At 41.2% G+C, this 288,358-nt stretch overlaps 3 protein-coding genes and 1 long non-coding RNA gene across 33 annotated transcripts; all 4 read right to left on the bottom strand.

The window, feature by feature from the left end:
* Positions 1–24,347: 24,347 nt before the first annotated feature.
* AKAIN1 (A-kinase anchor inhibitor 1) lies at positions 24,348–42,196 on the bottom strand. Of its 3 annotated transcripts, none has more exons than XM_061448723.1 (2): positions 42,056–42,196; positions 24,348–26,126 (listed from the first exon to the last, which is right to left on the bottom strand). In XM_061448723.1, the coding sequence occupies exons 1-2, from the start codon at positions 42,075–42,077 to the stop codon at positions 25,936–25,938; spliced, it is 213 nt and encodes a 70-aa protein (XP_061304707.1). In that variant the 5' UTR covers positions 42,078–42,196; the 3' UTR covers positions 24,348–25,935. The 3 variants fall into 3 exon arrangements, with proteins under 3 accessions (XP_061304707.1, XP_061304708.1, XP_061304706.1); XM_061448724.1 differs by lacking the exon at positions 42,056–42,196 and adding an exon at positions 39,160–39,320; XM_061448722.1 differs by lacking the exon at positions 42,056–42,196 and adding an exon at positions 38,521–38,866.
* A 5,379-nt stretch (positions 42,197–47,575) lies between these two features.
* On the bottom strand, positions 47,576–58,203 carry ZBTB14 (zinc finger and BTB domain containing 14). Of its 2 annotated transcripts, XM_061448721.1 has the most exons (4): positions 58,079–58,203; positions 55,068–55,148; positions 53,624–54,622; positions 47,576–48,034 (listed from the first exon to the last, which is right to left on the bottom strand). In XM_061448721.1, the coding sequence occupies exons 2-4, from the start codon at positions 55,068–55,070 to the stop codon at positions 47,894–47,896; spliced, it is 1,143 nt and encodes a 380-aa protein (XP_061304705.1). In that variant the 5' UTR covers positions 55,071–55,148; positions 58,079–58,203; the 3' UTR covers positions 47,576–47,893. The 2 variants fall into 2 exon arrangements, with proteins under 2 accessions (XP_061304705.1, XP_061304704.1); XM_061448720.1 differs by lacking the exon at positions 47,576–48,034 and having other exon boundaries at positions 50,771–54,622.
* Positions 58,204–83,473: 25,270 nt separating this feature from the next.
* EPB41L3 (erythrocyte membrane protein band 4.1 like 3) lies at positions 83,474–230,767 on the bottom strand. 27 transcript variants are annotated; one of them, XM_061448733.1, is made up of 27 exons: positions 230,641–230,767; positions 154,756–154,928; positions 149,511–149,708; positions 127,903–128,007; positions 125,397–125,439; positions 121,734–121,809; positions 119,767–119,985; positions 119,506–119,593; positions 115,814–115,966; positions 113,807–113,904; positions 112,112–112,287; positions 109,797–110,017; positions 105,668–106,234; positions 101,427–101,480; positions 99,047–99,082; positions 98,813–98,878; positions 98,155–98,346; positions 93,998–94,072; positions 93,490–93,591; positions 92,047–92,775; positions 91,402–91,524; positions 90,525–90,920; positions 89,355–89,486; positions 88,817–88,915; positions 87,679–87,759; positions 87,304–87,420; positions 83,474–86,042 (listed from the first exon to the last, which is right to left on the bottom strand). In XM_061448733.1, the coding sequence occupies exons 3-26, from the start codon at positions 149,562–149,564 to the stop codon at positions 87,310–87,312; spliced, it is 3,996 nt and encodes a 1,331-aa protein (XP_061304717.1). In that variant the 5' UTR covers positions 149,565–149,708; positions 154,756–154,928; positions 230,641–230,767; the 3' UTR covers positions 83,474–86,042; positions 87,304–87,309. The 27 variants fall into 27 exon arrangements, with proteins under 27 accessions (XP_061304717.1, XP_061304713.1, XP_061304711.1 ...); XM_061448729.1 differs by lacking the exon at positions 230,641–230,767 and adding an exon at positions 224,297–224,394 and having other exon boundaries at positions 154,756–154,955; XM_061448727.1 differs by lacking the exon at positions 230,641–230,767 and adding an exon at positions 185,794–185,946 and having other exon boundaries at positions 154,756–154,955.
* Positions 230,768–242,052: 11,285 nt separating this feature from the next.
* Positions 242,053–265,149, bottom strand: LOC133266959 (uncharacterized). The gene is made up of 4 exons (XR_009742587.1): positions 264,866–265,149; positions 261,521–261,630; positions 244,746–244,789; positions 242,053–242,616 (listed from the first exon to the last, which is right to left on the bottom strand). It is a non-coding gene; the product is annotated as an uncharacterized LOC133266959 (long non-coding RNA).
* Positions 265,150–288,358: the final 23,209 nt, after the last annotated feature.

Raw genomic sequence — 288,358 nt, forward strand, 5'->3', positions numbered from 1 at the left:
CGGCCTCCTCTAGACTCACTCCAAGAGCTCCACATCCCTCTTGTGTTGGGGGCTCCAGAGTAGTTTTACTCTTTGTGTTTAATACACTTTTTTGTTTCTTAGAAGTTACTTACAGCTTAAATAATCAACCACAGTTTGTGCTTGGCATTAGAATATTCTCATAGAAACAGAGGATATCGGAATGGATCCTCTGGAATCCAGTATTTGCGCAGACGATGTCCCCGCTGCGTCTGCTCCCTCCGCCGGGGGGCGCGGAGCCTGCACGGCGGCGGTGGCGGCGGCGCGGCGCCAGGTGGCGCTATGGCACCGCCCGTGACGGTTCCGAGAGCGGGCAGGACTCTCCATGTAATGGGTATCAACGCGGTTTATTAAGCACTCACAGAGCCTGACATTTTTAATCCCCTGAATTATTCGGGAAGAGTAGTTTATTAGACCGTTTGTCTTCCTCCCCCCTGGCTGGGTCTCTTGTATTTGTCACCAGAGTGATGTGGCACGTTGATTCTGTGGAGAAATACTTGTCTGGGAACTGGAATGGATTTATGCTGCATAGGCAGGTTTTCAGGTGAAGTTAGATTCTTCTTCTTCCAAAAGCAGAAGTCGGGTAGATGACACAAAGGCTCATCGAAGCCTGTTTTATTACACAGTGTTTTTCAAGCAGCGTGAATTCATCGGTCTGTAGCGCTTTATGTGACTTTTATTACAGCACATCCGCAGGTATGAACTGTACAAAATAGCTACTTTATCCCTGAGCAACTGTTTCTTGCTTTTCTAGGCCAGAACCCAAAGTGGCTATAAAAGATCTGTTTCTGAATGAGGGGGAAATCCACCAGATGAGGAAACAGTTGGGTGGGATACTTCTGTTCTGCCAGCAGTGCCCATAGAAGCTGAGGCATGAAGCTCAGTGACAGCAAATTCATCAGCAGACCCAGCTGCACAAAGCTCAGTGGGCTTCAGCCCTCTGCATTTCACCTGGCATTTCGGCACCTTGAGAGGCACTTCGAGAGAAATCAAAAAGGGAAAAAAAAAAAGTTAATTGGGAATTAAAATGTATCCAATAGTTGACATATTTTGGCAGATTCTTTGTCAATTTGTTTCCTTTGCAAGTTAGTTATGTTTTTCAACATAGAATCATAGAACCATAGAATGGTTTGGGTTGGAAGGACCTTAAAAATCATCTATTTCCAACCCCCATGCCATGGGCAGGGACACCTTCCACTAGACCTCTCCAACCTGGCAATGAACACTGCCAGGGATGGAGCATTTACGACTCCCTTGGGCAACCTATTCCAGTGCCTCACCACTCTCGCACTAAAGGACTCCTTTCTTATACCAAACCTAAATCTCCCATGTTTAAGTGTGCAGTCATTACCCTTTGTCCTATCACTACGGTCCCTGATGCAGAGTCCCTCTTCTTTATGAAATACGATTACTTAAAGCCATCTGGCCCCAGCATCTCCTTTTAAGAGAAAGATTTCTGAAATGCTTCTTGAGATCACTGTAGGAAACAGCTGTTCATCAGAGGCTTGTAGGGATTTCTGTACTAGAGCAGCCATAGCACGACCATCATCCTGCAACCTCTCGTTCACCCAAATACTGGATGATTTCCAGAGGATCTCTTCCAATGCCAGCTATTCTGTGATTTCGTGAAATAGCTTTTACTTTCCTAACTAGCTGTCCCCTTCCCATTGCTTTATTCTGCTGCTTCTGGGAAGTGTCCCTTATTCTCAGTGCCTACTAAAGTTTCTGGGACCTGAATCATTCAGTACTGTCCTTTCCTGGACTGAGTCCAAAAAATCTACAACTAAGCAAGTCTTGGAGTGTTAGTTCCCAGAAATGGTGTTGAAAACACCAGTCTTTTCAACAGCTTTCAAACAGCAACAGCAATGACCCTTCTCTCCTGGGCTGCCTGAAAATACCCACAGAGCGCAGCTGGTATGTCTGTATCCAGCCCAAAGAGACTCGCCACAGGGTCTGCACCCTGTCACCTGTGTTAGTGATACTAGATAATGGTCCATGGTGGAACACACAAAAATAAAAAAGTAGTGTTTGTCCTTGGTAGCTCCCACCCGAAAAGCCCCGCTTTGGCTCCTCACTGAAAGGTCCCACTTTGACTCCTCCCTGGAAAAGTCTCGACCCTTGGAGACATTTATAGATATTGCTGGCCACTTCTTCCAATGTAGGCTGGCCCCCTGTGTCAGAATGAGTGTGCATTTTTGTCAGTATAAAAGCCCGAGCCTCAGACAATGGAGGGAGGCAGAACCTCGTGCCACCCAGGTCAGCGTTGCCTCCACAGGGATGCCCGCTAAGGTTGAGCCTGCCACCTTGCACTGTGATGATGTTTCTCGGAGCTGGTTTCCTGACCATCATTACATGGTCCTTGGGGCTGGTATAACCAAACATCGGAACTATCCTTTACTGTATCTTTTGTTATCTTTATATTTTCTCGGTATTAATAAACTAGTTATGATTCTTTACTGTGTTGTGTTTCTCTCAACCTGGAATCCTCGAACTCCGGAGCAACACTTCACTGAGGAAAAGCAATGCAAAGCAAAAAGGTCCAAACACCAAAACTGAGTTTCAAACTAAATTGAGCTGGTTCAGCTTTATATTCACTAAGCAGTAAATAACCAGTGTCAGGATTGCTTATGCAGAATACTCTCCTTAATGAAAGTTAAATGCACTTGCTAGCTTGCTACAGAGAGATCAGCAAAGATTTATTCTTTCTTTTAAAAACATAGCAGAATGGCCTTGGTGTTTGTATAATAAGTAACCCATAAAATCTTCAGGGGATTTTTTTTTCCCCCAGAGGCTCATTTCTGTCCCCACTGGTTTAGTAGTAAAACTGTGATCAGGCTTGGGACACGTGGGATTCTGAAAAAAGATATTATACATTTTTAATCAGACACAGTCTGTTAAAATATTTGGGGAAAGAAAGACTGGAATCCTTTGAAGTGACTTTAAATTAAGTTTTTAAATGAACTAGGAAGTAATTTCTGTGTAACAACTAGACCATAAATTTGGTTTATAACTAAATACTGGGTGAAACCTTCATGTCACAAGTCACTGCTTCAAATTTATCCACTGTTAGATTTTACTGAAGTTACTGGGAAAGATGCTCTTTTCTCCTTCTCCATGGCCACAGCAATTTCCGTCTGGGGAAAAAAAAGGAAAGCTGAATGACTTGTTATTGTGTTGTTAGATGAAAAAAAAAAGTACCAGTTTATCAGTTTATTTACTTTAACCACCCTAGTCACAGATTTCTTTTGCAGTTCTGGTCAAGATGTCACTGGAATTTCTGTCACTGTTCCCCAAAAGCCTGTCTCTGGTCTCTGGAGGAAGCTGCTGGTGCCTGGTGCCACATTGATGATCCCGAAAATGTTGATGAAATACATTTTTACTGCACTGTTTCCAGTCATATTGTAATTTAAGACACATATGAACAGTTTTCGCTATTTTGTCACAAAGGAACAGATAATACTAAGTCCTACTGGCAGCATTATTGGACAATGTATTTTTAATAATTACACACTATTTCAGGTGTAACTGTTAACGCTGAACATTAAGCCTGAATAGCCCTTTTGTCTTTGTCCCTTATTACTCTTTATTCCTCCAACTCTATAAACATCTCTTCTATTTCTTCAGTTAATTTAGATTAAAATCCTACTATTTTTCCAGTGGCAAAAATAACCCTACCCTTTTCTGTTCTCTCCTCTGTGATTTCCCATTACAGCAGTTCAAAAGAAATAATTGTTGTACACCTGAACCAAAAGGTTCTAAAGTAACCCTTAAGGGTTCCCAGCATTTAAGTGATGACCAGTTACATGAATAAGGTTAAGAGTTTACTGGGACAAGAAGAACATAAATTCCTTTTGGTCTACATAATTGTGTGATAGCAGCTATTGGGGCATTACCTGAGGCTGGGTTTTGAGCTGCTCATTTAAAGAAATATGTTAGCCAGACCAGGGCCTTTTTTTCCACTGGGCCATCATGTTAAAGGCTTGCGACTGTCTAGTCAACAAAGTGAGTGCAGTGCGAGCAGCAGCATGGCAGGGAGGGACACAATATCATCCCTGACCCCGTCTCTTGCAGTTCCCTACTGTAAGGAAATCACCACCTTCAGATGGCATTTCAGAATGACTTGACCTGAAAACTCAGCCAGCACCCTTCAACAAATATGAAAAATTGCTAAGAAACCCACAAAACCATTGGTAGCACATATTATTTCCCCTGTGCTGAACAACACCCAAATGCACTATGTACCTCGTGTTTCTGTCTGAAACATTGTGCCATCCCAAGACTGCAGGGTCTGGGACATCAAATATACTGTCACAGTTTTAAGCTGCTGAACATTACACTGCCTCAATCATTAGTAAGGACTTTGCATAATATGTCACAATTTTTAGCCTAAATCTTTTCATTAATCTGTGATTTAGGATTCCCCATCTTAGACATGTATGAAGAGTTTCAGCAGTCACTCTCCTTCATTCTTGAAGCCAAGGCATAAAGCTGTGCTCTTGCTGTTTTGATCTGAAAGAGGTAACAGCAGTTGCATCTGAAAGCAGTAACAGCCAGAGGTGGTTGTTAATATTTAACTGTACCCAGATTTTTTTTTCATGAGTAATATTAATCCATACTATGTCAAAGTGAGAGATGCATTAGACAATCAGGACTTGGAAACCATTGTGTGTTATTGTGTTTAAACAACTCTGCTGGAACCAGAAGTCTCTTCAGTCTTTACCATACAATATACTCTAATGTTTTAAAATTGGAAGTCTGTAATAGACACTGGTCTGAGCACTCAAGCACTTAGAAACAAACTTGTTTCTTGGAGATGGTGTAGGCAATCATTATCTCCAGAAAAACTTCAGCTGGAGCCTGTCCATGCATAGACCATGCTGTACAGCCATAGAAATGTCCACATGTGGGTTGTACCTGATGACAGCTACTGCTGTCCAAATCCTGCCACTTTTACTCATAGCTATTTTTGCTGCCTAGCAAGCTTTACCATTTTCCTCTTTTTTTTTTTTTTAAATTTGAATATGAACATAAACCAGGTTTTCAAAACTGGTGACTGATTCTGAGATTTACCATCTCTCTAAGGCCCTGATTTTCAGAGGATGCCTTGCCAAACTTTTGTGACTCCCAGACTACATTAAAATGTCACAGGTTACACAAGATACAGGGTCTCAAAATGCCCACTGATAAATGACATCCCTAGCAAAGCCATAAGAGAGATGAAGAAATTCTATTACCAGAAAACATTAGGCGGATGCTTTAGAAGAAAAGTTCAAATTAAGGCTTTTCTAAAGGTAGAGCTAGAGAGCTTTCAGATCAATAGAAATGGGAAGATGAAGTCTGCTGAGTCTCTTTTCTGGCTTTATACAGGTTTAATGAAGGTCTAGTGATCACAGAGAAATTTAGCTCTTGCAAAGTCTGTGAAAATAGCTGGCTGCATAAACCATTCAGGAGAGTCAGGAGTGAGAGCTTCCACATTACCAGACATCAAAGAATCCACATAAGAAAGAGACTTGTCCAGATGCCATCATTCAAGGAAAATACCTTTTTCAATACACCAACCATAAGACTCCAACTCTGAAGCCAGTTCCCATTAGCACTGCACTTTCAGAAGAATTTTTACTTTCTAGCTTTACTGTACCTCATTGCTCCAGAATTTTTCCTTCCACCAAGAAGCCCTATAGATAAATTCTGAGAAGTCCTTGCTGTGATTTATGCCCAGCCAGTAACTCGGTGCCACCCAGCTGTTCACTCAACCTCCCCTTCAACCCTCAGGGCTGAATGGAGAGGAGAACCAAAAGAATGCAAACCCCAGGGCTTGAGATAAAAACAGTTTAATGACTGAAGTACAATATACTACTACTACTACTAATGATGATAAGGGAAATAACAAGGGGAGAGAATATAAAACTAAAAAGGGAAAGAAGAAAACACAAGTGATGCACAATGCAATTTCTCACCACCCGCGGACTGATACCCAGCCCAACCAGAGCAGCAATCCCCACTTCCATGTAACTTCCCCCAGTTCATACAATGGGCATGATCTGCTGTGGTATGGAATACCCCTTTGGCAACTTTGGGCAAGTGTTCTGCTTCTGCTTCCTCCTGGCTTCTTGTGCCCTCTCTCACTGGCAAAGCATGAGACTGAAAAGTCCTTGATCAGAGTAAGCATTACTTAGCAACAATTAAAACATCGTTGTGTTATCAGCATTGTTCTCAGACTAAAGCCAAAACACAGCACTGCACCAGCTACTAGAAAGAAAATTAACTCTATATCAGCCAAAACCAGGACAGTTTTTCTGCTGGCCATTGTTTTGGGAAGGGTGTTATTTTAATTTTCAGGGGAATGTAGCAACATAGTTGGCACCCTGTGAAAGTCACAGAAATCCAGATTTCAGCTCTTCAGAATGTGCTATGTAGATGAAATAACTGCTGAAGTGCCTCTCTCGCGATTTCTATAGGGGCTCAGCTTCCACTAGAAATACTGCAAGGATATTGATCTGTTTATTGACTACATCTCTGCCAGCTTTGTGCCTGAGGCCAATTCTTTCCTATCATGGTATTTACCACTCACTTGGGCACATAATTCTCAGTAGCCACAGAGCAGTCTCCTTCATCTTACTGTTGAAGGCCCTCTCCTCTCTTCCCTCCTGCTTTTATCAAGACACCTCCTAGGGTTTACAAGAAGAAGAAAAAACGCTCTCTCTCCCTCATTCTCAACATGAGTCATAGGTAAGGATTAGAAAAGAGGATCATACAGAAGAGTCAGCCCAATGGTGCCAACCTCATCTAAATGTTTTAATGTTCTGCTTGGAAAACGTTTTCAGCTGGAAGATTTGTAATATTTTTATTTACAGAAGAGATTAAAAATAAACATTCAGAATTGTGATAAATATGCCAAAGGGAAAAAATTATTTGAAGTATCCTATGATATTTCAATATTCAATGGCAGGAAGTAGAAAAGGTGTGCTGATGTGGAAAATTCTTAATTAACATTTGAGTAAGTATTCTCTGTCTGCCTCCTCCTCAGCTCACTATGAAAGACTTTAATATCCTCATATTCTCTGTGCTATAAATCCTCAGTTCTACATCAGGGAGTGGCATGTATGATCAACAGTTTCTAATTATAAATTGTGATGGGCACTATTGATCTACCTTCCAACAAGATACTTACCTCTGACTTGAAATGAATATTAATTAAGCTATTAGTACTCCTTTAAAAAAGCAAGTGGCTTCTCAGTCTCAGTAACTGAGCACAGTAATCGTCATCAGTATCCCTAAATGTCAAATTCATTATTTCACCTCCAGAGCAGTCGCCCTAAAAGGCAATAGAACATAGTTCCCAAACATCAAAATTATTTCATTTTATACTGAAAGAACTTGCAAGCACTTTCTCTGTTTGTCAAATGATGCAGCAGTTATTCTATTTTAGGTGATGAAAAGGTGCACCAAACATCACTGTAAATCTGCGTTTCCCCCATCAGTTTCCCTAGCAAGACTCCAACTAGTTTCTGATGACAACAGTAGGTGACAGATGGAAGTGAGAGATATTCCCTCAGGTGTAAAGGGCACACACCATTTCATTCTGTTGCTGTTGGTTTATTTCTCTTTTTCCTGTATAAAATAAATGAACCTTTGGCTAGTGATCAGGATTGCTACCTGCTGCTGTTTTCTGTTAAAAAGCTTTTTACTACCTCTTTTCTAGCTCTGCAGACCATGCCAAGGTTTCCATAAGAGAAAATTACAGGTCCCAGAAATGTAACCAAGGGCGTGTGGAATATCCTGGGGCTTTCAGAGCAGGCTGACAAAGATGGGATGGAGATATGTGGGAGGCTGGACTGCAGCTGTCAGAAAGGCAGGAGACAACTATACCACTCCTCTCCCTTCTTAGCCAGTTGAATATTCTGTAGGGATCAGGGACAATTGCTATTAGAAATACCTTCATCTGGGAGGGTTGAAGCCCTGTGAAAAACAAAAAAGGAAATAGCCTCAGAAAGGAAGGTAGGAAAGATACTCAAAGAATTGCAGGAGGTCTTCCTCTCCTTGCTACAGTCAAATTTGGAATCTAATTCTCACATGAACTGAGGAAAGGCTAAACTGGAAGATGATTAAGCAGTGGAAACTCAGTAGTCCCATGCTGTTTCTTTTTAACACCTAAGAATGAAATTGGGGTGTATAATTCAAACCTGTTTGTATGTGATTCTAAGATCACAATATTTCATCTTTAAGAAGCTCACACTTATATTTTGCTTCCTTTTTTTTAAAGAAGTGTAAATGGTGTAATTTGCATTGGCATTCATCTGGGACCTCAATAAATGGGTTTATTAGTATGGTTGCAACAAGATGAAAAACTCTGTTTAACTACAGACTAAGAGCATCGTGGTTTTGCTTTCTTAAGCAAACTGCTCAGAGTAGTGGAGCAGAGGAATTCACATCTGATTTCAGGCATCTTTTTCCTAAATGATATCCCATCCCTTACCCTGCCACTGTTGGGGGTTCCTCAGATGTAGGCATAGCCATATGAGTGAGTCTGTGGTACTTTTATTACCCCACCCGATTGCTCCATCAACTTGCCTTTCTCTGATGAGCCAAGTGAAAGATTTTCAGGTGAAAGATGCCTGGGGAAGGAAATGCTGCTGGGCCTCCAGGAAACCCAGGCTCAAGCCTTTGGGAGCTGTTAGAATTGAACTCAGAGGGATCCCCAGTCCTATACTTTACCTGTTTCTGCAGGAGGCTGGGAATAACGTTTGTAATTTGGAGGCCTGACACAGAGTGGAAAACCTCTGCTCTGTTCACTGTGTTGGAGAAGGATCCTGCAGCTCAAAGAGTCAGGATATACTGACTGACACCTACAGCAGCCAACAGGAAGAGCCAGAGCACCCAAAGTGTTCCTTTTCTCCTAAGCCCAGCACACTCTCCTGACCAGCATGCACCACCACAGGATGAGAAGCAGAAAACTCCTGCATACAATGCTCATGAAAGAGGCAAGTTCTGTGCTACAAACCCTAGGTGTAAGACTGCCACCTCACTTGAATAAGGAAACCTTCCTCACCAGCCAGCAAAGCTGGTGCTGGCATGGGTTCAGCTGTCACAGTGTCCCTTTGCTGCTGGCCCATACCACCCACAGCCCCTGGGTCCCTTCCGCACTGGGTCTATGCATGTGAAACTGCTGGGTGCCCCACTACCTCTCCCCTACTCAAGTACCAGATGGGAAAAAATAGATAAAAGTATCAAATAGAGAGCTTTTCAGAAATAATAGATATTAACTTGCTTGTGACTCCTGCCTAACCAGTACCAAATGGGGAGGTGGATCACCTTGAAAGAACAGTTGCTTAGGTCAGTTGTCCTGAAGGTTTCTCTTTTTAGAGGAAGCTCTAAAATACCACTTGCTCTAAATTAGCTGAAGTGCAATAAAAGAGTAAAAAATTTGGTGAGTGCCATTTTCTTTGCAGTGCCCAGAATAATACACTCATTCAAGGAGAAAAATAGACAAAGCTCATCTGCATTGCTGATTTGGAGGGGCAGCTTGCTCACCTCTCCCGGCCTGAAGAGATCCTCCGGGCAGCGTTGCCTGCACAGAGGCTGCCTTATCCTGCTGCCAAAAGGCAGGAAGCTCTGGATTGCTCTGCAAGTGCTTGAGGATACCCAGGCAGTTTTGCTGATCTAAAATGTTCAGAGCCTATGAGGCACCAGGTTACGCTATAAAATCACACACAGTGAGTGTGAGCAGAGAAAAACTAGAAATCCACATGTTCAAAGCTCAAGGGGGGAGACATTCACAACACAGGTTAACTTTAGGGATATAATTAAGGACCAGGTAATGCAGGTGTTGTGTTCAGTTAGGATACACTCCTTTCAAAACCTCAACTATCACCTCATATAGCATCAAACTCCATTTATATGTTGAGAAAATAGTTAATTTTTAATATTTGGACTGAACAATACTGAAAGGAGGGCAGTTAAAATTACATGAGACACTTGTGATGACCAAGTTGTCAGATATAAAAAGCACTTGGGGTAGCAGCGGCTATCTTGCACCTTTGTTTGTAGCACTGTTTTAATCCTAGAACATGGCTCGGAAAATGCCAAGGCTGTGAGAGCAACTGAGGCTCGAGCAGAGAGCTTCAGGGATACCCAATGAAGCTAAAGAGCAGGAGCTTGGACAGAGCTGATCTAATCAAGCATGCCAACCAAAAACCAGGGGCTACTGTTCCTCACTTCATGGGAACGTCCATCCTGCAATCCTGGCTCCTTCTAGGGCGAATCAGGCTGCAGTGTGCTCTGCAGCAGGCAGTAGCAGCTGCCTTTCACCATCCGTCTAATTGGTGCATTAATTATCCCATTTTAAACAGCTCTAAAATAAACCAGACTGCAGTCATGTTAAAAAAAAAAAGATATAATATGGCTGTGTCTGAAACATGACTACAATCCAATTTCTTTAAAGGTTGCCTGACACAGTTATCACAAAAACCAGCTCTGCAGCAGCAGAGATTGATTTTACTTCCCCTCTTTTGCCAGGGAATAACCTTAGCAAAACTTTCAAATTGATGGTAATTCACTAGTTTCAAATGGCAAATGAAATAAATCTTTAATAAAGAGGTTTTCCCCAAGAAAGGACTGCCAATTTAAAGAGTTTAGAGCTCCAAATCGTCAGCCTGTGTGCTCTCTGTAATTTAATACTGGAGAATCTTGGCTAACTTCATTAAGAGGATGACAGTGAAATTGAGATAAATCATCCCACAGTGGGTGAGGGAAAAATACAGAGAAAATTCTAAGCAGCAGAACAAACAGGTTATATTATCACACAGATACCTTACTTCCACATAAGTCTTAAAATGAGTTTCATTAACACTAAAAACATACTTTACAACAGAGCCCATGTTATTGTGAAATTAAACACATTGTTGCTGTACCTTTCTTAGGTTTAGTTCTTGATTATTTTCTTAGGTTTAGTTCTGGATTATTTAGATTTTGATTATTAAGAGTGAATTGTGTTCTTCTCAGTTAAGAAAAATGACCATGCTTTGATTTTTACATCTTCACCAAGTAATACCACAGAAATGTCTTTACTAACTGTGTAACTCCACTAATCTCAGAGGTTTTACTTCTAGTGCTAGCTTGTGGTAAGATTGAAAAACTATTGTTTACTCTATGGCAAGATTCCTATCCTCTAGCATCTTTTAATAGTCATGCTAAGCAAATACTTACTATGATTTCACATGACTCACAGTGTCCATTAAAAAAATGTTAAGAAAGGTAAGATAACTCCACTGCACAAACCTTTAGTTCTGCCTTGTAATTGCTGGAGTTTTGCTTGCAGGAAATATCGATGGATTGTACAGACTTTTCCTCCAGAAAGCTGTCGCTAGTTTTATTAAACACATTCGGCATAAACTTCAATATTCACTATTTCAATTTCTTTTTCTGAAATTTGAACAAAATTGTGCTGAATAACATTAAGTTCTTCCTACCTATCAAGAATTTAAATTCAGAAGCTTTGTTTCAAGCCTTGTAATAGCAGCTTTTCAACACCAGCCCTCTGTGGCACCCCTCTCATTTGTGTCTGTTCGTTTTCAGAGCAGAGTGCTGGATGCTGGTGGAAAGTCTGTCCTGGCTCAGCCGTTCCATTTCCTTTTCTTTGGGCCATTGGTGGTGCACATCTATAAGGCTGTTTTCATTCTGTGCTTCGGAGGTAGTTACCTGGGAGGGGTGGGTGTGGATTGTGACTCTGGTTTTGGCTGAGCGCTGCTCTTCTGCTCTCATTCACTTACCTCTGCGCTCCCCATGAATCATTTGTCTCCTTAGGATAGGAGTCTCACTGGGAGTACAATTTTTCCCAATGGATAAACACTGATAATCCCATGAAAGTGCCCCATCAGTCATTTCCAAATGCATCATGCAATGCTGTGTTCTATGTGGTAGCTGCAGTCATCCTGTACTTACAGACTAGAGACACAACTTTAGCAAATGAAGGAGTTCAGTTGGTACAGTTAAGGAAGACACATACTAAACCTATTCTGTGATATTCCTTGTCCTGTTTTATCTCTGCACAATGTGATTGTGAATATGTTAATTTCCTGAAACAAAGTCCACACTTCAGCACAAAATATTGTAGTGTAAGACTGAATAAAACTCAAGAGCCTTGGCTGGAACAGGAAATCTGTTTTCTGTTTTTAATAGTTTTATCCTATTTGCATTGAGTTAGAATGCATTTCCTTAGTGCAGGGGACAGGAAAATATTCTTATAATTGATTGATTTAAAAGGATTCTGCTCTACATCAGCAAAGGGGAAGAATATAGACCTGTGGCAGCAGACAATCTGACTTTGAAATAAGAGCACCAAACATTAACTATTACAATAACTGACCTGTCATATCATCTGATTAAAAAAACTTAGTGTCTTATAATCTATCCATTTTCAGTTTGAATTGCTATAGGCCTCTAAGTGTTCTTGTATATAGTAATTCTCAATGGATTTCTACTTCATGCATATCACCCCCTTAAATCCACTAAATCTTTTATCCTGCATCCCGAGGAAACCTATATGCAGCGGGAGCTGAGCTCACTCTGAAGCCTCTCACTGAGTGAGGTTATCCCAGAGTCTCTTTAACAGTCTTCTGCCTGTTGTAGTGTATCCTTTATTCAAGGAAAGTCCCTTATTTCTTTAATTCCTTATTTTATTCACATCTTACATGAATGAGGAGAGACTGAATCAAATTTCATAGGGTCACAGGTTGGAAGGGACCTCTGGAGGTCATCTGCTCCAACTCCCCTGCTCAAGCAGGGTCACACAAAGCCAGTTTTCCAGCACCATGTCCAGGTGGCTTTTGAATATCTCTAAGGATAGAGACTCCACAACCTCCTTAGGCAACCTATGCCAGTGCTTAGTCACCCTGATGGTATAATGTATACAAAAACACTAAACTATCACAGAATTGTAGAAAAAAAAAGAAGCCTGAAAGGTCGCTGGGAAGGTTTCTAACCCATTCATGATCTTAGGACAGGAGCAGTTACATCTAGTAATTTTTGACAGATATTCCTTTCACCTGTTCTCCAGGCATTGTTTTTCCCCTTCCTCTTGCAAAAGTTGTTTATCATATTTGAGGTAATTGTTGATTAAATGCTATATTCAATATAGAAAGCAAGCCCAACAATCAAAACCTCTAAGAAAACTTGTGATAAAGTTGAAAATTCCCAGTTTGCATTGACTTATTTAAAAATTATAAAAATTATATCAAACAAAAATTATTAACACAATACCATAACAAGTTTCCTGATGTATTGTATTTCCCAGGCACTGTTTTAGCAGTTACAAACCTGGTAAAAAATATGTAAAGAAGGGAATATATCAAAAGTTGGCTTTGAAAACAGAAAGTCTTTGCCACACACCGAGTTCAGTATATTTTATGGCAAATACTCAGTGAAGAAGTAAAGATCCTCTGGGAAAGTCCAGCTGGTTCTAGGGGGACACCACCACCAGAGCTCCTGAAGTTCCCATGCAGAGCTACCAGCCACACCAAGATGCATGAGCAAGCTCAGTGGTTTTCTGTGGTGTGACACAGCATGGCTCTGCAATTGAAATGGCAAGGGAAAGATGCTGCTTCTGAGGTTAAAGCAATGTTTAAAAGGAGAACTAACTTTTGCAAAAAAAAACCCAAAACCCCAAACTTTTACAAAAATAAAAATCTATGAGATATTGACATTTTGGGGGCTGCTTGACTGCAATCGCTAATGAAACAGCCTTGTTCTTTAGCACACGCACACACAACCAGAGTTATACATCCTGGTAATAGAAAATTTCTTGTATGACAGGCATCTCTATGTAGAAAGGAATCAAAGACTCTTTAGGAAAGATGTTTTTCCTCTGATGCCACAATTCTTGGAAGTATCAAATTCTCCTCAAAGTTATTCCAGTATTCCCGAGTTACTGCTCATTAGCAGAATAATATCTAAATATTTACAGACTGCAGTGAAGGGGAATTGGGAATATTTACAAATTTAGACATTTAGTACAGTGATACAGCTTTGGCAAATACTATATTGGTGGCTAATAATGCAGGAAAGCATTATCATGGGAAAATATCCTGTCATCATTTGAATTTTCAATCAATTTTCAAGTGTTCCAGAGTGCAAGAGGCATTTGTCTTGAATGTTCAGAAACGCTGAAGCATATCTTAACCAAGTGGTTAATTTTGTGTTTGCAGTTGAAAGGATCGTAACGTGTTTTCTATGTTGTGGGGATTTTTATCTGTGCATCAGGTGAAGACTGTATAGCTGCAACTTGTATTTTATACATTAAAAAGACTGAGAGAAGCCTCCAGTGAATAAATATGTAATGCTAGTATTTCTTTTAAAATATGAGAAGCTTCTTAGGATATGATTTGAATGTTAAGAGCAATCAGATCTTGTATTTTCTTCAGCTTCTAAATGTAATGCATCGTTTGAAGAGTAATTTACAACAAAGGATGAATGTCAAGTTCCTTGGCCATAAAGGCATCTTTTAGCTAAAAAACATAATGGCAAAAGAGAAAAAAAAAAAAGGAAGGAAATTTAATTTGTTTGTGTATCTTAGTGTTAAAGTACCTGTATTCAGAGTTTGATTCCAGCTACTATTTCTGACTTTTTTTTAATGTGTTTGTGTGTATACAAAGATTTAAGCATTATTGAAGGTGTAAAACTTGACAAAAGTTGAGTATACCATGTTCATGTGAAGAATATTGTATGAAATGAATAAATTCCCTTGTTTAAGGAACTCTTTGCTCTCTCCTTTTTATAAAACATATGAATTGCTTTATTTTCAGTCCTTTGCCAAATGCACTTATAGAGTGTTTTGCTTTCATTAATTGGCTTAGTTCACATAAATCTGTCAAATATTGCTGTTTAGATCTCAAATAAAGAGTGCTACTGTAACCTGTGCAAAGAATTTAAAACCTCAACCCCCCAAAAACCTCCAAAAGCCCAGCTGTACTGAAATGTCTTAGAAGCTGTGAATGCTCCATCCCTGGCCGTGCTCAAGGCCAGGGTGGTCAGGGTGACATAGTTTAGCATGTAGTGTCCCTGTCCACGACAGGGGTTTGGAACTAGATGATCTTAAGGTCCTTTCCAAACATAACTATTCTATGATTCTAAGTAAGAACTTTTATAAATAATAAGAGAAACCCTAGAGTAATTTAATTATAGATATGAAACTAGAAGAGTGTGTAGTTCAGACATGCTCAGGAGAGAGGTTTTTTTCCTTAAAGCATCCCTCAAAATCAAGCCTTCCCCACTATTTTTCCCATGAAGCTCCATGTCCTTGCAGGAAGGGGTGTCACATCCTGAGACCTTTCTGTCAGGTTTTGCTGCAACGGATGCAAAAGCTGTCAGGAGGCACGAACACAGACAGCTAATGTGAGCATGTAAACCTTTCTTTCTGGGAAAGGCAGACAGAGGAAAGTCTGACCTCAGATGTTCGCATAACTGGGTAACTCAGGTCAGCTGAGCTCATAGTGCATTGTCATATATATTTTATTGCCGAGATATGAACCGTGATTTGTAAGCAGCAGCAGCAGCAGCAATTTTGAAGCTAATGTTAAAAGTGTAATTGGGTGAAATCCAGGCTTTTTTCAAGGTGGTGAGAATCTTGACAGGAACTTTTTGGAGCTCAGACTCATTAACTGCAATGAACAACTGGCTTCAGAAAGAAGGACAAGCATAACAAAGGGTTTCTCAACTCCTAGGAAAATAATTCTATCCTGTGTTTGAAGTATTGATTTATTTAGATAACACTTCCAAAATAATGGTCATTTTAAAAATAGAAATACAATATGGGAATGAGCCAGAGACAGTGCTCCTCCAGGTGCTTTCTTACAGGAACTGATTCGGAGAAAACTCCAGAAACAAACTTGCCAACAGAGTTTCAAGTTGACAAGCAGGTATTCTTTATTGCGGCGCCGGGAGACACGGGGGATAGCTCCTCCTAACGTGTGTCCCCGAATTGCTGTACAGGTCATCCTTATATGGTTGCTGAGCATATTACATCATTTTCCAAAAGGTTTCCGGCATGCATACAAAAATGTGGGGGTCTTTAAGGGTCGTTTACTTTTCCCAACAAGCTTAATTAACATTACAGACATAGCGATCATCCTGGCCTTCTACTTATCAGTTAGTTTAACTGCTCTCATCCTGGACATCTGCTAGTCCGGGATACTCCCCATCCCCAGGTCCTGTCCTTCTATTCTGCTTTTCTCACACCTTTTGTACTGAGGCCCTGAGGGCCTGAAACTATGTCAGCTACCTCCAAGCACCGCAGTTATTTTCCGCTACAAAGCCATCAAACTTAACATTACTTAGAACTGATTGCATTTTGTACTTTTGTGCCTCCTTGTCTCAAAACGTAATGTGCCCTTAACACAATTAAAACATAAACACATGCAACTTTTAAACCTCATCTGGGGCCTGTGGCTTTTTTCCTTAATCAGCTGTGATGGATATAGAGTGATGCATAATGGCTAACTTGGCAGACCGCCTCTTTGCAGAGGGCCAGGTAGAGCTAGTCTGTGAAGAGCTGATTTGTAAGAATCCCTTAACCCACTTGCTAGAAAATAATGATTCCTTATCATTGATTAATCTCTAGGAGGACCATTTGAGAATATATGTAAAGCTAGAAGTTGCTCACATGAGATTTTAGGATCACTATGGCTGATAGTAAATTATGAGAAGATCATTTGTAAGTACACAGGAAATGTGCCTGTTGAAAATAAAGCCTAGTGAATATTTAATAACTACTCCTGCTCTAACATGTTCCATAAAACACCCTTGGAAATCTGTGTTTTCTGAAGTTACTAATGGTTTATGATTCTATCAATGTACCAAATGTGAATACAAAGTTGCCACCGTTCCCTCATACCATTGTTTCTTTCAGCTGCAGCCAGAACAAGGTGGGTTTTTTGTTTCCAGGTAAGTTAATGGGCTTCCATTAACAGCAAATGAAAGACTTTTTAAAAAGACAAAGCCTGGTATCAACCTGTCTCTCTCTCCTACATAGCCTAAACAGCAAATCAGAAACAACCAGGAGTAGTGTTCAAGGCTTTTGATATGGAGTTGTACCAGACTATGAAAATAGTGCTGACAGTCTGACATTTATGTTTAGTTGTGAGCTTCATGACACATAATATCACGGGCTTTCTGCTATTACTCACAGGCACTAGGTTTCATCTATCACAGAGTGTTCACCTCAAAATTACTGTCATTTTGGGCTTCTTTTGTTGATCTTTTTTTTTTTTTTTTTTTTTAATGCATAAAGCACAAATAAGGCAGGAAAGAAAGACTGAGCAGTGAGGGTCTGTTCTAGGCTGGGCAAGTTTCTGTTGGTATGTAATTTATTTCCCCCAGGAACAGCTGCTTTATTTCACTCCAAAGAATGTTCCCTGCAAAAACATACCATAAGTTATTTTATGTTATAAGGGATAAAAATTTATAGGAAAAATCTATAGGAAAATTGCTTTCTCAGATCAGCTCTGTAACTCAAGCATCATCTCAGAGTTGGGACTGATATTTTCAAGGGTCTTCAGTACCCAAATCTGACCTTTCTACATTGTTGTTTCTCCTAGGTTCAGCAGTAGCAGTCATTTTTCTCCTTCTTAGTAGCTGGCGCAGTGCTGCGTTTTTGACTTTCAGCCTGGGAACAGCGCTGTTAACACGATGTTTTTAGCTGTTGCTAAGCCATGTTCACTCTGACCAAGGACTTTGTGAGCCTCATGCTGTGCCAGGGAGGAGGGGAAGCTGGGAGGAAGCAGAGACAGGACACCTGACCCAAACTGACCAAAGAGGCGTTCCATACCACAGCACGTCATGCCCAGGATGTAGAAGTGGGGGCAGTTACCTGGAAGGGCTAGATCACTGCTGGGTGAGGATGGGTATCGGCCAGCTGGTGGTGAGGTGTTGTATTATCTTCCCTTATCATTATTATTACTGGTGGTAGCAGTAGTGATCTGTGTTATACCTTAGTTACTGGACTGTTCTTATCTCAACCCGTGGGAGTTACATTCTTTCGATTCTCCTCCCCATCCCTCTGAGAGTGGAGGAAGGGGGGGGGGGAGGAGTGAGCAGGGGCTGCATGGCTGAATTGACAGGCTGGGGTTAAACCACAACAGTGTTCCACTGGGTCCTCCTATACTTTGAACAGGAAGGTCATGTAACAGAAGAAGCTAGGGTCCCCAGACCCCATCACTTCAGCTGTTACTCCAGTACTGCATGCCAGAAAGATCAGGGAGGGAGCAGGAGTTTTAGCTATGCTCTTTAACTGCCAGGACAAAATCATGGCTCGATCATGTCCTTTTACACTCCCTGTTGTTCTTCTTGCATCTGTGCTATTGGAGTTTCAGTCCAAGGTAGAGGCAAAATGACAGCAGAGACACAGTACAGTCTGATAACCAAAGTGACAGTTGCTAAACAAAGAGGAGTTGTCTGTCTCCCATAGGTATCTGAAAACATACACTGAATCCTTAGGCTGATGCACTGTTCCTCTAGAGAGGCACGCTGAAAGAAAATTTGGTTTCTCTGCCCTTCTGCAGAGCGTTTGGCTCCTCGCTGTGTGATGGCACATTTGTTGTCACCAACAGCGTGAAAATTCCTGTGTGGAAGCATTTTTTGCTTTCATAGGTATGTGTGTTTGGGTGATAGGAACAGATTACAAAATAATAAGTAACACAGCAATTACCAGCAGAACTCATTTGTTATCTGCTATCAAGCCTCAGCAGTGGAGGGAACATAGTCATCTGTGTGCCCTAATGAAATATGACAGACGTTTAGAGACCAAAGGCTGACATTTCCTGACAGCATCACCATCTGCACAGTGAAAGCTGCTATTATCTGGACATCATAATCTGTGAAGGGCTGTTTGTTATTGTACCTCCAAATCGCAGGTCGCACAGATCCTGGAGGTATATGTCATCAGCTTTGCATGCAGTCACTTCACAACAGCTAGGCTCCTAATTCTTAGTCTCTCACTGTGCTCCCTAGTAGAATGGTTAATGTTCCAAGCCAATAGACTAAAATGTAGATATTTAAAATGAAAAAAACAAAAACAAAAAAAAAAAAAAACAACAAACCAAAACAAAAAAGCCTTCTAGCCTGTCAGCTAGATGGAGTTGTATAATCTGATTTCTAAGAGTAAGGGATTTTTCAAGGAAGCAGGGATTTAGCATGTATGATATACAGCAGTTCTAGCAGCTTCAGAATCATAACGTGGTGGCAGTTTCTACAATCCTACTTCTACACAATGAAGGTACAGGGAAAACTGTTTAATGAACAGAAGATGCAATAATGACAGGGATTTTTGCCTAAATCAAGGAAAAACATGTTGCCTCGGAAGTACTGGAACACAAATAGCCCCCTTAAAACAGGGGCTACAGGAATGATCCAGTATTTTTTTTTATCAAGCATTTTTTTTTCAGAACAAGGAAAAAGGTGACCTTGAGAGGCAACAGTACAGGCTAATTGGAGTAAAAAAAAGCAGGCACACGGCTACCCAACCAACAAACAGTGCAGGTTAACTTTATCTTGCAGGTTTCAGTGTTCCCCTGCATTATAAGGCAAAGGAGAAAAGGCTGAAGGCACAAGTCAAGTTATAGAAGTATATGTACCAATGTGGCCTTGAAAAAAAATGTTTTTTTTTTTTTTCTGAGGCCAGGTACCCTGAATAGTGGTCTTGAATGCCAAATCTGTTTGGTAGAAATTTGTTTGGTGTTTGCTTCCCTGCCCGGCAGTGAACACAGAGCACTCAAGGGCTTTTCTTTTTCTTTTTTCTTTAATTAAACTAAACCGAACAAGGCACCAACACAGCCCCACAGAAGGAGGGACTTGATTCCACCTGGTAGACGAATATTCCTGGTCAGGTAGAAGCCCACTGCCTTCTGCAAAGTTTTACTTGCCAGAGCCTGGCTTGTGACATGCTTCTTTCTCATCCATCCAGCTCCTCTGAGTTCAGCGATGAGCAATTGCCACTTGACTCAGGCACTGAACCTTGAAGCCAGCTTTAACAAACAGAAGGAACAGTTTGCGTACCCCCCGAATACAGGATGCCTCCTGATGCCTCCTTGCTGGCATCCCAGTGTCTCAACTGCTGAGGAAATCTGTAGTCTCATGTTCTTTCACCCACTTACCAGAGGGAAGCATGGCATGGGGCTGATTTTAAATTTGAGGGTGATGGAAGGACACACAGGGTCCTTGCACCTCCGGTATCTCAGACATCTCTGTTCTCTGGATCTCTCAATTTGACTACTGCCTGGAAGTGAATGTCCAAAAATAAAAAAACATGAGGTCGAGGGAAGAGCCACAAAAGTAGCTCAGCACTGAGGGTCATTTTCCTGCACAGTGCAGCTTCTCTTGCTCCCTGCAGGTTTCAGGGATCTAAACAAAAGAGGACAAGATGACCCCCTGTTCCTGCCTATGTATTTAGGAAGTCTAGTGCTCAGTAAAACAAAGTGGCTGCATAAAAGTATCTGTAATTCTGGGAAATATGATCAGAGGAATTACATGATCCAACAACGTTTTACTTAAGGTTGCTGAACTGCATGCTTATGAACTTCTTCAGCTGGTAAAGCACCACTCCAGATATTCAGATTTGAAAGTCTGCTTTTCTACTATAGCAAGTAAAAACTCAAAGCAGGTATGTAGTCTACCGGAAATCTGAAGTCAGCAGAACCTAGTAAACTGTCACAAGCCAGGGCAAACTGTGTCCCAGGAGCAGTTTTTGCCTTGGAAGCAAATATCACTGCTTTATCAGTAATCCCTCAGCAAGGAAAGGCAAGGAAGCACTGACTAACACAGTTGTCCCCCTTGGAAATACTGAGCTGTGAGAAAAGGTTAATATCCCACCAATGAAGCAAAGAAGATTTATTATATTCATTCTCCCTGTTCTGGAAGCAGATGGCTTTCATAGCTCATACTGTGGCTAAGGATTTTCAGAATGAGCTGTTTCATATGAAAGAAATGAAGGGAAAAAGCAATAGTAGGAGGCATGTTTACTAAGCAAATATATGGCAAGTGCATCTACTATAGCAGCTGGAGACAGGGGCTTCTGGGATGCATATGCACATGGAATAGCAGATATTCATTTCTCAGGGCAGGAGCAAGTGGGTCACCCTGCCAAAGGACACAATTTAAAGTCCTGCATGTAGCATTTAAGTCTTCAGAACAATACAGTAGCACTCATTTTCCCCCAGGAGTGTCTTGCTCTGATATTTTAGAATCAGTCTAGGTGGGTTCAGTTTCCAGCTTGCATAAGAGTTAATTTTCTTTCTGCACAAGTTCTACACACAGATACTGCCACATGTGAATGACTCGTGATGACCTGCACTGTGTGGCCTCCTGCTATAGGCAACTGAGGGAAAAAAAACCAACACAAAACACCACCACAACAACAAAATCCCACACTTCTTTCTCTTTAGGGTATTATTTATTGTTGCTACTCACCTTAATGAAAGAAAAGACAAAAACCACACCACAGTGTGTAATTCCACAGGGGTTCTAATGAAACCCAAACTAAACATGAACTATTATTGGTTTAGTGTTAAAAGTAGCAAGCTCATATAACAAAATCCAAGTAGCAAGTCACTGGAGGAAAAGTTATTAAAAAAAGAAAAGCTGCTTATGTTAATTAAACAAAGAAAATCTGCCTGGCAGACAAGAACAGCTTAGAAGCAAATGCATTTAAAGTATGTATCTATTTCTTGGTGTTCCCCAGATCACTCAAACACAGCCAGTATGTGTGCTCATCCATTCAGTCTTAAAGAAATTGTTGCTCATGTTGACTAAATCTGGGGAAGATACGTTGGTCTCTAAAAACAAAAGCCCATGTTTGTCCACCAGGTTTTGTGAGTAAAGCTCTGGAAGTAGAGGAAAGAGACTTCATCTGTGCTCCCTTTGAAAGGCAGGGTACAGCACAAATTAAAAATATATCAGACCTCAGAGAACCCCTTTGCTCTGGAAAACCCAAAATAGGGAAAAAGGTTCTGCCAGAGTTTATCATGAGGCACCAAAAGACGACAAGGAAACCCATCGATTAGAAAGCAGGCTCCATCAGCACTGCTGCTCACTCTTTACTGAGTATCAAATACAGAAGACATTACCAACAGCTTGGGTTTTCCCCCTCACCCCCAGAAACTAATTTAACAGTTGATCCCTGTTTTGCAGTAACCCATTGAGAGAAATTAGGTGATGCCAATACTCATGTTTTCCTTAATTTCATTTTTTCTGAGACCTGAGTGTATAAGCAAGCATGAACCCCACATCCTTTCAAGAATATATGCTACATCCTCTTATCTTTTCCCCTAATTTAGATTAAACTTCTTTAGAAAAGCCTTCAGTAATGACATATTACCCCATGTATTTGACATTAGTACACATTTAAAGAACAACTGCAACATATTTCATGGTAGTCATATTAAGAAAGTTGCACAGCTATTTTTATACACTTACCATTGTAGACATACTACAAACTGAGAGACTCAACAAGTCACCAAAAAAAGAAAAGATAACATCAAAACCAACATGAGTAGAGACTGTAAGATTCTTAGGTGCCTTGTTTGCTATTGAATATTCAAGGATTTCCAACTCTTAACTCTCTTAACTTTAATATTATTATTTCTCTGTTTTTACTTTTATGACATAAAATTAAGATAGCTGTTTCTAAGGCACAAGGTTTTTTTTTTTTTTTTTTTATTTTAGAGCAGGGATTTTCAATGTAACCACACAGAACCAAAAACTTTATGACCAGTGGCCTTTACTAATCTTTTACAACATCCTGCAGGTGAATTTCCATTATTTCCATTTAGGTATTGCTGCTTACAAAGAATAGCACATGTATCATAATAAAATTGTGATAATCAACCTGAATGAAGACTCAGCAAGCTCAGTGCAGGATAACTCCAGGCACCCAATTCTTCTTCATGTGATACATGTACTTTCACATGTTTGCGCATCATTCTACTTACCACTGATAAGTGCTAAAAGGTGGTGAATTTGTTTTAAACATACATAGATACCATTTTGATTGTATTCTACTTTTCAGAGGCGAATTATTGAGATGAATAGTGCATTGATTACTACAAACCTCATGAACACATTGTTTTATCATTGTATGTTTGTCATTGTTGTCACAAACACATAGATTGTCTAGTGAATCTGAAAATTGCTTCCCTTCTTTTGACAAGAGAAACCAGAGACATGTAAGATATTAAGAGCTGATATTTTTTATTTGTAATCAGATCTGTATCACATCTGTAGTAATTTCTCTCACCTCTGTTTTGTCCTGAAAATATAATCTGTCAGTGAAGATACCAAAAATACCTGCTTTCACCATGTAGTAAGAATACAACAAGTCAAAGGTAAAGTTTTCTTCTGTGCAACTCTCTCGTGTGCAGTACAGATCTCAGCTACGTATCCTGGATGCAAGTGGTGTGCAGAACACCTTTGTCAATAAGAAATACTAAATGCATGCCTTAATTTAGAAATATATACTATAGCTGGACACATTATTTGGCTCTTAGGGAAAACTACGCTATTTAAGCTACAGCATTTGTTTTTCCTTAGACTTCCTACCATTTTATCTTTCCAAGATATTAGATGTCTGACAACACTGAAAATGATGGGTATCATTTAATGGTTGAGCAATAGCGTGCCCAAAAGGGCAGGGATAGTGAAGTGGTATTGTAGAAGAGCATAGTGGGAGGAGAGTGGAATAGGTTCATATGAAGCAGTGGATCCAGCAAAAGCCTGGATTCACTGTGTTTTAAAATTCCTCTTTTTTTAACACTTACAAAAATAGGACACGCAAAAAATTTCCAGCCTACACACAGATTATTAAAATAACTACCAAGTACATATACATATATATATATAAAAAGAAACATATTTCAAATTTAGGGGGACAAAAGGCATTAACAAAAAGAAAATAACTCCCAAGAAATGAGGATGTTCCTGTTATATAGCTCTCCTTCCTACAGCACTGTAGGTGCATCCATGGCAAACATCGTTACGCACTATGAAGAGTTTCCAACAGGACTGCACTGCATCCACTAGGCTTGCCTGCTCATTTGCCTCAGAATTTAACCTTTACTCATGATCAGTTTTCTTAGGCTCTTAGAAAGCAAAGATGCAAAGAGTGCTTACAAAAGAGCTACCTCTCAGCCTAAGGCAAATTAACAAAAAGGCTAATGGTAAAAAACCATACCATTATGACAACCATTATGACAAACATGCACATGCCTCCCGACACAATTACTTCCACCTTTCAAAGTCTGCTTGGCTGGGAAGATTCACCCAGTGTCTATAGAAGTGAACCAACTGTGTACTTGCAATCTCAGTCAGTTTCCATTATCAGAGGATTCAGACAAACTTTAATCATGTTGAATTCTTCTTTGCACTTTTAAGCACAAGAAGATTGAGCCAAATCATCTTCTGTTATAGTCAATGCTGTTAAATTACAAATAAAAAAAAAAAAAAAAAAGAAAAAGGAACCAAGCAGTTTTCAAAGACTTAATATTACAGAATGTGGCTATTCATGACTAAGCCTCCAGCCATGAGAAAGAATCCTGAAATTGTTTAACACAAGCAGTAGGACACAGCAAGTTATAACCAATTACTTAAATCAGTTTCTTTGAGAATCATCTAACTGAGTAGAAAAGCAATTACAAAAGTTTGTCTCCTTTGCAGATCCTGTGTATCTGCTTCTCTGTATTTCTAGGTGTATAACTACAATAATTCAGTTGAAGCAGAGATACAAGCTATTCCAGAATTAAATATACTGTTACTTATTTCAGATGTTAATAGTGCAATCATCATTACAGTAAGGGAGCATAAAAGTTAAAGCTACATGTATTTAATTTCTATCTTCAGAAAAATCATGGATTTCTTCAGCAATATAGAGCAGTTAGAGGATAAGTTCTGTATTACCAGCTTAACACAGTGCTATTTAAAGTGAATCTATGTAACAACTGTAGATATCTGAAGTCACTTTATGCCCAGCAGGTGAGAAATATCTACCATGACAGAATTCAGACACAGTGTATTTCCATCCTTTAAGACAGTAATAAATCCAAACCCTATTTTTAAGCCACTCCAGTCTTAACTTTCTGTAAATCAAGCCCCATCAAAGTTCAAAACTGAAGGAAAAGTTGGCGAATTCCATATTAGCACATCAGTTTCTCTTCTCTTAGTATCAAGAAAATTGAAAGGAATAGTTGAGGCACAAGTGACTTTTATGCAGAAGTAAAAAGTATTTCAAATGAGTAGGCTAAAACTTCAGTACTTCTTTTAACTTCTTTAAAAAAAGACATAGACCATAGATCTATAATCACAGTCATAAATCACAGTCACCACAGTCTTACTGGATTGCTTTTCCCCCCATCCCAAGATGAAGAAAAAAATTGGTTCACGGAACTTACCAAATCTACTTTATACTGCCATTCGAGCATAGTTCATGTTTAATCAAAGCAAAGTACAAACTCGTGCTTCAAAGCAGCCTGAAAGCATTCTGCTATTTCTTCAGTGAAGACAGCTTCAGTGAACCCAGTAACTCCCCAGTTTGTGGGAGTCCATCCAGCTGAACTGACATAAACATTGCACGCAGAAATTACATGAAAGTGCACTGACAACAAGCTTTTCAGAATAAGTCCATATCATAAAAGCTTGTGCTTGGAACTACTTTTATAGCTATGGTTATTGTTTCTGTTAAGAGGCACTGCATAAATATAGATTTAGTCATCTAATGCACTTAATATTTCTCAGCTGAGGACTACTGCAGCTTTACCCTATGTCTAGGTGTGATTATACTTTGGTTTACTTTACGACAGTAACATTGCACTAGCAGTACAGCTGATACTAAAGAGAAGGCTGAAAATATGCAGACTGGAGGACTGAAAAAAACAATCTTCTCCTTTACTTCTTTTCATGCTTCTTGGTTAATTTTCCTCTTTCTAGCTGGAGGCTTGTACTGCTGTTTGTTCTCTTCTCCTTCTGCTGGCTCTCGTGGGAAACTTGCTGCACTGCTCGGAGGATAGCAGTTTGCACAATCTGCTTGCTGGCGTTCTGCAGCTTAACTTCATCTTGCTCTGTCCCTGGCTTCTCACCTGCCACAGCCAAATGAAAAAGAAAGGGAACTAAGCATTTGTGACTACTCTCTGAAAATCTGAAGGATAAAGAAAGAAAAAAAAAAACAACAAACCAAAACCACCACCAAACAAAAAAAAACACACACACACCCCTCCCCCCCCCCCCCCCCAAAAAAAAAACAAACACAACCCAAAACCACAAACCAAAACCAAAACCAAAACCAACCATGGAGTGCTTGGAAACAGTTCATTATGTAGGAAACCTGCAAACACAGAAGATGATGAAGTAGGGTAGATGAAGTAGGGCAGATAGTGCCTCCATATGCTCAGTGCTATAGGACTGAATGAAGGATGCTTTGAAACATAGAGCTCAGGTACCCATGCCTGCTTCCCAGCTCTGGGGACAGCTGTGGCTCCACTGCTGAAACAAGAACAGCTGCATTTTGCAGTAAGACAGGGCAGGGAGGTTTTGTCATCCAGCTGTGAATCATATCCTTTTTTGACTTGAGCTGTGCTTCTGGATGAGGAATTGGACTTCATTTTGCAATCCTGACATGAACTTTTTCACCACCATACAGAGAAAAATCTGTTTCATTAACATTTCTATTTACTTTTAGTTCAGACTAAAAGCACTCACCCATCAAATTTCAATTGACCTTGAGGTATAAAACTGTGTTAAGTGCCAGCTTGTTAATTCTTAGGTCCCTAAAAACATTTGCAAAAGCATTTAAAAAGGCTGAGATTGCTGTAGGTAAAGCAGGAACACACACACACATCCACGAAACTGCCTGTAGCAACCTGACAAATACATACTTCTTATGTGACACTTCCTTGTTTTGCCAGAGTAAAGACAAGGTCAAGGAAGGTGATTTTTCCTCCTCTGCTCTCGTTATCACGCGCAGTACTGTGCTCAGCTCTCGGCCCCCAACATAAGAAGGATATCGACCTTCTGACCCAAACCATTCTACGGTTCTGTGATTCCAGGATTGTTTGGGCCAATAAAACTATCAGCAAAATGATGAAAGCTTACTCTATGAGAAAGAAATTATTCATTATCTCTCCTGCTTCTTTGAAAGGGCTTCAAAAATATACTTATTTCTATCATGTTCATAATATACATGCTAAGGGTAAAATACAAGTGTGATTTAATGCTACTGAAATTGAATAATTTAAAAAAATGCAGCTGTACTGAGATGACAAAGTTTGCCCACAATTAAGAGGATAAACCCATGAAAACTTAGAAAACACATTTTAAGTTGGAAAAGCTGACCAAATGGAATCACTTGAATTCTTGGCACAGTCAGATTCCCTGATTCAGTTTGTTCCACCCCTCAGCACTTGAAACAGTGTTTTTTGGAAAAATTTCAATGTTGCTTAACAGGAAAGTACACATATTTCTTTATTACTCAAATATAAACTCACTTGGTATTACACAATGAATTAGTCTTCTTGCAGGGCTGAAAAAGACCAGCCAATTCAGCTGATATTCAGAAGATAATATATTAACAAAAGCATGGATAAAGAGGAAATTGTAAATACAAATGAGTATGCTGGAATGGACTATGAGATTATATGAAATGTGAAAAATTTTCCAACCCTTATAGCCATAAACCCCTCAAAACTTATTATTAAAAACATACTTTCATTAAGCACAGTGCTGTTTAAAATTAGTTTTCTTTCCTTAGGGATGCTTGGTTCTTGACAATCTACAAAATCTGAACTTTAAATATTTTTACATTAGGAAGGTCATCCACAGCAACGCCCAGTTGAAAAAATGGTAGTTTTAGTTTTCCAGTGAATTTCTACCCAAGTTTTCAGTCATTTATCATGGAGCATAGCCTGTCTGAAAGCATCACTCAGATAAGTGAGACCTACATTACGTGTGCCTAGCTTGAACTCATTAGATGACTCTTTTCTTTTTTTTACTGGGAAAACATATCAAGAACAAAACCCCCAAAATATCTGGGCTATTACTGCCCTGATGGTTTAGGTATGCACAGAAGGGAAATAAGGCAGCTCAAACAAACTTAAGAATTTTACACCTGTGTAACACATTTAGGCAGATAGTAACGCAGGTTACAACAGCTAATTGGCTTTGGACATGGAGAGAGTCAGAGATGTTGGCCTGGGGTGATGTGACCAATGAGACCATTGGCAGTTTATGCTGAGCATACAGATTAGAAAGCAACAGTGAAAAAAAATAGCCTTTTTTGAGGAAGATATCTGACATTGTATGGAGGTCTAAGCCTGCATTAGGACCATTATGTGTAAGAGCTAGACTGCCAGCCAGGATCCAGACATGTTGAGCAGTCAGACATGAATGTCCAGCTCCCCCAGGTGTGTGGTGTCCATCACAGCTGGCCCATCTGGACATGCCTGAACAAATGATTCGAGATTGGCTCTGCCTGAGCAGGAGTTGGACAAGATGACATCCAGAGGTCCCTTCTGTGTTCTAGCTGGTGAAGCTGTTATAAACTCCAACTTTTCCACTTCCTGAAGGAGTAAACATGTCTGGAAGACCATTCCCACTACTTCCTCTTCTTTCAATTATTCCTTTCAAGAACAGAAAATAGCTTTATGCTAAGTGCTGAGAAGGTCATTTATTTACTGATATGCTGGCACTGCTCTTGGCACAAGAGGAACTAAAGAAAACTGAGATGACTCATGTAAGGATCCCAAAGGGATCATGAGCTGGAACATATCTATCAAACTGCACCACCTTGCTGAAATACAGACTGCTGTGGATATAAACAAAGGCAGAAATCTGAGCGCCTGTAAAATTAATCAGATATTTTAAGAACTGCCTATTTTCCATTAGGTAAAACTGAGACATTGCTCTGTTGTCTAAGTATTTGGTGTTTAGCTAATCAGAATAAGAGTTACTAAGGTGATAAGATACAGCTAATTTTTACCTATGTTTTTTTGAGATTTGAAGAATAACTAGCTTTACTAAGATTTCCTTAAACAAAGTCATTTGAAGTAATTGCTGGGAAAAACTTGCAGGATACAGAAACAGCATTCTGTCTACTAGTTATCCTTGTCTAATGACTACTCTTTTTCTCTCAATGACAGAAAATCTTTTCTACTTATTCTCTATTTTTAAATGCTCACCTGACTTATACAGGAGCCCAGCACCCTAATTCTGCAAACAGAGAACTGAAAAATGCAGGTTAAGTGATACTAAACTCAAGTTAGCAATTTTACCTTAAGACATGACAAAGTCCCTTTAGCATGTTTTTAGTAACCTGTCTTTCATTTGGGGAGTTTTACGCCAACTAACATAGCAGATGAAGACTATTTTGTAAACTCCAGCCTGGTTGCACAATCTAAAGATTAGTTTGAGAGATTAAAAAAAAACAAAACAAAACCCTCAAAATTTTGGACTTACTGCAGGAATCAGTCACATATTTCACTTTTATCTAAAACTAGTGCCATGTATCAGTGAAATTCCTCTGGTTCACTTGAAGATGTTCCACATGAAGAAAAATTTGCTAGCAGTTTGGAAAATAAAAGTATTTAAAGTATATTCCAAATATTCATCTCAATTACTAGAACTAATATTAGTTTAAGTCCAAGAACATCTTGTGTAGGAGACTACATTCTCTGCACTACAGAATATGCATAGAAAAGTATACAAGGAAAATGCTAGCTACAGAGAAATAGCATTTAGCACAGCTTAAATCTTGAAAAACTTCACACTCTTTGCACATGGAGCTTTTAACACACCTTACTTTCTTCAAAGCATCCTGAGTCACTTCCTCTTCCTTTTCAGATTGCAATCAAAGTAGTCTCCTGCACTTCCTGTTGATATACCCTGTGCCTTTTCCCTTTCAGCTTGCTACAAGTTAAAATTAATGTTTCATAAACACTCTTGCTAAGTAACACTTAATAACAGGTAATTTGTATGAATCAGCAGTTAAGTTTTCTACCATATCTTTTCATCAGATATTTGGGAATACTATAATGAAGCTAAACTACCACAGGCATGATTTTGCTCTTGCAAAGATGCAAGTCCATCCCAGATCCACTGTTGGTGGCAATGAACTGTGAGGGGATGAGACACCTTTCAGTGAGTGCAGAATCAGTGATTTAGAAGGAAACAGGAGCAACATTCTGACATGGTAAGAGAGCAGGGGCTAAATGGTGAATGAGCTGTGGTAGGAAGGAATTTTGAACTCTTGGAAAACATGGACTAGAAATAATTTATCTCTTACTTTTTGAGAAAAGATAAGTCATTTGTGAGCTCACATGACCATGAATGTAAACCCTATCTCAGGAAACTTCTCTTGTTCCTCAGTTATTCCTTTTGCTTCTTCAACTGTATGACCTTACTGCTTTCCCAGGAGAAAAATAATGCCTTTCAAGTCACCTCTTTTCCAAGCATGTGACATTTACACAGCTCATCATGTCTTCCTGCAGGTTAGGTCTCATCCTGCCTTGAGGCACAACACAAACATTGCATTTGAAGAGAACAGCTCAGTTTATGACAACAGGTTCCGTGAATCCCAAGGGCCACGCCTCAGAGATCGGAAGTTTATGTTCTGTTTTACAGGAATAACAAATGCAGTTTAATTTCAGTAAATGAATGCCACCAAAGTCATTCTGGAAAAAATGAAGTTTTTGTTTGGGCAAAAAGCTTTGAGCTTAAGCATACATAAAGCTAACAATAAAAATCACATTCCTCTAAGCAAACTTCTGAGCAATTCAGAACTCATAATTACACAAAATGTATTCCCCTGTTAGCTACAATTCCATTTTATGCAAAATTTCTGAAGCTGAAAGAGCCATGAAGCAAATATTTTTTCTTCACTTTTACATGAAATTCAGCAGGTATATCCTTTAACTAGAAAATTTACTATTTGTTTTATTAATATATTGCTTTGGATTGTGATAGTTAACCATTATACTATTTTCTGCAGATTTGCAACATTAGAATTATTATTAATAAAAATTAATAATAGTCCAACAAAAATACTGCTGTCTGGTAAATCTATTTTAATTATACTGAAAATTACTGCTGTAATTTTTATAATCCAAATGTCAGTATTAATGAAATTTTAAAATTGAATGGAAGTATAAGTAAGCAAGACTGTGACGATAAGACTTCATCATCACAAGGTCCACTGCAGATGTATGGGAGCTATATTTATTGAAAAATAGATGCAGGATATTGCCTCAATTGTGTTTAGAAATCGTAGATCTTTCAAAAAAATTCAAAGAACCCGGCAAGTTCGCAATGACATCATGTACATGTATATGTTGTAGTAATTAACAGCAACATTCTTTGTATCAACATTGATATTCTACTACAAGAAACAAAGTTCCTCTCTTTTAACTTCCCATTCGCATTAGGCAGTGATGTATCCCTCCAGCTTGTCAACCACAGCATGGAAGTTCCAAGTGAGTGTCTTCTGGCAAATATTTTGTAACCTGTGAATTGAAATTGTTAAAAAAAAATAAAAAAAAAAAATAAAATCAATCTCCTTCTTTGATTTGCCTTATAGGTTGGTTACTCGGATTTTAGCACTAGAAGCCTAATTTGAAGAGATATAAAATATGAGGCTGCACAGCATCCATAATCAGGAAATGTTGATGAGTCATGTTAATTACACCCAGAATGAATGAACATGGCAGTCATCCAGGGCTGAAGGCTTTCCAACACATGTGCATAAACCCAACTTTATGCATGAGTGTTATTAAGCTATTCTCAGGATTAGAGACCCTATTTGTCTCCATGTCTTTAATGATGCCAGTTCAGAGACCTCATGAAAAGGTCCTACTCTGAAATTGTAAATTTAATCTTAGAAAATTAAATAAGAAATGTATTCTTAAGTTCATTAGAGTTGATTCTGTCCAGCACTATTTCTCAAGCTCTAAAATGGAGCCTTGTTAAGTCCTGACACATAGCTGTCAAGTACAGGATGGCAATACTCAGTTGCCTCCATCCTTAACTCCTGCCATGCAATCAGCATGGAAAAGGAACAGTATCGGGAAGTGGGCAAGCACAGACTACTTTGGTCTTCAAAACAAACAATAAGAATGAAATTGGAACAACCCTGCTCTGAACACTAACCCAGGAGGAACAGAAGGGCAAAGAAGCAGAGCAGAAATGCAGATAAATTGTCTCAAAGGATGAAATATCTCCAGAGTAGCATTGTATCATTTTTATCCAGACATTAGCTATATCTGAAGTGAAGTTTGGCTTGTTGTTTTGTTGTTTTTTTTCTCCCCAAGTTTTGCTCTTTCTGTAAGTCTCTTTGGTTTGTTTACTATAAATTTTTGAAGACTGCAGTGAGTTATTTCATGCTATTTGAAATATGCCAGCCAAAATGAAGCTTCCAAAGTTTTTTATATTAAAAACTTATTGGAATCTACAGATACATTCTCTACCTAGCTTTGGTAGGTGTTAGAAGACTTTTCGTACTCACCACTTTATAGTGTAAATGAAGAGCTATGTACAGGTTAATTAAATTTGCAGTATTTAAACCTGGGTTATTTGGTAAAAAGTTTAAAAAAAAAAAAAGAAAAAAGAAGATGTTATTGGAACCTGTCAAGAACCAGCAAATCCTGTTACATTTTAGATGTGTTTCAATGTATACCAGGTTATTCAGAGTCTAATTTCAGAAATTGCCTAGTTAGACCTCAGCTGAAACACAGCCCTTCCTTATCACTTGGGAAAAAAAAAAAACAAATGAAAACCAAACCCAAAACCCCAAACCAATCCCCCTTACTTCAAGACAAAATGTAATGTTAATCTGCGAGTATTTAACTTCAAGACAAAATGTAATGTTAATCTGCGAGTACTTAACAGAAGCAGTAACGGATGCGCATCCCCTCCGTGCTGACAAACTGGCTGGATTCACTGACCGAAGTAAGAAAACAGTGTCATTATATGAGATATGCATACTACAAAGTGAAGTAAATCTAAGTAATCCACAGGAGGTTATATTTGCCTTACAGTTAGAGAAATACCTGAATAGAATAGGGTTCAATTTACTTCTTCAGGCAGAAAATTTCAGACTCTCTTGAAGAAGGAAGACAGCATCTTCTGATAACATGACTGCAGGGTCAGATGACAGCAGCACAGAGATCACCTGTCTTGACTTTCCTGGCAAGGCATTCTAAAGGAACCCGGAGCTTTTTATGGTTATTCAGGTCAGCTTTTCATTTCTGCTAACATCAGTATAGATTCTGCTCCAGTTGCAATCCCTTAAGAAATATTAAATCTTGTTTTGTAGGAGCTTGCAAGCTATTATGGAATGAACACACACAAATGGGTAACCACTACTCAGATATTTCAGAAAGACTATACAGAAATAACCAATCCATTGCTTGCGAAGAATTTTTGTTTAACTTAATATTTATAAACTCAATACAATGGTTTCATAAAATCTGTAGTTGATGAGACTGAAGGTATAAGAATAAATCTGCCTTTCACTGCATTTTACAGTAAGTGCATTTAGTTTTTAATATCATGATAAAACTTATAAGCTTGGAATCATATTATTTATATCTATAACAAGTACAATGGAGCAATTCATCTAAGAATAATCATTTGGAAGGAAAAACTTTAGGAGCCAGTGTAAGTCATTCTTTTTGTATATTCAGTGTTTGATTTTCCTGCTCAATACATGGACCCCATACACAGTGCCAGTAAGGATGTTAATAATGACTGTGTTGCATATTACCACCATCCTTCAACTATGAAGAACTCCTTCAATATAGGCCACATAGCCACTGTGAAGACAGAATTCTTTTCACTGCTAAGCTCAATAGGATTCAACCCAGTGATACGGAAGTGAGAGGTGCCAGCCTCACTCGTTTAAGCCTTCAGATCTGTTAAAAATAATTCAAAAAAGTAAATTCTGTGCTAGTTTTTAACACTATGTTGATTCAGACTTTAAAGAAAGAATGCATCTAGGACTGTTGACTACTTTTTGAGCTTGCTAATTTCATACCATTTCTGAATACCTATGAAATAACTTTTTTCCGCCTCACTAATGAGATCTGCTGGTGGAGTTTCACAGCAAGGAAAAGATCACCGGGGAGAGGTCATCACAAGAAACAATTTTTCCTCAGCAAAACAGAACAAGAAATTCCCTCCTATACAATTTCTTCTTACCAGGTGGCAAACACTTTGAAGTATTCTTGCAAGCTGTTAGCTGCAAATGAGTACAGATAATTTTGGATGGAAACTGGCCTCCATACTTGCCACCAACCATCACAAATTCTGGACAAAAGCAACTATTGTATCAGACTGCATGAAGTCTGCAAAGTAGTCTCACCTATAGACTCCAAATTAGGTCCATCACATGGACTTCGTCAACACTAAGCTAGGAAAGAATCCCACATATATATACTCTTACATCTTATATTAGGGTGCTTTTTTGGTACCTCAGAATTAGAGCATTAGCAGAATGTAGCACAGCAGTAATGGGGACAAGCCATTTTTCTATTCATTATCAGGTCCCTGCATAGTGTCTCAATCTGTGCGTTGTGAACAGTTCTCCAGGGGTAACTCTAAAACCAAAAAAAGCAAAAGGCTATCAAGAATTTTTTTGTCTTTGCATCCTGCAGCACAAGAAGTTGCTGTTTTCCCAGCTTTTCCACTACAGAAGACCAGGACTATTCAGACAAGTAAGCACATCTGTTTCAGTGTGCAGCTGCTACGTCTTCAATTGCAGCTTAATGAGATTCCCAAAATGCTTGGTACAGGATGCACTTCTGATCTGCAGTATCATTACACAAGTCTGCTACGCTGCTCCTAGATTAAAAATGTTAAGAACAGCTGTGCTGCTAAAAAGCTGGTTGAAAAGCTATTTGTGTTGCTGTTGTAAGAAAAAGGTGCTGAGCAGTGAATATTCTGACTTCTCTAATGTCTATCTTTAAACTTTAAGTGTATTCACAAATCTTTTTACATAGAAACATTGATACAAAAATGAGTTCTACCTCCTCCTTCTTCTTTTGGGATTGCAGGGTCATGAGTAAAGCCTTCAAGTTCCTAGTTAGGGAGAAAATGTCAGAAGAATTCTTCAATTGACACTGAAAAATAACAAAACTCATCTGAAAGATGAAATTGCACAACTCAAAGTAGATAAAGCGTAAAGGATGGGAGTGTTCAGACACTGAAACAAACTGCCTTGATGTATTCAGATCAAAACCGATTCCTTGCAAAAAGATTTTATTTAGCCAAAAATAAAGATCCCTAGTCAATTAAGCACAACTTTGTATACTACTAACTGGGTGAAAACAATACAATGATGAAACTCTAATTTGTTTTAGTTTTTTTTTTATGGTCTTACATTATGGAGTAAAATTCTAAAAATATACTAAAATGATCACTGAAATTATACTCTAGCAAAAGTTGCTGGAAAAAACATTAGGTAGTTCAGATATCTTTAATAGGTTTCTAAGTTTGTTCTCAAGCTAGTTTTAAAAATGCAGGCCATCTGTGTGCTGTATCAGTACATACACATAAGGGCAAAGGTCCAAGACAGAAGTGTTTAAGTGACTCATGGAAAATAGCATCAGGAAACAAAAACAACCCTTCAAGCATGAAAAATTCCTATGTTTCCCATTTGTTCAGACAACTCAAAAATAAACAGTATTATTTTAAATTTTATTTTACCTTTCCACTGGAGGAAAGAAAGTTTTATGGGTGAAGATAAGCATGGAATATGCCCAAGGTCATTCTGGGGAGAAGTTAACTGAAAGCAATTTGCAAAGAAGCATTAAGATATTGTTTAACAACATTTAAAGTTATTGTTAAATCTGATTAATCCTGATAGTGGAAGTGATCACTCCTTTGTAAATTAATGACATGGTAATAAAAGAAAATTTGGTGCATCCTATAGTTTTTGCTAATGCTTTAGAACAAATAAATGTTTCGCTTATTCTTCCTTACCTTACAAGGACAGATATTTCTTCCGTGAATTTTTATAGTCATCAGTCTTTTATAAGCTAATTTGGAACTGGGGTTTTGGTGTGGGTTTTTTTTTTGGGGGTGGGGTGTTTTTTTTTTGGGGGGTGTTTGTTTTTGGTTTTGGTGGGGTTGCTTGTTGGTTTTTGTTTGTTTGTTTTGTTTGTTTTTTTTAAATTCTGCAATAGACTCTCTTTTGAATTTTTCTAAGAAAATCTGCCAATTCAACAATTACAGCTTCACTTTGCCTTTTGACCTGATCTATAACCTTGAAATTTCATGTTTCTCTACTACAGTGGCACACATACCTTCATCCTTACATCCAACAATCAGTAACACTTTTCTTGTCTACTTCTCAGCCTCCCTAAACCAGTTCAATCCAGGAAAAGGAAGCTAAACTTTGCAATGTATACCTTGTCCAGTTTTCTACTACATGGATCATCCTCCAGTGCAAGGGCAGCACATCATGTGGGAATGCTCCTGCTAAAATGAACTCCCGGACAACTCATAGAGTTTGAACTGCATTTCCTGTACACCAACCTGGCATTAGTCAATCAACCCAACAAAGTGCAATGAAGGCTCAGTCAAATTAAACCGAGTAAGGAAAAAATGTACTTTTTGCAGTTCCTTTCTCTGGAACAGACTCAAGGTTATTTAAATCTGGGTATGAATAAAAATCACATACAAATAATAATTTTTTGCATACCTGTAAATAGCAATATACTGCCTAGAATGAGCCAGAAAGTCCAGTTTTGAAGACAAAATACTGGTCTTTTTGCAACAATTTTGATGTATCTAGCTCAGTAATATCCAGGCTTGTTTGGGAGTTGGTTGGTTGTGTGTTTGTAGGGCTTTGGAGTGGGTACTGTTTTGTTGTTTGTTTGTGGGTTTTTTTTGTTGTCTTGTGTGTATGTGGGGGGGGTGTTATTGTTTCTTGGGGGTTTTTTTTGGTGTTGTTTGCTTGGGTTTTGTGGTTTTTTTTTGTTTTACATAGTAGCTGTAAGTTTTAGGCAAAAGAGTTGAAGTTTAACTTGAAAGTATCTATTCAGTCAATGGTCAGTTGGCTTTGCCTTTGAGAAAGTATATTAAACTCGATAAGCTTTTCCCATTTAAAAGTTTATAAACACAAGGTGTTAATTCAGTGCTCTGCAATAATGTATCTACTACCTTTGGGAAGAGAGCATCATCTTATTCATTTGCAAAATCTTATCTTCATAAACAAGCTCCATTACTTTTCTGGAAGACAGTTTCTTTTTGATTGTTATTGGTTTGTTTTCTTTTTTTCCCACCCCCATCCGGGAAGGATGTTTAGCATTCTGACCCAAACCATTTATAGTTAGACAAATTTTCTTCTTCCCCTCTCTGACCCTCCTGAAACATAAATGTACAGAAAATAAGGTTATTCATCACAGCAGAATAAAACCAAAAAGTTGATTCAAGACACTAAACTTAGTTTCTCAGTAAACATACTGCATTCTGATACCATACGGCCTTAAGTACTATGAAGATGCTATAATGATGTACAAAACGCCTGTGTTGTTTAATATCTGGTAAAGCAATAACGCCAGGGCAGGGCTAATTTACAGTGAAGAAAAGCAATTAAAAAAATGAAATCTACTCAGGCTTGCTCTGTCTGAATACAAGAGACTGTCAAGCCCCTCTGATTGTTTTATCATCTCTTTTATAAATTCCTACTTAGTTACCCGATGTATATTATGGCAACATTTGCAAGGAAACCATGGACTTTTCTTTGAGTAAAAGCAGACTAAAGAATGATGACTATACAAAACAGATTTTCACAACTTTTTTTTTTTTTTCTTTCTGGATTAGAGTTGTGAAAAGAACAATTCATGCAGTTATTAATGAGATTTGTGATTTGTTCATTGTCAGCCTTTGCCGAAAAATAAGCATGTTTTCATTATTTTAGGGGTAATCTCTTCCTGCAATATTCCAGTCCCATAGTGCTTTTGAAAAATTAATACAGTTGATGGTGACACTCTGCCAGATAGAAGGAATTCAGAAAGAGCCACTGATACTGAAAGGTGTAGGACAAAAAACCAGCTCCTGGTTCTATTAAGATAAACAACTTGGTCCCAGTTTCAGAACATGATGTACAAGGAAGTATCAAATTAGACAGCAACTGGGCTGTTAAAGAGACAAAATGAATTTCTGATTGTTGAAAAAGGATATTAATTTCTGACAGATTTCATCTGTGTCAAGTTAGCAAAGTCAGCTTCAAGATCATTTTTTTTTCCTTTAATGAAGGTATAAAGATTTCGGATCCTTATCCCTCTACAGATTGGATATAGAATTTCAAAGGAAGACAAAACTTCCATTAGCTTGGCAAAACAAAGGCATTAATAGTTACTCATTGTCAAGTTGCAGCTTTTAGGTTGCCTTTTTATTGACCCGCTATTTTTACTGACAATTATACATCTTTAGCAAAGTTAATTTCAAGTCATTTCGCTACAGAAGATATTATACATGAATTACATTTATATCCTGGAGCTACTGGGTCTCTCATAGCTTTCTGAACAACAAACTGCCTATTGCAAGCAGAATGTACCAAGCCAAATACAGATTCTCTTCAGCTTTCTTCTGTGGTGTAGCACATACATACTACACAGCAGAGATTCTACAACCTCCTAGAGTGAGGTCTCGCATTAGACATGAGCTCCTGCTGAAGTCAATTTTTTTTCACTAAAAGCTATACTGAAGAAACTTTCTCTTCTCTTCCATTCAAACACTTGAGGCAGTGGAGGGGAAGGAGGAATGGAAATTTGTAAAGTATTTCCACGAGTTTCAGAGATTGTCTCATTGGCAGGCACTGGGGGGGTACTCACTCTCCATGCAAGGCCATGCAGTGACTTTCTGACCTTTTTGTGCACAGTCCCCTGCACACTTGTACAGAAGGCTCCTGTCCCTGATGGGAACCACAGGGGTGACCCTATTAACCTCTGGCTCCACACATCCTAACCTTAAGTCACCTTCTTTGAAACCACCTGTCCCTGCTCTGTGGCAGCTGGCGTTCAGCCGTCACTCCCTCCCCACAGCCTCGGAGGAGCTCTCCGGCAAGGACGGGGCCTTCCCACGGGACTCCCCTGCCCGGGCACATGAAGCGGCTGCCCTTACCTGGAGCGAACACCATGGTGCCGCCGGGGCGCGGCGCGGCGCGGCTCTGGAGCTCGGACAGCACTCGGTCCGGCACGGCTCAGCACCTCGGACAGCGCACAGCTCGCAAGGATCAGCACCCCGGACAGCGCCCGGCGTGGCGCGGCGCGGGAGGCGGCTGCGGGCCGCGGTCCCTCCCTCCACACTGCGGCGGGGCGGGGAGGGGGCCGGGGCTCAGCGCGGCCCCGTGCCTCCACCGCCCGCACCGACACGGACACTCTCAGGCAATCATCGCTGCCACAACTCGTTGTCCCGCAGCGGCATCAGGGGAAGGGCAAAGAAGAGAAAGGTAATAGCTGTCTGGTCAGCAGGGAGACCAGCTAATTGCTCCTAATTAACTCGCAGCAATCCCCCACTCCCGCTGACTGACATTTCGGGGTGCGCTGCTTTCACCACACGCTAACAGCCCTGTTAGTAGGCTCCAGAGATACCGAACTTTGTCACAGTATTTTAGTTTTCAAAGGTTCAAATGCTGACGAATTTCTACTCCGATTTCACAGGCCCGTTAACCCAGCTGTACTGAGCAGAAGCACTTTGATTTAAGAGGGAGCATGAATGTTCCAGCATATGAAAGATGACATTCGGACAAAAGGTAAATAAATTTATGAATTATGAACAAAATAAAAAAGTGGAGGGCAAGCAGCAGGAGAAGACAAAACTTTTTTTTTTTCCACCAAATTTTATATTTCACATTTAATTTGCTTTTATTTGTAAAACCCATGCTCAGAATTCCTGTGGACCCTGAACTTCTATAACAGAAGCAGGAAGCACAACAGCCAGATGGGACAAAATTTAGATAAACTAACTGTCCCGTATAAGCCTAACCTGCAAGAGTTACTGTGAAAAATACTGATTAACAGTGCAAAGTAGAGAAAGTGGATTAAAAAAAATTAATTAATATTTGCATGTAAATTTTTGCAATGTGCAATACATTTTCCAATCACGTGTTCATAACCCACAGAGCCTATTTCATTCTTTTTATAGTCCAGGTTTTTGCACACAGAGAATTCTCCAACTAAATCTGGAATATAGTAAGTCTCCTAATAAGGCCTTTGTCTTAAAGTACACATACAGAAAAGCACTGACCTGCTTAAATAATTCTGCCCAGGTACTTCAGCAAGAACTCAAGAATGGCATCATCATCATAGTCAAACTAATCATCTTGTGACAGGTTTGTTTTGTGGTTTTTTTTGTGGTTTTTTTTTTTTTTAATACTAAATGATTTCTCCTTGGGAATGCAATTTCTAGTATCTGATTTCTGTATATTTCCCTTATTAGCAATTTCAGCTTCTTTGTTGCCATTTGTTTCCTTCTCCTCTCTTAGCTCAGAAATTAAATTTCACTTCTCTCAAAAGCAACTGAATAAACAAGCATTACACCTCTGGCTGCTCAGAAATGGTGCTCCCTCTAAAAATATGACTTCAAAAATCTTTATCCTAACTTTCTTCCCTCTATCATCATTCTCATTCACCTGAAGTTTGAGCATTAACACATACCTACAAAGTGAATTAGAACAATTTCTAGTACAAGTATCCCACATAAAATACAGAAGAGATTACAGTCAGCAATATTCAGCATTCTTAAGAGAAAGGTGAAGGAGACTGTATAACTTTAGAAAATCAGAACTGAAAAATAATTTGAAAGACTGTAGGAAAACCTGTAGAGGTATTTTTTATGACGTTACATGGCACCTACATACTTGATTAATGTGTTCAGTGGAGATCCAGCCTTCAAGCAACAAAGATGTCAATCCATTTTTCTCCCTCAAATAATATCTATGTGATATATTCCTATTATATACAAATGATATGTATGTTTCCAAAGGACTGGGTTTCAAGGGGGTGGAGCAGCTTGTAAAAAAATTTGCAAAACAGTAACTATGATTTAGTGATCCGAACGTCTGTAAGAAACCTGTAAAATTTTAGGTGGGCATCTGCAACATCTTTCTTTAACTGCTCCCTGTATGTAGTCTAATAAATTACTCTAAACAAGCACATTTCATTTCAAGGATTTTAGTTTTCTTGCTCAAATTAAAAGCTCCCAGCAATTAATGTTTTCAGACAGAGGAGAAAAATGTTATCAAAGAGCATCTTGGGCTTCTTTTTTTTTCATTTAATTAATATTTGAATTCCAGATTTGGTCACAAGTTCAAATGCACAGAAATCACTGAAATAATTGCACAGGGAAGAATTCTGTAATGAACTGTCACCTCAGAAAATGTGCAATTAATGAAGTACAACCACCTAAACAAACAGTGCGCTAATTATAATACTCATACAACTTCAGATCAGTGAAAAACAACATCAGTTATGCCCTGTTATTAAAAACAAAAACAAACAAAAAACAAACATTAAGAATGAAGCACAGTGGTAAAAATGAGGTTATATCATTAAAATACAGTACCTGGCCTTGTTCATTTAAACATGTACCAGCAACTTGTATGAAACAGAAAATATAAAACCACTCACAAAAGCACCTGTATATATTTTTACAAGTAATTCTACACTTCCCACCTTTTGTATTGCTTAATTTCTTACTGTTTGAGTGAGGAATTACTAGTTCCTGTAAAAATCAGGAGACTTGCTAGTGTGTATCTTCAAAGATATTTTTTAATGTCTTGACTTACTCTGAGGATACTTTTTTTAGGAATTTTAACATTTTAACAGTTAACTAACATTTTTAGATGGTTAAAAAAATCAAGTTAACTGATGTCACTTTAAATCATCTGTTGCTACTTGTAATTCTATGGTTTTATATCCGACATAATCCCTTTATTCCAAAGGGGCTGAAAACAGTTATTTGGTCACATATATTCAGAAGCTTAGTAAACGTGTTTTAAGGAAAAAGCCATTTTTACCTGATAATGTTCCATGTTTCATTAACAAGAATATACAGCTAAAATTTTACAGGTAATATTTTACACTCTTCCGGAAGAATCATTTGGAAGTAATCACCTAAGTATAAATGAAAATATTTTGTAACAAATTAAAGATATGAAGAGAAAATTGGGGAGATTTCACATTTCATAAAAAGTTTTCTCCTCAACTCTGAGAATGAATTAGCTCTGAGCCGTTTTTTTTAAATTTCCTCACACACCTCAACATTAATAATCAAACCTAGCTCTTTATGAGGGAAGATTAATATTATCAGTAAACTGCTTGAACTACTTGATGTCTTTTGCTAAACTGGGTACTGTCATAATGATCTTCAAAAAGCAGTTACAGTCACTGGCTATCTTACAGTTAAGTTTAACAATAAAAATCTTTACCAGCCATGGTGCCATACATTATATCTGAAACTGCAAGGAAAGTTTTTAGAGGAAATAATTGTGACTGAGCATCAGCAAGAAATATCTAAAATTATTTAGATGAATATCTGAACTGTCAAATGGCAATGTATATACCAGGGATCAAAACAGTCAGTGTCCTATATTTAGACTAGCACAATTAATGCTTCTGTGATTAATATGCCTCTAACAGATAGATACAAAAAATAAACAAAGAAGGGAAAAAAAGAAAAATCAAAATGGGCAGAAATACCATTCTCCCGAAAACAAAGTAAATGAAAAGCCAGCTACCTGAGTACTCCAGAAAAACAGCAATGCACATATTTCCAGCAGCAAAAGATCTGAGACCTCGAAAGCCAGCAGCAAGAACATGCACCATTTCCAGAGACAGGCAAAAGTGAATACCATTAGATTATTGTCGCCATTAGAGTTTGAATACAATAGTCTATTAATTTTTCTTAACTAATTTGATAAACTGCATAGTAGTCCAGGGCTGAAGTGTACAAACATGGACAAATTTTAGATAGAGTCTAGGAGAAACAGCTGTACAGTTTTGGTTTTATTTGGTCTGCCTTTTTAAGCATCACAAAGATGAGTCCACCCCAGGACTTCTCACAGCATGTAGAAATCCCAAAAGCCTCCCTTTGATCTAGGAAATCTCTCTAGCTGATCACATCACCCTCACAATATCTGAATGCCTTACACTTGTTATCTTCCAACAGTCCCATAAGAAGTAACTTAGTATCTTTATATTATAGATGGGAGTCAAAGCTATACGGAAGCTGAACCCAAAGCAAAAGCCAACCAATAAGATAAAAAGATCTAGATACATTTAAGAGCTTTAAATACAAGACTGAATGATTCAACTAAAACATTAGTACTTGTACAGCTATGCAAAAATCAGTGGTGCCAGAGTAATTGCTGCTCCCACCTGTCACACCTCTGTAGACAGCCAGTCCTTTCACCAAGACAAGTAAGTTACAGTCCAAAATTGAGAGCCTTTAGATCACACAGGAATTCTTTTATACAGCAAGGAATTCAGTCAAGTCTTTGACTAATGAGTCTGTACCTAGCAGAGACACAGTGAAACATAGGAGGAGACTTAAAGAACCTCACAACCAACCACTGACTCATGACATGGACAAGGCCATACCATTCTGCACCATGCTAATGACTCATAGGATAAGTTGGGAGTCTGCCACAAATAAAATTCATCTTTAAACATTTTTTATTCTACCCGCACACCACCACATTTGTTAGACTAAAAATGAGTGGTTTTGCATGTGTCTTCCTCTTTCCTACAAGAAGACCCTGATCATATCACAGCTTATTGGTATGTGTAACTTGACACAAGTCATAAAATTAGGCATATGCTCAAGTCTTCAAAGAACTTAGAAGGAGAGAAGTAAAGATGCGTTTATGACCCATGGCAAAACTGCTAGCCAATGAGCTAAGGAGAAAAAAAAAGTCAAGTTACAATTATTTACAAACTTTCAAGAAAATACTATGCCATGAAAGTCCTCAATAAGTTCAGTTATAATATTCTGATAAATGTAAACAACCTAAGTCTTAAACTGCATGCTTAATTTAACGCTCAAAGAAAAGAACAAAGATATGTGAAATGTAAATATCAAAATCGTAATTTTAACATGCTATTAAACAGTTTTGATTTTTCAAGAACTAAGAATGGGAAACTATACTGAATTACACCAATATATAAAATACAAAGAATAAATACACAATGTGGTTTCTTAACTTGTCCTATAGTCAAAAGGATGGGGATTTCATCATACATGGCTAAAATTTAAATCATTTGGACAAATAAGATAAGTATATGAATTTTAAATTGTGTTTAAAAACATTAACTATGTCACAAAAGAAAGGATTTTAAAAGCAGAATATCAAAACCTTAAATTAGTTTAGCAAGATTCACAGAGCATAATCCATGTCGAATTGAAAAATATCTGTAAGAGGATATCCATACTTTGGCATAATTTATCACATCCATCAAGTCAAGGCCCCCTTCTGACTGCATTTAATCTGTCCTTGGAACAATGGGAGAGTTACAAGAGTCATACAACTGAATAAAAGAAAAGTTCATTACTGAAGTGGAAAATTAAACCTATTTTTCATATTGAAAACATTTACTAACACTCTTAAAATGGGTGTTAACTTCAATTAAAAAATGTCTGTTTAACATACCTCCATTTATGATGGCAGTCATCATATTTTCAAGTAAGAGTATCTGATTTATTTCAGTACAGTATTTCATTTACAGTGCTGAAAAGTTAAAGAATGAAACCTTACACAAGCATAACAAAGTTTATGTCTCAAAAACCACGGTTTAAGCTCTATTTTTACACTTTAAAAACCTATGATTGTTTTAAATCTTACTGGAAAATCTGGATAAATTAGTAAAATTAAAAAAAAAATAGTGTAAGAAGAAAATATTCAAATGTTGTTAAAACACAGAAAACTGCGAGAAATATCAGAACATAACTCATACCTAGGAAGAGCTTTTCACTGAAAAAAGGCAACTCTTGGAAAAGAATGCCTTCTGCAGCCTCAGATACACAACTGAAGAACTACATTTCAAACTTCTTACTCTGAAGTACCAAATAGAAATATAAAAATACCTACAGTTTTTATATTCAGGCTTTCAAATGAATCCATATTTATACCTGGAAAGAAATAAAAGTCAAACATTCTGAAAACTTTGAGTTTACCACAGCAGTCTAAACTAAAGACAGGTGGGGAAAAAAAAAACCTTAACATGAATCACTCTTGCTGACGTCACCTAATGAAATACATTATACTTGGGATTTATCTTATTTTCAATAACTAAAGAGATGATGAGTTTTACACAGTAAGTAATCCAAACCAGACCGAAATAACTATGAAGTGAATATATTCTGATACTTGTAAACATTTACTTAAAATGTAAAAATACAATTTTCCATCCTTTTGGGGTTTTGTCCTTCAGTGAATTAAGTACCTGTTGTCCCTTTTAATTATTCTTTTCTCCTTAACCTAAGCAATTTGTCACAATTCAAGGGTTCGTAGGATTGGCAGATAAGAGGCAGTGTCAGATTAATTTAAACAATAAAAATGAAAGAAAACAAAGCAACTTCAAACCCCAAATTCTGTCTTCCTGAAAAAGCAGAAATGAAGCACACACATATCCTTCTTCAAAATCCCAGAAGTCTACCACCAGTGGTTTTTGCAAAAGAGGTATATATGGTCCTTTGTGTTGCCTGACTGCTTCTCACAAATGCTTTGCACCAAGTGCTTTGTTTCACTACTGTGCATTTAACATGCTGCCAAAGTTGGGCAAGTCCTGCTCCACTCATTCTCCTAACTCTAGCTATGCACTCCTGCCACTTACCTTGGACCAGATCTCATGAATTGGTTCAACAACCTGAAACTAACTCACTGAAGCACTGAATTGCTTTGTTATAGAAACACACTTGACTGGCTTCTCCTAAAGCCACAAAAGCCATTAAATTTGAAGCAAACAAGACAGAGGAAACAGGTGCAAAAGGTAACAGCAAAAGGGGAGAGGACAGCATTGCCCCTTTTAGCAGTAATTTGCAGTTTTACCATGACAGGTGAAACAGAATGCTGCTGCCTTAGGAGGCAGCTCCACAATAACCAAACTTGATCTAAACTGGGCCTGCTCTTCCACTGACCCTAGCACTGAGTCAATCATGTGGGGCTACTAAGAAGGTTAAGGAAAAATGACTCAAACCACTTATTAGTTTTCAGGTGCTTCAGCTCTCCATTAAGTGGTTCCCTGAGACACTTCATGAGTGCTATTGCCAGCAAAAGAGTTGCAGCAACCACAACATTGGTTCCCTTAAATCACCATGGATCTGATCCTTTGATCTCATTTAACTTTTCCACTAGTTTCTAAACAAGGAAACATCTCATGATTTAGCTGTGTCTTGGAGGTAAAGCCTACTGCCTTGGTGCATTACTTCTCTCTGTTTATCATCACCCAGGGTAGGTAGACAAATAGGTTTGAGTTAAAGAGTGCTAAGAACTGCAAGATCATTCCTGCATTTAAGCTGACAGGCATTACTTTGTTAACAAAATAGAAGACACTATCCAGCATATTAATGAGTAATCAGAATATTAGCTCTATCATAGTTCCATGCATAGTAAATTCTACCTGGAGAAAGTAAAATACTTTTCAATTTTGCTTGAACCTCTCCACCTTGAAAAGTCTTCAAAAAGAAAGAATTCAACAAAAGAACATAACTTAGGAATGAGATTTGTGCAGACAGTACAAGCTTTAAGGAGTTGACCACGTAAGACAAAGTTAACTGTCACTCATTTCATTATTTCAACTGAAATAAGAAGGTTCAGCTGCTTCCTCTTCCATGTTTACCCTCATCCCTGCTCCTGCCTGAATACCTTCATCTCATAGCTTGCATCAACACAGAAATAAGTTAACCAGACTTCTTTGTGAGCAGGAAAGAGGGGGAGACAAAACAACACTCACCTTTTCAGGAGAATTAAGTTTTATGATACAAAGTCTACTTTGCTTTTCTACTTTAGGAAACTGTATTGTCACAAAAGAAGCTTTATAGCAGAACAGAGACAAATAAATGCCAAAGCTTAAGTTTTGAAATAAACATAAAAATTCAATTGTAAAACATCTTGCCATGCGGAATCAGCCACTTTTTATTCACTTTTCATCTTTGCAAAGTAATCAGATCAAATGCTATTGCCATCTGAGAACACATTCCTTAGTGTCCTAAGCAGATCTCACATAAACTTCAGTTATTTTGTAACAGGAAATGGGGGGATGATAATAGACTTATTTGGGAACCAAAAATGTGTTAAATGTTGCTTAGATATAGACAGCCAGTGTAATTAGATATTTCTAGCCTAATAGAGCTACATGAACAGATACTCATGGCTTTAATACCCAGAAAAAATAAATCTATACACCAATTCTAAATGCTCGAGATTAAGGTAATGAAAACATATCTATAAATTATCATCTGAGACTACCAACTTCTTAAGCAATGAAAACACATTCTTAAATATAAGGTACCCTGAATACATTAAATACAAATCTGAATATAATTTGTATTCAAGTTTAATAAAATCAATGTTTAGAACATTTTTCACAGTATATTCTTGATTTTACTCCCAACTCTTCTCCCTGACTTTGCCCATGCAACCTTAAACACAACAGAAACATATAAAACAAGATTTGGCAGTACGCAAAATAGAACCAAATAATGTCTTTGAAGATACAGCTCTGAAAACTTTACTCTGTAAACCCCGATTATGATAATGACTAGTACAAAGCAGACATAAATCATCTGCAAATAACTGACAACTTTCCTTGAAGAGTAACTCCAGCCTGAAGTTACATAGGATCTCGTGTTAGTACCATTATCCAAATTCTAGAGTAGAAAAAAGTGAGGTTTTGATCTCCCAGTGGAGTTCAATCATACTACATCCTCCTCTCTGCACAATCTGCGATGCCACTGCAGTGGTTTGCTCTTGTAAGCACTGCCTGTGGTACCCTTGACCCTGAAAAAATGGATTTTCATTAGAAAATAATGAAAACTCATAGTATTTCTGTCTTTTCAAATTTTCAAAATTTACATTCATTGCATCTAAGTTGCTTGCTAATGCAGACTACTCAAATGTACACACAGGACTTTGGGAGGAGGTCAGAACACTACAAATGTAAGCACTCATGGTTTGGTTGTTTTTTTCTTTTTAACAGAATGAGTTTGCATTAGAAAATAAGTTTTTCAGAAGAGTACATTTATGTTTTAGTTGAAAAAGTTGAAATTGTCAGTTTTCATAACTCATTATTCTGTAATTCCATAAAGATTTTCTATATTCAATGCATTATATCCATTCACTTTATTGCTGCCTTAAAAGACAGCTTTAAGTCTATTTATATGCATAATATATAGTTACTGTCTTACATACTTATTCAAAATGGCTCAGAATAATTAAAAAATAAACCAAATCTTTGGAATTTCCATTCAGTAAGAATTTAAATTTCTTGTTAGTATCACTTGTTTTACATACCAGTGTTCTTTCAAGAACTACAGATTTTAAAATAAAGTATATCTTGGAAGGAATCTGAGATACAGATATCCAGCAGTTCTGCATTTGCCACGCTTTTTGATATCCGTATACTGAGCAGGTCAGATAAAGTACAACTTTATTCAAATGGTCTACAAATTTTTTCAAGTTTATTTATAAAAAACTAGGTGCTTAGCTACAGATTATTAAAAAAACACCCAAACAAATACAAACTAACCAACCAACAAACCAAAAAAAAACCAAACCCCAAACAAAAACAAACAAACAAAAAAAGAAAATTGAAACCTAAGAGTAAGATGGCAAAAGTCTATTTTTATTTTAAAGAGCTCTAGTGCTGGTCATATTGGAACTGCTTGAGTTCATCAAGATTCAGAGTTCTATAAATATCTAAAGGATCAGGGCCTGCAAAAAGCCCCAATAAAAATCTATATAAAAGAACAGTGGAGAGAAATACATTGAAAAATGTATTAATATTGTATAAATCACTATTTTTAGCTCTGTGATTATTTCAGATTTCCTGCATTACATTTAAAAATAATTCCTGAGATGTCTTAATTCTTATGACACTTATTTAACAAATCTATTCATGGAAATCCTCTGTTTCAAAATGAATGTTGTTATAATTGTTCTAGATCTAGATGGAGACAAATGACAGACCAGCTGCTGTAATGGAATTTTTAATGAAATTTGCACATTTCTGCCTGATTACTGTAGTGATAGGACAAGGGGTAATGGGTTAAAACTTAAACAGGGGAAGTTTAGATTAGATGTAAGGAGGAAATTCTTTCCTGTTAGCATGGTGAGGCACTGGAATAGGGTGCCCAGGCAGGTTGTGAATGCTCCATCCCTGGCAGTGCTCAAGACCAGGTTGGACAAGGCCTTGGGTGAGATGGTTTAGTGTGAGGTGTCCCTGCCCATGGCAGGGGGGTTGGAACTAGATGATCTTAAGGTCCTTTCCAACCCTAACTATTCTATGATTCTATGATTGAGAATAGTACTGTGATCTACAGACAAACTGTTCAAAAAAGATGCAATCCTTAGGTCTGTCTTTACCTTTTAGGAAGAACTATCCTACTCTGCACAGATCTTTAAATGTTTATATTCTAAAAGTGGTACATTGTCAGCTGTGTATGTCCTTTGTTTCAAAAATGCTTTGTCTCTTCTGTAAAACAGATTGGTGTCTAAAATGATAAAAAAGACTTACTAATAGATAATCTGTCCCTAAAACTACAGTCTAAGCTTAGGGCAGACTTTCTGATCTCATCTGATATTTTATTCTATATCTCACCAAACACCAACTCTATTAATTTAAATATCCTTACTCACTGGAGTCAAGAAGGCAATCTCTAGATTAGAAAAACGGGGCCTGATCTTCAAAAGAACTCCACTTTGGATACCTAAATGGCAAGATTTTGAGGTGTAATTAGTATTCTGCAGCTTACATGAACAAACCTTTGCTACCGAATTCAGCACGAGCTGTTTTCTTTCACAGAACCTTTAAAATTCTGATTTTTTTAAAAGATTAAAGCAGAAAAATTAAAACACAAGTACTCCACTGTGAATTGCTTCATCTTCTAATGCTTGTTTAAATATTGATAAAGAAGAGTGTGTAGAAGGGGTGGGTAGTGCAGAAGGGCTGGAAGGTGTTCTTACCTGAACTTCTACAGTTTTCAAACTGAGTTGTGCCAAATAACCAGTAGCACAATTTGAATCAGAAATGAATCAGATACAAAACCCCACATACTATTTTTAGGAACACATGGTTAAAATCACAGAATAGCAAAACTCTTATTTCAAGTATTTCTTTTCACTCTAAGTTATTTAGTCTTTTAAAGTACAAAGCTTTTTAACTAAATGGTTATACTTCTTTAGTGTTTAGATCTTTTTGCAGTTGAGAAGGCGCTGGTTTTGCATCTCACTTAGTGTTGACTGTATAGACCTACTTGCACCACCACAAGAACCTCATTTCACATCAACCAACATGCTGCTGCATTATCAACATGTAAGCTCTGGCCACACAAACACTTATACGTATTCTTAATGCCAATACACTAAAGCCACTTGGTCACCACTGTAACATGGACAGATGTTTGATATAAGCCAGAAAGAGTAACTGATTTTTTGCTATCAAATATATATGAAAGACAGAACTTCCTTTGACTCACAAACCATAGACAGAGAAGTTTACGTTCAGGACTAACTCCATGTGTGATATTTTTGCTACTTAACTCTGAGAAAAACAAGTAATTGGTATCTAATGTTATTGTAGCCATCTATGCTTTTAAAGCATTCTGTCATTCTTGCACACACACTAATTAGCTATTTGTGCGCAGTTGGAAACCTTGTTAGGAATATTAGACTAATCTGGCCCCAACAGAGTCAACAGCAAAATACCCATTAATTGGACAGAATCACATCCCCTGTCTCAGGCACACTCCCAGGCATTCTGTTCTAATAATTCATGATTCAACCCTTTTTTTTTTTCTCATGCAAATGTTCACTGCTGTAATTTAAGCTCATTACTTCTTGCGATTTTCATAGAAGACCTAGAGGAAATTTAGCTGTCTTCATCTTTTACACTTTTGAACTCTTATCACAACAGATCTCTTCTGCACAGTCATATCAACCCCAATTTTATCATCTATATTAAAAAAAATAGGCAAACAATTTCAGGTAAGAAAACATAGCAAGACAAATATATTTAGAAAAAGAAAGTAGATCCCATTTTGGACCTACTATCTTTATATCTACGATAATATACAGTAAAACATTTTAACAATGGTCATTTATCATGTTCCTCAAGAGAACCAATAAAATGCAATGAATACACATCCTCTGATGTTGCACAGATACAAAATGTATAGTTTGTTTACAAACTAATTACTGAATGTAAAATGAAGCAACATTTTAAAAAAATATATTGGTAAAGGTCCAAAGTTTACATTTTCTAAAATATTATGTTCATGTTTTATTTACAGACCAGCTTTCAAGCAATTATTGGCATTTTAAGATAACTGCTCAACCTGATGAGTACATGAATAAAATGAAGCTGTAAAAAAAGCCAAAAAAAAAAAAAAAAAAAAAATCAAAATTCCACAGAACAGTTCCAAAACCACCATTTTCGATTTCAAGTTAGAAAAGCAAGATGTGATCTACCACATGGCAACTTACCAGAAACTGGTCTAACGCTTTCATATGCTATAGGTATTGCAAGTGACCAATGTTACCCAGCCACATGCCTAAGAGTGCAGGTTTTTGCCCATTCCAACTTCAAATGAAGCTTTGACAACTGCTGTAGTATTTACAAATTTAAAACAAAGGCTCCATATCCCTTTGGATTACATTATGACTGTTACTGTGTTTTCTTTTGTTGACTACACACAGCAGAATGCAATCCAAAGACCACTTACTTTGTTGAACCTCTGAGTTAGCAGTTAAACTAGCAGCATCTACCCAGCCTGTCTAGGAAAAAACAAAAAAAAACCAAAAAACCACAAAAAAAAAACAACAAAAATCAGGCAACTGTATGTAACAGGTATTAGTGAACACTGTTTCTGGGTCAATTAAGACTGAAGTCTCTCACTGAAGTCTCCCTCTTGCTGAAAGCTATTGTGTTGGAAGGCAGGAGTTCTTAAATTCAAACAGGACCTATTAGCTGGTGTGACCAGCCATGACACACATGCTGAGCTGAGCACTGTGGGCAGGTATGCAATCGCCCATGGCTGTGCTCTGCAGCTCTGGAGGTCTGGCAGTGATACCCTATCACTCGCCAGTACAGCTAGTCCTCCTCTGCTGTCAGAAACACTGTGGTGACAGGTTAGGTGAATAGAAAGCTGCATAATAAAAACTACAGCCTCAGGCTGTACTAGCTCGAACTAATTTCTACTGGATCCAGGTAAGGAACATGTCTCCTCCATGCTGCACCCTTTCTGCCTTGGGGCTCTGTCCCACCTCAGGGGATCTGCATAAAAGTGAGCATGGGAACAAATGAGGCAGACTCTTTCCCCACAGTTAACACTGGTGAATGCTGTGACCCTTCTGCTTTACTAGCTAGGACCACTGAATAATGCATTTTCTTCAGGAAAGCAAGTATTCCATTAAACTTGACACCCTGATTACAGTAAGAGGATATCTGAGGGAATGGAATAGGAAGCAATTTAATTTTGACCACTATCCCCCCTTACACTCTGTTGTATCAACCCCTAGCACCTACATTAGGTGAAAAAAGGAGGAATTAAAAAGCTTAGGGAATAAATGTCTGTTTCTCAAAAACTGTAGGTGTAACACCTTCACAATTATGAAAATCAAGTATTTCTTTTCCATGTCTGTTATTTTCTGAGATGTCAGCATTTTCAAACATAACTCACTGATTTCGACGTCTGCATCGTACGCAGTATTCCATGCTGGATGAAACAAAACATCAGCCAGTGATGATCCCTGTTTTATAGAGAACTTGATCTCATTCTCATATTAAATCAGGTATTAGTGCATTATACTGCTAATGACAGCAACATACTTCATATTCTAAGAATACCCATCTCTGAAATGTTTTAAAATGCCTAACCAAGCAACGCTATTTGTTACTATGTAGCATTCAAATCCTCTAAAAATGTTTTCTTGAAAAGATAATTCTCAGTCTAAATGCATACCAACAATAGATTTTGTCCAATTTAATTTCTTATATTATTTCTGATACAGTTTCTGCTTTAGCTTTTAACTGCAAGCTATAGTTTCTAACTGCTGCTCTGCTTCAGCAGCCATAGCTGCTGCCTGTAACTGTTCCGTTTCACTCTGGATGGAATTGGCTGTTGTAACTTGTTTTCTTTCACTGTGCATATTGTTCTCATGCCTTTTTAGATCAGATGCTTTAGCAAATGCTTTAGTGCAGGAACTGCAGACAAAAGGTTTCTCTCCTCGATGTCTTCTTTCGTGGTCTTTGAGGTGGGACTTGTGCTTGAAAGCTTTATCACACATATGGCATGCAAATGGCCTCTCATTACTGTGAACCCTTTCGTGCTTTTTTAGATCTGGTGCACGAATAAAAGACTTTCCACATACATCACAACTGTAAGGCTTGTAACCAGCGTGTATTTTCAGGTGCTCTTTCAAATGAGCTTGTGTGGTAAAGCCCTTCGTACACATTTCACAAACAAATGGTCTATCTGCAGTGTGTAGCTTTTCATGTTTTCTCAATCGTGCTTCATCAGAAAAGGTCTTACCACAAGCCTGACATACAATGTGTTCCCTGTGACCGTAAAGCAAATACTCAAACTTCATATCTCCAGCTGCTGTGGTCCAGCCTGGTGTCTGTTCATCTTTTACTTCACTTATGCCATCATTAAATGTCAAAGTCTGAGGGGTCTGAGAACCCAAGTCTTTTGATTCGGTTGTTTCCATGGGCTCTACTTCTTGGCCATAGCAGTTGACTTTTCGAACCTCTTCACTTCCCAACTCTTTCAGGATTGCCTCTTGCACTCTTAGGGTAGTGGTAGGTGATTTTCCATCTTCCTGACTTGGGGGAGTTCCTTCCACCGTCACATCTGAAGGACTGTCATCATGATCTCCAATTTCTTCTACCTCATCATCTTGGGTATCATTAGGTTCCCCCATAGGACGGTTTATTTTTAGACAGTACTTGGTCTTGGACTGCGTGTTCTCTTCAGGACTAGATACATCACGTTTCTGAGAGCAGAGTTTATCCAGAAATCGAATACCAAGAATCTGGCCTGAAGACATCATCAAATTTACATCCTCCTTCTTAACAGAAATCTTTGCAGTATACATGTAATTGAGAACCTCCTCAAAAATGTCAGAACGAAGAAAATCTATTTCTATTACTGATGAACTGTCAACTTCCAGTTTTTTGAAAAGCTTTTTGAAGTAGGTACTGCAGGCAGCAAGCACACACCTGTGTGCTCGGAATTTAACATCTTCAACCACGATAGCTATGTCACAAAATTCTCCTTCCAAACGTTGTTCATTTAATGTTTTCAGGAACACAGTTTTGTGATCATCGTCATTATATTTAATGGTTTCAGACATACTGATGAAAAACTCCTGTAAAATGACAAAGGAAAGTTTTGCAATTTTTATAGAGTAGTCAAGGTCATAAAATCCCCAAAGACAATGTCATTTACACACTAAAAGAATTTCCAAATCCTTTTTTTTTCTCAATATGACCAGAAAAAGCCTTTCAGATGATAAAAGCTTTACTCTCAAACTTTTTTTAAAATTGTGAATAAATACAGGTCTTTTTCTAGGTTAGACACTTTACAGTGATTTATAAAGGACTTTTTTTTTGTATGAATAAATTACTCGTTTCAGATATTTATTGATTTAGTTATCCAAAACTGTAAATTTCCTCTGAGAAGTTGTAATTCCCATCTGCAAAAGAAGTCATTTTTACAGCTAAATGACTGCTAATACTAAAATAAGGTATAAGAAATACTCTAAATGTATCAGCATAACAAACAAAATGTGAAATAACAAACACAGGCCTTACCATGAACAATGTGGGAAATCTTCTGAACAAATGATTATTAAATATTTGGCAGATTAACTCTCACAACAGGCCACCTTCGCCCTGAAAGACAGGAAGATAATAACATTTTAAGCAATTATAAAATCTATTCAAAAATTGGTTTCAAATTTGTGTCTTAAAACACAGTGTTTCCAATTATTTTAAATTATACAAAATGCACTGTTAAAATACCCAGTTAATCTGACAGGTTCTAGAGACAACTGCATAAATTGATCTGAAAGTGCTGCGGTCATAAACCATGTGTTTACTTGCCTCTGGCTACTTTACTTCCCTGACTCCACATCCCTGCTACTTACTTTGCACTACATCTAAAAGTCTGAAAAACTCCTCAACAGGAATCACCACCACTAACCCAGTAACCAACCCATCAAGAAGGTGGTGAGTCTTCTGCTGAACCAGTGGACTGAGCTGGCTTAGCAGAGGGCCTGGCAAGCAGACCAAGCACCCGAAAGGACAGCAGACTGGGCCGTGGATGGGGGTGCATTTCAGGACCGGGGAAAACGACACCAGAGATACCAGATCTCCAAACAATCATACAAACATAGAATAGTTTGGGTTGGAAGGGACCTTCAAAGGCCATCTAGTGCAACACCCCTGCAATGGGCAGGGACACCTTCAACTAGATCAGGTTGCCCAGAACCACATCCAGCCTGGCCTTGAATGTCTCCAGGGATGGGGAATTCACCACCTCCCTGGTCAATCTGTGCCAGAGTTTTACCACCCTCATCGTAAAAAAATTTCTTCCTCACGCCCAGCCTGAATCTCCCCTCTTTTAGTTTAAAACCATTACCCCTCGTCCTGTTGCAATAGGCCCTGCTAAAAAGCTTCTCCCATCTTTCTTATAGGCCCCTTTTAAGTACTGAAAGGCTGCAATATGGTCTCCCTGGATTCTTCTTTTCTCCAGGCTGAACAACTCCAACTCTCTCAGCCTTTCCTCACAGGAGAGGTGTTCCATTCCTCTAATCATTTTTATGGCCTTCCTCTGGACCCTCTCTAACAGGTCCATATCTTTCCTGCACTGAGGACTCCATAGCTGGATGCAGTAGTCTAGGTGAGATCTCACCAGAGCAGAGTAGAGGTGCAGAATAACCTCCTCCGACCTGCTGGGCGCACCCCTTTGGATGCAGCCCACTGTATGATTTGCCTGCTGAGCTGCGAGCGCACAAGGGAGATGCTTAAACAGCAAAAGGATAACACAAAACACATAATTGAAACTATTCAACCCCAATCTCCCACAGGCATCTAACTGTGATAGAAGCAGGAAATGCAGCAGAGAGGAGGGAAACTTAATATATGGTTGAGCAGAAACCCTCCATCACCTGACACAGAGCTATTGAGAGCTCCTTTCCTGAAGTCTAATCTTTCCTTGGCCATATACAAAATGGAAGTAGGTGACAGGCATACAACTTCCACCCACAGTGCTGGGTGTTTAACATGGTATGGGCACACTTGGCTCCCTACAAATGCCTTCGCATCTCAGCATATAGTGCACTGGTTACAAAAAAAAAAAAACCACAAACAAAACAAAACAAAAAACCCTAAGGAAAGTAAAAATTCTTTTCTTAGTCCTAAATAATAATATGTTAAGATAGCCAAATACACAAATATTTGAAATACACAAAGAAAAGCAAACCCAAAAAAACACTGTGTTCATTTTTCTTGGCTGTCTGGGTCTACTGTCCCAGGAAAATGCACCAATCCAGCACCAAACACAGCAGGACAAAACTATTTCAACAGTGTCCGTTTATAGAATTCTTTGCAAGGTGGGAAAAATGCTTTCTTTTTAAGCAAACAGCCAAAAGTCACTGTTGATAATCTAGCAGCAATCCCACCCTGTTTTGTTAAACGATATGCAATTTTGATGCAATTCTGCTGAGACTTCTTAAATCAGAACGATACAGATGTAGCAATTGGCTGAAAACAGTTTTGCAGAGTAGGCAGGGGCATGTAACTGTTGCGAAAAAGAGATACTACTCTGCGAGAAGAGTAGGGCAGGCACTTGACCAGAGTACCTCCAGCACCGACTGAAGCCAGGGGGTAACTCCCATTGCAACTACGTTACTTATTCCACGGGGCGATTCTAATTATTCCTGCACGCACACTTTACACACTACCGTTACCACCGCAGGAAAGGGGAAAATATGTCCTGTGTTTTCCTATATACCCGGTAAAATAGTTTTGGCAGCTCCTGCAGCTGCCGCCTGAGACAAGCTCGGTGCCTCACCGCGGCAGCTCTCCCGGCTCTGGAGCGGCGCTTACCGCCCTGCCTGTGCCCTCAGAGGCAGTGAGGCGCACGCCCGCTCCATGCACCCGCCACCGAGGACGCGGCGCAGGCGGGTTCCCGGCAGGGCGCAGCCCATCCCAGCCGGGCCGCCGCCACCCGCTCGCCGCCGCGGCCACGAGAACCCGCGCCGCCACCGTCGGGATCGGGCGCGGCCCTGCGGCAGGGAGACGGCGCCCGCGAGCAGCAGGCGGCCCCTCTCCAGAGCGAGCCCGGCGCCACCGCCGCCCCGCGCCGCCTCACGGGACTGCGCGGAGCCGGCGCCTCCACCTCCCTCGCTCCTCCCTCCCTTCCCCTCCCCAACGGTTCTCGCGCGGCGCCCGCGCCGCCGACAGGCCGCGGCCGCGCGCCCCTTTGTTGCGGCCGCCGCGCGGGGAGCGCGCGCCCCAACGTGCGCACCCATCGCTGGACTTGTCCTCGCCCTCCGCCCCCCACCCCCCACCCACCGCGCGCGCTGGAGGCAGGCGCACGACGTGCTCCGGGCTGCTGCTGCTGCTGGCGGCGGCGGGCGCGCCCGCGGCGCCTCCATCTCACCCAGCGCCAGCTTTAATGGGGCTGATGGAGGCGGCAGCGGCAGAGCGCGGGGTCTGGGAGGGTAGCGCGGGCGCGCGCACCGCAACGGCGGTCCTGCAGCTGGGCGTGAGGGGAGGAATGGGGGGGTTGGAGGAATAGTGAGAGGGCTCGCGCTTACCTGCCGCCCGCGCGCGCGCGGACCCGCACTTCCCGGGGAGCGCGGGGGGCTGCCGGTGCCGCTGCCGCCACCAAGCGGGAGGGGGCCGGGGATAAGGGGGGAAAAGGAAGGGAGGGAAGGATGGAGGGAGGGAGGAGGGGGGAATTTGGGGAGGGGGAGCCGGGGGGGGGGGGGAAGGGGGCGTCCGCGCGCGTCTCTCGGATCGTCACCGCCGCCTCCTGCACGAGCACCCAGTGCGCGCGCGCGCGCCGGGGGCGGGGGTACGTGCATGCGCGGTGCGGGTAGGGCGCGCCTGTGCCGGGGAGCGTGGGGGAGGCGGGGGCGGTGGGGAGAGAGGGGACTGCGCCCGCTCCATCGGCCTTCTCGGCGGGACAGCATCGCAGCGGCTGGGCGGAAGAAGGGGAGCTGGAGCCGGCGCCGTGGGGCCTAAGGGCTGCCGTCGCCGAACGGGAAAGCCGGGCGATATGTTCCACCCGCGCCTGCGCTCGCGTGTGCGAGACCGGCGGCGGCGCTCCCCTCCTCTCTCCACCCCAGCTGCCCGCCCGTTTGGCGGCGCGCGGCGCGGGCTCGGCTGAGACGCGGGGAGCGAGCCGGGAGGGAGCGGCGCTAGGAGGGGCGGGGCCGCGCCGGGCGGGCAGGAGGCGGCGCTCGCTCGCTCGCTCGCGGTGGCGGCGTGGAACGCTCGGAGCTCGCGCCCGCAGCGCCAGCGCCGCGGCTCTGAGAGGATCGTTGGGGCCCGCGCGGCCCGGGGCGGGGAGGGACGGGGGGGTTAAAATGCGGTTGGCGGCGGCCCCGGCTCGGGGTGAGGGCTGCACTGGGACACAGGTCTGTGGTCAGATCTAAGGGAAAAGCCGCTGCGTCTCCTTCGCCATGTGCTCCTCGGGCAATGTGTGGTGGCCCGGTCTGTACTCCGGGATCTGGGGCAGTGAAGCTACCGCTTCATCCTCATATATTGCCAGGGAGGCAACGGCTGTAATGGACTGGACCTGGGGCTGTGCAGCCTCCGAAGACTAGGAGTGCTCAACTGCTGCAGGTGTCCTTTCTGCCGTCAATGCATCCAAACTCTGGGTCATGGCCTGCTCTTCTGCAGGTTGCTGGCTAATTCCCTGCACCCCAGACACAGACTGTCCCATAGGTTCCCTATCAATGCACCTGACTGCATGCTGCACAACTGTGTCGGTTGCTGTGAGGTGCTGCAGAGCAGGTGCTGGGCCCTGTGTATGTACTGCTCTGTGTGTGAGCCTGCTCACCAAAGCCAGTAGAAGTTGGTGCCTTTGACTTCATCTCAGCCACATCCCTGAACCGGAACTTCTTCAGACTGTGCCTGGATATAACCTGCAGATCTGTGCAATTTTCTGTGGGGCTGTGCTGCTGTGTCTTGCTTGCCAGAGCCAGGGGAACCTCTGGTGCTTTTGACTCCTTTTCGACCACATCCCTGAACCAGATTTTTTTTTGTGGTGCACCTGGATGTGACCTGCAGAAGAGTGTAATTTTCTGTGGGACTCTACAGTGCAGGAGTCTGGCTTTGCACATGTGCTGCTGCAGCCAGGTCAAGTTGGTCCCTGTGCCACAGGAGCAAGTGGTGCGTGGTTCTCCTCTTGTTCAAGAGCTTCAGACATGCAGCTCTTCTCCACATCTCTCAAGGCTTCATGTTGTTGGAGTGGATGGCTAGAAACTGTGCAAATGCCTTCTGGTGCAGGCCCAGTGACTTGCTGTTGAGGCAGCCCTTGATGTGAGCGGGCAGCATTGCTGGGTTGTGCTCTGCCACTCTCCCCAAGTTTCTCCTCTGGAAGCACTAGTGCCCCCATGAACATGAGGATCAGGTGCAGGCTGATTGGTGGGAGTCTTCCTGCCATCGGCTGCCCAGACCTTGTCTGTTCTTGTTCTCATCACCGGAGCCCAGCAACATGCCCAGTCCTGCCGTGCTGCTGGCAGCTAGCAGGGTCCCTGGCATCCTGTACAGTCCTTGCTCAGAACCCTGCTCACACTGTGTGTGCCCTTCACCCCTGCGGATTAGTCAGCGGGGCTGTGTGGGGCGGGCCTACTGCTTTCCAGCCACGCAGCTCTGATGCCTTCAGTGCGGATGTGGCACAGCTGAGCAGCAGTTGGGACAAGCTGTTGGTGGCCACTGCCTGTGCTGCTGCTGGCTGTTTCGCTGGTACTGGCACAAAGTGCACGGGGTGCTGGTGTCACAGGCGGCAGCTTGCCGCACCTGCTGGTAGCTCTCGCTGCCTGAGCTGCAGGTGCCAGCTGAGGTGCCGCTGCTGGAAATGGTGGCAAATGGACTGTCTCCTGGTGTGACACGACTATGTGGGGCAGTGCCATGCAGTGCCCAGGCTGCCTGTCTGCAAGAGCAACTGAAGAGTGAAACACTTTTCCTATGAAATTACGCTGTTCCCAGCTAATGCAGGTTAACATTCAGGCTTTGATGTCATTTTGCTGTTTTCCTATCTGATACACCAGACTGGAGATACCGTTGAACTTTTGAACCTACAGGCTGTTTCCAGACTGTTTGAATTGCAGGGATATCTGTGGGGAAAAGTGCCCTTTCTAGCATGCGCTTGGCTTGTTAGGAAGTTGTGTAACTGGAGGGAAAAATGGTAAGTGCCACTTTCTGCAGACACGTGTGAAGCACTGGAGGTGGCATGTGGGAAAGGCTGAAGGTTTGTGTCTGGTGTGTTCTAAGCGGTGACTGGTTTAAAATGTATTTGAAGTGTTAGTGGGTTCTTGTGTGTTTGTGATGGTTAGATTCATAAAGTCTGAGTTCCAAGTGACAATACAAGCATTGCAGTATTATGGCCAGTTTTCGTTTATTCAGATTGTATCTTGGTCTTGCAGGAAAGGTCACCATACAAGAACATAGATTATTTGTGTTCGCTTTTCATGGGTCAGATTTCTCTTCAGGCTGAGTGAAAGTGAAGATACAAAATGTCCAGTATTTGTGAAAGGAAATCACAGAGCCTATTAGCATATTCCCAAGAGTCAGCAAGGACAGTCCATGTAAGCCTCCTGAGAGTGAAGTGACTGTGCTAGGACAGAGGAGGACAGTCAGGGAGCAGATGCTTCTTGCAGTGTGTGTTTCCCTTAGCAACCTGGCAAATTTGCGTGCGAGTTAGTCATGTTTTCACATCATTTACCCACTTCTGTACTTTCAAGATAAAAGAAAGATGGAATAGCAGAGACAAATGAGGAGGAGCAGAGGTTAGATGATGGAGGTTGGCAGTACAACCCCTGGCTAAGCTGTATGAATAGCGATGGTGAGAGGCCATCTCACCATCTGAGTAAGTGGTTGAAGAATACTTACAGTTTGCACCTGTGCCAGCAGGGACACAAGTCCTCTCTAGAGACCCTGATCTCTCAGATCTTATTTAGTAGTATTGAATTCTAAGCAGAAGAGCATTTTAATTATATACTTTTCTTACCAATTCTTTCTAGTACATGCTTGTGACATGTTTATCTACCTACAGTCATGTATAGTAATGCGTGATGATTGATGTTTGTCAACTGTTGTGGTAGGTAAGAGATGTGTATATGTGAACGCAGCAGTTTGTGCTTTGTGCATGCACAAGGCCCTCCATATTCTTTCTGTTTCTAAAGCAAAATAGTGTGGTTTAGCTGTAACTTGCATAACTTCACACACTTTTTTACTCTCCCTCTTGGAAGGTCTCTATCTCTGTTCTCATTGCCTTCTTTGGGGGTATTTTTCTTCATGTTTTGGGGTTTGCACTCCTTTTCTTTACTATTTTTTTCTATTTCTTCTCTATGATCCATCACTCTCTCATTTTGATTTTCCTTTGTTCCTTTTCACTGTCAATTACCTGACTCTAGACCCACTTGTTGACTTTGTCTCACATCCTTAATTGATTGGAACCATATGACAGTGAGTGAAGAAGGATGGATGCCAATTTCCAGTGCCAAGTACCAGAGGAATATGAAACTTCCCTTTCTCTTCCTTTCCTGCAGCATTCTGTCTGGGTTTCCTTATGTTACCTTCCTGCCTTATTCCGTCGTGATCCTGTACTCTGGTGCTGAAGCTGAGAAGTGCTGCTAGAGAGCAGCAATGTCTACTGTCTGTCATCCAAAGCATCCTCTTTTGAAAAGAGGACACTAAGGAGATGCAAGATCTCCCAGAGGAGAAAGAAAGAGTGGTACATATATTTGGATCCTTCATCCTAGGTAAAGATGTTATCCAATGAGCAAGAGCCTGAAGTTACACATTCCATTTTAACCTGAATATTTCTTGACTTTTAAGTATGTAAAATATAAGCAGAATAAAAGACATTTTGGTGAATTAGTTAATATTCACTAGGCGAGAATTCCTGTTTGTGTTGCAGACCCAATGTTATGAACACAATCCTAAGAAATGGCTGATCCACAAGAGTATAACAGCTTCTTCATGCCTGATCTATCAAAAAACCCCATATTTCTCATTCACAGGTCAGGTATATCTTTTGCTTTACAGAGCACATGTGCCATCTGGTTCTAGAAGACTAAGCCAGCGGTTTCAGTTTCAGCCATATTTCATGTGCAAGGCAGAGTCTTTCGGTATGCAGTTAATAGAAGAGACTACCACTCTGTGAATTATTTACATGATGTCCAGCTTGTGTAAGTAGGGCAGACAGGTTTCTTTTTTTTTGATGAATGATGTGCTGGTGTGAGAATGGGCAGAGCAAAACAAACTCTCTCTGAGGTGGAGTTGTGGTTACCAACTTATCATGTATATCATCATGGCTATGCAAAAGTAATCTTTATTCAAATGTGAATTTGTGGACATAGCATTTTCTGCAAGGAACGAAGCTTGCCAAATGTGAACAAGTACCGCTTACTGTGATGTATTTAGCTTGTCAAAACCCTAAGCCTTTATCTGATGTTTGAGTACTGGAAACTGTTCTTCATAATTATGGGTAGGCTATAAATGAAAAATCAGGCATCTCACAGCTACAGCCCTCTATCTCCCTCCAGCCTCATTCTTTGTCAACCTCATGTTTTGTTATTCCTGAAAGGTAGATGTTTATGGTTGCAGCAAAAACAACTCATTAAATTCACCACTGCTATTTTGTTATTTAATGCTCTATAAATAAACTAAAACCAGTACCTAATTTGATAGTTTCACAAGAGTCAGCTACACAGGGTGCAACAACAGAAGGAAATGGAACCTTGTCCACACTACACAAAATACTTGAAATTCTGTACCTGAGACTGAATGACCAGAATCTCTGCATTCATAAACTTCTCGCGCAATGCCACTAGTAGGGAGGAATCAAGTCCCTCCCAAGTAGACTGCTTGCCTGCCTGTAGATGATACAGCTGCTGTCTTCCCTAATTGGTTGCTGGCAGACATTTTTCTAAGCAGTTTGAGCCTATTTTGGCATTCGTATGCTTAAAGAGAGATGGAGAACTTCATACAACTAATAGCTTGTACAGTACAACTTTTTATTTAAAGGTAATTGAGTTTCCTCACATTTGCTAACAACCATAAAATTTCAGTTTTGAAAAAGTGCAAATTTTAGAATGGTCAGCACTTCCCCTGACTATTCTTCTTTGTACATTTCAGGCCTTCATTAGCACTTTCCCCCTAGGAGATCAGAAAGGTTCTAGCCCATTAGCATCTGCATTTTTATCTCATTACTGTATCTGAATACTTGTAGAAAGCATGGAAACAATTTTATGATTGAATGATTACAGCAGAATTCAGAACTGGTCTCATCTAACTCAGAAGTCATTAAAGATCACTGGAAAACACATCACTGGCAAAAAAACGCCATAACCACAGAAAAAAAAAAACATTTCAACTGAGCTAGATTAAGGTCAGAGGCAAAAAAAGCTTAGTGCTTTGTCAGAAGTGTAAAATATCATTCATTGTAACCTGTTCAAGAGTAAGAAAGATTTAGATAATGGGGGGAGTGTTTGATTTCTTTTCAGGGAATAAATGGGCCTAGAAAGCTAAAAGAGTTATCCTAAAGCCATACAACATGAAGGAGTTAAGATTCTTCTTCAACTTTCTCAGTCCCATGGACAAGCATGCAACCTTCATTATCAGTCATTGAAAGTGCAGAAAAACAAGTGTTTGTAGTAAATGTATCATGAACTGTCCTGAAGAAAGAATTAATTCCAGTGGTCTGTGATGTCAGTTATTCAAACTAGCTTCCTTCTTATTACTTTCTAATCTAAAGTTGGACTGGAACAGGTCTGGTAAGGCCTACCTCTCCCTTTAGTTTGATGAGAGTTTGGAAAAATAAAAGTCCTTTATTAGAATCAATACAGGTATTATTACTGCCTTTGCTTTCTCAGGACTGGATTTTGCAAAACCTGTATTTAATTAAGTGATTATTTCTATTAAATGTATCAAAGTTACTTACATCCTTCTGTGTTCTTCAGTGTGAACGAAGTTTGTGGAATAATATGACTATCACAATGACTATGCTGAATCCTGTTAGATTTACTGTTTAAAACTGAAGCAATCCCCTGTGACCTAGTCTGGATTGCCTCCAGTGTTCATTGTTAGTATATTCTTCATCTCTGCATCATATGGCTACTTGTCTTGCCCAAAAGAAACAATGCATTAATTGCTTAATGGTTTTGGCTCCATTCCTCTATTAAAGTTTACAATCCCTAAGAATTCCCAAATACTTTTATTTCTCAATCACTACCATGTCAGAATTTTGGAGCTTTCTTTTAGCAGCGTAGGATCACAGAGTTAATGAAATTCTGTATTTCTGTGCTTTTTTAAAGAGAAAAAATACTAAGACCATTAGCTTCTTACGTGAAATTAAAATAGTAATTAATAGGCATTAAAAAGTACCACAAAAGGAAAAGTATTCTCTTTGTTGATGGATTGAGAACTTGACTGGGAATGAGAAAGCTGCATTCTGTACTCAATTCTCCTCTAAGAGGTCATGATCTCGGTCACTTCACCTCTGTTTCCTTCTTTTTCTTCCCTTAAACTGTGCTCATTTTGATGCTTAGGTGATAAAGGTTACCAGAAGAGTCATTGGCTCCAACTACACTCCCTTCCAGATTAAAAAAAAAAGTGAAATAAAAATTCCTGTGATCATTTTTGGACCTCATTGTGATATTTCAGTATGAAAGGAGATTAACTGTTGGTTATGGGATTTGGTGGGTACAGAGAAGCCCTTATTGACACATAGGTACAGCTTCTGTAGATAAGAATGATTTTTATTGTCTCAGAAACACCCAAAAATGCTTTACATAAGATCAGAATTTGGTGTCATATTAAGTGAAAACTGCAGGTAGGATATCTAAGACAAAATGGTTGGCAATCACTTACTTTGTGTATACCAGCCATTTCCTCTATAACCACTTCAAATAACCCCTGGAATACATCCAAATTAATAGTTCTGACACATATTCGGGAGGAAAATGGCTGCCTGATAGGGATAACAGATTTGAACCGCCATCAATATTTCTTTTGTTGTGCAATCTTCAACAAATTGCTTTGCCACATTTTTCTAAATCATTAAGGGATCCAAAGATAAGTAGATAAAAGTGATGATGCGCACAAAATACTAACTTAAGATAACACAATTTAAGCAGCTCTCCCCTTTTCTCCCCTTTCACTTGTTTATGAGCAAATAATATATAGTGGTCAACAGAATACTTTCCTGTACTGTGAGTGTGGACCATAGTGTCAGATATAACAGGCGGCCACAGGTGATTTCAAGTGATCACAGCATTTAATAGTTTCAATTCTCCTCACTTCGTAAAGACTTATTCATTTTTCCTTCATACGGAAAGGAATTAACAGAGTAGAGTATCCCTAGCAAAGTGACTAGGTTTTGGGGTTTTTTGCTGTTGTTTTGGGGGGGTTCTGTTTGTTTTTTGATTCTTACCAGAACTAGATCCAGAGCATACACCACCAATTTTGGTGTTGTTTTGTTTTTTTTTCCAACTGGTTTCCTGTGAAGTGAAATTCTAAAAAAAAACAAAACCCCTAATACAACAGCTTTCTGAAGCTTAGGCCTGGCTGTGTTTTGCTGTTGACTTTAAACACAGTGGTCTTTACTAGTTTCAGGGCACCCTAGCAGCTGTAGTTGGCTTTTCTGCCATTGGAGAAGCTTGAAAAATATCCCAGTACATTGTAGCTGGCAATGTTTCGCCTATCACAAATAATCTGACTTTAACCTCTGAGAGAACTATTTAGATGAATAAGAATCCCCAGGGATAATGTATGTCCTTATGTATAGTGGTAAACATAGTTACCAAAATGAGAACTCTAACAACTACGGAATAAAAAAGGTGTAGTGCAACACGTATGGCAAACAGTTCAATTTACAGTTGGTCTGCTTCAGCAAGAAGTTATACCACTGCTGAATGCTTCTCGCTAAGGCAGGAAACCTACGATTTTTCCAAATCTGAAGAGCTTGCATACAAGGGGAAGACTGGAAAAGATACATGGAATATAGCTGCTGCATGCTGGGATGATAATTGGCTATGGTGTGCCACTTCTCCTTCTGTGATGATGTACAGCTGGACTTGGTCTGAGAACAGCCTTTGTTATTAGCCACAGGACTGTCAAAATTTCTGCCAAACCAGACTGCTCTTAACAGCTTTTTTGACTGAAGTTCTTTTCACTGCTTGTGTCCCCAGAATATTTGTGTTTTTCAAACTGATACACAATGTTGAATGCATGTGGGCTTTACAGTCACAATCAGCCCTGTGCAAGTTGCATGAAATACAAGAAACATAATTTGCAATACTTTATTGGCTTGTGTGAATTATCAGTTCCATGGAAATAAGCAGAAGTTACATCTGCTCGGTTTGAACAGTTTAGGTTTTATAACCACAGTCTCTAATAGTCTTTTTCACAGGACACATACAAATATTTCCAGCAGTTGTGACTGCCACCAAACTACTTGGAGCAAGTGAACATTGCTCAGCCTCTGTAAATACAAAGAAATTAATAACACTCATGCCTTAAGGTCATCACAAACATTATTCATTCTGCTTTACCTAATGCATACTTTGGACTTAAATGCCCACTGACATCTCAGCCAAAGCTGATATAAGTACAGTGATACAGTGTTAGTGATATAACTACAATCTGTGATAGTAATGTAAATAAGCTTGATATGTGCTATGATTTCAAAATAAGTTGGGGTTACATTAATAACATGTCTGCAGCAGAATTTGCAAACTTACAGTCTAATTATTTTACACATTGGCAACTAAACTAATCTGTATTTACTGTTGAATCCCAATTTATTACTCACAGAATTCAAGGTGGATGGATAATCATTGTTCTCTGCTTTTCCAACTTCTGCAGTTTTCTTTCCTGTTTTATTTTGACATGAATGCAGAGAGATGGTCTCAGAAATGTGGAAGGAGAAACACATGCTAAAAAAGAACCTCTTTTCAGAAAAGCCTAGAGGAGCTTCACAGCTAAGTCACTAATCTTCCAAATGTGATACTGAAGAAGACACAGAAGGTTCTCAAAGGCCTTGCATAAATAACACGATATACATACACAGTTCAGGAATGATTATTACAGCACCTTCTCAGTCCCAGTATCTGTATGTAATATAAGTCAGGGGAGAAAGGGACGGTAAGGACAGAGAAGAACCATTTTCACAGTATCAGCATAATAGCTCTGGCTGTTACAGAAAGTAATGCTTCCAGTCTGGATCATCTTTGAATGGTGTGTCTCGTGCAGGTGAAGTCAATGGAAAATCTATATAGTGCTATAAGAGAGGTTCTGTCTCTCAATATGCTTTTCCATCTCAATTGTCATCTCTCCCTAAATCAAATGTAAGTAGTCATTGCTGGTGTTCATACCCATTAGGTAGAGATATGTGCAAATAAAGCAGATGTGTGATACACTGCTATTGCATATTGGCTAGCATTCTCTGAGCTTACCATAGTCAAAACAGAGTTTTCCACATGCTGTCCAGCGCTGGCCATAATGATAGCACTCACTGAAACAATTATCAGGGTTATTTATGCACTTATTTAGTTACAGATATTTTCCAAATGCAGCAATTTCCAGATTTGCTCTCATATTAACAAGGTATATGGTTAGTAACAGAAGTAAACCACATTTCTTTGTGTCAGCCTCATGTGTGTGCAACTACATGCTTTCATACCTGATAAAATGACAACAAGCAAGATTCCATATACATTTGTCATGATTTAACTCCAGCTGGCAACTGAGTACCACACAAAATCAAGGTGCTGTAATTCTTGCTTCAGATACTTCCATATGAGGGAGTGTGGCATCAGCCCGCCTCACAAGCGTGTCAAGGTCCCTCTGGATGGCATTGCTTCCCTCCAGCGTATCAACTGAACCACACAGCTCGGTGTCATCAGCAGACTTGGTGAGGGCACACTCAATCCCACTGTCCATGTCACCAACATGTACAATGAACACAGAGGCTAAATATATAACAGACTTAGTCACGGCAGGCGGCTTTGATTCAGCAATGTTCACTTGCAGTCCTCTAACATGCTATTGAAACTTTTTGCTTGCTTGCTTTGCAGGAGCAATTTAACCAGGAAATGAGATCTGCCAATTACTTGGCTTTTCCTGAAACGTACTGCATGCTGCTCACAGGCAACAACTCAAGTAAGGCTCGGGTCCCATTTCACTCTCAGAAGATCATTACTGCAGAAGCACAAGAGTGAAGCTGTGACAGCTTTCCATTCTTCTCATGTTCAAATACTCTTCCCCGCCCTGGCTTCCAGAGCGCTCGATCTCACCTCTCATCACGTTATCTCCTGCGTACCTGGACTAGGCCCCTGCTCCCCCCGCCCGCCCGTTTGGCGGCGCGCGGCGCGGGCTCGGCTGAGACGCGGGGAGCGAGCCGGGAGGGAGCGGCGCTAGGAGGGGCGGGGCCGCGCCGGGCGGGCAGGAGGCGGCGCTCGCTCGCTCGCTCGCGGTGGTGGCGTGGAACGCTCGGAGCTCGCGCCTGCAGCGCCAGCGCCGCGGCTCTGAGAGGATCGTTGGGGCCCGCGCGGCCCGGGGCGGGGGGGTTAAAATGCGGTTGGCGGCGGCCCCGGCTCGGGGTGAGGGCTGCACTGGGACACAGGTCTGTGGTCAGATCTAAGGGAAAAGCAGCTGCGTCTCCTTCGCCATGTGCTCCTCGGGCAATGTGTGGTGGCCCGGTCTGTACTCCGGGATCTGGGGCGGTGAAGCTACCGCTTCATCTTGGGCATCCACGAGCATGTTAGGCGTCCTCGTATGCAGACCGTCCGTGGGCTCCCTAAGGAGGTGCTGCCTGCAGGCAGGAGAAGGAGTCATGGGATGGAGGCGGCTGCCCTGGCACAGCAGCCTCGATAATACCTGCAAGCTTGGCCCCAGCACTGAGGCAGCTCCGTGCAGCCTCATGCCACCAGCGGCCTCTCCTTCCTGCCCGACCCTCACCTGGGTTTCCACTCCAGGCTCAGCCTGCCCTTGTGCAGGACGGATTGGGGAAACAATTTTACGATTGATCGATTACAGCAGAATTCAGAACTGGTCTCATCTAACTCGGAAGTCATTAAAGTTCAGTGGAAAACACATCACCGGCAATAAAACCCCGTAACCACAGAAAAAACATTTCAACTGAGCTAGATTCAGGCCAGAGGCAAAAAAAGCTTAGATGTGTGAGAAGTGCTAAATATCATTGATTGTAATCTGTTCAAGACTAAGAAAGATTTAGATAATGGGAAGAGTGTTTGGTTTCCTTTCAGGGAATAAATGGGCCTAGAAAGCTAAAAGAGTTATCCTAAAGCCATACAACATGAAGGAGTTAAGATTCTTCTTTTCAACTTTCTCAGTCCTGATGCACAGACTGACTCCACAACTCGTTCAAGTTGTAAAGTAGGTATGCTTTTTATTCAGTGCTGAGACGCACGGGGATAATTCCTCAAAGTCATGCGTGCCTCAGTGTTGTTTCCCTCTACATTTATTCTCTAAAATTACATATATTCATAAGGTTGCACAACACTCCTATACATATTCATGTCCTATCCCCGCTTCGTATTATAATGAGCCAGAAGGTCCTCTGCACCTGCGCAGTGCCCCCTCTGGTCATGGGCAGGGGTCTCGAGATGAAGTAAATGACTCTTCCTCCTGTGGGTAGGGGTCTTCAAGATGAAGTAAATGAGTCTTCCTCTTCTTGCACTTTTCACCTTTTAGTCTTCACGTATGGCCTTAGGGTTTGGTCGGTATCCCAGCCATAAACCATCTGCTTGTCCCCCTTATCAGTAGATTCAGGCATCTGCTTTTCCTTATCAATAGCTGCTTATCAATAGAACCAAGTGTCTGCTTTTCCTTATCAATAGGACCAGGTGTCTTTGTTCTGCTTAGCAGGCATTTACAACAGACAATACTTTTGTTTAAGCAAGCAAATTCCTCTAACCCCCTTGTACACCCCCCCTGTACAACCCCCTTGTACAACCCCCCTGTACATTGGTCAACTCTGCATCAGTCCCATGGACAAACATGCAACCTTCATTACGAGTCTTGTAACTGAATTATAATTCTAGTGATTTCCTTTGGGTTACTTTCACATGCTGTGTGGAAAAAAAATCCCTTTTAAAGGAATATTAGTCCTCAAGTAAAATTCTGAGGTAAGTTCATACTTCAAAGAAATACTATGCAGTTTCATGAAGCATTTGGAGACCTATAATTTTAAAGGGCACAAAGGCTTTAAAAGATGTAGTTCCTGCTAACAGTGGAATGTATACATTCCATATAAAGTTTACCAAATGCCAAAAAGATTGTATCTAGAAATGTGAGTACCTTGCAGAATTCTGTTTGCTGCCCAAACAAAACTTGCCACAGCAGAATTCCTTTCTTCTTTTCTCATTCTGTTTCAAGTCAGGCTCAAACTGTTCTTCATTAATAACACAATTTCGTGGCTTAAGCCCAGCTGGCAACCCAGAACCACGCAGCCGCTTGCTCACTCTCCCCCTTCCTCCCACCACTCCTGGAGGGGCTAGGGAGGAGAATCGGAAGAATGTTAACTCCCATGGGATGAGATAAGAACAGTCCAGTAACTGAGGTATAACATAAACCACTACTGCTACCACCAATAATAATAATAATGATAAAGGAAATAACAAGGGAAGAGAATACAACAACTCACCACCTGCCAACCAATACCCAGTCCGACCCGAGCAGTGACCTAACCCTTCTGGGTAACTGCCCCCAGTTTATGTAGTGGGCATGACGTGCTGTCTTATGGAATACCTCTTTGGTCAGTTAGAGTCAGGTGTCCTGTCTCTGCTTCCCCTCCTCCCTGGCAGAGCATAAGACTCAGAAAATCCTTGGTCAGAGTAAACATTACTGAGCACGAACTAAAAACATTGGTGTTATCAGCGCTGTTGCCAGGCTGAAATTCAAAACCACAGCACTGCACCACCTACTAAGAAGGAGAAAAACGACTGCTACTGCTGAACCCAGGACACATATAACATCTCTTGCAGTTTCTGTTCACAAGTTTGGTCCTTAAAGTGCAAGCACACAGTAAAACTTCAGTTTGAAATGACTTTTCCTGCTTTCAGTGCAATCTGGTGTATCTGCTACATATCTGCTGTATGCTATAGCCTTCTTTCAGGATTATATCCTTCAGACCTGTTTGTTTGGGCTAGTTTGAATCCCAGACCCCAGAGCCTACAGTCTTTCTTTTACAAAGTAAATAACTTAGATATTTCTGTTTATCTGTGTGATATAGGCAGATACTATATATTGTCTTTTAGATCTGTCATAACTTTTTCACTGTCTGGCACTGTCCTGGCAATCCCAAGCACAAATACAGGCTGGGTAGAGAATGGGTTGGGAGCAGCCCTGAGGAGAAAGACTTGGGCGTATTGGTTGATGAGAAGCTCAACATGACCTGCAATATGCACTTGCAGCCCAGAAAGCCAGCCATGTGCTGGGCTGCATCAAAGAAGTGTGACCAGCAGGACAAGTGAGGTGATTCTCCCCTTCTGCTCCACTCTCATGAGACCCCCCCTGGAGTGCTACATTCAGCTCTGGGGCTCCAACATGAGATGGACATGGACCTGCTTGAGCAAGTCCAGAGAAGGGCCACAAAGAGGAACAGCAGGCTGGAGCATTTCTCCTATGGAGACAGGCTGAGTGCTGGGCTTGTTCAGTTTGGAGAAGAGGAGAATCAGGGGAGACCTTACAACAGTCTTCTAGTGCCGAAAGGGGGCCTACAAGAAATCTGGAGAGGGACTTTTTAAAAGGGCATGTAGTGATAGGACAAGGGGTAATGGCTTTAAATGGAAAGAGGGTAGATTTAGGTTCTTTACTGTGAGGGTGGTGAGGCACTGGAACAGGTTGCCCAGAGAAGTTGCTCCATGCCTGGAAGTGTTCCAGGCCAGCCTGGACAGAGCTTTGAGCAACCTGATCTAGTGGAAGGTGTCCCTCCTCATGGCAGGGGTCTGGAACAAGAGGATCTTTAAGATCCTTTCCAACTGAAACCATTATATGATTCTGTTTGAAGGTCTGCCTCCCAACTCCCAATGCCTGGCCTAATTTATTTGTACTTGCAGTGGAACAAAGACACAGAAAATAATATCGATTCAAAATGACAAGTCTTCCACCCAGCTGATATGTCTTTGTCACAGGATCCTTGTGGCTGCCTATGGTGAGATTATGGAGAATATATTGCATGGCCTGTAGGGGAAATAAATCCATACTCTAATCTCCTATATTTATCCTCGCCAGTCACAGATAACTTTCTCTGGCTGAAGCAGGGCTTTTTAGAGCTGTGCCCTCAGACTTTATCACTTCTCTTACAAACAGAAATCTACCCCAGCAGCTGAACCCACCAAGCTTGTGCAGGACAGTGACACTGTTGTCATTCAAAATGCAAATTTCATCACCTAAGTTCTCATACTGTTTTGCATGCATTTCAGATGAAAATGGTAATTAATCAAGAAAAAAGACATGTAACATTCACTGCTGAGCTTCCAGAAGTGCTGAGCTGTGTTGCCAGCCATTTGAGTGCTGCACAGCAATGAAGACAGAGAAAGTTACCAAGAGTGAGATCTAGAAAGAGAAATTACTTCAGATGAAGTATTCTGGAAGACCTGAGAGCTGGTAGGTGCTTCTCAAATGCCAGCCAGTGTTAATTGTTGGTGCCAACCTTATTCTAGGTCTAGAATAAGGTTCTGGTAACTCTGATCTGAGAACTACCAGGTAATTTTATTCAAAATGTGATGTATAACAGTAAAGAGAAAGGAGAAGGAGTTGCTTTTCATGTTCTGATACTCCTGTGATCTATAAAAGCGAGACCCTGACAAGCCATGCTGTTGAACCACATAGCATACAACTATGGAGGAGGGCATGTGGAGGAATCTACCCTTGAATGTCAGCAGATAGTTGTTATGAACTGGATAGGCATCTCTTTGCAAGTGAAGCAAATATACATTCAGACACAAGCAACGTATCTGTAACCATTTGTGAGGTTGATGTCTCTCTTACTGCTGAACAGTAGGAAGTGCCCTTCCTCATTGGTCCTGACTGTTTTAGGCTTTTCAAGAGTTCCTACAACTTTCTGGGGAGAAGATACTAGCCTTCTTTTCAGCTTTGCTGTGTTTTAGCTGGGGATATTCTTATTGTTGAAGTCACCTTTATATGGATACAAGAGTTGGCTGTTTCTGTGCAGCAGATGACTGAGCTTAGTCTAAAGGAAGCTTCTATTAAATATATTGCAGGAAATATTAACTAGTTCTTCATCAGTCATGATATTAGTCATGTATATTTTAACATCTGCAATGGGTTTACTGAATTCAGGTTGACAGTTTTCTGATTGGCTCTGGCTGGCAATAATAGTAACACCCACTGCATTTGTGAACTTCTGTTCATCGGTCATAGCAGCAGGGTATGAAGAGCTACGAATGATGGTAGACATTCACAGGGAATAATTGTTGATAAATGGACATAGATACATTGTGTCTATCATTCAAGAAAAAACAACCAAACCATTATTTAGGTTTGAGTTTCTCCTTTGGTACTTTTTGTATGCACTTCTGATCAACTCACTCAGAGGTTTAGTGCTCAGGCAGATCCACCAAGGGGACTGAGAGCCAGTATGTGGGTATTTATAAAGTGCAGAACCTAGCCCTGCTTGCTGTCATGGCAGGCTCTAAACAGGCCATAGGTATCAGCTGACAAGTAAGTAGGCACGACACCTTGCACGCGTATGGATATTTCTGAAAATTCCTGTCATTGAGGTAGTAGGGATATTGTATTTGCAGGTTGAATCCAAAGACTAGTAAGGTCAGATATTCAGGTCTTGTAATTTGTGTCACTGTTTTCTTCACCAGGAAAATGGCAGAAAAGCTCAGCATGAAGTGCCATGACTCCATCCCAGAGAGGAAAGGTAGAGATGAAGCTGAAAGCTTTGCTGCAAGAAAGGTGATAATGGGTGATGAACACCAAGGGGCCCATAATGCGTACAATGAGAAACACTGAAAAATAGTTGGGAGGGGAAGGAGGAAATGTAGAAAGCAGAAGCAGAAGAAGAGAGGCAGGCTTCTCCCCAGTGCAGTTCTAATTAGTCAAAGTGTAACTGAGCAGAAAAGGCTGGTGAGAGACTTCTGCAAACCAGACAGAAAAGACACCAGCAGATCCAATGCTCTCAAAACCCATGTCTTCTGAGGACAAAGGCTTGCCGTGTCTGAAACAATGCCTCCATAGGCTTATGACTTCTTTCCATCAGTATGTTCCCAAGAGAATCAAGAGAGAAATCCTGCTGTCTCTGTCTAATCTTTCCTCCCCTAGGGGAAAATAGATGCAAAGGATGAGGCATTCATATTAGAAAGTCTTAGACATAACCGTTGTCTCTAAAGATCATTATTTCTCTCTCTAGCAGCAAAACACTGCCTAATGCAGGAATGATATGGGGGGTGTGCATGTGTGTTAATTGTTGGTGCCAACACAGTGCACATCAGCTTTGACAAAGAATATTTGCTTTACTGATTGATATATGACAAATCTACTTGCCACAGTAGCTGAACACAGAGAGATCTTCTTTAGCCAAGTAGAGATTTTAAGATGGATGTCATCAGCCAAAGATGTACAGCTGGAATCAGATCACTTTGGAGTCTCAGCAATAGCTGTTTTTTCTTGTAGATTCAGAGATATTACTAGCTTAGCGTAGGAATACTTTGAGCTTGCTCACACATATTTGTAATTTCATGCCTGTTTATGTAGGGGCAAATGCAAATGATCATACTATTGCATTATTAATCTAGACACTACTTGACATCTGTGCTCATGACTGAGTCATTAGCAGTAGCTTCACTGAGATAGTAAAGGAAGGTGTGCAGGCAGTGGATTTGGACAGTCTTTCCCCTAGTATTTCCCTGGTATGTGTTAAAAATACCATGAAATAACACATGTACATAAGCCAGGAGAAGAGTTGGAAAGAAGATGCAGAAGAAAGGAGCTGGATAGATCAAACACAAACAGGTTAAGCTGGAGAATATGAAAGCAAGCAGGAAGGGACAAAGAAAATTTAAAATGACTGTGAAGTGCTGGGATAAGCACTAATACGGGCTTTCTTCTCAGAGTTTGCAGAAGCCTCCTTGTCACAGGAACACCTCGTGCAGATATTCAAGACAGCCCATTATTTCTGTGATGGCAGGCAACATGTTGCAGTGTTTTCATGTTACATGCCCAGTTTTATAGATCAGTATGACAAAAAGTATTTGTACTGACATATTGCATTTGATTGCAGGAGAAGAATCATCTTGTGACATGTCAGTCACCAGATGGCATTTTGAACAGAAAACCAAAACAAATCCATTATTTAATGCGTATTCAAGGTTAATTTCATAGAGATACTCTTGGAACAATTAATTTTCTGTGGAAAGATGTGTGTATGTGTGTGTCTTTGTCCAGTAGCTTGGGATTTAGGAGCTCTAAGGATGAGTAATCAAACTGTCAAAGCTTCTGTGACTATATAAAAAAGATTCACATTTGTCTAAGTTGGTTATGAGTTAGAGATTGGACTAAAGGAATATAAATGTCTTTAGAAGCCTTCAAATGCTAAATCCATCAACTGAGTTTGGCCAGAAAACTGGTATGTCCAAGAAACAACCTTGTAAATACATTGAAGAAATGTATCTGTGCTAGTATCCTCTTGATTTAAGGAAAGAATGAGCATCATATTAGCTAGACTCTTCCTACTGGGAGAGGCTTTGAAGGTTTCATAATTATTTGCTTTTGTACTTTCAGATATATTGCCTTCTTTTTTTTCCCTTTTTTTCTTTGCTGTATTGTGTGATTTATGATGCATCCTTCTCTGAACCCTTTAATGTGCTTTGTCTAACCTGCTATATTTTACACTATAGTCACCTGGGATTATTCACCAAAGAACATATGCCCTGTACTTGAGAGGAATATGTGTGCTGTAAGGCAGCACTTGGTGTGGAAACATGCTGCTCTGGGTTGTAATTCAGGCAGCTCCAAAGCTCCACATATTCTGGGATCTGTGTTTTGAAGTCCAGATTAGTTGAAATCATTGCCTGAGCTTCGGTTATGCACAGACGAGTCCTGGTACACTTCTACACAGAAGCAGATAGCAAAAATACTTACAGAAAATGAAAAAGAAATTACAGAATCACAGAATCCTAAGGGTTAGAAGGGACCTCAAAAGATCATCTAGTCCAACCCTCCTGCAAGAGCAGGGTAACCTAGAATACATCACACAGGAACTTATCCAGGCGGGCCTTGAATATCTCCAACATAGGAGACTCTACAACCCCCCCGGGCAACCTGTTCCAGTGATCTGTCACTCTCACAGTAAAGAAATTTTTCCTGATGTTCACGTGGAACCTCCTATGCTCCAGTTTACACCCATTGCCCCTTGTCCTGTCACTGGACATCACTGAAAAAAACCTAGCTCCATCATCCTGACACTCACCCTTTACATATTTGTAAACATTGATGAGGTCACTCCTCAGTCTCCTCCAAGCTAAAGAGTCCCAGCTCCCTCAGCCTCTCCTCATAAGAGAGATGTTCCATTCCCTTTATCATCTCTGTGGCTCTGCGCTGGACTCTTTCAAGCAATTCCCTGTCCTTCTTGAACTGTGGGGCCCAGAACTGGACACAATATTCCAGATGCGGCCTCACCAAGGCAGAGTAGAGGGGGAGGAGAACCTCTCTTGACCTACTAACCACACCCTTTCTAATGCACCCTAGGATGCCATTGGCCTTCTTGGCCACAAGGGCACATTGCTGGCTCATGGCCATCCTCCTATCCACCAGGACCCCCAGGTCCCTTTCCCCTTCACTACTGTCCAGCAGGTCAGCCCCCAACCTGTACTGGTACATGGGGTTGTTCTTCCCCAGATGTACTCTACACTTGCCCTTGTTGAATTTCATCAAGTTTCTCCCTGTCCAACTCTCCAGCCTGTCCAGGTCTCGCTGAATGGCAACACAGCCCTCTGGTGTGTCAGCCACTCCTCCCAGTTTAGTATCATCAGCGAACTTGCTGAGGGTACATTCAGTTCCCTCATCCAGGTCGTTGATGAAAATATTAAACAGCACTGGTCCCAGCACCGACCCCTGAGGGTCTCCACTAATCACAGACCTCCAGCTAGATTCTGCCCCATTAACCACAACTCTCTGCTTTCTTCCTTTCAACAAGTTCTTGATCCACCTCACTACCTGATCATCAAGCCCACACTTCCTTAGCTTATCTATGAGGATGCTGTGGGAGACAGTATCAAATGCCTTACTGAAATCAAGAAAAACCACATCTACCGCTCTACCATCATCCATCCACCTAGTTACTTCCTCATAGAAGGCTATAAGGTTGGTCAAACATGACTTCTCCTTGGTAAAGCCATGTTGGCTGCTCTTAATGACCCCCTCATCCTTGATATGCCTAGAGATGGTGTCAAGAATAAGTTGTTCCATCACCTTTCCAGGGATGGAGGTAAGGCTGACTGGTCTATAATTACCCGGGTCCTGCTTCTTGTCCTTCTTATAGCCCGGCGTGACATTTGCCATCCTCCAATCCTCAGGCACCTCACCTGTTTCCCACAACTTACCAAAGATGATGGAGAGTGGCCCAGCAATGACCTCCGCCAGCTCCCTCAGCACCCACGGGTGTATTTCATCCGGACCCATCGATTTATAGATGTCCGGATTGCTTAACTGATCCCTAACCCAATCCTCATCCACCAAAGCAAACTCCTCCTTTATCCTGACTCCTTCTGGGGCAATAGGAATCTGGGTCCCCCAGGGAGAGTCTGCAGGAGTAAAGACAGAGGCAAAGAAGGCATTCAGCACCTCTGCCTTCTTTATATCCTCTGTCTCCAGGGCACCCACCTCATTCAGCTGTGGGCCTATATTGCTTCTTGTGTTAGTTTTATTCGCTATGTATTTGAAGAAGCCCTTTCTATTGTCCTTGACCCGACTTGCCAGATTAAGTTCCAAGGAGGCCTTAGCTGTCCTAATTGCTTCCCTACATCCTCTAACAGCTGTCCTATATTCCTCCCAAGTGGCCAGCCCCTCCTTCCATAATCCATAGATTCTCTTTTTCCGTACGAGTTTGCCCAGCAGTTCCTTGTTTAACCATGCTGGTCTCCTGGCTCCCCTACTTGACTTCCTACTCATTGGGACACTCTGATCCTGAGCTTGGAAGAAGTGGTCCTTGAATGCTGACCAACTATCTTGAGCCCCTTTACCACCTAGTACCCTTTCCCATGATACTTCCCTTAGCAATTGATTGAAGAGGCCAAAGTTGGCCCTTCGGAAATCCAGAACTGTGGCCTTGCTAGGTATTCTATTCCTCCCACACAAGATCCTAAACTCCACTATCTCATGGTCACTGCAGCCAAGGCTGCCATTGACCATCACCACTTCAACCAGACCCTCCTTGTTGGTGAGCACCAGATCCAGCAGCGCTCCTCTCCTAGTTGGTTCATCCACCATTTACATTAAGAAGTTATCATCAATGCACTGGAGGAACCTCCTAGACTGTGAATGACTGGCTGTGTAAGTCTTCCAGCAAATATCGGGGTAGTTAAAATCCCCCATGAGGACCAAGGCATGTAGTCGTGAGGCTGCTTTCAATTGCCTGTAGAAAGCCTCATCAACTCCTTCGTCCTGATCAGGAGGTCTATAATAGACCCCCACAGCTGTATCACCTGTACCAGCCTGTCCCTTAATTCGTACCCACAGACTTTCCACTTGCTCCTCATCTGCCCCTGGACAGAACTCAATACATTCCAGTCGCTCTTTCACATAAAGAGCAACTCCACCACCTCACTTTGCTGACCTATCTTTCCTGAAAAGGACACAGCCATCCATGACCACGTTCCAGTCATGTGAGCTGTCCCACCATGTCTCTGTAATTGCCACCAGGTCATAACCTTTAGACTGCACACAGACTTCTAACTCCTGTTTATTCCGCACGCTGCATGCATTGGTGTACAGGCATTTCAGGGAGCGAGCTGAGCACACTAGTGGCACCCTTGGAAGGCGGGAGGCCTTCTGGTCTTCATTCATACTAGAACATTGCCCCACTAGTTCAAACCCAGCTACAACCCCCTTGCACTTCGAATCTAACCTAGAGCTCTGTGAGTGAGCTCTACTAACTCTTGCCCAGGTACCCTTTTTCCCCTGCAGGACAGGGTCTAAACAACTACCCTTTCCCTCAAATGAAACAATAGATTGAGAGTCCTCCCTAGTCCACCATCCTTCAAGCCCTAGCATGTTTCTCTTGGGCTTGTCCCCAACAGGCCCAGTTATCTCCCCTTCCCCCTTCCTACCTAGTTTAAAGCCCTGTCAATGAGCCCTGCTAACTCCTGCCCCAAAAACCTTCTCCCCCTCTGGGACTGATGTATCCCACCTGCCACCAGTAAACCAGGTGTCTCATATAGCAGCCTATGATTGAAAAACCCAAACCCCTGCCTTTGGCACCAGTCACGTAGCTATACATTAATCTGCAGACTCTTCCCATTTATCTCTTCACCTTTGCTTGTAACAGGTATGGAGGCAAACACCACCTGCACTCCAGACCCTCTAGCCAGCCATCCCAGGGCCCTGAAGTCTCTCTTCATTGCCCTTGCCCTCCTTGTAATAATTTCATCACTGCCAACCTGAAAAACCAGCAGCGGATAGTAGTCAGAGGGCTGCACCAGATCAGAGAGTTTCCTTTTAACATCTCTAATCTGAGCCCCAGGTAGGCAGCAGGCTTCCCTGTGGGATGAATCTGGTTGACAAATGGGCCCTTCTATTCCCCTCAGAAGGGAGTCACCCACCACAATTACTCTTTTCTTCTTCGTTGAGGAAGTTCTAAGGCATGGGGGTGAGTGACAAGCCCTAGGTGACTCACTAGATGGATCTACCCCTCCATCTCCATTAACCTGGCCCTGTAGTTCCATGACCTCGTACCTGTTATTCAAGGGCAACTGGGAGGGAGAAAGGGATTGCGAGGGTTTTTGCTTACCTCTCCGAGGAGGGACCTCCCTCCATAACTCCTTGTCCCTTAAGTTCACTCCTTCTATCTGATGGTAGGAGGGAAGGGGATCCATCACTTGTTCAACCACTTCCCTCTGCCCTTGCCTTAGGGTGTGGCTCCACCAATCAATTTCACTTTCACATTCTCTGATGTCTCTCAACCTTTCTACGTCCTCCCTCAGTTCAGCCACCTGCCTGAGCAGATCATTTATTCGCCCACACCGCACACAAGCGGTGTCACCGGCTCTCTCCAGTACAAGTGCCGGGCTCAGGCATTCACTGCCGCCAGAGACCTGCACGGCCGCATGTCTGCAGGAAGGCTCAGTCTGGGTACCCACGTTATTCCTCACTACAGGTTTTGATCTTCTTGTGACCATGATCTATCTGGTCGATCGGTCCGTCTACGTCTCTCTGCACAAGCAAGCAGTCCTTCCTCCTCCTGCGCCCCAGGCGAGTCCTCTTGATGAGGCGGTCACCCCGCTCCAACCGCGGCGCAAGCTGCCTCGGCCCGCTCTGTTCCCCGCGCTCCCTGGGCAGGTTTTTAACCGCTCGCAGCTGCCGGGGAGCCTGCTGGCTCCGCCCCCGGTGAGTCAGCTGCTCGCGAGAGCTGAGCTGCCGGCTCCTGGGCAAGTCCTGTTGAGGACCTGAGGCTCCCTCCTCAATGGCTTTTGTCGCTGTGAGGTGCGGCTCCTGGACGCTGATCTGCCCCCCGCTCCACTCCGGTGTTGCAGGCGTCCTCTCTCAAGCTACTCACCTCAGCAACTGACGATTTCTAGTAAATTCCTAGTAAACGCTGGAAAAAAAGAAACAAAAGGTTCATATTAAAGTTTTGCTTTGGCGAAAACAGAGCTGGTAGAATGTACAGATAAAAGTCTAATGTGTTTAAAAATGAAAATAATTTCCAGTTTCAGTAATCTTTTTTTTTTTTTCTTTTTCCTTTATGTCACTGTAGTCATTCTCAAAGACAGACCACTAATCCTGCTTACAGTGATTGATGGTCATTGCAGCTGCAAGAGTGAGGTCATTGATTTATGGAGGTTATAGATCCATTTGGGAGCATGAGATGAAGGAAGAGAGTTTACTGAGATAGATAGCTGCATAATTTGTGTCTAGTGGTTTCCCTTAAGCAAGGATTTTTTAAATTCTGCTCCTACCAGTCTTTACAGCAGCCATTAGTTCTAGCTGAGAAGCAGGAGTGATGTTGAATGGGAGACAGATAAAGGGTGGAGAATGAATCTAATGGCATAAAAAATTTTACAGTATGAACAAGGGCTAACAGTACCTCCAAGATAATAGAATAATATGGCTTCAATAAATGAATACAGGAATTTGTGAAAAACATTTTTATCTAAGACCTATTAGTAATATACCTCATTGTTCATTTAAAACTAAATCCCTATTTGAGACAGAACTAAAAGAGGCCTAACTAATAACAGGCTTTTTAAACATATGACCATGTTTTTATTAGGAAGGCTGGTACTTTGTGTTGCTCTGAGGGAACCCAAAGCACCCATGGACAACCTCTTCGCTGATGTGGCATAGCACCAACAACAAAAGACAGCATCATTTGCAGTGTAAGACTGATAAAGCCTTTTAAATCTATAGATTTAAGAATAAGTGCTACATTTCCCCTATACAATGGAGTAAGAATTTCTCATCCATTAGTCCACCCACAGTACCTCAAAACACCATTATACCTTGGGATGTATAGGGAGGACTTCAGGAGGTCCAGTTCAGCTCCTGTTGTCATAGAAAGCATTTGTTTTGTGTTCATTTAACCTCAGATCCTGTTTGAAAGGACTTTGGTCTTACTCGATTTGATGGAATTTAGTGTCATTTCATCAGAACACAGCCATAGAAAACATCAACACTGAAAGCCTGTAATTAGAGATAGTGGATTTCAGGAGCAAAATAAATTGCAAAGGCATCTCAGGAGATTAGATCACTGGAGTCAGCTGATGTACGTTCAGTACCAACAGAAAACACTTGAAAACAAGTATCTGCTTCTTCATGTAATGGAGAGGAAAGGAAAGAAGAGAATGTAGAAATTGTTTTTTAATCTCCTGTTAGCCAAATGTTACTCTTTTATTTACTTCAGGAGATAGTGGATCTAAGACTTCGGATGGGGAAATAGCCCAATTACGGATTTTCCTCAAAGTTAACGGTATAGAAGAGCTGAAATTAATTTTCAAAATAGTGAATGGGTGGAACATACGTACTTTGTAAAACACTTTTAATGCTTTGTGATAGCTAAAGTCAAAAGAAAATGCAGTTTCCTTTGGTATTTGAACTCTGTTCATCTGAGATAGCTTTTTGTGTAGGGTCTCTGAATGTACAGGAACTAACAATATAAATATGATGCCAGACAGTTTGATCAAATGTGGTTGACTGGAGAGGATTTTATCTGGGCAATACAGCTCACAGTATATAGTATGTGCTGTTGGTGTGTTCAACAAACATAAAAAAAAAAATCAGTCACTGTATCTCAGCATTGCCTCAGGCCTGCCACAAATGTTTAATAGACCAGGCTACAGAAAATAATTAAAAATTAAGGTTTGATTCCTAGCTCTGCAGAACCTGGACCATTATTGTTCCTGTATAAAACAGGGGAACACACTTCTTTACCTCACCCTTATTACTTGTGAAGAGGGAAGATATAAAGGTGAAGCTTGCAAATGGGCCTTGTGATCTTAACTAACAGACTATTTGGATGGCCATAACCAATGTGATTGCTTGCTGTGCCCATCCTTACCTAGTAAGACCCTGCCAATCATCCTGGTCACCTACTTCAATGGTGCAGAGCAGCCAGTTCTCATGGGGCTGAAGCTGTGACTCCATCTGTAACTAGTGAGGCTGTACTGGTGACTGTGCTGGTAATGATGTTTTCAAATAACAGAATATCTGTTTTACGTCAAGAAGCTGGACAGAGATCAACAATAAATGAGAAGAGACGGAGACAAAAGATTGTTGGTAGAAACAGGCAGGTGCTCTTTATTTCATGTGGCACAGCATTAGGCAGACAACCCAAGAAACAGTTTCTAACAAAAAACAAAACTATTGCTTATAGGAACCATCCCCCAGGCTAGGTCTACTGCCAACAGTGGCACCGAGACGCCCTTGCCTTTCCGCTCTCATCTCCTCACAGTTTGCATATGCTCAGGCTGTATCTTAGCTGTGAGCACCCTTTCCAAGGAGGCTAACTTTTTAAGATACAGTATCTTTAGATATCGTACATACTGTGCAGTATCACCAAAATACAATCTCCTCAAGCCATGCTAAAACATAACGCTAACTCTGGAGAGAAGGCTGTGCAATCACCTCACGTCTCTCTGAGGTAATACAATGCTGTTTCTTAGGCGACGACATGAGGGGCACCTGAGGGAAGATCAATATGGCTTCAGAGTCTATCTTTAAACTCCTGATGCAGTAGTGAGAACCTGGCATGCCATCTGTGGAGACACAGGGTGATTACCTCCTCCAGCCCTGGCCGCCACCAGGCACTGGTGACACCAGAGACCTAAGCCTACCATCACCAAGAGGGCTGAGAACGGAGATGATCTTGGGCTAGGAGGAGAGGTCAGTCAAAGATCACAAGAGACTGTAATCTTTGTGTTGGGCATTAGGCAAGAGGTAAGCAATGATGGCGGTAAGGGCGAGTTACACAGCACTCTGGATTAAAGTCATGAAGAATGGCTGGTGGAAGAAAGATGTTTTAGAGGCTAAGGGCAAAGTTTTAAAAGCCTTGGGATATTACTTTTAATTATTATCTACACGTTATTCTCTTTATATATACTATTTTTTTTTGTAAATTAAGAAAATATTTATTAACATGTCACTGAGTCAAATCCTGCTCTCCACTAAAGCCAACTCCATTGACTTCAGTGTAAGGGAGCCCTGTGTAAACAATGAAGGGCAAATTTGGCCCTTTCTGTCCTGAAAAGTCTGCTTGTACCCATTTCTTTCAATTCTGCAAGGAACAGAGATTAAGGGTGAATTATTTGCTATGATTTTCTCTTGAGCTACCGGGGAGTGTCAATGGGATGTGGCAAAGGAGCAAGAAAAACGAACAGGTAAGTAAGTACTGCTTTAAAGACAATTTTATCCATGTTGCAGAACAAAACTTCAAAAACAGAGTGGATCTGGACCAAGTGCTATTGGTCTTTACTTTCTAAGCAACCACAGTATCCTTCATTTAGCTTCAGTGAAACAGTACATAACCAGAGAAAATGGAAGGTACCATATACTCCTTTTCCTCTGAAAACATCATATGCCCAGAGGTGAACAGTGTCATCCCTTTGGATGCTCTGCTAACTTCAACTGTCTGCACAGTGCAGTGTCAGCTGCTGAAGACAAAATGTCTACTGTGCAAATGAGTAGAACCTGTGGTGTCTTACAAATATAACTTAATGTTTTGAATATTAAAAACCACTAGGTGCTTTTAGACACAGAACAATACGATTTTGGATGCATTTACCACTTTTATTTCACTATGCAGAAACATACATTCACCATGTGTTGTGATGCAGCTGACAGTGTAATGGATGCTATCCCTTCAGTGGGTATTATAACTGGACACTAACGAGTTTTCAGTGAATGTTCTGTACAGGTTAAGGCTTGACTCTGAACTAGATAGTAAATGTTGACCAGATTCTTAAACAGATTTTTTTCTTGTTTTCCTCTGAGAACAAAAGGGAAATCAATAGAAAACCATCACGGTTATTTCAGATTAATAATTTTCTAATGCTGCAAACTAAGTAAAATACAGATTTTTTTTTTTTTTCCAAAATAACTACATATAATTTACAAGGTTAGGATCTGTGAAGGGTGACTGGAAGCTGACTCTGAACAATGCTGACAAAAATCATTAAAGTTAATACACTAAAATCATTACTACCTTATAAGGTATTCAGTCAGGTATACAAAGCACACTTTGTAAGCATTTAAATATTTTGATAACAGTAAAGATTTGTCATTGTTTATCGGGCAGTAATAAAACCAGATGAAACAAATATAAGATTCAAGTTGTTTACTGAATAAACTGTGTTATTGGCACATCTAATGTGTGGTAAAACATTATACACAGTACCTATACAGCTTCTAGCATTTTGGGGGTAATCTTCATTTACAATATCTGTAAACAAAAGGCTTGCCACCTAACAAATTTTAATTTGTTTAGACTTTCATAAACTGTGAAAGGCTAGAACCGTTTATGTGTTACATGAGATCACTGTTTATATTGTTTATGAACGTGCAGGTATAGCTGAAAACTTAAACATTTTAAGAAAATTAAAAATGCTGCTTTTCTGTAATTTTATTGTTGCTTCATGCAATATTGTTTAACTGCTGCTGATTCAGATTGCTTTCTATGGGAAGGTATCTCTGCCAGTTTCTTTATTAATGGTCAAGATCAATTCTTCTGTACTGAAATTTTCCATAGACAGATACAAGTCAGTCAGGTTGGAACTGAGACTCCATACAGGCTCTCGTATTCCTACTGGTGTGTATGTCTGGATTCATATGCAATCCAGGTTATTCCTGCGGGAAAGAGAATCAAGTTAATTATTTGAACTAACTACACTCTTGCAAAAGAGATTCTGTCAATTTGTGCATGTAACGAAAGCTGTCTGAAAACGGCATCATCCCAGTATAAGCAACTTGGCCCAAATTCAAAGTCCACTGATGCCAGTGAAAAGAATTAGCGACATCAACAGACTTTTAAGCAAGCCACATTGTGTTGTCTCTGAAACAATTAGCAGAACACTACAAGAATCACAGCTACTCACTCCTCAGTGACTGGCTCCATCTTCCAAATAAATAACAGGTACTGAAATTCAGTTTTCTTTAGGGTCTGTATATCCAAAAGCAGGAGAGCAAAACAGCTTCAAAAGGTGCTGTGCATTATACTCTGTTACTTACACCAAGTGCTAGGGAATATACGTTGTTTTAAGAACAAAATGCTGCTATTGACTTAAACAAATCAGATAAGCAGCTATTTTTTCTCATTATGCATACAGCATTCAAAGCAATTTGTGCAATGGTGTTGGCATTAACGGCCTTTGCATAGCAGGTTAGTATGCATGACATGTTTTTGCACGCAGAATAAATATAGTAATATTAAGACATCTGTTTAGCCAGCCACAATTAGAAGCATGCCTTTACCCCCCCCAAAAAAACTTGGCACAAAAAAAGCTGCATTATCATCTCATCCTGATAAACAATGCTGCTTTAAAACACAAAATGTTCTTTAAAATATAAGAAAGCCAAGACATCCAAATACTGACACACTAATTTGCTGGGTTTACAGGAAAAATCAAAAGCACACTGGGTCACACCTTTGCAGGTTTGGAATTAAAACTTTCATTTAGTAACATATCTGCATGGGACATTTAAAAAGCAGCTGTACGTTTTTCCCTTGGCATTTTTAAACAAAATGCATACCTTTAAGAACAAAATAGATTTGTTCTTAAATGACATAGAAGCAGACAACAGATTTTTCTGACTTCAGAATTAGAAAATTAGACTATATCAAAGCATGGACAATGAGGAGGACTTTCTAGAGAGCAAACAAAAGCAAATGAGTAGTTTCTCTTTCTCCAGCTGGCATCACTGAATGAAGAAAGGTATTTAGAGCTGAATGTGGTTTACATTTAAATACCAGAACTGATAACAAGCACAAATGCAACTTGCGAATGCCAGTGAAAGAAAGCAAGGAGTTAGAGGTGAACTGTGGTAGGAGAACAACATATGCAACATGCCAGCCCAGTAAATGCCTAGGAAAATCATCTAGTCCTCTTACCTGTGGTCAATCCTCCCCATCTTCTGGTGTGATTTCTGTCTCTTTATGTACCACTACTTTGGTCACTGACATGTCAGGGTGCTGCTCTTTGGCTTCTTTAATTGCCTGAGCCAGCGCCTATCCCAAGGAAACCACAGAAGGGCAAAAACAAAAAGGAGGTGGAACATGCATGATCAGTAGCAAGGTGGAGAGATTCATGAGATATTACACAATTTACAAATGAGGAAAATGATTAAAATACGGAATATACCATCACTGATTTAAGTACTAATCCAGTTTAACTTAAGGCATGCCAGTATGAATAGTATCTTTTAAAGCAATGTTTATTCTCTTTAGCAGTCTTCAGGACGGCCTTTAGCAGTTTACAGACTTTACCTGATCATGGTCAATATCTGCATCTCCTGTGATGACTATTCGTTTTTCAATTCTTGTCTCTGAGATGCCGCCTTTCACAGTCTAGATGGGAGGGACAAATGCATGTCAGTAACTTAAAGAGGGCTGCTACTCACCCAGAGAATGCTCAGTGCAGGAACCCAGAGGTGACTGGACTGAACTATCTCAAACACTATGCACAAAGGGAATGACCCTGAACTGCAACCAGAGCAGCTCTGAAGTTAGCCTGCTCTGGATGGACTGTATGACCTCCAGAGGTCCTTCCCACATAGATAATTTTTATTGTAGTCAATCTGCACATGTGTCAGAAGAGATGTCTGTATGCCAAAAATAGCAGTTATTTATGGTAAATTCATGCCATGAAAAAAGAATGGACATACAGACAGCTCGTATTAAGACCCAGTTAAGTCCGACTGCAGGCTTCAGAAGGACATACAGGGCAGTATGACCTCTGTATAGCTCACCTACTGAAGGGTGAATTACACTATGGAAAGATGAAATCCTGTCCTCGGTGAACACTAATAAGAGAGCTGTCACAGCACTAAGAGGGCTTCTCCTTAGGGAAGAACTATTATTTAGATCTTGGAACTTGGAAGACCCAACATCGTTTGTCTGTGCAGCCATAAGCTTTTGGCTTGGTTGTTGGCAAATTCCTTAGCGATGTGATGGTGGTGTCTGAGGTGACTGCATGTCCTGTTATGACTGCATGATACATATTTACTGTGTGCTTTCAACACTGTGCAGAGATAATAGCTCAAGACTCAAACACAGTTATGTCAACAGAGCCTGATTCTCAGGCAAATTATTCCTTCCAATATGATGCCAGCGTGGCTACACTGCTTCCAGTTCCAGACAGTATTTGCAGTTACGTCTTTGCACAGCAATGTTTTGTGCTTGCATAGACACATCCAAGGGGTTTATGATTTTCAGAACTCTTGTCAAGCCCTTGGATGATGCGTTAGTGAAGCCAGTATAGTCAAAGACAGGTGAATGAAGACAAATATCCAAAACAGGATTTTGTCCAGACAGCATAAGCGTGTGTCCTCAAAAGAAATAACAGAACTGAAATTAACATATACCCTCGTGGAAAAAAGACCCTCCCTGTTTTCTAAGGACTCACTTTGGTGATATGTGTAGTGGTTGTAGTGCTGGTGGTTTCAGATGTGATAGTCTGTGCACTCATCAATACACCCGGTTCTGAGTCAGCACTGCAATCCACCTAAGGAACCAAAAGAGAAAACCAGTCATCAAAACCAAGATCCTGAGCACAGGGAGGCAAGAACTGGACTGGCTGAAGTTCCTTATTTCTACAGTTCTTCATAAAACAAGTATCTAATGCTAGGCATGTAACTGCTGTTAGGGTGATCATGTGCCAGTATTTCTCTCTGCATCTGGAGACTCTCCTTTGCTTCTGGAAGGACAGATGAGAAGCTGGGGCCCTGAAATCTGTAGCTTCATCAATATTCTCTAAAGGCCCAACACAAGGACATGAGAGTCACCCTTAGGTAACCTATTTTTATGTACATCCTCCCCATACTAATATTTAATATTTGAACAATTGAGAATAGTTTACTTTAAAGCATACACTTAAAGATGGGTGAAGAAACATGGGTTCCTTAAAAGCATAATTAGACTCTGGCTTCTGCAGAATTTCTTACCTGAGAAGACTCATACGTAATGGTTTTTGTTTCTGTATGGACTACTGGCACTTCCTTTGTTGAAATTTCAAGGTTTTCCCCACCAGCAGGAACACTACTGAAACTGATAGTCTCAGTCTTCACAACAGGTGACTGCATGAACAAAAAAAGAAGGAATTAGAACATTTGGCAAAGCTTATGGATTTCTCAGAATGTTGTTTGTTTGCTTTTTTTTTCCCTTTGGAAATGGAAACAACTAAATGGAACAACTAAAAAATGGCCTGCACTTAAAAAAAATAAATAAAAAAGAGAGAAAATTCTCTGTTACAGTGGTACATACATGTATATACTGCTGGCCACATTCAGCACTATGCTGGATTTCATGAAAACAAACTTCAGAAAAGATCTAAGCACTACAAGAGGCAATGCATACAACCTGAAAGACAGGAGGCTCCCTCTGACCATGAGGAAATACCTTTTCACCGTAAGGTTAACCCAGCACTGGCACAGGTTGCCCAGGGCACCCTGTAGAGACTCCATCTGTGGAGACATTTAAATGCTGTCTGGCACAGCCCTGGGCAACTGGCTCTGGTTGACCCTGCTTGAGCAGGAGAGTTGCAGCAGATGATCTCCAGAGGTCTCTTCTAACCTCAGCTGTTCTGAGATTCTGTATTTTCTTAAAATGACAAGAGAACTAATCCTATCCAGGTTTAGTCTTCCATCCAGCTCTCACATAAAAGAGCAAGAACAATTTATTACTTTTTAACCCTTTTGCAAAACAGGTCTTGAAATTCAGATAAGGAAACTGGGTTAAGCTGTAGTGCACTAATTTACAGCTGTGCCAAGCATGGAAAAGCGTGTTTTCTATCTCTGAGGACACATAAAACTTTGTCAGTCTTGATGGGCTTCACAGAGAGAATGCCTGCTGAAAATGCCACCAAATTAGGTATGTCTCTGTAGCATGAAAAGCACTTTTGGGTAAAACATGCATGGCATTTTCCCAGTGATGGAAGCCAGCAACTAGTCTTGCAGGTGCCACACAAGGAGGAAATAAGAGGAGAAACTGCCTGCTGTAAAGATGCACTCATACAAGCTCAGTATGCTTTACTTTCCATGACAGAAATTATCTTAGTCCACTATTTCCCACATTCACAATTCAGCACAGACATGACCAATTTAGTTACAAGTTACCTCAAAATGAGGTTTTCTTTCCAAAGACTCTGAAATGTGGACTGTTGTAGTGTGCTCCTCCGCTTGCTCACATGAAGCAGCAGCAGCAGCGACTCCTTCCTGTTTGGCCAGGGCTTTGCCAGCCTCCTCCCTTTTTTCCTCCTTTGCCCCCTCAGTCCCAGCAGAGCCCTCCTTCTCTTTCATGCCAGCAGCCGCCACTGATGCTGCCTCAGCCTGGGCATCCAGCACAAGTCCAGCCGCTTTAGTAGGATCCCTGCTTGCACACACATCCATCCCGCGCCTTTCCTCGATAACTACAGTCTCCTGTACAACCTTCTTCACGATATCCTGATGTGGCTGAACTGACTGCTTCATTTCACTGGAAGTTATCTCCTGAGATGTTGTCGTGTCTATTCTCTGCAAGGAAGGAAAAGAAAAACCCCTCAGTGTCTGAACCAGACTACGCTACTTGCAATAGCTCCTCAGGTTAATGTACTGTGAACACAAATACAAAAATGGGTATTATATTTTGCCACTTTATTTCTCTCACATTGAATGGGTTTTCATTCTCGGGATGTTACCAGAATAGTAGAAAAGCAAAAATCTCATTTTTTAAAAGTGAAATGTCACAATGTTTCTCTTGTTGGCATTTTTGTGTGAGATATATAAAGGCAAAATACAGCACCCTACAACATGAACAAAATAAAGTGAAATGAGAGAAAACAGTGTTTTGGTTTTTTTTTCCCATGAAGTTTCTATTGTGGTCTGTTGTAACAAAAGAAAAGGCACAGAACACATGCATTAGTTATGTAGTTTCCGAGTTATGCATAAAACCAGAAAACAAAACAAAAGCAAAAATAATTGGTTATAATGCTGATGGAGGGAATCAAATGGCCACCTGAGCCCAGCTATGTGAAGTAGAAGTAACCCCTCCTATGAACTCAGTCGGTTTTCTCGCAGACTCTATTAAACTGAAGATATCTGAACCATCCATGGTTTTCTCACTGGTGGACTGTTTAGTCTAAATAGACAAAGAAATGTAGAGTCATACACAGAAGAAAGGCAGACCCGCATGCACAGACATGTTAATTGCTAAAACTGGAGGCAGAGACAGAGGAAAGGGAGAGAAGGCTGCAGGAGCACAGAGAGGTTGGAAACAGGAACAAAATGGGAAAATAAATCAGAGCATATTCATAATGGCTGTAGTAAGCAGTAGTTACAAAGCATAGTTGTTAGCGTTGGCGTTTTGCCGGTTCAAGCAAACCTTTTTTTTTTCCTTCTATTAACAAGCCACAGCAGCAATACTACATTTCAGTAACATGGATTTAAATAAACCAGAAAGGTTGAAAGCCTTATATAATGTCTGCTTCAGACCGTGGATAGATTCAAAGTATGAGAGGAAAAAAAATAAGCTGGGTTGTCTGCTGTCAACGTAAAGCCAGGCAACAAGAGAACCAAAAAGTAGGGTGGTGTGAGGGGATTGCCTAAAAGAAGTCATGCTTTAAACTTTAAACCATGGTGTGAAGTCAAAGCCACTTGTTACCACTACTTTGGACGCAGACGACTCAGTAACATAGTGAGCAGTAGCAATGGTAAATGGCTGTTCTCTGGAATATCTCCACTCAGACAGGCTCTTATCTCTCCGGGCAAATGCCCCTGCTTTTATAGCTTCACTGCCAAGTTGTTTTTCTGCTTTGCCATGCTGCAAGCTTCCCAGTGTACCATGTAACTGCAAATCCTGGTCCATCTTGAGTGTCTTTTTCAAACTCTCCTCTTCAGGACTTTGTAACTGTAATTCTGCTTCCTTTATAGTTGTCAAGGAGTCAGACATCTTTCTTTTTGTGCTCTGCACGTCGGATCCCCACCTGGCTTTCTCATCAGTGACAGGCTTGAGGATTTCATACTCTGACACTACCGGAGTGATTTTCACAGATTCTTGCACTTCCCTTTCCATTTTTTGCAAAGCTTCTACTGCAGGCTGTACTGCTTTCTCACCCTCTTTAGCTTTACTTGTCATGGTTACAGTTTTCCCAGATACAGTATCATAGGACTTTCCTAGGGTGAGCATTTTCTGCTTATTCTCCTCTTTGGATTGCATTTCACTTTCCAAGTCCTCAAAGCTCTGCATTAGAACGGTACTGGATTTTAACATCTCAGGTGGAAGGGTAGTTTTACTGCTCACAGTCACTACTTTGTATGCCAGACTTTTTTTCGATTCACCATCAACTACCTCAGAGGGTACTTTGTCTATAATAACCCAATCCTCAGTGCCCTATATTTGAGATATAAAAGCTAAATTAGAATACCTGAAGGTTTATCTATACATCAGGAGCACTAAAGCATGAAGACTTTTAAGAAATCCATGCCACCTCTTCTGAAAGCATGTAATAACTTTTACCATTGTACCTCTTAGAGCAGTTATCAAGCAAATAAATAGAATCAACTTAGGCAAAGTATGAATTCTTTGCATATTCCTTCCCATTAGAGGCCCATATAACATGGACACAAAAAAATTATTTACCAAAGCAGAATAGCATTTTAGTGCATCATTTAAAATGATGATTGGAATCATCCTGAGGTTAAAAATCATATATCGCAATGATTTGTAATGCTACAGTCAAAAACAAATTACAAAAATAAGGCAAGTAAGCCCATTCAACTGTTCCTCAGCTGTCAAAAACACACTATTAGGAGGTTGTAGAACAGCATGCATTTGTACGTAGCCGAAGTCTGCACTGAATTTCCTTGTTTTCATTAGAATAACATCAACCCTCTTTTGAATTGTTTAAACTGAGCCGTACAGCACAGTACTACTGAATATTCTGAAGGGAACTTAATGCAGTATCTTTTTTCTTCCTTAGGCAAATATTCTATAGTATTCGCTTTGACTATGCAATTGGCATCCAGTTATTTGACCTTAAGACCATAACCTTTGTATTTAACTAAGCAAATGGGGTAATTTAAAATCAAATGAATTAAAAATAACCTCTGGGTATGATGGGATACTTTTCTGGATAATGATTTGATGAGAAGTAACCAAAGTGCCAGCAGATTCTCCTTCCTGCAGCTTCTTCTCTAGCACACTTGGCTAATAGAAAAACCAATAAGAACACAAAGTTCACCATCACTCAGCATAATCTGAATTCACTTGACAGTATAAAGGAAATTCATTCTAATGACAGAAGCGCCTGATTCACCATAATGTTCTCAGTGATGCTGATGCTGGAAACGCATGCACAACTGCAAACAACATCCACAAACAGCACCGTGCAAGTAGACTTCCAACTAGCAGAGAAATCAGTCTCTATTAGGACGCCATAAGCTCTGGAGAGAACTCACTCCTCAGAATTTGGCCTCCATATTACATCTCTCTGGAACTTATGAAATAATAATAGTAAGAAAAAAAAGGGGTGAGGGGCTTGGAAAGGAAAAAAATATAATAAAATATCATTGCCAGCCTGACTGCATTTCAAGAAAGTATTATTTGGTTTTACCTGCAATTCAAGGAATGTAGTACCTCCCTTCTGCAAAAATATGAGTTTTTCTGATTTTTCATTTTCTTCTTTGGTCTAATGTCAGGGGAATAAACGGTTTTAGTAAATGGAGGGTATAAAGTCCACTATACAATAGCTCATCATATTTCTCTACAAATCTCATCATATTTCTCTACAAGTTATTAACTGCATGGGAATTTAGGAAAAAAAAATAAATAGATGATTTTACAAAGGTTTCCAATAAGTGAAATAGGTGTCTCTGCAGTGAATGCAAAGCAGACACAAGCATACCATTTGTGCAACACAAAAACCACTAAACTGAGTAACACCTGGGTGTGGATGCACTGTGTTCATTTCATCTTTCATTATTCATTTAACTGTGCCTGGTGCCAACTTACATGGCTTCCGTAAGTAACCTAGAACAGGCTTTTCCACCTTCACCCTGGACTTAGCTCTCTCCTGAGTTTGCAGCCTTCTCTGCTGAAGCAGGCAGAAAGTGTGTCCTGAAGAGATTTCAGCTCTCCCTTTCTTTCTCCTTACAGGTATAAAAGGTCTCAGAGCCTTTTCCTATGCAGGAAGCTAATCATGGCTCTATTATCTCTACAGTGTCACACCAAAATCCTCCTCACTTTTATCCTATCATTCCTTACCAATGCTGTGAGGATAGTATCTCTGCAACTCAACCAAATGGGAAAGTTTTCTATGCTGGCAAGGCTCCAGTTCCTAAGCCTTCTGAGCCCAGCTTCTAGGCTGTCCACTTTTTTCTTAGGCCAGAGCAAGTAAGCCCCTGCAGAGGAAAGTAGGTTTCTTGCCAAACTCGTTCTACCCACTTCAATGGCTAGTGTATTCATTAGACTTGCCAATGGAAGTGCTATGAATGGCATGATAAAAGCATACTCTTTTAAGTACCTATACTCCATGTACTCAGGAAGAAAGGTAGACATTTAAAGAAGGCTACAAAACTAGAAACTAGAAAAAGGGAGAAATGGCTCATCTCCTTGACTGCAGTGAGATGCATAACTTGTTTATTTCTAAAGTGCTGGTTTAATTCAATCGAGGTCAGACTAAGCACTGTCAAGGAGTTTGTTAGCATGATGGCTCTCACGTTCTGCAGCTATCTGGCCACAATTACAGCAAATATTTGAAACATTATTTTTCATAACTAAAGAAAATCAAAGTATTTCCCCCATTATTGTAAGAAACTAACTGGTGATGAGGCAGGCTAAAAGTCAAACTGACCAAATGCACACAAGTACCAAATGCTCAAAGCACACATTTTGAAATTACATAATTTCCCTTCTGTTCTTGTCTTCTTACAGTAAAGAGCTACAGGTAACAGCACTGAATAATTTTTTAAAGTGGATATGCTAAGTTAAACACATGACTTCTTTGACTAGAAGAAGCTACTACATAATGCAGATCTACGTGCCCTCTATTCTGACTACTGCTGCATCTCTCAGTAGACACCAAGGTGCTGATTTTGACCTATGCATAGCCTCATTTTTTTCCTGAAAAGTTCCTATATCAGCATGACTTGTGACCTGATACCATCCTGCTTAGCAGTACCAAACAGGACAGTGAGGTGTTATCTATTGCAGGGGCCCCTTAGTGTCATAAGTCACCTCAGAGTTAGGCTCTGATAGCTCAAATCCACTCAGTTTTCCACAGAAACACGTTCATTTGGATGAGAATTTGTGGGGCAGCTGTAGTTTACTTAGATGCAAATAAGATATAGTTACTGGACACTGCTTTTGAGCAGTACAAGAAGAGACATACCAGATAAGCATAACTCTTGCCCTTTTCCTTTCCAATTGAAATGTGTTTCCTCAGCCTGCATTTCCCAGGCACAGCTACAGGTTGGGCAGAGAAGAGATTCAGAGCAGCCCTGCAGAGAAGGACTTGGGGGTGCTGGTCATGAGAAAATGAACATGAGCCGGCTTCAGTGTGCGCTCGCAGCCCAGAAAGCCAACTGTATCCTGGGCTGCATCAAAAGGTGCGTGACCAGCAGGTAGAAGGAGGTGATCCTACCCCTCTACTCTGTTCTCGTGAGACCTCCCTTGGAGTATTGTGTGCAGTTCTGGTGTCCTCAACATAAAAAGGACATGGAACTGTTGGAACAAGTCCAGAGGAGGGTCACGAGGATGTTCAGGGGACTGGAGCACCTCCTGTATGAAGACAGGCTGAGAAAGTTGGGGCTGTTCAGCCTGGAGAAGAGAAGGCTGCGTGGAGACCTCATAGCAGCCTTCCAGTATCTGAAGGGGGCCTATAAGGATGCTGGAGAGGGACTCTTCATTAGGGACTGTAGTGATAGGACAAGGAGTAATGGGTTAAAACTTAAACAAGGGAAGTTTAGGTTGGATATAAGGAAGAAGTTCTTTAATGTGAGGGTGGTGAGGCACTGAAATGGGTTGTGCAGGGAAGCTATGAATGCTCCATCCCTGGCAGTGTTCAAGGCTGGGTTGGACAGCGCCTTGGGTGACATGGTTTAGTGAGAGGTGTCTGAGCTCATGGCAGGGGGGTTGCAACTAGATGATCTTAAGGTCCTTTCCAACTTTCTAACTATTCTATGATTGTATAAGTAGGTAATGCTTTGCTACTGCCTGTGCATTTTAATGATAAATTGCTATGAAATTTTTAAAGTAATAAAGACATGAAATGAATTGGTGGGGGGAAGGTATAAGTTTGTTCCACCTGCACTCCTCTGAAGCTCTGCTAGCCAGCTGCTCCCTTTTCAACAGTTTCTTACATCTTAATATGTGAATTTAATCTTGTTCATTATACTTACCATTATACTTTTAAGACAACCTGTACTGTCAACTACAACCAAATGAAAATGGTCATAAGATCTATTGTGATTTCTGACCAAGGCAGTAGGAGCAACATTAAGGCTCTTCATAATGTTCCAACAGGTAAGCTTTGGGCACCATGTCTGCTTGTTAGGTATTTCAATCCAACATGATGGCCACTCTAATGCATCTGATGCTTGTATCACCCACTGTTTAGATGGGTATAATGTGGGAGAAGAGGAGCTGGGGCCTTTTTCTTGGCAGCATCCCTTTCCCTAAGTGGAGAAGCTGCCATGTGCTATCTGTGTGTCTCCAGGGATTTCTTTCTTCAGAAAGCCGTGGGTCTGCAATGCCAATCTTTAATTTGAGGTGGGAAAGAAGAAAACTCTTTCGAATTCTACTTTCCAGCCAATTTTTTTCCGAGTTCCTTACAGCATCGCATCAGTGCTGGGGGGACAAAAGCAAACTTTATGACCATCTCCTGGTCTGTAATGCTAAAAACAAGTGTTAACCATAAAGATGATTCCTGTGAGACAGAAACCAGACACCCACCCACAGTAGAATAAAAAAATTAATCTTCATGCAGACCACACGTGCATGTTTCTTTTTGCTCCACTGGATTTAAACCAAGACTCTGCTTTTTGTTGAAGATGTATGTATTTTATGGCAACATGAATGTTACGTTGTCACCTCTACATCCCATTATCTACTCACAAACTAAATTAAAGGCAGCTTTTTAATTGGCAAGTTTCTTGCAAACACTTCAAAACTCCATAGTAAGCAAGAGTTTTTCACGCATGCACACTGCATGAGAATGCATACACTTAGCAATCTGCACTGGGTCTTCAATGAAACGGTATCCAGCAGACTGCAGCAACTATCAGTTCTCTTATGGAACTCTCCAGGCAGGTCTAATTATCATTATTTCTTCTCTGCCTTCTAAGACTGAGAGAATTCTGCCCTTTGCTCTGTATTTTCTTGTCACGCTTGGTACCATAACCCCATCCGTCCCGCTACACCGCTGCTCCCTACCAGTCACCATTATTCAAATCTTCTCTCCATCACCTTCATGGTTTCTTTCATGCATGGCTGGGCTTCCTCAAGCTCACCGAACCCGTAACAAAGCCTGCACTTCTCACTCTCAGAGAGACCCAATTCTGCCATGCAGCTTACAGTGAATTTCATACTCTAAATATATATAAAAGGTATCTGCTCTTTCTTGCATCTTTGTTACTAGAACCTGAGTCCTGAGAAAAGGGAGCACCTGCAAGTGGGGAATGGCCTCTACCTACGGCCTTTAACCTACTGAGAACTATTATAAGTAAAAATGAATAGACAAATACATAATGAAGCCTTTCATCTCACGCTGACCTCTTCAGGCACTAGTGGTTCAATCATAGGAGCTTCCTCCTGCCTTGCTGCAAGCCGAACGGGAGATGTGGAAAGCCTCTTCTCCCACTCATTAGATACAGCTGTTTCTGTGGAGGTTTCCAAGAAGGTACGTTTCAGCTCGCTTATATTGGTCTGATGTTTCATCAGATCTTCCTGGGTTTTGTCTAGGTCCTGGACAGTTTTAAAAGAATAGAGCAGTTTGTAATACATCCTAAGCCAGCCAAATTTTTGAGCCAAAACACACAGGTTGGTTAGTAAAGAGGGAAGTAACATCTCAGGGAGCCGGGGAGCACAGCACTAACACAACACTCTGTGAAAATGTGGCATTTTGAAAGATAACAGCATAGCATATCTTGTACAAGTGAGCATAAATATACTCTTAAAAAGCTTATCTGTATGGCTATAATTTACACCTGATAAAGAGGCTTCAAACAAACATACATATGCGCGTGGATGCACACATATATCTATATTTATAGTACAAGTTAGAGGAGTCATCGTACTCTGAGAAAAAAAAATCTATTTAATTTATTAGCAGGTGGGAATACACAGTTCATGCATCATAGTGCAGATTCACAGTTTACCACTAAAACTAACACACATGTACGTACATGCACTGGTATATACCAATACCAACCTCTAACATAAGATTACTATGTTTGACATACACATTTTCACCCTGTATTCGCTTAATCAGACTATTCTGAAAGAAGTGAAAAAGAAAGGGAAAGGTAAGGGACACAGTATTGAAAGGATACAAAATGCTGTTTTCTACACATTTCTTCACAGAGAACCCACAATAACATGCTGAGAGAGGTGAACACCTCCAACATCGGTACTTGAGTAACATCTAGACCTTTCATTTCTGTACCTGTGCCTTTAGATCTCCGTCCTCCTCTTGATCCGACTGCCAGCATGAGAAAGATTGGAAAACAACACCTTACCCACTTGTAAGACTGAAGGCTTTAGGAAAGTTGGTGAGAGGAACACACTAGGTTAAATTCACATTTTCTCTACGTTAAGGGATTAAGGAGAAGGAGTAGACATGCTGGCTGACTTTGCACAGTTCCCTAACTCAGAGCAAGTCTCCTCTTTTCAAATTTGTTATTTGTGAACAATGGACTCTTAGGACATTTTCCTTTTATAAATATTGGTGCATTCCACATTCACAGATCTATATGTCAAGAGCAGCAGTCTGACATTATCACCAAGATTACATCTGGTTTAGGATTAGACGGCAACAGCAAATTCTTTGGAAGTCCAAAATACCAGAGTTTAAATATGTGGCATTTCCTGGGCCACAGGCAAAGCCTGGCATAAACTCACCACAGGTAAACCACCCACAATGCTTTTTTACACAATGAAGCACACTGTATTTGCTTAAAATGCTATTTCTCTAACCTCAGTCCCTTTCTGTATTTCTGTAATTTTATTTCATATTTAGCCTGTATATATTCTTTCACGAGCTATCAGCAATGGTGGTCTTCTGGAATGACACATCACATTTACCTAAGCTCACATTGTCAAAAGCAACACAATAAGCCCCAGTCCTGAGGGATGAATTTTCAGATGGCAAATACACTGCATGTTTTAAAAAAACAGGTATCCATTTGGAAAAATGAGGTTTACAGAGTCTTCTCCCCTGAAATAAAGACAGCAGCTAGGGAGACTGTCACACATTTTTTAGGAATAAACTGAACATTTTAAATGTCATGTTTTTAGGATTATATTTTACTTTCTGTAGGGCTCAAGGCCTGAACTTACAGAGTGCAAGAGGCACTTGAAAGCATTTTGTAATCCTGACTTGTCCCAACAGACTTTGTGAGACACCATCTGGATCACTGTCTTCAGCTCCAGAGCCCCACAGCACAAGAAGGATATGGACCTCCAGAGGAGGGCCATGAAGATGGTCAGAGGGCTGGTGCATCTCTCCTGTGGATAGGCTGAGAGAGTTGGGGCTGTTCAGCTGGAGAAGCGAAGGTTCTGGGGAGACCTTAGAGCAGCTCTGAGTGCCTAAAGGGGTGCTAAAAGAAATTTGGACAGGGACTTTTTACAGGGGCCTGTAGTGACGGGACAAGGGGAGACAGAGGGGAGATTTAGCTTAGGTATTAGAAAGAAGGTCTTTACTGTGAGGGTGGTGAGGCCCTGGCACAGGTTGCCCAGAAAAGCTGTGGCTGCCCCATCCCTTGCAGTGTTCAAGGCCAGGTTGGATGGGGCTTTGAGCAACCTGGTCTAGTGGAAGGTGTCCCTGCCCATGGCAGCAGGGGATGGAACTAGATAAGCTTTCCAGTCCAAAAGATTCTATGATTCTATGTTGTTGCTCCACTTGGATTATTTAAATGCTCATGCTGCTATTTTATTGTTAATTTTTCATATAGTCCTAATTAGTCAAATGACCCATGGGAAAATCTGTTGATTACTTTGTAATTCAGTTCAAATCTATTCTCTTTACAGTAGAGGCCGAATTGTCCTGATGTGTCATACACAGAATCTTTCCTTGATAATTTTAACAGTCTGAAATATTAATGAGATCCTACTGAAAAGTTACAGCAGTGTTTGTGGTAATACTTGTCTTCTACCAGATGTCAGACCCAATTCTGCTCATGTTTGCAGCTGCAGGCATATTAATTATGAAAGCATTATATGCACTTCAGTGGAGTCACGTAGGTTTGAATTTGCCTGCACAGTCTTTATAACGTTGTGGATATGAGGCCCCTCAGTGCTAAGAAAATACAATTTTTTTACATTTCTTCTCTGAATACAATCCCTGGACTCCTGGTAGCAGTATATGAAGATGACATGTGACATTACAGTCAAGGAAAGCCTCAGATATTTATAATGTGGAAAATACCTTTATGTAGAGAACTTGAAAATGGTTTTAACTGTCTTTTCTCCCCTCTCCCTCACATACAAGGTGAAGATTACACGAGCAAACAAGCAAATATTAAAACCCAGGGCACAACCTGGTGAGAAAGACCATCCAGGTAGGCTGTGTTGGTGTGGGTGGCTGCCACTGCCCTGCTATCTGCACAGTGTGGCCTTGCAGTTTCCACATCAAATGAGAGGAACCTGTAGGGAGCACTGAAAACTCTAAACTCTCACACTCGCTCATACGCACATGCACACACGCACAGAGAAGGATCCCGAACTGCCACAGGAAACATGCAGTTTAGCCCTCATGCCCAGGGTTGGGAAGAGATGAGGCAGAACACTCTCCCCTGCCATAACTGGGTGCCAGTGACTGTACAAACCTCGGTGGCAGTGGTCTCACCATCAGCTGCAGTATCCGTCTGCTCACTGTCAGTCTATTTGGTTAGACAAGTAACCGGGTTCCAAGAGGAAGGCAGGAATAAAGAATAAACCCAGCTCATCAGTACACGTGGGTCATATGGGGAACTGTTAAATTCAACATCTCTGTGAACTGCATTAGCATTGCTTTTCAAACCACGCACAAGTCAAAGAAGCAAAATAAAAATGCTATATTAGTAAACAGAACAGACTCAGAGGAAGACTCCAGGCGTACTGTACACAGTATATGGCTTTACTGGAACAAATTTATAAGCCAAATAAAACATTACTGGAAAAGTGTTATTTGAATAGCAATTTTTTTTTTTTCTTAAGAAAGCCAGGTGGCTTAAAAAAATGGGGACAAAAAAGCTAATATTCTCTAAACAAACATTTCCTCCCATAATAATTTCGTTAACAGAAAATTACTCATCAAATTTTTGTTCTAGCCAATACAGATCAATTTGGTGGTTGACTTTTTATCTGGAAAGGGAAAGGATCATTAAAATAAAAAAAAAAAGGCTACTTTAACAGTCACCTGACTTTCAGCCCCTCATTTGTACAGAAGTTGTTCTTGTCTCCACATTTATACGCAATGAGGCTGTCTGCATTACCAAGGAGTTCAAGTAACTGTACCCCCAGCCCATCTACTGTCTGTCTGTGGAGTAATGGTAAGGCTCAGATCCCATTCGGTTCCAATAAAGAGCAGCTGATACTTAACAATAGTAAAAAGAAAGAAAACTGCCATTAAAAGTGTAAAAAAAAATACTTCTCATTCCAATTAAGAATACGGATGAAAGCAGGAGAAAAAGAAAAGTAATCCCCCCCCCCCAAAAAAAAACAACAAACCAAACCCAAACACTTACTAGGTAAGAATGAGAAAAATGAAACAAAGCACAGCATTGCACAGACTGATCTATCCCTGCTTTGCTCAACATCATGAAGAAAGTTTAGCGGAGAATGCAGATGTCAAGATTTAATAAATAGTAGAGGATAGGTTACTACAGGCTGAGAAGAGAGTTCAAATGACTATTTTTGATGTTATGCAAGCTTATGGAAAACTAGTAAGTAATCAAAGTGCTCTCTAGTTCCCCAGATTGGCACATCCCAGTTTTTTCAACATAAGTGAAAGCTCTGCTTTTGATTAGTGATTTTCTATGGTCCTTAGATAACGTAAAGTAATCCAGGCAGGTAATGTAAAACTAAGACAATACATCTCAATCTCAAATCGCACCGGTATGAAACAAGAGAAAAAAACAATCTACTGGTAGAGGGAGTACCAGTCTTAACTCTGAATCTCCTGTCTTCTGTTGTTTTCCGACAACTCAAATATTTCATAAAACTGTTTTTTTGATATTTTTGCATTGCTTTGTTTTATATCATTCATTCCTTTAAATAACTTGTACTGCTTGTATGCCAGGCAGAAGAACAGGCAGGCATTTTGTACTATCGGGTTAAGTGCATGAATGCAAGTTACATGCAATATTCCAATCAATAACCACTCACTAGACAGATCACTTTTATTTTTAAATGAAACTGTAATGCCAAAATAGTCTACCCAGATGGTCAAATTGTTTTCACTAAAGTGTTAGAAAATCATTTCTTTATTAGTGAATGATCTCACATCTTTACAACAGAAGATGTCCCTGCTCATGGCAGAGAGGGTGGACTAGACCTTTGAAGGTCCCTTCCAACCTGAACTGTTCTATAGTTCTATGATTATAAGCAATTGTAAAGGTGTGGCAGTATAAAGAAAAAAAAAATCTATGTATCGTCACTCCTATTTACAAAAAGAAAAAAAAGAAAAAAGAAAAGAAGAGAGGAATTAATGAATGTAGGCATTTAAAAGTAATTAAAAGATTTGTGTCAAGGCACTGTAACATGAGTCTGGCACACAGGGTTCATTAAGAACTTGAAATTGGGAACATTACAGAAAAATCAATAAAAGTATCAGCTGCTAAGGTACAAACGCAAAAGCTAATGAAATCTAAGGTGTGAGATTCTGTCTCTGACTGCATGGCCTGCCTCCAGATGCACTGCTCAAGGGAGAACAGAGCTCAAAATGGTATGAGATTGGCTCAGGATACTGCCTGTAGCCTTCTGCATCACTGTGAGCAATCTCTTGTGAACTAGAAGGAAAAAGTGGTTTGTATTTCTTTACCATGACAGCAATGAAATCCTAAATAAGGCACAAAATTTGCTTTATTGCAACATACATGTCTGCTAATAAGCCAATCAACAGCCATGGAGCTGAAGTCAGCATTACTGAGTTACTTGAAATAAATATCTGGGCTTATCGCAGAGCAGGGAATGGTGAATTGAGGCTGAGCAAGGCAGGTCTCCTCTGGAGTGGAGAGTAAGAAAGGTTGGGTTCAACTCTGAGACAGGCTGTAGTGCAGCTGCTGGTGGGGCTTGTGGGCAGGCAAGTGATTGAGCAGGAAGGGGAAGCAGCTATCTCTGGGGATGCTGCGGCTGCACCTCCTCTAAATTGTGATAATTGCTGTGATTTGTTTTGCCAATGTAATGCAGACATGCCCGAGTTTAAAACATATTCATTTTCATGCAATATTTTGAACAAGAAATACCCACTGGATTAGGCACAAGTCTGTGTTGTCTGCCAGGAAGCACTGCCAGAATAATCACCCTCATAAGAGTGACACTCAAAAGCCTATTCAATACATTTTTATGCTCAATACTTCCTAACTTTACTAATGAAAAGAAGTGCTCATTTCTGAAAGTGGAACAGACCAATGCATTACATAAACACTGCCTCGTTATTGCCTCTGGAGCTGGCACTGTATTAATGCTGTTATTGCTATTAGATTAATCCAAGTGCAGAGCTAACGCAAATTGAGACCTAAATGCTGGCTCAAAATGAGGACACAAAATGAGACAGCAACATTTTGGATGCCTTTTATCAGAAAATGCACATTATTATTTAGTTGTTAGGCATCAAAGAGCCAAAAGCATCTAAAAGCAATGTTTTTACAGGATAAATTGATATGACTTCTGGCTTTCTATAAAAAGGAAATGAAATCCGGCACCATGTCCTACAAAACCAACAGCAGCAGATTACACAAATGTTTAGATGCACAAGTGGGTTTATTGAAGACAACTACAGTAACAGCACTGAAAAGTGGCCAAGATGACTTTACCAATGCCCAACTGGTCTATGATTGTTTGATCTGTTTTTGTGGTTTTTTACATGAAACAAAGCTGTAGTTTTGAATTTGAAGATGAAGGGTAAAAAGGAGGAAAACCCGAGCTCATTATTTTATTCTGTCAACAAAGAACAACAGCACCAGCAAAAACTGAGATGCCAGTTATTCTAGGTCCTAAACAAGCAGATTCCTTTTCTTCTTCCAGATATATTATCACATCCACAGTTCCCAGAACCACTGTGGACTCCTACTGCAGTTGGTTTATCTGCCTGTGATCACCCCGGTGGCTTGAGGCATTGGTTTCGAGAGTGTTAATTGAACGCTGCAAATGGCAAGCTCGCCCACAGCTGTTGAACAGCTGTCCCAATCTGACCTCTCACTGATATACTGGATTTAAGCATAGGAAAACAATTTAATCTGCAGCAGAGATAGAATCGAGGCTGAAAATCCAGATCCAGGTTTCACTGGATCAGAAAGCCTTTTCTAGGCTCAGGCTACAGCTGACAGCCTCTTGAAAAGAGCTCCGTCTCCCTGAACATGCTAAAGCTGGTGAGAGTGCCTGTTATTATTATTGGGTAGCTAGTTACACAAATATAACATATATACATATGTATATGTAATTATGCAGGAAATTGTACTTAATACCCTCTATTTAGATAACTATTCTAACCCTAGTATAAACTGACGGGGGGGGGGGAAGGTCCGGATGGGTTCACATACAATACATCAGAGCTAATCAGTGGCAATTTGTTTAGTGCAAGTCACTTCGCATCAGCTGACACAGTTTAAACCAAGCCACTTCCACACAGTGTTGTGCCTAACCCTGGGCCCCAAGCTGTGCTCCCAAGACAACAAAAATAAGTAAGAAAAGGAGGAAAAAAACTAAGCCCCAAACATAAAAAATAACCCAAACCCTCCCCTTCTAACATATCAGCACAGACAGAAATGAGGCTCTGAAAGTAGGACCACTATTGCAGCAATCTAACACTGGTTAGGACTGAAGCACTGAACACGAAAAAGAGTGTGTTCGATGCCGAGGTACACACCTCTTCCTCTGAACTGTCACTCAGGTCATTGGCAAGTGAGGCACTCAAGGAGGCCGCCTTGGGCTCCAGGTAGCAGAGGCACATAGCCAGAGGAAAGGAGAGAGTGAGGGCGTATGGCACTGAGAAAGAGGCAGAGAGCAGAAAGAAAAAAATGAAGAGGAAGCAAGGCACCAGGGAGGGGGAGCGGATGGGGAGGTAGTGCTGCACACTGGCAGGCAGGAGGTTGGTTTCAGAGAGGTTAGGGAGAGACAGGTAGCCATCGTCATCCAGGAGGGAAGGAAATGACTCTGGAAGTTGCAAGGAGAAGGAGAACAGCGTTCCGCCTTTGCTGGCTTTTTGCTTATAGCCGAAAGCCACGTCTTGCTCGGCGGAGCACACTCGCCCCTTTCTGTCAGAGTCTGGCTCCAACTCGCCGTGCTTTGGAGCACTCTCCTTGGGAGCCTCACAACCCAAGGACTTTGTTCGAGTGCTCTCCTTGCATCTCCTGCGAAGCTTTGCTGAAGATACATGGGGGCCAGGCTGCGAGGATGGCGAGGGGTGGTGGGAGTCAGTGCCAAGCAAAGATGGCTGGTGACAGAGAAAGAGCAGCAAACAAGGCGCAAAAGCAAAAGGACAAAAAGAAAACTGTAATTAGTTAATTTTCCTTTGTGATGATAAGTATTATAATATATATATAAAATTATAAACAGTATTTCAACACCACAACTTTCTACTGAGTTACATGGTGCTTGTTCCCATGCTGCACACCATAGGTATTAGTGAATCGGGATTACAGCTTACAAAAGGCAACTTCTTGTTTCAGCATTTGTCTAGTCATTTGCAGTATGGGATTTACATATAAACCTTCATGGCCATATGTGGAGTTTCAGGTGCTGCCAATTTCCACTTACTGCAAGACAGGCTTCAGATTGTAAGGAGCTTTCAAACATGAAGCACATGGAGAGCAACAAAGAAATGAGGGAACGTATTTCTAATACCAATACTGCTTGTGATAGTGCTCCTGCAGTCAGGAGGAGACCCAGTGGGGGCCAGATGCTTCCCATCTATGCCTTGGGCAGACTCAGAAGTAATAATTTAAACCATCAAGGATTTTGAAACTGTATGTGCCCAAATTCCTCTGTTACAGAATTAAAGAAAAAATTTAGGTTCCCAAACCCAATTAAAACACATTCTAGTTTGGGGGAGCACAAATGCATACATGAGCTGTTACCATGGGAAAACCTTGACTAGCCTGATGCCTGCCCCAAGCAGCCAGCTCCTCAGCAGGGCTCCCACCACCACACAGGCTGTCCCTCTCTGGGCATTCCCACAGCCCTGCCCTCCCCTCTGCCCCTTTCCAGCCATTTGCCCTGCTGTCCCTCTACACTGCTTCCAAAGCACGTTAAAAGAAGGGAGCTGACCAGAGGGAGGTCCCTGCCTCACACAGCCACATCTCTTCACAGTTAAAAGATGATGCAAAAGACCAATCAAGAGCAAAGAAGTAAAAATGTACTCAACACTTTGCCACAAATTTTACCACAATGCAAACAATACTGGCTACCAACAAGCAGGATTTGCTTTGATATGCTGCTTGTAGTGCATCCCACCAGACTTTAAGGTCATTCTAGGACAAACAATTGGTAGGATGAGGGAGGCGATTCAGCAGGAGGGGTGACTGTCACCTAACACACCCCCCGCTGGCAGCCATGATCGCTCTTTAGAAGGACAACAACCACCACTGCCACCAAAATACCCCAGTAAAACAGACCTGCCACAATGCTGGTGGATGAGAGACCTTCTGGCCAAAGGTAACTAGATGCACTTAGCTGAAGTGACACACTGTCTCCATGACCAAAACCTAAGCACCTGAGCTGCTCCATCCATCACGCATCTCCCCAAACAGCTATAAAAGGCATTTCAACCTCACTGCCACTCCTAGCTCCTAAGACCAAAATGACTTCAAAGCCAAAACAGCATTTGCCTGTACAAGATGGTGCCACATCAGAGCCAACAAGCAGGATCCAAGTCTTAGACACAGGATGCATCAGTCCTAGCTACTAAGCCGCATCTTTGGCAGGTACATCAATTGGTAGGAATGGGATTTAAGCCAAATATTTACATGGAAGAGCTCCTTCCCTTTTCCTTAATGTTTCACTTCTCTCTTTTCTAACCAGAATAGTTAAAAACTCAATCTATCAGTTCAGGCAATCTATATTCCTGAATTAAGCAATGAGAATCAACCCTAACTTCAAACTGCTTGCAAATGTCTTCTTCACAGGCCTAATACGGTAACCTCAAGTAAAAATTTAATGCTGACAGACTCACAGGAGTTGATACAAGCTAAATACACAGAACTTCTCTTTATATTGTAAAGGCAAAAAAGCCAAAGTAAATTTATTCTTTGCTAATACAGACTATTCACTTATTAACATCTTTGCAGTGTTAATATTTAGAATAACTTCTGGTACTGAAATACACATGGATAAAACAAAGGAAAAATGTCTTAGTGGAAAAGTTGAAAACCTGCCTATAAAATTTATATACCCTTAAATAGGAATTGATTTTTAACTTGTCCTGTTTCTTGAGACCCTACTCTCTTTATGATGAATGACAAAGCTGTTAGCAGGTCCAGTGCAAACAGGACTGAGATCTCTGTAGACTTATCAAACTGAAACTCTATTAACAGGTGTCTTAAACAGAATCCACCTCGTAAGCTGGGGGTAAAAATCATCAATTTGTACATGTTTAAGTACCATCAAAGTACTGCCCTAAAAATATCTTTGACTATTTCTAGCCATATATAAAGAAGAGACGATATTCCGAATGCAGCTGATCTCTCCACTTACCTAAATTAATAACCACTTGGAACACAATTCGTTTCTACTGGGTATTTCCTGCATATTTGATTTTCATAAATACTTATCAATGCAGAAACTAATGGAGTTTCAAGAAGACACCAGTTTAATTTTACAGAGGTTATTTTTTTTCCTTAACGCTACAGTTACAGACCATACTTTAAATAGAAGGTATTTTCTCATGTTTGTTTCTGGTTTTTGGGATCTTAATTGCAACCCATTTTGAGGAACTGATCCTTTAGCTATTTAGCTCATTCTGGCCTCAAACAATAAGGTTAGAAGTGCAGGTTCTAACACTGGCATGCATGACAGTTTTGTGCGTGTAAAGGCCTACATCAAGGTTTTTTTCTCATAAATTAAGAGGGTAAATCTGACTTGTTTAGCAAGTGCATTCCATAGTACACCTTTTGTGTGATATGCTGGATTTAGTATTACGTATTCTGTTTTCTTTTCCACAATATATAAGAAACAGAGGACATTTTATACATGATCTGTTCTGATTCTACCTTATTTCTTTTCACTGTCAATCACTGTCCCCCTGCTCAATTTTCTCCATCTTAGTAACTCAGTAGGTATAATGCATAGCTATATCTGAACGTGTATGAGGTGGGTGTGGGACTGGAGATGGTGAGGGATGAATAGCTTTAACATCTGAGCAGAGAATCATCAACAAAACCAGTTTTCTTCAGTGCAAAACTTCAAAAGAGGGAAGTAAATGCTTTTGTAAGCCAGAAAAAAAGAAAAAAGCTTATAATAGTATATTAATACCCAGAAGTTAATAGAGAAAAATGCTCACTGAAATACATGTAAGGAAAGAGAGTGTTTTGAGAAGTAAATGAGAAAAAATACAACAGTTTAAAGCACAGAGCTACATACAAGAACACAGAACTATTTTGTTACCTTGTCAAAAAACAAAAACCATGATGCCCATACTGAAGTTAAAATACGACTGAAGACCAAAGGAGCAAAACATGCACTGCCAAGCTACTTTCAGCTATTTCCTAAAGAGTTCTTGAATGCTGTGTAAAAACACTATGCTCAATGTTAAACAAATTTAAAACAAAAAAGTCCAAGGCAGGAACCAACTTTTACAACATCATATGAAATGCAGAAGGAGTATAAAAATATTGATTCAAGACACATATATACATGTACCTAAACAGAATATACAACCATGTATATTCTAGTTTCCTTTCACAGAATAAGGGACCCCTTCCCTCCCTCCCTGACAATTCTGTGTTTCTTCGAGCGCTCTGTAGGCAGGTCAGTTTAATACAAAACCCTCAAAACTCTACCTTGGTGTCATGGCGTATTGCCGAGACTGGGGTGACTTCCTCTGCTCTTTTCTTTTTGCTCTCTTCATCGTCTTTCTCTTCTTCTGCCTTTTTCTCTGGGGTCACAGTGGTTATCAAGTTGGTCTGAGAGATGCCCTTTGTTGTGGCGTACTGGCCAGTACCAACCTCTGCAGCAGACACAGAATCCTTCATGTACATTTCATGGTTTTCATTCACTGATGCTAAAAGCAAATATTTAAAGAGGGAAAGTCTGAAATAGCTTTTGCTGAGAAGCTGCATAAAATTAAAAAGCTGGGTTAGTAAAACATTTAAGATATGCTGAAAACACAACTATGTCATGTTTCAGGAAATCAGAAGCATGTGCATACATTTAAATAAATTGTTTACTTGAAATAAAGCTTGTAGCTTTTATATGTATAAACATACATTATGGATGTGTATACACACATTAGTGTAGCTAATGTGTGCATTACACGGTTGTTAAATGGTAGCAAGCCATTAAAAGTGCTGCTGTAGTAAAACATCAGAACAAAAAAATCAATGTGTTGCCACAGTTATCAGGCAGGAAACATAAGGGGAACCAGCTATGACATCAGCCATGGGGGTGGAAGAGGGTTTTTTTATATGTCAGGATATAACAATGCAGATCAAATGCATGATAAGTAATGTGCTGCATTAAAGAAAATGATAATATTGATGTAACGCAGGCATACTATCTGAGAATCAAGAAACGGGATCTTTGTATTAATGAGTATTGAAGCCTGGTAGTTAAGTGTGCTCATTATCCTAAAGAATTCTGGGAAGTGATGACATTCAGTTCAGCAGATGAAACCAGAATATTTGAGGATGCAAATGTGCAATAATCTAGCAAACTTAAATATATATAAGTGATTTTGAAATAAATAGTAAATTTACAGATAGAGTGTAATCAAAACATTATTATACACACAGACCCCACTCTTGACTATTATGTAACTGATTTCTAAGTCAATAGGACTATTCAAATTTATAGTTACTTGCATCTGTAACAGATGACAGGGCCAGGATAACAGTGTAATCATGATTCAGAATGTTACAGCCACGTTTGTGCTATAGTAATGTTAGTGAAGTAATCATAAGCATTGATTAAAAAACCTCTTTTCCCCATCTGCACTTATGCAAATTAACATCATAAAAACCTCGCAGAGTCTAACAAATGCTGGGGAAAAGCATTTAGGATATTTTTTTCTCTTGGGAATGAGCTTAGGAGGCAGGAGAAAGCAAAGGGAGGGAGACATTTCATTTAAGATGCCACAAACAAAATAACGCAGAAGGATAATTTCTGCTTTGAGACACATGCACAGCGATCAGGTCACCAGTTGCTTGGTAACGAGCAAGCAGCACATCAGAATTAGAAGATTCCAAAATAATTAATGACAAGCAGCACCTTTAGGGGGAGAAAAAAAGGCTTGTCACTAGTATTCTTAAACTAAAGCTTCTCCCCCTCCCCACAATCAACTATAGTCATTGCAATTCATTTGTGATGTTACACAGAAAAATTCACCTTTTTTTTTTTTTTTAATTCTGAATTTAGTCTCAGTCTTTTTTTTGTACAAAAATAAACTGCAGCCTCTTTTTACTCAACAGTCAACAACAGTAAGAGCTGAAGAAGTAGCTGAGACTCCGAATCACATGCTGGCTGAAACTAGAGGATCAGCAGAACCATGACCTCCATCAACCATGGAGAAAGACAGGAGAGGAAGAATGTACTATTAACCTGTGTATGTTACTCCCCATCTCACATTCTCAAAAGAAATGCATGGAAAAAGCCTCTTAGTTCTCACCCAAATTGCACATGAGAGAACTGGAAGCAAGTGTCAGGGGAAATATTTAATTTATGAATTGGAACATAAATGAAAAACTTACACAGGAACAAAATCCAAATCAAACCAAACCCCAAAGAGTTACTCCTGCAAACCCTGAAAAAGTGTTGAACTTGACTTGTTCAGGCAGGCAGGTCCAGGCTGGCAAGTCCAGGTGCCTCATCCTTCTGCAAAGCAGGGAAGTGCTCTGCAGGTGTGAGGTCAAGGACAGAGGCTCTGCTCCACAAAGATTGGGCTGCCAATGGCCTTCTCCAGGCAAACACTGTAAGGACTGCAGCAGTACACAGCACTAATCCTCTGTGTCCTCTCCTACCCTGCAGTGAATGTGGAGGTACTCACAACCTCCACTCAGCTGAAGCCCAAGGAGATGAGATGACAAGAGGCTTACACCGAACCTAAAGCAGTAATCACCATGATGATATCTTTTGACAATGTCAATTGAGATGGCCTTACCCCCATCTAAGCTTCGAGACATAGTATAACGTTTACTAGAAGAGCGCTCAAAGTAAGGTGCAGGACGGTCTATGAGGGCACTGGCTCTTCTCGTCTGGGCCTGCGTCCGGCCACTGTAGCGAAACTTGGAGCCCAGTGTGAGAAACTTCTTTGGAGGTGCTTCTGGCAGCAGGAGCCTAAAACACACCAAGCAGTGCACCCATTACTCCGCCTCCTCCAAAAATCAGTCCACTATTTCTGCAGAGGAGAGAAGACAACTGTTGGGTATCACTCTCCATCATAACTTGTGCCTCACAGGTCTGCAGCTAAAAGGGAATCAAATGATGCCCCTCATACAGCATGACAAAACTGCTTAGCTAATGCATTTGAAGAGCTGAGCTCTTCCTAACAGGCAAGAATCACCCAGTCCCTTCCTGCTTGAAAATCAAGTTTATTATTTTCTAATCACCAAAACTAAAAATGTTACTTCTTGTATCAGGGACGCTGACCTGGGCTGAATCATACAATCATAGAATGGTCTCGGTTGGAAGGGACCTTAAAGATCATCTTGTTCCAACTCTCCTGCCACAGTCAGGGACTCTTCACCCAAGGCTCTGTCCAACCTGGCCTTGACCACTGCCAGAGATGGAGCATTTACCACTTTTTTGGGCAACCTGTTCCAGTGCTTTATACTCCAGATTTAAAATGGTGCTGCTATACTGAAGGCAGGGCCAGAGCAAATTTCCAGTGTATGCCAGGCAGTATTCATTCACAGGGGAGGCAGACATTTTTCAGGTTAGAGCCATCTCATCCTCTCTATTTTGGCTATGTGAATTTGCCATTCCATTTGCCTATGGGAAAAAACCATTCTCGTGCTATGAAGTTTATGTTTTAGACACTGGTTTTCCATTAAAAATCAGAAAACACCCCAAAAATGCACACTCAATTTCCTTTTAGATCTTTTGCTGCTAAGACTGCATTTCATATGAACATACAGACAGGCTGAACCAATAGTTTTAAGAAAAAATAGAAATTCTTCAGTCTTTCCAAACATCTTTAGAGAGGTTCCCAAGCACTAGAAGCCCCTTCACACCACTGAATATCTCACCCTTTTGAGTTTCCATTGTTAAGTATCTCTTTACTGACTATCTTAGCACAAACAAATTACAGCATTTATTCCACTATCCCAAACTTTTCTCAGGTCCTCTTAGATGTCAAAGACACAGCTGCACAATTCCTCAGTAATAAAAAAATGACAGCTATGGATTGGATATTCTGCTGACTACAAATACAACACTGAACACTGTCTGTAATTTCATTTGAAATGAAATATATATACATATTTCTTTTTTAGACTCTTACCCACATCCCCCAGTAACTTTCCATTAAGTTGTTCTCCCTATACAAGCATATGTGCAGAAGTGCAGCAGATTCCTTCATCTCTTTAATTATAGCAGCTGATAATATCATGACACAGATAAAGCAGAACAATTAATTGGGACCATATGGTGATTTTAAACAGTATCTATTGAAATAGTATGAATAATTTGGGTGAAACATTTAAAATTTTGCAGAAGCAATAACATTCCCTTGTCTGCTCAGAGATGCTTCATGATCAATAGGCCAATTTGATTTGGAGGGGTTTGCCACTGCTGACAGAACTGGTCTTTCCTGTTGCGTTTTATATCACACCTTTAGGAAAAGAAATCCACATACCTGAAAAATGTATGATGCTCAACACACACTTTCCATAAGCGTTTTGCAGCACGATGATTTGGCAACTTAAACCCAATAGTGCTTTCAAACTGCTCAAACTAGGCAGGAAAAAAAAAGAAATTTTAGAGAAAGAAAAAAAAAAGGGAAAAAGAATAAATGCTGTGCATCTGTTTTTAGACTGTATACACAGGATCATCTTCATTTCCTCCATCTACTCACCTTATTGCAAGGTGTATATAACCACATATATACACATCCTATAGACTACCATGTCTGGGAAGGAAGCTGTGAGTAATAATCAATGAGAATGTTTATTTGCGGAAAGCAAGAGGCTTTTGATGGTGACAGTGATGTTTTATGCCCTACAGTAACAAAGATGACTTGGGAGACTTCTGAGAAAAACATCATTTAAGTGTTTCAGCCCTGTTGTTTTAACTTTACCAGTTAACAGTGGGAAACCTGATAATAGTCTGGAGGGCGGCAATAGTCCCCAGGGACTGATGTGGTCTCATGCAGCCTTAGATTAAGGAGATTTACAGTGAAAGAACTACAGTTAGTAAATCACAGTGTTTTTAGCTAATTTATCTCCTGGAGAGATGAGGAAAAGACAGGGAATTGAGAAGAGTCGGCTGGGATACTAAGAGACCTTTATAGGTTGTGCTGCAGATTTATATATTCCAGAAGCAAAAACTGTGCCAATTATAAGTACTGTAGCAAGTTGATGGCTAGATGCAGATAGATGAGTACGTGAAATAGTGTTGCTGCAACTGGGAAAAGCAAAGCAGAAGAGCACTTGTAGGGAAGCCTGGATCCCTATGTGGAGTTGACAGAAAGAAACAAGGCAGGAAAAAGCAAAACAATAAAACAAGATATAAGTGACACATGGGATAATGAATCACATTATCATCAAATGTGATTTGGGTAGAGACTGCACTGATTATTTTGCATGAGGAACTATGACCTGGTCACAGGAGGTCACATATCACGACCAGCAGAGCTCAACATGCTCCAGTGATGGAGAGCTTGAGTGCAGGCACTGGGAACAACACTGGCTGTGTGTTTTGGTTTTAAAACCAAACTCAAGACCGGGAAGTTTTCAGTCCCTGGGGCAGGTGGGGGGCCCCAGGAGATTTTCCAGGTCATTTATGAAGTCAGTTCTGGGGACATTGGTTCAGATCCCAACTGCCATACTGCATTAAGGAAGAAATGCCAGTCCTCATGCACGCGATTTCTCTCCCACTATACAGCTCCACCCTCTAAAATGGATATGGGTTTTCCATCTACTGCACACAGGTGATTGTACCAGCACTTAAAATGGAAATGCTTCTTTGCCTGTGGTGATCCTGAACTCCTCCTGGGATTCTTCCTAAGATTTATGATTTTATCTATGGGTTAACAATACACGCTCAATCCATGAGGCAGGTGTTTGCTGTGCATCGGGCTGAGCCACGAGAGGGCACTCACTGTACAAGATTTCACATCCCGTTCTCCAGAGCCAGACCAGGAGCTCCAGTGGGGCTGGGAGGGCTCGTGCGCAGCTACCAAGACTGCTCAGTGATAGATGCCTGGCTGCTTTTTAATCAGTCACCGGATTTCTGTTCCAACTCCAAATGTACTGGTCTGATAAGCTCATAAAATCTGGTATGACCTGTCTACATCTCCTAGTGGGCAAGATGAAAGGATGCTAATTTAACATAGTATTAAGGTGGATAAACAAGCACACCGTGAATAAACAATGTATTACTTAAATTCTTGAAGTATTTATAATATGGATGAGCTTTTCATATGCAGATGGCCATACTTTATGTTAGTTCATGGATGTAAACATAAAAACACCAAAGAAGGTTTTACCTGTATTTTAAATAAAGTATTTACCTAATCTTTCCAAAGAAAATCAGCACAAAACATGTAAATGGAGAGGGATATTAAAGGCTTGTAAGACATGACAAATCAGCAAGCAGAACACGGGCTTTTTGAAAAGGTTCATTCACTAAAGAGTGTCCTTACCTCCCCCGGTCGGATTTTGATGTAGAAGTTATTCCTTTTGTAGGAGATTTTCAGAACCTTTGGCCACGCAAATCTATTTATTCTGAGTCTGTCTCGATATATTAAAAGACCACTTGCACAAACTCCTAACATGATTTCCACTCCTTCAGAATCCTGGAAAAGCAAGTAATGCACTTTGTTAAATACTTTTCTCCTTACATCTTACAGTACTACAGATTCTTACATACTGTGTTTCTATCTGAGCTATGTCTTTTTAACGCATCAGCTGTAGTGACCTGATTTCTGAGAGCTACCCTACTCACTGACTGCATTCATGCAAGTAATAGTAAGGTCAGGCAGGAAGCATTGTGAATGTTTCCTATATTTTACAAAGACTCCAAAAGGAGGGGGGAAATTTTAGATGCTATTAAAAGAATGATATTAACCATATAGCAACATTTTATTAGCATAACAAAAAAGCGTTATTAGCATAAATACCAGATTGAAAGTAAGTGGGACGGCATACAAATTTACTTCTGGCATCATTCATCTCTATGACTAAGCCTTGTGAATCCTTAGACAGATTTTTCTTCCACAGTTTGCTGGTCTTGGCTTTCATTTGTTAGTTTCTCTAATGCTGTTGTGCCTATGCTCAGTATTTTCACTTTGAAATGTGCAGAAAGTTAGGTATTTGGACAAGAAAGAGTCTCTCGAAAGTGTGCGACCATGCCTGTGCTATAACCCATGTTTTGACAGAGAAGCTGTAGGTCAGACACATTAGCACTACAGAAGATTTGGCCACAATCATGTCAGAATATACTCATAAATATGTATTTTTTAAGTAAGAAGTACACATTTCTCTTTCCTTTAGAAGACTTCAAATAGTCTAAACTCAATCTTCACTGTTTGCTATCACTACTAGCCTGTGTAATTCTGTGGAGTTTTTCATTTAGCTGAGTGCTAATACTGCCAGAGGAAAAAAGGATGTACCTAAGAGCACAAAGTTCTTCAGTAATTATTCTAAAATAACTTAAAGTTATAAAAGCCCAACAACAGAAGCTATGAAGACATCACCCTATGATAATCATGAAATGAATTCATCGTTTTCCTTTGGTTTTCTTGGCAAGCCATCTTTTAGGCACACAGTGAAAATCTGATTACATTTTAAGATGAACACAGCGGAATGCATAGCCAGTCATGATGAAAAGGCATATAAAGCACAGATCGAAATACAAAAAAATACATACCTCATGTATGTTTTAAAATCAGAGACACAACACAGAATTAGTGCCTCAAAGTCACTCCCATGTTAGACAAACCAAGAGAGGATGCATGTTCCAATAATCATAGAATCACCCCTTAAAAGTAGATTTTTCCTAATTAAATCTCTCGTGTGGCATCACTGTCAGGTAGTACGTATACAAGACAAAGCTAATTTTTTTCAGTGGTCTTCAGTTTCAGCTTTCTAAGCAAAGTGTAATGTCTAAATACAGTGAACACATTCTAAAAAAGGAAGTCTCATGGCCAGCAATCCCACTGTACGGCCAATGCCTGAAATGCATTGTGTGCTCCCATGCAGCACAAAGATGCAGGTGCAAGGGGCTCCTTTTGATACACTTTCTCAACAGTTTGTTGAGCAATGCCTTCTTCCTTTATCCCCACCTTTGCAGCAGATGTAACTCCATTCAAGGCTTCTCTTACCTGTCAGTGTCAAAGACTGCTTTTCAACGTGATACTTACTACTGATGTAAAATGAAACCTGAATAAAAGAATTTGGCTTTTTTCAGGAGTGATATGGTTGCATGGAAAACTGTTAGCCCTAAAGTCAGAAGCACCAAGATGCTGAGCTGCACATCCCTGCAGCTCTGCGTACAAATGGGGCTTTTTCAGAGTGGTGACAGCCCAGAGAGCAAATCTGTCTATTTAAATACATTTTTTATCATACCATAGTGTTGGGTAATTGAGAACTAGCTTTAACAGCAGCTGGTGAGTCCAGCATCTGTTGAATACCTAAGATATTGGCACAGCCTTAATGAATTGACATTTATGTAGAGACATCTGCCACAGTGTGATTTTCAAAAAGGCATCCACAGAGATATTTGCCCCATAGCCTGATACCATCAGATCTCACAGGCAGACCTAATTAAAACTAAACATTACTTCTCACGCAGTCTACTTTTGCCACCTTCAGATCAGTTTCCAAGATTACCATTGCATTTCTTAACCCACAGACAGACCCAATTTGGTTACCACTTAGAATTACAGAATCACAGAATAGCTAGTTTCTTCAGCTTTTCTGATTCAGAACATCGCTTTAGAGGGAGATTGGCTTGTCTACCCACTTGTCTTCTCATAAGACAAACATAACAGTAAGACTGGATAGTAGTATTTTCTAGGAAAAAAATTAAACTCAGGATATCCTTTCTTAAATTCCACAGCCTTTCTCCAATATCCTGAAAAAAAAAACAACTTAGGCCTTAATGCTATGCTATGTTAAATTACCAGTAACAAAGTCTGCAGTGTATTTAGAACGGGAACTCACTTTGCTGCTGAAGATTTGTGTCAGAAAAAGAATGTTGAAAAAAAGCTACTGAGCGACATTCACCAGTCCGTTTCTATCTCTGCTCCAAATGCACCTCAAGATTTTGCGCCTATCTGCAAGACACAGGGAAGGCAGCGGCATGCCTCGTGGCAGAGTGCTGCCCGTTGAACCATGCCCAGATTTTTCATTTTCAGTGAAGGCAATTAACAGAACACAAAAGATTGCCTTGGATTCTGTAACACACATGCACGGCTCCTACGAAATGCCCCAGGGACACCACTGCAAACCCTTTCAAGATCCAAGCTGCAAATTTATCTTGCTTCTTGAAAGGATCTGCTGCAGCACAAAAACAGGCTCACAATAATTTGACCTTTACAGAAAATGCAGCATTTTCCACAGCTCAGGATTCTTTGTTCAGCACTCACTTGTTAAGGATGCAAACCTTGAAGATGTTAAAATCCATTAGCTTTTCTTTGAAGAGTTAAGAAAAATAATCATTTATTTGGAAAAAAAAAGCCCACAAAGACAAACCAGACAACCAACACTATTCTGGTAGGTGGCTCTCCCAAGCCACAATAAGTATGACCATGTTTTATTCATAACTTAACCTGCCAAGGATTAGAGAAACTGCTTTATCATGGGAGAATGTTTCCAGTGGAATTACTGCCCTTCCAGGCAAGTGCAAGACCACACTTCAAAACAGAGAGAAGCAACTGTGTCCCCATTATGATCAAACTGATTAGGTTTCCAGCATAGCTAAATAATTGCTTGAAAGTCCTCTGCAGTGTTAGAAATGATGTGCTTATCCGGTTAAGATACCATCGTTGGCTATTAAATTAGAAAATGAAATGACAACTGGTCACTCTCTGGACAGCTTCTGAAATCCTTCCTCACTACTCTGTTCACTCAAAATTTTCCCAAAGGATCTGGTTGTTTAATCAACATGAAAGGTTCATGTGCAACATCCTCCAATCTATAGGCTAAGTTATGTTTCAGTTACAAGATATATTTATGCTTATCCCATGAGTCATCTTTCTTCATGTTGACACATGATTTATCCCACAAAATGCCTGTCTAAAAACAAGAAGAAAGAATAAATCACGGAGTCCATGCAGACTCAAGTGCTATGCCACAGGATAAAGATGACCAGTGAAAGAACTGGAGTACATACCTTGGCATGATGGAGATCTACTCCATACATTGACAGTTTTTTGGCATTCTCCAGGAAATGCATCTCAGCCTCTGCAGGTGTCATACCCCTGAGGAAAAGGAACCAATGTAGCATCATTATTAAGGAAACAGAATCCAAAATAAAATCCAGCAGCTGGAAAACATTTTCAGCCTTACAGAAACAGCACATCCCTCAGGTAACAAGGGTACCCTACCAGAGCCAAAGCTCTGGTGCAGACCTACATTGACGCCCTCTGCTTACCTGTGGCTCTTGTGCAGCTCGATCACTTTATCCTCCAGCTCCTTAGTATGATTTGGCGCAAAGCGAAATTCGCTGATGTAGTCACTGCCATACTCATCGGGGTCGTAGTCTCCAAGCTCTGACTGCACGGTGTAGGAGCCCAGCAGAGCCAGTGTGACAAATGAGCACGGCAGCCGACCCGACACGATGTCATCTCTCAGCTGCAAGCAGAGGTAGTACCTGCAAGGAGCACAAGGACAGCTCAGAAAGCACTCTTTCACCAGTACCCCCCAGAGGAGCATCATCCAAGCACCAGCAAGAGGCCTCAGTTCCTCTACTGATTTACTAATGCTCCCAAGCCCAGAGTTTTTCAGGTGTTAACAAGGATAATAATGAGGTTTTTTGGGAAAAAAAAACCAAAACAACAACCCAAACCCCAAAACAAACCTTGCCTATCTTATGGGTAGCAATGCCTAGTTTACCTTTATAAAGAAGTATGAAGATCATAGAATCATAAAATGGTTTTGGTTGGAAGGGACCTTAAAGACCAACTAGTTTCAAGACCTTCCACTAGACCAAGTTGCTCAAAGCCTCATCCAACCTGGCCTTGAACAATTCCAGGGATGAGCAACCACAACTTCTCCTGGCAACCTGTTCCAGTGTCTCACCACCCTCACAGTAAAGAATTTCTTCTTAATATCTGTACCTACCCTCTGCCAGTTTAAAGCCATTTCCCCTTGTCCTGTCACTACATGCCCTTGTAAAAAGTCCCTCTCCAGAATTCTTGTAGGCCCCTTTTGTTTATTTTGTAGGCCCCTATTTGTTTAGTGACATAGATGGGAGAATTACCTATTAGCCATCCCATGTTTCTATTATACATCACTAAACTATATAGCTATCTCATGATGTTTTTAAGGAGAAAAAATAATTAAAGACCCCAAATACTGTTAACCGAATAGGTGCTGAACTCCAAGCATTCAAAAAATGTAAGTTGTCTCTTTAGCAAACTGTTGAGCTTTTTCAAAAATACATTTAAAGAGTAAATGCTGTTAAAAACACAGGGATAAGCAGTGCAAGGGATCAGCAAATAGAAGAAAACTGGAAAAAGGGAAGAGCATTGGCTTGGTGGTGAAGACACAGAGTTCCCAGGGGAGATTTGAGGGCAACAAGAGGGAAAAAACAATCTTTTCTTTTGGAAGACCTCTGTTGAAGCGTGTATTCTTGGCACACTGACTTTCTGTGCAGTGCCTAGCACAGGGAACCTCTGATCTAAGCCAAAGGCTTCATGCTACCTTAAAAGCATCAAGTAGTCCACAAAGCAATGAAGGTTAAAAATATCCACAGGCTGCAAAATGTTATAAAAGGCTACGGAACAGTTTCCTGGTGGCACAGAACTCGCCACAGCTCAGAAGTTTTCCTACCATATACCAAGGAGGAAACCAGATGAGTTTTTGTTCTTTTTTTTTCCTGTGGTTGCAATCTGAATACAAAACTGGAGAACAGAGGTGAAGACTGCAGAGCTAAGTGTCCTGGATAGAAAGGAGGAGCCATTCATTACCACCAAGCTCCTGATACCGTGCACATCAATTGCTTACCCTGTCAAATGACATACAAAATTTACAGGCATGCTTATCTTTATTCTACTTCTTTCCTTTCATAGTTATGACTGTACTTACAATAGTAACTTACTAACACTGGCAAAACTGGTCATCAGGAATCTTTGTGAAAATTAAACTCAACACTCAGGAATATGTATTTCGGAAAAGCTGGGGTTTAACATTAAATTATACTAAGTCTTCTTAGCTCAGAGGACAGACGCTGTTCACAGTGTCTTCTCTGCCAAAGCACTACATGTTTTCCATAAGCTCGTAAGAGAAAGGAAGCCAATGGCAATACAAAACATTCCTTTTCTTGGATAATTAAAGTTTAAGCACTACTACAAACAACTTTTAAGCCACTTCTAGAAAGGTATTTAATGTTTTAAACACCTGGTAATATCTTCAGATAGCTGGGCAGGGTCTGGAGGGTAGAATTTCACATTAAATGCAAACTGCCAAGCACCACCTGGAAAAGAACACAGATTAACTGTAAGAACATTGTAAGTGCAAACAGAGATGCTCATGCTGTTCTATTACCAGCAAACTTTAAAATACTCTAGCCAAGCAATTAATCAGAACAGGATATAGAATCTTTTGCCCATACATCACTCTGAAGATACTACTTTTCCTTCTCACAATTACAGTATTAGATCATATTTTACAGCTCTTTTCTTATTTAGTAAGATTTCCACTGAAGCAAGGATCCTAAGGGAGCAGGAATTTATTTCTAGCACTAAAAAAATCCTCAGTCTGAAAACAATGTTATACTGGATTTAACCACCTGAAAACACAGCCTATATACAAGCTTTAAAAACTAGTCACCCAAAACACAGAGGTGCTGCAAACACTGCAGGCCAGAGTACAAATGGGGTCTGGGGTGGGGCGATACGCCAAGGTCTGGCTTCCCAAAGCAGCTCACAACATCCTCAGAGTGCTGCCTCAGCACATAGCTCCCTGTCTCCAGCAGATGTAAATTACTGTGCAGACAAAACTGCAAGGACAAACACAGAGAGCATGACTGAAAACCAGTACCTAATGCTACAGAATTCTTATTTGGTTATTTCAGTAAGTTTAGGTGACCCATGGGATGGATACTGGTTTGCGCCACCACAGGGTGTGAAATTTTTCATGGAGCTGTAGTTTTAAATGTTGTAAAGAAAGAACAGCAAGATTAAAAAAAACCTGAAAGCGTTAAACATAGTATGTAAATATAAAAGCTATTCTGAAAAAGGGACAGGTTATACTGGGCCATGTCTCAAATGCAAATAGAAAGCAGTAACAAAAGTCCAGACCACAGTGTTCTTACAAGCAAGACAGTGCCTTTTCAGTACAAGGCCTGTGTGGCATATACCTCTTATAGGTACTCCTACCACATAAATCACAGCAGTGAAGAAATATGCAGTGAAGAAACCAAAGGAACACGCTGATGTCAAAGTACAGATCTAATTAGAAATAGATATCTCTTGAAAAGTCCACATAGGTTGTCTAATGAGGAAGCATTCATGAATGCTGTGAAAATCAGGAATCCTTCTTATAAATCTGACAGGGTAGAGGTTTCCCATGATTTTCAATTCAGTGACTCCATGTGCCTAGGTACCTCCTAAAGAGGTTTGAAGGTGTATCTGCTGTACTCCCACTGGGAACTGAGGTGGGAGTGGAGCCATGGCCCAAAAATCTATTCCTCTGTCTCACAAAAAGTAAATCTAACCTGTGATATAGCCTGTCCTAAAGCATGGGTGGTTAAGACACCAGAGCAAGAGGTCTTGACACTCCCTCCTCCACACACACTTACAGGGGTTTAAATAAAACCTAACACTGTTTTATACACTGTTACACTTGCTATGTGTTATAACTCAGCCTCTTTTCTCAAATACTGGGATGAAATCCCTGTGGTCTGCAGTAGAATAATGGATATCTGAGTGTTGTACAACTCAACCAGCATTTAGCAGGATTATTATTTGTCTTTTGGAAAGTGTCATGGGTAACAGCCCTACTTTTCTACCATCATCCTATTCCAAACTCCTGGGGTGAATTGTACAGAGCAAGCAAATTACTGCTGTCATCTTCTGCAAATGCATCTGTCCCCTCTGTCAAGTCCAGGACGAGACTCTTCTGCCCCGGTTAATCTCTTGCTGTGACAACCTTTCATTGTCCATCTCATGGCTCAGGCAGATATTAAATACATTTTAAACCAGTGGTGTGGAGCTGAGCTGCTTTATTTGCATTGACCCTTAGCATAACCTGACTCATCAAGGTCTACATCACCTTCCTCTCAATCTTCTCACGAGATTAAAAGGTGGCAGATTTTTGTTATTTTTTATTGCAAATCACTTACTTTTAATGAAAATAATACTGATGGAAAGTCCTACAGTAGAATCATAGAATCGTTAGGGTTGGAAAGGACCTTAAGATCATCTAGTTCCAACCCCCCTGCCATGGGCAGGAACACCTCACACTAAACCATGTCACCCAAGGCCTCGTCCAACCTGGCCTTGAACACTGCCAGGGATGGAGCATTCACAGCCTCCCTGGGCAACCCATTCCAGTGCCTCACCACCATCACAGTAAAGAATTTCCTCCTTATATCCAATCTAAACTTCCCCTGTTTAAGTTTGAACCTGTTACCCCTTGTCCTGTCACTACAGTCCCTAATGAAGAGTCCCTCTCCAGCATCCCTATAGCCCCCCTTCAGATACTGGAAGGCTGCTATGAGGTCTCCACACAGCCTTCTCTTCTCCAGGCTGAAGAGCCCCAACTTTCTCAGCCTGTCTTCATACAGGAGGTGCTCCAGTCCCCTGATCATCCTCGTGGCCCTCCTCTGGACTTGTTCCAACAGTTCCATGTCCTTTTTATGTTGAGGACACCAGAACTGCACACAATACTCCAAGGGAGATGGGCAGTAAGTGGGGAAGTTTTCCAGCCAGTGTAAATTAACCCTTTGAATCTTGGGAGAGGAAAGTGATTAATTTGCTGAACCTCACCCATCACTCATGTGAACTACCAGATGTATCAAGCGCTAGAAGAAACCATTTACAAAATGTGAAAAGAACTGCTGGGGATTTCCTGCTCAAAGAATCAGACACACAGACTTTTCATCAATTTTAGGAAGTGAGGGGCGGTGAAAAAGGCAGGTCGAATTTTGAGCCTGCAGTCTTGACAAGGCTCTCCTTCGAGAGGTTTTTGAATTTCTAATGTAACAGAGGGCTAAATTTAACAACTGGTCTTTTTAAAATATTCATGTGAAGCAGAAAATTGCCTGGTTCTCTGTCAGTTGAATGGTCATTTTAGGAGCAGAGTTCAAGCTTTTGACACACAGGAAGGAAAGATATTTTAGATAGAGTGCTATCTTTGCATCAGTGGAGTATTTCAGTATGAGGCATGAACAGTGTTTCTGGTTATGATATAAACATCAGTAATGCAAAGAAATAATTTACATACACGGTCTAGTCCCTAAGGTTACATTGCTTAATGTCAAACTTCAGTTTTTCACATCTCTGAAAATCTCAAGCTGTTTTCAGCAATGCAAGTTCATGTGTTACGAGTCTCTGTAACTGCTTGCACTCACCATTGGGTAAAATACCTAAAAGATGCAGGTAAGTCCTTTGCCAGAGACTTGGAAGAGGATGCAGAAGAAGACTGTGAAATCGGCTTTGTGCCCCCAGAGGGAGCAAGTCCTCCTGGGAGAAGACACCGAGAAGGCAGCCATGGACACATCCCATCTCTCCCCTCATCTTGTGGATGAGAGAAGGGGAAGAGCTGGCTGCCAAACCTCTGGTCCCGGGGGACCCCATGAGATAGGCCCTTCAACTCAAGAGCAGTAAGTTATCCTGGCCATTTAGGAACAAGCCCCAAGGATCAGACGGGCTGTGCATGCCAAGGAGCCCCTCTTTATCTTGCATCCCCACTCAGTGCCACAGAGGTCTGATGTCTTCACAAACACTAATAGCGTTTTAGAGAAACAGATTTCTCTGTATAGATGTCTGGGTTCCAGATACGCCAGAATAGAAGCTTTCCAGACTCCCTGAAATAAACACACAATGATAACAAACTTACTTCGTATCTGTTTCTTGATTTCCTTGGCAGGATCCAACCAATTCTGCAAAGAAAATAGTTCATTTTTTTTTCAATTTGAATTAGAAAACACAATAAACATTATTTTTACAACAGTGATATGAGTCAAAGCTAGAACAAGCAAAGGTCTGCCACCCCTTTCTCCTTGGAGTGGCAGTAGGCAGGAATAACATTAACTTTCAAGATGTGTCCCTGGGTAAAAGCAGGACTTTTATTAACCTTCCCAGACATTGAATCATAGAATCACAGAACAGGCAGGGTTGAACAGGGTCTTAAGATCATCTAGTTTCAATCCCCCTGCCACGGGCAGGGACACCTCACATAACCATGTCACATAAGTCTATTTCCAACCTGGCTTTGATCACTGCCAGGGATGGAGCATTCACCACTCTTTTGGGCAACTTGTTCCAGTGACTCACCAGCCTCACAGTAAAGAGCTTTTTCCTTATATCTAACCTGAACTTCCCCGTTTAAGTTTAAACCCATTACTCTTTATCCTATGGCTACAGTCTGTAAGGAAGAGTCCTCTGAGGGTCTAGATAGCTTGATGTAAGAAATAATGAAATATAAATTAATAAAATAAATCCACAGAAATATGTGCCAGAGTAGGTTCTGGGAAAATTAAATTTCTACAAGCTTGTTAAAAAGTTTTTCTCCCTGGGGATAGAGGGAGTGTGTGGGGAAAGCTGAGGAAGAATCACAGCATCAGGGCTGCCCCTATCCACGCTGCACAGAGCCTGGTGACTACCCAAAACTCCTGACAAGGAGGTGGGGAATTAGCACAGTGATGTGTTACTACTCCATGAATGTCAAGGAGCAGATGAAATTCCTCTGGAGGAGGCATGCAGCAGCTTGGGGTCTCTTGTTGCCACCTCTGCCTTGTCCTTTAGCAGGATTAATTTAATACTTAGAATGCGTCACACAGCCAAGAACATAAAGCTTGCTTCCCCTAAGAAAGTTCCACTTTCTCCAAAGAAAGATAAATGAACATATCTGAGAAAAAAAATACGGAAGAAATATCAAACAAGCAGAACACAACAATTCCCCCCCCAACAAAAACAACAAGTTTGCAGCTGTCCAAACCCAGCCTCTGGTGCAAAACATGAGCCTCCTATAACTCCAGCTATTGCTGAGCGCGAAAGCACACTATGCACCAAGAAATATGCATCAGGATTTCTATTTTCGAAGATGACGTGATGTGGGCCCATGTACTGTGTGGCTAGAAGTTATCTGGCAGAGGATGGAGGTGAAATGCTAAGTACTTTGACATTAAAAATATGCATGTTACTGATCTATAAATGTGGTGGCAGGCAGTTATTCTTTTAGCAGTTTAGCTCCAAAAAGCTAAAATCTATACACCTATAAATGTTTAGTGCTTCTAAACCACCTGTTAAAAATGAATACATTCTTCTCTTTCCAGTACAGGAAAGCACACTTATCTGGAAATGCACTTAAACATCTGCCTCACTTTTACCACAACTCAAAACTGAGCATATGCTAAAGTGTTATGTTGCACCACCATGGACTAAGTGACTGCTTAAGTGATTTTCTGAATCAAACAAAATCCTCATATTTAAAAGTCTTTAAAGAAAGGAGAAGAAGACAAAAAGACTGATTTATTTTTTTTTCACATCACTGAAACAAAGGGAAACCTGGGAAATATGGGTGTTATTCTCACAAGCAAACAGCTAAAGAAGTAGTAATAGCTCCAGATCCACCAGGGAAAACCTCTTGAGGCCATTCAAAGCTCAAAATACCTTCACCTGAACTCTGCTGGGCTACTGCATATGTTAGTAAGAAGTTTAATTACTGGTTTCTTTCAAAATATTTATCTTAAAGTGCCAAAATCACACAGCAATATTTTAAATTATCCTTTGATACTCTCTCTTTCATCATAATGTGTCTAAAATTTTATATATATATATATATCAAATCACCTGCCCATTAGATCATCTTGGACAGTGTTAATAGCTCATTTAATACTTAAGTTGAGATGCAGAGAAGCAGAATGTGATTCACTATTGCTACCAAGTGCTTCTGAAGACTAATGTCTTTAGCCAAATCAACAACACTTGACAAAGTCAAGACTTAAAGCCTTACTTTATCTGAGCAGTTAGCAAGAGCAATCAACTCCTGCCTATCTGTATCCCAACCACAGTATTTTTATTAAGCCATATTATAGTATTATATGTTTAGTAGTGTATCTCTGAATATAAACCTGACTTTCATCTACATCAGTAATGAAATAAATCATATTAGAAAGAGTACAAGCTATATGATTAACTTCTTTCATGTCATAAATAGCCATCACAGAGGGAAGCCAGGGAAACTTGACAAGTAGTTACAAAAAACAGTAGCTTAAGATATGTTTGTGGAACTTGGCAAAGAAAATAAAACCCACTTCTGGTCTATTTGCAACTGTCTGGGGGAAGTCTTGGGGAACTCTGATGTCCATATGCCAAAGGCTGGCTGCAGTTTGGTGGGTTACCTTTTGGTTTTCTGTGTCTCTGTATGTTAGCCCAAAGTAGTCTTTTTCCAAAAGGTTCAGATGCTCGCACACTTTGTCAAAAAGCATTTGGCCTCTGGAACGTTTCTGTGGAAAATGAATAGGTGAAAAAAAAAATAAATCACATTTGCAAAATAAAGTAATATAAGCATTAAAATAACATATTTTCTGTTCAGTCTTCAAATCAATAACCTCAAATGATTTAATTAAACTCACACACCTTTTAAACCTATTGACTTGGAGCTTCATAAGAATCTGCTGAATGGGTAAACCTGCTTTTCATAAAAGTTCAGGTCTTCTTGAGGAGTTAAAAATAAGTCAGTACATGTCATGTGTCAAGTTTCAATGAGAAGATCTCTTCTGTATTTAAGAAATTGCAATTTCAAATGCATGCAGAGGTCATTTCTCAGCAAACCAGGGTATTCTTTGTGTGCAACAACACACAGTGCTACAAAGTATTCCTGGTCATTGACTATCAGAGCTGTGACTGGGGCTGATCCACCAGAGGTAAACCAAATGTGAAAGTATTTCTTGCTTTGGGCCACTATGTGGACTGATTACAGGAATCCTTTTTTCTAATATACGAGGAAACATGGTACCACCATCTACTGAAATCACTGGAAGAGTCTAGTATCTCACTGGGAGCACAGCTGGGTAAAAAAGCAGCTTTCTAGTGTCCCACTAATCTTCTTTACTACTAACTTGTTAGATGAGAAAACCTCTCACTGTTAACAGCCAGAGCCCTTAGCTTCATAGTATCTCTCATACTGGCCAGTAAAAATTCAGGTCATCCTAGCTCTCAGTGCTATATGCAACACTGAGAAAAGATCTCCAAGAAAACCAAACACAGACAGAAATGTCCTCTTTATAAGCTATATGTACCAACTTTAATATGCATCAATTATGATAAACAATTCAAAATTATTTGGGCTATTGTTTCATCACTGCCTGCTTCCCTAAATGCAGCTGAGTTGAAGGCAAAAAAACCTCTCTTCATTTCGAACATGCACATATGTAAACGTTTTAGTTGCTGTCAGTGCTGTATTTTCTTTAACTGTAGCATACGCATGACTTGAAGCAGACTGGAAGTGCACTGCTTTCCTCAAACACAATGCAGGAGGCCAACACAGAAGGGGAGAGAACGCTCCCTCTGAATTTATGTGTGTCTGCTGACAGAGCTGCGCTCAGACCGCACTGCCAGCCCAGCAGCCTTGGCCAGGGGGGTGGATATTTCACAATCCAAGCTGACACAGCTATGCCAACAAACCCACGGAGCCCAATGCTGGCCTCAAACTATTTTAAAAGTGGTAAGCAAGCCAAGAGGAAAGGAAAAAAAAAAAGGAACTGAAGGTTGCTGCCTAACACCCTGTGAAAACATTACAAAAGATGATGGCGGGAGTTGTGCAGTGTAACCTAATTTATGTTGTATTTGGTATTTCTACTGGGGTTCTGAAGGTCTATTAGAAAGAAAGAGGGAAATAACCTCTAGAGTTTTGTCAATGAGGAAACTGAAGAGTGTGGCTGACGAGTCTAACAAGTGTTCTCTAGCTGAGAAAAAAACAGGACCAGAAGCGTATTACAAGCATATTGCTGCAACTTCATTTTCCGTGTCCTCCAGCATCATTTAGGCAAACAGCTCTAGGGCCTTGTTCTCCTTGTCTCAACCTTTCCACCTTGTAGTAGGAAACATAAATATACCCCAGCCCTGTTACAACATGAAGCAAAGGTTTAGTAAAATCTTCACGCCCAAAACTTGGAAGTAGATAATAAAAGGCTGGTAGTTTTATACTTGATGCTCCATGGAGAGTATCAGGTGGATAAAAAAAACACCTCACTACTGGTGTGAAGAGAGAAGCCAACTCAAAGCCTTAAAGCCAAAATAGTCGCATTTCTGCTATAAGCAAGTGATGCTGTGTTTTACCACTGTCTTTTCTGCTTGAAAACAAACCAAGTGATTATACTGAATGGAGAGAAATATGCAGGTTAGCTGTAGAGGATACCTGCTTTGAGAAACATTATGACTGCACCACTACACCATTCACATGTACTTGAGTTGTGACAATCCAATATCCTCTTAAGAGTCACACAAGGCCAACACAGGAGCTGTTTTACGTGGCTGATCCATGCAGCTACACAGATGTCAGGTTTGAGAAATAGTAGCTAGCAGCTGCAAGATAAAGTGTTTTAATAGGGAATTGCAGGAAACAGTCTTGTGAGGCTGTGCTGTAACAAAACCCATCTAATAGAAAACCTACCAGTGCTCAGGATTTCTTTTTGGCTACACATTGCAGTCAAGTGAGAATAAGTATGGCAAGCCTGGAATAGTTTGCATGTATCATTTTTTGTCTAGGACAAAATGTATCCTCCTCCTCCTGTACAAAGATGCCCAAGTTACTTCCCACAAAATTCCTGCTGTGTCAGGATATCAGAAATCCCTGCCAGTGTTTGAGAGGATGTCAGAAATATCATATAAAGCTAACAGCCCTTCCCAGTCAGGGTCCTCCCTTCACCAGACACCACGTATGAACTGGTGATGGTTGAGGACAAGCCTTACCAGGAGCACTGTCCTTCTCACTGATCACAGAAATGCCCATCAGTGTCCAGACAGATAAGCCTCATGCTGCAACTTTGCCACTGCCCCTAAGCATCTCTTCCCAGATCATAGCTGACCTGTGGGATCACTTGGGGAGTGGCAACTGCCTGGCAATCGATCCAGCCTGGATGTCCTCCTAATGCAAAGATCAAAAGAAATCCCTGTGCACATGCAAATATGCATCACTGCTGCTTCATACCCATGTGGTGTGAGCACACACACTCTCTTTCTAAAACTTTGTTTCACAGAAACACAGTGAGGGTGAGCTACTGCATAAATCCATGGGAAATTAAGAGGTTTAAATAGAAATATATAATTTAAGCAACTGAACAGACCTCCTGTGCCCTTGTTAATTGCTTTAATTTTACTGTGTGCCCAAATAAGCATGCCAGACAAGGCATGAGTTATCATTGCTTTGGCAAGGAGAGAATGGGAGGAAGAGGAGACAAAGGTCACTTTACAAATTCATACAGCTCTTCAACACACGCAGAACTTAAAAAAAAATAGAAGACTTGATGCTATAATACACTGGCCCTGTACATTAGGAGTTTTTTGGAAAGGTAAATATGTCAAGAGCCTCCTCTTTTCTCCTCTTACTCTTTGATATTTTTCAGCCATGAATGGGATGAAATGAAATGTGCAAATGTGGAAAAAGAGACACTTCACTTAAGCTTTGGGAAATCAAGGCAACAGAAAGAATGCAAGACATAGATTGAACTGTATAAATGAGTACAGAAGCCTGGGAGTAAAAACTTTACACTTTTCACAGCCTCCTCCCTCCAGCTCTATAAAGGCCAGGGCTCTCAGTCGAAGCTGGAATGGGAATAAACAGCCTCCTGGTCAAGCTCCCAGTGAAAGGAACTAGCAGCAGAGAACCTGGCAAGCCTGCACCCACCAGCAACTCCCACATGCAAGGCAGAGGAGAAGCTGCCTCTCTCCTCACCAGCTTCTCCTCAGTTGTGGAACTCAGCTTCTTTCTCCTTGGGAGGCCAAAGGCCACAAAAGACTCTCGTGTCCCCTACTTGGCTTTTCCAGAAAGGAAAGTTCACACTAAAACCTCTCCACATCAGCTTCTTCAGCCCATTTCCCTTCATCATACCCCTGCCCTTACAAGGTTAAGAGTCCAAGATAACACGCTGCACATCACTGAGAGTGAGAAGTTCAAAAATCAAGTACTTTCATCTTAGCTCTGCCTGGATAACGTTATTATAAATTCAGTTACTCTCACTGGTGGACATTTGGTTAAATGTCTGGTATTGCTTAATGCAGAAAAATAATGACAGAGTCTTCTTTTGAGTAAGCCCATAAACTGTCATGTGCTTATAATAAATAAATATTGCTAAAGTGAAACAATACAAGCCTTTGTTACAGATACATTATCAGTTGAGCCACAAAATATGTATTGCACTTCAGTATAACAGAATCACAGATTGGCTGAGACTGGCAGGGTCACCTACAGCAGGCAGCCCAGGGCCATGTCCAGATGGCTTTTACATGTCTCCAAGGAAAGAGATACCACAACCTCTTTGGGCAACCTGTGCCGGTGTCTGAGTGCCACCACTGTAAAAAGTTTTTTTTTTTTTCTGTTTTTCAGGTGGAATTTCTTCTGTTTTAATTTGTGCCCATTGCCTCTTGTCCTAGTAAATGAGTACTACTGAGCACAGTCTGGCTGTCACCTTTATTTCTCCCATCAGATATTGACAGACATCGATAAGATCCACCTCAGACGTCTCCAGGCTGAACAGTCTCACCTCTCTGCCTTTCCTCATCTCATCTTTCAGGAGATATGCTCCAGGCCATTCATCATCTTCCTGGCTCTTGTTGGACTATCTCCTGTGTGGACATGTCTCCCTTGTACTGGGGAGGCCAGAACTGGATTCAGCACTACACGACTAAGTAGTTGGGAAGGATCACCTCCCTTGACCTGCTGGCAACACTGCCCAGGATGGCACCGGCCTTCTGCGCTGCCACGGCACACTGTTGACTTTCGTTCACTATGTCATCCATCAGGACCCTCGGGTAATATTAAACCTTTATTGCAGCAATTAAGCTACCAAAACCATATGCTACTGTGTTGTGATAAGCAAGGAGGAAAATTACATGGGAAAAGAGCAACCAGCAACTTAACACAAAGATGTGACACCAACTTCCTTGTCATGCAGGTGCTAATAAGACCCCAGGAACCCTCTTTGCTATTTAATGAGATACAGGAAAGAGGCCAGGAAGATTTCAAGTGTTATGTGCTGGATGGTGCTTCCCAGACTGGAAGCTAGCTGTATGAGAGGAAAGTTTATCAGGATCCAGAACTGCCACCTCCAAGAGACAAATTTTGCTTCTCTGCCAGAGTGTAGGCTTGGCTGCCCCATGCTGGGAGGTTCCATATCTCTTGGAAACATCTCCTTCAAGCTGCTGTGGCTCCCAGTTTGGCAATCCTGCTCTGCCCCTGAAACACAACCTCTTGCAATCTTCCTGAAAGGTATTTTAACACCCACCTTGGTGATACAGCCTGAGCCTCTCCCCGATGCACCCTTACCCTGAGAAACACACCTTCATTTGCTGGATAACCTCCAACCTACAGGACCAGCCACCTCCCCCAGCTTTACTCCATCAGAAGAACATCCCTGCTGAGGACCTGTCACCACGTGGGCTTCTTCCAGACTGAATACAAACCTGTGTCTGATAGATTTCTCCCTAGAGGGTCAATCCTGCACTGGGCCTGGCATCTCAGCAAGTCTGAGGAGCCCCTGTTTTCACAGGGTTTGAAGGCATTGGCTAGGCAATGCCACATCTGGCCTGATGCAACACTATTTAAATCAGGGTTCTCCCCAGTCCCTTTGAACCAGCAGGGCCATGATAATGGGCTCCTCATGCATCTCCTCAGGTGTTAAGGAGTTAATCGCTGTGTACCTGATAGAGTGTAAGTGTTAGTTAGTCTACTCTCATACTCTATTTTCACTCAGGAGCAGATTACCTTCCTCTCACTGATAGTGAGCTAGGATGAGGAGCTGAAAAGCAGAAAACAGCCCTCCCAGCCTCCTAGAAATAAAAGCCATTGCAGTCTCCCAAATGATGCATTTTGGGGTGGTTCTACTTTCAAATCCAATGCTGCAGTCTCACATGGATGCAAAATGCTGAGCAAGGGCTGCCTGCAGCATGCAGGTATGCTCCTCCTGTTTGAAAGCAATTACAAGAGATCACATTCGGACCAAATTTTACAGTCAAGGGAAAACTCAAAGAGAGAGAGTCCCACAGCTGAACAGCTATAACGGGATTTCTTTTAGCCACCAACAACCATCATCTCTGCTTCAGAGTAAACTGCAAGGTCAGGGCACCCCATGAATTGAAACTTCACCTCCCTTTGTGCTCAGTCAAGGAGCACAGCAAGATGAAGAAGGAGCACAGCTGTGGACCTGGATTTTAAATGGAAAGAGTGTGCACATATCTTTTTGCATGAATACATATTAAAACAACATTGCCTGCTTTCCTCGGAAAAGCTGTCAACCTGCCAGTGAGCTGAACCACATTAGCACTAGCCTGGCGTTAAACTCTGTGCAATTACTGTAATAACTCCAGTTGGGCACGATCACTGGAAGAAGGACAAACAGATTAGTATCATGAAATCCCGGTAGGAATAATTGGACTTTAACTGATGTTGAGGTTATCTGGTTCACATTCCTAATTAGCATTTGCACTTTCCAATGGTTCTTAACAATGCATTGAATAAATATGTGGGCTGGCTCTAGCCCTGTATGCTGCAATGTATTTTTGGCATGTGGCTGTACTAACCTCTCCTCTCTCCCCATTCTTTCTGGTGGAGAAGAATTAGCTAATTTTTTCATTTACAATATGCATGATGAAAAGGATTCCGATCATGTCCAGACCACTGATTTTATTTCATTTTACTATTTCAATTTCAATTGCATTGTTGCAACTTATTTTGGTCAACGCTTTGGCTTCTGCACTGCACAGGCCACATGGTAGTCTCCTCTGTGCAAACGCAAGGAAAATACCCATAAAAGTTAAAATGTACATGGCAACAAATAACTAGCAAGGGGAAGTTTCTCCCTCTTCATGTTGCAGCTTCTGTAATTATTCTTGCAACACAAACAAGTGTAAACTATTAACTGGCTGTCAGGAATACTTTGTACTTGCCACAGTGAGCACTCTCTTCCCACAAATTCTCCCAGCTGAGTCTCTGAGTTGCTGAATTCCAGCCTCCTGACAACACATTTTTTCATTCTTTCCTCATGAATTACCCAATTTACACGAAAATATGCCCAATCCCAAGAAAAAAAATTACTTGCGCAAATAGCTATTACTTGTAAACTGAAATGATCGAGTATATGCGTGCTTCCAAGATCACTTCCATATTGAGAACTCCATTTTTGGAGGAAGGATCTGAACATTACATATATGTCATAATTTAATATGCACAAGCAAATATGTGAGTAACTGAATGTACGTAACACGTGCATACACAAACATGTATCAATTTAGAAGCAAATGTTTAGTGTGGTACTAAATGCAGAGGAGCCGGTGACCACATCACAGGGCTTCTCTATCTATGAAGAGTCAATCAGAAGTCCTAAACTCATGCAGTCATTCTGGTAAGGAGCACATTTTTATCTGTGAATGAAATTAAAATCTACATACTGTGGCATTTCCCATTTTTTTTCTGAAAGAGTTGAGCTCAAAATACAAAGGGCTGAACTGAGAAATTCTAGAAACTAATCATTGAACTTCAGGCCAAGAAATTTCTAAATAGGAAGGAATGTATTTTTTGAACAAATCTTGATTAGAAGATGAAAAATAATAGCAGGTAGTTTACTTTCTCACGGAAGATAAACTGAAGAAGTCACTTCAAAGAAGTTTAACTTCTTCCACTTCTACACATTTGTGATTAGGATTTTCAAAGGATTTGCTCTTGGGTGTTTACACTTTTCCACAGTGTCTCTCCACATGGCAAAGAAGACAAAGGAGAAAGGTGACAGAAAAGAAACCCTGATTTTCTTCAAATCTGTTGTTTCTCAGCTGAAATCCCCTAGAGGCAGCAAAGTGGGGAACATCCAGGAAGAGGAATAGGAGAATTTTCTGAAGTGCTAACTGGCAAGTTTTCCTCTGGTTTACTGAAGTACCTCTTACAGACAACATGTATAACTTGCAGGATGAGAGTTTTCAAAACCATAACACAATTTAACCACTGGAATTTAGGCCCCTACATCCCTTGTGGTACTTGCCGAAAATGGGACTGGCAGCTCCAGAAACATCAACATTTAGCTCATCTGAAAGTCTGGTGTATTGAGAGCAATGTTCTAGGCATTATACAAAACATTTTAGAGTCACTTCTGCTATGGAACAAAAACTTTGCTGAGTTTACCAGCACAATGTTGTACACCAAAGACAGCGGTAAGATAAGACAAAGTAACAAAGCACATAGCAAATACTCTACTCCTCTCTCCCACTCAGACAAACAGACAAAAGTTTAAAGATACAAGAAATTACCTCATCTGGTCTCTTTATTCCAACTATTTAATGTTTCCTAGGGAAAAATCTTGGGTTTGGCATACACAGAGTAATAGAAATGTATGCCTTGGATGGACATAATACTCTCATCAGTTTGTAAGCAGTTTGCCAGCACATATAGGAGATACTGAACAAGACCTTTCTGCCAGCCTTTCAGGTGGCAAAAAATACAGGCAATGAAAAGAAAAGCTTCAGAGCCAAATACATTCATTTTTTGGTTTTTAAAAGAAAGTACCATTTAATCTTTTACATACTTTAATGGTAAACTCTATTTGGAAATGTCCCAGGTCACAGTTCCAAATACAATCTACTGAATAAACATTTTAGCCAACTGTGGGGAGAACTAAGAAATAGGCAATTTCAGAAAGATTTACTTGAATAAAAGCTGTGTAAAAAGACTTTGCTTGGGTTTGTTGTTGTTTTTTTTTTTTTCCCCAATGTGAGTGTATTTCATATAAGGAAATTACTTTCCTGAAAGCTGCTTCCCAATACAAGCTCTGCAAATGTTCTATTACTGTATTAACTTTTATTGTATGAACCTGCCTATGCATCTCAGTAGATAACTAATATATTCTAATAGTTTAAAATAAAAACTACAATAGCATTTTGCCTGTTTTTGCTTTTTAATTTAGAACTCCATCCCATACTGCTCTGCACATATAAATGAACACCAGATAAGAAAACTTAGAGTAGACCAGAAAGTATTTTAATATACAGTGACAACTGATCATTGACTTTTTTTCCCTTCATGGCAGTACTATGATTTATCAGCTTATTGATACTTACTGTAATTTAGCACACTGAAATACCATTCCTGAAAAATTACCTTTTCTGACACCTATCTTTAAAGTATTTAATACAAGATTTAGATAAATACGTATCACTGTCTATGCTGCAGTTACATACCTGCAGCAGGTGTCAATGACATTGTATAACATGACATAGTTTTTATCAGGGGCAACCTTCTTTAATACCGTTTGAGCTTGCAATCCTTAAAAGCCAGCACTAATCTAAAAAAAACTTAGGGGACTGTTAAATCCCAGTAAGGAGATTGGTGACCTAGTCCTGATTCTGGCATTAAACCAAATTAGGGTTTTGCCTTCTACATCAGCAGCAGAGATCACATGAGCACTGGCATCATACGAGCTCTAAGCGCATCAATGCACATGCTACACAGTTTGTACGCTTAGGAAGAAAGCAGGCAATGCATGTCCATGGCAATGCAAAGCAGCAAATGGAGGCACCTGAGAAATACTAAATACTCTGGAGCATGTCTTTATATATGGAAGCGTAACAGCCATGGCTGCATATGCACATAAGCTGCAGAAATACCTGTCAAATGTGCTGATTTCCAAATGCTTGGGAATCCCAAGTGCATCAACAGAATCCATACTGTAAAAAATGAGAACTGGCAACAGCTTACAAGCACCACCCTCCAACAAAGGAAAAAACAGCAGACACTATTTCTCCAACAGCAGTTCAGTTCTCAGCACGCTTGCTAAAACTAGTCTCACACATTTGCTAAATCCTCACATAAAAATATATGAATTAACTATAAGTAAAATATGTATTATTAAGAGATAATAAGTATTCCATGATTTTGGAGGCTTTTCAACAAAGAAAGTACCCCTCCTTGCTCAGCTTTCTGAAGAACACAGACTGTTTGGGCTTGGATTTTAACTAAATGTGCAGTTGACCCATTGGCTTAATGCCTCCTGATTGCCCTACTATTTCCTTCAAGGTGCTCTGCAGTAACTCAGGTGTGTCTCTTGGGATTCAATACAGCAGCTGAAGCCTTCCCACAGGGGTTATAAATATAAATATCTTCCTTATTCTGCCTATACTTGGATGAGTTCAGCAAACACTCATCTATCCTGCATAACTGCTAACTATGCACAAGCCTAGTACCAACACAGCAAGGGGAACCCACTGCTACTGGTAACATAAATAGTCCCTGACATACATCAGCAAAAGTCAACCATAAATGTTATGTTTATTTCCAGCTGAAAAAAAGCTCTACTGGCAACACAGTCTGATTTACAGCGCAATCTCGCCATATGAATTTAAAAGCCACAGAGCTCTTCCTGACCTACACTGCCAAGCTGAAGTGAAAAACATAAATAAAGCATACAGCACAGAAAGATGCTTTTGAGGCAGAAGAAGCAGCATGATGATCAGTCTTTTAGATCTGGATACCTTAGACAGTATTACACCATCAGTGCTGGAGCTGTCAAGAAAAATAATATAAGCCTCTTCTCAGGCTACATCCAAGCTTTATCCAATTCAGATCAAAAACCGTTTCTGCCAGAACAAGATAAACCATGAAAGACAGACCTCACCCTATGGAAGCTTTATAAGCAGGTATTTCCTCACCACCCAGTCCCATCTCTGATATTTTGTTCACTGTATCAACAGATGGGGATAAGAAAACATAAAAGCAGCCCAGCAAACACTGCATGGGGCTCATCTGGAAAAAAAAAACCAAAACATATGAGATGCTAGCGTTTTATATGACAGGTAACATTTTTAGGGGATGATAATAAAGTGAGCATTTACTTAGTTTTGGTCTGGAAACAGAAACTCTTAAGTGTTAATGTGGGGACAGCACCTACAAAATGGAACCAACCAGCACAAGAGCTGGAAATTAACTCAGGATGGGAGCTGGAGCAGATAATGGGCACTTGAGTGACACAGAAATAGGGCAGTAAACATGAGAAAATGCAGGGAGACTTGGACAGGAAGCAACATGAAAATCAGCAACTTCTCTGGGAGTATGAACATGGGGTATTTGGGGGAATGGACACATTAACCAGAAATAGCACGAGGCTTCAAAATCCGACCATCTGTTTGGAGAAGGGAAAAGGGTAAGCAAATCCCTTCATCGCTGTTTGTGATTTATATTCCAGTAGTGCGTAAAAACACATAGAGAGAAGCAGCAGCAGGCTCTTTGGAGTGAGAACCACCCTGAGTGATGAGCCTGGAGAAAACAAAGGTAGAGGGACTGACACAGTTTCACCCTGGTGAGGCCATGAGCAAGGATGGTAACAAGGACAGGACCCTTGGCACCAACAGACCTCTGTCTGCTGGGGGAAGAGGTGGGTAAAAGGCCATCCTCCCCTGGGTTCTCGCAAGCAGGTTAACCAGCAATGAGCCTCGCATTGAGTGCACATGACTAAAAAATGTTTGAAAACTTTGCCAGATGGAGAACAAGCTCTTGTTGCCTGGCTCATGCCCAAGTGGTGCACCAAGGGGAGGGAACCAGAGATAACATTCCACTAGGAAGTTTTCAGCTAATCATTTATTCCCTAGAAAATGCAGTTTCAGGGAAGCTGAAACTATTTCTCCATGTAGGTCAACCCCTCTCAATAGTTTTCACCGTTAGGAAAATCAGCTGGTGCCTCCGAAGTACCAAAATGAAGATTTTGATATTGAAGTCCGATTTGATTCTGAAACAATGCTAAACCCATCATTTCACTGCCTAAACCATTTTCAGAAACTATTAATGAAAGCCGAGAGATAAGAGGACTAGATGCAAAAAATGGATGTGGAATGGGCATATACAGATATATTTTTTGTTGTTCTTTTAAACTTCTGGCATTTATTTCATTGTGACCATGTCCTCTGCTATGGCAAGAAGTGGAATTTAAAGTCCAATCTGCTGTTCACTTGGTACGACGTCTGAAGAAGTGACGTGGTTTTAATTCTTTGCTCTCCTTCAATATCTGTATAATACTTGCATATAACTGAAGGAACTACAAGGGACCCCACCTGTCCCACCACTTAGGTATGTTTTCCTAACAAGGTTATAAGAGACTTTTCCCCTGAATACCATGTGGTCCAGATGTTCCTAGCTGCGAGGAGCTGAGCTTTTCCTGGCAAAGAGGAAATGCTCCAGCCCCATAAAGGCCATACCAGCATCCTCCCTCCACCTTGCAGCATTTCCATATGGCTTGGCTCAACATGAAGTGAGTTTGTTTTTTATTTAAATTTCTTTAGCTTCAGTGAAATAATAATAATCAGCATCACCACCACCACTACCACTGAAAAGGAGCCCAAATGTTTTGCTGTTCGGTTTGGTTTTTTTTTAATTACCAAACTGAAGCAAAAGAACTTTTTCTGCTCAGCCTTATAGTTGATTATTATAAACTGGACAACATCAGTTATTGATTTCCAGACCCCTACACTTCTTGAACTGCAAGGATTTTAACTCATAAAAAGCTACCTATGGTACTTGGAAAACACACAACAGAAGAGTTGTGTATTAACTGTATTCAGCTGGAACATACTCAGGCAATGCCAAGACTCCTACTGACATGTGTCAGGTACCATAGATCTTAACTGAATCCCTTGGCTAATCTAAGTCAACCCTAATTATCGAGTCTGAGGATGGAAAACATCCTGTGTAACTACGATGACGCATCTCAACCCAGACACGTTTACTGAAACACATCCCAGGGAAGGAACAGAAAACTAAAACAAAGCTCTTCATATTAAATTAACTGAAATGTAAGCAATGAGTAGGTCAAAAGGAAAAGACACATTTAAAAAAATCCCTCTTGCATTCAGTAATCAGTTTCACATGTAAAGTCATTTGCAAGAGGCTGTGTGGAATTCATTAAACAATTAAAATGGGCAGGGGGTAACTGAAACTGTATCCTTCAGAAGGCAGGGTGCAGCTTATTACAGAATTTCCTTCCTGACCTTAAAACCTACCTCAAAATGGATGAGAAATTCAATGTTATTGAACTCCCCATGCAAAAGTGGTGTGCAGATGCACACTGAGACAGGTTCCAGGGGAGGGTTAACTTGGATGTTCAGAGGGGGACAACAGGGCCATATGTTCCCCCACTGCCATACAGAAACACAGAAGAGCTTTTCCTCCAGAGGGTAGCTTGCAAGCCAGGACAAGAAACGCATGCAGCACTAAAGTCAGCCACCACTCTCCTTCACTTCTGTGAGTGGCAGAAATAAGTCTGTGTCCTGAGTTTAGCGGCAGCAGTTATTTTCCTCCTTCTTAGTAGCTGGTGCAGCGCTGTGGTTTTGACTTTCAGCCTGGGAACAGTGCTGATAACACCGATGTTTTTAGTTACTGCTCAAATATTTAGTCTGACCAAGGACTTTTCTGAGTCTCATGCTCTGCCAGGGAGGAGGGGAAGCTGGGAGGAAGCAGAGACAGGACACCTGACCCAAACTGACCAAAGAAGTATTCCATACCACAGCATGTCATGCCCAGGATGTAACTGGAAGTTACCCAGAAGGGCTAGTGCACTGCAGGGTTGGAGGAGGTATTGGTCAGTGCTCGGTTGGGCGGGGTGGGGTGAGTTATCGGTTAGCTGGTGGTGAGGTGATATATTCTCTTCCTTTGTTATTTCCTTTATCATTATTATTATTGGTGGTAGCAGTAGTGATCGGTGTTATACCTCAGTTACTGAACTGTTCTTATCTCAACCCCTGGGAGTTGCATTCTTTCGATTCTCCTTCCCATCCCTCCAGGAGCAGGGGGAGGAGTGAGACAGCAACTGCGTGATTTATGGCTCATAGTATTTAAACTACAACAGTATGCTTGTTCTTTATTTGTGTTAGCCCTCATAGCAGCCTTCCAGTGTCAGAAGGGGGCCTATAGGGATGCTGGAGAGGGACTCTTCATTAGGGACTGTAGTGACAGGACAAGGGGTAACAGGTTCAAACTTAAACAGGGGAAGTTTAGATTGGATATAAGGAGGAAATTCTTTCCTGTTAGGGTGGTGAGACACTGGAATGGGTTGCCCAGGGAGGTTGTGAATGCTCCATCCCTGGCAGTGTTCAAGGCCAGGTTGGACGAAGCCTTGGCTGACATGGTTTAGTGTGAGGCGTCCCTGCCCATGGCAGGGGGGTTGGAACTAGATGATCTTAAGGTCCTTTCCAACCCAAACTATTCTGATTCTAAGCCTGTCCTATGACCATCTTTAAGGACCTATTTTTTTTTAAATGAAGTATCCATGTAATCTCACTTTTTAACAGGAAAAAAAGAAAAAAATCACGTGCAACGCAATGCTCCCATCCAACCTGGCCTTGAACACTTCCAGCCATGGGGCATCCATAACTTCTCTGGGCAACCTGTTCCAGTGTGGATGTAGGGAAACCCATTAAGAAAATAGTGTCTCCATCAGGGAGGTAAGTCACCAGAGGTTCATTACAAAGGTGTAGCAACAGCTACAGCATGGGACACCCAGCTACTGCCTAGGTCCCAGCAGCAGCATGGCTAAGAAAACTGGAGACAAAAAAAACCCACAGTGTATTTTAAGAGTCCTCTCCTACCTCAACTGACCCTCACCCATCAAGAAGAGGGGATACCAGTAAGCTTTTTTTGAGATGTCAGTATTGCATGTGCTCTGCAGCCTATTGGAATCCTACAGCAACTCATTGTGTTTGATGTAGGGCTGCAGAGATGCCACAAGACAGGCTGCCATGGAAACTTTTCACTTACTGGTGTCCTGCACAATAAGAAAGTCTGAGTAGTAGAGGAGGGAAGAAAGAGTACAAATTACCAGTGAGCTCAGACAGCTGAGCCTTTGAAAATTAAGTATTTTACCATTAATTTATACAGATTATGTTATAGCTTTCTGATCTCACTTTGCATTTAATAGCTTGTATATGTTTAGAGAAGAAATGAAGGCAAATTACAACCTGTTTCAGGAAGACACTTCGAATTAAGCTACATGTAAGGGAGAGGATGACAGCTGGTTCCACTTGCATTTTTTAATTAAAATGCAGTAGTCTAGATAACATAGCATTGAGATGGGGCAGAGAAGGAAGACAAATAAATCCTAGAAATAGCATAATTATACTACAGTACTTGAAAACCCCTACTTAAAGTGGAAAGGAACCTAGAAATAAATTCTTTCTAATTGCTTTCTTCTATCTTAGGAAAAACCTGAGCTAGTGTGTTCATTATCTTTTTCAAGGTTATCTGAAACTAATTTGCAGTTTTGGATCTTGCTTTGTCTTTGGTTCTTCAAACCAACAAATGAGAAGTGCATTAAGCAAGGTCAGTTTATTTAACAGAGCAGTCTTCAGCATCCTCTTGGAAGTGCACTTTTAAGCCCAGCTCCAGACTTGACAGCTTTTGACAATGCATTTCTGAACCTGCTGATGGCTGGGAGAATGCAATGAAGAATCCAAAAAGAACCACTTCCATCAGGGGTGGACATCCAGGTATAAATCACTGCTCAGCACTCCTCTAAGCAGGATGCATCAACTCCTGTGACTGAGCGCCCATTAGGAGTCTCCAGCTTCTTCACAACATAAGAGAACCACGTAGCTACCCTGATGCTGGTTTTCTTTGACAGAGTACCAGGGGCAATGCTATTGTACAGCAAATACTTCTGCTCTGAAAGCCAACAGCTGTCCATGGACAACTGAAGCACCCTTAGGTGGACATCCCTGTAGATACATCTCATACAATATGAGAAACCCCTGGTGTCACACATGCAAAGTATTGAATGTGAGACACTGAAAGATAAAGCAGAAGAGGCTGTAAGAACATCCAGCATTAAATATGCAATAAGAAAAAGGGGCTTCTGAAACAAAGGACATCAATGAGATAATGGATTAACCAAACCTGCCTCAGAAGCATCTCAATCTGTGAGTACATGCACTTTCAGCTGTCAGGTCATTAACTGGATAAACACATAATTGATAAGTTCTAGGTTGTGCTCTACTTGAAAACAATAAGCTCCTTTTAAATGACATTAATATTTAACATACATAAAAGCATTTGCCATTTGCAAAGCACTCTACAGAGTACCTGATGGATTCTATAATGATCTCCAACTCCCAGGCTAGGGAATGCAAGTCTGGAGGGATAAATACCTGGCCTGCATCCAGACCAAGATTCACAGACAGAGTTATGATTTTAGCTCAAAATTGTATTTCTAAGTTTCTGATCCTTCTAGATTACACTGCTTTGTAGCCTTCAGTGGAAAGAAGCATGACACAGAGCTGGAAGACAGGAGATGACAACATGGGATGACATTTCTGACTCACATTCACTGACTGTTACATCCCTAGACTGGGCTACTGTCCACACTGAAAGTTGCATTTAAGTGAGTTAAACACAAGGAATAGAAATATTAAATATTTGATTACCATGCTTTGTCCACCCCTCTCCCCTTTCTATTAAGGAATTAGTCTTAGGGAATTCACTGACCTCGATATTTTGTTAGGTCTTCCAGTATACTTTCCCCTCCCTGCCAGTTTAAAGGGATACAGTAATTTCACTTGTAGGTGATCCTTAAAATAGGATAGCATTTTTTTTTAAATGTGACAGATCATTTCTCATGCTGCAGCCCTGAGTTTCTGTGAAACAGCCACAGAATTTTGTTATTACCCAAAATTACAGTAGGAGAACCTCACCTTCAGCCTCCTACATGATTTCCTGAGATGTCTCCTGAGACAGACCCTCAGTCTCCCTGCCCTAACTCCCTTTGTATACGCTTTTTCTCCCTGGCAGAAAAAGCACAGTGAAGATCACGTAATTTCTCTTGTCTGGACACAGCATCCTTTTGCTATAGCTAAAATTTATGCATATGGAAAGTGGTCTCCCCTGGGGATCTACCGAGTGATCCCACTGGCTAAGGTGGGCTGTGCCAGAGAGGCACCTGCTGTTGCATCCTCAATACACACAATATGCTGACAATACCACCTAGGAAGAGATGTAAAGTCTGGATCACCCATTTAAGTTATGTAAATGCATGCACCACGCCAGCTGCACTTGTTCCCTGAAATACCTGTGCATCCTAACTAACTTCTGTTCCAATGAACCCAACAGTCTGCCCATCATCATAGCCTTACAGCTTTGTCATTTAAGGATTCATCCTTTTAAGAGCTCTATTCTCATCAATATTATATTCTGCCTAGGAAGTCTGACCATCTTAGAAGCAGATAAAGTGATCACTGAGGACAGTCAATAGAACTTCAAAATATTTCAGGACTAAAGTAGAAAAATACATACAAAATTTATACTGGACATTATTCAAGAGCTATTAAATATTTGCAAAGTAGAGAAATCTGACAAGCAATAAAACATGATGGCTTCTATATGCAAGCATTTTGACACTTCAACAGAGTCCAAGTTTAGTGAAAAAGCAGAATTTCCTGAAAGGAAGTACTATTCACAGCATTTATTTTTTTTTTTTTTTTAGAAGTGGAAGTCTAAATCTCCATTCCTGCTTAATCTTATGTTTTCATAAAGCTCAGCCTGCTAGACAAGATTGCCATAGAAATCCTATTTGGTAAGATTTGCTTGACTATATTCCAAAAAGTGACTCACATTTTACAACCAAGAGGCTAAAGCTGAAACGAGTTTGACTGTTTCCATCAAAGCCAGTATTAGTCAATTTTCCAGTTTAACGGTTCGCATGCTTATCTTAACAGACAAAACTGGAACCACAGGTCAAGAAATTACAGAATGGTTTGGGTTGGAACGCGTAGTTCCAATGCCCTTGCCATGGGAGAGACACAGTCCACTAGACCAGGCTGCTCAAAGCCCCATCCAACCTAGCTTTGAACACTTCCAGGTACGAGACATAGACAGCTTCCCTGGGCAACCTCTTCCAGTGCCCCACCACCCTCACAGTAAAAACTTTCTTCCTAATATCTCATCTAAATCTACCTAATTTCTAAATTCTAAAATTTAATGTTTAAAGCCATTATCCCTTGTCCTGTCACTACATGTCACTAGGGACAATGTAGGCTCTCTCTGGAAGCTACACAGGATTTGGAGAAGGCTGAGGTTCTATATGACTTCTGTGCCTCAGTCTTCACTGGCAAAGGCTCTGACTGCACCACCCAAGTCTTGGAAGGCAGACGCAGGGACTGTGACAATGAAGAGCTTGGGCCCGCTGTAGGAGAGGAACTGGTTCAAGACCATCTTAAAAACCTGAATGTGCACAAGTCCATGGGACCTGATGAAATCCATCAGTGGGTCCTGAAGGAGCTGGTGAATGAAGTTGATAAGCCACTGGCCATCATATTTGAGAAATCATGGCAGTCAGGTGAAGTTCCCAACAACTGGAAATAGGGAAATATAACCCCCATTTTCAAGAAGGGGAAAATGGATGACCCAGGGAATTACAGACCAGTCAGTCTCACCTTCGTGCCTTGGAGCAGATTCTCCTGGATGGCATGATAGGGCACATGAAAAACAACACGGTGATTGGTGACAGCCAGCATCGCTTCACTAAGGGGAAATCCTGCCTGACCAATCTGGTGGCCTTCTATGATAGGGCTATAGAACTGATGGACAGGTGTAAAGCAGTTGATGTCATCTACCTGGACTTGCGCAAAGCATTTGACACTGTCCCACACGACATCCTTGTCTCTAAATTGGAGGGACATCAATTTGATGGATGGACCACTCGGTGGATAAAGAACTGGCTGGATGGCTGCACGCAAACAGTTGTGGTCAATGGCTCAATGTCTGGCTGGAGACCAGTAACGAGTGGCATCCCTCAGGGATCAGTATTGGGACCGGTCTTGTTCAACATCTTTGTTGGTGACGTGGACAGTGGAACTGAGTGCGCCCTCAGCAAGTTTGCCGATGACACCAAGCTGTGTGGTTTGGTTGATACCCTGGAGGGAAGGAATGTCATCCAGAGGGACCTTGACACGCTTGTGAGGTGGGCTGATGCCAACCTCATGAAGTTTAACCATGCCAAGTGCAAGGTCCTGCACCTGGGTTGGAGCAATCCCAGGCACAGCTACAGGTTGGGCAGAGAAGAGATTCAGAGCAGCCCTGCGGAGAAGGACTTGGGGGTGTTGGTCGATGAGAAAATGAACATGAGAATTGTTGGAACAAGTCCAGAGGAGGGCCATGATGATGATCAGGGGACTCGAGCACCTCCCGTATGAAGACAGGCTGAGAAAGTTGGAGCTGTTCAGCCTGGAGAAGAGAAGGCTGTGTGGAGACCCCATAGCAGTCTTCCAGTGTCGGAAGGGGGCCTATAGGGATGCTGGGGAGGGACTCTTCATTAGGGACTGTAGTGACAGGACAAGGGGTAACAGGTTCAAACTTAAACAGGGGAAGTTTAGATTGGATATAAGGAGGAAATTATTTTCTGTGAGGGTGGTGAGGCACTGGAATGGGTTGCCCAGGGAGATTGTGAATGCTCCATCCCTGGCAGTGTTCAAGGCCAGGCTGGACAAAGCCTTGGCTGACATGGTTTAGTGTGAGGTGTCCCTGCCCATGGCAGGGGGTTGGAACTAGATGATCTTAAGGTCCTTTCCAACCCTAACTATTCTATGATTCTATGTCCATGTAAAAAGCACTTCTCAGGCCTGTCAAGGTTCCTTGTGGTAGCATCCCCTCCCTCCAGCCTGTCAACTGCATCACACAGCTTGGTGTCTCTGACAAACTTCGCTGAAGATGCACTCAATCCCATTGTCCATGTTGCCAACAAAGATGTTAAACAGTGCTGGTCCCAATACTAACCCCTGATTAATACCACTCCTCACTGGTCTCCACTTGGACACTAAGCCATTGACCACAACAGTTTTGAGCATGACCACACAGCCAATTACTTATCCACTGAGTGGTCTATCCGTCTATCTCCACTTTAGTGACAAGGATGCCATGCAAGGCAATGTCAAATGCCTTGTACAAGTCACTCCTCCCTTATCCACCAATGCCATGACCGCATCACAGAAGGCTTCCAAATTTGTCAGGCATGATTCGTCCTTACGAAAGCCATACTGGCTGTCGCTAATCACTCTCTTATTGTCCATATGCCTTAGCATATTCTCCAGGAGGATCTGCTCCATGATCTTACTGGGCACAGAGGTGGGACTGACTGGTCTGAAGTTCCCTTGTTCATCCTTTTTTCTCCTTTTTAAAAACGGGGGGTTATGCTGCCCCTTTTCCAGTTGATGGGAACTTCACTGGACCACCATAACTTCCCAAATATAATGGATAGTGGCTTAGCCACTTCATCCGCCAGTTCCCTCAGAACTCATGGACGTATCTCATCAAGTCCAGAGACTTGTGCGCCTTCAGGTTCCTCAGATAATCTCAAACCTGACCTTCTCCTACAACAAGCAATTCTTCATTCTCTCAGTCCCTGCCTATGCTTTCTGCAATGATTTCATAGTCACATAGTACGCAGCCAGATGGCTATTGCTAGATTGAAGGAAACAACACAAGACCTGGCCAGTGAAATTAAAAGATATTCGAAAGCATGGCTACTAAGTCTCTGTAAGAGCAGTAAAATCACAGCTCCTGTCTGAAGCTAACTCCTAGCATAGCAAAATTTGGCCCAGTCTGTAAAGCCGCAGTTAAAAAAATCAAGTTCCTCACCTGCCACTCTTCAAAGCACTTAAAAAGAGAATGGTTGGAGAACACAAGGGCTGAGTGCTATCTGATTTTAAGGACATTATGTTTTGGCTCCCAGTCATGAACTTCTTTCTTCCCCCCTCTCTCCTTCTTTGTGTTCCTGCAGATTCTCCTTTCAAGCCTGTATCTCTACCTTTACACTCACCCATTCCCCCCAGGTGGCTTTTCTTTGCAGGGAAGGCTGGCTCTCCTGAGCCCTCCAACACACATTCTTACCCTCCTGGCTACTGCTGGATCAGAGCTCAGCCTTGCCTTGTGTGCATGGCCTCCTGATCTAAAGCAGACTCAGTACAGGCTGGTCCACTGTCCAAAGACCACTTTGGTGCCAACAGCTGAACAGAGAAATGGGTCCACACTGAGATGAGTCCACTCTCATGCTCACTCTGAGATGCTGAATTTGCTCACTTTCTGTGTCTCTGTGACCTTGTGGGGCTGCAATTAAGGCATCCGCTTAGCATGGGTCTGCCTGTAGGCACAGACTAGTTCCTAAGTGAAAGTGTGGCAAAGACCATCCTTTTCAAAAGAAGGCTCCTGGTAGAGTCCTAGCAAGGAAGGCAAGTTTCCTTACAGAAAACCACCAGCACCTTTCTGCTAGTAATGTTTAGACACAGTTAGGATTCACAGATATTACGGACAAGGACATAAAACTCCCCACTTTCACTGCTACTCACTCCTGACGTCTCCGCTGTCTTCCGCTGGGTATCTCTCATGCCCCAACTAATCTCATGATGGTCAGAATTAGTTTGGATAGCAACTCAATGCAAGTGTCAAGTCAGCAGAGTACCAAGGAAAAGAGAAGCCTGATGGGATCAAAATCCTTTGTTTATGGGCTTTGCTGCCCATTATTCATTTTCTGCATTCTGTTGCAGCATGTGCTGACACAATATTAATCTAAAGTCTCCATCTCCTCCAGGGACTGTTCATGATCCTTCACCCAGCTCAAGTCTGTGCAATGTCTTCAACCTCCAGAGAAAACAACAGAAACATTTCTGTGCTTGGCACTGGCAAAATATCAGACCATTCACTCTTTTCCTTTAACTAGGAATCTAATTTCAATTGTTTTCCTCCAGACAGGATGAAAAAAAGCAAAGACAAAAAGCAATTTACCTCTACTTCACATGCATATTCTGATCCATCCAGGAGTGTCACTTTGCATTGCATATTTTTCGGTTTCTTGACAATCTTTAGAGGAGACTTGGAAAGTTTGCTAGATGATGATCTCTGTGAAAGCTTGTCGTCCTCTAGCTGCTGGTATTCCAGCTGTTTTGCACTTGCAGCAGCAAACTCCTGTTCTTTGTCTGTGTCCTAAAAGAGAAAAAAAGATACTTTTTTAAGTGAGATAAGCCAATCATGCTGTGCAGTACACTATGCACCCAGCATCGAAGTATTTAAGTGAGCCTAGAGTGTGGCTTGGATGAGAAAGTTGCTGATGAAGGATGGAGTCTCCTTTACCTATTGAAAAGACTTCCCATATTCATCCCAACCCTCCTTTCTCACTCCAAAATACACAGAATACCCATGAAGGATAGACATGTATAAAAACACTTTAGGCTTCTATTTTTTCCATAGATACAAAATCGCACTTGGACTTCCTGGACCTGTTTGCCCTGTTGGAAATCCTGAATAACTGGTAAATGTGATGAACAGATATTCCTACAGTTTCTTAATATTACTTTCAAGTCCTCTACCTATGAAATTGTATGATGCTTCCATAGTGTCATACGGAACAGGAAAAGACCATCAGGTTTGCACTAATTTTGCTGTCTGTAAGCGAGCAGTACCTGAATGAGGGAATGGATCCCTGTAACAGTGTGAATCTGCAGGGGGATGCTGACATGTCTGGGAGAGTGAAAGGCTCTGTAAGCAAAGGGTTAAATAAACAGGATGGAAGTGAGGGACCAAACAACTTTCATGTGCAGCCAGCTGGCTAATGGATGATAAATACAGGATGAGAGGCTGAATTTTGCTCTCTGCAGATGCCTGGTAAGTCCCTCAAGCTGGCAAGAACTAGGTGCTATTTGAAAGACAAATACACTGCAGGGAAAAGCGGTAAGAAGAAACAACCATGCTTACTTTTGCTTGGGTTTATCTGAGGGTCAGACCATTTGAAGAGTTACTGTGATGCAGCACAGCCCGTAGTCCTCACCACAGCACTAGATGAAAGCCAGAACAGCTCTACAGCATTTCACCTTCCCTAGCAACAGCTCTATGTCACAGTCATTACCATTCTCATCAGTTATGCCCCTGACAGTCTCCAAACAAAACCTCAACGTGAGTGAAGTAATACCTAAGCTAAAGCTTAAATAAAATAAAATTAAAATAATGTATTTCCATTATCTCACTACAAGGAAAGAAAACCCAAACATATTTGGCTCTGAATGATGACAGTGTAATAAGCAACAAGCATTGCTGGAAACAGAATAGAAATTAATCCTCCAAGTTGGTTTCCATTCATGGTATATAATAAACCTTGAATGAAGCAAATCCATCCAAATGCTTTAATCTGCTTTGAGAGCAAAACAGCCTTGCATCATATAAACAGCAACAACAGTGTACTGCTAAATCACAGGGAACTTTCCCCTAGAGATTTCATACAAGCCATAACCTTCACCTCTGCCTTTGGGTGAATGGGGGGAAAAGGAATTTGGAATCAGCTGCACTACCAACAGCACCAGCTCCCACCAAAGCCACAACAAATCACAAAGAGACAAATGCAAGAAGGCAAGGCAAGATCGCACAGTCCTTCTTAACCTGCAAGAAAGGACACACAGCCATGATCTTGTGGGCTTCCCTGGGCAGGGAGACTAAAAAGAAAGTGGAACTAGAAAGATAAAAGAGCAAGAGCTGATTTGAAAATCCACTTCATTCCCTGAGCCATGGAAATTCTTCCCCAGGAGCAGCCCCATGCCAGCCAGCTCTTTCCGATCTGGCTCCAGCACTTGAACACCAGATCTGTGTCTGGATATCAAGATTCTCACATACCTTGAAGACTGGTGGGAGATGAAAGAACAACGTATGTCAGTGGATTAGCTGTTTGCTGAGCATTTAACACTGTGAGGAATGGGGAGAGCCCCTCCATGCTCACAGCAAGGCTGAAGGTCAGTTACCCCTCTACCACAACCACAGCCAGGTGGCAAGTGGTCCAACCTACTGCACCAAGAACAAGACTGAAGATGTCTCCTGTTAGGGCCTCTGGGAAGAGCTGTGCTGCTGCTGAAGGGCTCTTTGATGATCTTCATACGCTTTGTTAAAGAAATCTGCCAGGGAAGGTGCACACACATGTGTGGCTGCAAAAGTCATTCCAGGGCTGGAAAAAATATACTGGCATACCTGGTGGCTCTTTAAGATTTCTGATGTGAGAGTCAGAACCCCTCTCCATCAGACCAACAACAAAAAACCCCAAACAGATACATGGAATTAATCTTTTGCAAGAAAACAGACAAGCTACTTGAGAGAAAAGAACACAACAAGGAAATCAAGCAGCCATTTAAGTTTTAGAATCATCTTCCGCCTGCAAATGTTTCTGCGAATCCTAGTGGACTGGTGATTATATGTCTTCATTAAGACATTTGGTATCTCAAGAATACAGCAGCTATTTGCTTATTTATAAATATTAAAAAACAAAAGTACTGAGGTTATTTTATTTGTTAAGGTTCCCATCTACACGAAGATCACAGAATGTGTCTATGTTAAAATCATACAAAGGATTTTTTCTCATTTGTCTGGAGAACAAAACATGCCAAGAACTATTACAGAAGATTCTCCAAACTATGCTGACATGTTCAGGCACTGAGGTACTTTCAGGCTGTATTAAGCATCTTCTTCCTAAAGAAACCCGACATCCTGGTATCTAGGAAGAGGGGGGAAAAAAGTGGCCAGTGAAAATCCATGTACTCAGTGAATTATTTTGAATTCTGCAAGTGCAGTTACATTTTCTCTTTAATTCTTCTCCAAGATACTTCTGTGCTTTATTTCTGCAGTATTTTCAGTGTTGCAGACTAAATTTTCGTGCAGCACAAGCTGCTTCAGGATTTGTGTTTTTTTCAGCATAAGGTCTCTTATTTTTGTCTATATTACTGCACCTTACTCTGACACAGCATGTCCAACCCCTTCTTGAAGCTGGACCCCTCTCTCAAAAAAAGCCTTTAGAGTCATAGGATTCAGCAGTAATGCTCTTTGATGCTTCACAGCTTCTCACTGCGGTATGAAGTTGCCAAGCTTGCACAACACATGAATTCCACCTACTGATTGTAGTTGCTCAGTAATGTTAGTGTCCAAACTCCATGATTCCTATTTTGTTGAGAAAAAGCAAGAAGGTAAGCAGGAAGATCGTAAGACTGCATTACTATACCTGATAGGAAGGTATAGTAATGCAATTTCTCTAGTAGCTGCTAATCTCAACATTAAGAAGCCTTTTAGTCTTCATTAAAATGTTCTTTTTTACGTGTATTGAATGACAAAATGTCACTGCCATGGATTGGTAACTTAAATCTTTCTTCCCAAGGTTCTCTCATTGACCTTTTTAATGATACTACTCCCAACAGCTCTGTCTCAGTGTTCTGTTTAAGTAGTTCTTTCTTGTGATAGAGACACTAAAGCCACTACAAAATATACTGGGCAGATCACTGTAGGTGGATTTGGCATTCATTTTACAGTATGGACTTTTGGATTCAATCTGGTCATCTCAGTGGGAAAGTCTCACATATCCCTTCACAAATCCAGTTCTTCTATCAAGGCTTCTTACAGACACTGGCTGACAAGTGGTGGTCTTTGGGAAAGGAAGGGATCATGCAAATGAGATCATCTCAGGTCTCCAAACTCAAACCTACATAGTAAACACAGATGGACAAGTGTGGTGTCTAAAGAGTTGGGGTTTTTTTGGTGGCTATTTTGGGTTTTGGTTTGGTTTGTTGGTTTGTTGGGTTTTTCTACTGGGGACAGAAAGATTACTGAAGATGTCTGGAAGAACAAAATTAATAATACTTCTGCCTAGGCTTGATAGAATTACACTTTAAACTAGTACCAGTTTACGCAGTGCCTTTCTCTTCTGGACAAGCATCCCTGCCACTTTTCCCCAAAGTAACTACATGCAATTTCTGATCTCTTTCAGAGACCAAGACTGTTCCAACACATAATTGGTGGGTGTGGGAGCAAGAGCAGAGGTGTCTTTGGTGTGCACGGCATGAGGGTGATCAAGGGTTACATTAATGGTAAAAATGATTGGCAATCAAAAAAATAAGCAGCTCTTCCGATAGTTGATCTCCAACAGAAATAAGCATGAAAAATCCTGCTCTGCCATGTCTACCTCTATAAACTATTAGACGTCCTTTTAATTTGGTCCCATAATCATTTGTTGCCCCAAGCATTTATGTAATGCACCCCTAAATGAGGGAGATACATAAATACTTTGTATCTGAAATTGCTCACCTCCCCACTTTTTCCCCACCAGCAGGACTGGGCTGTAGCTCTGTTTCAAACCCAAAAGCACAGCCAGCCCCTCAAATAGCTTCTACAGAAGGGTCACACTGATTTTAAGTAACACCTCACATCTGCTTGTTTCATAAGCACTGTTTCACAACTAGGTAAAACAACAGGACCCCACTTTTTAAAGGGTGAAGAAGAGGAGTTAGACTTACTCCCCTCCTTCAAGTGTGAATGCAATCAAGTGGAGGTCATAACCTTACAGAGCTAAGAGATGTAATTTGCAGGTACCTCATTAATTGTGTGTCACTTACCCATGAAGAACAATGCCTGTTAATCCTATTGACTGGAAATTATTTACAGGGAAAAAGAAAGCAGCTTCCTCAAATTTAATAAGTGCAACAACGAACCAAATGGAAAAGCATGTGAAAGCTCTCCTGAAACCTATTACATGAATAGTTAGAGTAATTATAATGCAGTCATTTCAGAACTACGAGAAGCTTAAGGGTCCACATATTCTTCATGGCTCACACATCAGACAAGCAAGCATGAAATCAGTTCTTAGCAGGTCTCAAAGAAATAAACTCTAAAAACATCTTCAACTTCTTAAAAACTGGCACTGTTTGCTATTTAATGCAAATGGAAGACTGCAGACATTTCCTGCTTAGTTAATAAGACTTCCCTTATATTTAAGCACTGGAGACAAAAAGACCTAACATGAATTTAAAAACACTCTGCATGAGAACTATTGTTTTTTGAAAGCAAAAGACCAACCACTCAAGATCTACAGCATCACATGAAACATCCTTCCACAAACATCTGAATATATATTTCCACTCATAGCACACCAGGCCCCTTTTATCCCACGAGTAATAAGTGGGGGCACATTGCCAGTGGGGTGCAGCAAGCATGCATGCAGAAGCTCCCTTACCTGCTCCTTTTTCACTGGCGTGCTGTGGGCTGCCACAGCTGAGAACTGCTCGAGCGCGTTATGATGCTCTTCGCTAAGCTGCTGCTGGTCCTGTGGCTGGGTCTCCGCTGCCTCTTGCTGAGCAGGGCTCTCCTGCTGATCCTGCTCTTTATCCTTGGACTCGGAGTCCGATCCTGATTCCGTAGTCATGGTTGGTTATTCTGTAAAACAAGGTGAGCAGACCTACTGAGTACGATCTCACAGCCATGAATTTGTAAGCTAGGCTTACAAAACAGAGAAACATCAGGCACAAGTTTTAGTCTCATATGCTCAGCTTTTAGAACTAAAGAGGACTGACAAGGCTCCCTAGAAAACCTTCCCTGGTACAAAAGAGATCTAAATGCAACCATATGCTAAGGAAGAGCACAATGCCATAAGATCTTATTCTACATTATGGTGCCAAGAGGATGGTGCCAGACCCTTTTTCAGTGGTGCCCAGCAACAGGACAAAGAGCAATGGCCATAAAGGAGAATAACATACTGAGAAAAGCTCATGTGACTGAGGGCCCTAAATCCAACACAATTCACTGCAGCTTGGGTTTCTGAACCATGTGGAAACTTTTGCAAACACTACATCTTTTGTTCTTTACATTAAAGTCAACAGGGCTTGAACTCCTCAGCACCTGCACTCCCTTTCAGAAATGGAGTCAAGTACTTTCAACGCTTCCAGGCAACATATATGTTAGAAGCATCTAAAGTGGGTCCACCAACTTCAGTGCAAATGTACAACTGTCCTCAAGCCCACTTCCGTCCTTCCCACTTGAATTCATCAACATTTCTGTCATTTTTTTCTAAGTGCTAGAGCATCCAGAAGAAAAAATACTTCCATTAAGTCATTCTATGTGTTAGATTTAAAGTGAATATGACTTTCCTTGAATATGAACAAAGTTTAGAGATTTGAATTTAACTTTGTCCAATACTAAATGAAAATTAAAACATTACAATATCCATTTAAAATCTTAACTATTTCAATTAAATAGTTTAATTATAAATATGTGTGTGGCACCCAATTCTCAAACTACATACAAGCTATACCCAACGTTAAAAAATCATACCGTGATTTCGTTATCAAAACAAAGATTTGAAAAAGCAGACTTTGTGCCACTTAAGCAGAGTGTGTTTTTGTTTGTTACTCATACATTCTTAGTCCTCGTGATCTTATCCTTGAGCATTTTGCTTTTAAGCAACTTGAAAAGAAACCAATCTGCTGCAATCTATTTCTGTTCATTATCAGGCCATGATTTCTTTAACCTGGTAACCATAGCTACTATGTAAATATAAGCAGTTCCACAAAATATACATCTGCTAATTCATCTGCTAGGAAGTCACTATCAAACCTTAACATACACTGCAATGTTTACTAATAGAAGCAGGTTTATTAAGGATCACCAAAAAAAAAGTACAGGTTTTTATTTTTTTGTTTACTTCGATGTTTAATAAGCTACATTGCTTGACAGAAATGTTTTAAATTAGGCCAATTATTATTTTCAAACTCATTTATGTACTCTGTACTTTCAACGCTAAGTTCTACAGTGAGTATGTGTGTCTCTACATCAAGCAAGCGCACAGCATTCAGCCTGTGCTCAGTTTTTGCACTGTGTAAGGCCAGGAGTGCTAGTTCCTACCTCCTGCATGTCTAAAACAGCACAAGAGAGAAGCGGAACTAGAAAGCATATATGGCAGATTGATGCTTCAGGCCATACTTTCAAGGTACTAATGTGTGATACACTTGTTTAGGAATCCATCATAAATTTCTACACTCAAACAGCCACAGTTATATAAAAAACACTTATTATAATTTATTGTTTAATAAGTTGTCTTTAGCATCTCCAAAAAGCAATAATAACTCAATGTCTTTTAAAATGTGACAGTCAGAAAGGCATTCACCTGATCAAACTTCAGGTGCCCACATCTGAGATGGTCACTTTAAACGCAGAGCAGAAAGCCAGACATTTCAGAGCACTGACCTATTTTAGATGCCTGCATTAAGCTGAGATAAATCACATCCTAGCATGACGTTGTCCAACTCACTACAAAGGAAGCCTAAACAAGTTCCTCCAATGTAGATCAAACAAACCCATCCTCCACCTTTAATTCTATTAAGCCACTATTTCTTTTATGCTTTAAAAATTAAACTGCAGAACAATGTTAATCTCTCAGAGTTTTGTTTTGCCCATCTGTCAGATGAACAAGGAATAAATATTTTTCAGCTGATTATGAGCACACTGCTTTAAAAGCACCCAGGTCTCCACAAACTCCCCCCCCCCCCCAAACCATGTTTTGTACAGGTGTATGAAGACATGAAATGCAAATTAACCAACTAAATAAGTGAACAAAAGCAAACTATGTACTTGATTTTTCTTTTCCATAGGGTATGAATTAGGAAGTAACAAAAAACTGCCTTCCAGCTAGAAAAACCATTCACCAAACAACACCAAACAGCACAGATGACCAATACAAAGTGTAATGCCTGGAAGTTGTAGTACAAAGTCTTTTTTTCCCCTCCCTCTTGATATGAGTTAGGGCAGTGTAAATAGGAAGCAATCAACATTATTTGCTTTTTGGAAACTGCCAACCCAACTATCTCAAAGCATTAATCTGTATAAGATCAGACTGATAGCCAATACGAACCAAAAGTCTGTCTTCCTTCAGCTGTCATCAATGTGTTTCTGGAAGCTCAATTTTGCACCTTATGTAGCTTCTTTCCTAATAAACATTTGTATCCTGGCTGTTCAAGAGTATGGAAACACAGCCATTTAAATTAGCTTCACAGACACAACTTCATGTAGCTAGAGATTAAATCAAGCTTTACTTTTTTTTTTGCCAGCTATAATTTTCTACCTCAAGGAACAACAAATGTGGTTCTTAACTTCTTCCCACATGAAGACATTCCCACATGAAGCAGAGCCTCACAACACAGTGAGTAACTCTCTAGGACTGATTTTCTTTCCAGTTACATGAGTCCTTGCTTGCTCTAAGAGTGCTTTGTTAGAAAACTTTTTGTGCATTATTGAATCTTTTAGCATAAGCGATTTCCTGGATACAATATTCCTGTCATTAGCCAGACACCAGATGGATTTAATTAATCCAAGGTTATCCATTTCCAAATGTCTTCTTTAGTTCCCAATGCATACTAATATGTTTAATAACAAATACTGAGAACAAAATACTATCGATTTCACACTGTTATCATACAGATGTAAACAGAAGCAGAACAAACATTTTGAATCCAATTTCTTACAAACTCCTCAGATGACTGTATTATTACTATTTATCTCATTCCATCTAGTGCAGGTTGAAAATACCTACATTGCGAGACAGAAAACATCCCTCTCTCAGTTCAAAACAATAGGTTGTTTTGCCTTTCTCAGCAAAAGGCTGTTTTATTCAAATGCACTTCAAAAGCATTTTGGTTCTTATAAATGGCACAACAATCCTCCTAGGAAGAGGTGGCTTCACTTATTGGAAGAAATAACAATGATCTTAAGAAATTTAACAACATAAATATTACTCTACCTTTGTACACAGCAAACCTGACAGAACAGCTAACAGTGTCTACGCATCTGTCAAACATAATTGGCTGAGAATTTCTTGTTTATTTACTATACCTGGATGTGGACCAAAATCATGACTTTCAATGTGAATTTCAGTACAGGAAGAAAGAAAAGGTTCTTAAACTTTTTCTGTTGCCAGCACAACCCCGTATCAAATTCCTCTTTTCAGCAAACAGAAAACAAACTAATGAAAAGACACTAAGAGCACTACCTTATACAAACGAGGTAATACGATGCAAGCCAGATGTGCTCTTGGATAGCAAAGTTTTGGCTTACAACCCAATATTCAAAGATTCCAAAAGATTAGCTGAGTCCAGACTTAACCCAGATGCTGCTAACACTGGACAGTCAAAGGCTAAAGTCAATTTGGCTACAGACAAACCCCCTCCCCAGAAGAACTAGCTTCAGGTTACTTCTTAAAGTGAAAAACATATGTACTTTCAGCAGTATGAAGGTTTAAAATATAAGTGACTGCTGCAGAAGAATAATTAAGGAAGATGAACATTCACATATTATCAAAGTATTAAAACACAACTTCAAAAGACTACATGACATTTTTGAGAATATTTTTTATTAGATCAAATCACAGAAAAAAAATCTTTTCATACCCTTACACTGTACAAAGTAAAGACATTGCATAGGGACTGCAAAACCTGCAAAACCCTTGCGCAAAAAGCCTGCATCTTAAAACCTTCCAACACAACTAGTCCTTGTTACCTACACTTACCAACATACTGCAGCTTGGGAGATTACCATCTCCATTACCAATTATTTGCTATGGACTTAAAGCACAGAATCACAGAATCAACTAGGTTGGAAGAGACCTTATCAGGAAGTCCAACCACTTCCCGAGGACTGCCAAGATCACCACTAAGCCATGTCACTAAGGGCCTCATTTCTATGTTTCTTGAACACATCCAGGGACAATGATTCCACCCCTTCCTTGGAAAGCCTGTTCCAATGTCTGATCACCCTCTCTGTTAAAAACTTTTCCTAATATCCAGTCTTAACCTCTTCTGGTGCAGCTTGAGGCCATTACCTCTTGTCCTATCACTTGTTACTTGGGAGAAGAGACCCATCCCCACCACACTCCAACCTCCTTTCAGGTAGCTGTAGAGAGCAATAAGGTCCCCCCTGAGCCTTCTCTTCTCCAGACTAAACATCTACCAAGCACCAAAATTCACAGATAATTGACAGCAGAGTCCGTAATTTAATTAACCCAGCAGTCATAATAAACCTTTATTTATATGTAAATACATGTTAGTGAACATATCTGCTATATTAAGCAAATGGAAATCACATTACAAAAGAAATTGCAAATTAATTTCAAGAAAATTGGGATGTAATGACAAATCAAAATTGAACCAAGTATAATTTAATGTACTATACATAGTCACTATTTCCTGTAATGCACAGATTAATGATTTACATTTAAATGCTTCTTTGATCTAATTAATTCTCTTTGTGGAAAGTTCTTTAATTACAATACTTTCTGAAAATTGTTATGAATCATTGCAAAAGTCCAAATTTGGAAGTTATGTAATCAAATAATGATTCCATACTTCAAAAATAATGTTCTGCATAACTAGAGACATATTTATCCAATAATGCTGAGACACTGATGAGAAGAACATACGGAGAACAATATTGCTGCAAAGAGCAGTAACAGAAATGTCAATATGTTTCAAGAAAAGAATACATGCCAGACCCCCGACTTCTAAGCTTGAAGTATAAACTGTTTCCATCAGACTGCTTGAAGTCTCAGCTCACTTCATTCCAGTTGGGTTCCTTATTAGGAAAACAGTGGCTTTTTGCTGCTCCTCTTTAATTTGGTTGAGTTTCGCCCTCACTTCAGGAGGTACCCTCAGCCACAAAAGCCTGGTGCAGGGTCCCCAGGAGATGCAGGACCTCTGTGGCACTTTGGCAGGAGTTAAGACCAGCTCTTTACCCATCACCATCCAGGCAGCAGCAACCAGAGGCCTTACAGAGGAGACATCTCCTGGCATTACGGCTTCTCCAGCAGACACCAACAGGCCAGGGCAACTGCAGAGACATGGCCTCAATGAAAACAGGTGGGTAAAAAAAGACCCAAAAGGCCAACAGGATGTGCCCCCTCTCAAATGCATGCTCCTGTCACCTTCCCTGTACCAGCACCAGTGTGATTCTGGGGGGCCTAGTGGCTCAGCTGGGAGCACTGAACCTCCCCAACATGGGCAGGGGGAAGCAGCACCCCTTGTTCTAGCATCAGTGGTCACTCATCTGTCTAACCCGGCTAGGGGCCTTCACGCCAGCAAGTGCAAACATTACACTTTAGCTCACAAACACAATGACTGTTTAGCACTGCACTTTAAACATCAAAAATATAAACAAACACATTAGAGTCAGCATGGAAAAAAAAAAACAAAACCCACCAAAAAACAACACTAAAAGAAAGCCGAAAAAGTAATAACAACATTGACAAGATGAAAAAACAATGAAGAAAGGTGCTAAGCACCAGGATGAGCAGCAATTGTGCCAGTACAGCATGCTCTGTTGTTAAATGACTTAACAGATTTGGTGGCACAAACCATAGGCCCAAACATAGCTTCAGGGAGGACAGGAAGGTGTTAATTAGTAGTAATAAAAAAGGTTGGTTGGACGTGTTGCAGAACATGGGATGGGTTAAAATACTTGTTTGGTCTTCTAGGGAAGTGCATGATACAGATTTCTTGAGTGAAATCTGAAGTTAAATCATCAAGTTTCTTGAAAGAAGGAAAACCAGAGACAACATCTGAGGAAGGAGCCATGTAATCCAGAGGAGATGGAGGAGACACCTTAAAACCAACAGACACAACCTTCAGAGGGGACAAAAAGGCAATGTGGCAGACCTGAATTACACATTAGGATCTGAAACTCCCCCACCTCAGGCACACATGCACCTCTCTGGTACTACCACTCAAACGCACCACGTGTTTCTGGAGAGTATCCTCTACCTAGCAAAGGTGGGGATGGGAAGTGCCAGGAGCTTCTAAATGATGGGAGGAGGAAATACATCAAAAAGGGATTGTATACCAAAGCAGAACCAAGGACATATGACTCAGGAATGAACATAAAAGAACATCAACATAGAAGGAGAAATGAAAACTAGGATGCGAAGTGACTTACAATCAGCAAGAGATGCAGCAAACAATAGGAAGAGAGTCTATAAATAGATTTTGAAGGAAAATCAGGCCTGTTACTGAACACAGGAAAGGCTGAATTATTCAGTGCCTCATTTAACAGCAACTAGCTGGGACCAGATAGTCAGGCATCTTTCACCTGATGTGCAAATGCAGGCTGGATGGAGTAAGGGAAGAACTGAGCAAACACATCAGTAAGCCAGGCTGTTTCAAATTAGCAGAAACCAGTCTTGGGGAACCAGCAGCAATCATCTCTAAACCATTAACCACTACTCTGCAGATGCCACAGAGGCCAGGTAAGGTCTAAAAGAAATTGAAAGACCCAACACAGCACCTGATCTTACAAAGGAAAGTGGGGACAGAAAAGCCAGAAATTACAGCACACTTAATACCAGAGCAAAATGCTGGATGCTGGAGCAAAATGCTAAAGGATTGCTAATCCTGTAAAAATAATGAGATTAGAAAAAAAAATACCACAACCAACAACAATAAAACACGAACAGTCAAGAAGAACATATCAAAAGCCATGCCAAACTAGGGCAATGTCTCTCCCACTCTCTCCAACAGGGCATCTGATAAACAGAAAGTGGTACAGATGACAGAGGCTATGTTTAGAAAGGCTTTTAAAACAGTCCTGTGTGACTTTTTCAGAAGTGAACCACAGAAATAGTTTAAATGATTGGGGGGGGGGAGTTGTACAAATGATTAAAAAAAAACCCCACCCAAATCCTAGCCTACAGTTATCAGTAGCACAGTGACAACCTGTGAGAACTTACCAATTTTAGGAATCACAGCCCTTTGAGCATCAGTGAAGGAGAGTGCCCAATCCACACCCACTGGTGCTGCTGGCATCCTCAACAGACTTAAAGAAGAGAAAAGCAGTCTGACAGAAAATCATATATAACCTGAATCTGACTACATTCCGATAAGGGTAACAGCCATGGAAGCAGGGATCTGAGAAGTGAAAAGTGATGTGGCTTAGGCAGCAGGCATGAAGTAGCATGAGGGTCTGAAGTAACACATTAAGCAAGACGAGTTTCAGTTTGGTACATGACGCTGGACCTGTTCCATGTTCTGCAGCACCATGTTTCAGTTTGGGATGCATAGTTTTTGAGAAATACGCACTAAAGACTGCCAAGAAGAGAGTAGGAAGAACAGTAATAGGTTCAGAAAATGTGACCAGCAGTAAAAGGTTTAAAGAGCAGAATTTGCTTACCCCTAGAAAAGGAATAGGGAGAAGGGAGTTGATAAGAGACTTGCAATACATACAAGCTTCTTGCAGACAGAAGGTAATCAAGCATTTGCTAACAGTGGAGCAAGAACTGTATTGTCACGAAGTGGGATTTAGAGTAGATGGTATAGCAACAATAACGACAGTCAAGAACAGGTTATCTGTAGCTGTGTGGAGTCATCACTGGAGACTGTACATATAAAAAGCAGTAGCAAAATTGTCAGTTTGCAACTTTAGAAAGCATAAGCAAATAAAATTTCGCTGACTTTGCCACCCCTTGTACTTGGGTTGGCAACTGTGAATTCACAAAATGCATATATTTCCTTCTGCTTCAGAGCATAGGGATGCACAGGGTAACATTTCTATCTCCTGGTTATCTTTCATTTCTATGATTCAGTGAAATTACCAGTGTCTGTTTTGCTCTCATGATGGGTGGCTTCCCACAGCAATAAAACCCAGAAAAACTATGATTTCTGTTGCTCATCCTGCATGCAAGGTTTATGAAGGGTATGACTGACCAGGTTCCCTGAAGACACCAGATCACCTGGTCGTATCAACTAGATCACCTCAAGGCTGCCCTAATTTCTGAACAAGGCAAGAAAAATCAGGCCACCATAAGCTGTTTTGGCTGTTTTTTTCCCACCCTGCTGATCCAAGCAGTTTTCCCCGTGGGCAGACATGTATTTAGCAGAGGAAGATGGGAATCGCATTCTCCCACCAACCTCTCTGTACAGGTCTCCAGAAAATGGGGTGCAGTTGCCGCTGCACTCTTTCCTACCCCAGAGTGGGGGCTGGCTCTGCCTTCCTCATCCCCAGTGCCAAGATTCATCCACCTGCTCCAAAAGCAGGATTGTGGATCACTGCTCACACCACGAATCCTGCAGATGGCTCCTGCATGGAAGAGACCATGCAAACTCTCCTGGGAGCACTGGGTATAACTATAGAAGTGCACAGAAATTAAACCTAAGCCTGGTGGCTACTTCATTCATTAAAAAATCCAAGCAAACTAACAAGAAACCAAACCAACCAACCAAAAAAAAAACAAAAAAAAAACTCCAAAAAGGTAAAAGGAGGACTCCTAAGAAACACAAAAAACTGCTGCTTATAGCAGACTTTAGCAAAGCATCTGCTCACTGAAAAGCTTTAATCTGCTCAAATACTACAATTACAGGAAGAGTAAGGGGGAGCAGAAATAACACACAAATAACTCAGTAAATAAGTATGCTGAGAAACAACAGGGAATTACAGGGGGAGGCAGATATGAGGAGGAGGAAAAGGAAATGAAGGAAGCAGTAATGGAGACTACAGCAGCATCCCACAAACGCTGGTCATGAGAGAGCCGCATAAAAACACCCCCGCCTTCACCCTCTCATTTCAATTAAAAAAAAATCCAGACAAAAGAAAATAATAAAACTTCTTGTAGTGCTCTGATTACGACTGACTGATGGGTAGTACTTCATCAAGAAACTAAAAAGGCAAGAAAAAGACGTCAATGGCACACGCTGGTATTCCGCAAAGTGACTTTGATTACTTGGGTTATATTTCCGTGAGGTTCTGACCTTTCTGAATTGCTCTGGAGCCAAACATTCACGTGCGGCCCCTGTGCATCATTCACTATTTAAAAGTTGTATTTAATGCTACAGAGACTGAGTGTGCTTCAGGCATCAGATCGTTAAAGTTCATATTCTCTTATACTGAGCAGAAAATAAAATCAATTCACAATTTAAAATAAATAAATAAGAGTCGCAGGAGTTGCTGACACATGGCAGGTGTGCTACATTATCACACTACCCTCAGGCCAAAATACTGTAACACCTGTGAACAATATTTTCTGTTTCATACACTACCTAAATAGACGGCTCTAGTGCTCCCAAGCTGGTGACTTGCCTAACCTCACAGGAACAACGGAATCAGATAGACAAGGGACATATCAGAGCATGAAGCCCATCTCCTCCAACAGATCACAGCATGAAGCCCATCTCCTCCAAGGGCTTCCTGATCCCTCCCAACAGCCATTCATCTTTCTAACTCAGGTGATGCAAAAGCTTTATGAAGTAAAACAAGAAATGATGAACTGAAATTTAAAATATCAACATGTCTTTTCTGATTTCCTGGACATCTCACTAACTAGAAATCAGCAGAGAAACCAACAGTTTTTGTTTTATTTTACTGCGTTTTATTTTACTTGCAAAAGTGACTGATGAAATAACACCACCTCTCCCAGCCTGTTAACTTGCAAAAGTGATGTAGTATTTTTTTTTTTTTCTGCAGTGAATGGAGGCTTTTCCTCCATTTTTATGATTTGGGGGGGGGGATCATTTTTTAATTTTCTGTAGCCTTTACTCCAATCCAGTGTGGTTCAAAGATGGAAAAAAGGAAGTATTTGGGGCAGAGAAGACAGACGTTTTGCAGTCAGCTGGCTAATGACTCTTTCAGCCAGCCACTGCCATTTCCATCATTCCAGCAAGACACATGACTGCAGCCAAGAGCTCTGCTCCCTGTTCCCAGACCTGGCACAGACCCTCACGTACTGCTGCCTGAAGCCTGCTCAGCTTCAGCAGGCCACAATGTTCTCCATGAACCTGCCCAGAACTGAGGCTTTAAAAAATTTTTATAAGGAGGTCATCAATTATTTCTTCTTAGAGGAAGCCATCTGACATGGGTCATGCAAGACAGGGTGCTTGAGGGATGGATGGCTTACCCCACGGCATCCCAGGCCAGCGCCCACTCTCCATCACTGAGGTCCTGCAAATTTTCTGGAATAATGGATTAAAATAATTGGGAAACCTTCAAACTCAGGCAGACATGAAAGAAAGGAAATAGTCACAGATAGTGCAAAAACACAGAGGAATCCATACTGGGTCCTAGTTAAATAAATGTGCCTCTGTGTGAGGAAAGTCATCATGCCGAGGTCTGGGGCCAAAAGCACTCCCTCTTCATCTTTCCGCCACCACCCCCCCCCCTTCCCCCCCCCCCCCCCCCCCCAGTATCATACAAATTGTATACCACATTTTTCAACTTTTGAAGGCATAAACATTATTCACTTTGCAGTTAAGATTTTAATCTCCTGGGCATTCACATCAGTTTTGAACATGAAACACACCCTGCAATATCAAGTAAGAGACTTTCCAGTTTGGAGCACCGCATCAGGAAAACACTGGCTCCCCAAACAAAATCTTTCGAGTCTAAACAACTAAACCAGTGGCATCACACAGCCAGATTTTTATCCTTCAACACTTCTGGGATCCCCATGCTCCCCAGCGCTTTAACTACTCACTACAGATTACAAAAATACTGTTTGGCACCAGCAGCCAGTCCCTGACACCCATGCTGCATGTTATGCTGTCATTCCAAAACCATCCCTCCCAGCCCAACGCTGTGTGCCAGACATCAACTAGGAGAAATGGCCAGCTCCCAACATGTCCCCACAAAACTCAAGTGCACATACTAACAGTCAGCCACAATGCCTCAAAGCCACCAGCTGTTAATATGTTGGATGCAGACCAAGACCTAAAGATGGTGTTGGAGCAGGGACTTCCAGGAACAAACTGGTCAGATTGGAAACGTATGGACAACAAGGAATTACAGCAAATCCAGGCATTTGCAGAGTAGAGTGTCTCACTTAAAATCAATCAGCAAGAGGGATTCTCTCCCAGCTTCAGCTACACTTTGGTGACGTATTTTCAGACCATTTTAGTGATGTGGTTTCAAAGCATCGGAAGCTCATGCACATGTTGTCCCAGTGCATACTAGTTAAGTCCTGAGGGTCCTTCGCATGATGAACTCTACAAGGAATTAACAGCAAGCTTTCTATGTCTTCACATAGCATCCCTATAAAGCCAAAATCTTTCATCACCTGTGCAGCTACACTAAATTATGAGGATTTGGAGACCAGCATCCAGTACAGTATTACAAAGAAAATAGCTTTAAATGGGGTCTGACCCTTTTTACCTATTCAAGCCTGACATGCTATACATACAGCTATAGAATAATTTGCTTTATATACTCCTGACCCATTCTTCATCTCCGTAGATGTCACTGATCTGGCAACAGAAAGGAGAAAGTGGCAGTGATGCAGCTTAATCACAAAACTGAGAGTAAGAGGAAATGGACAAATTCTTGGAGCAGAAAGAGGAAGAAAAGCTCTTTGCAGCTTTTAAATCACTGGGGATTCAAAAAGGAAAGTAAGTCACATAAATCACTACAGGTTACTCAACAGGAATGAATCATTTAAATAAAATAAAAATCCATTCTGTATCAAGTTTATAATTTGAAATCAGAAGTGAATGTAATTAAGCCAGATACTACTAGTTCCTAACTCATGAATGAATGACTTGACAACCTGAATTATTTTGTTCCCTATGTACTTATACTTAGCTCTGCTAAATGTCTGATGGTGCGTTTTTTAAGGATACAAACCACTAATTTGGTAGCTACTAAATAATCCAAATCATAGAAATGACCTACCTTACTTAAGGGAGAATCCTACAATTCAGAAATAAAGTAAAAGACTTTGAAACTCAGTGCACCAAACAGGATCTGGTATCGAACTTGTCTCATGTGTTAACCAGGAAAGCACCCAAATCAGTGAAACAGACCCATAAATGGTGGCTTTTCCCATCCTTCCTCCTGATGTTGCACAGGACCTAATGCAAGACTCTGGACATATGACAAATGACCACTGTGCACTACATCTACTGATTATTTTATGCCAATTCATTTCTTTCGGTACCCTTCAGATCACAGCATGTAAAAATCAAGTTATTTATATATTACATTATGTGGTAATGTGCAGAGGAAGAAAGGCAACTGTCTCACTCTTTACTGGAAAGATTTTCCCAAGAAGGCATTTATCATTTCAAAGTTTAACATCAAACAATTTTGATATCTTAGTTCACAACTCAACCTTTTCAGAAGCTACTAATATGCAGAAAATACAGAGAATTACTTCTTACTTCATCATAAAATGCAGTTCACTGACAAAAAAATTCTTCTAGTAGCTATAGCTGATGCTAGGTAAATGACAGAGTTGCATTCTATTTCACCTCTCCCTCCCCTCTTCTGTTCACTGCGCAGTCTGTTTTCTGTGGGGACAGAAATCTCCATGCCAATACTGACATGGCCATTACATCTGAACTAAAAAATGAATGAAGTAATCCATCCCCTCCCTGGATGTCATGAATGCCCTGGAGAAGTGGTACCCTGCAGCTGGGGTCCAACCCACTCTGCTCTCCATCGTCTTCACTATATGCACGTGTTTCACCACAGCTGGGGCCACCTTTAAGAAATCCTTTTTTCCAAGGTTTGCAAGGAAGCAAGAAACCAAATAATCCTTCCCCCAGCTGCAGAACTGCACTAAATATCCCTACAGCAACAGCCACCAAACATTATTTTTGAGAGAAACAGCCATGCAAGTATGCCAAAAGCACCACCAACAAAACAAGCACATCAGATACATGCCAGATCTTAATTAGGGGACCCACTGTTTCAAAGTGTCTCGCATACCAACAACAGTGCTTCATGGTCCCCTTCCCACTTCCCTCTGTCTAAACTCTACCCGGTATATATCTATGTCCCCTGACACTAAAATACCACAATACTGAAGTTTCCATGCTTCCCACAGGCCATTTATTCCACTGCCTTCCTGTTTAGGAAAATTCTCCCAAATGACTGACCTAATTCTTCCTATTTGAAATGTAGGCACACTCCTCCTCGCCCCGACAACAGTGGATGCGTAACATGGCTCTGCAGCTTGCAGATGGCTGCTGTCCGCCCCTCAGACCACTCTCTCCTTTCCTTCTTCTGGCAAGTCCTATTTTTAGTCCTCTCTCAGGCTCTTTCCTCTGTTCTCCTGTCAGCCCACCTCTTTCCCACGCAATAGCATCCAAACCCTACTTTAGGCTGAAGATCAACTGTGCCTACTAGTGCTGAAGAGATTCCTAGGATGGCTTTATTTCTGAATACTCTTCTTTATATCTCCTGGTAGTAAAGAGTTCAGTATTTTCACCATATTATGACACTTATACCAACTTAGTTTAGCCTTTGGTATCATCATAGTCCCACACTGTTTCTCTAAACTCCTGCCTGAAGATCTCCCAAATTGAAAAAAAACTATCTTAACTACATTATATTCAACAAAAACACCGCCACCACCTACTAGGCAGATATTATTTGATTTTTTTATTTATTTTATATTTTAAAAGTTTATTCTCTTGTGCTGAGTATCATTCAAACAAGTATTTACTAATGTATGAGGTCTAGTTTCAGTGACAGAATGCATGTGATTTATATTAGAACAACTGTGGCTCCCTGTATCCACAGTACATTCAAGACATGATACTTTCATTTGTTAAAATATTAGGGAATATTAGTTGGAAACATTTCCTATTTCACTTACAGCTTGCACCCACTGCTGAAATACCCACCCCAGAAGCAGTTACCACAGTCCTTGGCTGGTTTTAGGGGCATTATTAGCAATTAGGCAGGCTGACCCCTAGGCACGTTTTCTGTAGTAGTTTCACAGGAGCTAAGGACATTTCCAAAAACTGCAGGAACTCAACATTCTTGTGTGTTTTCAAAAGCCTTGGGGCCATTAATGTGACCCGAGTGGCAGTGCTGTAACCTTGAGTAAATTGGGAGTAAGCTCACATGTGCTGGGAAAGGAAAGTCTAGTCTACCCCATTTTATGGTCTCCAGCCAAGTCAATCACGTTAAAATATGTATTACTTCTGTCTACCTGTCACTTCTTGTAACATGCTTAGGTGAACTCATGGCTGCAAGCCAGAACCCGAACTGTTTCAACACAAGCAGTGCTTTTGGGGAAAAGTTATTTGCAACAGAAGTGTCAGGTCCCTTTCAGTATGCTTGGCAAATGCTTGCCTCAACGCTTACTGAACACCAAAAGTTAAATGGTGAGGAAAGACTGCAATTTCAGGTTAATCTAGGCATCTTAATATACTTATAAAATGAACTCCATGCTATGCCTTCCCAGTGAAAACTGGAAAATCAAAAGGCTGATTGAGGCTGATTCCTTTAACCTGATACTGGTTTCTTAAGAGGGAACAAACCCCCAACCTATGTTACACCACCAAGGAGAACATCTACTCTCCCCATCCCTGGTACTGACAGTAAACGTGCCATGGAGATGCGGTGCCAAGGAGTGGGCTGACACGCCTGTATAAGATACCATTTCACTCAAACCAGTTGCTAGACAATGGCTGGCATTCAGATGACTGAAAACTTGCAGAGAAGCTAGTTCAAGCTGGCTTAAGTAGATGCAAGTGTGGACTTGGACATTTAGGAGTTCTTAAGAAGAAAAGCAGCTTTTCTGCTGCAGTATTTCAGGGTGGGGTTCACAGACTTTTTTTTTTCTTTTTGTCTAATCCATTAGTACTGAGTAAGACCAGAAACATGGCAGGGTCCTTTGTGCCCAGAACCGCATCTAAGCCTTGGAATTACAGCTGTAATTAATGGGTTTTCCAAGCTGGAGAGGGAAAGAATCAACCAGGGAAAAGAACTAAATCAAAAGAACCCCAAAAGTCCCCAGCAGCCTGCAGACTGAGCAAGTTAAGGGTATCTTCTCTTATTCACGCATACACACTCACATGGAAGCACACAATAAAGGGCACAACTCCCAGAACACACATACTTGAGGCTCTAGCCTGTTTTTAATTTGTAATCTTTTAGGGTCTTGTAAAAGCATGCTGCCTTCAGGAAGATGAGGGTTCCTTTTAATTCTTATTTTATCTGCAGGTCAGTGTATTGCTTGACGTACACTGACATAACCTTAAGTGAAACAGGTTCAAGTGTGCAGTTTCACCAAGTGATCTATATTTCGTTAGGGTTTTTCTTTTTTTTCTCTCCCTCCTCTCACACTTCTTAAGAGAGGAAATGCCTGCTGTGAAATCTTGTCCAGTACTTTAAATACCACATGAAAGTGCTTTCTTTCCATCCCTAGTGTGACTCCCAAGGACTGTAAACCCTCCAAGAGCTTCCCAAGGACTGTAGGCTCTCCAGGAAAGAGAGGTATAAATTCCTTTCTCCTTCCCTGGTGAGTGGGAAGCAGTTGGGCTAGAGAGAGAGCCAGCATCCCCTGCATGCTACAGCACACACCCAGCAATGGGTGATGCCTGAGCCCCCTCTAACCATGCGAGTGAGGACAGAAAACACCATTGGCAGGATAACCAATGCCAAACACTCTTCACTGCGAACAGCTCCAGCTGTAACTGAAATCGGCAAGAACCAAAAAGCTACTAACTTGGTGTGATGAACACTTTGTTAAGCAGACGGTTGTACTACCCTATATACTGCAACCATATAGTCATTAGGGTGGGTCATACTGAATTACATGTGGAAAGGTCGAATTATTACCTTTTTGCAGCAACCTCGGTGTTGTAACACCCAGAAGTTTCATATGGGAAAGTTTTACAGTTTATTAAACTAGACACATTTTTGTGCTCTACAAGCTTTTAATTATCACGGAAGATCACGTACACATAGAAACATATTAAATGTATTATAAGTAATGCCACATAGAATCACAGAATCATAGAATAGTTAGGATTGGAAAGGACCTTAAATCGTCTAGTTCCAACCTCTGTGCCATGGGCAGGAACACCTCACACTAAACCATATCACCCAAGGCCTCATCCAACCTGGCCTTGAACACCGCCAGGGATGGAGCATTCACAACCTCCCTGGGCAACCCATTCCACTGCCTCACCACCCTTACAGTAAAGAACCTCCTCCTTATATCCAATCTAACCCGTAACCCCTTGTCCTATCATGACAGTCTGTAATGAAGAGTCCCTCCCCAGCATCTTTATAGCCCCCCTTCAAATACTGGAAGGCTGCTATGAGGTCTCCATGCAGCCTTCTCTTCTCCAGGCTCAACAGCCCCAAATTTCTCAGCCTGTCTTCATACAGGAGGTGCTCCAGCCCCCTGATCATCCCCTTGGCCCTCCTCTCAAATTAGTTCGATTTTATGGGGAAGATGATTCCCTTAGACTTGTCCATATGTGCTATTACCATATGACGTAAGAAGAAACTCCACCAAGTCACTACTGCACATCTGTTCTAAACACTATTCAAAACAAAAACGCTGGGGTTTTTTTGTTGTTGCTTTGAGGTTTTTATTTTTTTTGTTGGTTTTTTGGATTTGTTGGTTTTTTGTTTTTTTTTTCTCAGATGAGGGCTCATGTTATCATTCTCTGTCCTCTCAGAGGATAACCTCTGCTTGCTGTAGTGTGTTAGAAAGCAGATTTGTTAAGTCATGTATGCACCTAGCAAGCTGAAGTCCGGCACACATCCCTTTCAACTCCTCCTCATTCAAACAAAAACCTGTGCCATAGAAGGGGAAAGAATTAAAAGTGCTATTTTCAGACCAAATGTACTTGAATGAAAAAAACCTAAACTCAGTACTGAGAAAAACTACAGAAAGGCAAGACTGTTTCAGCCTTAACACTGCATTGGCTGTAAGCATCCTAGCAATTTGAACCTTTACTAATCTCAGCAGTGGGGCTTGATCTGTACAATATGATTTATAGGTACCCTAAGCAAATGCAGAACTATTTCCCTACCTATACACTTTCAAAGGCAAAAGGACTTCAAATTTTCCTTTAAACTAGCAGTGTGGGTTTGCAACACAAGCTACAGTGGGCTTATAAACCCCATACTCAGTGGCATGGGGTTTCTAACTTGCTTTAATTCTCAGGTTCTGGCAGGCACAGGCAGCATGCTGTTTGGGACCAGAGTAAAGCCAGTGCAAAGCATGTGGATGACAGGTCCTCAGCCCTGAACATTTCATTGTAGATCTCCCAGGCCAATGCCCCTTGCCTAATGTGGGCTCATGCTACCCTCCCAGTTTATATTTATCCCTGACCCAGGTGCTGTTTTCCAACAGTGAACACAAGCTCATTCATGCTGAGGGCTCTGAAACAAAGACAGGACTTTTGTCGCCCTTCTACACACACCCCTACGTGTATGTGAGCCATTAAATGATTTCATACAAGCCAGGTTCACATGTGAAGGAACAACTGACCTAGACTTTCAGAATGTTCAAAGACAGGGTATGTTTGGCCCTACACTTCATATGCTATATGTATTTTGCCTCCCTGAAGCCTACAGCAAACAGCTGTCATTAACATTCACCCCTTCTGCTAACACTTTCCTTAATCCCTAACTGACTTTCCAGCCTATAATTAAACTTTCCAGCTGCCACAGTTGGAGATGACACCAATATCCATTATTTGTTTCTCAGCAGTCCCTAAAAAGCCCTTTTTCCAATTTCCAATACCATGGGCAAGGACAAAAGCCTCTTACACTTCCAGGTTTTAGGCTGAAAACCTTCCATTTGCTTACAGATTGCTCCATCTTTTGCTAGGGAAATCAAATGACCAAGAAGCATTATCTTAATAATTAAACTAATGCATTTTTATAGTGCCAACAAGCACTATAAAAATAAGTTTTCAAGCACTATAAAAATAAGCTTTCAAGCGAAGAGCTCAAAACATGATGGATATATGCTGCAAGTGATTCCACATTTTGCATGGAAAATAACTGGAAAGAGCTGTATAAGGGCCATCACTTACAAAGATGTTCAATCCAAGCCCAAAGTTTAAACAGCAGCTCAGAGATGAAAGAATTAAGATTTGGAAATACCTTGTGAATAGATGTAACGAAAGACTAAACATATTACTTTGGACTGCAACAGTCAATTAGGGTTAGCACTTTAATCTGAAAACCTCTTTTTCACATTTCACGTAAATGATTACATGAACAGTAGAGATGGTTGGCAACATTTCTGTCTGATGCTATTGTTACAGTGTTCAAGAGGACTTCGTATTTTATGAGAAAGCGTCTGGCTTCACAGTTGAAAAAGGAAAGGAGAAGAGGTCTGAAGTAAACACTGTATTTTCTGGTAACAAGACAGAACCGGACCCTGGGGCAGCTGAACAGAGCATGTTAGAGCACCATAACACTCAGTATGCACATGCACAAGACAGGCTTCAGGATAACGATGATTCACAAGCCATTCAGATCCAGGACAAGAAAACACCATCACACAGCCACAAACTTGGGTTACTTTGGAAGCCTCAAACACCTCAGACATCTTTTGAGCTTCTGAGTCCACAATGCTCCTCCACCCCGAACCTGAAGGCTGAATAACCACACACAGCATCTTCAATCCCAGAGCTCTACAACTCCTTAATATAAACCAGGAGCCAACATCTCCAAATATTATCTGTTACAGAGTAGGGCAACATTTGCTCAGCAGACGAAACGCTATCATTACAAACAGTGAGCTGGATCCATTCATAACATGTCTGGCCAGCATCCACCAGCAATCATGACAACCCACCAGCCTGCAGCAATCACACTGCCTGCTTGATGAAGACATGAGGATGTTCGGGGTCAGCCACCCCTGTGTCTCCTCTTAACATGTTTAGGAGTCACAGCATGCTTTGGCTTTGCCTTTTGCCCCACACAGCAGAGATAAATTAAGTGCTTAGATCCAGTCTTCACATTTCAGAAAACACAGGCTGGTTTCTTTGGGAATGAAGGCTGCAGCCTTGCTGAAAGTTAGCTGTTATTTAAACAAAGTGGGGCACCTTCAGGAAGGGAACACACTCATTTTTAATTTTATCCTACTGGTCGAGGCTAACAATTTAACATTAAGGTTTTAATGCTGAAAAGTATTTCAGTAACTGGTCAGGATTTATCAACTACTGTAAGGCTATGTTGGTAAGCTACCAGAAGATTGAGTTTTGTCAAGTCTAAAAGCATTGTTGCTCAGTGAAGGTATCATACCAGACAGGTGCAAAAAATCAAAGCTTGGACAGCTATGGTTTGTTCCTAATGGCAAGGCAAGAAAGTTCAACAGTTCAACATTTTAAGTGGAATTAATATGCTTTCAGTTCTATCTAAACTACAGTTGAAACTTTCCTCTCTTCTTACATTAAACGTATCATTTTAAAGGTAAATTTTGAAGAGTGCATGTGACACATTTAAGCTTCAAATACGTATGCTTTCAGAGGTTAAGAGAAGGTGAAAACAGCCTTTCACTGAAAACTGTTAGTCATTTTTAATCACAGGATAACTCTACAAGAGGTGTGACTGATGCAATTTAAATTTTCACCTGACAAACTGAATTATTAATCTTCACAGCACCTACAACAAATGATCAAGTCAGTGAGTTACCAGCCCCAGGAGCTACTAGAGAACATCTCTAAGACAGGGAAGCAGAATTTTGCAGCACCCCAGGGTAAAGCACTTCTTGCAGGCACTGCAGTCAGGAGGGCACAGGACCTCTACCCTTGTCCCCACTGCTACTTCCTAGCTTCAGCTTTCCAAAACAGGAGAGGACCTTGGGCAGCCCAAACAATAAAAAATGCTGTGGTTTGCAAGGAAGGTGACAGCAAAACAAAGTTGAGGGCTTTATCTGCACCTGGAAAGAGCTGTTCATTCTGTACTGGCAGCTCTGAAAGGGAGGACTAAGAAGCTTGAGGAGCTTTTTACTTGCATCTAAATGAAAGCTTTACCTATTGCAGGTCACTTCCCTACAGAAGGGAACAAACAGTCCAAGCTCACACTAAGTTTTCAAGGAGTTGCCTTTTTCTAACAGAGTGCATTTGTTCTGAAGTCTTGACAACCCACTTCTGGAAGATACTATGCTTTTTGCAGAGCTGTCATCTTAAGTGACGTTAAATATTACTCTTAGGTACTAATTTTCTCTCTAATATTTGAAATTAGATCAATAATCAATAGATGAATAACTTCCTTTTTAAGTGTCTAAATAGAGTTCAAAAAGAAAGAAAGTTCTAAACAATCTCCACAGAGTAACTTAAAATGGGGTTTCCATACACCACAATTTCATAATACTGGATTAAATTACAGCGGGTTACATAAGTTCTTAAAAGGAAGGCAAAATGCAACCAAAAAGTAGGATTCCTTGCTTGAGAATCTTAAAATTTTGGGCTTAAACATGCCAGTAGTCCAAGAATTACTTCTGCTCAGCCCACTTCTCCAACTAGTATGTTTTTAAGTAGGAAATAATTCTGTTCATCATGTAAACACTTACTCAGACTCTTGATAATGTTTGTGCTATCCCTTCTCAATTTCTGGACAGTTTCTTTCAGGCTCACATTTAATTAAGAGATATTTAACCACTAGTATTTTTTAAACAATGGCACACATACAGAAATACTTGCCCATCAGAGCTACTTTACAAAATCAAAATACAGCTAGTGGAAACAAAATACAAAACACTTGCCTTCAGCTGAACTAGTTTTGTTTAGAAAATGAACAGACAATGCATTTCCTTGGCTGAGACCTTGATTTGTTTGCCAAGTCCCATCCTGCAGTGATTTTTCTGCTTACAACAACATCTACAAGGTGCAGAGAGCACTATCAAGGAAGAAGACTCACAATTCTGCAGGTGAGGAATGACAATAGCCCTGGCATACCTTAAAAAAACAGACATAGCAAAGCATTTCTAGTAAACTGTGTAATGTAGTATGTACTTAATGTATCTATTTTATCCCTTGATAACTGCTGGGAAGTTACAGAACTACGGATATCTTCTTAGGGCAACTTGTATCTGTATAACATGATGGCTTGTTGCTGTATCATCTGTTCCACACAATCATTTTGGTGTTTTTTTTTTACTTAAAAAACAAATCACAGCAAGATTTCTTACAAAACTATGGAGATATTAAACACTTGTACTGATTTCCACAAACTTGTTAGGAGAAGGAAGCATAACTACATTGACTGCATTCTTTGAAGCCACATCACAGGATCAGAAGGTCACAGGGGGCATCTTCTTTCATACAGCTATCTGGCTTTTAGATAGAAAAAATGCCAGCAAGAGCTAGGAAGGAGTGTGTCAGATGATGGAAAATGCAGGACATAAGCAAACAGCAAAATAAAGTACAATAACCAAACTGCTACTGGGGTGAGGTGATTCAGAACAAAAGATGGAGAAAGCACTATCATCATGTCTGCATAACAGACAGGTAAAAATAAAATCGGAACTGAAAGGAAAGGAGTCCAAAACCAGGTAAAGCGTTTACTTCTTATTATGGATGCTCCTGTTACGGAAGCTGCTGGTGTCTTTCTGGCCAGCATAACACAAACTAGAACTGCCATGACTCTGTGGGTAACCCTCAAACCCCACCATTTGCTCTGGCAAAAGGCATTTTATGTCTATTCCTGTAGCACAGCAGTGGCAAGTCAGGAAAAATGTAAAAAGAAGGAATTTCTTTTTATTCTTCAGCTCTGCATCCTTAACTCAATCACTGTCCCCTTGGGCTGAGAAAAGGACTGGCTTTACTGTTCTGCATTGCCCTGTTAGTAGAGAAGCTGCAAAGTAAAATATTCCTCATGGTTTATATATGAGTGCAAGAAATACAATTTTGGGTTTGCACAATAAAGAACAAGTCAAGAAATCTGTGTCGCTGTGCTGGTTTTGGCTGGGATAGAGTTAATTTTCTTCATAGCAGCTAGTATGAAGATATATTTTGTATTTGCGCTGGAAACAGTGTTGATAACACAGGAACCTATTATCAGTTACTGCTGAGCAGTGCTTACACACAGCCAAGGTCTTTTCTGCTCCTCCCACCACCCCACCAGTGAGTGGGCTGAGGGTGGACAATAAGCTGGGAGGCGGAGGGGGCTGGCACAGCCCAACTGACCCAAGGAACATCCCAATACCATATGGCATCATGCTCAGAATATAGAGCTGGGGGAAGATGGAAGGGAACATTCAGAGCGATGGCGTCTATTTTCCTAAGTATCCATTACACATGATGGAGCCCTGCCTTCCTGGAAATGCCTGACCATGGGAAGTGGTGAATGAATTCCTTGTTTTGCTTTACTTGCACGTGCAGCTTTTGCTTTACCTGTTAAACTTGTCTGTACCTCAACCCACGAGTTTTCTCACTTTTACTCCTCTGATTCTCCTATCCTACTGTGGGGGGAGTGAGCGAGTGGCTGTGTGGCGCTTAGTTGAGAGGTGGGGTTAAACCATGACAGTCACACAACTACCAACTGAGAATAAAACACTTTCAAACTTAAAACATGAAGTTCTGGATGGTTTGATTTGGCTTTGCAAGAACTGTGGTCAATCCATACACATCAGAAAAATAACCTCAATACCAACTCTTTGAAGAGAGAAGCATGCTTTTCCCGTAACTTTAGTTACATCAGCTTTTCACCATCACAATAAATGTGTGGCATATTTAGTTATAAGGAAAGCAAGTAAGTATGTGGTTTATGCAGACAGCCAGCCTAGCTGAATATATTTAAATATATTGATGAAGGGGGTGGGTGCTCTCTTCTCCTTGCCTTGGACAACCGGCGGGGGAGGAAGCATCATATGCTGACTCTTCTCCAACCCATTACAGGCGGAAAGGGATTCCCAAGATTGGAATAAACTAAGACAAGTTAACTATTCCCTAGTTCCTGAAGGTGTCATTAAATAGGGTGGTGTGAGAAATGGCTCTGGGTGGTGCCCATATTTTTCCTTTACTTTTCCAAAGATACAACCCATTAATATATTATTATAACCTCCATAGACCAGTAGTATTGAGGGCAGGAATGAACACAGAATGCAAACCAGTGTAAGTACCAGGTCTAAACTAGTGTAGAGCCTGTCCACAACCTCTGTTTGCTGCTCTTAGCACACTACCCCTCCAAGGAAGTGATCAAATCCCAACAGTGTGCTGGCACAGTATAAAAGGACACTCCTAATTGCCATGCCTCAAATTCCAGCTCTAAGCCTGCCAAGAGAAAGCCTGCAAAACTCTTTAATAAATCATAGAAATCAGATGGAAATTAGGTCATCTTGCTCACTCCTCCCCTCCACACTGTGAGTTTGCTACCCATACATTGCTGCTGAGTGCTCTGCCTTGACAACTTCTAAATGATTCAAGTGCTGAGGTTTCTCCCAATTCCCTGGGTAGGATGTTACACAGCCCAGTGAACCCCACCATCCATCCGCTTCCCACCTACTAGCCTCATCCTCTCCATCCCAGTTTTGCCCCTGTCTCACTTTGTTCTGTTCCTATCTCCCTTTCACTCCCCCAAAATCCACTCTTGATGCTACCTCAACAACCATCTGGCAAAAATTGTTGCTCAGGAAACGTTCCTCTGCCTCTCCTGTAATCCCACTGTAGTATGTTGCTATTTTTAGGAGAAAAAGAAGGTGGTAAGGGAATGAAAGGCTGCCAGCTCCAGCTGTACAAGAATAATGCTCCAGTACATGGAAACTACATTACAGTGTTTCCCTTTACGCACATATAATTAACCAAAACTTTCAATCTTCTGGAATGATCCAAAAGAGAGACAGAAGAAATGGAAAAGACAAATTCTGAGGTAAAAACCTGCCATCTCACTTTATCTTTCAACCCCACAGCTGGCCCCTCCTTCCAGGGCTGTTCTCAGCATTTCACATTAGTGTCTGCCTAGCAAGACACATGGTTAAACCAGACACTTCCATTACAAAATGATATATTAAGAAACGGGCTTACAAGAAGAGGTAACTATGTCTTGTACCAGCCCCTCAAGTGAGAGCGAGACCTGTGTTTTATTCCTGCTTTGAGACAAGGTGACATGCTAACCTCTGAAAAGACAGCTGCCCATCACCCTCCCCAACCTGCCCAGCCAGCAGTGGTGCCAGATGTTCCATGCAAAAGGCTCTGTGCAACCAGTGCCTGGACTACCAAGACCATCTGGCTGAAGCAAAAAAACCCTGCTTCCCTGAGAGAACACTTTTATACCTCACCCACCACCTTTATCAAACCTCATATTTACTGATATGCAAAGTCAAAAACCACTAGGTTCTTAATAAACCTAGGAGTACTAGGAACAAACCAGAAGTACTAGGTTTCTTGCTGCAAACAACTTCCATATTCAAGAGGCAATACTCCTCTCTGTACAGAAGTATGTGCCCGTATACTGACTCCAACAGAGCTGTGGGACATCCGCAGCCATCACACTGTGTTGGGGAGCAGAGGAGCCGAGTGCTGCCTGCCCCAACCCTGCCCCAACCCTTGCTCTTCGACAGCAGTGATTTAATTGAAAGAAAACAGCGACGAATTCAGTGGACCTGGTGAAGTAATCATCTCCAAGGTCATTACAGAGATTACAGCTTCCTGACCCAAGACAGTAGGGTCAGATTTTGACACCTCTGTCTAAAAGAAATCAAGCCTTGCTTACTGATTTCTGCAGGAAGACTAGCAGATAAAGATACTCCTGACATGAGTCAGGGTGCGAGAACAGAACCCTCAGCATAAACTGTTTCGGTTTGAGTTTTGAGTTTGGTTTTTGTGTGGGTTTTTTTGTTTGTATCTTTCTTTTGGTTTTTATTTTGCTTTGGGTTTGGTTTGTTTTTTTTTCCTCTTCACAGCCTGTTTGCATTTGCTGGCTTACGAAACAAGATTTTATTTGCAGCCAGTATGTCCTAGGAAACTAGGAGGTGTTACACATAATTGCCCTGAGATTCATGAGGAGTAAACAAGGTAACCACTACCACCAGGGACAACTCCTGCTCCATCACCACCAGACATGTCACACGCCCCAGCTGCTGTGAGCCGCGTCACCTCCTCCTACTGGGGAAAGGCTGCCTCCCAGGATTTACTCACCTCCTGCGCCCCTCTGGGGAGGTGGAGAGAGCTGAGGCTGAGCCACTGCAAGGGTGGGAAGCTCTGAGGATGAAGAATGCAGAGGGATAATCCCAAATCAGGAGGAGGGGAAGTGGAGCAGGTGCTTGGCCACCTTCCTGGGTGATGGGAAGGATGGATGGTGCCAGAGGCTCCTGCATCAGCAGCAACCCCTCCATGAAGCCCAAAACAAGGGACACCCAGCCAGTGACGACAGCCAGTGAAAGGGGGCTTGCAGTGGAAGCAAATAGGCAGGAACCTGGCTGGGGGAGCAGGACACAACTAAGGAAAAGAGCAAAACCACAGGTGTAAGTGGGCAGCTTGCTCTGGTCTGACATGGGCCAGAGATGGGTGTTTTCCCTTCCTCTTCCATGAACATCCCACCATCCATCAACAGGACTCCAACCAAGAACGTGCCAGGGTCAGCTGTTCCCACCTCAAATATATTCTCCTGCTTCCTACATGCAGCCCACCTGGGATCAAACTGAGACCCTACTTTAGGAAAAAGGCTGTAGTAAAAGCCAAGCAACAGGCACGCACTATACCTTGGTAGATCAGATTTTAACATAGCATGAGAACAGAAACATCAACCATTCTCCATTTCACACAGGAACTTTCTTACTTCTCTACCTCATTAGAGCAGTGCTATGACTTTTGCCTTCTGTCACATTTCATGTAAATACATGCACTTAAGCATGTATTCAAAGCTATAGCCTGCTTTTTTATTTTTCCTCTTCACACACTCCCTTGCCCCTTCCCAAAATATTTCTTTGTATTCACATATGCTTTTCATTTATTCTAGCCCTTTACCCCCCACACACGCTCCGAGTCCCCAGTTTCCACATTCTTCTTTAACCCTCTAAACTATAAAGACTTTTCTCAGTGGGATCAAACATCTGGTGGGTGATCTTCATGCGGATTTCAGTACTTCTTTTGTTTCCAAATTTGCCAACAGATCAGTTTTGATATGTAGTGAAGCCACTGAAAGGGATTCTCTGTCTGAGGCACTCAAAGTATTTCCATGATCTATAAAGGAAAGGATAAAAACTGAAGGGGTTACTGTAAACTGGATTTTTTTTTCCCTCACTTCTTACTTCTATGTACTGCTTTAAACTTTTGTTTATGTATTACCCTTCATATACTGCATCCTGTAGGATGCAGATACATGATTTAGATTATTATAATTTCCTTTTGCTTTTATCCACTTTATTTGAGAACAACCAGCTCTGCTGACACAGTCAATGACCAAGATTTCATCTTTCCCCAGCCATAAAAAGCTGACAATTACTAAAATTCCATTATCAATTACTCAGGGAGGGTGCAGGAGATACTGAGTTTGCTGTTTATACAGCACATTGTCTCAGATTAACTCAGTTGTCCCAAATACTGACCCATTTCTGCTCTTCCACAGATATTTAGTCCCCAGCAATCCTACTGAGTTTCCCCTGCACCGATGCTTTGGTGACAACAATTGAGAGTGGCAGGGGCAGGAGCAAAGAGCTCATAGGATTTCTCTTACCAACACCAAGATAAGTGCCTGAGCTCTTCTTCTCCACTACCTGTGCATTTCAAATTTAAAGAAATGGAGGTCTTTCCAAAGAAAACAAGTTTTTCTCGTTGGGCATTTCTAGTCAGCTAATGCAGGAGGAAGTGCTATGTGTCCATATACACATTTAGACTTGCCATTTTACAGTAGTAGCTATTAGAGAAGGCTAATACTGGAGATTAAAAATTAAAAGAAACACTCTATAAAACCTAGCTAATGCATCACCTTTTCAGTAGTGCATCTCTTTTAAAGATTTTCTTTATGATACTGATTCAAACTGTTTAGCAGTACCTATTTAAGTCTAGGTTTGGTAAAGATCTTCATATATATATACGCTCTATGACTTTTGTACCAAATAAAAATCTGTCATGATCGCTTGGAATAAACATGTTTTAAGCTTAATTTTCAGCCTAGTTGACAGCAATCATTTTTCAGTCATACACACGCATTTATTTTCAGTTGAGAGAAATTATGCCAAACAAAACACCTTGAAAATTCAAGCTCTGTAGCCATAACATATTTCAAGTTAAAAACATGATAAATAAGATGCTAAAACAAAGTATCCGAAGGCCATGCTGCACACACTGAAGAAGCACAGTCCTGCAGACAAGAACCCTCCCTGCATGGACCCACCCTTTGTTTTCAAAGCCCAACATATACTGAGTGCTCACTGAGCATACACAGATTCTCACCCAAGGATGTATTTTGATGTGAAAACGCCACACAGTTATTAATACTTTCATGTTGAGAACACTGCAGCTCAAGAGATAAAGCTGATGCTTCATCTCATGAGAAACAAGTATTCTTTCATAAAAGCTTATAAATGGTTTCATGTTTTCCCCGAGACAACAAGCAGTCATTTCCTGATACATGATGTTTCCATGAAACAAGTCTGAATGTCACCCAGCGTGAATAACACATTTAACACATTTCAAGAACTTTCTGTTAACTCAAGAGCATGCTTGAAATACAAAGAAGTGACATTTTATGTATTAAAAAAAAAAAAACAACAAACCAACACAACAAACCATGCATAGCCTCCAAGGAACCACTGCACCAAACAACAAATCTAACAAACGTAGGTGTGAGCATGCTGCTGTGGGTCAAACCTACCAGGAGTGCCCATATTGTCTATAACACCACACACACACCCCCAGCCAAAGACAAACCTGTAAACAGTGATTCTTTTTCAAAGACTAAATATTCAGCAGGTTCCCACTAGAGAAAGAAAAAAAAAAAAACAACAAAAAAATACCCCAAAACCACCTTACCCTCCTTAATTTAAAAATTACATAAGCTTTAGCTTCACCTTCACTTGCTCCTTCTTGGAAGAGAGAAGAAAACCCCAACTAAAATCGGACCTCTTCAGTTCTGCTGCAGTTCCCCAGCAGACTCAGCCCTGCCCTGCAAGAAGCTGCCAAGGCGGAGGCACTTGGGGGGGGGAGGGGGTGCTGGGGATGGGTGCCACACCCTGAGGTCCCCCCCTACTTCCCCTCTTTCTCCTCCTGCTCCTCAAGGCTAAACCTGCCCACCGCAGAAGCAGGCTCTCATCGGATGAGCTGCTGACACACATCCGACCAGCTCCTCGGTCATACGGGGCAGCCTTGGGGAGAAAAGGCTATCAGCTGCATCATTTATGGAGGGATGCGACTGCGTCCAATTAGTTTGGAAAGAGGCCCAAGCTGTACCAGTCAATACTGAGCAGTGTATTTTTAATACTCCCTGATGTGTTTCGTGTTCTCTGCTGCAGTGAGCAGGTCTGCAGCATGCTGGCAGCTCAAGGAGCCTTCCTGCTCAAGCAGTGCTGTAAGGAATAAACTTCCCAGCGGCTCTTACTCTAATGCAGTGCTCTTGGGGTTTCTCCTCCCCTCATTACCATGCAGGTCTCACCCTCACCTTAGAGCTGAAACTTTCCAACTCAAGGAGACCAGCACAGCAGCATTCGCCTATACTATATTATGCATGTACAAACACAGGTGTAGCAACACTAGTGAATTTAACCACACCAGTAATGCAGCTTCTGTGATGATCTTGACCTTTCGATACTCTATGAAAGGACTACTTTCCACAGATTTTGAGAAAAAGCATACACTGAATTGCACCTGACCAAAATTTACTGGTCAAGACCTTACAGATTTTGTTTATATTCTCATTTTCTATGAGATTTAGTTATACCTGCTCTCTTTATACAAACCTTTCAGCTTTCTATGGACACAAGCACTGACAATATTAGAAGTAAAATGTAAAAGATATTCAGTTCACCACACTGCAAAAAGATGCTTAACCGAGTGCTTTAATTTTGGCAGGCAGGCCTCTGACTTGCCATCATTCTGACAGAAAGGAGTTGAAACACAGGGGGCACTTTCCCTTCGACTTCCCATCACCCTGCATATTGAGTTGAGGATACACTTTCCATTTCTGCCTCAAACGCTGGAGAACAGAATTTAGCGCAATGACCACCTTTACCAAGCACCGTCATCCTCAAGCACAGCCCCAAGAGAAATAAGATCAAGAAACCACAAGGACAGAGTGTCTACACTACTTGGATACTTGTGATGGTCACAGAGTGGGAATTTTATACTCGGTACAATGATAAAGTTTTATTCTCAGTATATATAAGTCTCAACTCAAAGTGAAAACCAAGAAAGCTTAAAAACCTAAACTGCTCTTCCACCAGCCCCTCTCTGCTCCCTGCACCAGGATGGAGGAGGACGGGCCCGCACTGCCTTCCTGCCGGCCACATGTGCGGGGTCTCCCTTTGCCCACACACCCGGCCAAGCACGGCAACTTCCACGCCGCGCTTCGCGGAGCCACGCGTGAAGTGTTCGTGTTTGAGGAAGGAAGCAGCGCCGGAGCCGCCTCTCCCGCGCACCTGCGAGCCGGTGCCGAGGCAGGCAGGCAGCAAGCGCGGGGAGCCGCGACTCGTCCCCCGGGCAGCCCTGGCAGCGCGGAGCGGAGCGGGCGCGGCCCGGCGGCTCCGATACACGCGGGCAGCAGGGTGCCCCCTCTGCGGACCCGGGCCAGCGCTGACACTGCAGCGGTCCGGGGCCGCGATGTGCTCCGCACATAACCACACCCACCGCATTGCAGAAGCCACGGCCGGGGGGGGTGAAGCGGGAAACAGCCCCCCCTCTTCACCGCAGGGCGCGCAGCGCACCCCGGCCGGGCAGTGAGGGAGAGGAGGGCCCGGGGCGGAGTGGCTCCGGCTCCTCCTGCACCGCCTGGGCGCTGTGCCCCCCAGGTGAGCGGGGCAGCGGGCACCCGGGCGGAAGGGGGGGGGGAAAGTCCGCGCCTCACTAATCCAGACCACCCCCCCCTCCACCGCCATGCCTCTGCCGCCTACAGAAGTTTCCCACAAAAACGCGTATCGCCCTAAAAAAATTAAAATTGCAACACCCCCCCCCCATCCCTCTCCCCAGCACAGCTGCAGCGGGATCAGCTCTGCCATGTCCGTGTCACCGTGCCCCATCCCCCCCCGTCAGGCCGGAGCGAGTCAGACACCGCGCGGAGCCCCCCGTGTCCTCCCCGCTCTACAGGGGGCACCGGTCGCCGCCTCCCCCGGCACAACCCCCCCACTCCCACCGGCACCCTGGCTTCACTCACACACCACCCCCACCACCCCCCACCCCCCCCCCCCCCGCTCTGCTAACTTAAAAATGGCTCCTAGGAATGAGGTTTTTATCTCTGTAAACCTCATTTATACATATACACATGTATGTGCGCATATAGATAAAATGTATATATTAAAAAGGAATGGAATCTCCCCCCCCCCCCCCCGCCGGTATATCCTCCGCTTCCCCTTGCGGAGAGGACACTGCACGCACTGAGTGCGGGAGCAGTGGGCAGGTACCTTGGCGGCGGCGGCGCGGCGAAGGCGGGGAGCGGCGGCGGTACCGGGGCGCGCGGCTGCTCCCGGCGCAGCGGCGGGAGGCGGCGGCGGCCACGCGTCAGCAGCGCAGCCCGGCTCTGCCCAGAGCGAGCCTCCGCCGCTTCCCAGCAAATCAGGACTGCGGAGGCTCCTCCGGAGAGAGGGAGGGAAAAAAGGAAAGGGGGAAGAGAAGGGAAGGGGAAAAAATAGAGAGGTGAAAAAGAAGAGAAAGGGGGAGTGTGGGGGGTGGGAAACCCACTCCGCGGAGAACGGCAAAAGCTGATGCCGGCAGGTTTCTGGAGCCAACACACCCCCCCCCCCCCCGCCTGCTGCCGCGGTGGGAGAGGGGGGTGCCGAGGGCACCTCCCCGGGCACACAGCAGGGAGTGCACCTTCTTCTCCAGGAGCCCGGCCCCGGGTTCCCCACCTGCGTCCGGAGGGACCCGGCCGATTTTTGGCTCAGCAAAATGAGTTCTATTTAGACAAATGAGTTTAGCTGCGGTAGTTGCAACCAAACCCGAGCGATGGTGAGTAAGGAGTAAGCTGGGTGCTGGCAAGGTCTGGCTTTGATTTCCACAGGGGGTTTTGCTTGGGGGGTGGGGAATGTACCAGCCTTTTCTATTTTAATTTCCAGTGACAAACCCCATGCTCTTAAAATCTGGACCCTATTTCACTCAGGAGCATCACCAAAACAGAAAAAAAAAAAAAAAGTAGGTTCTGCCACACATCAGCTCCCGATGCAGAAAGGGTAATGTAAAACTGGAAATTACTTCTGAGTCTGCACTACAACACAGACCACAACATGCCACATGTCAGAAAGCAACAAAAATTCCTAACACATACAGAAGCTGCATGGGAGGGGATAATCCTACTTGCACCATTTCATTTTGGTAAATACGTAGCTCCCCTTAGAGCACGCAACTAACTACACGCATAGCAGCAGAGACTGGATTTGAAACTCTACCGCACCCCGGCACTCAGAGGCACCGCTTCTTCGTTTCTCTGGGGGACCAGAAGCGGCTGAACTTGCTCTTTTCCAGGGAAGGAACTGACCATGGGAAAGCTAGCGATGGCTGGGGCTATGTAGGAGCCACAGACAGAACCACTCTCATGCTGCACCTTCAATCCTGTTGCAACACAGTGGACCAATTAGGCTTATTCTCCCTTTAAATTGTGTATTGACAGCTCCCCAAGATTATAAAATCCAAATTATATTCAGGCCTCTGATATCGGGGGGGGGGGGGGGGGGGGGTAGTATCTGCTTTAATTAGCAGCATCTCGGGGGGCAGGTAAAAAGGGAAAGAGGTTTTGACAGTAGGCAGCTGATGCTTCTCTTCAGATCTGCAAAACTGCACTGCTCTGTATTTAATGCAGAATCATAATGAGACATGCACACACACAGAGACCCTTCACCTGCTATGCAGGAGTGCCTTTTAGCAGATCTGGCACACTGTAACATGCACAAGAAGAGAGACTTCAGAAGGAAAATGCATGCCATCAACTGAGAGAGGGCATACCTCTAGTCAGTTGAAATACAAAGACTTGTGTACTCTTCTCCTGGAGGAGCTCTGGAAGCCATCATGAATCACAAGGGAATGGACTTGACAGCTAAGACACACATTAGAGTTAATAAGGTTTGATGGGGGGGAGGGGGGCAGGAAGCAAAGTAGGAAAAAGACTGAGTTGGTTTGAATCAAAGCAAGTCTCAAAGGCAAACTAGGAGACTTAAAGAAATACTATTTGACAAACAATGCCATTGTTTTTACTAGATCAACATTTTGCAGCTCTTGTCCTGCCCATTACAGAGGAAGGTGTTGACACTGTTTTTAAGCAGAGATAACACTCTTGGAGTATTAGCACTTCCTTCACAGCAACACATGTTGTCCTTGAGCCCTACTGCAGGCAGATTTGCCCCACAGCTACAATATTCTCTGATCCCTTTTGTGGATATATTACATATATAATAGCATCTTTCATCTGAGGATCTATAAGGCTTTCAGCACATTGATTTAACCTCAAAACATCAAGTGGCATTAACAGGCTATTCCTACAAGCAGGAAATCTTTGCAACAGATATGAGATAGCTGGTACTTCTGGGATACCAATATGGGCCTGAGTTTCAGAGTACTCAACACTCACAGTGTTTTTATTTTATTGGCATTTTCAGATGTTACTTTCTAATCCCCAAGTGGGTTAAGTTGGCCAGCTTGCCCTGACTTCTAAACTTCCATGGAGCTTCCATCTGACAGGTTTCCATGAATCAGCAGTTTTTAATTATTTTAAAATCCTATTCTTCCAGTAATTTACAGCTAGCCTGAATCCATACTCTTATAACATAGCTGGGAAACATGACTCATTTCCCCCCCCCCCCCCCCCCCCCCCCCCCCTTCACTGGAGTTATCCCACTGTCCATTTACATGAAAGGAAGCTCAGATGAAGTCCAAGCAGCACTAGAAGAGACTGTTCTGCCTCGACGTGGGACAGTAGTTTTATTTTTGCTATTTTCTCACCTTCCTGGAAGTGGTGCTTCAGACCTGGATGTCAGGAGTAAATGAGTTCAATGATCCCATTTGAGTTTGTTTGTCCCAACTCCCAACACATCAGGCTCGGTGTGGCCCAAAGCAGCCTTTTCTCACCACCACCAAACGCCTGATGAGCAGCCCCGGCTGCCTGATACAGAGAAATGTAACTCCTGCATTGTGCTCATTAAAACCAGCACCTGCGTGGGCAGGAAGTCAAGTGCCACACACTCGTGGTAGCCCTGAGTGCCCAGCCTTTGAACTCTTGGTATCCTGCTGCTCTAAACCCAAGCTCCCTGCTTGCCACTCCCCATGCACCTCTCCATTTCAGTGACTGCAGAGAACTTCTCCCAGCCTGCTCCTGCTGGGTCATCATCCCCTTTCCTTTTCGCATATCCAGCATGCCCCATTCTCCATCCCTGCTCAGCACCTTCTTCCCCTCCCTCCATTACCACCATACCTCTCACCGGGGGCCTCCCAACCCTCTATTTCTCCTTTGCCCTTACAAGAGGTATTTCTTTGCCTTCCCTCCAAGTAAGTTTACTTTCCCTTGTGCCACGTACCTCCCCCGTGTTTTCTCCAGGCCAGGATTCTCCCTTTCCTAACATGCAAGGAGCTGGATGCACATCGAAATTGCTCTACTCTGGTCTGGAATCCAGGCAGTTTCCACCACACCAGGCTTTGGGGAGGAAGGCACATAGCTATCGAGATGCCAGTAACCCACTGTATGAGCGAGAGTCACCCAAGAGATCAACACTAAGCTGAGGACATGAGTAAAATAGGCAGCAGCTTCTGCCCTGCACTCCCTTTGCTATCCATCTATCACTTGGTTTTCTGTCTGGTTTCGCCCCTTTGACGAACACATGCAATTTGCTTTGGAAAGCCCTGCAAAGGTAGGGAAGGAAGTAAAGCAGCTGTTCCTGGCATGAAATGCTAGAGAAGAATAAAGGCAAAGACAGCCTCTGACATGCAGTAGGTAAATTAGAGGTGGGGAAGGAAAAGGTACCAACACATGCACCCCCTTCCCCATGGGGTACTAGTTGGAGGAGAGCAGCCTACGGAAAATGGGCCTGTGCAGAGTATTTGGCTACGACAAGGACTTTTCTTTTATAGCAGAAGGGAATGGGGAGACACATGGTCTCTGCCAGGAAAGGATGAATAGGCAACCCTGGAAGAGCAGGGACAAGGATTATTGCCCAGCCCTGGGAACTGCTGCCTAAAACATTCTTGTGATTCCCTAATTGATTGGACATGGCATTCAAAAGAGCACATTACAGAAAAGCAAGACACAAAAATGGTATCAAACCTAGCAAAAGGCTGTCTCAAGCCCAGCCAACGATGAATTAGCTGGGTACAGCACTTTGAAAAATGGCAAGTACCATAAAAGTAGTAGCATTATTATAGCATTATTAAGAAGATACTTCTTAGTAGACAGGAGCTTGGCACTATCTGTCTAGACGGGTGGATGGGTTTGGAGTCAAACTGATTTTTTTTTTTATTATTATTACTGTATCCACTTCCATTTATTAAAAGCAAACTGTTCTGCCCATGACTCATGCAGCTCAGCTTTCTGCATGGCAACGAAACAAAATTCTCATAATTAAGAGCGATCACTGTGAGACAGCAAATGAAGGTAAGATTTGGAAATCAGACCAAATCTTCTATTTCTGTCTTCCCCAACTGCAAACATAAGGCCCACAGACCTCTAATTAGCCAATATTACCACTGCCTTCAAATATGCGAGTAGTAAACCTTCAGGTGAGATATCCCTTAGTGTAACTCAGTGACACAGCAGGTCAGATTTACTCCTGACCTCAGTGCAGGGACTTATTTGGTCTGTCATTTGAAGCAAGTCTCACTCTGCCAGAGAGTGCCAAATCCACCCCTTTTTAAGATTACTGAAGAAACAATCAGTAAATTTGGCCCCAGTGCTGCTGCAACTGAAATCCTGCCTATATAAGATTTACTGCAATTAATTCAGCACTGCCCTTTGCCACTTTCATATCTGTAGCTACTTTCTGGCTGAGAGCATTAACTGGATTATTAAGTGATTACCACCTGCTGCAGTTCTCCAGCCCCCACTATAAACAGAGGTAACCAAATTTTATGGATATATGATGCTTTGGGATGTACCTGAGGCTGTGCTGCAAACAGACAAGAATTAGTTTTCAGATAGAGTAATAAACTGAAGCTTTTAATCTCACTTAAGGTTTTAATTTTGAATTTATTTTGTGTATGCATAGTCATTAATATGGTTTAACTGTACTCTGATTTAATATACACTGACTATAGGAAACAGAAAATATAGAAGATACGCAACATGCAGTTAACAAATACCAATTTATTTTGATTTAAGTAGGGTTCCTAGACAGCCTAACAGTGAGGGAGGCAAGGACAGCTCTCATTTTCTATCAGCAGCTCTAGGACTCAGAGCTTCCTATCAAGGTCACCACAGACCACCTTCCTTTACTGAGGTGGTTTTTGTTGAGTCCATCAATTTCAGTCCATGAAATGCTGTCTTTTTTTTTTCTCATTCCCACAGTGCACGGTGCTTTGCCCTACTTGTGGTGTGTTAAGCAGGACAGCAGATACCTTCTTTCCCTCTTTTCCATGCCATTAAGCCCAGTGTGGCGTTTTAGTTCCCAAACTATCTCAAACTCTTCTGTGTCTTCTTTTCATGAAGCATCTAACTGAGAGAAGGACTTAAGGAGCAATTTACATTGAGCACAAGCATACGTCTTACTGACTTGAAGGAGAATCAATGCTCATATTTGTTAAGTGCTATTAGAAATAGAAACACCATAACCACCTTCTACAAATCCCTTTATAAGATACCTTTTCCTCCTATCACCTATAATTAAATGTCTCTCAGTAGCCAGGTTAATAGGTTTGGCCCCCAACTGCTTTTATATCATTTGTCTTTGCAAGCTGCATGATTTACCAGGGAGGGAGGCACTTTAATGAGTGTTTGTATAGCACCCAACACAGTTCACCTCTCATCTTAATGAAGGTTAATAGCAATCAAGGGAAGCACTAGCAGATTCTTATTTAAAGTACAATGAATACTTGTGCTTGTCGTAATACTAAAGTGTTATTGAGAAAAGGTAAGAAGTCCTGCCCACGAATGAACACTTTTATCCATATCTGTATTGGCTCTCAGTTACACATGCTAACATGTCAGAGGCTGTTTTCTTTAATGGTTGAAAGATTACTTTAGTTCCAAGGATTCCTTAGAATTAAAACGTTTCTAACCTGGCATGTCTAAAGAAGAATTTTAGGTTCCTTGGCTATCCTTCCTGTCAAACAACCCCTCTCAATTTTTATTCTCCCAGAGTGCCAGAAGAGAAGAAAAACCATATCTGATGCTTGACAGTAAGTGAACTTTACTCACAGAAAAAGACTAGTGATTTTAATCTACCAAATATGCTTATTGAAGAAAACAAGAAAGCAAAACCCCACAACAGATAGTGCAATTTCTCTGTCTCTAGTTAGAAAAGTATTTTTTCCCAGTACGCTGCCTCCTCTTGCTATTACTTCTTTTCTTGCACAATATTTTAACAGCAGAAGTAGCTGCTCTTGACAAATAAAGGACACAGTTCTGTGTCCATGCCGCACCTGGCTACTCCAAGCCCACCCAGCCAGACACAGCCCTTGCTCCTTGCACCCTGTCCCCATCCCACGTTCTGCCATGCTTTCCCAGACAGTCACACGTCTGAAGTACCAACAGGAGAAAAGTCTGTGTCTTCCCCACCATTTACTGGCTGCTCCTTCCCAGCTCCATCCTGCCCCTGCCAGCAAGCCACTATAAGCATTTATTAAGGCCATGGAAAGAAGTAGGCAAACCAATCCAAATTAAAACTAAAAAGGGAGGAGATAAAATCATATAATAGACTCATAGAACAGTCAGGACAAATCTGATCAATTCCTCACCACGATTCCCCATGAGATCTCATCAATATGAGACTGAAAAGCAGACAGTGTGGTGTGACATGAGAAGTGGGGATGACGGCAGAGTCACACCACTGCCTCTTCTGGTCACGCCAACCTGTGCTGGTGTCAGACTGTGGTGCTGGCCACCAGCCTTTATTTATGTGAGCAACTGCTCAAAACGATACCCCTAGATTTCAGCCCCTGCTGGACTGGGCTCCCAGGGACCAGTCCACCTTTGCCTAACAGACAGCCCCTGAGCACAGCCAGGAGCTCCTCCACCTTATGTTCATAGCTGGTTAGGCACTTTCAAAATGCACTGCTTTTAAAAAGCATGCTCTAATTCAGTACACAGTTTGAGTCTCACACTGAGTTGATGGGATGCTGCCAGTAAAACTGAATTGAAGGTAGTGAGGAGAAACCCATCCTTTCCTTCTGCTTTGACAGCTTACCCTGCAACTCACTCTCAGTTCTCATGGAGAAAAAAATCAGGGGTACCAACCCAGGATCTTTGTGTCTTTCCCTTGGCAAATATACTGGCATACCCCAAAGGCAGGTGCCCTGTGTGCACCCAGCATATTGTATCCTGGGACAGAAAAGCAGCAAGAAGTCACACACCGCTGGTTTCTTTCTAACTGCCATACAGCTACTTGCTTACCCGACACAGACCTGCAAAACAACCCCAGGGAGTCTGGGTTTGTATCTTTGAAGAGCAATCCTCTCAATAGCATGAAAGCATTTCTATTACATTAAAGGGGGGGGGGCGGTGGGAGGGAATCACCTTCAACTCACAACTTTAAGCTAAACAAATTTCACTCACCCAAGTGACAAGTTATATGTATTTGTCCCCTAGGCACTGAAAAATAGCCAAGGCAGGCATCTCAGCCTCTCACCCTCATAAAAGCTTTTTACACTTTGCAAATAACGAGTATCACGAACAGCCTCTCACAGTGCAAATGTTTAATTTACCACACATCCCCTGGACCAATAATTTCAGGACCAGGTTTGCTCAGTTGCCACTGGCTTGCTCCCATCAGCTCCCAGTATGCAAACATCTGTCCAGCTGCTCCCTGAGAGGCGCATGCACAGCCTCAAGTTGCCAAGCAACATCCTCAATGCCTTAAGCATTGGGCCAGCTTGCCTGCTTTAAGAAAGTAACTCAGAAAAAAGGCTGGTAGGAAAGCACAAGCTTACGTAAGGACCCCACATTTAGAAGAGGTGTTCTGCCTCTTTCCCAGAAATCTTCTGGGCACACAATTTGTTCCTCGTAGTAGAATAAACGTAGCTATTCCTGTCATTGCCTCTAAAAAAAAAAAGAAAATAAAAAGAAAAAAAAAAGGAAAAAAAAAGGGGGAAACAATGTGTATGCTGGAGTTTCTAAGGCTGAAACTGAAATCTAAACAAAGATTCAGGTTGAAAAATCTGTTTTCTGGGTAACTGCAGACAGTGTATACCGCCTTCCCTTATCCCAATTAAGGAACAAGCAAACACTGATTCAGTGCATCTGGGACGCCAATGCAGTGCTACTGGTGGCAGTTACACGTAAATACATCTCGTGGTCACCCCCCCCCCCCCCCAAAAAAAAAAACAAACAAACACGTATTTACATAAAACCTGAAAACCAAATAGGTTTTCACAAGGCTGTGTCCTCCCCCACATCTGAACTCATTTTTCCTCAAGCCTTGGTCAAATTATTTTCAAGGCTCTCTTTAATATACCAATCAAAGCAGCCAAACACACACACTTACAAGATTTTAATGCTAGCTCCTCTCCCAGAACAAAGTAATAAATGGAAAAAGATGGAGCGGCATCTTTGTTGCAAGATAAAAATCATGTTAATAGTGTCAGGACTTACAAAAGTCCTCAGCTTCCCAACTTGCTTGCAGGACTACTATGAGACCACAGTGATTGATAACATCAGCTTGTGCTCTGGTATCCTGGCCAATGAAGCTGCTTTGGAAAAATTTGCAAATGCCATTGCACCTATTAACACCTATCATGAACTAGCAGTGTTCTTAAAAGTAACCAGAGCTCATAGTATCTGGAATTTCACTGATACTTGAGGTGCCAGACAAGTGCGATAAAGGCTGTAAAAGGTGTAATTTCCTTTTGAAACAGTGTCTTCTCCTGACAAGACACATAACTGCAGAAATAATGAAAGCCACAATATTTTCTCAAAGGAAAGACATGGTGGCATCGATATGAACTATTGCATTTATACAGTGTGCAGCACAGAGTTGTTTCATTTGCAACTGCAAGAAAAATCTATTATTCAATTAGTTTGGAATGAAATGTCCCAAAGCCCTCCAATTCTGACTTTGGTATTGAATCCATTTCTGGAGGCTTGGGCCATTTTACTGCTTTATGTACAGCATCTAGTCCATAGTCTAAGTGTTATTATACTGGAAGAAAGAAATTAAAAAGAAACCTAAGCAAGCCAGATAAATGAATTCTTACAACAGCCTTCAGAGGGTTCAGATGACTTCAGTGATTTGCTCTCCTATGTTCCTTTCACATTTTGGGGAGCAAAGTTAGGAAAATTATATATGGGAACTGTCATGTTCCTAAGATTTTTATTGCTGCTCCTTGTCCTCTACCCTCCATCTTTACCACCACTAAGTCCAGAGCTCCAAATATCCCTTCAGATCTTTCTGTCAGGCAAGAGAGAGCATATGCAATAGCTATATGCATGCTGACAGGCAGCACTGCACATGCTGGTTGTCTATCACAACATATGCTTTGGTTACTCAAACAGGCTACCAGCCACTACAGCATCACAGGACATTTAACGGCTGAGCTCATGCTAAATCATTTCCCTTAGAAAGGCAAAGTTTGCCTCCAGAACCTTCTACACCACATCACTACTCATTTCTCTCACCACTATGCAGGGTAGATCTGAACATATAGTATCAAAGATGCAGTAGCACTGTCTCATCATATAGAGCTCTACCTCTTTCCCCAAGCCACCCACCCTCTGCTTTCCATTAAGCATACAAAGTCCTGCTTTATTTTCCTTTTTGGAGGATTCTGCCACTCTTTGAAGAAACCTGAAAGTGATTATACAGATGAATGATGAAACCTGAGCTCTTGTTCTCATGTTCCATCCAAGCAAAAAAGCAGAAGATACAGTGGCTTATTCTTAGAGAACTTAACCACCACAACTGCGGCAAAATACTTCCTGGGGTGCAAGAGTGCCAAAACCCTTCAGATGGCAAGATCACTTTTGTGTAGTACTGTGAAATGAGTTTCAAAGTGTTTTCGGATCATCAGTAAATTCCTCACTGGCAGGCTTCATTTTTTTTTTTCCCTCCCAATTTTTAATGATCAGCAATTAACATTAAAAAAAAAAACCAAAACAAAATAAAACAAACTCCACTCCCCCCCCAAAAAAAATTCAAAAATCAAAACCACCAACGCCTTATAATGAACATTTCTTAGAATAACATGAAAAAAGTCTACTCTTCAAGAGAAATAGATTTTCTATACTCCCCAATTCCCATGAAATCAAATACTCTGACATATGTCCACTATTATGATTAAAGTGAGGACTTCTGAGGTTAAACTCCCCAGTGATTAACTTACAAAGTAAAGAAAAGCAAATTTTTATTTTCCTGTAATTGACTGTGATCTTAAAACGAGCATGAATTGTAAGGTTTCCTGCAAAGGCTACATCATCAATGCAAACATTTTAGTCACTTACCTTCTTCAGAGTCTCTAAAGCTAAAATTGTGTTCCCCGTTATTTATCCATTTTATTTAGACTAACCAAATAAAATTTTCACTTTGCAGCTTCTCAGACATCTCATGTATAGAATTCACCAGTCAATGAACTTAGCAGAGCAACATTCACAAGGCAATTACAATGTCTGGAAAACTTGCCATAAAACAGCAGTTATGTATTATATACCTGCAAACTGAGTTATGGTAAGATTATGAGGCATGTTACATCTTTTTTTCCTTATCTCTTATTTCCTTAATACCCTCAGCTTCTGTACAGTGAGTATAGCGACTGCTCTTAACCACTACCTGTTACCTGAAATCTGTAAAACACGTTCACAGTGTAAGGGTGGTGTAGAAAAAGTCAAGTCAAGCTGGTGGCCAACTCAAAAGCAGAGAGATGGCTGCTTGAAGAATCTAGGATGCAAAGTGATAGGGCAAAAAAACATGGTACCCTGTTCAAACTTAACTAATTCACAGTCTAAACCTTTTTTACATAAAATACAGATGAAGTAACTCTCTCAAAAAGAAATGTGTTTATATCACTTTTTTTTTGGTTAAATGAAAACTTCAAAACACACTGGCCTGCACTGCATTAGCTGAAAGAAGAAAACCACTCCCAAAGATATCCCGTTGAAGTTTTGTCTTGGGAATCCACATGCCAGATTGAGAGAAGTTTACTTGCATAAACTATCTGAAAATAAAACTAAGATTTCCAAAAAGAAAAACAAACAAACAAAAAAACTAAAATAAAAGTGTTTTTTGTTTTTCCATATTTACAAAAGAAAAAGAAGGAAACTTTTGAAACACCTACAGTAGTTATTTACCAAGTGTAAAATTTATGAAGTTAACGAAAAGGTACATTTTGGGTACAAGTTCCTTAGCCCACAGAAAATAGTTAAAGCTATACTTAGGCAATTCCAAATATTTGAGAGTTTTACACATGGGGAATAACTGTACATTGTGTGCACAGAGATGACACATCTGAGGCAGAACGCGAGAGAGAAACAGCAACTGCTTGCAACTGCACAGCTGACATCAAGCTTGAACAAGCCCATGGAGCACCTCCACCTTCTGGATCCCCAAGCTGCAGACCTGTTGTGGGAGCTCATCTGTGCAACTGCAACGCAAATGAGCAAACACGTGCCTGAACACAAGTCTGATGATACCCGGATCACATCATAGAAAGCCTGTATTTTGTGGCCAGCCTGGCTCGTTATGAAGGACCAATAACGAATCTGACAGGAGAAACTTAGGTTCTGTGGAATAGATGAGCTGCAAATACCTTCTAGAGGAGTGAAGGAAAACCAGCCTGAAATTCTTACCAGAGAAAGCGTTTTGAAAGCATTGCAATGTAGCAGTAATATAACTTCCAACTGTATTGTACATTCTCTTCCCTAAATTTCCAATGCTCCTAAACATGTTTCTATAGAATCAAAGAATAGTTTAGGTTGGAAGAGACCTTCAAAGGTTATCTAGTCCAACCCTCTTGCAATAAGCAGGGACATCTTCTACTAGATCAGGTTGCCCAGAACCACATCCAGCTTGGCCTTGAATGTCTCCAGGGATGGGGAATCCACCACCTCTCTGAGCAACCTGGGCCAGTATTTTACCACCCTCACTGTAAAATTTTTTTCCTCACATCCAGCCTGAATCTCTCCTCTTTTAGTTTGAAACCATTACCTCTTGCCCTATCACAACAGGCCCTGCTAAAAAGCCTCTCCTCATCTTTCTTACAGGCTCTAGTTCTCTTTATATACATAGGTTTTGGGAAATAAAAACTACCAGGTCTTTCTGAGAAGGAATTCTCCCTTCTTCCTCCCACCCACATTTTTACATCTTCTGGTTTTGCTTAAGCCTCATGGCTCCAAAGAGCTGTAAAGCTCTCTGCAGAAGGGAAGCAGAGTGTTGTAACTGCAACTAGAATAAGAAAATAACTAGAATAAGAAAACATGGAAAGGAGAGATGGTATGACATCTATTATGTATGGTGTGACATATATTAACTCACAATAAAACCTTTTTGAAAATTTTAGTTAATAACAGAAACTCAACATTGTGTAACTCAGACTCCCCAGTGGACAACTTGTATAAATTATTTGGACCTGCTCTTATCCAGGCTTCTCATATCTGTATAGACTATAATTTTCTTTAAGTTTTATAGTCTTTATTGTACTGTGATAAAGTACTTTCCACCATAAAAGAAACTCAAACTAAAAGCATGTATATGAGAAGAAAAAAAAAGACATTTTGTTCAAGTGTTCATCATTACACTGATAATGCATCAACCTATTTTAACATCTGTTTTCTAGTAAATGATTTTAGGAGATGCTATCCTCAAGCAATGGAAGGACTTTCATGACCAGAGTCATAAAAGCAGGTTGCTTAAACGAACAGGTTCAAATCTGATTTGAAAGCTGCACCGAATCTGAGTGCACTGGGGAGAGGAAAGGAGGGCCAGGCAAAAGCAGCCCTCCCTCCTCCATACCTATTTCCTAATGCATACTTTGCTGCCAGGCAGCATCCCGTAATTATATCAGATTTCACAAGGCCACTTCTCTGCCTGAACACTTCTGTTGTTTATAAAACTAAGAATTAAAGCAGCATTACAGAACACAAATAAGTGGCCTCTCTGCCTTTTTGCATGCAGGTTATTCGTTGGTGCTTCTCAAAGGCCTTATCTTGACACATTCTTTTCCAACCAAACCATTGAGAAGTAACAGAAACTTTCTAAACCTCTGTTTGAAAACCTTATCACTCACTCAACAGGAGCCTGAAACACACTACCAGGAGTCCCAGAGAGTACAACAGAGGTCAAAAAAAAAAAAAATTAAATCAATTATACCTATAGTAATGTGCCACAGTAGTTCTGCAGAAGCAAACATGAATACACCCCCCCCCCGGCAACAGATGGGTCTAATCTCAACAGCTCAGTGCATGAAATCCTGGACCACTGAAAAGGATGGGAAAACTCATCAGTTTAATGATACAAGGGTGTCCCTGCACTGAGCAGTCTGATATTCCTGGTGGTCAAGCAGTTGGCCCAACAAATACAACAAAATTAGAGTGCCAGAGAAACAGCACACTGGCTGACTGTTCTGTTTTACAAGCCAAAGATAATTTTAATAGCTGTACAGCTGTATAAAGTGTACTATGGGAAACTAAATTCTGACCCCATCCCTTTATTTGTTTTATCCAATACTAGTAATGCTGTTTTCATTAAAGAAGTTTTAAAAATACTTGTCGGGTTTTCTTTTTTTTTCAAATAAATGAAAAGAGTACATTAGAGAGAAACAGCTACATTATTATGCTTAGTAATGAACTAATTATTCCAAAATACATACTCCTCCCAAATGTATTCTAGCATATGATTACAGCCCATTTGATGATTCCAAATGCAGTCAGTATTTAAAAATTACACACACACACTTCCACAGAAAAGAAAGCAACTGTGTTTAATAGCAGTTAGTGCAGTTACAATAATTTCTCATCTAAGCTATGTTCACAACGATTTTGCATGTGGCTCTCAGCATTAGACCTGCTGGACCTCCCTTTTCCCCCAGCAGCACATGAAGGTCAGCTGCTTTTAGCACCGGAAATTTAGTGAAACAGCTTGGTTTTTTATTGCATTGAAACTGGCTTTAGTCAGGGTAGCTCGCAGCTAAATGGCAGGCAGAACAAGAAAATTCAATTAAAACAGCTCTGAGGAAAAAAAGGAGATGAGTGTATTAGGAAAACATAAATGGGAATTTAAATGGGTGCTACAAGAGCACAACCAGGGCCATGACACAACCCATCTTTTTCTCTTTTATACCCATGTTCTTCTCTAACTGTGAAGAATATTTTTAAACAGGCTGTATCTTATCTCCTCACACAGCGAGCACACGCAGAATAGCTGGAGTTTTCACTGGTCCTGCACACCAATCCTTTCTTGCAGAGAACTTGCAAAATAACATGGCCTGGAGTATTCCTCTATTCCAAGCTTAATTTTTTGTTCCCTGCAGTAGAAAGAAGACATCCTTTCAGCAGGGCAGCAGCAGCAGGCATGCACGCAAGGAGGAAAGCTGGGTGCAGACAGGGTAAGAGCTGAGGCTGCCACCAGCCCCTAAGCAAATGGGAGCAGAAAGTGAGGCGCAGCCCCTACAGCTCCAGGGCTGCTCTGCCAGGAACTCCAGAAATGAGTCTATGTTATTCAGGCCAGCAAAAACACTGCCAATATTCATGGAGTCACATGAACGGCCACATAATCCTTTTTTTTTGTTGTTTAAAATCACTGCAAGACACTGCTCAACATGTTGTCATGGATAGCATAACATTTTCTTGGGCTCATTCACTCAGGATCAGAGCAAGCTTGGGACCTCTTCTCTAGAGCTATTCTAGAGAGTCCTAGAAAAGAACGTCACCCATGAACTGCGCAGCTGCATGTCTCCCCAGCAGCCAGGGTCTTCTGGACTAGGGCTCATCTGCACCTTGCTTTGCAATTAACTAAATTCCTTCCCTTCATCACTGCTTGCAGCACCACTTCTACCTCCCAATTTCAGAACACTATCTAGATAAGGGAGCGTCAAACCCATTTTACTCCCACTAGATACAAGACAGTCCTACATGACACAGAAGAAAAGCAGGAATAAAATTAACAATTTCATTGTATTCTAGAGCTTCTGTGTTTCCCAATGAAAGGCTGGACTTGGTTTTGTTTTGAACTGAACTGTGTAAGTTTCATAACATCTACATGTCTCTTCTGAAAACAGCCTTAACAAAAATTGTCTTTCAATAGTTTGATGAGCAGCTACATCCTTCTTGCCAGCACTAGATCAGATACCAAGACCCATCCAAATTACCAATTCAGTTGTGTTTCTGTGACTCTTCTGCAAGTTAAAAAAAAAAAACAAAAAGTCATCAAAGCAATGTTTGAGTAACACATGTTATTGAAGTTCAGCCTCAAAGTTTTTACTCTTCAGAGCTAAATGAGAACAGGCATTCTCTGAACTAACTAAAGTTGTTTGTGGGGGGTTTTTTGGTGTTTTTTTGTTCAGTTTTCTTGTTGGGGTTGTTTTAGTTATTTTTTTCCTTTTTTTTTTGCATCAAAGTAAGGTGGTTTGCACAACAGTCTTAATAATCAGAGAACTAACGGACTTGGAATGAAGACAGACCTCAGAGGGGACACTGAATAAAACCTTTAATCTTGTCTGTCCTTTGTACCACCGACTATTTGGGCCACACTTTTTAAAGAAAATGAAAGATTTTTCTCCCTTTTTTTAGCTCCAATTTATTTAACAGGTCTAGTAAGAATTTTCAGGTATTAATATGAGAATGAGAAAGCTCTTTCTATTGATACACATAAGTGTATCAATATTATTAATTCTTCCCCTGTAGCATCTCAGAACTCCAGGCAGTGATATGAGATAAAATATGCTATACCTTGTAAATACCAACGACAGATAAGCCTTGCTTTAGACACCCAGGATTAAGATTAGCAAGAGGGGTAAAGTGAAATATTCACAGGGAATCCAAGTAACTTCAGATTTCTTACATATAATTTTGTTTATGTTGTGTCTAGAGCAAGTGTAACTTGGCAGCAGTGTAATATACTGCAGACAGATATGGCAGCAGGAGAAAAGATAGCAACTCTAAAAATAAAGGCTCTAACAGTATCATAAGCAGAAGCCAAAATGCAGAAATACGTATTTCCCATCAGCGAGGTGAAAGGGATGGCTGAAATCCATGCACCAGAAAGGCCCACTAGGTCTCAGACAGACCATTTTTACTTTTCTTTGAGTGAACGTCAGTAATGCTGAGGACATAAACAGACTGAAACGCTTCAGAGAAACATGCCACAAGGGAAACTTTTACAAAAAGAAAATCGACAAAACAAATAGGAATACAATATTCTAGGTAAAATTACCCACCAGAATATTAATCTTACAGAGGTCAGTACTTAATGCCAGAATTCAGTTGCCTTCTATCAATACACTATTTCGAACCCCCTTCCCTTATTGTTTTGTTTTGTTGTTTTGTGAGTTTTTTTGTTGTGGTTTTTTTTGTTTGTTTGTTTGGTTTTTTGGTTTTTGTTTGTTTGTTTGCTCGTTTTTTATTTGTTTCAGCTTTTGGGGTGTTTTTTTTTTTCTTTTTTGACAGGAAGAAACTGCTGCCTTACCCAGTGTAAAGAGTATTTAAGGTATTGAACTATGAAGACAGAATTATTCATTTCCTTGAATGCCTGTACTGTTTAACACTGATAAATGAGCACTGCAAGAATAGCCATCGATACTGATAATCACCATTTTTCCAGTGACCATTTTACACAGGAGACTGAGCCACACACATTAAAGTTAAAAGTATCCATCAATTTGTGATGCCCAGCTTGTGCCACCCAGGGAAGAGTGCTTACACCACTTGGTATCTTCTAGCACAATCCCAATGCTTTCAGCTACAGCTCATCATTTTTGCATTGTGATTCTCAAATCTCAGCTCAAACCACAGAAAAGGGAAAATTCAGATAAAGTGACATAGCATCACTGGGTATCTCTGGGTCAGTGGATAGGACTGATTGATCAGTCAGGTCTGACCTGCTACTTCATCACCTGTATTGCCTTACCCCATTTATCATAGCCCTTCTGCAAAGAGTAAACAGGAGGCTGGATGGCTCCAAGCACACCACCAAATGAGTTCTACCCAGGAGAAAGCAAAGATACCACCCTCCCATCCCTTCCTCTGACTCGTTTCTATTCTGCTCCCTTCTTTTCCTCCCGCTTTCTGATCCTTGTCATACCCTCCACTCTGAGGCTTTCCTTCCATTCAGCCCTAGTCTTATCAACTTGTTCAAATCCCCACTGAACACAAAGTTTTCATGCAGTATTTCTCTTGCCAAAGACCCACGCACCCTCCCAGACTAATGGTCTTTGCCAGAAAGCATGAGAATAATAGAATTTTTGAGAAAGGACTGTCAAAATATCTGAATACAAGTAAAACAATGTATTATCCTTTCACTCTTGAAAACAAGTTTAAGATAATTTTGGCTTGGGAAAAAAACACCAATAAATCCCTTCTCTTCCACTCCAGGTGACACACACACACACTCCTTTTGGGTAAAGGGGTTAGCCTATGTGTATCAAATTGGGAATAATTATGGGTGATAAAACACTTTCCATGAGAAACCCCAGACTAGCAGTCATTCCTGATAAAAATCAAGCATGTTTAAAAGCATAGGATTTTATTTGAATCATTGATTAATTCAGGCTGGAAGCGGCCTCTGAAAGTCATCAAACCGTATCTGATGAAAACAGGGTTAACTTCAAAATTAGATCAGGTTGATCCAGTGTTTGTTCTGTCAAGACTTGAGTATCTTCAAGGATGAAAAGTCTGCATACTCTCTGGGCATCCCATGTTGGTATTTGATCATTCTTGCTGCGAAATTTGTTTATTTACACCTACCAGGAATCCCCATTGCTTCCATACCATTTCAAGATGGGTCTGATCACTTTCTCTATAAACCATTCATAAGATCCCACTTCTATTTATTGTTTTTTTCTCCTGGATAAGTAAAGCCACACTTCCTTCCTCTCTTGGTCTGTCATTCTGTCCTTCAGATTCCTTGCTATCTTGAACTTCCCTCCAGCGGAGGCAGGTAAAAATCAATGCAAGCTAGGAAGTACTCAACCAGATGATTAACAAGGAGGAATGATTGATCTTTTGGAGAATGAGGTGAGGGATGCAGAATTGATAGGTTTCTTTCCCCCTGCCTCCTCTGAAAAGAGCATGAAGCTGATGGATGACTTTGTGAAGGAACATACTGTTAAAAATATTGGCAACACATTGCCAACCTTTTGGGTCCACTTAATCAACTAAAATGGCTGCCTCTGAAAGAATCAAATTAATATTAGACATGGAAGATGAAGAAAAAGAAGATGAAGAAAGGAACATATTTAGCTGACTCATCCCTTTGAGATCCCTGTTTAATGACACTTTGCCCACAATGGAGAAAGAATTGTTTCTCGAGTAAAAAGTTCATGGAAAGTAAATCACTTCATCCGTCACCACTGAAGCAAAATATTGCTGGTAGGATGTTAATTGCCATCTAAATTCCTACAATATTTAATTGAACCAGTAGGTGACATCACTGACTTCTCCCTCAGAAAGGTTAGCGTGTGGCCCCACACAAAAACAGCTGATAGTGATCTCAGCTTGGATGTAATCACCTCCCCATGCCAAGGGCATTGCAGTTTTTCTGGTTGTCATAAGAAGCACTTTAACCGCGTCCCTGTGTACTTGCTTTGGCCAACTTTGCTTTCTCGTCATTCTCTGCCCCTTCCCAAAGCATTAAAACCCCCATGTGCTATTGCCCTAGGGTTGGTTTTTTTGTATGATTGCTCTGCTAGTGCAATGCAAGGCAGGCTGCCCAGCCTCCCTGGACTAGGAACAGCACATGAGCCTCAGTGCTTGACACATGTTTCTATTGTGCTAAAAAATAAAAATTGTTGTTTGTTAGCAATTCAGCTACAGTTGTGGTTCCTGGATTAGATGTCAGGGTCAAAAACTACTTGTAAAAAACACAGATCTCATGCTTTCTGTATGGAGCCACATTCTCATCTGGCCCAAGCTGGCAGGGCTCCACATTGACAGTCTGGCTCCCAGTGCAAATGGGCTATAAACATGGTCTTTGCTTCATCTGAGAGACTTTGGGTATCTTAAATTTGACAGCAACTGAATGAAACTTTACTCTGGGGTTTAGAAGCAAATTATTGAATTGACTTGTTAAATTACACTTCATTAGCAGCAAGAACATTACAATCACACCCTTTGTTAGCTGAGCTTTCAATTTGATTTTGTCAAGACCATTTCTTCGTTCAATTTGCTAAAGCAAACTATTCTGAAACGTTGTGCAAAGAGCATAAAAAGCAGCCACAGAGTAATGGCTTTCTGGGCAACCAGTGAGGGGGTTTAATTTATGTTTTTTTTTAATAGTGAAATCAAAGTATTCTAAGGCTCCAGAGATCAAGTCCTCAATGACTTCACATTCAGCCAGCATACTGTCAACCCAAAGGTGCAAACCCTGACACACAATACGAGAGCTTTGCACACCTATTTCTGAGGAGCCTCAACAAGCTGCAATTTGATATACATCACAGCAAAAGTACTGCCACCTGCCAGCAGAAGAGAAAAAGAACTGGAAAACAAAGTTTGAGTTACTTTTGTAATTCATGAGCTAGGGATTAAGGACAAAAAAAAAAAAGAAAATAGAAAGGAAGAATGGCTGATTCAAAGCCTGGAAGGAATCATTAGGTTTAAATTTACCTCTCCAGAGAATGAAATCACATCTGGAGCTTACATTATCTTTTTTCAAAGAAGCAAAGCATATTCACTTGTGAAATCTTGACTAACATAAAATGAAAAGCATGTAAAATAGATGCTCATAAAAGATTTTGAAAATAACATCTTTACGCAACATAAAGGCCATGGACCTACAAAACTTCCTAAAAATGTTTTAAAACCCTCTTTGCTCACTTTCCAAAATGATTCTGCATATTCTCATATACAATCATTTTATGCTTTCAATTGTACTTGAAAAAGGCAGCCCTGTGGTAGTTTTAAACTGTAGGTGCCCAGACTGGCTGATAAGACTGGAGGAATACAGTGTGCTCTCAGCACAGTCTTGGCTTAGGAAGTTTTCAGGAACAAGAAGAAATGGAGCCACCCAATTATAATGTGAAATTCCAGATCACATCACTTCCCACCAAAGATAAAGACCCACATTAGCATTGAATAGCTTCTAAGAATAATTCAAGGCAATAGGTCTAACCTCCAAAAGTATCATGATGCTTGGGAAGCATCTTACACAGGAGCTCCTTCCCTCCCAGTTATACATGACAACAGAGAAGATATTGAAGCTCCAGCCCCACAAGAGGTTGTTGGGAGAACAACACACAAAATCCCTTTAGTGTCCCTTACCCTTCCTCCTTCAGACTGCTGTCATCACCATGCTTGGATGCTACCTGAGTACACTGCCAAAGACAACACAGGGGCTGTACTGCGATAGTTGTGAACCTCCTGAAGAACCTGGGACAAGCTTTCCTATTTGTGTACTTGCAAAGCAAACGAATGAGATGTGTTGATGTGAAACATAGTCTAAAAATATATATATATATAAAAAAATAAAAAAACCCAAGGGCTGTCCTGGCTGATCCGTATTTACTTCCCCCATCACTATCAGCAGTAGAAAGAGGCATTTATGTAGAATAAAAAATAATAAGAAAAATGATTGTGCCTTGTAGTCCAGTTGCAACTCCCAGAAAACAAACAAACAAACAAAAGGTCTGAAAATCTTTGCTGCCACTTCCCAGTGGAGTATGGCCTCTCCATTGGGTGGTAAAAACACCCTAACTCTTAATTTCACACTTCAGTTTGAAATTGGTACAATGTGCAGCAAACTAAGTCCTGCCCAGTTTATACATGAAAAAGCTCTGCATGCACCAGACAGCCCACAAGGCTCACGCCTACTTCAAGAAGTCTGCCATTTTTGCAAACCTGTGTTTCTCACAAGCATCATGGTCACACATCAGAGTAAAGTTTTGGGGTCAGTGGACAAGAGGCATCTTGAGCATCCCATCTCAGATGATACCACAAAATCACATAAAACACAGTACATTTTAAGCAAGTTAATGTTTCTGATTTACAAGGACATCATCATTGGACTTGAAGCACAGCAGTCTTGTAGATTATGTAGGATGCCTCCTCTGTGGCACGGACTCCAGCACAGTTACGACCCATTTCAAAGCAGCTGGTGTATAAACAAAACAAAGCATCTGCAGCGTGCAGCCCTGGGCACTGAAGGGCTCCTATGCTGTTGCAGATATTTCATCCGCAGTTACTGCCATCAGAGAACACGTCTCCGATTCGTGGCAGGGAGGCCTCACTGAGCAGCTGAAACACTCCAGTCTGGTCATCAGCACTAATTGAGAGGAGGAAAAGGGTTATTTTGAAGTAGCATAGCCCAGAAATTAAACCCAAGCCGCCTAAGTAGGAGGCTGGAGGATTATTCCACCTCCTCAAAGACATCTTTGTTTTCCTGAGTGCTTCCTAGCCCACGAAGTAAGTAAAATGCATCACCTGTTAGCATTATAATCTAATTCTTATTAAAAAAAAATAAAAAAGAAATAAAACAGCTCTGTCATTACTAAGAACAGAGCTAACCCTACTCACCAGAGGGATGTATGGAGTGGAAGAAGCTCGAAGCACTCCAAAGTTTTACAGTGCAAGGATGAAATTTATAAGGTCAAAGTGATCTGCCCAGTCCTCTTGATGTGTTGGGTAAAAACATCACATGTATTGTACAGAGTAAGAAGTCAGTCCTGAGAAGCCCACGTGCAAGATGCGAGTAAACCAGAAATATATCATTATCCAACTCATTATAGTGTTACAATAAATGGGAAAATATTGGTATATGAGAAAAGAAAGTGCTATTAAAAAGTTATTGGAAAAGAATATGCAGGAACCATGACCAGCAGCAGAGCTCTTTCATACTTCATTTTCTACAGAAGTCCTAATTGCAGCCTTTTAGCAAAATTCACGTTTCTATATTAGTTCATTACTAATTTGCAACATATATAAGCTTGAGAAACAAAAATAATTTAACTCTTAAAACAATCTGCAGAAGATCACCTCCACATAATTTATGTTACTACTTTCCAAGTACACATCTCACAATCAATTTTATCTTATTCTCCCACAATCAATTTTATCTTATTCTCCCACTTCCCTTTCCAGAATTCACACCACCAGAGCTGGAACATGTATAATTTCTGAATATCACCACAAATATCATTGCATCACGTTTTCTTTGAGCAGAAAAAAAAAAAAAAGCAAGCACATTTAACTTTTTCCTGAAGAATCAACTGCCAGGCAGCACAAGCCAGTAGCAAGAGCAGTCACAGTGGGGTAGAGGTTTTGAGGATCTGCACTGAAACTGCAGGAATGTGAAAGCCTTGACTGTAGCCAGCTGGCTGTCAAAAGCATGATTGATTACTTACTCAACCAAATTACAGGAACAACCAATTTTGAGATGATTGGTTTGATTTTAAATCCTGATCATTGTTCTAAACACCCACCCTTAACATCAGCCTGATGCTATTCTAAGAGACTTCATTAGGATCTATGTTCCATTAGACAAAAAAAAATAAAATCTCAAAACACAACAGCTATGCTTTCATGAAGAGCAGCTGCACTTTGCCAGGACATCTGCTAAACCAAGATTAAACCCAAGCCTCTTGCCACCTTGACGGACAAAACAGGCTTTAGCACAATAGAAACAGGAAGAAGAGAAAAGCCTTCATCTGGGCAATCCAGGAAGCTGACCAACAGATACTTTAAACCACTTGCATGTAATGACATATGCACAGCCAGAGCACAGTGGTGGAGGATATGACATTTTTTATTAGTCCTTAATGTTTATTTTACTATCTGTCCATGCAAAGATGGCCTCCCAGATCATATCTCATTAAGTGTGTAATGAGCCAAATCATTCTCTACTACTGTAAATCGGTGCAGGTCCATTGATCTCATTACCGGAGAGCAATTTACACTTGCAAAGAGGGTGGATGACTATTTCTAAATGAGGAAAGGGAGCAAAAACCCTAATGCTGAGGAGACAGTTCAGGAACAAAATGCATACAGATCACTGCCTTTTTTTCTTTTTCTTTTTTTCCTCATCTGAGCTGCTATATTTATACCAAATATTCGCAGTAAGGCGCTAAATATTTTTTTAGAACAACTTACTGAGCTTTGGAGACTTTGATGACTCTCTGCCATGTTTGCAGAGTTGAATAAAGGCAGCTTCCTTCCCCTGCAAAGCCACCAGCACCTGGGACTTGCATGGGATTTCTAAAGCATTCTCCCTTCCATCCCTTGGCAGTAACAGCCAGGGCTGCTGACCACCAACCATCCCATCCACCCTCTCGTCAGCAGCCACTATGGGTGACATCTGCCAAATGAAATGCAGAAACCTGGGTAACACCTCTGCTAACATAATTGCCAAAGCATCTGGTGGACTGTATGCATTTCATAAATTTGGGGCAGGGTAAGGGTCCAGAAGGGAATAAGAGACTAATCTCTCTGCCACGCATTGTCCTATATGAACTTCAAACAAAAGGAGGAGAGAGAGGGATCAGTGCACCTTACTCCAAGAAATTATGATTTGTTTACATTTCCTCTTCGTATATTATAACGTGTCTTGCTACAATATTGGCTAGGTAGGAAAACTCATTTCAACATGGAATTACAGAAAGCACTTGTAAGCAAACAAATAGACAAACCAGAAAATTACTTATTTTTGCATGGTGTATTAATCGCTTTCAAGCAGATGAATCTAAAGGCATCATTTGTTAATTAATATAATAAAGAATTATTTCTACTGAATTTGATTTATTATTTAGTATACACAGCTGTAGTCTTCTCACAGAAACTTCCAAACTAGCTCAATGGAAGGTACTTAATTGTAGTACACAGAATGAAGTTAAAGCAAAAAAAATTATACAAAATGCTTCAATGGGCAAAATGCAGCTTATTTGGCAGAAGTAACATCTCACATATAGTATTTTCAAAAATTGCATGTACAGCTGCTTTTGATTCCCATATACAGCTTAGAAAAGGACTGAGGAGATGCTGAAGACAGATAATTAGCAAGCAGGAATCCCTTCCAGTAGTCCTCCCAGATGGTTGTTATTTAGAGAGACAAGTGTGCTCTGCTGGGCAATAGGCCACAGGAATCACACAGGATCCTTTCGATCTCTGAGGACAGGATCCTAGGAAAATCATCAGCAAACTGGGATTGCTTTCTAAATGTCTTGTGCTGCTATAGTGCTCTCCCATTGATGGCTGCTGCTCTGACCACTGGGATCTGCTGAGCTCTTACTTTCTGGGAGACCCACAAAAAGACACAGGATGTCCCTCAGCTCGTTACCAAGTACAACCTACCACAAAGGGAGAGCAGTGTCCTTCTCACAAATCCCTAGCTAATAATAATTAATAATAAAAAAGACTGGACTCAAAAGCACACCATCCCAGATGGGGAAAACATATAGAAGAAGCTGCAAGGACTGTGCAGAAAAGATCTCATTGCCCTGGGTCCAAAAGCCCAACCTCCCACTGCTGGAAGTAAGGATGTTTGGATTTGATTAATAACTGCAAAGTGCTATTCTCTCCTATGCAAGAGCCTGTTAACATTTTATCGCTTTCATTATCAGGAGGAGGTATGAAACTGCACGAAGGAGCAGCAGCTGCATCCCTCGCAAATGCTGCTTCAAGAAACTGCTCACATCTGAGGTGTAGGACGGGAGAGAGAGGTGCTTCCCAGAGTACAGCAGGGCAGGCGAGAGAAGCCCACTGGATGACCAGCAAGCTCATGACCACCAGCCACTGCTTTTCTTTGGGTGTCATCACAAAGAACTTTAAGGAAAGTATAAAGCTCACAAGAGCCATTCTGGTACTAGTCTGAAAACTTGACAGCTATTAAAAGTCCTTTTCTGGCTATATTTTGTACAGGAGCCAGCGGAAAGGAGAACCTAGAGAAGGGCAACAAGTAAAAAAAAAAAAAAAAAATCTTTTTTTTAAGGGAGAAAAGAAGAACAAAACATAGGAGGGAAGAAGAGCACCCAGTATTTTATCAGCTGTCATTCTGGAAGAAATGTCCAAGTTAAAGTGGAGGCAGAGCAATGAGAGAGAGAGAGTGAGCTGGACTGTGAACCTGAGACAGTGGTGGCAGGGAGGAGAGTTGAAGGAAGGCTGCACTAATGCTGCACCAGCAGAGCTCTAAGCTGAAAGCATGATACCATAGGAATCCTGAATTTATTCTGAAAAGCCAAGATGGTTGTGCACTTGCTGCCAGATACATTCTGCAGCATGCCAGCATCATTCCTCTCAGTAATGAAAATAAACCCTGGGCTATTGACAGACTGACATTTAACCATGCTTAGAAAGGATATTTCCAGAAGTGAACTGGCATAGGAGGAAGCACCAGCAGTTTATGGGGATGTGGAAGGGAAGGGTTTCAACAGCAGTTGTGATACATTTATTCAATACACATACAGATCTTTATGTTGCTGGCCAAAGAATAGTTTTTTCCGCAAAGCATAGTAACCTCATAATGGATGAAAGATGCATTTGTTTAACATGTTACATATGCAAAAGAGATAATAACAATTAAACCACTGTATTTCAATGTATTCATAGTCAAAAGTTCAGAGAAAATGAATATAATAAAAAAATATTCACACAATAAAAGTGATGAACCAGAAACCTAAGGATTCTTTTGTGCCCAGACATAAGAACAAATCTAACTACATTAAAATTAAATAATCAAGATATCTTCCAGTAAATACGAACATTTGGAAAGTGCAGATCAGTAGCTAAAACGTTAACCTTATCACAATGATTTCCTTCTCTTAAGACGTCATCTACTTATCTAAGGTTGCTATCAGACATTCATTAAGAGCAAGGAACATTTTGTAGAGGTTAAACAGTGAAAGCTGTCTTTGGTGACCGCTCTTGATAGTAACAGCAAGCCAGACGGCTCCACCTCTGGGATTCTTTAAAGGCAATCTCAGCCTAACCATAGAAGTTGCAAGACTTTCAAACGGAAGTTTCTCAGGCTCTTTTTTTAAACATTAAGTCAGCTCAAAAGAGCTGTTCTGGTAAGGTATCCAAACAGAAAAAAGCTTTCTAGTGCTGCAAGGATCTTGGCCTCGAGTTTCCACTGTGATCTCAGTCAGAAAGTTTTAGTATGTCTGTAGTCATATCACAGAGTTATAGAATACCAGGTTGGAAGGGACCTCAAAAGATCATCTGGTCTAACCTTTGCTTCAGATTCAGGGGAGCCACATATATCAGGATAAGAGGAAAATGAAAAAAGCTGAAACGAAAGGAAAATGAAATGTGAGTGTAGCATTTAAATTAGAAAAAGAAGGATTTGAGGGAAGAACGGGAAACACAGGAAATCCTCCAGCCACTTTGGGTGTCTGTGCAGACAGCCACCAGCCTCCTCAGTCCCCCACCTCATGCAGCTGCCTGGGGTGAGCTTGTGACAGAGGGGTGAAGCCAGCAGCAAGACAGGGGCAGAGTGGCACAAGGATGAGGCTGCAGGCAGAGCCCTGCTAGAGCAAGGAGAGCACCCTGAGACATACCCGGGCTCTCTGTGGCATGACAGGAGGGCATGGAAGGACAGCAAGTGCTGGACACAGCAGTGAGGTGCCAAGCAGGATGGCAAGCAGAGGTCAAGAGCAGTTATTCATTTAGAGAAGGAAGCAAGGGGGAGATCCAAAGGAGACATCCATATGCAGTGGGGTGGGAAAAAGGCATCTGAGTGTTGCAACAAGTAACGTGGCAAGGAGAGGGGAGGCAAAACCACGGCAGAACTTCAAGGGGAGAATACCCCACTGACAGAATCTCAGGTGCGCTTCAGGGCTGACTGCATTTGTCAATAAAAGGGTTCCAAATTTCTGTCTCATAACTTTTTCTTTTCTGGTGGTACAATAGGTGGTTCAAAGATTTCCTTTCCCCTTTATTTGCATCAAGCAATAGAAATTCATTAGAAGCAATAATTTTTGCAAGACCAGCTTGGGACATCATCCAACAAACAATTATAAATCCGCTTAACTTCAAGAACATAATAGGGTCTTTTGACATGGAGACTACTCACACACCCTGTCTTAAACAGATGTGAAGTGTGTGCATGAACATCACCTAATTCAACTTTTAACTGCATGATGGCCTCTGCATCTTCTGGTTTACCTCCAGACGGCAGCCCCTCTTTATGCACACACCCTTCTCTCATCCCTCCTCTTGCCAGCAGGCTTCAAGAAAGGCTGCCCCCTCCCCTTTTCTTTTCTTTTTAATAAACTGGAAACGTTGCAGCAAGCCAGTTGAATTAACACGGAGAGTAGTACCATTATAACCCCAGAAACACTGAATTTTAAACATAAAGCCAGTAAATTCCTACTACAATATATGGAAAAAGTCATTGATCTGTCTTGTCTGAGATGAAGTGCAGTCAGAGATTTTACAAGATTTTTCCTTTCTAAAATAATAAATACTATTTTCTCTCAACAATAAAATAGCAGATATTAGGACTTAATGCAGGTCAGGAAGAAATTAAATGATACCCCCACACAAGAAGTCTTTTTATTTTATATCATCACCAGATATGTCAGTTTCCCTATATTCTTTTCCCCTACTTCCAGAAAAAGTAATACCAGTGAATTTCAGAATGGAAGTCAAAGCCCTCATTTCCAAACAGTGATGGATTATTTCCTATTCAAAAATAAGCAACAGATTGGAAATTATTTTACTCCTTATCTGGTAAAATAAGCCAGACCAGGAGGCAAGAAGATAAATCTCCTGTGAAGTGCTAGTACTGAACAGCTCCTGAGAGCTCTATAAATACACTTTGGTCATAGTACCATCTCAAATACCTCACTCAGAGGCATCATCATTTATCAATACTGCATTTTTTCTGCTCTGATTGAGCTAGTTTGATGTAATGACAAAATTGATCTTTAAATATTCAAAACTCTGATTATTGCACTTTTATGAGAAGCATACTTTCTTTGCTTAAAAAAAAAAAAAAGTAATCCTAGTACTGATAACATTTACATTCTCCTTTGGGAGAAAAAGACTTGTCTTCATCACTTCTGTTTGCAATTTACTTTAGCTCTTTCAACACTGAGCACAGCAAGGAAGAAATATTTGCATGCAAAGTGTGAAAGTAATCAAATCAAACAAAAAGTAAAATTATCTCTGGAATTAATGAAATTCTTATTCTCCTCTTACATCATGAACTCAGCACTTTCTTTTCCCCACCACTGACCAGCTGCCAATTCTTTCTTTAATCAGAATTATCAAGAAAAGCAAATCTCCAGGAATTCGACATTGTATTGTGCATTAAAAAAAGTTATGAAAGTTGTTTTTTTTTGTATGCGAGAACATGTACACTTTAATTGACAAATTAAGATCAAATCCCAGTTTTTCTAGAATCAAAGATTTTCAGGTAGGTGTTGTCCCTTTATAACTTTAGAGCAAGGACAGGAAGGATAAAACCATTGCAATTTAAGACAGGAAGGATAAAACCATATCAAATGTTATTGCTTACTCCAGTCTGATCTAGTTTTATATTGCTATTTACACAGCAATCAGACCACAAAATAGGTCCAACTAACCTCATATCTACTTTGTAAGGACAACAGCTGCAAACATGCACGGGCTTCAAGCACAAGGAACATTTACTGCAAGGGCAGGCAGTCTGGCAAATCAAGCTAATAAAACCTGGATTACATGTAACCTGCAAAGTGCACTGTAGGTAAAGCAGTATTTTTTTGCCTATTGCATTACAAGGTATTATGTCAAATGGCATTTTTCATGGGTTTTGTAACAAAATGAACCTCAAATAATTTTAACGGTGGGTATTTGGCTTTAATAATGCTATTTAAGATTAGATACTAAATTGTATAACTTGTGTCTTCAGACTGGGCAATTTCATTACTTTCTCCTATAGAAGAAGTGGCTTTAATAACTAAGCTTTTAAATTGTTTTCCCCATAATAAATAAATGAAGCCAAAAGGCACTTTGTCAGCCCTGAAGAGTTGGATCCAGTCCCACAGTGGACATTAAAGATACAGATTAGATCAAGCCAACAAAACACTTAAAGCAAAGATTTTCCCTATTAGCTATAGCAATTTTTAAAGTGAGATTCAGTAATATGATTTTAATGCCAGGTGAATGAGGTCAGACAAAGAAGAAATTACGTCAGTGACAACAGGCAAATTCTTACCAATTTAATGACTACAAATGAGAGCAAGCTTTCCTTCAGAAACCATTAATGTCCCTATAAGCACAGAGGATACCAAAAGCAAATCACATCAGACTTGTGAGAACAGAGCTACAATACAATGATGTTTGTTGTTATTTCTTATGGGCACATTGAGAAAGAAGTTATATTAGCAGATCCATCTCTTCCCCAAGTGAGGGGATAATTTAATGATAAAAGCAACAGTTTAGGCCATGAAACTAATCCTCTCTATTGCAGGACAGTAAAGTTGCCCTCCTGATTTCTCTTCCTGTAGTTTATACTGATGTCCTTTTAACAGCAAGTTTCTGGTTCATAAATTTCCAATGCCACATGCTACCATGGCACAGACCCAACAGGTCATGCAGCTATCAAAGACATCAGTCCCCAGCATGGGGTTCAAGTGAGGTACCCAAAGCCAGTGCAAGACTGTAAGTGCTGGCTAGCTCTAGCTCCCACACCAGTAGGCTGAAGTTTGTGTTGGGAAGAGAGATGAAAGTACAAGAGAGATGAACAGAGATCTACTGCAACACAGGTGCTGTGACCTTTGCATGGAGGAACACTAACAGCCAGGAGCAGACATACTGTGGTCTGAAATACTGATCTAAATTAAGGATCTTGTTGTCTTAGCACCCTTAATCTAGTTAGTTGATGTATTAGTGTATTCCCTTCCTCTCAAAATACACTGCCTAACCCTTCAATTAGCTGATGCCAACTGCCTACCCTTATTATTTACTTCCACAGTGCACTGCGTATCTGCTACCTATACCATAAAGCAAAACGAAGATAATAAATTATTTTATAACTGAATTTTATAATCAGATACTGAGATACTGAGTCCAAAATAGCCAAGTCTTCTTAATATTCTATCTCTTCTCCACAATTCTCTGCCTGCTCCCACAACACCACCACCCCCACTCCTCTTTTTATTTATAGCTTTCTTTTTCTTTCAGGTTAAACAGGCCAGGACTAATTACATCTTCATGACCGGCACTACTCGAAATCATGAATCATTTTTGCTCTTTTCCGCTCCCTGTCTCAATTCTATCACTTTCCTCCTCTAACAGGGTGACAGAAGTGATCAGAAAGCTTGAGACATGATTTTCATGTGCCAGAAGCACCTTTGTAACCTCATGTTCTCAAGACTTCGCTTTCCTTAATTGCTGCTATAAACTCTGCAACAGCTCTCCTAGGTACAGCAAAGCATCTTTCCTCCAGATTATTCTCAACTTTGCCATTCTGAAGTACAGAGGGACTATCTGGCATTTGCTTTGTCATTCTGGGCTCCTCTACACCCAGCAGAGGGACATTGTGGACTCAGAGGCACCCATTATTTATGAGCTTCCCCTGGTGCTGCCACCTCCCTGCCTGCAGTTCAGCATCACAGAATGACAGAATGGTTTTAGTTGGAAGGTACCTTAAACATCATCTTGTTCCAACATCTCCACCATGGGCACAACACCTTCCAATAAACCAAGTTGCTAAAAGCCCCATCCCACCTGGCCTTGAACATTGCCAGGGTTGGGGCAGCCACAGCTTCTCTGGGCAGCCTGTGCCAGTGCCTCACTACCTTCACAGTAAAGAGTTTGCCTTTCTGAGGTTTCTCTCTCCTTTGTTGAGCTTCACCACAGGTGACTTGGGACCTGACTGGGAGGTTCTGATGCAGCTTTGCCATGGGGCCATGTTGGGGGATGTGGAAAACTCTCTGGGGACCCTCCTTCCCCCCAGCACCAAAACAAACCACCACCACTGTGATCACCAGTAGTGTTGCACATGGCAAGCATGGGTTCAAAGTCCACCTCTCACAGATTCGAAGACAGAATTTGAGTGAGGTGCTCTGTTAGCTGGTGGATGACAATAAAAACTGCCTGCAAAGCCTTTGTGGTCAATTTTAGCCTCAGCTATAAGTACGGTGTTGGTTACCATGCAAACCGGCTTGTGCGTGGTGCAGCATTTGAGTTGACAACTCCGTATCATCCAGCACTACAAAAAGAAAGATACTGCCTTGCTTTCTTTTAATCTTTAATTTTACAACCAGGTTTTAAAGGAACAGGGGCATTTTTTTATTTGGACCAAATTTTGTTTAAGGAGGGAAATGGCTTTTTTCCAGGATTTAAGGAAAACAGGTATTTCCATGTTTTGTTCAGAAATTGCCATGTAACCACTGCTTCTAAATAGGTAATTGAAATAAAAAACAAACCAACCCCAAACAACACAAGGTATCTAGTGATCTACTGGATCACTGTAAGACTCAGAGACCTCAAGTGACACAAACTTATGTCTGCACTCATTGTCCACTCTAGGAGAAATGTGAAATTAAGTAACATGGAAAAGTAAATTAGATTTAACAATGTGTTATTTTTTTTTCCAAAAAATTCAACTGTTAAATAAATGTTTGGGATTTTTTTTTTTCTGCAGAAGACAGTATTTAATAACAAAAAAAAATTGTCCAGGCAGTCCAGCAGGTTCACCCCAACATTACTATCTCTGTAGGGTTGAGAGACCAAGTTTACGTCTGTATGGGGCTGGAAGTTTAGAGGTTGCCAAGTACACCAGGATCTCAAAACAAAACCTATGCCTGGAGCTCAGCAGTGCTGCCCCATGCCCAGGGCGGTTTCAACACCCACATTCCACTTCCCATGGCCACCACTCCCAATTCTTTCCCCCCATGCTGCAGTCTTCTGGGCCCCCCAGCACCCTGCCACAATGGTTCCCAATTTCATGCAAGCGAGGTAACCATCTCACTGCTCCCACCCAGCACCAGATGTTTCCCATTAACTTTGTCCACACTCAGCTTGCAAGTGTCAACTGGAAAGCCCAACCCCAAATACTTGACAGATGAAACAACAATGGGCTCTTTGCCAATGACACAGGCCTGGATCCCAGCCCCTGCTCTACATTACTCTGGCGCCCAGTGGAAAACAAGCCAAGAGCTGTCTTGGGATTGGTGTCAAGGATCTCCTCCACCTTTGTAAGGGGCAGGCAGCTACACAGATCTCTGACCACAGGGGCATATTACACAACCCGACCATGCCTTCAAGCTGCAGCAAAGGTCTGCAACTTCCCTGCTTCTCCAGTTTGGACTTTAAGGTCAGTGGAGAAGGCAAATCTGTGTTCAGTCTGAAGTATTTCAACTTTCTCAGTCTGAGCCAGTTAAAAAAAAAAAAAAAAGAAAAAAAAAAGAAAAAGAAAAAGAAGTTGCTTGTATGAATGATCATCACCTTGAACAGATGAACAACTGTTCTTCATGTTTCTTGCTTGTTTTACAACATTGTTTATCATCAGGACACTGGTGCCATGAGACAATAGCTATAAAATACTTTTCTATTTTGGTTTATATTAGTTCAAAACATGATATCGCTTTTAATAAAAAAGTAAATAATTTACACAGCCTTTAACAGAGGCCTACATATTATAAAAACTGAAATACTAAGAAAACAGTAAAAATAAAGGACAGAACCCCACATGCTTCTTTAGATAAGCATTACATACCTGAAAAGTATTCTGTTGACTGGATATTAACATCCAGTACACATTTCAAAATTCATTACTTCAGAACTTCACAATTAGATCTCTGATTCTGACTTTATAGACAAAAATGCTGCTTTTCAACATGCCACATCAAATAATGTGAGAATATATACAGGAGCTAACCACAATATAGTCCAGAATCACATTATTGCCATTCTGGTTGAATTTCTGTTTAACTATATGCCATTTCATAGAAGGATTATTATAGCTTCAAGTGCACTGCAAGATATAAGCAGTGTTTCAGCTGCCATTCACATACTGACTGTATCGAGAAATGTCTCATTCCAGATAATCATCAGCGGAAGTGATGCCTATCTCAATTTCTCCACTATGTCCTTTATCCACACTGCAAGGGCATTCAAAGAAGGAACTGGAGTTTCTGATCTTTAATTTAAACACTAGATGGAGCCCACTTCCCAAGACTGGAAAAATGAAAGTTCTTGCAGCAAATTCTTACCAGCCTATTGCAATATCTGGTCATGCATAAACATGACAGAACTCCACAGCTGCAGTGACTGTCGTTACTTCAGAAACATATACTGGCCAGCAATTAGATCTCTGCATAAAGAGACAGGCTTTAATACTGAGTAACTGCACAAGAATTTATATTCCTCTACACATACATAAACTTCATGTAGAAGACCTGCAATGCTTGGATAAACCAGGCACATATGGATTTTTAAGTACCCTATAACAAACAAAATGCTGGTTTGAGAGGACTACGACTGAGTCTGATCCCTCTTGATTTTGACAATAAACTCTACTGATTCAACTATATGAGAATTTGGTAAGAATAAATTGATTTTAAATAGGAAGGATCCGTTTTCAGTTGGTCTGAATCAGTTCTAACAAAAAAGCTCATCTGTGATGTTTGATAAAATGCCAGCTCTCTCAAATGAAACATACCACATGTTTAACTAGAGATAAGTGAGCTCTGGTGTTAAAAATAGGATGCAACAGCACCAAACCACAGTACAACTATTCTGGTGAGAAGGAAAAAGAAATAAAAAGAGAGCCAAGTTGCCAAGATCCAACTTTAACAGCCTCACGGTTACTGGATAAATACGTTTATCTACAGCTCCACCACAAACAATTGCTGCTTCTGCCGTGTTTCAGCCATGCTCTGGGCTGACTTCACAATCAAAGGGTAAGCAGAAATCACAGGCAGACAACCCTTGGCCTTTCCTTTGCTTGCTGAAGGACATGTTCACAGGAACAGCTAAAAGCCAAGCAGATAGACAATAAAGTTGTGCAAAGCCTGATATGTGATTCCCAGCAATGCAATTCTGCTGACAGCCGAGGTATCACTGATTGCTTTAACCTTTGCTCAGCCTGGGCCACTGCCTTCATCTAACTCTCTTCCTAACAAACCTATGGTAATAGCTTCATCAAGGTTAAGATTAGCATGAAGGCAGTTAGCTTTACCACAAAAGACTACCTTTTGCTCACAGTGTTTCATCCTTCTCAAACAAAATTAACCACAGTAACCCAGCTTACCGTAGGACATTTTCTGAATCATCTTGGAGGAGAGATTAGAGGAGAGAAGGAATTACTAGCCACCAACTTGGATCCTAATGCAATTTTCAGAAGGAAAAAAAGCGTCTGTGAAAAGTACAAGTTCTCTCTAAAGGACCCTACTTGCTTCTTATTTCTGTGAAACATCTACATAGCACATTTTCATGGTCCCACATCCCTGTGGATGAAAGCTGGTCTTCAGGGTCTTGCTGCTGTGACGCTTTGAAACCAAGCAAGGGTCTTAAAAAGTGAGATACGCTGCTAGGAGATCATGGCTTCTACTCACCATCATGTTGACAAGTGAATGCCCAGCTCAACTGAGGAGGATGCACAGGGCGATGCTCACACCTGCCCAGGCTATTTGTCAGACCCGAGGCTTGTGAGCAAACATGCTGCTGTTGTAAAAGCAACAGGCTTTCCAGCTGGAGCAAGCATACAGTTAACTCAAACATTAATACTTCTGTTGATGAATACTGCGGCTCAGTCCTGTTCCATTATGTATGTTTTCCAATATACCTGAATGGAACATGTATCTGCTCTTAGATAGATGGATTTGTGTTTTGGTTTTGTTGATTTTTTTTTTTTTTAACACTGGTTGTAGCAAGCACCTAACATTCATTTTAAAAGCAAATCTGAAAACAATTACCCTTTGTTTGGCACTTGACCTAAAACCATCTGGGGGAACACGCCCATTCACTTTCACAAGCTTCTGGTTCAACAAAACAGGGACTTCATTAGCAGGAGAGTATCTCACCAACTGCACAAATTAAGTGTCAGCAAAAGGAGGAGACAATTGAAGTACCAGCCACAGTTGCAGGTTTGACTAAATAGTAATGTTTAACTACTTCCTTATCACAATCTTGCTGTACAACTATAATTTAGGAACCTTTGCCACTGTAATTTTCTCTGCTTCATTTTCTTTACAGCTATGCTTTTTATGTGTCAGACTAAATACTTGTTCATCAGCACTATTATCCATGCAACAACTGAAAATAAACAGCTATGGGGAAAAAGCAGAGGAGAAGAAATACAAAGTCTTTGCATACATATACAAAGTTAAAATAAAAGGCTTATTACCCAGTGTAGTATTTGAGACTGGAGGAAAAATATTCATGTACTATTGTGACTTTGTCCATAATTCTAAAGATAGTCACTGTGCAGGCACATAGAGCAGCATGATTACAGTCTAGGTAAAGTTAAGGTTAAAATCTAAAGCTTTTAGTTTCTCACAGCAATAATCCTGATGGCTTTCAGCTTTTAAATATGGAAGGGATGAGACACTGTGACCTTGCTGGGATCTCACCCACTGACCATATCCCATCACAGCTGGGGCACAACAAGCAAGAATGACAGTTCACTTGCTATGTGAGTGGAAGCAGACGGGATAATGGTAAAAAGTGCAAAAAAAAAGAGAAAGCCTTTGAAATCCCACTTGGAGTTACTAACTGTTGCTTTCCATATTCACATGTATTGCAAAGGAAAGGAAGGAAGGAAGGAAAATCAACCTGTAAATTAAACTCCCTTCTGGGAAGAACAAAAATCAAGACAACAAAATCAGAAATTCAACAGAAAAACTGGGATTGGGTTAAACACTTACAGTCACTTGCATGTTTATAAGCCATATCCTATTAATAGCACATTTTTTATATTTTATGTTTGTTTTCAAGTGTTTGCCAGACTAACTGATGTTGCAGGCCACCTTCCTGAAAACACAAAGGATTACTTGGGGGGTTGTCTAAACCATAAGCAGTCATTTGCTCCTCCAAAATCTCTGTGAACATCTCTGACCCGTACGTGTTCCTCTTTACAAGCTGCCTACTTCTTCCTGCAAGGCTGCCTCAGTATTTGACCACTTCTCTCTTCTCAGTAGTAGATGTTTGGCTTCACATCACCACCCGAAACCACCTACTTCACACTGGGGAGCAGACTCCTGCTCAGTCCAATCAACCGCAGGTTTTAATCTGCCTCTTATTCGCACTCTCACATAATTTTTGAAGGATGGGAATGGCCATAGCAGAGTCAGTTGTGAGATCAAACTAGGTTGCTCAGGGCTTTATCCAGTCAGGTCTTGAAAATCCCAAGGATGGGGACTGCATAGCCTCCCTGGCAAACTGTGCCCCTGCCTGGCCAGCCATTCTCATGGTGAAAATACTTCTCCCTGCAACCAGTGTGAACCCCACTCCTTTCAACTACTGCCCACTGTTTCCTGGCCTTCCGCCACATACTGCTGGGAAGAGTTGGGGTGACATCAAATCTACTCTTCTAGTGAAAGGAAATGAAATATCATTCCTTACACTTTTAGCTCTGATATTTATCTGTTTATGCAAAGTACACTTTGCACTTTGATTTAGATTACTGTTTCAGATTTTAACTTTGCTAACTGCATTTGCCAAAAAATTAAAATATAACCAAATCGGAGGGAAAGTGAAAAATAAATCTAAGAATAAAACTTGGGTGGAAATGCTCATCCATGCGATCACATCAAACTTCCCCTGATGTGCCATGGTGATGGCAGCCCTTCAACACTCATATTACTGCATTTCCAGATACTGAAGTGGCATATCTTTAAATAGGTGTAACATAAGATCCAATTATTCATATACATTACAAAATAGGCTAAAAAAGAAAGATACATGCTGAAGAAGAGCCATAAGGAATGCACTCTGCTCATCTTCAGACTCAGAGAGGTTCGGGTAGTCTGTCCATCACAGTAAACACACATTACTTTTGTTCCTGGGCACAGGAGCTATTACTCTCTCAGGCTGATCAAGGCTTCTTAGCACATCAAAGCACATCAATCTGAAGCAGCAGTCCACTTACAGACCTTACTGCTACTCAGTTACCAAATTGCCATGTACCAGTCATGCGGAAGGGTTCTTAACTGCACTCCTAAGCCACACTGAGGAATAAAAGATATGTAACCAGAACTAAGAGAGGAGAAAAGTGCAGCAGTGCAACAGATGTTCATCCTGCCTGAAAGGTCATGTGAAATGTGATTAGTGCCATTATCCTCCAGGACTCTGTATATTGCCTTGAGACAAGGGCTTTCCGGAATAAGCTACGGATCAATAAAAAGGATTACACAGCAATACTTCGGAAATGCTCAAAAGCAAAATATCAGCTTTTATCTCAGATTTCTCCAAAGCTGTGCCTGAGAAGAAACCTTTAAGACCCATGTTTCAGTCTCAGGCTCTTGCACTGGTACAAAAGACAGGTGACACAGGTGCCACAGACTGCACATGGAAGAGAATGAAAAGGAAGAAAGGTAGAGAGGTGGTGCGCCACACACACACCCCAACAGGGTGTGCACCAGCTAAACCCAGTGGCAATCTGTCAGACAGTAGCCAGCACCCAGCCCCACGCCTTACCCAGGATGGGGCCGCCACCACCACACTGGGGAACATTTGCATCTCCCTGGGACAGGGTAGGCAGCCAACACCATGCCCACGTCATACTTGTGTTCTCCCTCAGAATTTAAGGCTGTGCATATATGAGGTTGTCACCTCGCAGGTGAGAGGCGAAGCAAGTTGTTTTCCTTAATTGAGCCTATTAGTAGTAACAAGTCACTCCTGCTAGGTCTAAATAGCTCAGAGATAAATCCCAAGGCTGCTAAGCTGCCAACCACCTCCAGTCAGTGCTCAGATAGAGCTTTACTCCTACAGCAACGCTGGGCGAATACTGCCACCTCCAACCATGCTTCTGGAGCAAATCTATGGGCTGATACATTTGCAGCAAATGCTTTCTCTGCACCTTTCACAGAAAGTCCAAAGTGCCAGAGCCTCATCCCCAACGAGCAACAGCACGTATCCCCAGATTGGTACTCTGAGGTCAGCCATCTGCATGCGAGTAAAGAGTATGACCCTGAGAAGGCACTGTGCCTTTTTTTTTTTAAACTAAAAAAAGAGAGATCTCACCTGAGACTACTTGGGATGTTAATCTTTTTCATGGAAAACTTTGGTACAATATTTAATGCAAACACACTATCAACACATCATCTCTTAAAGTTCACACCACAGGCAACACAGGTATAGGAACAGTAAGAACTGCACAGCACTTTTCAGAAAAGCCATCCAACGAATTAATCATTTTCTGTCTGAACTATTTGCAGAAGCAACTGAATAAGCCAGAAAAGAAAAATTAAAATGTTCCAAGCCATTGCTTCACAGTGTGTCTTACAGAAAAGTAATTTTAAAATTATTACACTCAATCTCATAAAATGACACTATTTCAAATTAATCCACGGTGTGTTAATTCCTTCACCTTTACCAACAATAAAACAGGCTAAGAAAAAAAAAACACCAAAAAAAAGCTGAAATTCAGTAAGCTTTGCCTTTTGCTTCTACAAGACAAACATCACAGAATTAGCTTTCATCCAGCCCAACTGCCAATAAACACCACTCCTCTTTCTCCAAAGTAGCATAAGTAAGTGAAATTCATTTTGCAGACTCACCAGTGTCATCCATATTCCAGGCGGCAGCCAGTTGTCCAGTTTGTGAAGTCCACGATTGTAGCATGTTCATAGCAATCAACAGGAAAACAAAGCAGAAAAGGAGAGAACAAAAACAAAACTCTTCAGATTCAATTAATAAGACAACACTATTGCTTTCTATAAAGTCTGTTACAGAATAGTTTCAGATAACTCATTAAAGGGACTGAACACACACCCACACCCTTAACTTACTCTAGAAGAAAATTAACATAATAGCAATGTCGCATTGATAAAAGAATAATAATTACACTCTGATAATGAATTGTCAAGGTTGGCTTTCATAAGAAAGGCCCTGTGAGGGGAGAAAAATATATTTACAAAAGAAAAAGGCAAATTTTCACAGTAACCCCTCCCCATTAGCAGTAACAGGTGAACAACATCACGCCCAGAAAAGGTGTATTATTTGCTCGCATTGCTGACATTTCTAAATCCTTGATGAGGAAATGTAACATTTGTCAAGGAAGCAAGTCAAAAACCATCGCAGGCCACAGCAACTGCTCCTTTTCAGAATCCACAGTCGAGGATGGAGCATTGATAATTTATTCTTTGCAATTAAGGGGGCCCGAGGCCTACCCCACACCAGAGTATCTATGCACAGTTACACATCTGCAAACAGTCAAGAATACCCAAGGTGAAATAACAAATATTTTTTACTTGGACCTTGAACAGTGCCTGGGTGACCAAACCCAGTAAGTGTCACCTCTCCTACCAATAAAAAGCCCAAGAACAAGTTTTACAGCTTTCTCAGGCTCAGCATTGATTTCTTTTGACAACCACTCCAAAACATTCAGCCAGTTCAGCATTTGGTATTTTGCTTTTTTATTATTATTCCTTTGGAGAGGGAATGCTTTAAAGAGATTTGTACAAAATGGCAATTACTATGGGTTAGCCTAAACAAATTGCACATGCATGTGTAACAACAGTGAAAGCACGCTCTTCTTTTGACCAGAGAAACCGATTGCATTTGCAAGTTAAGAGCACAAAGCCATGAGTACAAAGACACCAGATGAAGAGAACACTGAAGCCTGTGGTGGAGGGGAGGTGGCAGTGAAGAAAACCAGCCATCTTCTCTCAGTAGCTGTATGATTATCAGATTGATTGTCAATGCAAACAGCACCAAGGCTAATGAGATGCCAAGAAGCCAAAAGTCACTGCAAAGTCTCCTGCAACAGACTGGAGTATCTTCCCCATTTCATAGGTTTTGACCATCCGTATTCTTCGACTGTTTGCAGGAATACAGATATCCTCACAACCCAGTGATCTTCTGCTGGGTCCCAGCAAAGGGACCTGGGGCCAGAACAGCATTTTGCCCTCCAGAAATCCCAAGGCAGTGTAAGAAGCCAGTGAGCTATCTGCACAGACCCTGGTGTGTTTTTTTTCTGATCCCTGTAGAAACCATGCCTTACAAAGGCAAATTTATCTGTTGGTGTCAAAGAGGAAAACATAACTGGCACAGTCAACTAATTTGCAGCCCCCCTGTGGATTACGGCTGATGAAATATCTCCTCTGCCTCCACGGCCCATTAATAAGACAGCACAAAGACTGCAGAAGAAGGATGATGATTGCTCATGTATTTACCACTTTGCTAGGGAGCAACTTTTTTTTGTGTCACTGTTTTTGTAGGAGTGCTTTTACAGAAGGAGCCTTTCCAACGCCTTCATGTGAAGAATATTAGAGGGGAAAGGGAAAAGAGATTACAAAGGATTTGCCTTCATTTCTGATTTCTCTTGTCAGTCTTGTGAACCACAGTCCTTCTCCAGAGATGTGACCATATATCATCACTGTCAGTGTGACTGCCGAAGATATTACCTACCTTTTTCCCCTGCAAGGGAATTTGTGATTACTTGGAGGACGCTTTTACTGGAGCAGAGATGACTCCAGGATACTCCCAAGGACTGTAATGGCCACTGAGTGACCTGACTAAACACAGGACTTCAAATTAAGGAAAGTCAGATTTTGATGGTGGCATGCAGCAAGACAAACATTAATGAACTTACCAGGAGATAAGAGGTCAAGAAGTCACAGGAAAGCATATGTTGAGTAGGTGGGAACAAGGGAAATGTGGTGTGCAAAAAGAGGAGGAAGGAACAAAAAAAAAATAGCGTGGATGACTCAAAATCTGTAGAATTTGAGCAGGAAATCTACTGAACTAGTTTATTTAGGATGTGGAGAGAATGGGAGAGAGGGATAGTACTGCAGCATCTCCACTGACAATACTGCACATGCATTTCTGAGTGAGAACAAAAGGTGGTTGCTCAAGTTTGACAAGTTACAAGGGACAGCTTCCCATGGGCAGCTCGGAGAGGGGGGAAGTGACAATATGCCATGACAGGATGGATGTATGAATGGGTGTGATGTAAACTGCCTTGAGTACTGCAACAGCATCCACTGCCTACCTTACATGCCAGTTGCTTGGCTCACAGTGAGGAGAAATGCATTAGAGCAAGACCATAGAGACATTTTGCATTCCCCCTAAAATAGTTCCTTGCATGCTATTTTTGCATGACACCGGTTAGGAAACCAAAAACCTGGTTCAGCATCAGGCAGTAATTTTAGGGTCAATTGCTTCTTCACCAGGCACTGAAATCACAATTTTTCAAGCATCAAATTAACTGTGAATGTTTTAGGGGACAGTGAACTTTAGTTACACACTATTACTGTGGGTCCCCATCTCAAAACCCTCTCTTGTAATCCCTCTTGTTATGCCAGGTGCTTTTTTTTCTAGAATTGCACTTTAAGATGAACTCTACAATTACACTACTTGCTTTCTGCATCATCAACTTGTTCCTGACTGTTACACACTCTCCAGCATATAGCTTTCAAGTGGTGGAATTAACTTTCAAAACCACATGAAGCATTTCATCCATTTATCACAGAAGTACATCAATATAGGTTTTCCAGCTGAAAGCTTCTGAAAGTTTCCTCAAAACTTTTATGCTCAGCTTGGACCCATTCCTAATCCACAGGCAGGGTAAAAGACTCACCTGGCACCATTGCACCATGAAATAAACAAACAAGAAAGCCTTAAGGAGGTTAGCTGTTTAACAAATAAAACAAAAACCAGGGCTATGCATCTTTCCCCAGTACCGTTGGTACAATACAGAACAACTACATGCCTTGAAGCTGCATCTGATTTCACTCTGGATCTAGCTGAATCAAACTGGTATTTAAACAGCATCTCAGGCAATGCTCCAGGGGGCCAAGAAAGAAACTAATGGAAATTGGAAAGCCATTGCTGGGGATGATGTCAGATTTGGATTTATGGCATCACCTACCAGTGGAAATTCTAGTATAGAAGCAGACTTTAATATTTTACTCCTCTATGTGAACGTTATTCAAGTGTGAACATGAAAAAATGTTCTTTAAAATGAAAAGACCATCCAGCAACATCCTACAAATTCTGTGCATCTTCAGCTAATCTAAATGAGAAGTGCTATTTCGTATCAAAAAAAAACTTTATGGAAATAAGATAGTTGACATGACAAATGATGAAATCAGCAGTGCTGTGGAGGTTTCACATTTAAGTGATGCATAACAAAGCTGGGTTTGGTTTGTTCAGTCTCCATGTCAGGTCTACAGCCCCACCTCCACAGCTTGCTGACCATTCAGACAACTGCTTCAAGCTTACCACATCACGAGCAATGAGCTACACAACTGAAAACTCCCAGCTGCTTTCAGTAAAGCAAAGGCAGCATTAAACACGAGCAGAATCAAAATCTCCCCTCCATTCTTGCAATACAAAGCCCAAGCGCTATTTGAGTTTCACAAAATACAAACTATGGTCAGTCCTCAGAAGGTGAGAAACTTCAGGTCTTGGCAAAGTTTCCTAGGTTCATCTAAGAGCAACTCTGTGAAAAACCCATACACCCATATGTAAATAAAAGTGTACATAAACGTAGTTTACGCATGTACACACACAGAGATACACACATATACGTATCTAATTTATATAAAATTTATATTTTTCTATCACCCAGCAGGTGGCACTCGTAGCACAAGCTCCCGAGGCTGGAGCACTGTGGGAGCCTGCGAGCAGGCACAGCTCTACAAGAGGCACCATCTCCAGAAAGGTAAAACCATCATGGTCATGAAAGCATCTACCACCCATTTGCAAGACCTGAAGCATCAAGTCCAGTATCTGGGCCAAAATCCCATTAAGCTTACCGGGCAGGCACCATCTCCATTAATTCCCTCAACAGCTGCCAAATCTCAAGTGCTTTTGCAGCCTTTCCAGAGGAGGAGCATTTGGGGGGCTGGAAGGGTTCTGGGATATTTTCAACATAGAAGTGTTACATTATGATGTCAGGAACAATACAAGTAAATGTAAAGCTTGCTTCAGACTTCATCACTTCTTTTCCCCATTTAGCACACCCAACTAGTTTTCAATTAGTCCCACTAATAATTTTGGCTTTTGAAGATCTCATGAAAGAGCAAATCAGAACTGGCAGAGGAAATGCTGTTTTCCTTTGATTAAAATTAAAGACTTGTTTTCACCCATGACTTAAGTGTCACTATTGTACGTACGCTCTTAATACACCTCTTCTTCAGCTGAGTGGTGCTTCAACTTCAGCTGAGTGGGTTTGTTTTTAAAAGAAACATTTTCCCTTCAAATTCAATATTCCACCCATGTGCCTCCCCTCTTTAAAAAGTCAGTTCAGAAGCATCCATTTGAAAGCATCAGCTCTGCACGGAGCAGCGCTGCTCCCTGTAAGAGAATGCCTCATGTCAGATTGAAAGATGCCTTTCCAAGGTCATTTCATGTTCCAGTGGGTTTGTTACTAAGTTGTAGAACAGCAGATAAGGTTGCGCGAGATAGTAAAGTGCCTTCCTAAGCTAGTTCTGGGCAGTAATGTGCAACCAATATTTGAGCGAGGGACTTCTGTAACATTTACCTCTGAAAGAAACTTCATATGCTGAGAGAAATGCTGCTGCAGGAAGGGCAGGAGTAGTACTGAGAAACCGATAGTCTGCTTTCCTGCTAGCTCCCAATTAAAATTAATTTTTTGTTTTAAAGGCCAAAGAAAAGGTCATTTTTCTCAACAAATTTACATTAACTGCATGTGTTTATGGCAGCTGGCAAAGGCTGGGGGATTTCTAGGAACATTAGGGGGGATCTCTTCAGGAAGTTTTGTTAAAATACCTGACCCTTCATAACGATGAGAAATTGATGTTAAAAACTGCTCAATTCAGAATCAACAGCAATGCCTCCAAGTTGCAAGAACAAGGATATCAGAGTAGCTCTTTATTAGGTACCAGGACCAACAGTTTTCAAGGTTAAAAAGGGTGTGGGGTGGATATATAAAGAATACATCCAAGAATGTTTCTTTGAAAGTGTGGTAGTCACATTGTGAGGAATGATGATCCGGTATTTTTAGATGCTTCTAATACAGCCCAAAAATGGAGGAAACCATATAACAGTATCCTCTTAGCAAGCTTTTAATACTGCTTGAGCCTAACCCAAACTCCAAAAGAAGGTGAGCATCTGGCAGCACATTAAATTGCGTGTCACCATTTCAGCCATCATACCAGGGGCTAAATACTTCCCTGGAAAGAACAGGGGAACACGCATATGAAGTGCAGAGGGACTGAAGCAGGGAAGGGGGGGGAGGGGAGGAAATCCTTCTCACAAACGGTTAGCCACATCTTAATGAGGTTTAATGCTTGATGAAGGATCACCAAACTGGGATCCAAAAATGCGAGTACTTGGCACTGAAACAGCCCTAGGAAGAGGGTGAGGGGGGGTTCAAGTCCCACACGAGCATCTGGGGGGGGAGGGGGAGAGGGGTGTCCAACAGCCCGTCAGGAAAAATTAGGAAAATGGCCACCCAGCACTGAACTGTGCACAAAATGCAGAGTTTCGGTGCTTCCAGTTCTGCATTGCACCCTGCGCTCCCAGCCCCCCGCAGCCCCACACGCTCCCGAGCGCCCCGCAGCCCCCTCTCGCCGGCGGAGCGCGGAGCTGCGGGTCACCGTGCGCTGTCCGCTCCGCTGTCGCCGGGGCTCCGCTACTGCGACTTCTGATTTTCCTGCTAGTATCACTTTTCTAATGAACTGCCGTTACGTTACTGCCGAAATGTAAACTGTGCCGGCTGAATAGTTTTAGCGTTTTTTGAACATCTGAACGTGTGAGTATGCGTGCGGCACACCTCACAAACACCCCACTATTACACATTTTAACTCTGCAGACGTGCTGACCCCACCGACCGCCCGCAAAACCTTGCGGCTTCCTCAGGGCTGACCCCAAGCCTACACTAAACCACCCCAAAAACGGGCTCCGGCACCCCATCAGCACCGAACGGGCTTACCATCGGACGTTTCCCCGGCCGCGCTCCACCCTGCGCAGCGCGGATCCCCCCGCTCTCTGCCCGCCCCGTTCCGCAGCTGCACCGCGCCAAGCTCACAACTTTGCTGCTGCGTCCCAGCCCCCGCACCTGGGCGGATCTTCCGCGGACGATGCCGTGGAAGGGAAAGAGGCGGGAAGGGCGGCTGAGGGACAGGCTCCCGCAAGAGCAGTACCCGCCTGAGGCACTCCGCGCCGCGCGGCCCCGCGCACTCCTCACCGCACCGCGGGCGGCAACTCCGCTCCGCCGCTGGGGGGACTGTGGGGGAGCAAGCCCTGATCGAGGGCACCCCGAAACGACCCACGGGGGGCAGCGAAAACGTGAAGGTGGGGGAGTATCACAAACAGCCAAAGGCAAATACGCGGAAGGGGGAGAAATAAAAAGGGGTAGCGGCGACCCCGCAGCGCGGACCTGCGCCCCCGGCCGCCTCCTTGCGCCGAGGCGCGGAGCAGAGCTCAGCAGCACGGCGCCCCGCGAGGGCCCCTCGGCCCTCCCCGCCGACCTCAAGCCAAGGACAGCTCGGCGGTCCCGCTGTGCATCGCGAACCGACTGGCCGGGCTGCGCGGCGGCACCAGGGCTGGCAGTGCAAGGGCGGCCCGGGGAGCGAGGACAGGCAGCTCCTCACCTGAGCTTGCCTCGGGACGCGCTCTCCTCCGCCGCCGCCGCGGTAAGCGCCTCCTCCCGCTCTCCGCGGAGAAGGCTGACGCGGACAGCCGCGGCCCGCAGAACTTACGCGGAGCCGGGCTCCCACCTGCAGCTCCCGGCAGACTCCAGCAACCGGCACGGCTCAGCTCGCCTCGGCACCGCACGGATCGGACCGCCCCCCTCCACCTCCCTATTGGCGACGCCGCAGCCGCTCCGCCCCGCCTGCTCGAAGCGCCCTCCTGGGCGGCGAAGGACTTCGGTGCCGCACTCCCGGGAGCAGGTGAGGAGCTGTGCAGGGGATCAGCAGCTCCTGCCCCCCCTTTCCACCCGAGCCCCGAGTTTTCCCCCTTCGGCTCAAACTAATAAAATCCGTGACGTTACTTGGTGCCATCATTAGGCATGTGAAGAGCCTGTTGGCACAGCCGCTCCGAGAGGCTCGGGTGCAGGGGCTGCCGCCCCGTCCAACCTAGCTGAACACGGTCCTTAACGCCCTGGGGAGGCAGCAGGATCCCAGGAGTGTGTAGCAGGGTGAGTGCTCCACCACGGATCCAGGGGAAACACAAACTTCCTTGAGACAACTGAAGAACAGGGCCAGGTGAGCAGACTGGACCTCCCGAGCAGTAATGCGTGCCAGAACACCCCAGCACCTCGTCCATTCAGTCTCTTTCCCTCAGCAACCCACAGCAATTTTCTGCCTTTTTTGCTTGAATTATAGGTAGCTTTCAGGCGAATGTGCTCTAGACACAGAGGAGGACAGTGTATAGGAGGTGTGGGACAAAAATCAAAGTACAGCTGCACTGGTGGAAGCGTGGAAAGACTTCCCACATAGTGGTAATCTCCCATTGGATTTGGGATCACCCTGAATCTCAGGAGAAGTGAGGTGGCACCTCTGGGAACACAGCTGTCATGTGATGGGAAACCCTCAGCTTCCTTTGGAAGTGATGGGGATGCCCCCACAGAAGTGAGAAATTCCCTGGAGCAAAGTACACTGAGGCAGACCTAGAACTGCTCAGGACTGACTTGTAGTGAGCAAAGTGGTCATGAGATGTCCTACTAGGAGGCAGAAAGCATGTTCTCTGCTTTGGGTGTCATGTCTTAAGTCATTAACGCCAAGATTATAGCTGACCTTGCTGAGGTCTCTAAGTCACCACGAGGCTGACTTATCCCCTGTGGGAGGCAGCCAGCATCACCATATTTAGCAAGCCTGCCGCCTGCACAGTACTTACCATCCAGCAAAGCCCTGTTCCCGGTGGTGGGGAAAGCCATCTCCTTCCCCAGAGCTGAGCAGCAGGGGCAAGCGGGATCCCTCACAAACGCTGCGGTAGGAAGGGCTGCAGCATCCCTTGGAGCTTGTCCAGCAGTGCTGGCTTCCATCCTCGCCTGGAGTTTGCCCGTGGTGAAAATTATTGCTGAATTCCACCACACGTCGTCTGAAGAGGTCAAAGGATACCTGTAGCGAGGGTCTCCTTGTAAGGAGGGTGCAGGGTGCCAGCCACCAGTGGCAAAGGTTAAAGTTCCAACTAGGAAGGTTTAGTTCAGCACGCATGATAATTTTCTGTGATAAGTTAAGCTGAGGTCAGCTCAGCGAGAACATCCTGCCTTCCAAGGGAGTTGTGTGGCAAGCAGATTTCCTGGCCGCCTGCTTTTTTTTATCATTATATTTTTATTTATCGACGGAGCTGTGTACAGCTACTGACTTTTACAGCTTTGCAAATTGATATGCAAGAGGTGATGGGCTCAAAGAGCCAGAGGCAAAACTTAGTTAAATAGCCTCACTTGATTTTTCTGCTATTTGGCAAAGTGTTCATAGAAAATAAAGTCCCAGGTCTATGGCAGAATACACAGGATGAGGTGAGGGAGCTGGGACCTGGCCCTGGGCAAGGCATCAGCAGGCATACACCGGCTGAGAGTCAGTGGTGTTGTCACAGTGGGGATGCTGTCACAACAGCTCCAGCTGGGGATGGCAAGGCCAGGCTTCCCAGCTGGAGCAGGGCTACAAGGCAAGAAGTGAATCTGTGAGCAGGAAAGTGACTTCGGTTATGCCACATAGATTTTCACTGGCTACCATGGAAAGGACTGATGGTGCATCATCCCATGTTATAAGGGTTTTTTATCTCTATTAAGGTTGAGAGGGGCACTGGAAGAATCCACATATGTAGAAAAAGTGCCATAAAATGGGTGCTAGGGGTGGGAAGGCTCCCAGGGGAAGCTGGTGCTTTGCCGTGGATTGGAGCAGGTATCTGGGGCTTCAGGGAAACTGGCTCTAGGCATTTTGGAAGCAATCCCCCATCCTCGCTTTATTGGACAAAATGGCTGAAGCGTATTTTGTTCCGCTGATGTGGGAAAAGGCCTTGCCAGACCCTGTCAGGGAGGCATTCATTAAAGGAACTAATGGCAAGTTCCTAAAATGTCCATCAGAGTGATCAGGATGTCTGCCGAGAGAAATCTGACTTGCTGGGCTTCAAGTTGTGCCAAGTCATTGTGTTCATCAGGAAATGAGAGTGTTCTGGGGCAGGTAAAACACAAATAAATCACACTGACCCTCCTCCGGTACTTTCTGCTCATATTTCCGAAGTCATGTTCCAGGAGGAGGCTTACATACATTCATTACGTATTTACTTAATAGGCTGTAACAGCTCAGAGGCATTTTTTTTGCTTATATTGCAGTTAATGCTTTCAGCACGTTGTATAGGATTCTCTCCTTACTAGAATTACCATCCTAAGCACCCTATCTGAAATTTCCCTGCTAAGGATGTATTGCCGAGGCTGCATTCGAAGAATGTTAATCTGATTTATGGCAACCTGGCATGACAATGTGCAGTAATAGGTGATATAAAGTTGAAACCTTGCGACAGAGAGGACATCCGTCTCTGACCATGATGTGAATGTGGAAGCCCGAGGAGGGCCGGCAGGGGAGAATGAAGAGCCTGTGAGCATGGGGTGATGAACAAGGGGAAGTATTTACAGCATCACTTTAAAGAGCCATTTACACCAGAGAGCATCATTATTTCTACACATATCAGTACTTCCTAGTGTGGGCTGGCCTCATATATCCAAACTTTTATGGGCTCTCTGTATTATTTGCATGGCAGTGTTGAGTTTTTTTACTTTAAATGAACCTAATTAATAATGGTTTGTCTGCCGCTGCTTATTAACATGCTTCTGGGAGACCAGGTGGTGGGAGAGGAATGCCTGGCGGTCACCACTCTCCAAACTCCAAAGGAGGTGTCCAGCCCTTCTCAAGCTTCTGAGACAGAGGTGTGGATTTACAACTAAATCTGAGTTCACATATATGGAGAAATAAATACTATAGTAATATACTATGAAGACAGCATTTTCTTTACAGAAAGACCTTTCTGAATGGTCCCTGTGGCCCTTCCATTGCTGGCCAATCAGCAGGCAATGCCAGATCCTGACATCCCTTGCCCCCCAAGGGCATCCCACATATCTTTCACCATAGCATGGGTCCTCCTTCCCTTGCTGTGCAGATTAGTTCCTGAAAAGTTTTCTAGTCTGACAACTTACCTGCTTACAGCAAAATCCAAGAGCACTTGTTTAAATGTTCCATTTCCAGTAAATGAAACCATACACTGCTTTGCCCATGCCTGGTCATTTTAAATTGATGGGGTTTGTTAGAAGGACCAGGGCAGTGTTTGTTATAATTTGCCAATCCCTGAGGATTGCTTTCAAATCAGAGACCAGTATTATCTGATATTAGAGCTGTCCACAGCTTTATTTTTATGCTATCATCGGCACACATGATGTTTAAAAGACTACAGAAAGAGGCAGCATCCCTGCCCCGCCAAATATACAGTTTCAGGACTGAAACAGATTTATTGGAATCAATGTGCACTTTACTGTTAATTTCTTTGTGCAGTGAGGCCTCCTTTAAAGCTTGACAGTTTTTTTCTCTGAAAGCTGAAATGAGACTAACCTGCAGTATCAACACTGAGTAGTTTGACATGATGCTTCTATCTCTCTCTCTCGCTCCAGACTTCTGAGACACTGCAGAATTATGCTTATCACATTTACTGAAAGTACCCAGGCTGCTTAAAACAATACAAAAAGCATGCAAAATTCAGTTTAGTGTTGGCAGGGGACTTGACCAGGCAATCTAACTGGTCACTTATTGCTAGCTATGCCTGTGATTATGTGTCCACATCATGCTGTCTAATATTTTAAGTTCGTCCTACACCATATTTTCATTCAGGGAAAGGAATTTACTTTAGCATCATTCTTTCCCCATGTCACAAGAGCAATTTTTCACTGTTGTTAAGAAAATGGCATTTTTTGTTAAGAAATTGCAAATGACAGAGCCGTGCTTTGTCACTTGAGCTTTCCTTATTTATTGTCTCCTTAGTTAGTGAATAATTCTGAAGAATTTCAGAACAACAATCTATAGTATGTATCTATCAAATTGTACAGAAAAGACTTCAAATAAATTGTGTGAATTAGCATTTCAGCATATGAAATGCTGCTTTTGCAGCTTTCAAGGCTTGACCCTTAAAGAGAATAGCAAGACATATATTATTTGATATTTTAAGTGAACTGTCCAGAGGATTGTAATCAAAGGCACAAAGTCCAGCTGGGGGCAAGCTACTAGAGGTGTACCCAAGGGCGTAAGGTTGAGTTCAGTCCTGTTTAACATCTTCATTAATAATCTGGATGACAGGGCAGAGTGTATCCTCAGCAAGTTTGCTGATGAGACAAAACTGGGAGGAGTGGTGGATACACAAGGAGGTTGTGCTACGATCCAGAGGGACCTCAAACAGGCTGGAGACATGGGCTGGCAGGAACCTCATGAAGTACAATAAAAAGAAATGCAAAGACCTGCAACTGGAGAGGAACAAGCCCAGGCACCAGTACAGCTGGGGGCTCATCAGCTGGAAGTCAGCTCTGCAGAGAAAGACCTGGAGGTCCTGATCTAAAAGCAGCTGACCAGAAGCCAGCTATGTGCCCTTGCCGCAGAGGTCAGCCGTATCCTGGGCTGCATTAGGAGGCGTGTTGCCAGGAGGCTGAGGGAGGTGGTCCTTCACCTCTGCTCAGACCTGGTGAGGACACAGCTGGAGTGCTGGGTCCAGTTCTAGGCTCCTGTCCTCTGCAATACAGGAGAGAGATGGACTTACTGATGTGAGTCCAGCTAATGAAGATCACTGAGGAACCTGAGCCTCTGAGGTATGAGGAGAGGCTGAGAGAGCTGGGTCTCTTCAGCCTGGAGAAGTCTCAGGGGGGATCTTAGCAAGTGTAGCAGTACCTGATGGGAGGGAACAAAAATGAGGGAAGCAGGCTCTTTTGAGTGGTGCCCAATGCCAGGACAAGAGGCAATGGACACAAACTAAAACACAAGAAATTTCATCTGAATGCAAACCCCCCTACTTTTTACAGTGGTAGCACTCAAACACTGGCACAGGTTTCCCAGAGAGTCTGTGGTGTCTCCCTCCTTGGAGATATTTAAAAGCCATCTGGACATGGCCCTGGGCAACCTGCTGTAGGTGGCCCTGCTTGAGCAGGGGGGTTGGACAATGTGACCTCTAGAGGTCCCTTCCAACCTCAGCCATTCTGTGATTCTGTGACTAATTCAGATACCCCACAGAGCAGCACTGTTCTTGCTTCCCAATGACAAAATAACAAAATACTCTAGTGAAATTCCTTTTTCTGACTTTGATGAAAGAAAATGTGCTATGCATCATTAAAAACATACCAGCATATTAAAACCATATTATGCTTGTAAAATAAAGAATGTTTTTTCATCTGTTGCCATCAAATTTATGCCTGTGTTAATGTGAAAAATTAAATAAATCCACATGGATGTCTCAATTAGTGATGCAAAATAGGTATATTATTTAGTTTGAAAGGAAAATATTTATGTTCGAAGTTTGGGATGGAATATATACACTCCCATGTTTCAAATTAAAACATATTGGACAATTTCCAACCAGAAAGCAATGTCAAGATGAAGGAGATGGCAGGTTGGCCATTTTTCCCTATAATGGCTCCTCAGTCCAGGCTGAAAATGCAGTAAAACCAGAGAAACATCTGTCCTGGCAGGTTGGCCATTTTGCCCTACAATGGCTCCTCAGTCCAGGCCGAAAATGCAGTAAAACCAGAGAAACATCTGTCCTTGGTCTGGTTGACCTGAATGCGCAAGAGGCATATAGTGTTGTTGGACAGGACTGGTGGCAGCCTGCAAGTGTGAAGTCTGGACAGTCACAGACCACACTGAAGTGGAAGGGCATGCTGATCATCTTTCTTTCAAAGGAAATGAAAGAGAAATTAAAGCCTCATTTGTTTAGTGGTAATTGAAACAAGACGAGTCACCGCCCAAGGTGCAACACAAAATAGGAAGGCTGGGTTGGAAACTCGGCCGTGTGGCTAGAGGGGTTTCACTGGAAATTGGTTGCAAAAAAGAAAGGAAATGGGGCATTGATTTGGTTGAAGCTCTGCATTAGCTTGTGGGTGGAAAGAAGCACAAAGCAAGCAGACAGCTGGACAGGCAGAGCGTGTGTGGCCCCAGAAAGGTAGCCAAGAATAAATGACTTTCTTTCTTTCCAGCTCTGAAAAGGCTGGAAAAATATCTCACAAACAAGAAGACAACTTCTAACTGTAAGGTCCTCCTGTGTCTGAGCAGAAAAAATATTTGTATTTTAACAAACAGGTTTTACCCCACTCATAAAAACAATTTTGACTTGAAGTGACCCTAGAACTCTGTGCAAAGAGCAGCTTATCTAACTGCAACATCATACAACCTACAGCACTTAAATCAGTGCCCCATAAAGCTGGCTTAGAGTCCCATCCTGCTATCAATTAGAACTCTTCTCACAAAACAGTCTGCAAAAGATGTATATTACAGTCTCAGAGCTATACAGCTTCTCCCACAAAGTTATGAAACCTTTATTCCTTTAGGGATAAACAGTAAAGCAACATCTAATTTGTATGAATAACTCTTTCAGCTGCTTAAATACATCCAGCTTGATGAATTTTTTAGGCTGTTCTGATTTCTCTGAATGTATTAATCTTCCACACCTGTTAGTTTATTGGAAACAGTGGAACATGCTGTGCTACTAGTGTTTCACCCTTCCTTCCCTGCTTTTTGAAGATTCATGGTGTGATAGCTTTTTTCAAATAATAAAATACTAGTTAACTGTCCTTTAGACGGATCTCCAGGTAAGAATTTCTGTCTGGATGGTCTGTGGGATGAAAAAAACACACTTGTTGACAAAAAAAAATCCTGTTTTACCTTACTTTAGTTGTTTAGACTAGTCGTGGTTCTTGCTGAATTGAGAATTTGCGGAAATGAGTAATAGTGCATGGACTACTGCTTTTTTCTTGCCAATTCCTCATCTCTAGATGCAATGCCATTTGAGTACAGAGCTATCCAGATGTGTGTCGCAGCTTGATTTCCTTGGGCTGTCTGAGGAAATGCTTCAAGAGAAGCAGTGCTTTCTACCCCAGTGACATGATAAATCCCTTCAGGATGCTATATAGTACCAGAGCAGCAAAGCTTTATTGCATTTGCCTTAAATGCGTCCCTTTCCAGTTCGTTGAAAAGCCATCCTCTCTTACAAACATATTTGTGAAGCCCACAGAAAAAGCATTTTGTCATGTTTGACTGAACCTTCTTTAATTTGACAGTGGAAACTGTGCTTCTGTAGCCTGAGCTGTATGTAATCTGGGCTTTTTCACTGACACAACAGAAATAGCTCCTATTTGAAGGTGAAAATTTTAGCCCAAATTTCTGTGCCAACAACACACACTAAAGTCTACAATGCAGGAGGAAAGAAATGTATGCCTTAATCCTTTGAATGAACAGGTGCCTCAGTGTTAAAGACAGATTAATACTGATTTGGAATATTTATTTTACATATCCTCTATTGGTGTCTGCCTCTCGCTACCCTGTTGCAATGCTAAAGACTCAGATGGCCAAAGCACAGCATGGCTTTTGTTTTCTCTTGCACCTGATCTGTGGAAGAGGAGGTAAGCTTGTGGCAAGAGCTGAGGTGGGAACTGTGCATAGCCCTCGGAGATGGCATTTAAGCCTTAATAAGTAGGGAGAGGGGAGGAGAGAAGGATTTAGATACCCCTGATGAGATGGGATGGGCCTACAGGTTGCAATCATCTTATGATAATTTTCAAGTTGCAGATTCCCTTGTTTTGACTTCTCTCTCATTTTACTTCTTTTTTGACAATGTGGGGACTTATAACTGCATTTTGCTGTAGCAGCTGTACCTGATGCAGCAGTGTGTGCTTGAAACACGATGCAGGACCTCCAGCTCCTTGTCCTGGGATGGGTTTCCCATGAAAGAGCTGAGCTGCAGGGACAGTACCTGCTTTTAGCCTTGCATTGTGCAGGGCAAACTCCCTGTTGTGAGGGCTTGTGCACTCTGCTGCTGGAAATGTCCACTGCTAGGGCTGCCTTTGGGACTCATTTGTTATGGTTTGCGTAGATGGGCTGGCAATCAGAGCTGGTGCTAAGGCAGGCACTGTGATTTATGGGGCTTGCCCCACTCTGCCCAGCCTGCGCTTTCCCACTTGTGTTCCCGGCCACATGTTCAGCTGGGTGGTCCTCAGAGAACAGGCCAGTCCTGTCTCTGGCCAGACAGGCACTGCATCTGCTGACATAGATGGTCTAGAATGGACATGGAGAACCAGGTCCAGCTGTAGGTAAGGCTGCTTTTATTTCCATGTGACCTGCCACAAGCCTAAGAAAGCATTGAGCAGAGCATGCTCACGCTGCCTTTTTGCTCTCTTCTTTTAAAGCTTAGGCTTTTATAGTGGAGAAAATAAAGATGACAAGTGAGCTGAAAACATTCAGAGGATCAGAAGATTTATTAAGGTGCTTCCTGACAGCCTTTTTATTTTGACTATGTCATTCCTTTATGACATTTACTTTTGCTGTGATGGTTACTATTACTACCCTTTACGTTCTTGTATGTGGTTTTACAGCATGGCTCACGGATTGATTACAAAAGGACCATTGCATATGCTTAAGATCAATAATCTGCAGGGCATGTGATATTTAAAAAATAAAAAAATGCTTGAAGCAGGATTGTTTAATAGACTTATATGTACTTTCAGACCATACTATTCTCCCTGATAAGCCCACAAATTCTTCTGGAGAGGAAGGGTTAGTCTTCCTAACAGCTGAATATTTTTCACAAAAGCAAGTGTCACATTTATTGTTAAAAAAAATCCAGAAAATCAGTCCATCCCCTTCACACTGGTGACTGACAGATGATAGTAATTCCTTAGTGAGTGAATGTTTGTCTTGGAAGAGTATCAATGTGGAATCTTTTTTCTTTTTTTTTTATAATTTAATTTTCAATTTTAAATAAAGGGATCAAAACTAATGATTAAAACGGGACCTCAAATCGGCTTCTTAGTTATTACAGGAAAAAAGGGATTGTTAACATTCATGAAGGCCCTACTTAAAAAAACCAAAAGACTTCAAATGAACTGAAGAATGAAGTAGATTCTGTAAACAATAGGTAACAAGGAATACAGAATAGCATCAATTAGGCTCAATAACTACAAATATGCTGACATATTTGACTACTTTCGTACAATTTATTAACTCCACACACTAAACTCAAATGCACACAACTGTAGAAGTGGCAGAATGGATGCATCTAAGTCCAGTTCTTCTTTGACACCAGCAGCATCTTTCTCAATCACATGAGTGGATGAAAAAAGCTTTTCAAAACTGAGACTATAATTTTTCAAATTTGCTGGAAAGACAGTGAATCTGAAAGCAAAGGATACAGACTGTCCACTTTTCAAACTTGGCCTAACAGAAGACAGCTATTAGCTTTACTTATCATTTCTGGCTTCAACATTAATGTGGAGACTCACTTAAAAAAATCTAACCACACTGCAAAACCCTACCTGTAAATAGTGTGTGTTTTATGAGTGAGACTGGAAGTCACCACTTATGGTCATCACTTTAGTGAGGCAACTGGTAAGAGCATATAAAGAGCAGCAGGGTTGTAACCTGGGATATTAACAAAGCAGGAAGATTCTCATGTATTCCAACTTTGAAGTGTTACTTGTATAAAGACTAAAGAATATATAAAGTCTTTAAAGAAGAAAAATGAATATATATTTCCATATTTTTTTTTATTTTAGTGAGAGCCACAACTTTTTCTGTGAATTATTCATAGCATTTTGTCCCACTATGCTGTACCTTACACATGTAATCCAGCAGGCTGTCTTGCTTGCAGTGGTTAAGACTCATTTTATCAGTCTGTTTTTCAGAAACAAATTTAGACGCTAAAAATCTTTCTGAGCTGCTTTCAAGTAGGCCTGCCAATACTATGCCATACATGATGTACACTAGGGTCGTGGGTAGTGTGAAGGGGTGTATGGTACTGATTTCAGTGGGGCCCCCATGATCTGCCCCAGCAGAGAACAGAGCCTCACACCCATGCAGTAAAATATAAAGCCTTAAAAGTGTGCTCAGCAGTTTGGAAAGAAGGTCAACCATGTGTTTTATGTGTTACCATTTCTCTGATAAGCCTGTGGCTGTGCGAGTTCAGAGGATGTACTGTGCCTTCAAAATTAATCTTGCAGTCAAACTTGTCGCTTAGCATTTACGCCATGACCTTTTAGCTTGAGAATAAGAGAAAAATTAGCATTCTTATGTTATTTACAAAACTGATTTTAAATGTTTTACATTCTTTTGATAACATTGTATGCAGCTTTAGTCCTCTAGCATCATGCTTGGTAAAACATCTAAAAGAACAAAATTACTTTTAAATGTAACCATTAAGTGCTTCCCTGAATTAGAACATTATTGGCTAAATTTCATGGCTACAATAAAGCAGGATACTGGAGCAGGATTTGAGATTTTAATTCAGATTTATAATAAGACAGAAGGAAAACAGCTAATGTATATCGACTACCAAATTTTATTGTGACGAAAGATAAAGGCTAAGATACAGTTCAATCAGCACGACAGTCTTGAGGAACTTTTTCTCACAATGAAGATGGATTTGTGATACTATGGATTGCTCCATCCTAAATAGGATACCTTTTCCCAAGTCTTATGTGGAAACTTTCAATTTCTATTGAATTAAGACATTCTACATTGAAACCAGATGTTTGTAGGAATTGCATAATGTTTTATTCATTACTTTGTAAAGTAAGTCACTATTACAGGGAGTAAATTTGGTGGAACTTTAACTTTACCATGAAGTAACAAGGATGCTGTAGAAGTAACAGTACAAGTTCAACTCTCAAATAGATTTTGTTGTTGCAGAAATGTTTTTTTTTCAAAAAATGAAAGTACTTTTGACTGACCTGTGAAATGGGAAAAAAAAAATCAATAGCATTCATTGGCAAAATCATTCCATCTATTAACAGGGGGCGAATGACTCAAAATTAAATATTTGACAGCATATACTCAATATTCTTAACTTCAGAATTCTGTAATTAAAATCCTAGATTTATAACCTCAGTCCTACAAACTTAACTATAGCAAATGCTATCAAAAGACAATGTGATAAACTAGGATAGTTTACTATCCATTTTTATCTACTCCTCATTTCAACTGTATTTTGATCTAGAAAATTTTACCATTCTAGAAAGAAAAAGGTTCCTTGGGACTGTATATATAATGTTTTATCTTGCTTATAGGCAGGAAACCATCAGCAATTGCTCCTAAAATGTATTTCAAATTTTGTTCCAGTCTGTGACTGGCTGATGCAGCTGATACAGATACTGATGGCCAAGCTCAGACTTGAGAGAGGATATCATGCTGTCAGACTCAAATGCAATTTCCCTTACTGCACCCCAGGCCCAAGCAAGGTCCCAATAAATAATTAATCCTGTGGAAAATTCTAAAACCTCTAGGCTGTGAGACATGAGTTTGGATGTCTGCAGTTTGGTTTGGATAAAACCCTTTCAGATTTAAGAGTTGGAGGAACTACTTGGCACAACCAAATGCATTCTGCAGACTTCAAGCCATCTCCTGCATGAGTGTAACAGGTAGGAATGTTTCTAGGTTCCCACATAAATATTTTGGACATAGAGAGATAAGGAATGTTTCCTAACACAGTGTGTGCTTCCAGCAAAATAGAAAACTGTCTTCTCTGGTTAATAAGCAAACAGTGCATCTGAGTAAGTCTTACCAGGATGGCAACTGTGATTGGTTCTTACCAATCTTATTTTTTTTCTAAATAGAAATAAGGCCATTCCCACTAGTTTAGACTAATTCCACCTTATAAAACATATAATAAAATAACACAGTTATTAAACAAAAATGAATTTATAAAATGAAGAAAATACATCTGAATTCTCTTTATTAGCAGTTTAAGTAAATACTGTGAGCTACCTGATAGGTTCCTGTTCCTTATGTTAACAAGCTGTTGCAAATGATGCTACTGATTTTTCTAAAATTGCTTTCTATCAGTTGTTTGCAATATTTAGTGAAGAATGATGGATCTATAAAAATTTCCTCCAGTGAACATTTGTACTGATGGTAAACACAAACACAAGGGTTTTGACGCTCAAACTTGCTTCCAAGTCTAACAGTCATTGAAACAGCTCATCTTTGCAGTCATTTGCATTTACCTTTACTGAAGTCTACCTCAATCAATCGAACTCTTGCAAATGGCCCCGTTGCACTGCACTTTGGAGTCCTCTTGGCCTGGGGGTAATTCTAGAGCTGCCTACAATTATCTCAGAGTGGCTTTAGCTTCCAGGCTGGTACCTAAGAGGGGTAAGTATGCATCAGGAGCTTTCTGGCCAGCATTTTTCACTCCTTTCGGTAACCACCCTAACTCCTCTAATTTCTACAACTAAGCAATTTTTTTTTAAGTGTGTATTTTGCATTCAATTGGAAAGAAAGAAAATTGAGCAATAAAAGAAATACCTTTCAAAGTTGCTGAATAAAGCAAAATTACGACATACACAGGTGGAAGAAAAAGCACATTCATTTTGTGTTTTTCAATTAACAGATCATTTGCAGGAAGAAATACTGTATTAGAGCAAAACCAAGTAACAAATACTTTCTTGTTTAAAGTTTTCTTATACTTTCAATGAAAATAGTTTTGAAAGTAGACACATCATCATATTGCTTATGCAAGCTATTTAAGCTAAGCAAAGGACTTTTCAAAAAGATGCTTTTTTTTTCACTTTAGCAAAGACCTCTCCCATTGATTTGATACTTTTTATGGATGAAAACATTATTCGAGAATGAGGAATGTTTCCATTGAAAACACTTATCAAATAATAAGCCATTAGCTTGTTTTCTTTCTGGAAAGGATGATGCCAAATATATTACTTTTATGATAGGTCAAATATCAGCAGCACTGAGAGCCTTGAATATAGTTTTCAAATGCTTGGTGGATCTATAGCAATGTACTTTATGCTTCTGTGGACTTCTGAAATTCCAAATCATCAAAATGTATTTATTCAGCTCAGCTTACCCATTCAGGTGCAGTTCAGGCATCTTCTTCAAAGGAGAACTTCACTGAAGAATCAGAGGACACAGGAACAAAGAGAACGGTTTAGTTTGTTTGTTTATAATTCTCCTTTGCGAGATCCCCCAGGAGTAGAAAAGAGAATGGTTTACAGTCTGGTAAGATCAGAACAGCAAAAGTATTTGCAGCATGGCACACAATAAAGCACTGCTTACTTGGAAATACTCTATTCCCAGCCAGCACCATCTTGTGAGACTCACAGATACCTCCAAGCCCTGCCACAGACTTGTTTTGGGAGCTAAGATTCCCCTCACCTCCGGGGACTTTTCTTCCCCGGAGAGCCTTAAGAAACTTATGCGAAACAGATCTGACCCTCTACAGAATATCTGGTCAATTTTCTGGTCTTTTTTTTCATCTATGGAGGAGTAGATTTTTAAAAACTAATTTAAAATTCGAGTTTTGTTTTTATTCCCAGTGACAATGTTCATATCCCAGTAAATTTGTATTTATTTTACAAGCCTGTTTTTTTCTTTAATCATGTCATGAAGAAGACCACTAATTCTCTCCTTCTGGATGGCTGCAGAGAGACCACACACACTCACTGCTCTGAGCACTAGCAGACTGGAAAGAGATGAGAAGACAGAGCAAGAACAAAATACCATTACAAACCCAATGCTGTCCTCCATCTGAATTGCTCTTATATGGCTCCTCACCAAGCTGGCAGACTTCAGGATCTTTGGTCTCTGTGGCCTGGCTATCAAAAACCATTTTTTTTCACTGACTTATCATTCCAAAAGTGATGGCAAAGGTGCATCCAAAGAGCTCTCAATTAGCCCTTGGAAGCAGTCTAAAACAAGCAGTAGCCCACACTGTACTTTTCAGTTAAGAGACAGTAAAACAAGACAAGTGCGTTTTGAGCTGATAAGCCTGAGTGAATAAAGGGCCTCTGTGGAGTACCTAATGAGAGAAGTTTTGAAGTGCAGTATGCCAGCTATATGGAGGGATGACACTGATGGGAAATAAAGTCTCTGTATTAAAGTGCTCATTGATTAGTTGTTTCCAAAAGCACAACTAGGATCTATTTTGAGTGCACAGTGAGTACTCGTCCAAACTATGCTTTCCCTGTTTCAAACAAATTGGCAAGCGGGAAAAGTTTGGCACAACTACACAGACTGTACTGGCCTCCATTTTAAAGGGAAATACAGTTTGAATTTTAATCTCACCTAGAGATGATTCTGAGAAGAAACTTGTGTTTCCTGATCTAAAACTGCAAAGTATTCAGTTTGATTTTGACAGCAGTGATATAATCTAAATAAGAAACAGACTGTGGTAAGTACTTCTGCCTTGACACAAAAAGCCCTCATTTGTCTTCCTGTCCAAGATGACATCATCAGGGAGACATTTTTGTAAGATGGATCTCACCTGCACATCTGGAAATAAAGCCATAGTTTGTGGATATAGTTGCTCAGTTTGTACCATCTGTGTAGTTCCTGGGGCAGATGTTTATACATCTGATGCAAGAGACACCGGAGAATCAGTCTCAAAGTGCCATTGACTGCCCCTACTTCTGTAGCATGCACAGTGACAGTAACATTAAATGTGTTTTGTCATCAGGAATTCAGATACAGTCTTTCTGAGGTCTTCAGTGCCATAACTCTAGCTCCTGAAGCTCCTGGAGCTCCTGGAGTTCCTTAAGTCTTACCTCAAACCCATGATTTTTAAAGATAAATTTTATAAGATATCTTTTTTTTTTTTTTTATAGATGTGATAACTTGCAATGCTCTCTGGTGGCTCCATGGGGATGGGCACACTGCACATTCTTAGAGCTGCAGTTCTGAATTTGGTCACCTTTCTGTGCCAGCATCCAGTTAGGTGTCTGTGCCCTTCCTTAAACAGCTTTGGCTCATCCTTCTAGATCTGCCTCTCCTATTGACCACTGTTAACATCAGAGGTGTCTGGGGCTGAGGTCTGCTAGTGTCATGGATAGAACTGTTCACCCACTGTCCACTGGCATGTTCAGGAGCCATCTGGGAGCTGACCTTACCCCAGCTGCAAGACTTGTGTTGGCACAGGACCTGCTGTGCATAGGCCACCCTTTGGGCACTGCAGCAAACAGAAAGCCCCATGTTGTGCATTACCAGCCACAGAGACTGCAGGGGAATCCAACTATTCAGCAGCTCAGTGATACAATGGCATTTTTACATAAACCTGTCTCTTACACTTCTTTTTTTTTTTTTTTTTTTTTATTTCATACATAGAGTGTCTATTTTGTGATTGCTATTTTTATTCAATCCTGAGACACACCCTCTAGGTCATTGAATGCTCCATGAGCTCTGTTCGTGCCATGTATCTTTATTATACATTCCTACTCTTCCTATGCCCCTACCCACAACATTTTTTCCGCCTATCTGTTAACTTCTGCTTGTCTTTTGATGGACATCAGGCCTTCTGTTTGTTAGTTTATTCTCTAGCTGCCCATCTCATATTCTTAAGCTTGCCTTTACTTAAGTTGCATAATAATAAGTAACGCAACTTATTCTTCAGGCTTTCTTCATGGCTTTGCCTATGGACAACAACTGACATCAAAGATAAAAATAAGAAGCAGGTCTTTGGTTACTAGAGTCCTCCATGTCAGACTGCGTTCTGGAAGATTATTCAATGCAATTTTCAATATATATATCAGTACCTGAAAGGATATAATTTATTATTACTTCTGATCACAAGTAAGCCTAAAAACTCATTTTTTATTTGAAGCAAAGAATTGATTCAAGTGTTTCAAGAAAAGCCTCTGAGCTTCAATGGGAAAAAAAAAACAGCAACACTCTTTGGTTGGATGGTGAAATAAATCAGGAGCTCATTTGCTAGTTTTTAACAGTCATTTGCTGAAGGTGAAATACAGCCCCTGGCACAGCATATGCAACAATAAGTGAAAGGCGTTTGTACTGAGAAACTTGCCGCAAATGTCTGCTATTTCTTTCTGATAAAAATTTACTTTTATGTGTTGCATTATTTTGTTAGCCAACATCTTTTTTACCAGCTCCTAAAAAACCTGGAAGGAAACTGTCTGAAATGTCATGGCAGATCCAGATAAATGCAATCATGAATATGTTACTGTATCGAACTGCATATAAAAATGGATATTAGAATCAGTATTATATTGAATTAAATGTTACCTGCAAAGCATGTTTTAACTAAATTTTATTTATCTTCTCCCAAATTGTTTATTTTCAAGGTGTGTCCCAGCCTGTTAGACTGACAATGCTGAATTACCTTGTAGCCTAGGGATTTTGGGGAGGAATCTAGAGAGTTTGATGACTGGGCAGAGGTCACATGGCACATCTGGCACACACTGAAAAATCTGGGAGGTGTTTTGAGAATGTAATAAGAGTACGTTAGCTGGATGTTTCTGTTAGAGTATTCAGTAGCAAAATATTTAATGATACTGACATTTAAATTGTGATAATTAGATTTCCTAGTTAGCACCACATTGAGAAGAATAGGAACAGTTTATATATTGCCCAGAGCTATTATTTCAGACTGTCTGCAAATTCTGATTGGCAAGAATGACCTGGTTCATATTCTATTTATATATGAGTTTTATTTTGGCTTTAATGAAAGCTTAGCTTTTGGATCACAGTTCTCTACCATTATGTGGCTTTGTGAGAATGGGAATCACAAAAGGCTTGCTTTCAGCCAAGCTTAGAGCTTCTCTAGTGAGATTGGCCCGCAACTCATTACCTCTGCAAATAGTAGTCTGCAAATATGGCCATGACACCTACCATAGTTTCAAGGGAAGGTAGGTTATCTAAATGTCTTAGAAGGTACACTGGACATTTGAGTAGAAAACATTTTCTTTGCAAAAGATTGCAGAAGGAGCAGAGTAAATGCTTCCATTATTATCTCTTCAAGACATTTGTCTCCTTGTTGTGAAGATTTGCTATAGCACGCAGAATGGAGAGGAACACCCACCATGACACAGACTGTCTCCATCTAATGGCAAGTTTTGCTGCCTTTTATAGTATTTGCAGGGAAGCAATCCACGTGAAGAAATGCTTTCTGCTAGCTGACATTTTTTCCCTGCAACGTTTTTGCAGCCGAACAGCTTTGGTGGATGGGATGAGGAAAGAATCTACTGTCCTGTCCATTTTAAGAAATAGGATTATTCTCATAGTCATGGAGAATGGGAGAGGTGCTTGAGGACTGGAGGAAAGCCAGTGTCACTCCAGTCTTCATAAAGGGCAAGAATGATGGCCCAAGAAACTGCAGCCCAGTCAGCCTCTGTCTCTAGAAAGGTGATGGAACAGCTCACCCTGGATGTCATTTCTAAGCATGTGGAGGAAAAGAAGGTTATCAGGAGTAATCAACATGGATTCACCTAGAGGAAATCATGCTTGACCAATCTGATAGACTTCTCTGATGGAATGACTGGCTGGGTAAATGAGCAGAGAGCAGTGGATGTTACCTATATTGACTTCAGCAGGGCTTTTGACACTGTCTCCTATAACTTCCTTGTAGGGTAATCTCAGGAAGTGCGAGTTAGATGACTGGGCAGTGAGGCAGATTGAGAATGGCTGAATGGCAGAGCTCAGAGAGTTGTGATCAGCAACACAGGGTCTAGCTGGAGGCTTGAAGGTAGCAGTGTTCCCCAGTGGTCAGTACTGTTTCCAGTCTTTATCAATTTATTCATCAATGACCTGGATGAAGGGACAGAATGTACCCTCAACAAGTTTGCTGAGGATGCAAAACTGTGTGGAGTGGCTGATACACCAGAATGCTATGCTGCCATTCAGTGAGACCTGGACAAGCTAGAGAGTTGGGTGGAGAGGAACATAGCAAAGTTCAACAAAGACAAGTGCATGGTGCTGCACCTAGGGAGAGGAACACCACAGCCCAGCAAAGGTTAGGGGTTGACCTGCTGGAAAGAACTTTGCGGAGGAGGACATGGGGGTCCTGGCAGACAAGAAGTTAAACATGTGCTCTTGTGGCCAAGAAGGCCCATAGTATCCTGGGATGCATCAGGAAGAGCGTGGCCAGCAGGTTGAGAACAGTTATCCTCCTGCTCTGCTCTGCCATGGTGAGGCTGCATCTGGAGTACTGCGTCAAATCCTGGGCTCCTCAGTACAGAAAGACAAGCAACTACTGGAGAGGGTCCGGCGGAGGGCTGTCAAGGTGTTTAGAGCACTGGAACATCTGTCCTATGAGGAAAAGCTGAGGGAGCTGGGCCTTTTTACCCTAGAGAAGAGACAATTGAGAGGGGATCTTATCAATGCACACAAACAAATATCTCAAAGACAGCTTCAAGAGTCCAGGGCTAGACTCTTTTGAGTGGTGCCCAGCAACAGGATAAGGTACAGTGAGCACAAACAGAAATACAGGAAGTTCCATCTAAATATGGGAAAAATTCTTTACTCTGAAAGTGGCAGAGCACTGGAACAGGCTGCCCAGAGAGGTTGTGGAGTCTCCTCCCCTGAAGATAATAAAAGTCTAACTGGATGCAATCCTGTATAACCTGTTCTAGGGGAGCCTGCTTTAGCGGGGGGGTTGGACTAGGTGATCTCCAGAAGTCCCTTCCAGCCCCAATCATTCTGCGATTCTATGATTCTCTTCTTAATTTTCTTTGAGCAGGTGCCTGGCCTCATTAACAGTTTCTTCAGTTCACATAATAAATGAACAACTTCAGTACGGATATCCTTGTCAGAACTTTCAGGAGGGCAGCTTGTCTTCTGAAGTGTTGCCTGCTGCCAGCTTACTGCACGGCCAGGTGTGGTTGTATGCAAGTGCAAGCTATTGAAGAGGTGGCATTGCTCAGGGAGGACCTGTTCATGGGAGAAGAGGGCTAGAGTAGGAGTGGAGAGGCAGAATAAGTGCATATGGGATAAACAGTGGGATGCAAGGATGCATGGTGGAGATGGATGGAGATAAAAGACTAAATAACATGGTAAGAGTAAAGGGAAGTGAAAAGAGAACTCAGAGACAGACCGTCTGTAGCCACTGGGGTGTTCTGCCCTCCAGGAAGTCAGTCTGATCCCAGGAGCATCTTCACTCTTCTGCTGTCAGTCAATATCTAAGAAATCCAATAACAATGTGTGAATCTCACCTTCTCTCATTTCCAAACAGCTGGCTTGCAGTCCAGCACAACCCCCCACTGCTCCAGCAGCAAAAGCGATCAGGAAGCAGAGATTTATGCAGTAGTTATGTCAATAAACAACACTGCTGCTGAAGTTCAAATGATGCTTGCCTGTTTTTTGAAGAAATCATTAAGCCCTTCAGACCAACTTCAAATGAGCCTTTATGTAAAGAAAAAAAGAAAAGAAAAGAAAAGAAAAGAAAAGAAAAAAGAAAAGAAAAGAAAAGAAAAGAAAAAAGAAGAAAAGAAAAGAAAAAAGAAAAGAGAAAAGAAAAGAAAAGAAAAGAAAAGAAAAAAGAAAAGAAAAGAAAAAGAAAAAAGAAAAGAAGGAAGGAAGGAAAGGAAGGAAGGAAGAAAGGAAGGAGGGAAGGAAGGAAGGAAGAAGAAAAAAGAAAGAAAGAAAGAAAGGAAAAAGAAAGAAAAAGAAAGAAAGAAAAGAAAGAAAAAGAAAAGAAAGAAAAGAAAAGAAAAGAAAAGAAAAGAAAAGAAGAAAAAACAAAGAGAAAAAGAAAGGAAGGAAGAAAGGAAGGAAAAAAAGAAAAGAAAAGAGAGAAATAAAGAAAGAAAGAAAGAAAGAGAAAGAAAGAAAAGGCTGCAGACCAAAGTATTCAGAATTTAAAGAAAAGCATCCAGAATTAGCAGGGACTCAGTACACTCCCCCTGTGTGTGCTCACTGTGAGACAGTCTTTAATTAAGTGGTCATGTAATATTTCATCCACGAGACCTTTGCCTGATTACGCACACAGGGCAATGAGTATTCACAATTTTTGCTGCTCTTGTAAAGTACATTTCTGTAGCAGGCATTTTATTTTGCTCCACAGTAATTAAATGTATTTATTGAGCTGTAGCAGGTTAACAAGGGAACTATCTAAGGAGAAGCAGAAGGGAGGAATGACTTGATGAGTAACTAATCATTCATAAAATTCTTATAGTGACAGTTCCTACAGGGATTTCTGAATTTGCAAACTGTCTCATCTCTGCTTTATTTCTTTTTTTTTTTTTTTTCTGTACAAATCAGGCATTATTTACTTTTTCTGGCCTCTAAATATAGTAAGAGTTGAAACTAAATAGCAGCAGTCCCCTCAGAGGAAGCCCTAAGATGGTCTTTTGACCTATATTACTGTTTATTTTTATGAAACTTGCAGGACCTGGATAATGCAGAACTTTGGGCCAATTGTCAAATCTGGCCAGTGACAAGTACATGGGCCAAGAGACAGGCACCCCAAGCTCACACTAGCTCTCATGCTCGCACTCGCGCTTGCAGCTACTCAGTCGATCAGTCACCTGGGTGTGAGCACCCAAGCCCTGTTTCCCTGGGTCGAACAGATGGAAGCTTGCAGAAGGTTTTTTCCAGTGTCTATAGCATTAGACTTAGAAGGGTTTGACTCCCACATTTGTGAAACTTTATCCTGGGTTCTTGGGCGGGGAATGCCTGGCTGAATGGAAAGCACCAGTGCTGCCAAACCATGTATATAAGGGAGTGAGGCATCAAAATGTAGGCTGCAAATCCCTGCTGGGTGAACATCATCAGCTGGACAGCCTTTAAAACCAAATGTGGCTTTTCATCAGAAAGAATACCTCTGACAAAACACATACCTTCAAGCCTGAATCTGCAAACAGTCAATTTGCTCCCAGTATGGAAGCTTATCATCAAACAGCTAATTCAGCTTTCCTCCACTGGGAGAATAAATTCTATTTACTTACCTGTTATCAGCAACAATTGTTGTTTAAAAAGAATGAAACAGAACATGATTGATTAGTTCTTTCCCAGGGTCTTCGAGGATCCAAGGCTATTTTTGTCATTTATCATGCTGCATTCACACAAGCATAATTTCTTTCAAGGTACCAGTGTGGCTATCATGGTAACAGAATGGATTATTCAGCACCATGTTAGCCATTAGTAGCTGTTTTTTCCAGTCTTTGCTGTAACATGCATATAAGATTTCTAAGGCTACCGTATGCCTTACAGCTTTTTCTCCCATACTTTATTTAGACAGAAAAAAAATGTTGGTTTCTGTATAAATTTCAGTGTCTAGAAATAAACTGCAATCCTCTGAACTAAAACTGGAGTTCAGATATATCTCTTTGCTAGCAGAAAAGAATGAAAGTAGAGTCTTTATTTATTTATTTGCTTTCTTGTTCTTGATCTGTGTGTGTAAATATGTGAATTTTCTCATCTGTTATGCTGAAAAGTCTCTTACCAGGGCTTAGGTCCTGTATTCTGCCCTGCCCATTCTCTTCATGGAGCTACAGTCAGTCAAAATAGAGCCAGCAGAGCTGCAGCCGTGCCCTTGCTTATTTGCTTGCTGTTAAAGTCCATCATTGGTTCTACAATAGACAATATGATTTCCGTTTGCGACAGGTGGCGAAGCAAATGCAACCCAGACAGGCCCTCACCCAGCACAGCAGCTGTGGCTCTACCTCCCCTGAGACCCTCCATGAAAATGTCAATACCTTTCCAAGGCACATTTGTTCCTAAAAACTGTCTGTGTGTTTGGATAGGGACAGCATACACCTCCCTTTCCCTGGACCCAGCCTTTCTTCTGCTCCACCTGGCATGTTTACACTCTACCATGAGTCTCTAAGCCAAGCCTCAGGAACTGGAAATCTGCCAATGCTGAAGATGAAGGTATACTCTCTTCAGCAAGGTGAACAGATTGTTTTTTTCCCCAACAAATCATAAGGGAGGAGTGTGGATTCTGTGGGCCACTAGTTTTGGCAGTCAGGTGGTGGAACACCAATCTCACCACAGTCCAAGTCTTCTTTCTTTCTTTCTTCCCTCCCTCCTTTACTGCCTCAAAAGTTCCTTACTCATTCAGCTGCTGAGACAGGGGAGGAGGGGTAGGAAAGCATACAGGTGATCAGAAGGCAGATAGCCTAAGTGGTGCACTCATTCTCTCGTTTTAGAAACACCAAATGTATATGCTGTCTCTTTCTGTCTGACACCTACGAGGATTTCATCTTGCCATTCTTGATCAGCAATAGGCACTGTAAAAGTACGCTGATTCTTAAACTCATTTTTTCAAAGCAAGTCCATGCCCTGTGGAATCTCATGTGGAGTAAGAGGACCCATGGGGATAGTTGTTGCCTTGACTAAAAAAGGATTACTGCTCTGTGTGAAGGCAAGGTGGGTGCATCATGAGATAGTCCTATTAAAAAAACAAAACAAGGAAAGAGAAATTACTGTGAATGAACTTCATGGAAATACTCTGAGGCCTCAACTCAGTTTTTATCTGAATTAACATTAAGACCATTTTTTGACTGGATTAATTTTAATCAAGTGGTAGGCCTGAATGAAAGCCAGAAAATGAAAGAAATGCAACCAAGGAGAAAACCTGCTGCTCCGCTGGATTCATCACACCTTGTACTAATCCATCCCTCCCTGCCCTGCTGGGGAGGAGGTGGGGAGGCAGTGACTTTGTGGGTTGCCAGAAGCCAGCCAAGGTTGACCTTGTGACCAGAGGACCAGCGCTTCTGCAGGCCAAGCACTGCACTGACCAAAAATATGTGCTGGGTGTTGGATAATCATCATGTAAGCCTCCAGGCTGTCCATTCAATGTGAGGTGTTGGAGCAAGCACACAGTCAAATGCACATGGGCTGGCATCTTCATCCCCTTCAGCTTCCAGCTTGGAATACCAGGGTGGAGTACGGAAGAAGCCATGTGCTTCCTGGTGGGCAGCAAGGCACCTCTGCTTTCCTCGTAATTGCTATTGCACATGACAGCAAGCCTGCATTGGGTTTTTAGGACCAAGACATTACTCCATCTCACTTAATGAAATCATCATCTCCTTACAGCAAGAACAGTCCCAAAGCCCAGGGAAACCTCCTTTTCAAAGGCGCTCCAGGCTGTTGCTCTGACATAATGGAATCATTGGCTATAATGGGAAATGCTGAATGAGATGATGCCAAAAGGACTGTCCCAGAAAAAAAATAGAAAATACTCCTTTAATGACTTCACATAATCAGAATTGTAGGCATTTCTGTTTAAAGATGCAAGCATACATTTTTCACAAAAGCTTTTATTATGTTCCTTTAAAAAAATCCTTTCCTTCAAAACTATAAAAATATAGGAAGGTACCCTAGGTCATAGAAGTAAAATGAAACAATCTGTCCTGCTCTTTCTTTACTGGATACAAAATGCAAAAGGAAATCTTAACTTTTAAATGCTGTCCCAACATCATGATTTCTGAGCAGCTTACATCGAATATGTAATATGTTGGTGCTCTGAGCAACAGAAGACTAGGGATGCTGGTAGGTTAGCGAGTCTTTCCGAAGGAAAAATTAGCCCTTAGCTTTTAATAACAATCTAATTTTTTTCATGTTATTTATAGCAATGTTTCTAGCTCTGAGTCACACATGCTGAGAAACGTGAATGAAATCATCACTGTTTTTTTTTGTTTTTTTCTCTAAACAGAAGTAACCTGGTACCTCTCATACAAATGGTGATGCGCATATTTCTGAATACATGAAACGAATATCACAATGATTAAAAGTAGCTACAAAAATAAGGCTTCATCTACAAAATAATAAGCTGTACCAACTTATTCTCATGGATTTTAAAGATTCATTTCAGAAAAACAGTCCTAGCAGGATCTTCACTGCAATCAAATGACAGCCTAAACCAGAATAATCTAGAAGAAAACAGAGCTTAAATCATAACACTTCTATGTCTCTAAGTAGCAGAGACTCTCCACCTATATCTGCGTTTGCCCCAGTTACCAAAATATTTGGTTGCATTGGGAAATTTAGTGTTTTGGAAGCTGCAACCATTTTCTGCCACTTTATGCTATACTACTCTATTTTTAATGAGGTCACTTACTGGAGAGTTTTGGAGCAAAATCCCGAGCATTCCCAGATTGACATGGATTGCCAAGAACAATTGGAGATAAAAATAAAATGGATGACTCTTTCATATAGGGAAAACTGAAATCTGTAAACTAATTTTTAATTACAAGGTGCTTGATCTGGGAGATGTGTGATATATCCAAATCTAATTAACGATTAACTAATTAAGCTCAGCTTTTTTTTTTGACTGATCTATTAAATTTTTAAGATTTCTAATATTCCTCTGTGCTATTACTTACATATACTAAGCCTGAGTTTCATGAACAATAGGTTTCTAATGCCTTCTGACCACTCAAGGAGCCCTGAAAGTGAGCAAAACTGGCAAGAGAAAGTTTTACACTCTTTTGTCACACTCTGGTAATTTCAGAATAAGACCTGAGTCCAGCATAAGTGAGAATAAAGGTAGCTTTACTTCTTAAAATGGAACAAACATATTCCTTGAAACAGGAGGAATTGCATGTCTTTAGCATACCTTTGACTTTTGCATTGACTTAGGTACAGAGAGCTGGGCAGATAAACTATCTACAAAGAAAAACATTTGAAGACTATGTTATCATTCTAGCTTAGCTATCATCTGCCAGCAGCCAAAATATACTAAAACATTTCTAAGTCCTCCAGGAGAGGAGCTGCATCCTTGTTCTTTTATTTCTGTGCAATGGTCTGAAATACAAAGGTCACTGACTCTCCAAACATTCACACTTCAGTGTGACTATTCATGTTATGCTGGTTCAAGTGTATATGCACAGCCTCATAAATGAGGGTCATTCTTGAGGCAAAATTAGACCCTGTTGACTGCTTCTTATACAACTCTCCACATCCTCATTTAATTTACATGGAGTAAAGTGAGATTACTCTCTCAAAGCTCGGGCTTTGAGGTTAATAGTGTATTCCCTGGGGTAAGTTCAGTCCAGTCACTGTCAGTGTCATCACTGTTTTAACAACAGACTTTGAGGTTTTGTCTTATTGAGTATGTATTCATATATCCTGAGATTTTCTTGAAAGGGAGCTTGAATTCAGCTAGCAGATTTAAATTGGCATCTACTCTGATGCCAAGAAAATATGTGTCTCTTCCTTTCAAGACAGGGGAGCTGAGTATTACTGAAATGACTCTTTAGAGACATGCACAAGTTTGGATGTTAATCAGTTAACTCAGTACCTAAAACTTCCTCTCAAATTGATTGAGTTAGCATGTTTCCAAACTTAAATAATTAATTTGTTTTATGCCTTGCTTATTAACCAGCTCTGCTCCATTGTGGCCTGCTATAATCTTCAGTAAGTGAAACAAAATTGGAGGATGAAGAAAACTGGGAAGAAAAATAATGATGAGAGCTGTCTGTTCTCTGTTAGCACAGGGAGTTGATGGACCATCCATAGCTGTTTAAATAGACAATGTCAATAGAAAGATTGGCTCTGGTGCCTGTGTATCATTTACTGGTAGAAAGTAAATCTTCACTATTGCTTGCAATGCAATGCCTTAGGTGAAGTGCTATATCATAATGGGGAATTAGAGTCAAACTATGAAAAGCCTTGTTGCCCGCAACTAATCTGAAGGATGACAGTATTTTGAAAAATGGATAAAGGCTACCTGAGCAAGGGGGAGAAACTGCATTATCAGAGAAGACACAGCATATTTTCCCATCAACAACAGACAATATATCTCACAGTATTCAACATATTGGCTGCTGTAATCATATTCAGTACAGCATGTGATTGTTTTATGCCTTTGATTTACTGTTATCTCTAATTAGCGGCAATTCTGTCTTTCTGAACATTAAATGAGTTTGGTTTATGAATTCTAATTGTAAAAGTCTCTCAAATTAACAGAATGGAAAAAAATACATTCATAATTAACAATTTTTTTTTTTTAGATTACAATAAGCTATTACAGGGAACAGAACAAATGTGTACAGAAAAATGATTAAATTGTGCAGAGTTCTTCATGTTGTACCACGTTTCCCTGGCTTCCTCATCTTGGCTAGAGACATTTCTGGGTTTTTTCAACCCCAGAGCCTTCCTTTTCTTTGCAGCCACAGTCATTTGGTTTTAATGGAGACACTTCCTGAGCCTCAACCACCCAGTCAGGGGAAGAATATGAGCACACTGACTCAGGCTGTAGATCATAATTTTCAAAGGCTAGAGTGACTGGAAGATTTTCCGCCACTTAATATAGCAATGAGTGTAATCTTCCAGAAGAAATTTCACTCTCCCACAGCCTTGTCTTGAATCTTCCGTCAAAGGAAATGGGCTTATATATTGCTAAAATATCTTGAGCAGCTTTTGACACTTCAAAGCATCAGTGTGCTCAGCACAACATGGACTAGCTAACACTTCCAAAGCGACTGTACACTGAGGATCACACTGCTTTAGAGACAGACAAAATTCTTCCAAAACAGATGTCAAAACTGACACGGCAACCGATCTCTCAGGCAGTTCTGCTGTGTGCTCTGCCTGTCGCCTTTCTTAAACCTGCCACAGGGCAACCATCAGCATACTTGCCATTCAATACATGTATTTGCAGCTCTTTCATGTTATATTAAAAAACTACCTCTGTGAAGCCAAAAGGACATGTGAATGTAATTTCTTTTCCCACAAAACATTTGCTGTGTTCTTCAAAAGGTTAACCCACCTTACTAAACTGTACAAACGTTATTTCATTTTTATTGACACTCTTTTCAGACCATGAAATGACTTGAGGTTTAATCTATTTATTCTTTTTCTTTTTTATATACTGGAAGAAACAGACTAATTTAATAAGCTCCACACACGGAGATATTTCAAAACCATGTTTTCTAAAGCTTTCTTGAAGTTGCAAGAAGGTAAAGGAAAATGGCATGTCACAAAGAAGAGGTTATTGTTAAGATAAATATAGTTATATTTACAGGGCTGATATTAAATTTTATTTTTTTTAGTCCTAGATATGTCTAGAGACTGTTGCACTGCTTTAACGCAGGAAATGCTCCATGCTCCTTGCATTGTGAATAGTGGGGTTATATTGTACGGTTGCCTTTTCCTAGGAAAAAATAAAATTGCTATTAAAAAAGAAAAAAAGAATATTTCAAAAGGATTATTTCATCTCAGCATAAAATTCTTTTTGCAAATGCTCTTCACTTCTGATGGTGTGAGAAAGCAGCATGTGGAATACTTAGCAAGGCTGGCTGCTCACTGGGGTGGCAGCAAGTGTTGTAACCTCCAGTCTGGTGCTACATAAATGTAAGTGTAGGTAGCAATTTGGTCACTTCATTTTGCCATATGATTTCCAGAACCAATTTTCCATAACTGTCCTTGGGGGGGGGGGGGGGTGGGGGTGGGCGGGTGGGGTGGTGTGGAGTAAAGGGTCCCAACACAGCCAGCATCTCTGTGGGCTTAACTACAAAAGCTGATAAACCACTGTGTCATAGAATGGTTAGGGTTGGAAAGGACCTTAAGATCATTTAGGTCCAACTCTCATTATTGTGAGCAGCATCCTCAGCCAAATGAGCAGGATGGTGGAGTGGGGCTAGGGGCCAGGTACACAGCAAACTCCGGTGTTCAGTGGCTGTGAGTCCCATGAGATTTCATCCCAAAGGCTGTGTCCACTCAGGAGAATGTGACATCCACCCAATGCAGCCTCTCAGCAGCCATCCTTGTGCCAAAGCAGAACAGTGGGCTGGGTCCTTCTCTTATAGGAGACTGAATCTGTGGGGCACCACCCTAGGTCATGGTGATCCTATTAAATACTCCAAACTCTGAAACAACAGAAATATAGCAGAAGTGTGGAGCATTGGGAATCTGGTATGTCATGGTTTAAACCCTAGCCAGACAGCTTGTTCACTCACTCCCAGAGAGTGGCGCTGGGCTGAGAGCAATTGAGTCCCCCCTCCCCCAGCCCCGGGCTCTCCCCTTCCCTGCTCCCAGAGGGATGGGGAGGAGGATCTAACTAGTGCAACTCCCACGGGTTGAGACAAGAACAGTCCAGCAACCAATGTACAACACAAATCAACACCGCCACCACCGACAACAGTGATAAGAGAAAATAACATGGGAAGAGAAAACAATACCACCTGCCAAGAAACGAGTCCCACCATGAAACCCATGTCCGTCCGTTACCCCCCACCCCGGGCATGGCGTGCTGTGGTATGGAATACCTCTTTGGCTAGCCTGGGTCAGGTGCCCCGTCTCTGCTTCTTCCTGGCTTCCCCTCCTCCCTGGCAGAGCATGAGGCTCACAAAGTCCTTGGTCAGGGTAAACATCACTTAACAACAACCGAAAACATCGGTATCACCAGCACTGTTCCCAGGCTGGAAGTGAAAACACAGCGCTGCACCAGCTACCAAGAAGGAGAAAAATGACTGCTACTGCTGAACCCAGGACATGGTGATAGCAAATGTTCTCTACTGATGATTCCACCCAGTATTTTCTGGTGAGAGGGCAACTTGGGGATGCCATGTCACAAATTCTGCTTCCAAATTCAGCAATGAATTTTAAAATCCATTTAAGTAATACTGCTTTCTTCTGTGGAAATGGATTTGACTATGTCTGCAGTATCTTGGGTTTCATAGTTTGCAAAATTGCTTCACATAGCAAAATATAAAAGAGCTCATGCAGATTATGTAGGCTATATAGGTTAGGAAAATAATGGGACACAGCATTATCTAATTGTTGCTTGATACTTAAAAGGAAAAAAGAATAAGTAGTTCAGACTACTCCACTGTGAGCCTATAGAGAATCCAACTTGTAAAAATGTGTTGAAAAATCTCTTGAACATCAGGCTGCTCAGACTGACCAGAATAATAACTTCAATCTATAGAAAAAGCCCTTGTAAGCACAACAAAGGAAACAAGGATTTTGTCAGTGCTGAAACTTACAACCCCTTTGTTTTTGACTCCCACCTTTTAGCTGAGCACTTGGGCATTACTAATCCTCAAAATGACAACACCAAACAATCTTTATGGTAAAAGGACAGACTGCCAGGATTGCTGCCTATCAAAGTCTGTACCAAAGTGATGAGCACCGGTAAGACCACAGCCTGAGTGCTGAGTCCATTTCTGGGCTCCCCAGTACAAGAGAGAGATGGACATACTGGAGAGAGTCCAGTGACGGACTACAAAGGTGGTGAAGGGAATGGAGCATCTTTCTTGTGAGAAAAGGTGGAGAGAGCTGGGACTGCTCAGCCTGGAGAAGAGATGGTCTTATCAATGTGTACAAATACCTGTGAGGAGGGTGCAAAGAGGACAGAGACAGGCTCTTTTCAGTGGTGCTTGGTGACATGACAAGAGGCAATGGGCACACACACTGAAACACAGTTTCAAGAAACACTTTTCTACTGAGAGAGTGACCAAGCATTGGCACAGGTTGCCCAATGAAGTTGTGGAGTTTCCAACCTGGGAGATATCCAAAAGCCATGGACATGGCTGGCAGATGTCTTCAGGTGTCCCTGCTTGAGCTGCAAGGCTGGACCAGAAGTCCTCCGGAGGTCATACCCAAAGTTTCTAGGCTGGTCTTGTTTTGTTTCTGTGCAATTTTTTACATGCTGCTTAAATTCTATATTAAAATGCAATGACTATTGAAGTACCAGTTGTAAAACTCAAACGCCAGCTCAGCATTCAGCTTGGGTCTACAAACAGGTAAATTCATGTGTTTCAGTCAGCATAGCTTTAATTGACTCATATTGCAAATACAAATGAAATAAAAGAGACAAAAAGAAACAAGGCAAGAGCCCATTTTTTGCATCTACTTACTTTGTTGATTTGTGGTACTTCATTAAAATCCATAGCTTCAAATGTCATGACAGATCAAGTAAAATATATATTTCACAATGGTATTTGTTACGTGAAATAAGCTTCCTTGCTAATGCCTTGTTAGACCAGTACACAAGATCCACAAGTTCTGCCTTGACAGACAATAAGAAACATCACACATCCCAGGAGAGAAAAGCAGCCCTACATATAGTGCATACACCAAATGGAATGCTGTGTTAAATATGAGGAAAATAGCTTTTTCTAACAACTAACTACTTTACTGACTTGTTAAATGTTTAGGGCCAGGCTCTTTTAAAAAGGATTGCTATAACTTAAATTCTCATATAAATTTGATATGAAATATTTCTAGAACTGCAAACAAAGCTAAAACTTTCCCATTCAGTTATAAAAAACAAGTTTTGTTGTTTGGTTTTTTTTCTTCAGCATAATAACAAAGTTTTTTCTGCAGCCTTTGACAGATATTTTGTATACTCTTTCTTTTGCAGTTCATTAAGAATTCTGTTTAAAACTTGGTGCATGTATTTTCTGATATCATATTGGTACCCTGTATTTTCTTTATTGGAAATCTTTCATACTCCCAAGTACAGACATTAGACCACACAGTCTTCTTTTCTTCTCTTGTTAGTTTAAACCTGTTGTGGATAGATCAGGGTCCATTTTTTCCCAGAGTATCTTCTTAGCGCTTTCTGAAAGCCTGACCTATGTGTGAAATGTCAAAAAACCAATGCACTTACTTGGGCATTTTGTGCTCTCTCGTTAAACATTTTAATACTCCATAGAAGTAGAAAAAGTTATATTTCTTCCCAAGTGGGACAGCACTGCAAATATATGGAAAAATATACACAAATATGAGAGCATAATGTACTGAAACGTAAAAGCATAATGACAGTTTTAACTCCTCAACTGATGAGTGTTGATAACATTCGGTTATGAGCACATAACTCAGGAGAGGCATATCAGATGGTTGTGGTAATTCCTGTTGTCTTTCCAATTAGATCTAGTGTATTTGCAGTAAGCCACTGTAGCTGGAATAGCTTTGAGATGGAGAAGAGCTAGCAACACAGAGGCCATATCAAGCAAAGAAGAACAGGGGTGGAGAAGAGGAGGTGTCGTATAAACTGATTTACAGAAGTCCTTATGAATTTTGGATAACTGAGTATTTCAAAACATTATTTATATTGGATTGTGTGACACAAATCAGGGTAGACCTGTATGATACCAAAACTGAAAACCTTTTTATATTCTGTTCAGTATAAAAAAAAAAAAAAATTGAATTGTACTAAGATACCCAACATATTTAATGTAGAATTTTATTTTTTTTAAGTAATAAAAAATTAGGACATTTTTCTAAGCCTGAATTTTGAAACTATTACTTTCTAAAATTAAGGGAGAAATAAATATCTAAAATCTCTGTAAAAAAATACCTTTTATGATGCACTGTCTCACTTTTCCACAAAGTAGACAAGCTCTGCATGTCATATTATTTCTACTTTTACTTTTCTTCTTCTAAGGCTTCTTTCATTAGTTCCTGACACCCAAAGACTAAGCAAAGCTTTCTTAAGTAGCAAATAAAACAATTTAGAGACTTAATGGACTGTCACTTGGAAGGAAAATTATCTAAATACAGGCAGCAATTGGTTTTCACTGTAACCATTCTGCCTTCATCTCTTCCCATTACCCTAACCTTTTGCACTGCAGTGAAAATACATTAACAAGAATGTGAACATGGCTAAAGTGATAATTTATCCTGGAAAGATTTGGATCCGTGCAAGGAAAATTTTAATAAAAAGTCCTGTTAAGATAGACAGAAGTAATTTCGTCCCATCCTCCCCTGTTATATTCAACTGAGTCTGAACAGCAGCCATTCAATTTGCATAGGAGCTTACATTACCAATTAAGAGAAAAAAAAATGGTACAAACCACAGTGAGGAATTTGACTTCTTTTTCTGTAAAGGGAATGGCCATTTGTTCTCTACTGGAAACACAGAGTGGTAATATGAGAAATACACATTTTTTATTGTTGCAAGCAATGCATGAGGACTGGTGAAGAAAATTTCTGTGTTTACCTTTTTTCTTCAGAAATCAAATGAGATGTGTGAAATTTAGCAAGAGAATGTTAAAGCTTCATTGTAAATTCAGTATATTTTTAGAGATGTGCTATCTGCTTTAAATGCTTTCTAATTTGGATCTGAGCAAACAAAATCTGCTAGCTGAGATAAATACCTATGTAGGATGGAGAAGATTTTGGCTGGGATATATGCAATCATCCATATTAAAAACCTTTAATAAAGCATTGAAAATTTTTGCCGTGCCTTACCAACACATAATAAAATACAGTTTTAGGACCCAAGTCTTCACTTAGGTTTCACAGATCAGAATAAAAATGTTCCTCCCTTGGAAAGTTGTCAATTTGGACCCTGAACCTTGCCACTGTGGCCGTCTTTCCAAAAAAAACCTGTGTAGTACAGAAGTCCACAGCAAGAGACGAAGCAGGGTGCTCAGTGCAACATTCAGATAGAGCCAGCGTGGGCATCTCTGCACCTACAGCAAACGCATTCCCCAAAGACCTAGAAAGTGATTTGGGTGACTCACATGAATTCCCAGAGCCATCGTTACCCACAGAGTGTCCTCCTCACCCGCCTCTCAAGCAGAGTACAAGATTCCTGCAGGTACCATGTCATGTCTGCCTGGTTTTGGGTACCATCTAAGCATCCACCTGTGCTTAGACAGTTGAATCTTACCCCAAGCTCCCCCAACACTCATAGGAGTAGGTATCTAAATGTCTTCAAATAGCTAGGCTTCAGTCTCTAAAATTTGGTGGTGGCACCAAAATCATTATGCAACAGCACCCTGCAAATGGTAAGGTTATTCTGGTTATTCAGCTATTTTTAAATCCATGGTAAAAAAAAAAATCACCAAATTTGCATATTCTTAAGCTAGTTTTGTTAAACTCTAAAGATCCCTTTTTGGCTTTCTGTAACTATTTCTGCTATGTTAAAGACTGTATATTTGCCTACAGAAAGCTTTTTAAAGGTTCATTAGAACACATTGAACACCATGCTCTAACAGTACTTCTTTTCTCTAGGGTTGGGCAAGCACTAAGCATTTCTGGTAGTCCTATCATGCCACTGCAGGAGGATGGCTTCTGTAAGGTTTACAGACTTATATTACACACTGGGGAGAGAAAAAGAGCCATCAACATGTGCTCCCATCCTTTCAACTCAATCTTCTGTGTGATGACCCTCCTTTTCCCTTCTCTTCCTAATACAACCTGCCCTTCCTGGGCCCCAGTCCATTTTCTAAATCACAGCCCCAGTGGGGTGGAGATCCCCAGGTCCTGGTTTCTCGGGGTCATTCCTACTCTTCTCTTCTGTGATTGCCCAGGGGAAAACAGCCCTCTAAAAGCAGGACTTACCTGCTCTCAGCTGTGTACCATAGCTGAGAAAAGTGGAGTCAGCTTCCTTAACACCTCCCCTTCTGGTTCAATGAATCTTGCCCTGCTGTGTGTCACCTCATATGCCTCCCTCAGGCACCTAGCCTCTAAGGAGGTCAGAGTCCAGCCTTCACTCTTGTACTAATCCTTTTTTTTGGGCTGGCTGAAAGCAGCTCTTTGCTCAGTGAATGGCTTTAAATCATCCCCCTCAGTCCCTGGATTTCATGTGGTCAGCATGTTTCTAGAATGAAGAATTGCAGCATCCCAGTTATAAACACACAAGGCTTTTATTAACTATGGTTCTAAGAGCCTAATTCCATGGTTTAATCATTAGATAGGTCTTCCTGCTGGAGATCAAAGTCAGTCTTAGGTCAAGTTAACATTGCTTAATAAACATTCCCCCATACCAAAACATGTACTGTCAAAAAGTCAATGATCACCCACCACACTGCTTGCCTTTTGCACCCCTGAAATTAATTGGCTTCAGAAAAAAAATCATAGTCAAGAAATGTTTTTTCAATTAGCTAAGAAAACCCTCATCTACTGGAAGTTACAAGTCGTCAGTAGGATGTAACAAATAACTGAATGAAACTTGCCTCAGTTGTGAATGAAACTCATTCATCTCAGAAGGCTCTGATGCAGCAACAGCGAGACTATGAGTCTTGTAAAAAGTGCCTTTTCCTTTAAAGATTTTACAGCAGCCTTCCACTATATTTTTTGGGGGAATACCAGAGCTCAGCGGTGGTAACATTTAATGCAAACCCTTCCCTCTATGTGAGTTTGGGTCACATGGAGGTTCTGTGTTTCAGCTACAAGAGCCACACAGAGGCTGAACGTTTCATTTCCTGCAATGTCCAAGTTAAGAATAAAGGACTGCTGCTGTGGAACAGTACGAACGGGAAATCTTCAGCCACCTGATACACAATAAAGAGATTTACAAGAGATATTTGAAGTGACCAAGAACTGTTGGAAAAACTCTGTCCTTACAGAGTTCAGTCTTGGACTCTTGGCAGCCAGTATTCCTCACAATAGGAGGGAGATTTGCCAAGGAATTTTGGATCAGGTCTCTGCACTTATTCTAGGCTTTGAAATGCGTTTTGCAATGCATGGAGGAAAAAATAGGGAGAAATTAAAACTGTGAGTCAGAACCATCCCTAGAAGGTGTAAATTAAAGGGTTAGAAGACATCTCACTTTTAAATATTATTCACATTCAATAGAGAAAAGCAGCCCCTTGATGTTGCCCTGACTTTCTGATGTAAAGCTCAGTAATTAAAAGCAGCTATTTTTAAAATTGATGTTTGTTAATCCAAGATGCTGTTATTTTGCATTTTATTCCAGGCAGCACTTTTATAAGTTTTCTCATAAAAAAGTATCCCAAAAGGACCAGTTTATACCAAAAATCCTGTGAATATTTATCCACTGGATTTAAGATGTGGTGAAATTAAGAAGCTTAGGAAAATGCCAGCAAAAGTCCACCAACTTTCTAGCACCACAACAGATGTGATATAAATTGGAAATGAACTGATTTCAGAAGAGAGGCATTGGAAATTGTACATTCCCAGTTGGACTCCAAAGCGAGAGGGAAAAAAGTTGTGATAGTACCTTGCTGGATCTCTCCCATGGCTTATCATCCTACGGGAGGGAACTTCTGGGCATCCTGTATTGACTGGAAAAATCTCTAGGCCCTAAATTTTTCTCTGATTAGATAAATAAAATATAAATAGATATAATAAATATATATAATATATAATATAATATATATAATATAATAGATAAATATAAACGGGCATTAAACTTGATGGAGTTTCTTTGTCACCCAAAGAGAGGAGTGATAACTACGTATTTCAGATCAGCTGTGGGGAAAAACAGCCTGAATAACATCAGGATAGATTAGCTGCAATTAGCTGGGCAGAAAAGATCCTGGAGTTAAAAGTTAAAGATGGGTAATGTAAGATTTTGAGTGTCCTGTTATAGGACTTTAAAAGAAGACTTGATCCTTCCTGCTGATAATAATTTTTCAACTTATTTGTTTAGTCTCAATTTAATTCTTGTCTGCTTTACCCCACTTATTTGTTCTGCGCTCTTCTACTCTATTCTTCTTCCTGTAGAACTGAGCTCTAATATTTTTTAAACATTCCTCTACTAGAAAGAAGGATGAAAATGAGAGTATGTCTTTAATTCTAGTAATATTCAAGTCATCAGGTACCTATTTAATTGGTCTTGCTCAAAAGTTCACAGTTGCCTACCTCTAGATCTGGAGTGTGAAGAAAATTTCCACCTCCTCTGAATATATCAACAAAGGGGTGCTGGAGATGTGTTTTCACGGAGTGTGGAGCATACTCTAGTTTGTAACTAAAGCTTTTAGGACAGTAACAAATTTCCTTCCATGGAATGGATCTAAGGTACATACATGACCCTCAACTTTTCTTGGTACCATAGCCGTATTTGCAGGTTTTTTCTTCCTGAGTTTGTTATTGACTGCTGAGAAGTTCTGGAGCGTGAGACATCAAGGGCTGCATTGCACTCCCTGAACCTGAAACTAGAGACTGCCTAAAATGGCGTGTTACAGCCTCTAAGAACAGGTCCCTGAGCTCCATTTAATTTGCCAATGCGGAATCCAGAGTTGTATGCCTTATAAATTCAGTTTCCTGGGGAGAAACATCTGTGACCAGAGGATGGAACTTAAGTGACATTACTCTGCAAGTATGTTTGCCAAATGAAACATCAGTCTGGGAGCATCATTACATTTGGTCTGAGAACTTCAGTAGGCAAGCAGGACTTAATCCAGATAAATTTATTATAGTTTGAATATTTCCATTCTTGTGAGTTTGTATTGTATCAATCTTTGACAAATACCTTAACTCATTTGTCAATAAAAATGAAGGAAGTGTAAGTTCAGAAGCATGTCAATACCTTCTGTTTTGTCATCAACTGTGATAAGGTTAACCTTGAATATTTTTGAATTTATTTGGTAAAGAAGAAAAAATGACATCTGTTTTGTAACCTCACATCTTCCTACGCTTTCTGACAGCATGCAGTGTTTTCACTGAACTGAGATTTGCTCATGAAAGCTGAGCTAATCAGAGGTGGCTATCCAAAGTTCAGTCAATAAATAGCTTGGCTTTCTAGCTTGCAACAATATAAAGGGAGATCAATAAGAACTATGAAGATTATTTCTCCATTTCCTTCTGCTTCATGTTCAGCTAGCCATGAAGCACAGACTGCTTCCTTTCTATCAGTTTTTGTCCTTAGCTATAATGCTGCACCTGTACAGTGGACAGAGAGAAAAGTATGGAATACTAGCCTCTGAATATTTGCATTTGAGTAATGCATTCCTAAACAATACCTATTTATAGCTTTTGCATATTTACTATCAAATCAAAATGTTTAATAAAAAATTATGTAACTTCAGTCCTTAGGACATCCATGTATTTTTTCTTAACTGTTCTTACAGAACTGTCTTTTCTTCTGAAAACAAATGTATAGTTTCTACCTTAACAACATACAGCACAGCTTCAGTAAAGTCAGCCCAGATGGAGCTTGCGAAACATACATTATGCCAGATTATTTTCAGGAGAAAGGTTTAGTAAATGTCTGTACTGAGACTGTGAGGAAGCGTCCAGTTTGAATTGAACATGAATGTTAAGATTAAGCACTGACCAACATGAAGTGAAAACTATTTCTGAGGCAGAACAGACGAAAAAGCCAGTAAAAAGAGTTACATATTTAGTACAGCCTCTATAGAGAAAAGGCAAGGAGAAGGATCCAAGAGAACCAAGTCAGGTTTAAGTGTTTACATACAGGCTAAGTATCATCAATCCCACTGTCTATTGATGTTGGGATTTTTTAAGCACTGATTTAGGTGAGTGTATACTTCAAATCTGTATCTCATCTGCAATTAGGGTTATTTGTGACCAGACATTTATGCCACTTCAAACAGAGGACTGAGATACAGACCAGAATCTGGAAGAAAACAAGGAGTTAAAGGTATTTTAATTGTCAGGATGGCTCGAATTCCAGGAAAGAGTCTAGGGATATGAGCCAAAATAATCTTGGAACAATTCTCTTTGAATATTCATTGAGGACAAAGAAGGTCTGAGAACAGGAAAAGTTCAGAAAGTATATCTGAAAATGAAATCCAAAAAAAAAAACCAGAAAGCTTGACTTCAATACCCATGAAGAAAATGTCAAGAGCATCAAGAAATGGTGGGGGTGTTTTGGTCTTGATTATCTGCCCTTAGTGCTGATGAATTCTGTCATTGCAGCTAAACTTGACATTAGCTAAAACTCTGGGGTAGTAGGTAATGTAGTGTCACAATCCAACATTTCTGTAAACAACTTCTATCTCAGAGTACGAACAGATACCAATTTGGAGCACTCTGAAAAGAGCATCACAAACTCCACTTTTGAGCCCCAGGGGTACTGGCTGAAATCTGAAAAGTTAATTTCAATGCATGAAACTGCAGAGCAATGGGTTACGAAAGAAACAGATAACGAACACAGAGTAGGAGCCATGCAGCTGAACAGCACTACTGCAAAAGCCTAAGTAGCTGATATGAACTGCACACATGCAGATGTTGTAGTGCTATTTCAATAAAAGCAAACTGAATTTTTGTATGTTGTAACCTGAGCATCATACCTAAGGCATAGGAAGCAGGGGGTTTTATTCCACCTTGTGTGGTGCCTAGAGTCAGCAGCTGGGGCCCAATGTCCAGTTCTGGATACCACAAGGTGCAGACAGAATAATGAGGGGAAAAAAACCCAAAACCCAGGGTGAATCAGTTTAAAAGACCTGAAATGGAAAGGATGAAGATACTAAACCTAGCTGAGAAATATGAGAGAGAAAAGACTATCCAAGCATGTAAAAGTTTTGCTATAAAGACGATAATCAGCAAATGGTCTGCATGCTTTTTGGGAGAATGACAAGAAATAATCAGCCTTGGTGTTCAGCATACACTTAAAACAGATATTAAGAAACCAAAACCAAGTCTGGATATGGTCAGCGGAGGTTTGACATTTTCCAAGGATGGAAGCTGCTCAGCCTCTCTGGACAGCTTGTTCCAGACCTTAATCACTGGGATTTGCCCATGCTGCAGCATGGCCTCCTGCCCTGTCATTGTGTACTGATAAGTCTATCCCCATTGCCTCTGTAATCACCCCCACACATAGCTGTAGAGAGCAATTTAATCTTTTTTTCCCTTTGCTTTTTAAGGCTAAAAAAGCCAGTTCCTTTTCCTCTCCTTTTTTGTGTCTTGTGACATGCTCCAGCATTATTTTTTGTACTAGGGAGCACCAAACTGGACACGTAGTTCTCCAGGTGCTGTTTCACAAGTGCTACAAGGAAAGGAAGAAGCACTCTGCTCAGCATCTACTCTGTCCTATAATGCATGCATACAGGTGGATCCCATTGCCATATAAAAGCATGTTGCTGACTCAGGTTAAACGTGTCTGTCAGGATTCCCAGGTCCTATCCTGCAGAGCTGCTCCACAGCCAGTCATCCCCAATGCATATGTGGGGTTATCACATCCCAGGTATAAGGCTTCATGGTTGTCTTTGTGGAGCATCATGAGATTGCTGTCAGCTGACTGCTGCAGCTTGCTGAGGGTCCTCAGATTCAGTCCTGCTTTTCAGCTGCTTCTCACCAAGTTTCATATCACCCACCAGTTTGCTGAGAGCCCAGACGGTATCCTTACATGTGTTCATTTTTTGAGCATTGAAACAGTTCTTTCTTACCCTTTGAGAAGACTGCCTAAGAATTTCAACGAGCTCTGGAGTTCCTCTGCCTTTCAGGGCAGCATTCCCTATGGTCATGAGACTTCTTCCAGATATTCATTTTTGTTCAACTGCTGCTCTTGATTCATGGTCTGTAGCAGACATCTAGCACAGTTCCCTCAGTACCCTCTGTTCCCTACCCATAAGCTCTGGACAAACCTGTTACTTATTTCATAGCAATCTTCTGTATTTGATGCATTATTCTGCATGGCATGCAACATGTCCTCCTTATCTGCCCAAACTGTCCTTCCTAAAGAGCTTGCAGTCATCCATTACAGTGCTCCAGACAAACAAACCAATCTATCCCTCCAACCACACAATAGTTCTGGGGTAGGAGCTCTTAGCACCTGTTTTTCTGTTCTGTGTAAATTTCTGTTCCCCCTTTTCCTTGCTCTTTCACCACTTTCAATTTCAATATACAAAAGGAAAGATACTCCATAGACCCCCTAGTGTTTATGGAGTAGAATACCTGATTTTAGATATGGAACTAATTTTAGATATGGAACAAAAATTCTTCACAAGAGGATATCCTGGAGTGGGCAAATGTAGAACTACAAGTTTCAACACACCCATTCCAAGCCGGATCAGACCCAGAGGCAGTACGTGTTCATCAAACTCAAAGTTGTTAAGTCCATGTCAACATGGGTGCTGTGGTGTACCAGTATGGTTATGTCACTTCTATGTGCTGCACGCCCAGCAGTTTAGGGTGTTATTTGTCATGTACCGTGTTCCCAAACCTGCTGAAACCACTAGTTAATCTAAATATCCTAAATGTACAATTGAACTGGGTAGATTCATGGGCACCAGTTGCAGCAGCAATGGGCAACTCCACACCCAGTTTGGGTGACTGCAACCTGGCTGGCTGGAAATCACTGTTGATGTCTGATTGGAAGTTTCTTTACAACAAAGCATTGTGTTACACAGGCCTGTCTTTGGCCATGCTGAGACAGGGAAAACAAGCTTTAGCAAGAAACATGGAAAAGACACTCCAGAAACTTCATCATGTCAATCTTCTGTGAAGCCAGGAGAACTTTTTCTAAGGTTCTCCCTGCTGGTCTTCATCTTTATGCAAAATCCCCAAATCAACCCTCCCCCAAACTTCCATCCCCACTAGTTTAACACCTACTTGCCATTAATGAGTTTGACTTGCTCCTGCCTGCAGCATGAAGACTTGCAATCTGCGCAGCATGATACACAGCTTGATGAGCAATATTAAGTGCACCCTTTTGTATGGTATAGCCAACCTATTAAAAATAGAAACAGTCTAAAGCCTACCTAAGGAGGGATTTCTCATTCTCCCACCATCAGATGAAGCTCTTCAGACCCATAATTTAACTGTTTGTCTCATTGCAGAGGTGCTAAAAAATTTGTCAAAAGACTTCAGCTAGTTAGTCCGCAATTTAACTTGAAAAGTTTGTTTCTTCCCATTCTTTCTAGTTTTTGAATAAAGAGATAAGGGATAATGCCTGCTTGCCATGGTAGGTACATGAGCTATAATTTGCAATGAAATATCATGAACTGTGCCATACTACAGAAGCTTTAATTAGAGTAATTTAAACACATTGTAACTTACCAGTGATTTTGCATTCAGTATATTTTAAACAGCTGAGCCCTGAAAAAAACACAGTGATTTGCTCACCACCACACATCAATGGGCTTCTGCAGCTGTGGAATCACACTCAAATCAAGCTTGCACAGGCAGCCAAATTATTCTTCAGGAACTGGAGAAAATCAGAGAATGATATCCCCATAGACAGACCGTTAAAGAAAAGTTAACTATTAGGACTCCTATGTGATTGTTTGGCTATTGGTACCTGGATGGCAGACTTCAAGGGTCTTTAAAGAAATAAAGTTAGTACAATAGCTCCTAGATATTTCACCTGTTTCTTGAGCTTCACATACTTGTATTTCTCCATTGCATTGGGCAGGAGGTGGCTAATTGATCTGCACATAGGGACTTGAAGGTGTCACTCTATGTGGTCAAAGCAGAGAAATATGCTCCAAGAGGATGTGTTATTAAGAGCACCATGAGTATGGACTCGCAGTGGAAAGGAAAAGATACCAGGTACTACTGGCTGGCAGTTTCGAACCAGCTGTTTGTTAAAGGATAACCTCACAATACTGTAATTAAGAAATTAATACGCTTTTAAGTTAAGGACTGAGGTCTAGACAATTTTTTTTCCTCACTCTTTCTTGGCCATTACATTAGCTTTGTAATATCCCCAGAGTATTTTATCATGTAGGCCCTTGCCACTTCCAAAAGTTTGAAAGCAAAAAAGATCCTTTCATTCCTTGCACAGCTGCTTAAATCAAGACCAGCTACGGGTAGGAGACATCTAATTTGATTGCAATTTTACACATGCTGCACAAGCACTCAGTGGGAAAATATATAGCAGATTCAGCATCAACATCACCGTGTCTCCATATGGCACCTTACAAAGGCTAGTTTGTATTGTGCCTCTGGTGCTGGTGTAGTCCAGATCATGCTCAAACATGCATACTTTATACACAGAAATCCCTGAGCACAGAGCACCAAATGTATTCCATCCCTGTGTCTGCTAGTAGAGAACCAATGAAGCCTATCTCCAATATGCAGCACAAAGAGACTTGTGGGTCACAGCTAACTGCCCATCTGCCGCTATCTGTTTCTGTATGCATGGTGTGAGGACCAAGCCGAGTAGTTGAGGCTCACCTAAGTAAAGTGCTGACATCCCCCTAGCCAGGGCCCATCAGAGGCTGATTTGGACAGAAAAGCATCAGTTCAGGCACCAGATGTGCAAAAACTAGATTTCTGTTAAGGAGAGACCAGCCTGTAAATATAAGATCTTTAGACTTCAAGGTTTTAAAAGGTTAACATCCCTGAGATTAAATGCTCACCACAGCGTCTGTAAATGGTAGAGAACGGTATCGAATCTGTAAAGGGCACGCAATTTTCACACAAAAGCAAAGGATTCCTCTGGAAATACTCTCTCCAGGCAAGGATTTCTCTGATAATATTTTCAAAAGATAACACAGCAAACTTGCTAATCATTGTAGGCTTCTGGAGGACACCCTACATAGTCAATTAAAACCTAAGTCACAGAGGAGAAGTACTTTATTCCAACACAGTTGATTTAGTTTTTTAAACTACCTTTCTGAAAATCTAATTGAGTCAGCTGTTCAAGTGACAGCATTCACAACGGGGGAAGGATGAGTCTTCAGTGAGTAACTACGTTCTGGAGCAAGCCATTTAGACAACCATAAAAATACTTTATTGCAGATCTAGTCCAAATCCAGGAATATGTTTGTGTCTTAGGACAAAAGAAGAATTAAAGAAGAAAATTAAAAATTAATATAAGCCTTCTTTACAATAAATTCATACTTTCTTGGGAGCATTTGAAAATTGTAGACTACTTCTGAGACAGAAATTTGTCACAGGACAGCCTTTCACTGCCCACCAGGCTGTCCCTTCAGACTTCTTGAAGCTATGAGTGCCTACTGCCCACACAGCAGGCACCAACTTTCATTGGCGTGCTCCAACATGAAAGCAGTTAGCAGGGCTGTGACTGAGCTAGGGACATAGATGAACCTTTGCTTGATTCAAATAGTCATTTTACCTACAAAATTAGTAAAACAATAATAACCAAACTTCACAAAGCAATAATACTAATAATACTTCAATGACTTCTGATAGTACTCACAGCCCATCACACAGGTGCATCTCACTTGCACAATGAGCCATTATAGCTACAGCCCATGTACAGCCCCAGAGAGGTCAGGGTGCCATGCACTGGCCACACAGGGAACCAGGGGAGGATGCCCTGTTTTGCTTAGATTAGTAGGGTAGGGATAATGTCATGGCAACCACAGGCTAAATGGCAGTAGCACAGCTAGCTTCATCTCAGGTCCAGCAAAGAGGGTCCAGTGTGGCCTCCCATGAAGATCTTCTCCCACAAGATTTACTTCACCATGTAAGGTTCATTATCATCAGTGCCTGTGATGAACTTTACATAGGTCATCCAGTTGATCTTAATAGTTTCATCCAGGCATCATCTCTTTTCTCTGGTAAGGAGTAGAGTGCCTAGGGATGATGGCGCAGATTCCTCCACACCACAACATACATCCTTTGCATCAATATTTCAAGGGCAGGGAAATCTGGTTAAGGAATCAGGGTAAAGAGAAAAAACAACCCAGCTCTGGCCACCATAAATCAGCTGGCCCACTAGTACAGATAAAATCCCTTAATAACTGTATTTACTTAAGAATATAGACTTGTTTTTTGGATATAATGTGTAAGAAGATCAGGATCTTCCTGTTTTACTGGTCAACCTATCGTTCATTTGACCTGTAACAAAGCTTGAATTAAATGTTTTTTGTAAGATACTTGTCAGCACTGTATAAAGACAGCATTAGTTATCGTGACCTAATGCAATGCAATCTATTATTTTATGATTAAAAAAATAGGAGGCACTATCATATTATGGAGAGATTTATCAACAGGAGTTATAATAAAAGCCTCAGAAGTACCTGCAGTGTAATGAACATTCTTTCTTTGAAGCATGGCTGGAGACAACAATATTTGGTTACATGACCAAGTTATGCAACACCATTATTTACTGCCTTATCTTCATTACCTTCTCAAAGGTTAGCCTAAGAATCATTACCTAAACACTCACTCTTCTGCTTAATCAAATTGCTTTCTTAGGGGCACATATTTAACACTAGTCAATTTATTAATTTCAAAATGCTGGAAAAGCATCAACTCAAATCTGTTAGATCCCTTCCTTTAGAAACAACACCTAAAGAACCACAAAGCTTTACCTCACACCTTCTTAGCTTGACTTGATCACTAAATACCACCAAGAGTGTCTTCTCAGCAAATTGCAAAGCATATACAGGGGAGGAAAGGGGGGAAAAAAGGGGGAGGAAAAGAAAAAAAAAAAAGAAAGAACACAGTGAAGGAGAAGCTTTTATACAAGTAGGTCACAACAAGCCCTAGGCATTTATTCATTAACACTTAACTGAGTGTGTCCAAGATCCTCAGGTGTTCTGTGTAAGAAAACAGGCTAAAACAGTAAAACTTTAAAGAAAATATTTGGTGTTTCAGCTGTATCAATGTTTGTTCTGCTGTCTTCCCAATCTATCAGATAAGCAGCAACTTGTAGTAGTTAGACTGCAGTATTTTTCTCCTAAATGACCACTTTATTCAGTGCAGGTGGGTCACATTCATGAGACAGGCCCAGTCATGTGAATTTTATTTGATATAAAAAGCCATCCAATTCTCTGTTGATCGGGTGAGTTTTAGTTAAAAAGTGTGTGTGTTTAGGTATTTGTAGCTAAAGTGTTTAAAGGATTTTTAGGTAAGTTGTCAGTGTTGCTACTAGCTGGTAGTTATGTAAGTAATTATTTAAACTTTACTTTGTAAGTGTTATTGTGTTATAGTTTTGCTCTTTAAAGAGTTGCAATTGGTTAAGCAAACATGCTGCTCACCGAGGGTGACAAGTTATGGCTATTGTTAATGAACTTGAAAAATGGTTAAAGGTAATAGAACTTTCTGGGTTGGGAGAGAGGAGGCAGAGAATGGTGTGGTTAAGCTAATTTGATATTGGGGTAAAATGCAACTGCTGTATGTGGAAAACTAAATTGCTCAGTGTGCTTATTGTGGCTTTTTATTATGGCTCTGCGTTGTACCTTATGATCCTGTTTTTACTTCTGAGGGAATTGCCCTTTGAAATGTGATCCTTGAGGTATTGTAGTGATGCCCATTAGCATGGGCTCCTATAGCAGGAGGTAGCAGTCTGTTGTGAATCTGAATTATGAATTTATATATTTCCTATTTTAAGTTTCAATATTTTTGACTGTGTCTACTTGTGATGCTAATGTGATTAGAGAACTCAAGAGGAGCAAAACCCAGAACTACTTAAACTGAACCTAAGTTCCACTTCTTTTATGTGGGAGGGTCTGGGGAAAAATATTATAAAAATAATTCTATTTTTCCTTTGATTTGTTTTTTTATTTTAACTAATGTCTGTCCTTGGAGTAATTTGGCCTTGAACACTAAGTTACGAGTTAATACATGTTTGTAGAAACCTGACCCTCTAAAGATATACTTACTTAGGGTATTTTGTTGTTGTCTTTAATAGGCCTTCAAAGATATGCAGCTTGAATAATAATCTAAATCTGAGGTTGTTAACAACTGACTGTAGGCCTAATAAGCTACTGACACTGGGGATAGCTAATGACAATAGTGTCCCACTTACTTGTAATGTATTTTGGTTTTGTTTATGCTTTAGCATTTGCTGTTATGATGGTTTTAAGAAAAACTTTTCTGTCCTCCTCTTTCATCTCAACATTAAGGTTGTCCTATAGGTTTGGCATGTGATCTGACAACAACTTCAAGATGAACTTGGTATTTACTGGAACAATGCCAAGTCAGTAGCTTTGAAGTGCAAATCTGTTCTTTTTGCTCAATATGTGCAGATGAGCACTGTTAATGCAGGTCTACCTAGCCCAGAGAGTACTCAGTAGCATGCCTGGGGGAGGCTAGTCTGTAACTGAGAGCATTTCATCAAATCAGGAGAGATATCTTACGGCTTTACAGCACTGTTGAGGAGCTAGGGAGTGATGCTTGGGTAAGATGTAATGAGCCCTTTGCCCTTGTCTCTCACTGACCTCTGGCTGCCTGTTCTGTCTTGCTGCCCTGAGAGCATATCTGTGGCTGCTGTTCCTTGTCACCTATAGAATGACTTCTTGAGTCCAGTTTGCCTCTTCCTCTTGGCTATGGGGTAAGTCTACTTAGGCTCTCCTACCACTTTAATAAGATCATGGCCCTGGGAGATGTCTTCATCTGGGAAACCAAAAGGGGGACACTGGGAGGGGAAAAATGCTACCTGGAGTTATTTGTTCTGATCTGCAGAGTGGATTGGTGGGCCCACTGAAGATTGCTATGAAGGTGAAGTGCTTGTTGGTCTCTGTTAGATAGTCTTTCTTTTGGGGTCCTTTTACTGCAGAAAGGAACATATAGTTACGCAGTGTAAAGGGTTTCTACAATTAGGAAGTGAGAGAGCTGATTTATAATCTAATGTTGATACCTATCAACAGTTTGTATAACTAAAATGCATGTTTAGGTTATATAAATATGTGCATGCATATACATGCATGCAATATGTGTGTATATATATGTATACAAACTGTAACTTAAGACTCTTTTTGCCTATTTTAATACTGAAAAACAACCATCCCCCAACCAGGAGCATTTTTTTCAGGGCTCCTTTATTAATTGTTAGTTTTTTGGTGTTCCTTATTCCTCATACTGATGTTGCACATGATGGTGTTGAACTGCTCTGAAATGTTGAGTGGGTTATCAAAAAAAATTTCTGTAAGCTTAATTCAAAGAGCTCTATATTCCTGCACCTCTCTTCCATGTTTCCATATAATCTTAGGAATTTAAATAGATCAACTACAGTTGATGTCTCTTCTTGATCTATTTGAGTTGCTTCTGAAGCAACTGATCATATGCTTTCATTGCCATGCTGGTGGTGCAGCTGCTTGCTCATTGAAGGCCCAGCTTCTGAAGTTCTGGGATGGTTCCATGCCTCTAAAGTGGCTGTAAAATTGCTAGTTCTTACAAGTAATCAATGCTAGTTCATTCTTGGAAAGGATTTAATCCACACAAGGGTTTCGATGGAAAGGTTCAATTACCCTTTCTCTTAAGCTTGATTGTCAGAAGCAAAAGGAATAAAGGAGATGGGACAGTTTCCATAGCTCTTAATGATATTGTGCTTTACTCTGCAATTAATAGTATTTATAGCTTTATGTAGTCTCTCTTCTGCCTTCTCAATATAGAAAGGTGACTTGCTGTTTCCTAAAAATCCATAATAAAGACAAAATAACTTCTGTAAATAACTTTTTTTGTAGTTTTTTTGAGCAGTTAAATATGGTATTGTTTCTCTTTTCAGAGGCTAAAACTCAAAGCAATTTCTGAAGAACACGAGTCTATACACATGCTGAACGTGTATTCAACAAATATGTAATTATTATCTAGTAGCATTAGGTAATATTTTCTTTTCATGTGGATGCTTCTGAGTAATAGCCTTATTAAAACATCTACAGAAACAAGCTTGCCTTTGAAAAGCTTCTATTTCTTTGTTTCCTAGATTATTTAATCTAGTGAGTGTCATGAATTTCCTTTCAGCTTCTGCTGTTTTCTTATGTGTTGGAATGGATATGTGTAGCATCGCATTTGAGATGGGGATGACTGACCCAAGAAAAGGCCTCTTCTGCTGCAGGTATCAGACCCACCTTTAAGTGCACAAGAGAATTTCAGCCACAAAAAAAAGTTACAAGCCACAGCATGTAAGAATTTTTTGCATAATATATACCCAGACCTGTTATTCATCCCCAGGAGGATCCTAGTAAATTAAGATTTCATTTATGGAAAAAACTATTTTTCAGGGTTGTCTTGTCTTTGAAGACTCAACAACAATCTCAAAATATATCAAAGCAGTTAATTTGTTCCTGTTTTACTCAAGTGTTGGCAAGGGTGTGCCTCAACAGCTTCCTAATAGGCGCTTAAGAAGTTATGTGTTCATAACTGTAGCAAGCAGAAGGCTCTCAACACATTAGGGTTGATAATTGCACATGGTTTTAGGTAATAGGGTTAATAGGCTGCAGTGAGAGGTCAGTTTTTAGCTGTCACATTTGAGGATTCATTATCAGAGATATCTTTCACCAGAGATGCCCCAATGTGATGCTGATTTTAAAACAAGCTGGGGGATGGGAAGGAGACAAGTTCTGCATTTAGTTTGATCTGCTGCTTCTGAAGGCCAGGAAGTTGGATAACAGATGCAGAACTGAGCTTTGTCCAAAATCATGCCTGTAATTTAGCTGTGTCATCCTACAACTTGTAACTTTGGGTATATTATGTGGTTTAGTAAAACATTGCGTAGTATGAGACTAAATTTGTTCATCAAACTTTAATTTCCTTGTGGCAGCTTGCCAGGAGGCTGTCGGAGGTAACCTTCCCCTCTGTCCTGCCACAAGCTCTTTCCTAACCCACCCCAAGAAAGCTGGCTCAAATGCTGGAGGTATTTAGTCCTCTGAATACACTGAGGATCATTCCCTAACAACACATCCTGCTAATAGAAACCAGGAAAAAGTAGGTAGAGGTTTTAGTTTTTTTTAGACTTGCAGTCTAAGTAACAGCTTTCATGGTGATAACTGTGAGTTGTCATTGTCATTGAAGAATGCTTTTTTGGTACCCCAGACAGAAAGGCATAAGCATCCCAAGGAGAGTTTGACAGAAACATGTTACAGTATGTACTATGTGGCAGAAAAGCATTAGTTCTTGACTCTCTCCATTGGTCATATTGCAGTAATGCAGGTGGAAATATGTCTTATCCACCCCACCCCCCAAAAAGGCCACGACTCAAACAACAAAATCAACCAACCAAAAAACCCAAACCCAACAACAACAGCAAAAAAACCTCAACCAACAAACCAAAACAGTAAAACAGGAGAAACTTGGAGAACTTAATGGACATCATCTTGCCAGAGTAGATAAAGGAGTTTCAGGGATAACTGTTTTCTTTATACCCTACAACTATTCTTCAATTTGAGAAGAAAATTACTTTCTTGATAACAGTCAAGAATCACAAATGCTCTTTGCTTTGTTCAATTTCCTCTGCTGTATGTGCGCAGGACAAAAAGGCTGTGTACTACTGAATGGTAGTTGACAGCTCATACTTGCAAGATGGTATAATAGTAATGTACTTTGTAATTTCACTACAGTCCAGTGTGTTGCCACTATTTCTGGCTTTAATACAAAATGCAGATTAGCAATGCAGGATTATTGTGCTGTACAGGGCTACGTCTATAATAACATGTGCTCTGGAGAATGCAAAAAATCCAAACCACAAACCCTGCGCTGGAGTGTTAGGTACAGTCTTTGTGTCTAAATGTGGTGAGCATATGAATGTGAAACGTAAGAGGAGATTTGCCAACTCCTGATATCTCTCTTATTTCTCTGCCTCCATATGTCTTTCCAGTGGCTGCCTCTTGCGTCACAGTTTCCATCCCCCGGCTCAGATGCTTTTATATCCTCTTTAGAAGAAGGATCTGTGTTCCTCTAGCAGAAGGCATGCATAATGTGAGCTTCTTATTGAAAGAGGAGCATTTTCTTGGACCGTACATATACTTTGATTTTACTGAGCTCTCCTTTGAGAATACAGGTAGGAAGGCTGGGAATAAATAGCATTACCTTTCATACCTGAGCAGGTCTGCAGTCCCTTGGTGCAGAGTAAACTGAAACGGGAGCATGACTATGCAGAAGTGTATGTTTACATAGCAGAAAAACCATCCCAGCTGTGACACAGGGGTTTGTTCTGTTTACACACATCAGTACACAAGATCATTTTTATTAATCATGCCTCAAAAATCCTCAAGAAGGTGTATGTAATAGATTCTTAAACATTATTGAAAAATATTCAGGTTTGCAGTAAGGTACATGTTGTGACCTTGCTCCAACTGAAGAATGGAAAATGCTGTTTCAAGTGCTTCAACACAAACAAAAAATAGTCAGTAGAAGCTGCTTTGCAAAGAAAGATTTAAGCTACTGACTTTAAACTCTTGTTTAATTAGCAAAAGTGTAACTACCATGTAACTTGAATTCTGCATTGCTAAAATGCATTTCTAGCTAATATTTGTTCCATGTTACGCTATAGGTGCAAACCAGACCTTATTATGAATAATGTGTGTTGTCAAAACCAGTGGCTTTTACTATGTCCTTTGCTCAATTAGCAGACTAGCAGCTGAGTTTAAAGTAATTCCTTATTCTTTATGTAAAGAAGAATTTATCTTTTGTTTCTTAAGGATGCTTATAAAATGGGGGCAGTTTGGTTTCCCTGAAATCTTCAGTCCTTATGCAAGTAAGAAGAAATATGATGAGATGGGTTTCCTTTTTTTCAGTGGGTTTGGGTTTTGTTGGTTGCTTGGGTTTTTTTTGGTGTTTTTTTTCTTTAATGGGTTTGAGAGATGCTTTCTCTGGTCCCTCAGGTACACTCCTCTGGGGAGAGAAACATGCTAACCTTCAGCAGCTCTGTGCCTGCCTCCATCTCGGCTTGCATCCTATGCTGCTGTGGCTGAAGGGGGGCTGGATGCTGGCCAGATGTTCTCCTGCAGCACTTGCTGCACAGTTGGCATGCCCTGGCTGTACTGTGCTCTGCCATGTACACTTCTAGCCTAAAGAGTGTGTTAGCCTCAGTCCTTTCACGCTTCTTGCTTGAATAGTGTTTGTGTAATTGGCTGATTAGAAAGGCTTCAGGCAGGCATGAGCTAAGGACCTGACAGTAAGTGGTTTGGATGCTCATATGGGGTTTGCAAATATGCATAATTAAAACTTCTAGTAAAGGCTTAGATGTACAGATATGGTATTCTCTTTTGCCAAGGTTGTGTACTCAGGCACTTAAGATGGAAACTTACAGATATCCTTGTGTACTTAAAGAATGATTATTTTAAAAGAGAAAATCTATATTTGCTTTTTCAAGTGGATATGAGGTACTTAAGGAGAGCCATAGTTTACTGTGTAAATCCTTTGGATTGCAGACGATCATTGTGGCTGGGTATTATTGGAGACAGTCGTAAGCAGAGGCTTAAGTGATGTAACGTATTGTATTTCTGATTAAAGATTATCTCCTTAATTTATAGCTGGAAAGTGGACCCTTGAAGTATTCTGACTTGTGAAATGTTGCTGAAATAGCGGAATCTATAGAAGTACATTAAGAAATGGTCTGTGAGAGTAGGTGATCAGTATCTGTACTGTGCTGTCTCAAATACACAGGTGTTGGTCTAATTCTAACAGTGTAAGCCACGCTTTTGCACTCAAAGTGTTTTGAAATAGACAGAAGCAGTTGGGGAAGAGGTGTCCATCCTGTGTAGAGCTGGCTTAGTTCATGGGTGTTTCAGAAGTTCTGGTGTCAATGGGTGATGGGAGTGCCACCTCTGAGCTGATGGTGGCTGGGAGTGTGCAGGCATGGAGAGCTAGACTTGAAGCTCCTGCCTGAGTGAGAAAGAAACCTTGTTTACCAGAACAGGGGTTTCCTGGATCAGTCTTAGGCTTAGCCTTCTAACCAATCTGTTTAGTGAGGGTTTAGGAGCTGCCTTTGTGAAGGAGTAACAAAGTCAGCACATACCTGCAAGGTCTGCTTCTGAGCAGATGATTGTGTGTATCCTCATCCTTTTAATTATTACTTCAGTCCTGGTATTTTAGTTTCCCATGTATCAGAAGTGATTAGAATCATAGAATAGTTAGGGTTGGAAAGGACCTTAAGATCATCAAGTTCCAACTCCCCTGCCATGGGCAGGGACACCTCACACTAAACCATCTCACCCAAGGCTTTGTCCAACCTGGCCTTGAACACCGCCAGGGATGGAGCATTCACAGCTTCCCTGGGTAACCCATTCCAGTGCCTCACCACCCTCATAGGAAAGAATTTCCTCCTTATATCCAATCTAAACTTCCCCTGTTTGAGTTTTAACCCATTACCCCTTGTCCTATCACTACAGTCCCTAATGAAGAGTCCCTCCCCAGCATCCCTATAGCAGCCTTCCAGTATTGGAAGGGGGCCTATGAGGTCTCCATGCAGCCTTCTCTTCTCCAGGATGAATTGACTCATGCTTTTTTAAAGAATGATGTTTGCTTGCATAAATGATATGCCTATCAAAAATCAAAGTAATCTCAAGTGTGTGCTGTCTGATTATCATATGTAGATTATCTCAAGTTTGTTGTGTCTTACTACAGGAGTAACACTTTTGTTTATTCTAGGAAGTGTGAAGGTGCATTTTGAAGTGCAGACTAACATGGTTAAATGAATTGTGCCTTAACTGAGTTTTACTTCACTCAAGATGGGGTGGGGGTCAGCAGGGATGATCATTTAAACCAGCTGAGAAGGTACAGAATACCTTCCTCTATTATACCTTAAGGATCAGTACAGCATCAAGGATAATTGCTGTTTAATGGCTGCTTGGAGATTTTTATACAGAAAAGCAATGACTGGGACATGTTTTATGGGTGAATCAGTTCTTGCTGCTATGGGAGTGTGACACAATTTCTTTATCTCAGTATAAAAAAAAACTTCTACAAAACTCTCTTTAACGCAGTAACTCTCAGGGGAGCGTGTATTATTTGAGGGAGGACGGTTTATCTTGCATATCTAACTTTTTTTCTAATTATAGTGTTTTAAACAATGGCTAATAAAGCAAGTTACATGCTGTCATTTAAAAGCTAATAACTGCTTTCCACTTCAGAGGAACGGTGTTGGCTTTCCTTCTCTACCAGATAGTGGTGGTCTTTGTAAGATACTGTAGTCACTATTATATACATAGCACATGCTAAATGCTGAAACTGTACCCACATGCAGATATGGTGGATCATTAAATACAAGCCAAGCCTTTTTTATCTTTCATCTGTACTCTGGGAACAATTCATTAAGTGTAGTCCGACAAAGTGTTGAATCATAATGAGCCACTAAGGAAAAAAGTATCTTTGTGAAGTACATGTTGCCTCTATGAAGTGTGGGTCTTTCTGCTGTAATGTCTTTTCACCAAGCATAAATATCGTTTGGTTCATAGCTCCCACTCCTCCTATTTTCATTCTCCACCCCTGTCTCTTGGCCTCCCCTATGTAGGTGAACAAACACTGTAAACTTAGTGTTGGTGAGGAATTATTAAGCTTCTGTTAAATAGCAGCTTGGAATACCCTACTCATTTGTTATTTGGGCTACTAGTCGGGCAAAAATAGACATGATGAAAAACGGTATCAGTTTTGAGAGGGGTGAGTTGCCTCACTTTTGTACAACAAAAATAGGCTAAAAAATGAAAATGAACTCTTGAACCTGGGCGCTTCTTTAGTAACGGATAATGTTGCACACAAAGCAACCAGCCAATGAGTTTTCTTCATTCTGAATTTGTTAGGTTTGGACTGTGAACACTACTATGTAAAGACCTGGGAACACTGATGTTTTTTGATCACTTAGTCACTGTTTCTGTGTTATTTAACAGCTGTTCTGTATTCCCTCCCACCTTCGACCTTCCTCCTCCCCCTATATTAGACCTCTAGCAAAAGGTGAGACAGGATAAAATGTTTATGTGAAGCAAGTTCTCTAGCTAAAGTTGTGTTGTACAGATGACTTGCTTACTGAATTTAATCTTGGTTCCTCAGTTCTTCCTGCTACCGTTTCTTGTCAACTGCAACAAAATTTCACACTTATGAAGGTGCAATAAACTGGGAAGAAACTCGGGCCCAATAAATTGTATGTGCTTTCTCCTAACCTAACTTGATTTAGATTTCATTGATAGGGAATGAACAGATTTTGTGGCACACTATGGTGACTTAGAAGATGATGCAATTTATATGGAAATATTGTTTCTAAGAGTATTTATGGTAAGCTCATTGACCTGCTGCTTCCTCTTCTACTTAATAACATGGGAGCAGAATCCTGAAAAGGCAGTTTAACAAGAAAAATATACAAGTATCAGATGTCAGTGCTGCAAAGCATGCAGTTATTTCTGGGGAGAATAAGGCCTGATGACCACACAAATATATCAGAAGACTGAGGAAAGTGACTTGTGTAACTGCAGCTTTCTAGAATGGCTGGACAAGTTGCATGTTTTAAGCATAGGTTGCCAGAAGGCAGTATTGTTTAGAGAGACTCCTGCTGCACCTAGGTCTGCTTGCCCCGAATGCACTTTGCCTCCTGCACATCAGATTATTTCACCAAACTGATAGCTTTATTGGGAAGAGGAATGGGGCAGGGAAAAGGAGAGGCAGAGGGGGAGCATGGAGGGTACTGAGGCCCCAGGCAGCTGTTCACATGTTGGGTAAAGCATGAGAAGTGAATTACTACAGTGAGCAGGTGCTTATGCTTGGCCAGTACCTTGGCAAGTCTTCCCTTTATTCCTAGCAGTCTAAGTAGCCTCCCTGAACTTTGCCAAGCCCTCTCCTTAGCTGCTGATCTGCATCTGCATCCTGCTGTCCTGTAGTTGAGGAGTGAGGGAGAGGACTTGGGGCAGAAAGCAAGACCCTTGACTTTTATTTGGGTTTCCCAGACCAGTGGCAGAAAACTTGCATGTTACTGTCACAGCTGAGGAGTTTGACTTACCTGATGGACAACTGTGTAAAAGCTGTTGTCATGGCTTATTTTCTGCTCGGGGAGACTGGTTCACATGAGGCGGGGTGGCTGTAGCAGATTTCAACACCGTCTGTTAGAAGTATTGAGGCAGTGTTACCCAGTCAGCAGTTTCCTGTGGGGCTTCCCTGCAGTGCAAAAACTTTCTGTGTAGAAGCAAACATTGCCTAGCTTCCAGGGTTTCTGTATGGTATGGTAGTTTATCACTGGCAATGCGAAATTGTTTCACACTAGATGAGTTAAAGCTTAGAGCAGCAGAGAATTATGTATTGTCATTTACTTTGAGCATCCGATTACTGTAAGACTGAGGAGGTGAGAAGCAGCAGAGGGCAAACTAAGGCCTTTGGCTAAATGCTGCCTACATCTATGTAGGATAGGTCAACTTTCCTTCTGGATGTTTATAGACCCTTTTGATCAAGGGTGGTGCTAGCTAGCCAGAGTTAGTAGCTGTTTCCAGATTTAGGCATGGGGCTAAAGGTGGGAGAAGCTTGCCTTTGGAGTTCATGCTTTTGCTGTTTCAGAGCTACTGGTTGGGATGCAGGTATCTGCAGAAGATCTGCTGAAAGGCTAAAAGTGGAATAAGCAATTTATTTGAAGAAAGAGCTCTCATATTTTACATGTTTTGGATGTAAGTAGGTGGTCTAGCTTCTTTTCAGGAGCTCAAAAAAATGTATTTCAGGGCTTTTTAAGTCCTATAGGAGAAGGAACCTTTATTTGTATAGAGCGCAGCCTGTGACACTTGGCTTTTGGCTGTCTGCCTTGCACTGGAGCTTACTGTAGATGGATGAGTATTTGATGTTGTCACCTGCAATGGCTTGGCAGGGCTCTGGGCAACAGTGGAAGGAGTTTGGGGGAAGCTTGGAGCCTTCTGGGGTCTATAGCCACATTTTATTTCCTACAGGTGCTGAAGTGGTTGAAAGATCAAAATGCTACCGCTTTGTCAACCTCGGAGGAATTCAGGTTGTACAACAAAAGGCAAAAAAATCTTGAGCCCTTAATTCCTGACTTGGTGATAACCATGAAATGGCTGCAAGGACTCCGTGGACTTGTGAATAGTGTAGCGGTGGCTGGGTAACAGGTGCAGCTCTAGTTCTTTTAGGCGGTCGGGATGTCAACAGAAGATTTTATGGGAGATTTGCACCTATGAAGCAACACAGGTTTAAGAGTAAAATAGTATAGGGAAAGAACTGTGTAATATTGACAAGACTACTTGGATGTTACATGTTGAAAACCATGAAAGATATCCATTAGTTGATAAAGAACACCAAAGCTTCTTTCCATGCACTACTTTTATACTCAGCCTGAGCTGTCATGTTTTTCTATCCTACATTGGTGACGGTCTGCAAAATCCTCACTGAAAGCTACTGCGCAGGCACAAATGCAAGAGATGACAAGCTTGTAAGTGTTAGCTTGGTAAGGGAAAAAACCCAACAGAAACCAACAAATGCCCACCACCTTGGCACATGCTACTTGTTTTAACAAGTTGTTACGCATTTTAACAATTTCTCCCAGAGCAACTTAGGCTGTGTACAAGGGTTTGTCTAAATCTGTTGCATCATGCCTCGGCTGTACATCTCGTAAGACAAAGACTTCAGTGGGGTTTATGAGGTTTTAGTGGCATGAATCCTGCTGTCACTCTAAGTGCATTAAACATCATTTCTGACTGAGTGACACGCATATAAATACTTGTTTACAGAGTAAACTGAGTTTACTATTTTACTCAGATGCTGCATTCTCTGAATCTTGCTGAACTATCAAAGTATGTACTTATGTCCTGGGTTCAGCAGTAGCAGTCATTTTTCTCCTTCTTGGTAGCTGATGCAGTGCAGTGTTTTGACTTTCAGCTCGGGAACAGAGCTGATAACAATGATGTTTTGGTTTGGCCAAGGACTTTGTGAGCCTCATGCCCTGCCAGGGAGAAGGGGAAGCCAGGGGGAAGCAGAGACAGGACACCTGACCCAAACTGACCAAAGAGGTATTCCATACCACAGCACATCATGCCCAGGATGTAACTGGGAGTGAGCCAGAAGGGCTGGTAGACTGGGGGGTTGGATGAGGTATTGGTCAGAGCTTGGTTGTGCTGGGGGGGCGAGTTATTTGTTGGCTGGTGGTGAGGTGTTGTATTCTCTTCCCTTGTTATTTCCTTTATCATTATTATCATTGGTGGTAGCAGTAGTGATCTCTGTTATACCTTAGTTACTAAACTGTTCTTATCTCAACCTGTGGGAGTTGCATTCTTTTCAATTCTCCTCTCCATCCCTCTGGGAGTAGAGAGAGGGAAAGAAGGGGGGAGTGAGTGAATGAGTTACCTGACTGGGTTTAAACCACGACAACTTACCAAGGCTTTTCACGTCCTTGAGACTTAACTTGACTTCTGAAGGAGAAAAAGGGGTTTACTTTCTCAGGTAGCTTGACTGTGAGGAAGAGAGTGTAATAGTGTCTCAGCAGCTGATATTCCATTTCAAGTACTTTAAAAATGCACCTGTGATCTATAGCAGTTACATGGTTGGGGTGTGAGGCTTCAATATTTTTCTTTCATT

Source organism: Pezoporus flaviventris, unplaced genomic scaffold (genome assembly GCF_033815535.1).
Source record: "Pezoporus flaviventris isolate CSIRO_AGI_PZ_B2104156 unplaced genomic scaffold, CSIRO_AGI_Pfla_v1 ptg000007l, whole genome shotgun sequence".
NCBI classification, from domain to species: Eukaryota; Metazoa; Chordata; class Aves; order Psittaciformes; family Psittacidae; genus Pezoporus; species Pezoporus flaviventris.

What these genes read in the sequence shown, in the direction of transcription:
- EPB41L3 (XM_061448729.1), bottom strand. Translation starts at nt 154,944, where the DNA reads ATGACTACGGAATCAGGATCGGACTCCGAGTCCAAGGATAAAGAGCAG. An exon ending in GTGACAGTTCAGAGGAAGAG is followed by an intron (nt 101,481 to 105,667) that starts GTGTGTACCTCG and finishes CTAACCAAATAG; the next exon opens with ACTGACAGTGAGCAGACGGA. An exon ending in CCACTACACATATCACCAAA is followed by an intron (nt 87,760 to 88,816) that starts GTGAGTCCTTAG and finishes CCTCCCATCTAG; the next exon opens with ACTGTGAAAGGCGGCATCTC.
- AKAIN1 (XM_061448722.1), bottom strand. Translation starts at nt 38,551, where the DNA reads ATGAGAGACCCAGTAGCTCCAGGATATAAAT. An exon ending in AGTAGCTCCAGGATATAAAT is followed by an intron (nt 26,127 to 38,520) that starts GTAATTCATGTA and finishes TGGCTGTGGCAG; the next exon opens with GTGAGAAGCCAGGGACAGAG.